This window comes from Oreochromis aureus, linkage group 14, assembly GCF_013358895.1.
Source record: "Oreochromis aureus strain Israel breed Guangdong linkage group 14, ZZ_aureus, whole genome shotgun sequence".
In the NCBI taxonomy this organism is placed as follows: Eukaryota; Metazoa; Chordata; class Actinopteri; order Cichliformes; family Cichlidae; genus Oreochromis; species Oreochromis aureus.
Window position 1 is genome coordinate 35,582,728 of NC_052955.1, and position 276,809 is coordinate 35,859,536.

General features: G+C 42.0%; 10 protein-coding genes across 12 annotated transcripts; 2 read left to right on the forward strand and 8 right to left on the reverse strand.

The window, feature by feature from the left end:
• Positions 1 to 3,870: 3,870 nt before the first annotated feature.
• Positions 3,871 to 13,648, reverse strand: ywhae1 (tyrosine 3-monooxygenase/tryptophan 5-monooxygenase activation protein, epsilon polypeptide 1). 2 transcript variants are annotated; one of them, XM_031744119.2, is made up of 7 exons: positions 13,402 to 13,648; positions 11,775 to 11,974; positions 10,428 to 10,534; positions 10,051 to 10,257; positions 9,533 to 9,669; positions 7,640 to 7,687; positions 3,871 to 5,109 (listed from the first exon to the last, which is right to left on the reverse strand). In XM_031744119.2, exons 1-6 carry the CDS (start codon positions 13,463 to 13,465, stop codon positions 7,680 to 7,682), a joined length of 723 nt encoding a protein of 240 aa, XP_031599979.1. In that variant the 5' UTR covers positions 13,466 to 13,648; the 3' UTR covers positions 3,871 to 5,109; positions 7,640 to 7,679. The 2 variants fall into 2 exon arrangements, with proteins under 2 accessions (XP_031599979.1, XP_031599977.1); XM_031744117.2 differs by lacking the exon at positions 7,640 to 7,687 and having other exon boundaries at positions 13,402 to 13,646.
• An 827-nt stretch (positions 13,649 to 14,475) lies between these two features.
• Positions 14,476 to 27,796, reverse strand: crk (v-crk avian sarcoma virus CT10 oncogene homolog). Its single transcript, XM_031744120.2, has 3 exons — positions 27,251 to 27,796; positions 25,973 to 26,562; positions 14,476 to 17,361 (listed from the first exon to the last, which is right to left on the reverse strand). The coding sequence occupies exons 1-3, from the start codon at positions 27,468 to 27,470 to the stop codon at positions 17,224 to 17,226; spliced, it is 948 nt and encodes a 315-aa protein (XP_031599980.1). The 5' UTR covers positions 27,471 to 27,796; the 3' UTR covers positions 14,476 to 17,223.
• A 9,076-nt stretch (positions 27,797 to 36,872) lies between these two features.
• lrrc75a (leucine rich repeat containing 75A) lies at positions 36,873 to 121,605 on the reverse strand. Its single transcript, XM_031744132.2, has 5 exons — positions 120,670 to 121,605; positions 108,652 to 108,780; positions 73,132 to 73,244; positions 38,062 to 38,335; positions 36,873 to 37,492 (listed from the first exon to the last, which is right to left on the reverse strand). The coding sequence occupies exons 1-5, from the start codon at positions 120,919 to 120,921 to the stop codon at positions 36,893 to 36,895; spliced, it is 1,368 nt and encodes a 455-aa protein (XP_031599992.1). The 5' UTR covers positions 120,922 to 121,605; the 3' UTR covers positions 36,873 to 36,892.
• A 1,231-nt stretch (positions 121,606 to 122,836) lies between these two features.
• On the reverse strand, positions 122,837 to 137,474 carry poldip2 (polymerase (DNA-directed), delta interacting protein 2). 2 transcript variants are annotated; one of them, XM_031744123.2, is made up of 11 exons: positions 137,257 to 137,474; positions 128,197 to 128,272; positions 127,220 to 127,317; positions 127,017 to 127,116; positions 126,737 to 126,812; positions 126,237 to 126,344; positions 125,715 to 125,851; positions 125,478 to 125,504; positions 125,263 to 125,388; positions 124,521 to 124,600; positions 122,837 to 124,428 (listed from the first exon to the last, which is right to left on the reverse strand). In XM_031744123.2, the coding sequence occupies exons 1-11, from the start codon at positions 137,439 to 137,441 to the stop codon at positions 124,314 to 124,316; spliced, it is 1,128 nt and encodes a 375-aa protein (XP_031599983.1). In that variant the 5' UTR covers positions 137,442 to 137,474; the 3' UTR covers positions 122,837 to 124,313. The 2 variants fall into 2 exon arrangements, with proteins under 2 accessions (XP_031599983.1, XP_031599982.1); XM_031744122.2 differs by having other exon boundaries at positions 128,197 to 128,278.
• Positions 137,475 to 137,894: 420 nt separating this feature from the next.
• On the forward strand, positions 137,895 to 142,848 carry tmem199 (transmembrane protein 199). The gene is made up of 6 exons (XM_031744133.2): positions 137,895 to 138,378; positions 138,586 to 138,659; positions 138,851 to 138,940; positions 141,989 to 142,031; positions 142,108 to 142,220; positions 142,324 to 142,848. Exons 1-6 carry the CDS (start codon positions 138,195 to 138,197, stop codon positions 142,417 to 142,419), a joined length of 600 nt encoding a protein of 199 aa, XP_031599993.1. The 5' UTR covers positions 137,895 to 138,194; the 3' UTR covers positions 142,420 to 142,848.
• A 3,171-nt stretch (positions 142,849 to 146,019) lies between these two features.
• Positions 146,020 to 148,815, reverse strand: LOC116323708 (homeobox protein SEBOX). The gene is made up of 4 exons (XM_031744113.2): positions 148,805 to 148,815; positions 148,660 to 148,723; positions 147,908 to 148,113; positions 146,020 to 146,794 (listed from the first exon to the last, which is right to left on the reverse strand). The coding sequence occupies exons 3-4, from the start codon at positions 148,055 to 148,057 to the stop codon at positions 146,096 to 146,098; spliced, it is 849 nt and encodes a 282-aa protein (XP_031599973.2). The 5' UTR covers positions 148,058 to 148,113; positions 148,660 to 148,723; positions 148,805 to 148,815; the 3' UTR covers positions 146,020 to 146,095.
• A 2,313-nt stretch (positions 148,816 to 151,128) lies between these two features.
• Positions 151,129 to 155,180, forward strand: LOC120443474. Its single transcript, XM_039622235.1, has 7 exons — positions 151,129 to 151,403; positions 151,595 to 152,271; positions 152,768 to 152,813; positions 153,171 to 153,259; positions 153,341 to 153,451; positions 153,572 to 153,845; positions 154,122 to 155,180. The coding sequence occupies exons 1-7, from the start codon at positions 151,353 to 151,355 to the stop codon at positions 154,326 to 154,328; spliced, it is 1,455 nt and encodes a 484-aa protein (XP_039478169.1). The 5' UTR covers positions 151,129 to 151,352; the 3' UTR covers positions 154,329 to 155,180.
• LOC120443475 lies at positions 154,870 to 158,573 on the reverse strand. The gene is made up of 15 exons (XM_039622237.1): positions 158,488 to 158,573; positions 158,181 to 158,320; positions 157,747 to 157,972; positions 157,559 to 157,634; positions 157,156 to 157,436; positions 157,038 to 157,073; positions 156,857 to 156,930; positions 156,677 to 156,754; positions 156,203 to 156,408; positions 156,022 to 156,121; positions 155,763 to 155,924; positions 155,555 to 155,661; positions 155,336 to 155,480; positions 155,072 to 155,198; positions 154,870 to 154,920 (listed from the first exon to the last, which is right to left on the reverse strand). Exons 1-9 carry the CDS (start codon positions 158,533 to 158,535, stop codon positions 156,375 to 156,377), a joined length of 993 nt encoding a protein of 330 aa, XP_039478171.1. The 5' UTR covers positions 158,536 to 158,573; the 3' UTR covers positions 154,870 to 154,920; positions 155,072 to 155,198; positions 155,336 to 155,480; positions 155,555 to 155,661; positions 155,763 to 155,924; positions 156,022 to 156,121; positions 156,203 to 156,374.
• Positions 158,574 to 161,397: 2,824 nt separating this feature from the next.
• smtnl (smoothelin, like) lies at positions 161,398 to 216,714 on the reverse strand. The gene is made up of 12 exons (XM_031744124.2): positions 216,656 to 216,714; positions 204,346 to 204,440; positions 196,272 to 196,401; positions 195,012 to 195,966; positions 168,316 to 168,397; positions 167,507 to 167,767; positions 167,359 to 167,421; positions 167,218 to 167,278; positions 167,011 to 167,133; positions 166,787 to 166,910; positions 163,848 to 163,999; positions 161,398 to 162,252 (listed from the first exon to the last, which is right to left on the reverse strand). The coding sequence occupies exons 4-12, from the start codon at positions 195,687 to 195,689 to the stop codon at positions 162,126 to 162,128; spliced, it is 1,671 nt and encodes a 556-aa protein (XP_031599984.1). The 5' UTR covers positions 195,690 to 195,966; positions 196,272 to 196,401; positions 204,346 to 204,440; positions 216,656 to 216,714; the 3' UTR covers positions 161,398 to 162,125.
• A 46,036-nt stretch (positions 216,715 to 262,750) lies between these two features.
• Positions 262,751 to 271,922, reverse strand: dhrs13b.2 (dehydrogenase/reductase (SDR family) member 13b.2). The gene is made up of 8 exons (XM_031731719.2): positions 271,741 to 271,922; positions 271,433 to 271,606; positions 271,086 to 271,361; positions 269,059 to 269,388; positions 265,157 to 265,504; positions 264,990 to 265,082; positions 264,836 to 264,855; positions 262,751 to 264,726 (listed from the first exon to the last, which is right to left on the reverse strand). The coding sequence occupies exons 1-8, from the start codon at positions 271,784 to 271,786 to the stop codon at positions 264,712 to 264,714; spliced, it is 1,302 nt and encodes a 433-aa protein (XP_031587579.1). The 5' UTR covers positions 271,787 to 271,922; the 3' UTR covers positions 262,751 to 264,711.
• Between the last annotated feature and the right edge of the window lie 4,887 nt (positions 271,923 to 276,809).

Sequence of the window (276,809 nt, forward strand, 5' to 3'; positions counted from 1 at the left end):
TCACATGGCCCTCTTCCTATTGAAAAAACAAAAGTTGTATCCAAGATGGCTGACTTCTAGATGGCCACCATGGTCACCACCCATCTTGAGGAGTTTGCCCCCTCACATATACTAATGTGCCACAAACAGGACTTTAATATCACCAACCATTCCCATTTTATTACGGTGTATCCATATAAATGGCCCACCTTGTACAATGACTGGGTTTCAAAGAAAGTCCGGTCTACAGCCACTTCAGTGCTGTATGGTTAAAAGTCAGGGGATGACTAATGGTGAGTGTCTGCACCAAATCTGATAGAAATTTCTTTCAAAATCACAAATCTCAAGGGATTGTCAGATTCATGAAGATCATTCTTGGAGACCTTGAATCTCAGCCATGTGGTGGTGCTAGATTATCACGATTTTCCATCTAGGAGAGATAGTTGATCTGCTTCAGTCTGGATCAAAGTGGTGGACCAACCTACAACCCTATGGTTCATCTCCTTGGATCCTATGTTTGAAAATATAAGCCAATCAGCCACAACAAGAGAACCGCAGTTGAAATGACACTAATTATCCTGTTATAATACAGCATCCTGGCATTCGTATAAATGTTACCAGCCACCTAAGCCTTATTGCACACGAAGCACGCCCCCATGACAACAGTATTCGCTGACAGCAGCAGCTGCTCTCAAACACAAAACAAAAACTGCTTAGGAATGGCAAAGACAAAGAGCCCAAACCACAGACCAGGCTACCAAACTCCCCAGATCCCATCCAACTGAACATCTGCGTGATCCATCGGATCTGCTGCCAGTGTCATGAAACAAGACACCACAGGGCGCCTCCAGAGGTCCCATGTCCAGGGCCCAATGGGTCAAAACTGTATTAGCAAAGTCTTTCAAGTATGCTTTCTTTTAATGTCACTAACACTGGGTTAAAGAGTTTGGCAATGGGTAGATCAAGGACAAATTGAGGACATCAGCATAAGTGGAAAAGTTCCATCTTCTGTGGGACACAAATGCAGTATGTACATTTCAGTGCAGTATGGCGCTGAGTTTAAATCATCCTTACTCATGGCTTAGACCTAACCCTAACCCTAAGTTTTGCCTTTTTACAGAATCTAAGGTTAGGTAGGGGAAAAATGATGATATCAGCTAGATGGATCCTGTTCAGGCATTTTATTCAGCTCCTTTCATCAGGAGGAAATGCAAAGAAGCACCAGGAAGCTGGAAGCCCATCATGCTAGAGAAAGGATGTCACGCTGCTGGCTGCTCTGGTCACTTTCTGTCTAACGGGCTTCTCCACTTTCACCTGAGACTCTAAATTTAGGCCCGGCATGGAGTTCAAGCTGTTACTATGGGTGATGTAACAGTAGAACAGGCTCCAACTGCTGCAGAGGTTACGAGCAAGCAAAATGAGGAAGGTGAAAGGTTAAGGCCTGAGGGCCCTCTCAGAATCACCATGTATAATGTAAATGTTAATAAAAGAAACAAGGTCGGGGTGGGGGGTACACACAGCTAGTACTTCGACACATTTAACTACATAATCTGTCATAAAATATGGTGGCGATGACTAAACATTTTTGTTTTCAGCCCCAAGAAACTAGCTGTTAGCTGTGTGCTACATGTCCCTATCAACTGTGTTAGCAGCAGTCACCCTGTCACTGCAGAAGCACGGGCATTAAGATTGCATTTGTCTCTCACACACTATAAATAGAACGTATAAATTTATGATCACGCTCACAGTTGCCAACTCAGATTCCAGTAGAAACATCTGCTCAGTGTGTGAGAGTGACGATGCAGCTCTTTGGGAGGGGGGGGGGGGTGTTGGAAAGTCAATATCCACTGTGCAATGTTCATTTGTGAGGGCAGGTGTGCCTAATGTAGCCAGCTGATTACAACAAGACTGGCCACATATCTGAAATGCCTGCATGTGATTAGTTACTAGGCAACAAAAAACTTAACAAATAACTGTTATATGTAGTATTTGGTGTTTACTTTATGATTGTTTAAGAAAAAAAACAAAAAAAACATAAGAACTGGGAAGTAGTAAAAATCATCAGTCACTTCCTGGTTAACCAAAGGTCAACACAAAGTAATATTCATGTCTACCTCCAACAGAGTGAAGTATTTAATATTTTGCTGAATGTTTTCATAGTTTTTACATTATTGTGTTTCCTTTTTTTGGTACATGTAACAGATTTATTGTTTATATTCAGTATGTATTGTGCAGGGTTTTTTCAGGGAATAATCATACTGATGATGCAGAAGTCTCATACCATCACAAAAACTGATGTGTTCAATATGATACACTTGGCGTTACAGGGTTAATATTACTTTATACACAAGCCCAAGTGTTACCCATATTTCAGATAGACTAAGATAACCCAAGTAAATACAAAATTAAGTTCTTAAACAATTTAACTTATTAAGGAAAGAAAGCTATCGAAACCTATGTGAAACCCTGTGTGAAAAAACAAGTTAATACCTGCTTGTTGGCAAGAACTGTAATCAAGCTTTTGTGATAACTGACAATGAGTCTTTCACATCACTGTGGAGGAATTTTGGCCTAATCTTCTTTGTTTTAATTCAGCCACACTGAACGGCCTATTTAAGTTCATGTTGAAGGAAATGGATTTGAGCCCAGACTTTGAGTAGGTCACTCCCTAAACCTTTTTCCTTTTTCTGAGCCAATCACAGGTGGACTTGCTGGTGTGTTTTGGATCATTGTCCCACTCCAGAACCTAACAGTGCTTAAGGGTATGAACTGATGATGATGACATTCACCTTCAGGACTTTCTGGTAGAGAGCAGAATGCATGGTTCCATAAATTCCAGCAAGGCATCTAGGTCTTGAAGCAGCAAAGCAACCCCAGACCATTATACTACCATCACCATGTCTGACTGTTGGTATGGTGAACTGCTTTTTATGAAACGCTGTGTTACTTTTATGCCAGATGTAACAGGACACAAACCTTCCAAAAAAGTTCAGCTTTTGTCTCATTCTCTCAGAAGTTTTGGGAGCATCCACTACTCTACACGCGTCCTTCAGCTGGACTCCAAGCAGTCCTGAAAAAAGCTAGTGGGAAGGACTACTCGTCCATAGTGACTACATGTGCAGTGCAAATAATCTCAGCCTCATTTTAACAATGAACGTCACAGGAAGCAATTTGCTCATCACACACGGCCCTTAATGCTGAAGATCAGTTCCACTCAGACATTCCAGGCTAATTTCTTAGGTAACCCTGTAATGCACTTACCACCCCATCATATTTTGATGTCATTAGTATTCGTTTCAAACATTACCCAATTTGACAAAAACTTTATCTTGGGTCTATTTTGCATCATCACCCAAAGTTGATGAATGTAATTGACATGTTACGGTGTCTGGTTGCCATATTGATGCAAACTGTGGCTCCTCCACTTCCTGCATCCTTGCAGTTATAGAATCTCACATATTTCACCTGGCAATCATAAAGAAATGACTCATAATACTCAACAACCACGCTTCTTGTAGGATCTCAGTATGAACAAGTTCAGTGATAATGGCAAAGCAATTATATTCTGTAGCACAACTTGTGATGCTACAAATCTTAACTAATCATTACACAACCAATAATAAATGAATTTTGTGCTGTCTGCGGCTGGTTCAGAGTGTAGGACCCACCCATGAAGGATGGGGTCAGATTGATTTAGTTTTTTGTGGTCATGATTATTCATCTACACAGCTCTCCAAGTCTGTTGTCCAGTAACAGTAAGGAATCCCCGTTTCTTTCCCGTTATTTTTCATTCAGGGTCTCAACAAAGACTTGACAGACTTGAAGACTTGACCTAACCCTAACATAAAGTCCCTAAAGGTGAAGACTTGGCAACAAAATAAACACCACATGTCAGCTTCTAATGTTTAATTTAGATTGTTTAATGTTAATTCCATGCTGTGTTTCAGTAAGAACAATACAGATTCCCTGTCTGTGGCTCCAGTCAGATATCCAGTAGTACAAATCAGCTCCAAGTTACACATAATGAAGCAACACAAAAAGAAACCGCAAAAGAAAAAAAAAACAAAACAAAAAAAACACCCTCTGAACGGCAGAGGAGTATCGATAAAAAGCAGGGGGAAGCAGCAGAAAAGAAAAATAGAATATTAATTCTTTTTAACTCATGCAAGTACTGATGTTCTTCATTTAAGGATGGGGCGAAATTAAGTCTACTCTTTTACACAAGTTAGAGATCTCCCAAGTTTGTTTTTCTTTTTTCAAACCACCAGCAAGAGATAAACCTTCAGAGAGCCAGAATGTGTGCACAGTTACAGTATTTCAGCACAAAGTACAGTCCAAAGACAACTACATGAACATGACAACAGAATCACTATGGTGTAAAAGTTAAGCACTTCTTTGCCCCACGTGGATATCGCGAATATTGCCAACTTCCTCTCAACTACTAAGTTAACAAAAAGGGCACTTGTACTCTTCCAAACTGCCCCTAAAAACGGTCAAATGATCTGCATGACATTTCATTAAAAACAGATAAAATAGCTCCCACAACTAATAGTCAACATTGTCAGTAATAAAAGTTAATTTCTGTAATTACATTAAGAAAAAAAAAAAAAATTCTCAATACATCCAGCAACTGATAAAAATATTGAGGAAAAAACAAGAAGCAAAAAACAAAACAAAAAAAATACAATAATGAAACCAAAAGATAACATTTTCAGAACTGCTTGTACCAGGACAAAAAAAAAAAAAAAAAAAAACAAAAAACAATCCAGGGACCGCTTTCTTTATCTTTGCCTTTCTAACATTGTATTTCCTGCCTCAATTAAGTGGTATTTACTTGAACGATGTCAGGGCTAATATAAAAAATAAAAAAAAGAAGAGAAAAATTAACTTGTTAACTCCATGGCCCTGTTGGGTCTTGGAGCTACAGAGGTGGAAGAAAAGGAAAAAGGACGACAAAGAGGAAAGTGACTTGTAGATGGATGGGTGGGGCGGTTGAGGAGGAGGAGGGAGATGAAGGTGGAGGGAGTGTAGGGGGTAGGGTGAGGGTCTCAAGTTGTTGGCTGTTGGTGGCATAGTCTCACTGGGCCTCGTCCTCAGCGTCTTGCAGTGCCTCTTTGTTCTGTTCTTCACCTGGTGGAGAGAGATTTACTGTCAGCTCCTCTTAAAAACCTCACAAGATATCATCCTTCGGTAGTGCACGAGTGGCAGGCATGTCTGATGTGACAGGTGAAACTGAACACAAACCCAAACCTTGAGGAACTGAGGAGATTATGGTGGTAGCTATTTCTCTTAAGAGTTTGCAGCTTCTCTCTGAATATTTAGGCTTCCTCTCACTGCAATAACAGAAATGGTGACACTGGCCCTTTTGGACACCTTTATGTGTTCGGCGTAAGTTACCATAGTAACCTAGCGATGTAAAGAGAGAGTCCCCTTCATGACACTGAATCACTAACCTGTTAATGTAATTTCAAAGTTTTTCACTTTTTTTCCTCCCTCCAAATATATGATGATAATGGCAGAGATATTCTGAGTAGTCTTTCCTACAACAGGCCCTTGTTCACACTGATATATGAAACAGGCTGGATGAGAATTATTAGAGGACTACAGACAAGACACTCAGATGAACAGAAGGTCTGCATTTTACAGCAGCAACCACGTAGTAGTAGTAGTACCAATAATTTCTAATAAATGCATGCACAGTGGACAGTATTATGATTACCAGTGCATGGAACAGCGGGTTCAAATCAAGCCGACTATAATTACTTGGTTGGTTTAATCTGCATATGCAAAACACTCATATCTTCAAATCCTTCATTTCAGCTAAATTTGACCCGTTTATCGCCAAAGTGTTTTTAGAACTAACTGCCTGCAGGCACCCTGTGAATACAATGAAAAACAAAGTGCAGTTAGCCTACCACTGCTACTGCTACAGAAACTGATTTTCCCAAAGTGCTTGAAACAAGTTGAACTCCACTGAAATCTGCTTGGAGGATTTTGAGGCAGATTTTCCTTAGAGAACAGATGATTTCACAAGGACTAAAGACTGACAAAAAACAAAAACTGATAAATAAAGAGATAAATATATATAATGTAGAACCGTGTATTAGGGCAGAGCAATATGGCCAAAAATATTTATCACGATATATATTTGAAAATTTGCGATAACGATATAACTGACACAAGACAAAATACTTTTTGAGTGCCGTGTACCACATAAAATCGGTTCGAGGTCAGTAAGCACAACCAGAATTCATACATAAGGCGCACCGGATTATAAGGGCCACTGTCGATTTTTCAGAAAATCAAAGGATTGATTTTAAGTGTGCCTTATTTTCCAAAAAACATGGTAATAACGACGGCCTGCTTGCATGCTCTACCAAAAATTGTGCTTTGGTGTGTATCTGACGGATGAAAGCCAAACCAGTTCCACACCACTGAAGTTGCACCTTTTTTTTTTTTTTTACAAACCAGTTCTGATTCATCTGTTTCATTCAAGGATCCGCTTTCGCCCTTCTCATTCTCCGTCATGCTTTTTTCCGCCACGTGGGTATGAAAACAAAGGCACTGCACATGCGCGTTTTACCCATATTTTATCGCGATATTTCATTCTCTTATCATTGCCTAACATTATACCAATATTACCGTGAAAGGCCTACAGTGTATGTAGAACTGTTTCCAGATTAGATTTCCCCCACAAACACTGTGCTCACAGCCAAAGCTGTGTGCCTGAGGTGATCATATTAGGGATATCCTCTCTCACTAACATCATACAGTGTTGATTAGGGGGAAAAAAAGTGTTTAGATGTGATTACTTGCACTGACACTGAGCTGATTCTTTAAATATTTAGCCATCCACCACTGAATATATGAAAATATAAAATAAAGAAAAGCATAATGGGTCCACTTTAGGTTCCATCAATATTTATTACTGTACTGTTATGTGTGGGACTTGTTTATAAAGGGGAAAAAGAAACAAAACCCCAAACACTTCAATTTTGCAACTAGCAGAAATCTGTAAAGAAAACCTGCACGCTGGTTGCAAATTTTCTACGGTTTCAGGTGTTGGGTGAAATGATGCATTCATTTCCATAGTTTAGAAACAGTGCTCAAAGTGTGTGTTTGTGTGCTGGTGGTGGGGTGCGAGTTTTACATAAAACTCAACACCTTCAGTGTTAGCATAGGTTACCTAGCACCTCTAGAAGGCAATGGTTTTGGCAAACACTGAATTTCCATTAAACTAATAATGACCCTGTTTTTGTTAGAGAACACCAAATACTGCAGCACTACTTTAAACTTAAACATGAAAATACCACTTTTGCATAGCTGGACCTGAATGTCTTTAAATGACTGACTGGCTATACTGGTCCACGGTGTGAAAGCATGCAAATAAAATGATGTAAAGCACTCTGCTTGTGCACAGGTACAATGGGGAACTACTCATCACACTATACAAACTACCTTTGGTCAAGTGAGCCAGTTACATGGGACTGTGGTGGGAAGACCAAAGATTAGAGCATGTCACCAAAAGTTAATACAAGATCCAAGTGAATGGGTGAATGAGTGGGCTGAATTATTAAACCATGAGTGAGCTAGTGCAGAGAGGTAAAAACAAGCCACACACAACACACACAGAGCAAATGTGTGGGTGAGCAACACTTACAAAGTACAGTTAACATGGGAAATGAACAGGTTTGTTTCCTTTAGGACTCTACAGCAGAGGGAATGAGAAAAAGACAAAAGAGGTGATGAGTCACTGAAATAATAATAAAAAAAAGGTTTCGGTGGATGCTCTGCAGCGTAGCTGATGCATACTGCTAGAATGAAAGGAATAGAAAAAATGAATCAAAAAGGGCTGAATGACTTATTTTTTGTAAATTTCTTACACCAAAAGTTGTTGCTAGTAACAGCTGAACAACTACAAGAAGATCAGCTACGACAGATTTACTCCGCTGCACTTTATTAATCATTCTGGGACTTGGCGACCCAAGACAAATGTTGGCTGTATCAGGTTAATGTGTCACCTGTATGCCGATGACTGCGCTCTTTACGGCTTACAAGACGGCACATCCCTCTGTATCATTCCTGAGGTGCTGGTGAGAGAACAAAACAAGCTAGTGTTGTGCCATTACCATAGGTGTTTGTTTCAGGTAACTAGCCACACCTCACTAGTCAGGCAGTAGCTTGCCAAATAGACAACTTTAGACAGCTGTTGGAATCTCAACTTCCAATTAAATGTTTGAGCTTATTAACACAGTGTTTTAACTTAGGGAGGTCATCTAGGCATATTAACAACCACCCAAGTTGTGGTCACTCACTTTGTCTGTTATTTTTTCTTTCCTTTTAAAGCTAAAGAGAACAACACTGTCTACGAATGATAGTCTTCTCACACTTGCCCTTTTGGCCAGCTGACCAAGTAGCTTGAACCCTCATTCAGCTGCATCTCCAGCATATCTGTCAGATCTATCTCAGCTGCACTGACATGGACTGCAGACAACCACTGCTGCAGTCTGGAAAACTACATAAACCAGAGCCTGCAGCAGCCGGAGAACCAGTCCGTGTGGCACCACATATAACATGTGTGAGCTAAACATGTTCAATTTTACAAAACTGGGCTCAGGCATACTACTATATCGGTAGTCATGTAGTTTTCCCTTTGTGGAATTTACTTTACACAAATTCATTCAAATTTTGATTAGACTGTTGTAAACTGTTTTTCTTAAATCACTCAGCACGAGAATCTAATTCTGACACAGGAACACAGGTTAGATGGGATGCCTCCAGTTCAGCGTCATGTGATGACAGCAATTATGCCCCATCCCCCCCTGCAAAAAACAAAAACTCTCTGTACCTTGACAGGCACACTGTGAGCACCTGACACAGTCCTGACAGCTGCAGTTGACTTGTTTTATTTTGAAATTGACATTTGTGTCAAAATATCAACAAGAGGTCCATTACCACTGAAAAAACCCTCAGACCTATGTACGTGTTATTTTCTGCAGCATAGTTACACATCCTGCATTTGGGATTGTTGGGCCATGCTGTTAAAGCACAAGGCTTGGTGTGCTAGAGGAACACTTGGTCTTAAAAAAGTCCTAGATATTAGTTCTTGGGAAATCCGAGTTCCCAGAACGTTCCATTGAAAAGCACCTTCAGATTAGAGAAGACCTCTAACTTTTTTTTTTCTAGCTGTCTAGTAATTAAATTCTGCACAAACAGTCTTTGAGCAGGAATACCACTCAACTTTTCAAGTAAACAAAAACAAAACGTAGCAAGATGTCTGATTAGTCGTAACTGGATTGAACTGTTAGGCAGTTGATTTTCTATCAAGCCTTTATCTGTTATCTTTTGCAAGCTGTCAGTGAGACAAAAAAAGCCATCAAGATGCTCACAGTACAAACACACATTATAAAAACAAATGTAAGAAAGTGTTTAGGTGAAGATGAGTGGGTTAGTGTCAGCAGCTTGTCCTGGAAAAAGTTCTGCAGTGAGACACAGGTAGATACACCATCATAGAAAAACACCTGATGAAATAAACACACTACGGGACTCTTACCTTCTCCCTGCATATCTGAAGTCCATAGTGTCAGGTTGTCACGTAACAACTGCATGATAAGTGTGGAGTCCTTGTAGCTTTCTTCACTCAGTGTGTCCAGTTCTGCGATGGCGTCATCAAACGCAGCCTTTGCCAACCTGAGCAAACAAACGTGTTGAAATCACATCATGCTTCAGACAGAAAAATCATGTTTTTACTAATTATTTTTAAGCTCCGTTATGGTTCCAGCTGTACCAAATCATGTATCACTGTGTGTCTGGAACTCAGTATTATGTAAATGTGAACAAAGTCAAAGACAATCAAGAATGGCTTATAATCTACAACATTACTGCTAAGTCTAATCCTCAACCTATGGGATGAGGAGGGCGAAGGTCAACCTCAAATAGGAGTTAGGGTTAGTCATACAGTCCACTCAGCAGTGAGGGACAGTCTTGCTGTTATGTAATATACAGACAGAAAAAAACAAACAGCTGCCCTGCGTTACAGTGACAGTGCCACTGCAGTGAAGGAGCATTGACCTGCAAGCGCGGTCAGGTGAGTTGAGAATCTCATAGTAGAAGACGGAGAAATTGAGGGCAAGCCCGAGGCGGATGGGGTGTGTGGGTGGCAGCTCTGACATGGCTAGGTCAGTAGCAGCTTTGTAGGCCACCAGACTGTTCTCTGCTGCCTCCTTTCTGTCGTTGCCAGTGGCAAACTCTGCCAGGTACCTGTGGTAGTCACCCTTCCTACAAGTGGAAGGAAACAAAGAAACATTTTACATGTTATTTCCTGTGAAGTGTTCCTGACAACGGTTTCCTGTGTCAATAAATACCCCAGCCCAAAAACATAGCTGTACTTGATGACGAACCAGAGGAAGTTACTGTATTTATCTGATAATTAATATCAAGGCTCTTACATTTTGTTGTAGAAGACCTTCGACTCTCCTATCTTAGCAGAGGGCAGTAGGTGCCTTTCAAGTGCTTCCAGAATTTCATTACAGATGTTCTTCAGCTCCTTCTCCACCTGTTGATAAAAAACACACTGATTCAGTGATCCTCTTCCTCTGACACAATCTCCAAGTATCAATTTGGATTCCTGCTCCTGTGTAATTTCAGAATCCAGTATGAGAAATTCTGCCCGTTCCTGCAAAGGTTCATGTTCAAGATCCACCAAGATCAAAAAAAGATCCAATAACTTGGGACAACAAACACATCCACACGTCTGGGTTTATCTGTGGCCTCTTTATGACCTTTATCACTCCCTGCTAACAACATTTGTAATACCTTTAATATTTGACATTTACTAATCCAATTAGGATGTTGCTCAACGCTTATCAGATGTTCGAGAGTGTTTCCCAACACAAAGACTTCACACGAGCAGGCCACCCAAGTACACACAACCATTTTTTACTTTTTTTTTTTTTTTTTAATCCCTTTGAAAAACACGACACCATCAGCAGCCAGTTTTCTTGCAGAGACAGCCTCCGTACTCCTATTCTGTTGCTGCTGACCAAAAAGACTCACTGTCCATCAATACTACTCAACCGCTTTTCCACTGAATCTCTTATCCCACCAAATAACTGGCTCCAACTCCACCCTCTGGGACTGCAGCTTGGAACTGGAGTCTACACTTATCTCCTATTTATTTGTAACACAGTAATTAGTTTGTAAAATATTTGCAGAGAACCTTATAACTGGTATTATTCAATAATTCCCACATGTGCATGCACATAGCAGCCCATTCTTCACCACAAAGAGAATCTAAATCTGTGGGAAACACTGCCATATTTGTAAACCGATTCCCTTCAACCTTTATTTAAACTCCAACCTAATATTTGATATTTACTAAACAATCAGGATGTTGCTCAAAGCTTATCAAGTGGCGTGTCAGTGATAAGAAATGTGTCTGCCAGGGGCTTAGAGAGCTACTAACAAAATCAAGGTGTACTCTCCCTGAATCCAATTATGTCATTGACTGCAGTCCAAGTGCCTCTCCCATCTCTGACACACTCTGGCCTCTCCCATTATAACAGCAGCTCTTATTTCCCTTCATAAAAAAAAAAGGCAAGAGAGTGGAGGACTTGCCAACTATGACTCAGATGCAGTCTGTCCAGTAGCTGCTCAGAGTGTGGATCACTAATGTGTGTTTGTGATCTTGCACCAACACACCCAATCTTTATAATGAGAACATATTCTGGATGCTGAGACATTACAGAACAATCTAAAACACAAATCTAAGCTTGAGCCTTTCCTGAGTGCTTTACCTTTTGCCTGTATTCCCGGATCATCTTCAGTTTCTCTTCTCCGCCCTTGTTCTCTTCCCTCTGTTCGATACTGCTGATTATCCTCCAGGAGGCTCTCCGAGCTCCGATCACATTCTTGTAGGCCACTGATAGTAGGTTCCTCTCCTCCACTGTGAGCTCCACGTCCATGTCTGCCACCTTCTTCATAGACTCCACCATCTCTGTTAAGAGAAATGCCCAGGATTTGCCAACAGTTTTATTTTTGTCATGTCTCTTGAGAGTATGCCTAAAACTACAACAACCAGACGATGTCAGTCTTTGCTACCTCCACATTACTGGAAAAACATTGTCAACCTAAGTGGCACAATCTGACGTGCCTCACAAATTCATGGGTTTCGGGCTGATAATCATAATAAATGAACCAATCGGACGCCTGACAAACCGTGCCCAGAGATGACATGCAAGAAAAGGCATTGATGTGAGGTGACAGACAGTGTTAAAGAGTAAATGCTGAGGCAGTTTCCTCTCTCTCTGGCACCAATCCAACAAACACACACACAGACATAAACTGGTTACTCGCTTAAGCGATAAGCAATGCACTTCTCAGTTTAAGCTGTGTGCCATCATTTACCGATGGGGAGGGGTTTAACCCTTTGAAAGTAGGTTAAAGGGATAGTACGGATGGAAAAGCGGCTGATGTAATTTAGCAAACATCTGACTCCCCGCCCCTCCTCGCCTCACCTTAAAATATGAAACCTTCAAAGAAAAAAAGAAACCTTTACCTGACATGTTAAGATTTCATTAAGCTGAAGAGTGATCGAATAGATCTGAATGCAATCTAGTAAGGCTAGCATTTAGCCAGTAAACCATAAATCTCTCTGCAAATACACTCGGTACAAATCCCGTGAATGAGTCATGGTACATTAACTTAACGTTACTGAGCAACGTGTGACCGGGTGGCAAAGGCAGTCGTCTAAAAACAGCCTGTACACAGCCTGTAATGGTATGACAGTGTTATAGGAGTGCACCGGGGAGAGGAAGAGGGGGTCGTTTCTGCCAATCGATCTGTGCAGCTTGCCTGCATGGGAACACCCCACGAAGTGAACATCTGCCCTCCCACTCCCTGCTAATACACATTGGTTTCAAGGTGCTAATCTTGCTAGTATCTGCAACAGAATGGCGTAAAAGTTGCCAGGTCGATAAACGGAGTCAGTTATAAGCAACGAGTGCTGCTTATACCGAAATGAAGCACTGGCTCATGTGTAAAGTTACACAGCTAGCGTGGTGCAGGGGAGGCAACTCCTGACAGCTCACGCTCCACTAATCCGCCATTTTGTTGTAGCCCCTTCGCTAATGCTAGCCAATGTCTGTGACATCCGCTCACTTTCCTCAGAACAAACAGGTTTCGTGCTCACGAACTGTTTTAATGTCGTAGTACTGTTACCGGAAAAAAAGCTATATGTCATGGCCAATAAACAGTTGGAAATCTGCGATGGTAGCCGCATTAGCCATGTAGCCTGCCGCAGCTAGCGTTGAGCTACACAGCAAAGTGGTGCTCGGTTAAGGTTAGCTAGCACAGTAAAAAAAAAAAAAAAATCCCATCGGCGAACATGTCCCACTCCAAGCCGGCCCAGAGATGGTGCCTTACCGTCATATCGCTCTGCCTGCTCGGCGAGTTTCGCCTGATAAACTAGATCCTCTCGCTCTCCCATTGTGTATCAAGATGCAGGTAGCGTAGCAAAAGGGCTAATCAAAGTGACAGATCGTTAGTGCAAAAGACAGTGGTGATGTGCCAGCCCTGTCTGTGGCTCCTTCAAACCAACTGGGTCGATGAGTGCTGTTCCGCCCCACCGGCAGCGCTGGGATGGAGTAAAGATGGCGACCAGCTTCATCCGGGTACTGCGCATACGCACAAGACTCACCGACTCCGATGCTTCCTCCTCTATTGTTTTTTTTTCTTTTTTTTTTGAAGAGAAAGGCAAGAAAAGCAAGAGTAATAACGATAAATGCACGTGTTGAATCACATCTACGGTTTAGTGTGTTAACACCACCACTTTGTTCCTGGTCTATGATATTTATAGCGGTGCAATTCTGTATTTTTTGAACTACATAAATAATACAAAACGTAGCTTGTACTCCAAAATACAGGACAGCATCATTTGACTGTGGAGCTCAAAGTGTGCCACAGAAAATTCTCAACGTAACACATGTGGCGGTGAGACAATATGTTTCTCCTTTTTTTTTTACCTCAACATTTTCACAGATATTAACTCACTTTAACATTTCAAGCAAGGTTTGAGAAGGGATAATAATAGCCGTGCTCAGAGCAGACCAATCCCAATATATCAACAGTATCGATACCAACACTGGTATTCCTATCTGATCAATACTAGCGTGACAAGATCAATATTCTGTTTGCGTTTTCTAAGTCTTCTAGAGGTATTGGTAATACTCGCCATGTATTTACTTGGTATTGGATCGATACTAAAATTTGTCATAGTTTTTTTTGTGCGAACTGAAATGTACGTATTGATTAAAAGTCTGTGTTCTAGCTTTAAGTGTTTGCCATTCACACTAGTGTAAATATAAAGGTGAAGGTATAGCTAGAAAAGCCAGCATTAAAATACAGGTTAGTCTCCTTCCACGTTTTTTTTTGGAAGTGATGGTTGACTCAAGGTGTAGGTAGTTTACCATCATATACAAATCCAACACACGAAACGAGTCATTTGTCATGGGTTTGACTTTATTTACTAGTATATTAACACATTACATGCTACAGAAAATAAAAAGGTAATTTGTCCTGAAAGAATATAGTGTTATAATAAAATGGCACATTTTGATATTAACACAATTACCACTGCTGTTTTGCCACCCCTTCCTTTGCATGAAAGGAAATGAATGACTTCATGCAGGGCTACTAAAAAAATACTTCTTGGTGGTTTCATTGGCAACACAATTTATAAAGGTAATGATTTATGTAGCTAAGCACCTGCCATAGGCAGTATGAGTGACATAGAAGTCAGATTTGATCAAAATTACAGATAAAAATTAACCTTATCAGAAAGCTGGCAGCAAAGATGAATGCAATTTCATCGACCGGATTATCTTTTAGTAATATCTTTAAATAGGAAATATTACAGTATTGAAGCTGGATATGGCCAACACAAAAATGAAATCTGAAAGCGAGACTGAAGATATTGGGAAGAACTATGAGGACAGAGAAGCAACGAGTAATGTCAATCTAAAGAGCACAAATATCAATGCAGAATCCATCAGATAAAATCTAGTTTCATCTCCTTTAATCTCAAACACTGGAGGATTTCACTTTCAGCATGGAGCCCCTTCTGAGTGCTGTCACAGTGCCACCTAAAGGCTGCTCAAGGAGCTGGCCAGAAACACTGTACCATGGCATCTGAGAAGAACCCTTCACATGGAAGAGAAATCAAGTTCTCACAGATCAAATTCAAAGTTGAGCAGGTTAACTCTGGTAAAGGTTTAAGCCGCACGCCCAGCCGGCTTCAATCCAAGCCGGTCTGCATTTTGATAAATGATGGGGATGATTGTCAGGTGTCAACAAGTAAAACCAATTCAATTTCACAAAGAGAGGGGGAAAAAGGCAATCTAGACCACTACTTAGAATGTGGGAAATAAAGAAAATAGAGAGAGGAACAAAGCAGTAAAGCAGATTTGGCTTGTGCATTGTAACTTAAAGGGCTTTAAATTAAAGATTGACAAAAGGATTAACTGAGGAAACACAAATGAAACAAAGGCCCATAAGCCTGAGGATTAAAAGAGCACACTAGTGGAAGATGGCAACAACATAGTTAAAAGGTTAAAAACAAAAAACGGCCAGGGATCAAATATTTCCACCACTTTCTCTTTTCTTGGACACACTTGACAAGATCTGAACACGGAGTCAGTTCTGTTACAGTGAATCCTGTGAGCTGAATGGAGAGCACTAACATGTAAAGACAGTACTAACTAGTATAGTGGACAGTCTACATTCACTCTGTTCAATCATGTACATCACACGCAGAATGAGAACACCATGGCCCTGTGAGGGGCTTGGGTGGGGGGCAGACGTCCCTCCCCCAAAAGTCAGTTCGTTCATTTTGCACCCTTCGCTCCCTCCCAACATGCAGCAGTAAAAAGTGTTTCGCCCCTTGGTACTAAACCAGCTATGAAGAAAACTACAAAATAACAAAAACAAACGAACAAAAACAAACAAACAAACAAAAAAAAAAATCAATATTTATCATGTAATGATAATCACATAGTACGTCATTTCATAACAGTATGTTCTTATTTTTTCTTACAAAAAAAGACTACTTGGTGGTACTTGGTCATAGGTGATTGCTGGATAGGTAATTGAAGTGAGAGAATGTAGTGTTGCCTTTATCGCCTCCACCTCCTCGACAGTCTCGCAGCTTCTCTGCTTGGCTGCTGGGGCTAGAACTATGGCTATAGCTACATGAAGTTGCTCCGAGCTGCTGGTCTTCATTCAGTTCTCTGTTTGACACCAGGCAGGAGGGTAAAGTGAGTGTTGGACTGGGTCTTTTCCTCGAGAACAGCAAGCCTCGAAACAGAGCTCAATCATTTCCCACGGAGATCAGTTAAATCTCTTTTCTAAAATGTTGCTGCTGTTTTTGATCACACTGGAGTTGTGGGTAACACAGAATAGTGCTGTATTCATGTCCAATATGAAGGAAAATGTAGAAGAAAAGAAAAAAAAATGGAGCCATGTTTGATTGTGCTGCTCTGATCAGGCTCTTTGTTTAATTCTAAACTTCAAAGAAACCTGTTCAGTGTGTAGCTGTTTCCCTTCTCCTTCATGCTAATGGCAACCAGCTGAAAGCTAACTATCTCCACCTTCATATTCACCGTGTGGAAATGAGAGGGTTGCCTACTGTCCTCTAAGACTAAGCACATACAAAACCGGGATTGCTGCCGGGATTCCCATCCGACATCAATGCAGCACAAGTGACCCCACAGTGTTCCACGATGACAGATGAAGAAACAACAGCAGTTATCTACAGGCTCCGACACAGGAAGAGGAAGTGGTTGAACTCTGCGCCAAGGAGTCTCCCGAGGAGTGAGTGTTGATAATGTGTCTACGATGGAGGGAAGGTTCTAAAGGGTGTCGCCTGATCCACAGAACAGCCGAGTCACTTTGTATCTGTTCCACTGTAGATGACCGAATTCAGTCTGTCAGTAAGTGAGGGCAGGTGGGGGATGCGCAGGGTAACTGTGACTACGTGAGAGGCTAGAAATGGAGGGTATGTGCATTACAAGTCTAGTGAGGGCCAGTTTTGTTCTCAGTGATTCTCTGAAACTGTACTTGGTGCAGATAAAAGCTGGAGCTGTGAGGTGAAGTGGGGAGAGGACGTAGAATGAGGCAAAGGGAGGGAGGGAAGGAGGGGCGAGGAAGGGTCTACCACTAGTGTCCAGGTAGAGGCCCGGCGGTCCGCTCTCAGCTGAGCTCGTCCTCGGCATTGTGCTGGTCCAGCAGTTTGACATGCGTGAAGGGAAAGTGGCCGCGCTTGCCTTTGCATTCCCCCTCCCATTGGCCGTTCACGTTGATTTTGGTCACCTTCACCATGTCGCCCACCTGCACAGGGAGAGAGGAGAGAGAAACTATGAGACACAAGCTTAATCCAACTGTCCTCTCAAAAACAACCATGTCACCTGCAGTTGCATTCATCATTAGAGTTTCTTAGCAGTAACTGTGATGATGAACAACCAGACTGACTCAGATGCTTGAAAAAACATTTGAAGCAAGCAAGAGACGCGAGTGATCTGTAGGTGAGGGCTTGCTGCTGGGTGAAGTAATGCATGATTACAGGTGACCTGCACAGGGAGGGGAGTGTCCTGTGTCACTGAACCTGAGCAAACAAAGAGCAGCAGACAGTTCCAAAGTTCAAGTCTGTGAAGGCGATGACTTAACGGCATAAGATCTATCTGATAACATTTACCAGACAGGTGCAGCTGTGTCAGAATTTGCAGGACAGGTTTTTATATCCCGGATGTGAAGCCTCTGAGAGGTATTGTGCTCTGCGCACCCAATACTGCTGCTTCAAATAGGTAATGCAGTTTAGCCAGTTATATTTATCCAGGTAGCTGAAAATCTCTACAATTAAGTGTGACAAGTTATTATTTTTTTCTATCAGAAGTAAGGCGATTGAACACCTGGCATTGTTTTTGATCATTATTTGTTCCACAAAATGTGAGAAGAGGGTTTAAACCCCCCCCCCCCAAAAAAAACCCCTCAGGTTGCTGGTTTTGTCCCACCAGCAGTATGCAGAGCCTGTTGGAGAATATGAGTAATCAAGGAAGAGGAACTCCTGGAGACAGTTTTCATACTGTATCATTACCAGGTCTCAGACAAATAGTGCATCAATAGACTACACACAACTCTTTATGAGCAAACACTGACAATAGTGGATATAATAGCTATCATCACTACTGCAAAACAGATAATTACTATAGTTTCTTGACATTTAAAATTGTGCTTATGCCTACAGTAAGCAACTACTGCGCCACAACTACTTGAACTGGTTTGCAACAATATGCATTCGTGTTAAAATTTGGTCTACAACATTTGAGTAATACTGATTTTTTTTTTTTTTTTTAAGTTAAGGCATCTGGGTTGTGGAATTATCTGCCACAAAGCATCAGTGGGTGCAGTACTTTTTAGCATTTTAAGTATGCCTTACAAATGTGGTTAAAAGATTCTCATTCTTGTTGCCACCAAGTTGTGTGAGAGTGATACTTGTGGTTAGAAATGTCTTGCAGTGATGAAATGCTTGTTATCTTTGCTTTTAGCATTGTGCTCTAGCTGTAAAACCATTCAGGGCGTTTCACTGTGTGAATCCATGTGCTAGCTTTGTGTTACCACAAGCGATTGCTATCCTTTAGCAATACTGGTGCATCATGAAGAGTCTGCACACAGGAACTACAGATGGAAAGTTTCTTTTAGCTATATCTAGTGCATGTATTGCAAATAAATAAATTAATCAAAATTTTACTTGGATGATCATTAAGCTGTTTGGTTACCGTGTAGCACACTGTAAACCCACAACTTTTAGTAGTGGGTTTACAGATTTAGATTTGTTAGATTTTTTTAGATTTAGATTTTCTCCCTTTTTAGTTAATTAAACTGATTACTTTTTACTTAATAATGTAACTTTACTGACCTAATGTCTACAGGGAGTGCAGAATTATTAGGCAAATGAGTATTTTGTCCACATCATCCTCTTCATGCATGTTGTCTTACTCCAAGCTGTATAGGCTCGAAAGCCTACTACCAATTAAGCATATTAGGTGATGTGCATCTCTGTAATGAGAAGGGGTGTGGTCTAATGACATCAACACCCTATATCAGGTGTGCATAATTATTAGGCAACTTCCTTTCCTTTGGCAAAATGGGTCAAAAGAAGGACTTGACAGGCTCAGAAAAGTCAAATAATAGTGAGATATCTTGCAGAGGGATGCAGCAGTCTTAAAATTGCAAAGCTTCTGAAGCGTGATCATCGAACAATCAAGCGTTTCATTCAAAATAGTCAACAGGGTCGCAAGAAGCGTGTGGAAAAACCAAGGCGCAAAATAACTGCCCATGAACTGAGAAAAGTCAAGCGTGCAGCTGCCAAGATGCCACTTGCCACCAGTTTGGCCATATTTCAGAGCTGCAACATCACTGGAGTGCCCAAAAGCACAAGGTGTGCAATACTCGGAGACATGGCCAAGGTAAGAAAGGCTGAAAGACGACCACCACTGAACAAGACACACAAGCTGAAACGTCAAGACTGGGCCAAGAAATATCTCAAGACTGATTTTTCTAAGGTTTTATGGACTGATGAAATGAGAGTGAGTCTTGATGGGCCAGATGGATGGGCCCGTGGCTGGATTGGTAAAGGGCAGAGAGCTCCAGTCCGACTCAGACGCCAGCAAGGTGGAGGTGGAGTACTGGTTTGGGCTGGTATCATCAAAGATGAGCTTGTGGGGCCTTTTCGGGTTGAGGATGGAGTCAAGCTCAACTCCCAGTCCTACTGCCAGTTTCTGGAAGACACCTTCTTCAAGCAGTGGTACAGGAAGAAGTCTGCATCCTTCAAGAAAAACATGATTTTCATGCAGGACAATGCTCCATCACACGCATCCAAGTACTCCACAGCATGGCTGGCAAGAAAGGGTATAAAAGAAGAAAAACTAATGACATGGCCTCCTTGTTCACCTGATCTGAACCCCATTGAGAACCTGTGGTCCATCATCAAATGTGAGATTTACAAGGAGAGAAAACAGTACACCTCTCTGAACAGTGTCTGGGAGGCTGTGGTTGCTGCTGCACGCAATGTTGATGGTGAACAGATCAAAACACTGACAGAATCCATGGATGGCAGGCTTTTGAGTGTCCTTGCAAAGAAAGGTGGCTATATTGGTCGCTGATTTGTTTTTTTTTTTTTTTTGAATGTCAGAAATGTATATTTGTGAATGTGGAGATGTTATATTGGTTTCACTGGTAAAATAAATAATTGAAATGGGTATATATTTGTTTTTTGTTAAGTTGCCTAATAATTATGCACAGTAATAGTCACCTGCACACACAGATATCCCCCTAAAATAGCTAAAACTAAACACAAACTCAAAGCTACTTCAAAAAACATTCAGCTTTGATATTAATGAGTTTTTTGGGTTCATTGAGAACATGGTTGTTGTTCAATAATAAAATTATTCCTCAAAAATACAACTTGCTTAATAATTCTGCACTCCCTGTATTGTATGTTGTGCGCCATATTTGCACTTGTTCACTAATCCTGTAGTATCCAGTGTGGGCGTGTACGACAAGTTCTAGGATGGCAGTTAATGTTAGCTAAAATATTCTGCATGTTATTTCATACTGAGCTGTTTTATCTTTACAGTTCAGTTACTTATGCCGTGTTTTATTTCCCTTAATGGTAGAGGCTGTGGCACTATGGGTGCAGTGGGTTAGTGGGTTTATGATCATCGTCGTTTGCAGAATGATCCTCTTCACGCTGACTTTTAAGTGGATTATCACGCTTTATAAAAGCATTACAAAAGTAATGATTAATGATGTCATTTATTATCACTATTTCCAGTATGTAATAGGTAGGTAGATTGCCTTAGGTAATCATTTACCTAAGACAAAGGTTGGTTATGAAAACATTCATTAGTTGAAAATACTGGTGTTTACATAAAAAGGACTTTACTGAACACATTTAAATGCTAATTTCATCCATTTAAACATATTAAGGCTTTAACTTGAGTTCTGTGTACATTCAGTGTAGTCCCTGCAGTAAGGACTACAACTACAAGAGTTTCTTGTTCTGTTTTTTATGTTAATGATGATGATGATGTACTGGTGATGTAAAAGCAGGTGCAGGCAACGACAGACTAGCTGAGCTTCTGAAGAATAGTTACTACTTTCAACCACAATGGCCAATAGAGTACTTGCGGTTGTAGTAGGAGGGGAATGCTATGAGGTTTTAGTATTATAGTCAGTCTGCCTCCCTGCACACAACTGTAACCTTGTTACTAAGTCAAACACAAAAAGTTCAAACACAAAACGTTCAAGGTATCCAACAACAGTAAGATACCTGAATGATCCTAAAACAGAGTAGTGCCAAAAGGAGGAGGTAAAAGGTATTTCTGGTAAAGATATTTTAAATCTTCATAATTTAAAAAAATATAACAGATTAAAAACAGCACTACGTTATTAAATTTTTTTAATATTTTAAATGTAAGGCAAGATATTGACATTATTGTCTAAATTACACCTAAATAAAATAATCCACGTTCTGATCTGAACAAACTGAATTGATAGCACCAGTGCAGCCAGTCGGATGTTAGTCTGGATCTCTGGAACTGACCTAAAAACAAGTTTGTCACATCTGCAACTTACAAGACGTTTCAAAAATAACAAAGAAACTTTGTATTAAGAAATTATATAATCCTACAGACTGCAGCAGCAGAGGTTGCATGGTGACATTGGATGTTTTGTATCTTATGAATATCTCCAAAAGTTGAACCTGTTCATCTGGACGTAGCGTTTTGTGGGAGAAACGTTTCGTCACTCATCCAAGTGACTTCTTCAGTCTCAGCTGACTGCAGGTTTCCCCAAACCTTATAAACAGCACATTTGCATAATGACTGAAACCAGCCCACTGAAGGAACAATGGGCTGTGAGGTCAGTTCCTTAATCATAATTATGCAAATTCCCATGACCATTGATCAACAATCACTGACCAAAACCCACTGATCAAAGAACACTGATCAATGGCCATGAGTACCATTCACAGAGAGTTGGGGAATGGCTGCAATCACAGCATTGTAAGATGGCGAAAGATGTACCCTTAGGCCCCCTCCTCGATTCAGAGATGGTCTTTCCCTTTTCACGTAAATGGCCTCCTTGATTCCGCGCTCAAACCAGTGTTCCTCCCTGTCCAGGATGTGTACATCCTCATCATTTAAAGAGTGTCCACTGGCCTGTAGGTGTAAATAAACTGCAGAGTCCTGGCCTGATGAGGTTGCTCTTCTGTGTTGTGCCATCCGCTTCGCTAGAGGTTGTTTGGTTTCCCCGATGTATAAATCCTGGCAATCCTCCTGGCACTTAACAGCGTACACTATGAGATATCTTATGAATACAATCAATACACTATAATTCGTAACGAGTCACAAGTATGATGCATGGACTGTAAATCAGGAACAGCTTGGGTTCTTATGTTTTTCAGGTCTTCTCCATCAAACCACTTTATATTTGTCCCATTATATATTTTATAGTTCATGTCCACCTTAATAAGAGAATAGCAACATATGTTCTCTTTTGAGAACTGGAAGCTAGAGATTATTTCCAACATGTGCCTGAAAAAACTTTAAATACTTTTGTCTTTGTCATGTAGAAAGACAGCATAAAGTCAAAGAGACTCTGCTTGCATGACTTAGTGTTGCTTGTGGATGTCATTATTTAAAACTACTTGGCGGGTCACTTGCTCACAACACTGCTGCATTATGAAACGGTTCCAGGGTTTTAACAAAGGTAAATGTTTATCCCAAAAGTCTGCTGAGCAATGGATTCGCAATAGTTTATTACCAAGTCCCCTTATTATTCTTTTTGTTTTCTCTCATCTACATATACTGTTACCATGGCCAAAGTTTCAAATAAGGAGTTCAGCTTATGTACAAGTAATCGCTGTGACCCAAAACCTCTCAGCCATGTTTAACTTTAGTAAGAGAGGACATACCCAATATAACCATGATTCTTGCCTCGAGCACAGAAGCCCCAGCCACCTGCTATTCAAACCTTCTGTTTGCGAAATATAGCAAATTAATAAAGGGGAGAATACAGAGCTCGAAATGAGCATAAGGGGTCTGCTTTGACCTTTATACAGCAGAGACAACATCAAGCTTTGTGCTGAAAGTGGCTTGAGACTGGTGTCATCAATGGCTCTGTATTGGTGAACTGAGGTTTAGCTGAGGACATCCATAAACATAAGTGTAAACCACGCTTACTAGATTTTATTTCAAACTTCATACAAAAGTCTTTGCTGGTGATGAAAGCTTCTAGAAGTTTCCTGTATGGAGAAACTAGTCAGATGCATTTCTCAGGTGTGATTCTGCCTTCAAATCCTGAAGGTTCTGTGAGCCTCTTCTGTGAACCATTCCTTTCCATAGATTTTTAGTTGGGTTGAGTTCAAGTGATTGGCTGGGCCATTCTAGCAGCTTTATTTTCTGAAACCAACAGAGTTTCATTGGCTGTGTGTTTCATTCTCTTCCTTAAACATCCACCCTTGTTTCATCTTCATTATCCTGGTTAGATGGCAGCAGATTTTTAAATCAAGAATGTCCTGCTATATTTTTCTGTTCATCCTTCCTCCTGTTATATGAAATGTGCCAATGCCGTATGCAGAAAAATGGCTCCACACCATGATGTTCCCATCTCCAAACTGGGTCTGGTGTTTTTTGGGTGGAGTGCAGTTGCTTTATGACCTCCAAAAATGGCGTGTATTATGGCATCCAAAGAGTTGAATTTTGGTTTCATTTGACCAGACTATATTCTCCCAGTACTTCAGACTTGTCTAAATGTTATTCAGCAAACTTTAAATCTGCTTCAACTTGCTTTTTCTTCAGCAATGGAGTCTTGTGTTTTGAGCATCCATATAGGCCAGGGTAGTTGAGTGTATTTGAAACAATCGTACATGTTGATTCCAGATCTTTCTGTAGCTCTCCACAAGTGCTCCTAGAATCTTAGACAACTCTTTGGATCATTTTCACTCCTCTGTCTGAAATCATGTGGGGAGCACCTGGTCGTGGATGTTTTTTTCCACTTATGGATTATGGCCATAACACTGTTCACTGGAACCTTCAGTAGTTTAGAAATCCTTCTGGAACCAATGCCATCAGTATATTTTGCAAGAATAATGTTGTGAAGGTCTCGAGGGAGCTCACTGGTTTTACCCATCATGAGATGTTGCTTGTGTGACACCGTTTTGTAATGCATCAGTTGGGACTGAACTAGCTGATATTAATTTCCACAAAGTGGGAGGATTGCTTTCTAATTACCGATAGATTTCAGCAGCTGTCATGACTTTCCGTGCCTTTCTGCACTTCCCTTTCTTCACGTGTTCAATACTTTTTCCCTGTTTCCATTTCTCATTATTGAACATAACATAATTTATGGACATCTATGGTTTGTTTTCTTTGCATGTGTGAATTGAATGGGTTGTTACCAACATCTGGTGAGAATTTCATGTCAGTAGCACCTTAAGAAATACATTTACATAGAAAATTGGTGACATGTTCAATATTTATTTTACCTGCTGTCTTTGATGTGTTTAATAATAAAATGAATGCTTTCACTATCTCTGTGACATTTCACAGTCCAACTGATATGAAAGTTTATGCAAATGAGGGTTAGTGTTTAAGAGAGGTGAAAATTCTTTAGGAACTGATTACAATGTAGTAAAATATTAAATATTAGTATTAAGACATGCTAATTTAAAGAATGATATGAATAATTAGCAGCTGCAGCGCTGAACTGAGTCCACGGCTACTGGAATTACACATGTTCACGGTAACATACCTACTACCTTTATCTCCAACTATATGGACTTCGACCTTTATGATGACTCAAGCTTAAGTACATTTCTATAATAAACTCCAGCAACAATGACGTCTCTGTGAAGCTGACAGGTTTTGTGCCTCGGAATTGAGAAAACAAGTGAATAACCAGAATCACATGAAGCAGGATTTAAATATCGCAAATTAACTGCTCAAGATAAACAGTGATCTTTACCAACAAGGAAATGTAAGCTAATAATTAACTGTCCAGTGCTGCCATGATGAGTAACTGATGGCCAAACAGAGTGGCGAAAACGCATTGTCTCACATGGGCCTAACCCAGAAAGGTCCTCCACAGGTGGGAGTGGCAGAATCCAGTTCATACAAAGGATGTCTCTGTCATATGCGAAAACAAATTTCAAGTAAATTGAAGTTATTTTTCTGGCTGCTGAACAAGCCAGAGAAATAGCTTGTTCATCAGAATGAAAAGCAAAATGTGGGTAGAGAGGTGTCTTTAGCCATCCAACAGCAGAGGAGCAGAGAGAGCACGCTCAGTTTAACCTCCTAGTCCCATTTGTGGCTCAGCTGGACTCCTGGCTTCACAGAGACCAGAGGAAATGGTCCTGTTCCCAAACACAAACTATTTCCTTCCCCAAATGACCTGCTCCGTGGGAGCCCCGCTCTCACTTCCGGACAGTTTAACAGCCCAGCCACCGTGAGCAGCAAGCAGCACTTAATGGCAGTCATACTTGGAGTCTCCTATTTAGGTTCAAATCTGGGGGAAAACGCAAACACTTGTCAACTGACTAGAAGCCAGGGTATTAATAACCACTGTGTAGAGACTTGCAGGTCAATCTGTAATGGTGCTGGACTAATTTCAGCAGAGGAGAAATTAAAAGAGCAGATTAACTACAGAACCTAAAAGAGAGCTGCTTAATCACTTTCTGACCTTGATTACTCTTCACCCAGCTCAACAAATAATGAGGAAGAACTGGCCAAAAGCACAATGGGGAAAGGGAGCCAAAGAATGTGAGTTCAGTCTCGATAAGGTAAAAAGGCTGGATCTACATCCGTCTTCCTAACTATCTCCTAGCTTCCAGTGCATGTTATAAGGAGGAAAAAAATTACACTACCCATACAGCCATATTTACCTCTAGAGCCAGGGCTGTCTTGTCATAGGCATTAGGCACCCTCTTCTGTATTGCCCTGGCATAGACAGGTCCGTTCTGGAGGTTTGGGAGGGGTGTGGGCTGGGCGTACTGGCTGGGGTCTCCCAGCAGTGGAGCGCCAGACGGTCCTGCAGAGCCGTCAGAGTTCCCCAGCATCCCCATCCCACCAGGCACAGCACCGGACATGCTAGACCCTGCCACTGAACTGGGGGATGCTGGTCGGTACTTCTCCACGTACGGCACTGGGATCATCCCTGTGCGGCCTTCCGAGTTCTGGGCGTTCCACCACTGCTCCTCTGGTTTCTCTAGAACTCGGAGGATATCACCTTTCCTGAACGGGAGATCCTCATCGTCGTTGCCGGGGAAATCAAAAAGTGCCCGAACATACTCATCCTCCAGGCGTGGTGGGGGGCCTCCACCGGGGCCAGCAATCATTAAAGTGGGGTGTTTAGATTTGTTGATGGGTTCTATTAAGGTGGTGGTATCCAAGTAGTGGATTTTATAGAACTCTAGCAAAGCAGGTAATGCATCAAACTCCTGGTCGCCGATACGGAACCTTGGATGGACCAAACCTGGAGAAAAAGAGGGAGGGCAGGTAAAAGGTCAAGTTAGAAGCAGAAAAATGAAATCATTACTCATCCGAAACACTCCCTTCCTTATCTATTAGTGTTCACATCTGGGAAATCTGAAGGCAGCCTATTTATGTACACAAGTATGATGATGATGATTTCCAACATGACCAGGAAATCTTTCAGTTTCCTTATTTTACATTTTCCTCATGCATGTCATGTTTCTTCCAGTAAGTGTTCTGGAAAATGCATGAGGGAATACAACAAATATTGTGGGAAAAGACAACCAAGCAGACGCTTTTTTCAGATCAAATCCTACCAAAATCAGTCTATGAGAGAGACTTCTTTTTTTTTAAGGTGATTTGCTTCCAATTTGACAATTTGGCTTATATAATGTCACACGGGCCCTGACGCTATTTAAGAACGCATACCGCCCACTCCGGAACCTATAGACCTATAGACACACAAACCATCAATTTGTGATTTCTTAAAAGCAGTGTGTTGCATAGCGCACAGAGAATTGGCCGTCCGAGCTAACGTCAAACTGAAACATGTTTCAGTGTGTCTGGCCTGCCAGGAAAATGTACTATTGCGCATCTTCTTTGGTGCAAGTCATGCAAGAATGGTCACATCAGCATCTCCTAATATCAAGCCTCCCCCCCACCCCGTCCCCCCAGCTCTGCTAGCTTACCTGGACCAGACTGTCGGTTGTTGCTGATGCTGTTAATTATGTAATGCGAGACTTTGGAGTTTTCTGACACCGAAAGCACGTAGTCGCCGGGGCTGGTGATGGAGTCCCGAACCAGAAACACGCCATGCCTCTGCCCCTGCAACAGAGACACTGCCTCCTGTCTGCTCAACCGACCCCAGTACCAACTACCACGGTCCTCCGCGTCAAAATTTCCTGCCATGATAACCACTCCAAAGCCGAGGCTTCACCGGGCCTTCCCTGCTCTCCCTCCCGTTATCCACAGGCAGAGCGTTCAACTCATACAAAAACTTTAGCGCCTAGAGCACGTTTAGTAAACAGGGGACATCCGCAGCTGGCCGTTTGGGCATCAATTCTCCGACACTGAAGCTCAAGCACCTGATAAAAAGTGACTCTGGCTCGGTTCGTGCTCAGAAGTCAGCTCTGTCCGTCCTATTATGCGTTTTAACGCCACAAATCCAGCTACAATCCAGCCGCCGATGACAACTAACTTCAAAAACTGAAATGGCGGATACGCGAAAACAAAAAAAAGACCCCTCTCACCGGATATGATGTATCATACTTACGGCGCACGCGCCAGCGTGACAGCGTCAGGCTAGTCGTCTCGTCCATCATCCGCTTCGAGCGACGTCTTTTGAAAAACAAGCACAAATTATTAGAACAAGTTCGAAAATAGTTACAGCATTTAGAGGAGCTTATCATAAGATGCCATGTCGTTTATTCGTGCGTGTTTTCTTACAGAAATTAAACATTTTTAAAGTTGTATTGTGGCGATGGTCACGAAAGCGCTTTTCCTGCTCAGGCTGGTGGTGGGTTGTGAAAGCCAAAGCTTATCCCCACTGCTGCACCGAGCGCAGAGCGTTATGCTAACCAACGCTTAAGTTCTTTCTCACACAGTAATGTAAGTAACTTGATATCTTTTCATCTTAACCGAGTGAAATAAATTAGATTAGCTGCATTTTGTAATATTGGCCGCTAGGTGTCACTCAAAGACTCTTCAAAATCCTGTCAATATACTGGTTGTCACACCTAAATGTCAAGTTTCGGTACTCCTGTGAGACTAGTTAAAGTAAATTCTACCTGCTAAGTTTTCTGTGGATAAGAGAGCTTCATTCTGCAACCAAATGTAACCACAGAAGAAAGCAGGCCAGGTCCTATGTGTACCACCAACGCTAAACACTTGATCGCTGTAAATACTGAGGCCAGGTAAAGCAAATCTGGAGTATTGCATCACGCAGAATGATAAAATAAAAGCCGATTACAGCCTTTGTCTGTGTATTCCATGTATATTCCCGTGTTTCTCCTCAAGAAACAAAGGAATGTACAGAATATATGTTTTATACCTTATAATAAAAAACACCTTGAGGCAACTGTTTTTGTGATTTGGTGCTATATAAATTAAATTCAATTGAAGATGCTTCATACTGCAAGGTAAAAAACAAACAAACAAAAAACAAACCCTACAGTAATACAGAGAAAAAACCCAATAATCAGATGATCCCTTATGAGTAAGCAGTTGGTGACAGTGGGAAGGAAAAACTGCCTTTTAACAGGAAGAGGAGAGGAGACTGGAAAAAAATTACTCTGTTCTACTGTTTGTTTGCCACTATACCATTTACCATTTAATCTCTCTAAATGTATAATTATCTCCATGTCCACAGAGCCTCAATTCTACTGGGAATTACAAGACTCACATTTTGAAATGACTGACTTATTACCCTAGCAGAATACAGTGAGGATTTGGGATCTGGACTCCAAGCGCATCACCCCTACGATAATGTAAAATTGGGGAGTGATAGGAAACATCCCCTGATGCCTACAGGTGGATGTTGGGGTCGTAGAGGAGCTGGAACAGCAGGCAGTTTCAAATGTGAGGTAGATGTCCTCATGTTTAGTGGTGATGCAAAAAAAAGTTCAACTTGTTCTCAGCTGTCCACAAAACAGTTCAAACAGCCTTTTGGGTTGGATGTTTGAGTCTAACAGGCTGCAGATGGACAACAGATCCCACTTATGCCACCAGTATAATTCTGGCCTCTTAGGACATGGACACAGGACCTCTGGTCGGTGGTGTCACTTAGTGTCTGACGCTTGGACACATGGGAAATTATATCCACTATCAGCCAAAAAGATGTGAAATACAAAATAGGCATTGTTTTTAAAAAGAATTGATTGGCAAGGCAAATGTCTCTTCAACTTTTATATAATGTTATAATTTAAAGCTACAGTACATTACTGTGTAAAAGCTCTTGAGCCACCTCTTCCCGTTTCTTTGTTTTTTGTGAAGAAAATGGGAAATGAGTACAATGACTGATTGAAATGTGCAGACATAAATAAATAATACAGCATATAAGGCAAAATCAGAGTTTGTACAGTTATAACAAGCTTGAAAGTCAATGTTTAATATGACTAGATTCAACACAGTCTGAACTCTCTAAGACCAATTTCTTGTAATGTCTTTAAGTAGACTAAAGGAACAATTCTCCAGGCTTCTTGAAAGACATTCAGAGCTCTTCTTTGGATGCTGGACGTCTTTTGTTCTGGTCTATGTTAAGATGATCCCACACTGCTTCAATAATGTTTTGCCACTTCTCCTTATGTCTTATGTTTCCTCATATTTTTAAGGTCACACTGCACAACACACTGAGATACACCAAGTCTTTGGCTAACTGTTTTGGAAATCTCCATGTTAGTGCAAAAATACTATTTTATGGCTGTCAAACTGAGTTATTATTTTGGCTTTTTTCATTGGGTCAACTAAAGAAATTAGAACAAATAAGGTGTAGCCACTGTACTAGTTCATTCTTAGAGTCAGGTGCTTTCTTTATGCATGACTTACAGGTCAATGTTAAGTGGCTTAAAGAACAAAACACATTCCTCTGAAAATGGTCAGTTTCAAGGACTGGACAGAAAATGGGTGAAAAAGCAGTCAATGTCCAAAGAAAAATTTGAAAGACCTTCAGAAAACCTGGAGAACTATTGCTCAAGACCACTTTTAAAATGTTATAAATCTGTTCTCTTTTGCTATTTTTTGCTGCTTGGAAGCAAAAAGCTAGCTTTGTTTTTCGGGATTTCGGGATGCTGACATAAATGGATTTTATTATAGTGTCATTTATTACCTTTTAATCCACCACAGTGCACTTGCTAACCCTAACCCAGACATATGATAGAATACATTTCTTTACAACTGCACCATGCTGTGTTTTTGGATCATTATAGATGCATATCAAATGAGTTATTAGAACATGTATTTTGTGAATTTATCAATATGCATGTATAAATTCATCTGTCAGGAGAAAAGCCATGACCATTTAGTAAAGACTTGGCTGTTAATGACTTGATAACAAGAAAGAGTTTATAACAAGCCCATTGTTTTTCCTGTTGTTCTGCTGGCACATCATTTGATGACTGTTTATAATATAAATCACTTTAAGAAGCACAGATAACAGTTATCTACATGTTAATATGCTAGAGTATTATAGCGTCAGATGTATGAATGATGTGTCCTGCAAATATTTGCTGTAGCTAACACATGAACACATGAGGAAAACACAAACGTAAGAGGAAGGCAGGGTTTTTCCCTTAAGAGAATTTATTGATAAGATCCATGGCAAAACAGCAGACAATCAGGTTTGACAATTTCATCTTAAATTTGAATGAAATGCATAAGTTTTCCTTTAAAAGGATCACCGTGATAAAGTGCCATGAAAACAAAGAAACTTTGGGACAAATGGAACATGGAGAATATCATAGAGGTATATGCTATAGGCAGAAAAACTGATACTGAGGAAAGAATCATAAATGATTCAAGGCTACAGACACCCATACCTTCAAATTCAAATTTCCATGTTTCTTTTTACAGCTCACAATAAAGCAGCAAGAGTCCTTGGACAAGACGTATGCATGGACTTCACATCCTCTTGTCACTGGAAACATTTATAGCTCCACAAGCTAAAAACCACAATCTGTTTGCATTAAAAGGACAGGTCATTCTGCACGTGGTGATGAGTAGATAGTTGTACAGAGGAAGGGGAAGGAAAAATCACCAAACTATAGACATATGGCCACAATTTCAACCAGTTTACTTACTCAGGGCTGAAGAAAGTAAAGCTGAACAATATGAGAGTTTCTCACACAAGCAGAAAGCAAGTTTGAAGAATCTTTACATATGTATATATTCAAATACTTCAAATGAGCATATCAGCTTAATTCCAGTTGTGAGATCCCTTTGCTTTGATTTCCCATGACCTTAACATAAAAGCAGACAAACTGATGTACATATCCCTCTCCTGCAGTCAGTCAAAGACATGTTTCAGCCAATGTAAATTCGCAAGCTTCAGCAAGACTCTTACCCCAAGAATGGAGTCCAAACCACGAGTGGTACACAAAGCCAGTGGATGGTTTACATACCACAAACTGAACTCACTGTACAACAATCAATATTTGACACTCTATACAAAGAATTGCTTAAAATAAGTTCAATGTGGCTCTCAAGGACAGACTTCAACAGTGTGAGTTCAGTGTCACATATGGTTTACATCTGCCTCTGTTTAAAGGGTTCGTATTAACGCGCTGTTGGTTAAAGTGGTTTTACAGGGACAATGGAATACTAGCTCCTTGTAAAGATGCATTAAAGGGATGCTTCTCTTTGTAATTAGATTCCATTGATTTACCACGGAATTTCTACAGGCTATGTTGTATTAATGTAGTAAAAGGGAGCAGTTAGCTGCTTGTGTGACATGTTGGTTACCTATAAGTATCATGTTATTACTGCTGAACACACTATGGTATGAGGTAAATTGCTAAATGGCTGAATTTGCTTATTTCAATGCTTTTCATTAGTTTCTTGTCTTACTGTAAAAGCTCCTGGTGAGTATTAAAGGGAAGATGCACTTGTTTTATACACTTATATCTGTGTACAGGTCTTGGGGCTTTTTATTTGGCTTTAGTAATAAAGGCCATAGACTGTATATAAAAGATGGACATGGTCACCGGTGACTTCACCCATTGGTTTCCACACTCTGCATTTTGAAACCTCAACATTAGCTCAACATTGGCTCTAGCTATGCCGGATTTTTAGAGCCAGGAATGACAAGCGGGTGGTAGTTTAGTTATGAGTTAAGTTATCAGCTAATGGTAGCTAACATAATGGGCAAACTGCATTTGTGTCTTGGATGCCACTCTTTGCGCCACACAGCAACTCAATAACTTCCAGAAAAGACATTAACAGCACAAACATGGTAAAGAGGTCCAATTCAGGAAGTTGAATTAGCTAAAGTGATGATTAGCAGGAAGCTATCAACTATAGTACATTTAGCAGCCACCAACTTTAAGCCTTAGTCAGATCCAAATGAGTATCTGTACAGACCAAAATGTTTCCATACCAGGCTATAAACATGCTTCATTCTGTGGTAAAGTTTAACATGGGGGGCAGTGGGATTTATTTATGTTTAGAACCAGTGGTCACTCCAGGAACTGTGGTAACTGCGGTTTTTTGCTTCTATTTTCAACCGCTAAGGTTTGCATATGTGAAAATTTACAGTGTCCTCAGGTGATGCCCCTCGAGTCGCCACCTGTTAGGTCTGAAGGCTAAAGATTTAAAAAGAAGAAATACAAATACTAGGGGTGCAGAATCAGAGGGAATGAGCTTCTAAAGACTACATTAGCCTCTTTTTTTTGTCTCTAATAAGACACCTAAATCTTTTATTGTTGAAACTGCTGTTGATTCAGTTCTGATTTGATTCTGTTTTTTTCCAGAAGGAAGCTGCACAGGTCATATCAAGACTTCATATTGAGTTGGACACAGTTTCAGATGTAAATCATTGGGGTATTCTCTAAATGCTATCCATTTGGCGAAATTTGGCACAGCTTTTTTTTTTCCATCTGTATCAGTATTAATTGATCTGCTAAAACATTTTGGATGAGAAAAAAATATCATTTACTCTTACGTTAGAATCACATGAACCTGCACGTTTTAGCGCTGCGATAAAATAGCAATAAGATGGAGTCAGTCTGTTATCAGATTGAGACTGAATGGGGTCTGTTTGTGATAATACAGCAAAAAACTGTGATAGATTAGTGAAAATGTCAATTCTGTTGCTGTTTACATACACAGACCTTCACCTTAAACAGAAATTCACATTAGCTTCAGAGTTCAGCCAGAACCTCAAAGGTTTGAACCAGAAATTCAGAAACAGATAGAGATGCAGTTGCTGCAGGACAGCAGTTCAACCACAAAGTAATATCTGGTTACCAGTTGGCAACCAGCTGAGTCAAGTCCCTTATCGCAACAAAATGCACTACAGATGAGTTGGTCCAGAATGACTCAGATCGTAATCTTGTAATGTGTTCTCTTCCTGTATTTAAAAAATAGATGTCTATTTGCAACCTTTGCCAGTCTGTCTCAGACTGATTGCAATCAGTCTGAATTGGACTTTGATTACTTGGAGACAGGTTGCCTCCCATCAGGCAACCTGTGCAGTCACCTTGTGATCAAAATCATTTACCCAGATGTTGAGGATGTTGTGTGCTTAGTCTCTGGGAGACCAGCTGGTGATCAAAGTAACTTGCAGCTGGTCACCGAATGCAAAAAGATTCCATGCAATCACTAAATGACCAGTGTGACTAAGCCATAAAATCCTGGGTCTTGGTGTAGCTACTCAGTTCATTTGTCTGAAATAATAATAGAAGGTCTAAACAACAAGGTGGGACCTTTGTGCTCACATCAGAACTGTGCTTGAGATGACCATACAAGGGGTATCCACTCTAATACACATAGAGAACCAAGAGTAGAAAAATTTCTCTGAAACTGAGTGTTTAAAGCAGTGTGAAACATGAGCTGTTGTCAGGGATTTACTCATATATATACTCTGACCTCATCTTTAAAACTTGTATGTATGCAATAGGGACACTAGGGAAAAACAATTAGGTCTACATTAAGGTCTACATCCCCTTAGAGGGACAGGCTTCAAAGGTTATTAGTTTGGAAACTGTGATCAGCCCCTTTCCTTTCATGCTTTACTGTCCACATGCTTTCTGTTCATCAGAGCTTCAGCACAGTCTCATAACAACATCAGTGTTAGCCTCCATCACTTATCAAAGCCTTTCAATTGAACACCTCTACAAAGAAAAAAAAAGAAAAAAATTACAATAGAGTTTTTTTTGTGACTAGCGCAGCCAGTTCTATATCTTTGGCAGGGTTTCTGTTATTATGCAGACCCCCTGCTGTTAGCTAGTAATTCAAGATAGCTCTTTAATGGAGCCAGCTGTGTTTATGCTAATTTATGATGATACTGCAAAGCAGTACACTACAAAAAGCCTTCATTTGCTATGCTACACACATAAACAGCTCCAAAGGTGAGCGTATTAGCACCTAGGGCCACGGTCTGAGAGAAAAAAAAAGTTTGCAATTTTGACTGTTTTAAGGTGACATTTACTTTGCTCCAATTTAATATTCTTTACCTTTCTTCAGTGATCAGGCTGTCACTAAACTGAGTCAGCTCTTCCTCTAAGAGTTTTTCACATACATGAAGACTGCTACTGCAGACCCTTAAACTATACAAATTCTTGAATTCAGTGATAGTACTTGTGAAGTAGCTAATCTACAATCTAAAAAATCTGCCAGATAAAAATGATTCATTTATATATATATATATATGTATGTATGTATATACTGTACATCTAAAAATACAGTTTATTTATTAAAGCTTTGCAGGGATTATAAGTGACACATGGAGGGAAAGCACAAGCCGGGTGAGAGCTACATACTGTATAAGGATATTGTGTTGTAACCCAGCATACAGCATAGCAGCGACCTATATACAAACACAGCACTGTAAGCGTGTGATGCACTCTAGTGTACAGCGCCGTGGTGTGAGGCATGACCTGGATTATGAGGAAAAAGGCTACTAAATATTTCAGCACTTGGCTTTGGGACACATGGCAATGAGGTTAACACTTCTATCCACTGCAGGGGACAAAGGGATAAGATGAGCCAGTAGGTAAGGTCGCCTTCCACCTATATCTGAGCACCTATACGTGTATAGCCCAAGCAATATAGGAATTTAGAAATTCTTCTATATCATTTTTACTTTTGAAAGTAACTTTTTGTGCTGTTATAAATGTGGATGCTAATATCTGCCATAGTATTTGCCCACTGATAAATTGGGTAGGCTTTAGTCATGTGACCTTAAATTTAGTTTTCCTTTTGAGAACAAGGTAGATGAAGTAGCTAGGAGATCTTTTCACAAAATAATTGTCTGTCAAAGCTTTCCAGGTACAGCAGCAAAGCTTTAAAATGAGTTAATTTAGCTTAATTTATTATAGTTTTGAGGTTTTCTTACATTAGATTAACTTTACTTCATCCTGCATACCAAGAGTTATGTATTTAGCTATTACTTCTGAAATAGCAATCATAAAGATGCAGGTAATGGATCAAATCCTCAGTTTAGTAGAGTTGTGATCATTATTTCGGTTATGCTGTGTTTAGAGTTTGATTGGTGTAGATATGTGTTAATTAAACCAGTGATTTTATAACTATCTGTATGGGGCACAGGAATATTTTATCTTAAACAGAGTTGTTGTTTTTTTTTACTATATTTTTGACTATATTGGTGTTTTATGTTAAATGTTGCATCTTCATCTTTTAGCACTATAGACAAAATAGCTGTAATGTCTATTTAATAAACAGGAGTTGAGATCTAATTCTAAATAATTACACGTAGGGTTAGAAGAATGGTTTGTTACTATTTTCTCAGATGGATCATCATCTGTTTTAGGCTCAACTTCCCACATTTTGAGATGAAATAGCTTGTTTAGTTGAATGAGCTATGTCTGATAAGTTTTCAAGCGAGATATTATTTCCTGAAGTTATTACTCCTCTTAGCTAAAGGTTGACTCAACTAAAAGCTGGCTCATCATCACCCGCTCTCCCTTGCATAGCCTTGGAAACAGGACCTTTTTCTTTCAGTGTCAATCATTGCTCTAGATATTATAAGGGTGGTTTTTTTTTAGCTTACTAATTTCACCTTCATCAAATTTCACATCACATTTCTTCCACTAAAACACAGTGCATCTGTTCATTTTCTTAAGCAGCAACGGGATTCTACAAAGGAGATCTTCCGATCCATCAGGCTGGCCTTTGACCCACGTGGGCCTTTTACACAGTTCCACTTGTAGTTTTTGGCAAAAACATTTCCTTATAAAGGCCCTGATTACTTTGTCTTTTAACCAGTAACGGGACGTGTTACAGGCACATGTAGGTATTACTGGGATTACAAGGAGGAAGGACCTGAATATAGATAAACATTCTATACATGAAAGCCTCACGTGATATAATTTATCAGTCTATACTATGCAATAGCATCTGTGGTCTATTAGTACTTTAAACAACAGACAGTTAAGGTAAAACACACTTCCTGCTGGGGATTGGCTTGAGTTTCAGTCTGAGTTCAGTAGCCACTTCATCAGCGTCTGAAGCTTTGATTGGTCACAAATCAGATCAGGGGAGGAACATCGAGTGGCACGTTTATGCAGCACTGCAGCATTTTTAGCCAGAGAATTCTCTCGCCTCCTTCCATGTAGAAGTAGACACAGGAAGTAAAACAGAAACCGAGCAGTGGGGACCGATCAGGTAAAGTGTTCTGATTGGTCGGTAAACTCGTCTTCCTCGACTCTCATTGGCTCCACAGCCCCAGATGAGTGTTGCGACTGGCTTGAACAGCTCTGTGTGTCATCCTCGTACTCTGCCATCACTGCCCTTGTCCTCCTCCTTGGGCGCTCCTCTCTTCTCTGCACTACCCTATCCTTCTTCTCCTCCTCATCCCCTCCCCTCTCTCTCCTCCTCGCCCCTCCTTTCCTGTGCTCCCCTACCGTCCACATGCTCTCCTCCTCGTCCTCCTTCCCTTGTACCTCCCTGTCAAAGTCCAGCAGCTCTTCCATCATCTCCTCTATCTCCATCTCTCCATCCAGCTCTTCCTCTACTTCCGAACGGAGCTCGCCCATGCTCTCAGTCCGGTTGGTGTCGTCTGTTTCCTCCTCTTCCCCAAGCCCCCGTAGCCTTTCAGGGGGGTCGCTGGCCTGGCTCTCTCCAAACTCCAGGATGGTCGGCAGGTTGCCTTGCTTGGGACAGCGCTTTCTCAGGCTGACCAGGAAGGGCTGCGGCAGGGAGAAAATGTCCACATTGTTGCCCAGGTCAATCCATGTCACGCTTGGGAAACTGCCTGGATCCTGAGGAAAAAAATATTCCCATGTTGCAGTATAAGCACTATGTTCAATAGGTATTTTCAACATAAATGCAACAAATCAAGCTAAAATCCTCAAACTGGTCAGTCTGTTAGTATAAATTTCAAAGAAAGAAAAAAATAAAAACTAACACCAGATTAGATCACAGAAAATATTTCTAGATTTGTCCCTTTCTCTCAGATATTATTTACCCATGTTTTGAAGAAAGAAAAACCTAGTTGCACTAGCAAAGTGATAAAAACCCTTGGTTCTTAAGGTGGAAACCTGGAATCATTCAGGAAATACTGGGAGACTGATTTCAGCACTGAACACTAGTGAAAAATACTTTGCTAAAAGGATTATTAGTGACTTGAATTTTATATTGTAGGGCTATCAAGGCTCAAAACTAAATTTATTTTGGTTTAAGCAACAGTTTCCCCTTTTCTGGAGAGTTTCCTTTATCAAATATGACAAGTATATAGTATGCAGCTTCAGACACTCCTAACATCTGAGGGATCTGAGCATATAAAATAGTAAAAGCACTGTATGAAAACATTGATATCTAACTTTCTGACCTTCAGGGCGTCTGTCAGCTCCTTCAGAATTGCTCTGGTCAGCCTGTTTCCGTTCAATGCCAGCGTCTCCAGGTGTGGCAGAGAGGCCAGTGTGGGGAGCAGCAGGAGGAAAGCCTCGTCTGTGAGCTCAGTGAAGCCCAGCTCCAGGCTGATCAGAGTAGACGCGTAGCGCTGCAGGTGCACACACAGACGCTCCATGTCCCGAGCTGTCAGAGGGATGCCGGAAAGATCCAACGCCCCGCTGGATGGAGGGGCTGACAGCACTGCCTTCAGACTGGAGACAGACAGAAAATGATGCTTTGTGTCAGTTATGAACTCCAAAAAACTTTGGATGCTTTGCAAAATGTAAATAATGAAATGGTTAATTAATGATTTGCAAATCTCATGTGTCCATACTTTATTCACAATAGGGCACAGAAAACATTTAGAATGTTTACACTGAAACATTTACAAATAATTGAATGGAATGGGGGGTCCTATAAAAAAAAAAAACACCCCAAATTTCTCTTTCTCCACTTCTAATCTCTTTCTGCCTGATTTAAAGTCTGTTCAGCTCACTGTGTGGAACCCATTAGATTTAAATGTAAAGTAACATAAGGCCAAAACTATCAGTGACACTAATAAGTCCTTGTGCATTCCCTGACAGAGAAAATTGTATTTAATATTCAGTCATGATAAGTTGTATCATGGCTACTTAATAAGATCCAACCAGGCACTCATACTTGTCTGTCTCAGATGTCTGAAATAAGCTTCAAAACTAGAAAACAATATGGCCACACTGCATAAGGTCAAGTACACATTGTACATTGGAAGCTAATGGAAACTACAGAAAGAGCAGGCTGGGGTTAAAGGGATCTCTGGGGGCACACAAGCAGAGAGACAGACACACTAAGGGGATTTAAGGCTTAAGAAACTGAAGTGCGCTGAATTAAAAAAATTGCCATTGAGCAGCAAAACACCCAAAGCTTTATACTCTCCAACTGCACGGATGCAGCTAAAAATAAACCCAGCGGGTTGCCTGGTCGAGAATTACATAATGAACGGAGCACAAAGAATTCATCTGGGGTTGGGTGAAAAGGAAAGAAGAATACTAATCAGAAGTTTCATTTTGCCATCTTGCAAGTGAAAACAATACTTACAATGCCGACCGGAGCCGACAGCCAGCACCAATTATCGCTCGCAAATAACACACACACGTTGTGACGTTCTTGAACACACACAAAGGAGGATATTTAATTGAGGATTAACCCACTGGAGGTAAATCTGCTTCTACCAGCCACTATGGTGGTGCCACAGCCAAAACTTTGTGCCACGAGTGTTTACATCGATGGAACATGAGACCTTCAGCTCTGAGCAGCACAAAGCCTGCCAAACGTTTTCTGAGAAACAAGTAGCTGTGAGATTTAATTGTTATCATCAACAGCTGAGTATGCTTATCTACTCACATACCAGAGGGACATGAGAGGTATCAGAGGCAGAGCAGCCTAAAGCAAAGCAGTGGGTCAAATTTAGACCTCCAAAAATGTTTTCCTCACTATCCCATACATTCCAGAAAGTCTTCTGTCGCCAGAATGTATTTTTAGTTTGATTTGTGTGGGGGAGGGGAACCTGCTGTCTGTCTCTGGTATTGGGGTGATGTGTTCATCTGTCTTTGTCACAGTGATGGTGGGGTCAGCAGAACCAGCATCCTATCGCTGGGGTTTTCATCAGGGGGTCTTGCTCTAAAAAGGTCATATCTGTCACATATACAACCCGAGGCCAATGAAGGCCATACATATATAGCAAGACACAGCTCTTTTAATTAGCATCAGTATGCTATGACATGATTTTCTGCGTTGGCCCTTAATGTCAGTCCTAACAAAGACTCCAATCTGACCCACTGAGCGAAAACGTAAAGGAAGCCATAAAGGCATAAATTTGAGACTTTTAACAATATACTCATAAGTTTTACATCACAATAAAGACTAAAAAAGTAATAGATAAACAATAAATGACATTCCTGCTTTTTTACTCTGTGGGTTTAAGTAAAAAAAAGAAAAAAAAAAAGAAGATGAAATACTCTGTCATTAAAATACATTTTCCATTTTACAATTACAGGACATTCATACCTTCAGATTTTACACATTTATTTCTTACACTTTAAGCTCTAAGAGTCTAAATCACAGCTATTAAATGTGTAGTTAGACTTCTTTTCACTGACAGAAAGGGGAGTTTCACTTATCCAGCCCACTTAAGGTCAAAGTATGCGGCCCATGAAGTAAAATGAGTTTGACATCCTTGCTTTTGTACAGTGTTAGTATAGTATATTTAAGTGCCTCTTGATGGGTTTGTGCTTCTCCCGTTTAGTTTTGTTTGCTTCTCTTAAATATCCACTTTCTGCCTCCGTGTCCCTGAAACTCTGGTTTTTTATACTCTGGATGTGAGGTCTATTTCTGTTTAGCTGTCCAAGAGATGTTCCAGTGACTGTGAGAGTTTTTGTCTATCTGTCATGGTCCGCAGTCTGACTCTGTGTTTATGTTTTAAATGTATTAATATTCTGTGGTTTTGTTTATTTTGGGTTGTTTGTGATTATCCCTAGTGTTTTGTGTCCTCTGTGCTCATCTGTTCCACGTTTCAAGTTCCTATGTTCTGTCTCCCCAGTCTGTGTTAAGTTTGCGTGTTGCGAGTTTTGTCGGTGTGTTTCCTGTTTTATTTTGAAGGTCCGTTTCTCTTGTCAGTGTTTCTAGTTTCGCTTCCCCTTGTCTTGTTATGTCCAATTAATCCAAGCCATGTCTCCCTCCTGTCTCCCATTCTCTGATTGCCCTGTGTGTATTTAAGCCCTGTATTTTCTCGTGTTGGTTTGTCTGTGTATCTCCCTGTGTTTTCCTGTGTGGTTTCCCTTAGACTCCCTGCAGCTCCATTTCAGGTCTGTTGCTGTTAGTTTTCTCCAGTTTAGGTTATCCTCAGGTTCTGTTTCATGCCTGCTGCGTTTCTGTTTATTTCACCTCCCTAATAAAAATCACATCTGAAAGCTGCCTGCATCTTGGGTCCTTCATTAAATTCCATACGGCTTGCCCTGCTAGCCGTGACACTATCATGTGTAAGAGGTAATCTTGGGACACTGGGCATATTATAAAATGACTGGAAGTCTTAACGATGACCTGTGCAAAGTGTAACAAACCAAACAAAAGCCAATAATTTCCAAATAAGTTAGCCTAGTAGTAAGTCTGTCTCCAACCAATGGCAGTCTGCAGTTTTTCCTGTTTAAAAAGGGGGTTTTCTGTCCCACTGTTGCCAAGTGCTTTTTTGAAATGTGTTGCTGACTTAAAATTCAAAATAAGCACCAAAACAAAATGATAGGACGATTTTGTTTCCTCATGTCTTTGTACATTCAGTCGAAACAAACAGTTTGAATGAACTGCAAGTTACATTTCTTTTTAAATGTACATTATACAACATACGTTTTAGTCCTGACCTTCTTGGATATTGGTATTACGGGATTGAAAATATTTTCAGCCCTAATTTATACAGCTAAAACAAAAAAATCCCTTTATGTTCTAAAGGCGCTGAATGTCTAAAGCAGCTTATATTTAAGTTTAACAAGCCAGAACTTGAGAATTTTTGGCATTTTTTTCTTAAAAATGAATCCTATCACTTCTCTAGCCTTGCACAGGTCTACAGGCTTGAACTTTGTCACTTGGGAAAATTCTTGCCTCACAAGGAATGTAGAGCAAAGACAGTAAGATCCTTGTAAAGGGAAAACTAGAATCAATCAGATCCTTCAGGTGGATGCTGGCGTGAATGACATGCTGAAAGCAGCAGCAGCAAGAAGTAGCACAACATTCAAGTGAGTGATGTGGAAGCAGCTATGCAGCAAAACAACAAGCAGATCACTGATAGCTCACAAACACCGACATGACTGAACACTGGAAATGTGTTGCGGTGAGACAAACTGGACAAATTCCAATGAAAATGCAAATAGACTAGCAGCATGCTGTGTTCTCCAATCGACAGTGTGCGGCTGCAATTTCAGCCTCTGGCCTTGATGTGACAGACAGCATGTTAACAGCCTGGATAGCTCTCGTCTGGTTTCTGCCCCTTTCACATCCTTTCTCTTTATTTGTAATGGACATGCCTTTCTGGGATGGTATTTGATGAATTCCCTGAAGAAGTATGCAGCCTGACATCTTAGGGGATCTTAGCATGTCACTGCAATTTCCTCAATTTCTTTTCCTACAATTTTCTTTTGTTCACATTTGACCTTGAGATGTAACAAGGTCAAATGTGAACAAAAGAAAATTGTAGGATTGTACAACACTTTAGCAGTCTAGCAAACTAAATGTAGAAAAAGGTTGTTTTAGCAGCAGCTAAATCCTGACACAGAAGCCCAGCCACTGGAGTCTGTTTAAATCAAGCCACCATATTCTGGTATACGTATTAATCCACTGCTGCAAATAGTCCCTAACATTGATGCTGGTACTTGTGTGAGTAACCTTTGCTAAAACCCATAGGAGCGGTTTTAGAAAATGGCAGTCTTAATAAGTTATATAATCACCAATCAAATGTGAATTAGTGATATTAAAGATTCAATAATGTTGGCGACATCACAGCGAGGTGCAAAGTTTCACTCAGATTTCCACTTGCACAGAAACAGCTCATTATACTGATACCGATTGCTGGCATGGGTGTAGAGCTGGACTGTTGTAACTGGCTAGCAATGACTTTTAATTGGTCAAAATAAGAGTCAAGTAAATCACTTGAGTACGGTGGTGGTCTCTCTGATGGAAGAAAAATAAAAATGGTAATGCATATCACCAAATGTGGTTTGTACAACAATTAATATAACTGGGCAGCTTGGCCATAAAAAAACCCAAAACATTTCTTTGGAAAAGAATTAATGCAGGGGTCCCCAATCCCAGTCCACGAGGGCCGGTGTCCCTGCAGGTTTTAGATGTGTCCTTGATCCATCACAGCTGATTTAAATGGATAAATTACCTTCTCAACTGCCGTTTCTCAATTCTCAGAAACGAGTACGTACTCGCATTCTCGGCGAGTACGTACTGGCCGAGAACGCACGGGAGTACAGACTCGCCGAGAACGCGAGTACGTACTCACGTACTTGAGAATTGAGAAACGGCCTTTGTCTGAGTTTCAGACGAAATGCATTCTGGGATATTTAGCTGTACCAAGTCCACACAAGTCACCACCGATGCATGCTCGATAAAGCGGGCGGAGCGAGAACACATCCGGGACTTTTCGCGTTCTCGGTTTGATGCGTGCCAATTGGAACAGTACTTGGTCTCCGACTGATGACGTATCACGCAGTACGAGAGAAATGCGCACGCACAAGTACGCATATTGAGAAACGGCCAACATGTCTTGAAGTTCTCCAGAGGCCTGGTAATGAACTAATCATGTGATTCAGGTGTGTTGACCCAGGGTGAGATCTAAAACCTGCAGGGACACCGGCCCTCGCGGACTGGGATTGAGGACCCCTGAGTTAATGGAAAGGCCTAGGATTGCAGTAGCCTGTATAACGGCGCACGCAAGTACAAATAATTGTATTTTCTCACACCGTTTGTTGACAGTGAGAGAAAAATAGTCCACCTCTAGCTACTTACATATGTACTTTATAATTCCTTACAGGAAACAAACTTAGAAATAATGCAAATGGGGTGGAAAAACACCTCCAGGCTATTGTGGCCACCACTCACAATCTGGGTATCAGACTTCCTCCCACATTGGCCCTAGAGGTTTGTGCGGCAACCCAGCTCAACGCAGCAGCCCATTTCCTCCTTTCTAAGTGAAAGTGTGCTAATTAGTTAACACAGCTGGTGCAGCGATGCCCTCAGCTCTCCATTACAGGTGGTTTGAAACCGTTGATCTAATTGTTAGAGCTCATAATCTCCTCCCATCCTCACTGCTCCACCCCAGCCCAGCTCTATCTGTGCGGACTGTTTTTCTGCCCTGAACAGGAAACAGACAAACACACACACACAATTGTAGAAAAGCACATTTATACACTTATCAGCCTGAGGGCTATCTTCAATCATAGCCCTCCGTCTGATGTGTCATCAGCTTGGACAAATGTTTCTGGACTACTTTCCCATGGTTTGCCGCCCTCCCCAGTTTAAAATAATAAATAGAACAGGCAAGCCTTGTAGTGTACGAAAACCCCCCAAAACAGATAAGAAGCTGAGAGAGCTCATGATACATTTGGCTTCAGATCAGAATCCCACGCTTTAGAGAAAAAGACACCCCCCCCAGATCTAGCTGAGATCCCCTCTCCCCCAGATGAAAAACAAACAGGAAGATGGTGGAGTAGGTCATTTGAGGCATATATACCAGAAATGTAGACTTTTGACAGTACTGCTTTGGAAATATTACATTAGAGGGTCACAGACAGTTACTGTTGTTTTGTTTATCAGAATACCAGTGGAGCACATTACAAAGACCTATATTAACAAATGTAATTTAAATCATTTAATCTCAAGGTGCTTGTTGATAAAACACCAACAAGGTCATGTTCCTCTATGAACAGAGAGCTGGTGAGTGTGGGGAGGAAGAACTTGTTCACAAGGAGACCCCACCAGCAGAACCTGGATTAGGCAGGGGCAGCCACCCACATGACTAGTTGGGAGTGCGGAAAAAGAGAGCAAAGTGCACAGAAAGTAAAAAGAGCCAAAGTTGGACTAGGAAAACATACCTACAGTCTGCTTTGGAAATCTCATTGTGAGTTTCTTTTCTTTTCTTTTTCCTTTCTTTCAAAAAGAGTGTACAAAATGTGAAAACAAGTAAAATAATGTAGTAGTTATATTAATAACACTTTTATGGCCCTTGTCATAGTATGTCAGTCACATTGAGATAACAATAAAAATTACTGACAGTAATAGAATTATTTGGCTTGAACTCACAATATGAGCCTTTAAATATCCTTACTGTAAACACAGTTAGCTAAACGGTTCTTTCAGCTGCTCCTTTACTTGAAAGGGGTCACCACAGCTGGAAGCACCACATGTCTTAATTTGACAGTTTGTTTTTTTTAACAGTCACCCTTCCTGATGCAACTTCTAAGCTTTTTGTCTCCCCCTGGAATCGCACCAGTGATCCTTCCCTTGTTGGGCAAATGTGCAAACACCCACACTATTGAGCTAAATTTAAATTTCACCCACAATCATAATATGAAACAACAACATGAAGTCTGACACTGGGGTGGTTCATTGGCTAGCACTGTTGCCTAGCAGCAAGAAGCTTTGTGTTTAACCTTCCTGTGGTGTGTCTAAACACATGCATGTTGGATTAGGTGGTGGTATGGTACATGGACTGCAGGTTTGTCAGAGTCAAGAGTACAGTCCCATTACTGAAGTGCATCATTAAGCCCCCCGTCCATCACTCCTACTGCAGACACCAGCCTTTTCCTCCTTTTCTTAGACTTGGCGCAGCCTGGTCACTACACTGACTCACTACACCTTCTTGTGGTGCAAATCAGTATTACAAAGAAATTACAGTCCAGACCTGTTTTAAAATGTAGTTAATATCTCTGCAGCGCATCACATAGATGTTTCTGACATAAATGACAACTTCATGTCAGTTGTTTCTTCACATTATGTTGACAGTTTTAGTTAATTTTAAAAGCTTTAAAATATTATTCATTTACAGTACTTTTAATTCTTCTTATAGCTCTGTGGGGTGCTATTTGCTTTGAACACACTGTCATTCTTGAGTATGAGCTGGATGTGACCCCGTATGGCCTAACTGAAAATGAATATTATATTATAATATGTTATAATCTAATCTATTATACATGATCATATTTGGAGGCCAACAGGCCCAACGTTCCCATGCTGATGGAGGTTACACAGGTCATCGGACTAATTATAACACTGTATGCTACTTCTCCACTTTTCCCCTGATGTGTTGTCTGTATGGAAAACCCCCCCAAAACAGGAGCCTCATCATTGCCTGAATTTCATATCGCATCTCAGAAAGTGCCAGTTTTGTCCCAGCGCATCTTCAGTACGTCACTGTGGGGCTGCGTTTCACCTCCATCCCTGCACCATCCTCTTCGTGTCTGTCTCTGTCTGACTGCATCTCTCGATACGATCTGTCCAGCCACATATAAATCTCCGTAGTGATCACACAGTCTTCTCTGCGTGATCACTTCCGCTGAAAGATCTGAAACCACCCACTTGTTTCCCAAAAAAGACTCACAAGGTGAAACTAGGTAAAGCCGTGGCATCCTATTCAGACAGGAAATATATATAAACCCAGCAGGGGAGGCTGGGATGTATAGTATATTAGACAATGTTCTTAATACAGATTCAAATCCTGACCTTTTTTTCTGCTCTACCTGCCTGTGTGTCTGTCAGCCTCACAGATCATTTATCACCCAGTCAGCTCGTGTGTGTGCTCTGTGCTGTGACAGAGAAGGTGACGATCACAAACCCTCTTCTTTGGCTCCTGTAGAATGAGGCATAGAAGTTCTGAGTTCTGCTGTTACCTCACAATCGAGCAGAGAGAACCTTTGTGATCCGTTTTTGTGAGACATTTCAAGAGACGTCACTGACTCCTCTCCAGCTGCCTGGGTCTCTAGTTGTATCCAATCATTCTCCATCAGGAGCCGCATTTATGCAGAATCACTTTCCAAGTAATCACTACAGCATCTGATTACACTGATTAGGATGATTTCAACCAGAGAGAAGTGAGCTGGGTAAGTATGTATTATTAGACAAAACCCTAAAACCACCTACCTGATGCTGTGCAGGTTTGCCAAAACAGCTCTGAGCTGCCGCAGGACCCATGGGAGTTTTGCTTTGCAGTGATGTTTAGGTGGGCGCTAGGTGTCAAATCAAAGCCTTCAGTTTCCCAGCAGATCGCTGTGTTTCAACATGATCATGGGTGTTATTCACATGTCACTGGTGTTAATATTGTGGCTGATCATCAGTTTCTCATGAAACAGTGTGATGTCTGTTTTTCCATCTTGTTCAGGTGACGCACTCGCGTATCTCCCTGGTGTATTTGTTCAAGTAGGTGAATCACAAACACCTGGTGACTCATGTAAAGCTCTCAGCTTCCTTGGATTCTTTCACCGATATCCAATGTTATATTTACATTTATATTTATATTTTTATGAAGTGAATGTCTTTTTTTTTTTAAAGGATTCTATGGACCATTTATGAATTAACAGCAACTAGTAGCTGGAAAAACAGAGCCAATATTTTTCACAAGTGTTTGGTTAGTGCTGTTGACCCATCCATCCACCCCAACATCTCTGTTGCTTCGACTTGTCGATGTGGTCCATTCAAAGGCCCTGACACCATGAAACGGTTTAGACTGTAATAAGGCACTTTATGGGGTATTTGCATTTTGCAAATTACTTTGAAAGCTGACTTGCAGTATAATCAGAAACTATTTGGAATTTTCTGTTTCATTTTCTTTCATATGTGAATCTGGACGTAATCAGCATGTTGAAACTGCAAATGTTCTCAGTTAAACAGCTGTTCTGTCTACGAAAATCACAAAACCATACCCATTCAATTTTTCAAAAGTAGCAGCTTTTTTAAACTTTAAATTTGTTTTGTGAGCAGCAAAACCACAACATTTATATTTACTTAACTAAGACCTAACTTAACTATGAATTCATTGTAGTTTACTGAAGCACATTTGTTACTTTCCACGTTTATTCCACTGTGTTTTGGAGTCTAACGATGAAGTCTGCACTCTGGTGAATCATTTTAAAGCCTCAGTTCTTAGTTATTTTTTAGATGTAATAAAATAAATTCACAGTTATGCTAAATGAATAATTATGATCCAGTCCAATAGGACATCTGATTGAGAAGTTTGGGAAATAGACTGGCAACCAGTCCAGGGTGTACCCTGCTTCCGACCCACTGTCTCCAAGGATAGCCCCTAGCTACAGTGTGATCTGAGGAAAAGTAGCTTTGAAAATTAGCCAATTATAAACTAAATAAGAATAATTGCCTCTCGACACCTATTGGTCACAGGTCCTATATGCCTTAGAAAATTGCCCTTTCTCTACAGAGGATAGGTCAGCAGAATGGGCAATAGGCTTGACAGACAATTTTTCCACATAGCAACTAAACAACAAGCAACTAAAGGGCACCAACAACTGCAAATACATACAAAGTATGTTTTTGTGGCCTCTCATGGCCAGCTGCTGATTACTGCATCTTTAAGAGCTAGATACTCTGAGCTCTAATCAATTTTCACTGTTATAGAAAAAAAAAAGTTTGATATAATCAAAGATTGGAAAGATTTTTTTAGTCTAATAATGTCCAGAACAAACAGTGACTGCAGCAGATAGTTTCGATTCAGTCATGCATCTAGAAAATACACTGAGATCAACTGAGAGCAGCTCTGTACAAAGTGTCTTTATCTGTGCCGGGCAGTGGTGGGGCTCAGTGGGTAATACCATTATTCACACAGCTACAAGAGGTCATTGGTCCACTGCGAATAAATATGAGTCACAAACAGATGACAGTGTTGTATCGTGGAGGAGGACAGGGCTGCAGAAGAAAAAAGCAAAGCCTTAGTCCCGCTTTATCTGATTCCAGTGTACTTAAGTATGCATATTCAGCCGGAGAGGTAAGCTGGAGAGGAAATGGCGTGTCACAAATTTAGAGGATCATCATTTAGCCTGGAGAAATAGTTTGCTACTTTATAAGAAAGCCCTCCGCAAAGCCAGAACATCTTACTATTCGTCACTGATTGAAGAAAATAAGAACAACCCCAGGTTTCTCTTCAGCACTGTAGCCAGGCTGACAAAAGTCAGAGCTCTACTGAGCCAACAATCCCTTTAACGTTAACTAGTAATGACTTCATGCACTTCTTCACACAAAAAATTTTTATCATTAGAGAAAAATTACCAATAATCATCCCACAGATGTAATATTATCTACAGCTACTTTTAGTACCATCGATGTTAAGTTAAACTCTTTTTCTCCAATTGATCTTTCTGAGTTAACTTCAATAATTAATTCCTCCAAACCATCAACGTGTCTTTTAGACCCCATTCCTACAAAACTGCTCAAAGAAGTCCTGCCATTAATTAATTCTTCGATCTTAAATATGATCAACCTATCTCTAATAATCGGCTATGTACCACAGGCCTTCAAGGTGGCTGTAGTTAAACCTTTACTTAAAAAGCCATCTCTAGACCCAGCTGTCTTAGCTAATTATAGGCCAATCTCCAACCTTCCTTTCATATCAAAAATCCTTGAAAGAGTAGTTGTCAAACAGCTAACAGATCATCTGCAGAGGAATGGCTTATTTGAAGCGTTTCAGTCAGGTTTCAGAGCTCATCACAGCACAGAAACAGCTTTAGTGAAGGTTACAAATGATCTTCTTATGGCCTCTGACAGTGGACTCATCTCTGTGCTTGTCCTGCTAGACCTCAGTGCTGCGTTCGATACTGTTGACCATAATATCCTATTAGAGCGATTAGAACATGCTGTAGGTATTACAGGTACTGCACTGCAGTGGTTTGTATCATATCTATCTAATAGACTCCAATTTGTTCAAGTAAATGGAGAGTCCTCTTCACCCACTAAGGTCAATTATGGTGTTCCACAGGGTTCAGTGCTAGGACCAATTCTATTTACATTATACATGCTTCCCCTAGGCAGCATCATTAGAAGACATAGCATAAATTTTCACTGCTATGCAGATGACACGCAGCTCTATCTATCCATGAAGCCAGGTAACACACACCAATTAGTTAAACTGCAGGAATGTCTTAAAGACATAAAGACCTGGATGGCCGCTAACTTTCTGCTTCTTAATTCAGATAAAACTGAGGTTATTGTACTCGGCCCTGAAAATCTTAGAAATATGGTATCTAACCAGATTCTTACTCTGGATGGCATTACCTTGGCCTCCAGTAATGCTGTGAGGAACCTTGAGTCATTTTTGACCAGGACATGTCCTTCAATGCACATATTAAACAAATATGTAAGACTGCTTTCTTCCATTTGCGCAACATCTCTAAAATTAGAAATATCCTGTCTCAGAGTGATGCTGAAAAACTAGTTCATGCATTTATTACTTCCAGGTTGGACTACTGTAATTCTTTATTATCAGGATGTCCTAAAACTCACTGAAAAGCCTTCAGCTGATCCAAAATGCTGCAGCAAGGGTACTGACAGGGACTAGAATGAGAGAGCATATTTCTCCTGTTTTGGCTTCCTTCATTGGCTTCCTGTTAAATCCAGAATTGAATTCAAAATCCTGCTCCTCACATACAAGGTCTTAAATAATCAGGCCCCATCTTATCTTAATGACCTTGTAGTACCATATCACCCCATTAGAGCACGCCGCTCTCGCTCTGCAGGCTTACTTGTTGTTCCTAGAGTATTTAAAAGTAGAATGGGAGGCAGAGCCTTCAGTTTTCAGGCCCCTCTTCTGTGGAACCAGCTTCCAGTTTGGATTCGGGAGACAGACACTATCTCTACTTTCAAGATTAGGCTTAAAACTTTCCTTTTGCTAAAGCATATAGTTAGGGCTGGACCAGGTGACCCTGAATCCTCCCTTAGTTATGCTGCAATAGACGTGAGGCTGCCGGGGATTCCCATGATGCATTGAGTTTTTCCTTCCAGTCACCTTTCTCACTCACTATGTGTTAATAGACCTCTCTGCATCGAATCATATCTGTTATTAATCTCTGTCTCTCTTCCACAGCATGTCTTTATCCTGTTTTTCTTCTCTCACCCCAACCGGTCTCAGCAGATGGCCGCCTCCCTGAGCCTGGTTCTGCCGGAGGTTTCTTCCTGTTAAAGGGAGTTTTTCCTTCCCACTGTCGCCAAAGTGCTTGCTCATAGGGGTCATATGATTGTTGGGTTTTCTCTGTATTTATTATTGTGCTATCTACTGTACAATATAAAGCGCCTTGAGGCGACTTTTGTTGTGATTTGGCGCTATATAAAAAAAATTGAATTGAATTGAATTGAATCCCAATGCATTTATAGTGTGACTGCTGAGGCTTTATGTCACTGTTCAGCTGTCGGCTTTACTTCTCAGACACAAACAGCAAAGGTTACATTTGAATTTCCTGGCGTCACCACAATGCTTTATCTGACTGGGCTGATCATGTTTCCACCAGTATGTGCTTTGCAGATGAGAGTGGACAGACCCTTTGGCTCTTTTCTTTTCTGAAACAACAAGAAGGTGCCGGGATGTAAGAGTTTTGGTTCATGACGCCATCTGGCCGCTTTTGAGAGCACATCATTAAAATTAGCCTGAATCACCTTTTCTACTGGATCTCCTGCTCTCGCTGCATTGCCATTGGTTGTGTGGCACCCATTTCTACACTTCTGACACTTGTTCAGATTGGCTGAACAATGAGTGAAGCTTTCTTAATTTTTTACATCTCCCCTGACATACAGAAATCTAAATATATGCAGTGGTAACGCTCTCTCTGCCTGGTTTTGCCTCCTGGTGAGGTGAAGCAGACGAAGGAAATATAGAGTCCAGAAAGAGCAGGGCAAGGCACAGACAACCTGAGTCAACACTCAGCTTCTCTCTGGGCTGGCTGTCAGAGCTCAGGTGGGAGGCAGCCAATAAATCTGTTGGCAGGGCAGTGACACCCAGCCAGTCAGCAGGCGGCAGACACACGGCTGGCAGAGAGACCGGTACAGAGACAGACGGACAGAAAGGAGAAGACTGAGAAAAATAGATGGCAAGACAAGGTACAAGGCGTGCTACTGTCTGAGGTTGTGGGTTTGTGTGTTTGTGTGTGTGTGTGTGTGTGTGTGTGTGTGCAGGCAGGCAGGTTAGTGTGTGTTTCCATGGCAAAAAGTGCTGTGGTCAAGCAAAACCTCTGCAAGACCTCATTATTTCCCTTCCAACATCATGAAAACCAAACGAGCCATATGGAAAAAAACACAACAAAGGACACAAGGGAGACAAGACAGAAAGAGACTCAGGTCTGCGTTCAATTGGTTGGCATACAGAAAGTTTTTTACACGCTGGTTACTGTAACTAGTCAGTGTCTTGGCAGGTAAAGTTTTATGACTAGCTGCTTCTAAAACACTGTGGGATCTGCACAGTCCATATGACTCTGTGGTGGCCTCAGCCATTTTTTATGGTGTGGTCTGCTGGGGAGGCAGCATCTCTGCTGGGGACAGGAAGAGACTGAACAGGCTGATCTGAAGGGCCAGCTCTGTTCTGGGAGGCCTTCTGGACCCAGTGGAGGTGGTGAGTGACAGGAGAATGGTGGCTAAGCTGTCATCCCTGATGGACAACATCTCCCACCCCATGCATGAGACTGTGAAGGCACTGAGCAGCTCCTTCAGTGGGAGACTGCGGCACCCACGGTGTGGGACGGAGAGATTTCGCAGGTCTTTCCTCCCCACTGCTGTCAGACTCTACAATAAAGACTTTTGCAGCTGATCAAACACACAAACCCACACATGTGCAATAAGACTGCTATATGTGCAATTCTTCTTCTGACGAAGTTGTGTTTTTGTATTTTCCTACTCAGTTGTATATAGTATTTGTATTTCTATTTTATTCTATTGTATATATTATTCTATTCTATTTTATTCTATTGTACATAGTATTTTATTTTATTTTATTTTATTTTATTGCATTCCAGTGTTTTCTAATTTCTGCTACATAACTTTGCACTTTTGCTGTAACAAAACAAATTTCCCACCTGTGGGACTAATAAAGGCCATCTTATCTTATCTTATCTTATGACTGCAGTGCAGTAAGTATCCAGATGCTAGTTTTACTACTGTGACTTTAATGCTCTAAGTCTAACACATTCTGAAAGTGTGCAATTTGTACTAGTAGAATTTGTGTCTTTCTGAGAAACATTATGATTGCAATTTCTTCAGCTAACAAGAGTACGTTGCCAAAAATGAGATGCTACAACAATCCCTTTCATATATAGTTGCATAGTGTTTGCAGCCTGCCTGAATCCAGTCAAGGCTGCAGGCCAGAAACTTAACACCACAACTCCACTAAGTCATGACAGTAGATTGTCATTTTAAAATTTTGATTATGAGCACTAGGTGTTTGGCAGTAAACATTTTTTCTGTTGTGGTGTGGAAGTATATGAAATGAAATATGGATATAGTACCAATATTTTAACACATCCTGTAACTGTTCTTTTTATGCTTTCGTACAGCTGTGATTACAGATTCTGACCTACTGCAGGCATTTTTATTTTAAGTTTAATCAGTTTGCTAAAAAGAAAAAAAGACAACACAATAAAAATGTAATATAGCAAAGATAAGTTATGCTATTTGTATATGTGCAGTACTTTGTGAACCCTGGTTTATTTAAATTGTTTTAAAAATAAAGGCTGCATGGTATGGAAATATGGCACAAATGCCCAGCATAAATTACTCACGTTAAATTGAACAATTATCGGTATCCTACAGAGCTCCCCAGATAACACCATTTCAGATTAGCAGGTAAGCTAAAGAACGAAGAGCAGCCAGTGTGGTCCATGTTCTGCTATCCTCTATGCTGTTGCATGCTGGGGGAGCAGGCTGAGGGTCGCAGACGCCAACAGACTCAAACTGATCTGTAAGGCCAGTAATGTTGTGGGGATAGAGCTGGATTCCCTTAAGGTAGGGTCGGAAAGGCGAATGTTGTTCAAGATAAAGACAATTTCGGATAATACCTCCCACCCACTCCATGACATGCTGGCTAGCCACAGGAGCACGTTCAGTGAGAGACTGAGATTACCAAAAAGCACCACTGAATGACACAGGAAATCATTCCTGCCCGTGGCCATCTCCCTGTACAACTCGTCCATCTAATACACTGTAAACACTGCAATAGTTACACCCTTTTTGCACACACTCTTTTCTTACTCGGTAATATTCCTGTCAACATTCTTGATATTTATTTATAATCACTTCTTTCAATCTTTGATATTTATTATTGAGTGATTTGTATATATTGTGCTATTTCTTAAATTTCTTAAATCTATAACATATTGTATTGTTAAATAGTCTAGTCTGTTTCTGTTACTGTTATTTATACTGGGGCAACTGTAACCCACATAATTTCCTTAGGGATTAATACAGTATGCTGATTCTGATGCTGATTAATAATTAAAGCAACATTTTTAGATAAAGTATCTAATAGTATTTTATGTCATTCTTATGTCATATCTACTCCAAGGCTCTTCTTCTGCATGCACATTTTTAGCAGCTGTCTTTACAACTGAAATCAGCGGAGGACCATCAGTTAAAAACACTATCTACAATGTCCATTAGAGTCTAGCAAAGGAACCTGTAAATGAATCACAACAATTTGATTGATAGCATTATCACTACTTGGTTCAGATCTCTAGATTCATATATGTCCAAATTCCTTTGGAAAGGGTTAGCTAAGCTTAAAAACACTACAAAAGACCAAGGATAAAGGAGGATTAGAACTACCTAATTTTCAGCACTACTTCTTAGCCAACAGGCTTCAATTTATCTCAGGATGGCTAAAACATACCCTCTTAGATGAACCTTGGCTTGATGTAGAACAAGCACTTTGCAATAATCTAGAGATTTCAGACCTACCATTTATCAGCTCAAACATCCAACGACATGAATGCTTCAAAAGCGTCAGCATCAGCTCTTCTCTGACAGCATGGTGGGAGTTTCTAAAATTGACGGAGTCTTCATTAATCCCATGCAAACGTACACCTATCTGGAACAACCCTGACATATTACAAAACAATAATATAATAAACTTTCCAGATTGGAGTGGTAAAGGAATCAAATATTTAGAACATATATTAGAAGGAACAGAATTTATTCCATTTGACAGACTAGTTACACAATATGGGATCAACAAGAAAAGATTTTTAGAATATCAACAAATTAAATCCATAGTAAAAAAGAAATTTAAACCGGGTCAAGTTGAACTACAAACACCACCAAGTGTGGTACAATTTCTTACTCTTAAAACCCCAAAATTACTTTCCAAAATATACAGAATGCTTTCTAAAACAGATGAATCAATATCACTTCCTATTGCAAAATGGGAAGCGGATTTATCAGTTAACTTAGACCAAAACTGCTGGTCTCAGATATGCTTAAAAACCTTTCATTTAATTAGAAATCCCAGTCTTCAATTAATTCAATACAAAATACTACATAGAGTACACTATACAGGTCATCGGATGTTCAAGATGGGCTTTATGTCTACCAACAATTGCTCACACTGCCAAACCAATTCACCGGACAATTATATCCACGCTCTTTGGTTCTGTCCACCAGTTCAGAAGTTTTGCCGCGAGATATGTGAAGACTTATCGAAGTGTCTGAAATGTAACATTCCAGCTTCCCCTTTAGTGTGTTTGTTGGGCAGGTTAGATAATGTCACTACAGAAAAGAATATAGCCCATATGGTTTTCACTGCCCTATGCATAGCCAAGAAAACAGTCCTCATGAACTGGGAAAATAAAAATAATCTTAATTCTAACCAATATAGAAATTATCTATTAGATTACATTAGTCTTGATACAGCCTCTGCCACCACATCAGATCAATTGCTCTAGGCTCCTTTGATCAGCTCTATCACCTAGTGGGGGTGGGGTAGAGCTGGGCGATATATCGAGTTTTTTTAAAAATATCGATATATTTTTATACGAGATATAAGATGTGACAATATCCTTTATATCGATATAGTCTATGTTACTTTATAATTATAGTTGCGGAGCCGCAAGTTTGCCTCTCTTTCGTCCACTTTTGTCTTTACGCAACGTTACTCGACCTCGCCTCTCCTTCACTGAACACAACTCCCCCTCCTCCCCCATCGCTTCACCTGCAGGCAGCGACAAGATGGACACGGCAAATCTCTGTTAATGAGTTACTGCGCATCGCCCCGTGCGTGGGGCTGGACAGTGTCAACGTGTTAACGAGCTAACCACGCTAACGAGCTAGCCACGCTAACGCCATGCACGGCCTGAAATCCTTTCATTTTCTCAAAAGTTGACTGCGTACCTTTTGCATGAATTCTGGTTGTGCTTGATGACCGAGAACTGATTTTATGTGATACACAGCGCTCAGCAATCTGTCAAAAAATGTTTTAGTACGACTCTGGTAAGCTACGGAGCTGCACCGCTTGATGGATTGTCGGAGCATTACGGCTACCGAGGAGCCTCGCGGAGTAATACGTACTGTGCTTCAACGTAATATTACCATTGTGTGTGTATAAGGACCATAAATGGCACCTGTTCAGAGACATGGTTACGAAGCGGATTTCAAACTCCAGGCTGTCAGTCACGCAGTAGAAGTTGGGAACAGAGCAGCTGTGAAATCTGTCTATGTTATTATGCTCAGCGTCTTTTAGTTTACATTTTGACTGCACAATTGTGAGCTCTTTGTTATGCACAAAACAACATAGTTTTATTTATAGAGCATCATTATTTAATAAATGCTCATAATTTATTTTTGAGTAGTTTTTTTCATGTACATCTATGCTGTATGTTAATAAAAGTGCCTGTGTGACATCTGGGACACAACTTTGACTAAGAACTCTCTTTTTGTTCTTACTTTATGGCTTTAAAAAAATATCGAGATATATATCTTATATCGCCATCCAGCTAAAAAATATCGAGATATGAATTTTGGGTCATATCGCCCAGCTCTAGGGTGGGGGGTCAAAGTTTGGTCCCACCATCGCTGTTATGATTGGTGTGGGGGTAGGTACAGGCTTGGGGCGTCGGGGGATTCCCCAGGAGCATCTTCCTTGGAGGGCTCAACCCGGGGTTGCGGTCATGGCCTATTAAGAGCTCTGTTGGCTCTTAGATGATGGTTTCCTCGTGGCTGCGTGCAGCGGGGCTAGGGGAGGGTCTGTGCTGACGGACGTGGGTTACTGACCTGGTAGCCTGGCTGCCCCTGGGTGGGTCCGGGACGGGTGTGGGGTTCTGGGGGTGCTCCGTCTCTGGGCTGGGGCCCTGGCTGGGCCTTGGGGGCTTGGGTCCTGATTGGTGTGTTGCCGGGGTTGTGGGCGGGTGGGTGTATGGGGGCCCAGCCCTGACGCAGGGTGCCGCCAGTGCATCGAGCCACCTGGGGGGCTCTTCAACTGGTGGGGGAGGCTGTTACATCTTGCAGGAGGTCTCCTCTCTTCAGGAATTCTATATCTCCTATATCTCCCCCTCTGCAGGAGGGTGGAGGAAGATCTCAGCCTGGGCGTCTATTGTCTTGTGTAGTCTGGAAGATGAGTGGATGACGTGGCGGGTGCAGTTTTCTCTGTGGTGGGGTCAGGTGGGCTGTCCCGGGCTCTGTGGGGCCAGGCGGCGCTGCTGAACTGGGCCCCGGTCCGGATGGGCCTGGGCCCCCTTTCCCTGGCGGTTTGCAGAGTATGGGGGTGCCTACTGGGGTCAGCGGGGGAGCTGGCCCCAGGGAGGGGTCACTTGCCCCTCCTCCCTTCCTTCCCTCCCCATCTCCAGCTGCCTCCCTCTTCCCGCTCCACCACAATCACCCACACATGCAGGGCCTTGGGGTAAAGGTGTGGCACCAGGGTGCAGGGGAGGCATCCCCCCCTTCTGTCCCCTTCTGGCTGCCTGTGCCTCAATTTTATCCCACAACTTAGACATTCACATTACTCACACTCTCATAACACATACATATAGGATCTTGGGGGTGGGCATGCTACACAGAATCCAAAAGACCATCAGGGTGTACAACCTCATCCCTGGCGTCGTTGCCCACCTCTCAATTTTAAATACATGTAGACATTGAGGGCTATCAGGAGGGGCTATGCGCTTACCTGCTGCTCCATGCCCTCCGGGGTTTTAAATGCACCTTAGAACACACATGCATCAACACTACATATGAGCGGGTGGAGGGAGGTTTGGAGTCTTCTCTGCGGCCTGTTGGAGCGGGGGGGGCTGGGAGGAGGAGTTGGCCATCTGATTGGGGTCTGGATTGTGGGGCCTCCCTGCTGCTGCCGAGTCGGGGCAGTCTGCTTCTCTCCACCCCAGGGAAAAGGGTAACACTCCCTGGGTCTGGGTGCAGTTTCCCCCTCCAGGGGCAAGGGTACCTAGACCTGGGGCTTAGAGTACGCTTGGGGAGTGTGATTGTGTGCACAGCGTCTATTTATGTCTGTCTCCACATTGGGTGAGTGTTGAGTAATTGCATATGAGAGCATGAGGGTGGGAATGGATGTTTGTATCTGTGTGTGCCTGTATGTCTGTGTCTATATGTCAGATTGGGTATCAGATGCCACCTCTCTAGGGACATCTCAGGCCCTCCAAGGTAAGAAGGCCTATCTCCCCCCACCACTTCCCCTGCCAGTGGCAGATGCCCTCAGACATCGGTGCGTTGGTGGTTCTTTGTGTCCAGGGATGGGCGTCCAGTTACACACCGGCTCACTCCTTGGTGGCTGCTTGTCGGGGCCTGGAGCCTGGGGCTCGCTCGGGCAACTTCGGAGGTGGGGTTCCCTCAGCCTCTCGGCCTGGGGCTCGGTCACTCTGGCACAGCTGGCTGCCGGCGGAGCTCACGGGCACGTCACTGCAACCCCCCTGGCTTCTGCTCCGCGGCTGCTGAGTGACCCCTCATCTGGGGCTCTCCTCAGCTCTTTCTGGGATAGTGGCGCGGCTGCACCTCTGTTGGTCTTCCTTGGTCTCTTGTGTTCTGAGGGCCTCTGGATATCTGGAGTCATGATCTCCTCCATACCTGCTTCATGCCCTGGAGGATGGGGCTGTGGCTCCCCACACCCTCTACCAGATTGTTACATGAAGGAACCTTTTAAATACAAGCGCGTTCATGCTCACAGGTGTACACATGGGTGCTCACACACACAAACTGCACCCTTTGTGGCTCCTACCTCAAAGCACACTGAGCGCTGTCGATCTTACGTGCTGTATAATAATGTTTAATATTTAGTATTTACTGTTATATTCCCATAGATCATCGTGATGTTGTTTATATGTTGCTTTTTTTTCTTCTGCTTGTTTCTCTTTTTCTTTCTCAACAGGTGATCCAGGTGATTGATATATGTATTTTTTGTCTGCTTATTTTGTTGGTTTTTGTTTTTTGCCCTTTATCCCCATCCCTCTTCCCCACTGTTTTTCTTTCCCTCTTTCTTTCTCCCCTTTCTTTTCCCCAGTCAAGTCTGTCCCATATTTAGCAAGTGAAAATAAAATAAAATAAACAATAAAAGGTGAATCAAATAGACCATTATGGCAAGGCTGGGATGGTCCCCCCCCTCCCAAAAAAAGCATTATCGCTACTTTTTTCTTTTCCAAATAACCAACAGATATCATGACAATACTGTTCTCAAAGATACTATCTCAGTATCAGCAATGATACTCATGAAGTTTGACATTTTGGCGCACTGATGGGAAAAAAACAAGACAATCCTAAAACTAACCTGTGTGTTACACATATTGTATTAACAGCACTCTCAGACTCTATACAGTATTATCTAAAAGATTACTGTGTTTTAACCTAATACCTAACTGATGCAGTTAGAAATGAGCAAACATATTACTGTATGAAATGACTTTGGCCATGTCCACACTAATAAGTTTTCATTTGAAAACGCATCTTTTTCTCTCTGTTTTGGCCTTCCGTCCACACTGAGACGCCGTTTTCGTTCAAAGAAAACGCAGCGTTTTGAAAACACTCTCCAAAGCGGATACATTTGAAAACGCCGTTTTCGTGTCACAGTATGGACAGCAAACCCGGAGCCTTTTCGAAAAGATGACACATTTTAGTCATGTGACAAATTAAACTAAGACAGCAGAGCGCATTACACGGCAGTTGTTTTGTTTGCTCTCAATTTTGACAGCCCTATTAAAGACTAATATCAGTTTGTACATGCTTCAGATAGCTTTTCTTCAAATTCTTTAACTCTCACTCGCTTTTGCAACTTTGTACTTTTGTGGTACTCGGAGCAACAACTCCACCTCATTGTTAGTCCATTAAAAAAACTCAGTGCTTTTCCTCAACATTTTGCCGCGATGTTTCAAAGAGCCGGAGAGTAAATAAACGGCAGACAGAAATGAGGCAGGTCAAATCGGCTTGCGATGATATTTGTGGCGAGTGCGAGCTGTTTAGTTTTTCTTTTCTTTCTCCTAGCTCATTCTTCCCACCCAGAGCAGAACTTCAACCAAACACAGCTGACAGGCATGTGAAGATAATTTCTTTTTGAGGCATGATGTCTTGTTCTAATGTGGCTAAAAAAGTAAGCAGGCCCTGAGAATATACGCTGTCACATTGTTTACCTCACAGTTTTCTCTGCGGGAGTTCAAATCTCAGAGTAAAGCAGAGAGAATGTCTGCTGGCTGCTCCGCACATTCAGCTGTGCAGCTGGCTCGTTTCAGACCACTGAGAGGACTTACTGAGGACAGTGAAAGGAGCTGTTGTTAAGTGGCCAGACAGCTAACAGTAAGCCTTCACAACTATTCTTGATGAATAGACAATAAAAAAAAGTGCCAGCCGTGATTTACATTTTATATGCAGTCATTCTATAAAGCAGGAATGACTGCTGAAGTGTCTTTAACTACTGTCATCTCACAGAAAATTCAAATCAGCTCGGATAAACAGAGCTGCAAGGAGTTCTGTGCAATACAGCAAGTTTGGTACCGATCCGATGTCAAGTAAATACACGGTCAGATACAAACACTGACACCAATCTAGGAGTCTAATAACTTTTATGATATTTCATCTGAAAGAAAAAACTACTTTTCAATCCAAGAGGAAGAAGTAGTTTTCTTGGAGGCTCACCAGCTTTTCAAAGTTTCCTTTACGTATGAAAAACTCTCGGCTTTACAGGTTAGACGTTCTGTGGATGAGAGCAAGTGAAAGAGTTAGTCACCTCTGAGTCATGATGTTGGCTGCTCTGTGTTTCTGTGTTTAACATTAGGTGGAGATTACATCCAGTATTCTGGAGATTTTAAACTCGCTTCAGAAATGATTAAAAATGTTATCTGTAAACACATTAAAAAGTATGTTAACAGCCTGATCAACGCACAGCTTTGGTGTCTATAGCTCAGGGCTGCACAATCCATTGAATTTTGATCCTAATCACAGTTTCGAGCTTCCCATAAGTTAAATGAACACAACCAAGACAAAAAGCAAATCAAGCGCTCCCTAAATCAGCGCCTGATCATGAGACTGCATGTGAGAGCTAGTCCCTTAGGGTGGAATATCATCCACTGTTTGAAAATACTTTACATTTATGTAATGTTAACCAAGATCAAATTCCAGGCAGTGTTGTAGAGTTTTGCCTGCATCAGAGAGCATCACAGCTAACTTAATCAACCGTCTGAAAACACATCACAAACTGCAGCATAACCAACGCATGAAGGGCAAGAAAAACAAAGCAATGCTTATGTAAATTATCCAACATGAACTCAGCTGCCCATAAAAAGTGGGTCTGTATAATGCATGCATATGCATTCAGCTCACAAAGACACGCCCTAATCACCAATCAATCACGTTTAGCCAGAGATATGTGTCCAATAAACATGGAGAGTAACAGAGGATGCAGGGAAATGGTCAGCGTGATGGACAAAAGATATGTTGTTCCCTCGTGCAATTGTTTTTCCATAGCGGCAATACCTGAAGTGTTTGCAAAACGTCACAGGGGAAAAGAAGAGGAATCTCCCAGTCGTTGAGTGCTTTGCTACGAGTTTTATTCACATCCATCATGCAGGTACAATGGATGGATATTTTGGCTTCAAGGAGATGATCTATAGTTCAGGTGACTTCACATTATTTGTCTGCAGAGATAAAACATGATTGCTTGAAAAGGTTTGGAATGAATTCTTTTTGCTTTTTTTAGTGATATTGATAATATAGCATTATTATCACCTTCAACATCTGTCGTGTTCGGCAGTTGTAACAAGCAGCAGAGTCACAGTCTGAGTTTTTTGTTGTGCCAATTTTATTTGCTTTCTCAGGAGGAGCACTATGGACTTTTGATGGAGGTTAGCGCTCTCGGAGTTCTTCAGATTTTCTTTATGATTTTCTATTTATCTTCTTTCGATGTGCTGAACTTAGGAGAATAAGGAGGACTGATTTTTTCTCAATGCAAAGATTTGTGCATTAGCAGGAAAGTTGCACTACATGGATGTGAAAGCAGTGTTTATGTGACAGTGCAAAACTATACAGAGCTGATGTGATTTGAAATTGGAGGCAAGTTTTCTTCATGGACAGGTGTGCAGACATGGGCAGCTGTAGCTGAACACTGCCAGCTGCACAGTGAGTTAATTGATTTATAACTCATCCCTCTGGAGTTAGGAGGCTGTTTAATGGCCTAACCATACAGCAGACACAGAAACAGAATAAAAGTCTGTACCTCTGTTTTAGTGGTCACAAACCATGGGCTATACCCAGATAGACAGTACAGGAAACACATGGCCAAACCACAAGGTAAGGCAAGAGACTAAAATAAGTCCCATGCCCCATCCAAAAAGAAAGAAAGGGGAAAAACCTTATGAGGATTACTAGTTACTTCCATCAAAAGTAACTCAGTTACTTCAAGTTACTCGATACTTTCAAAGTAACCAGTTACTAGGGAAAGTAACTTTGGTTTTACTCAGACTTCTCTTGTTAATGTGTTGCTTCCGTAACTGGAGACCCAGCAAGAGTACCAGTCTTCTAGCTTGCTTACTTGCCACAAGTGCACTGTGCCACCTACCAATAGAAAGGAAAAGATAATGTGCATATTTCCACGAGAGAAATCCCATGCCTGGACCGTCGTTGACCGCCGCCATGATTCTAGCCTACGTCACAGCGTCATGTGCGCTTTTTACATCCAACACAAAAACTGCAGTCGTGGTGCTTTTGATTGTACTCAGAACTCAGAAATTCTGCCTTCTGAATAGGAAGATGTAGGTAACACCAGACTGCAGATGAGCTGCATCCAGGGCTGGACTGGGACAAAAAGTTGGCCCGGGCATTTTGACTAGAGACCGGCCCACCATTATAGGAAAAATCATAAAGCCTTTGAATGAAAACAAACACTGTTGTGACAGTGATGTACACTGTCTTGATGGTATATATGTATCATATGTATCTATCAATCGTTTGTTGTAAGACTCAGATAATTATTTATTAAAAGCTAGACATTTTAAATGAGAATAAGAAAGTATTTCTTTGTGCCCCCCTTTCCCTGTTAATGCCCTACCTGGCCCCCTGGCAACACTTTGCTAGACCCGCCCCTGCACAGTTACCAGCTGTCAGCTACATAAAAAAAAGGATCCTGGTGTTATTTGTCTCTCAGAAACAGTTCATAACTTCCCTTCAACTCATCCATGTCACCTAAAAGGTAAACCTGTTTCTCCATCACCTGTTCACCTCTGATGATTCAGTAAGGACATCTCCTGGTTTCATCTTCATGTTTCCCACTCACCAGATAACCAAACCAATATCATGACCAGCAGCTTTTACAGCTGCGCCTCCAGCAAACATCAGCTGATACTAGAAATTGATATTAAATAAATTCTAACAACAGCTGATCAAACGTGCTGCTGTTGTTTAACGCGACATCCGCTGGTTTCCTCTTTCTGGCGTAAAGTGGGCGATAAACAAACAAGACAGAAAAGCCGATCAGCTGATCATTGATCAGTTTCATGATTGAAGTAGAAACAGGAGAGGGAGGGGGAGAGAATGAGAGCAGAAGAGGCAGCTGTGCAGGCTGCAGCAAAGACACAGAATAACTCCAGCTTTGTGTCTTTTTCATTCTAGCTGAAGTACCGGACAAACTGCGTTCCTTTTCACCTCAATACCAAACGCATAATGTTTTCTCTGAATACAAGACGATTCCGTTTTTTAGGGGACGATTAGCAACTCTAATAATTAATCTTATGAACAAAATAAAGTTCAACATCAGTAACATAGCACCCACCCAGCTGTATAGAAACTCCGTCATGCTAGCTAGTACGCAGTACGAAAAAATCAGCATAACGAAAATAAACTCGAACTAAACTTGGTTTATATCTGACCCAGATAGACTGCAGGTCATAACTTCTTACCTGAAGTTCCGTTCACCTGACACTCGGACGGGCGGCCGCTTCGGGTCTCTCCTCTAGCCTCCCCTTTCTCTCATCCACCTGCTGGCCTCCACCACTTGCTAACGTTACTGAATCTGTGGAAGCTCCGCGATAGCCACCACACGAAGTAACGAATAACGAGCCTATCTAAATCCCAGTAACGAGTAACGCATTCCTGATTTTGGCATAATAACTAGTTACCGTGCTCGTTACCACAATAATAACGTAGGTACTGTAACGCGTTACTTAATAACGCGTTAGTCCCAACACTGCTGATCTGTAATTCTCATGGTGTCAGTGCGTTTTGTCTGCAAAAAAATACTGGTAAGGTGTCATTCATAATTTAAAAATACTCCAAGTGTAGAGAGTTTTAACCATCTCTTCACTAAGAAAATACTAAAGCTCGGCTTAACTTACTTCTAGACTTTGCACAAAAAGTGAGGACAGTTGTGTCCCTAAATGATGCCACGATGTATCTGTGGGTTCAGCAGCAATGTTGAGTATATGGGTTGCTTGCCAAAGCTCTGCCAATGCCAAACAACCAACACAACCACACTGGCTGACTTTCAACAAATGTTGGTTGAAGAATGGGATGAGTGTGAAGAGTGTGAAGCTGGTGACCAGCATGAGGAGGAGGTGCCAAGGCTGTTGTGGCATGTTGTATGGCACTTCCACATGCTACTGACACCTGCTGAGAGTTGTTCATGGGTACAACCTACATAGTCAGAACTCTATCATTACATGTTCTAACTGAAAGATTCACAGACAATACACTGGCAAAGCATACCACACCCGCGCCCTAACTCATTAACAGCCAATTGCTGTAGGAATTTAAGACATGTAAGAATTCAATTTTAGGAAATTCACTAAAAAGAGTTTTAAGGTTTGAGTTGCATAGCTGTCCTTTTAACTGGACACCTGAGGAAAAGCACAAGCCAACCAGGGTTTTTACACAGCTGGAAACAGCTGCTGCATGGATCACACACAGAGACACAGGTGTTCTTCAGCACCATCAGAATTAACAGCCCAGTCTGAAACCAAAATGTCACAGAAAAGCAATCTGTTTGTGTTCATGAACAACATTTTGTCATGTTTTTTTCCACGGCAGCACTAGTTTTTTTAATTTATTCCAACAGAAAGTTTTCTTCATGCAGACCATATGTTTTTTTTAGATAAAGCATGCCATCACCATGGCAACCAAGAAAACACAGCTTTAAAAGGCGTAGTAATTGGAACCACAATCTTTTTCTAAACAGCAGTTTTTATACTTGAACCTATGCATCTCTTTCTAATATGCTAATTTCAAACAATTTGTTTTTAATGCCCAACTCTAACTGATGAACACAATATGAATGAATAAGTTCTTAAAAACAACATAAATATAAGGTACTTTCAGCTGCCGCCCTCCAACTGGGGATTTTTCATGTGTAAAGCAAACGTATCAGTCAAAATACAAATGGTATTTAAAAATCTGTGACTTGTATGACTCAACATTTGTCTGCGGTGTGAATGGCAAAATCATTTGTTCCGTCGCAGACTTCTCCAACCTCCAAATGTGACGTTTTTTTACATTTTACAAACTGGAAAATGTAAAAGTGTTGCCGTGACATGTCGACATGTGTGCTTCACTTGTCAAAAGTGAATTAGTGATGATTGGTATAGGAATATTGGGTAAATAGAATAACAATCTGCCCCTCTTTGCTTCACAGCATTATGACAGCATTATTAGTATGACACTGTTAACATAGTATTATGATAAAAGCGTCAAAATGTAGCCAACAAAAAATGATGTAACAACTTAAAACAGCTCAAACCAAACAGCGAACAGCAAAGCAGGGCTGATACTGCACTTTCCTGGAGTGACTGCTTGAGTCTTTGTAATGAATGTCTTTGAAAGTGAGACAATTCCCCAATGTTAAAAAACTTCACAGCATTAAAAAGCATGTTTACAGCCGTGTACAAAAATAGTTTTGGTGTCTATAGCTTTCCCATTCATACCAACTGTATGGGTTCAAATTCAGAATCAGAATCAGCATACTTTAATCCCTAAGGAAATTATGCGGGTTACAGTTGCTCCAGTACAGTAACAGTAACAAAAACATACTAGACTATTTAACAATACAATATGTTAAGATTTAAGAAATAGCACAATATATACAAGTCACTCAATAATAAATATCAAGGATTGACAGATGTGATTATAAATAAATATCAAGAATATTGACAGCAACATTACCGAGTAAGAAAAGAGCGTGTGCAAAAAGGTTGTAACTATTGCAGTGTTTCCAGTGAATTACATGGAGGAGTTGTACAGAGAGATTCTTTTAATATCTTCAGGTTAGGGGCCATCTTTGATTGACACCTGTATGGGCACAGGCAGATTTAGCTAACCCATATGGAAAAGAAATAGAAAAAACTTAAAGACTTGCATAAGATGTGGCCTACCTCATATAGTGAATCATATAAGGCTTATATGATTTACTCATGAAAGTGGCCACTTTCTCATTACTTTCATATATTGTTTTATTAAGTATCCATCCATCCATTCGCTTCCGCTTATCCTTTTCAGGGTCGCGGGGGGCGCTGGAGCCTATCCCAGCTGTCATAGGGCGAGAGGCGGGGTACGCCCTGGACAGGTCGCCAGTCTGTCGCAGGGCTAACACACAGGGACGGACAACCATTCGCACTCACATTTACACCTAGTGGCAATTTGGATTATCCAATTAACCTATCCCCACAAGCTGCATGTCTTTGGACGGTGGGAGGAAGCCGGAGTACCCGGAGAGAACCCACGCAAACACGGGGAGAACATGCAAACTCCACACAGAAAGACCCCGGCCTGATGGTGGAATTGAACTCAGGACCTTCTTGCTGTGCGGCAACAGTGCTAACCACCGTGCCACCGTGCTGCCCTAGTAAGTAAGTATCCAAAACATAATTGTTTGGAAAAGATATATATATAAATCTTATAAAGTTTGTATCTGTCTTGTGTGAAACCTGTATGAAAAGCATACGAGAGTGAAAACAGATATAAGATCCCTAGAAAAATCATATAAATGAAACTTGTATGTTTTGGATACTTACTAAAACAATATATGAAAGTAATGAGAACGTGGCCACTTTCATGAGTAAATCATATAAGCCTTATATGATTCACTATATGAAGTAGGCCACATCTTATTTAAGTCTTTAATAAGTTTTTATTATTTCTTTTCCATATGGGTGGACTTCTCAGTATTGTAATGAAATATCTGACAGATAATGTGGCTTGCTACCTGACATACATAAAGTAAGTAAGTAAGTAAGTAAAATTTTATTTATATAGCACATTTCTAGATAAAAGATCACAAAGTGCTTCACAAGGTATAAAACAGAAGCAGTCCAAAGTTAACAAAATGCAATTCTAAAAAGATGTGTTTTTAGCTGTTTTTTAAAAGTAATCAATGAGTCTGCAGATCTTAAGTTCTGAGGAAGAGAGTTCCACAGTCTGGCGGCCATAGTGGCAAAAGCTCTATCACCCTTGGTTTTCAGCCTAGTATGCTGAATAACAAGTAGGCCCTGATCACAAGACCTCAGGGACCTACTAGGGACATAGGGCTGTAACAGTTCAATGATATAGGCTGGTGCTTGTCCTTGAAGAGCTTTAAATGTCAGAACCAGTATCTTAAAATGGACTCTGAATTCAACGGGGAGCCAGTGCAGCTGTATAAGCAACGGTGTCACATGAGAGTACTTAGATGTTCTTGTCAGAAGCCTTGCTGCAGCATTTTGGACAATCTGCAGACGCGCCAGGGAGTTTTTGTTTAGACATGTAAACAGTGAATTACAGTAGTCCAATCATGATGAAATGAATGCATGAATAACAATCTCCAGTTCAGTATGAGATACTATGGGGCTCAGTTTAGAAATGTTTCTTAAATGATAGAAGCAGGACCGAACCAGAGATTTGACGTGAACGTCCAGGGTAAGAGCACAATCAAAGGTTACTCCTAGGTTCCTGATAGATGATTTCACAAATGTTGAAAGAGGACCAAGAGCATTCATTATGTTAGGTACATGTCTGTCTGGAGCACATACAAGGACTTCAGTCTTTTCTTCATTAAGTTGGAGGAAGTTGTCAGCCATCCAACCTTTGATGGTTTCTAAGCACACATTTAGAATCTGCAGCTTAGAAACATCTTCTGGTTTAAAAGACATATATAGCTGGATGTCATCTGCGTAGCAGTGGTAGCGAATGTCCTCAAAGGGGCTCAAAACATGCTGGAGAGGAAGTCAATATATTAAAAACAATAAAGGCCCCAGCACAGAACCTTGTGGCACACCATAGGACAGGGACGTAGAAGATGACCTGAACTTAGAGACCGCCACAGAAAAGTATCGTTCATAGAGATACGAGGAGAACCACTCTAAGGCAGACCCAGATACACCAACCCAGTATTTCAGCCTTTCAAGCAACATGTAATGGTCAACGGTGTCAAAGGCTGACGTGAGATCCAACATTAGGAGTACAGAACACTTTCCCACATCGTTTTGCATCAGAATGTCACTGGAAACTCTAAGAAGGGCTGTTTCAGTACAATGAGCTCTACGAAAGCCTGAATTTGACTGAAATTTGTCAAAGAGATTATGTTTGTCTAAAACTGCTGTAAGCTGCTTAGCCACAACCTTCTCTAATATCTTAGCAATTAACGGTATTTTTGAGATTGGTCTGTAATTGCTAGTGAGAGATGGGTCCAGCATAGACTTTTTTAACAGGGGGTGTATAACAGCAGTTTTAAAATAAGCAGGGACTTTACCAGATCCCAGTGAGGTGTTAACTATGGTGAGCACACAGGGACCAATAGAGTGAAAGACATTTTTGAATAACGATGCGGGTATAATGTCGAGTGAACATGATGATGCTTTTGTTGCATTAACTATTTTTTCCAGCTCTGACAGTGAGACGGGTAAAAAGCTTTCTAAAATGACAGGCCGAGCTGGCGTAGGAACTGACAATGCAGATGCTGATGGGGACAATTTTTTCCTTACAGCATAGCATGTCTCATGTTTTGCCAGTGCTGGCTCCTTTGTGGCTCTTACTCTTACTAGAGAAAGAAGCTAAACAGAGCTCTTATCCGTCTGTCAGTGGGTTACTGCAAATGAGTAAGAGTAATTTGTCTTTATTGAAACCACACTGACTGGCTCTGTGATTATGTCACTGTAACTGATAATGCATTAAATAACAGTAACATTAGTAAAAAATAATATATAAAATAATAAGAATATATAGATGTATATAGCTTCCTAAAAGGTTCACATTCAGAAGTTTTAATCCAACACCAAGGCTAGATTGTGTAATGTCATCAGATTTCACAATACATTTTTTTTCTTTTGAGCCATAATCCAATCCAGTGTTGATTAGATTACAATCGACCACCAGGACCAATATTAATGTCCCATTCTCTAGAGATTTAAATTCAAATGAGTCTTAAGAGACATTCCTCCTAGTTGTCACCCAAGAACTGTTTTTTAAGGTTGCTGACAAAAAATGTGAGTGTGTGTGTGTATGTAGGAGGGAGGGACTCTTTGTGGTCTGTACAAATAGATGACTCAATCTCAGCTCTTGCCCTGAGCCTCAGTGTAAATGGACCCCACCTCTCCTCTGGCTAATCACTCCGACTGGAGTTCATGACAGCCTTAAGTGCCGACTGCACCGCTGTGTTATTAAATCCAATCCACCAGTCAGGAATTATTTAGGGTGATTACCAAATTTATTTTAATTTTCATCTTCAGCTATCACTTGGTTGCATTAAAGCGGAGGCACGGTGACATTTGGGCTCACTCAGATAAAAGGAGAGCAACATATCATTTTAGCTGACCGTGAAGGCAATGACACACACAGACACAAACACACTCACTCCTGAAGACATTCACCAAGGGTCCAATCTTGTCGCCCATATTGAATTATGTCTCTCCACTCCTGTGGTGCAAACTGCTTGGTAGAGGAGGTGACACCTTGCATTTATGCTAACAGTCGAAGAGAAGAGATTGCAATTTCCTGCTGATTCTCCTTTCTCACAGCAGTGGGGATCCTTTCTGCTAAACCATCCCACTACAACGTCAGTCTTCCACCATCTGCTCCCACCAGGCTGCATTTTATAGCAATTTAGGTTGTGCAACATGACAGAGAGATTAACTTCACAGCTGAAGGGCTAAAGTACAGAAACATACGACTTTCCAAGTTTTTAGGATAAAATTAGCTGATTCAATGATACATTGATGGATACAAATGTGATTATAGAGTAACTTTTTAGTCATCCATCTACCTTCTATTGCTTTGCAGATCCAGGCCTTGGGAGCTGCAGTCTAAACACAGGCCTCTGCCTTCTCGGCCACCCCCTGGTACAACAATGTTGACTGAGATAAAGTAAGCAAAGGGCTAACAAACCGAACATGGTTACAGGTCACAGGATAAAATGTATTACTGATAAAATCTCCCTTAAATGATATACGAACATTCAGACGTCACTGCAGTTGAGACGCCTCAGCACAATGCTGCTTCTTTTCCCTCTATGGGAGTTGAGGTGTTAGCCTTTAAGGATGCTGTGGGCTGAAATGAGCAGTCTGAGTTCTCTAAAGACAACATATGCCCCAAGGCTCTAACAAGCCCTTGCCTATAGAGGCAACTCCTTTCGGCCGCTTCGGCTACCAACACTACCAACACTTTGAGGCTACAGGTAAAGGTAGGAAATTGATAACGTGACCTAAAACTCAGCTTTTTTTTTTACTGCAATGAAATGCTACATCATCCACATTACTGCTACGATTTATCTGTCAGTCTTTTGTATCACTCTCCCCCGATTCATGAGGATGACCCTGAGGTACCCTGAGGTCCTTCACACGAGGGAGGGACTCATTCCCACACTTTTCCAGCATCTGAACTATGTGAAAGTGTTAGAAGTCAGTTTGTTTGTCCAAGCACACAGAGGATTTTTCAAGGTCAAATTCTGGTTATACTAAAGGATTGATGAGGGCACAGCTGGAACATTCAGAAACTGGATCACACTCGGGGTGGAGAGGTAATCACGCTTTCAGAAATCCATCACTTTGACTATCTGAGACATGGAAAAGAAATACATAAAGAATAAAGAATTCCAACTTTTAAAGTTATTATTGTAACATTTTTTTTTTCAGTAAATTTTGGAATAAAAATTGACCTGAAACATCAGTAGTAGTGCAACTTACTAAAAGTGGTAAGATGCCAAAATTAGAGAAAGTTCCAGAAACTGAGGCTGCTGTGATGTTCCAAATCTGCCAAGAGCTCCCAGTGGCGGCAACAATTTGTTGACCTGATTCATGAAATTAAAAAACAACCTACAGTACATCTGTCAGTATATAACTGATGTGGTCATACACTTGGTTACATGCACTTCTTAGTTAATTCTGTAGTTATCAAGCTCAGCTCTCTCTTTTAATGTATACTTTTCATTGTTTAATTGTAACCTCTGCTGTCTCTCTCTGTCCTCTTATGGTCGTGGTCGGGCCTGATGACACATGACCAGTGTTGGTCCAACATCATCATAACTTTGGTCGAGGATCAACATTGCAACTGACGAATGATGTTAACAGTTAACATTAGCTAAGACGTTAGCTAATACTTTTAAAAAAAATTATTACTAGAAAACCAACATGAGTAACCTAAATTTGGCTAACAGCAAACCTAACTTGATAAAAATATTTATTATAATGTATAAATGAATAAAGAAAACGCTTGAAATGCTGATTATTTCTTCCAGAAGAAATTTTTATATTCCTACATTCCTGCAAAGCTATGACATCACAACAATGTTGATCCTGAAAAAGCACATTATGATGCTGCAGGGATATCAGATACATCAGCTGCCGACAGTGAGTGCAGCTCTGTGTTAAATGAATATTGGCAGGCTATATAAAATTTACAGAAATTGTATTTATTAGTAAAATACTTACTGACAGCACAACCAAGATTAGTGGAGTGTGGAGAGGAGCTGAGAAGGGACAATTCAAGTAAAAAAAATATTAACTGAGTTGACGATTCAACAATAAAATAGTGACAAGTCGCGACATAGCCAGAGGTTCGAAAGGAAAGAGTTGTTGGAGTATTTCTTACAGCTCTTATAGCCATAAGGTTTAGATTTAGAAGACTGTAGCCTTTGACTAATGTCTCACCAGACATTTAAGAAAGTTCTAGATACTCCCTTTATCTTTCAAAACCAGAGGATTCAAACAACCTTTTTTCCACATATGCAGCAGTGCACCCTACACACCTGTAAACAGGCTTTGATTTATTAAAACAGTCCCCAACAGGATTTATCCTTTAATTTCCTTCTTTGACGCATTTTTGCTGATGTTCAACTGCACCTTGAAGTATCACTCCATGTTGTGCACCAGAGAGCAGAGAAGTATATATATGCTTCGCATACAGCACATGAATTACCTTGAGTGTTTCATATACAGCACATTTACTGAGAAACTGCTGTGGTAATGCAGGATCCAGCTTATATCGGAAATTTCATTTCGAGAATTGCTTTAAAGAATTTAATCTTTAATGGCTGTACTGGAGCTGAGCCGAAGAACCATATGGATTAGTAGTTTATACTTGGTGTTGATAACTGATTTGCATATTGTGTAACACTGCAGTGTAAATACAGACTTTCCACATGATGCAGGTGCAATGAAGAAGAGTGGTGAGAAAGCTAAGTGCTGAAATGCAAAGGGAATCAAATAAATTACTACACATACAGACTCGTAAAGCAATATTTCCAGTTTTAACTGGAACTGAAAGTCAGAAAAACAATACACAAAAACACAGCTCAGGAATTATGTATGAATAAAAACAATGATCTTCTGACAGCCACAGGAAGCAGACAGGCTAAGTGAGTCAGTGAAGGTGACACAGAGAGGAAAGATTTCATCTCCAACTGTGTTTGTGAGAGAGTGAAAAAATAAAGACACACAGACATCACAGGGCTTTTCTTTGGCATCCAAAGGGGCAGCAGATAATGACACACTGGTGACACACTAGGATGTTAACAAAAACAGAGATACATGCTGTACGACACACACACACACGCACACACACAGACACTCACCAGGCCTGAGGTTTCCTCTTGAGCAGGCCCTGTCTCCTCCATCGAGAGTGGGGGCTGAGATGGTAGGTCAGCTGACGACAAACCTTTTCCATTGCCCCGAGAGAGTCTCCCTCCTATTGAACACACACGGACAGAGACACAAAATATCAGCTTAATTACAGACGGCAGCCAGAAGATAGGAAAAATGTTGCTTTGAAGCTTTATGTAGCTTTATTTTCACAGACATCAGTTCTATTGGTATTTACATGCCCAGCCAATGACAGCTAGCAAGTCAGCATACCAGAGGATACAGCTAACGGCATATTTATATTTAAAGTGTAGTTTTTGCACCTTCTTGTTAGTCTGTGTATAGTATATTGTTGGAATTGTACTTTTCACTGCTCCTTCCGTAATTTGGTGTTGAGTTTTACATATTTCCGAGGTGCTTTTTAAACCAAGCTTTGTACAACAGCTTAGGCTAGAAAGACAGCCTGCATTATCAACATGTAGAAAGTGCAAAACTGTTAGCTGATATAGCACCATAACTCCTTTAATTTCTCCTTAAAATATCCTCTTGTCGGGTTTAAATAAGAAATGACTTTAAAAAAAGCAGCCCCAATATGAACAAGTGATTTTAAAATGGTTACATCCATCTTTTATATACAGTTTTTGAGTTCTAACATTTCTGTGTCTGCTGGTTGTAAAATCGTGTCGGTGATACAGTGTCAGCAGTGTAATGATTTTGTGGTGAAGCAGATTTAACACTGTGGTTAGTCACTTACTGGTTGAATAAACTTCTTCAAATTAGCAGCTAGCTAAAAAATAGGTTATACTGTCTACATACAAGATTAGAGATTAATATATTATAATATTAATCTCTGGCTCTCAGCTCACAGCATGTCTTTTACCCTGTCTTCCTTTTCTCACACCAACCACTGAGCCTGGTTCTGCTGGAGGTTTCTTCCTGTTAAAAGGGAGTTTTTCCTTCTCACTGTCACCAAAGTGCTTGCTAATAGGGGGTCATGTTGGGGGTTCTCTCTGTATGTACTATTGTAGGGTCTACTTTACAAGCGCCTTGAGGCCACTGTTGTTGTGATTTGGCGCTGTATAAATAAAATTGAATACAAGATGATTACATTTCATACCACTGGAAAAAAATGCTCTCAAGTTAGAATATTTATTTGTGATTTAACATTGCATCACCTTGTAACACCAACATTTTTTTTATCTGTGCTGTCGTTTAGGTACCCTGATACCAGAGTGGTATCAGATACAAACATCTAGACCCACGCTATCACTGATGGCCTTTTTTGCCATCACTAGATTTTGCTAGAAAAACAAGTCATGATATATTTCACAAACAATTCAAATACAGTGTAGAGTAACTGGAAGCATAAGATATTTAATGCTGCATTGATATGGTATTAGATAAAGAGTGTTACCAACAAAACAAAGCAATAGCTATCGTGGTTAACAACATTTCTGTTAATTTCCTGCATTCTTTTGTCAACAGGTCTTTACAGGTTAGTATGATAGACTTTATATAATAGTTGATTTAGTTTCTGGGTCTAAAAAGTGAAGGCATTGTGGAAGTGTCTTAAATCTGGATACTATTTAATGACCTGCAGGGGTTGACGCCTCTGCTCCCAAAGAACTTCAGGTGTATAGAAGTGAAAACAACCCTCGGGCTCCATGCTCTGTGACCTCTGCAAACATTTCCTTGATGATCTTATGGGAGTCTTAAAGAGGATAAATCAGGGTTTGCTCATAAGCTAATGATTTATTAATCACAAGTTTGACAATGGATGTGCAGTGTCCCTCGCTTTCTCAATCAGATCCATTTTTCATCATGTCTGGTTTCAAAATGCCAAGATAGCAGCAAAGTACTCAGTTTTAAGCTTTACAACTGGATTCACTAACCAATCGATGTCACAAAGGTTATGTCCTTGTTTAATATACTGTCCATGTTTGGGAGAGCCAGGTCTTGGGGAATTCTATGCAATAGTACATTGACATACTAAACATAAATCGCTGGCAAAGGAAAGAAATATATAACCCTTTGCTAACAAAGGACAAGAGGCCTGTTGGTGACTATACATGTTTCTTCCCTGACCACAACCATAACGTTTGATATCCCAGTGTCGGTGTTCTTCCCACATCATCATAATAATGTTCGTCCAGGATCATTATTGTAAGTGACCAATGACATCTGATCATCCAGTTAGCATTAGCCAAGAACTAACAATAAAAAAATATTACTAACAAATCAACATAGGTAAGGCAAATCGGGCTAACAGCAAACTTAATGTAAAATTAATAGAGAAAGCATTTGAAATGATTACCTCTGTCCCAAAAGAGTGTTTTATATAAACAAAGGCCCATTTTTCTTTTTCCCCCACATTACAAAGCCATGACATCACAACAACATGATCGGTCAGTCGCAGTGTTGATTCTAGACCAACACAGGTTACCAGTTCCACCTACACACCAGCCACCTAGCAAATCAAAATCTGAATTTCAGTTGTGTCTCATTTGCTGGATCTCACAAGGATTTTAGGTTGGCAAGCAGCTGCCGACTGCTCCCTCAGCCAGTGTGGCTTTAATAGACCTCTCCAATAATGTATGTGCATCAGTTATCACTTATGAAGCTATTCCACATATGAACTCAAGTGATACATATGCATGTACATTTCAAACTGTATGCAACAAGTATATGATTTTGATGTTGTCAGTTACGGGTGTTGCCATGTTGACATGAGGAACAGAGAGGAAATGTCACGTCTGACATGGCATCACCACAGAATAAAAGAGGGCAGTGAGGTGTTACAGCAGCCACCAGGAACTGATATAATTCAAGGATACAAGGACCACTGGAGCAAAGAATTACTAAACACACCTTCTGTCAAGTTTCTGATATGACAGGACATGCACAGACACACACACAAGTCTGGGGACTAGAAATCTACAGGGTGTGCTGATTGGCTGCCCATAATCACTCCATTTGGTGTGCTGCATCACAATCACATTGTGTCATTAAGTCTGAGTGTCTGAATTGCACCTTTACTTTCAGTGTGGCACTCTAAAACGTTTTACGATGAAATAGAAAAATGTCATGTACCAAGCATGTTCATGACTTTCTTACAATGGTACAGTCCTCCCAGGGCCTCGGATGAGTGACATGTAAAATTACATCTGTTAGTTGTGACACAAAATAATGACTCATAAATATAAATATAATCTCAGAGATGGCTTCTTAGTCTGTACCATAGAAACTAGGAAGCAATTTGAGAAACAGTGTCACCCAAACCCTCCACTACATCGTAGCTGTGTGTGTGAGAGACTTCCACCCACATTGAAATACATTTATTCAGGTGGTTAGTCAGGTCCAATGTTATCCAGTACAAACAGATGATGGGGGGTTGGGGGATGAGGAGGGGGGCATGGGGGTGGTAGGGTTGAGGGTGATGTCAAAAAAAGCTCTTCTATGTTCCCCTGTTGTGGGGTGAGGATGGATGTTTGTGAGCGACTAGGTTAAAAACTGAAGGGCAAAAACTGGAAGGTGTCACGGCTGAGCAGCAGTCGTGTGGTGAATTGGGAAAAGGATCCAAAATGCAGGCACTGGCCGGGGTGCGAGTGAATGTTTATTTACAGAGGTGATAAGGTGACAAAAACAGGAGGAGCAGAGCGGGGAGTAAACAAGCCTAAACTGGGGAAAACTAAAGAACTCAACTTAAACCAAACACTCACGGAAGGAGGAACAAAAAGCACAAAGAAAGATGGCGGAGAGACGCAGACTGAACACCGGGTTACACAGGATTCTGCAGACGGACATGGAGTAAAACAGACGACGCGACAGTGAACACAGGAAAACACAGGGCTTAAATACACAGAGGGAGTAATTGGGGATGAGCAACAGGAGGGAAACACAGCTGGGGAAATTAGGCTAACGAGACAGGGAGAGGTGAAACTGAACACACTGACATGAGACAAGAACTTTCAGAATAAAACAGGAACTAACAGACACGGAGAACCAGACAGGACACTGAACCTGACAAGCAGACTCATGAGCAGACACAGTAACACCATGGACAGACAGAGACACAGACGCAGACTCAAAGGCAGGCCAAATATAACACATAGAACTCAAACAATAATAATCATCATTATCAACAGATAGCTAAAGAAACAGAATATAATTATAATCAAAACAGTATCACCAGAGAAGAACTAAAGCAAAAATAAACCAAGACATAAGAAACTCAAAATGCTGGGCCGAACCGACCCAGGACCGTGACAGAAGGCGAAAAAGAAAAACTATGTTCTTGCTTTTGAAAGTTACTGACTCTGCCCAGAGGGGAGCAGATGGAAAATTTCATTTCTCAAATTAAATGAAGTGATAATGACTTCATTTGAGAAACTGTGAACACGTTCTGCAAATGTATGTGTGGTCAAACACGGCAAAAACAAATTGAGAAGGCATTTTTGTTGTGTAAATTCAGATTTTTTGATCTGTCACATCCTGTGACAGAACAAGCTCTCACAGTATTTTTTTTCTTTTTTTAATCTTTTGTTTTGTTTCCACTCATTTGATTTTGATTCATTGATTCATATCAACACTCATGTGTAAACTTGTGCTTTACTTGAGCCACAGTGAGTGTAACAGTTAGCTCTTCAACCTGACGGAAATGCTGAGCTGTGCAACAATGAATCCTGCAAAACTTAAAGTGCTTAAGCTGTCACGTTCCCTGTGTTTAACCGGCTGGCTCAGTGAGGCTAAAGGTATTTGTTAGTGTTTTCTCCTACTCTCTCACTCTCTCTCTCTCCTCCTCGCCTGGATCTAGCTCACTGGCCAGCACACCTGAAAACAGTTACTCACCTGCAGCTCATCATCCTGCCACTCCCGGCTGCTATTTAAGGCAGAGGCTCAGTTCTTCTCATCGCTGGAACGTTGTACTACACACGACAGGGTAACCTCGGCTCAACCTAATCTTGTGATCCCTTCTGTTTTTCTGGCTTTGATCTGTTTTGTGCATAGACTCCTCTATCCTGTCCTCAAGCCCTTCCTTTGGATTTCCCGAACGCGTGCGAGTTTGCAGAGTGGACTTGAGCGAAGAGGAGTGTGTAGTGTGGCGTGGCTGAAGAAGAGTGAGGAGAGTGGGAACCCCTCCCGCAATATCCCGTGGACCCATGGAGCCCCCTGGATTTGCCTCACATTCTGTATATAGTCACTTGGTATTTTTTGTGTGTAAATAAACCTTTGCCCTTTACTCCGAATCTGCAACTGAGTCTGTTCCGTCATTCATGACGCAAGCAATGTTGTAAATAAACGTGGGCTATAATTCACCCAAGATGAGGTGTAGATGTTAAAGATCCATCCATCCATCCATCCATCCATCCATCCATCCATCCATCCATCCATCCATCCATCTTCATCTGCTTTATCCGAGGCCGGGTCGCGGGGGCAGCAGCCTAAGCAGAGAAGCCCAGACCTCCCTCTCCCCCAGCCACCTCCTCCAGCTTATCCGGGGGAACACCAAGGCGTTCCCAGGCCAGCCGAGAGATATAATCTCTCCAGCGCGTCCTGGGTCTGCCCTGGGCCTCCTCCCGGTGGGACATGCCCGAACACCTCACCCAGGAGGCGCCCAGGAGGCATCCTTGTCAGATGCCCGAACCACCTCAACTGGCTCCTTTCGATGTGGAGGAGCAGCGGCTCTACTCTGAGCCCCTCCCGGATGGCCGAACCTCTCACCCTATCTCTAAGGGAGAGGCCAGCCACCCTTCGGAGGAAGCTCATTTCTGCCGCTTGTATCCGCGATCTCGTTCTTTCGGTCACTACCCACAGCTCGTGGCCATAGGTGAGGGTAGGGACGAGATCATTTCGGTAAATTGAGAGCTTCGCTTTTACACTCAGCTCCCTCTTCACCACGACGGACCGGTGCAGCGTCCGCATCACTGCAGCCGCAGCACCAATCCGTCTGTCGATCTCCGGCTCCCTTCTCCCATCACTCGCGAACAAGACCCCGAGATACTTGAACTCCTCCACTTGGGGCAGGAACTCATCCCCGACCCGGAGTGGGCACTCTACCCTTTTCCGGCTGAGAACCATGGCCTCAGATTTGGAGGTGCTGATCCTCATTCCCGCTGCTTCACACTCGGCTGCGAACCATTCCAGTGCGAGCTGGAGGCCTTCACCTGATGAAGCCAACAGAACCACATCATCCACAAAAAGCAGAGATGAGATTCTGAGGCCACTGAAGCGAAAGCCCTCCGCCACTTGGCTACGCCTAGAAATCCTGTCCATAAAAATTATGAACAGAACCGGTGACAAAGGGCAGCCCTGGCGGAGCCCATCACCCACCGGGAATGAGTCCGACTTATTGCCTGCGAACCAAACTCTTGCAACGGTTGTATAGGGATCGAATGGCCCGTAGCAATGGGCCAGACATACTCCCGCAACACCTCCCACAGGACACCCCGAGGGACACGGTCGAATGCCTTCTCCAAGTCCACAAAACACATGTAGACTGGTTGGGCAAACTCCCATGCACCCTCAAGTATCCTTGAGAGGATAAAGAGCTGGTCCAGTGTTCCGCGACCAGGACGAAAACCGCATTGTTCCTCCTGTATCCGAGGTTCGACTAGCGGACGAACTCTCCTTTCCAGCACCCTGGCATAGACTTTCCCAGGGAGGCTGAGGAGTGTGATCCCCCTGTAGTTGGAACACACCCTCCGGTCTCCCTTCTTAAAGATGGGGACCACCACCCGGTCTGCCAGTCCAGGGTACTGCCCCTGATCTCCACGCAACATTGTAGAGGCGTGTCAACCAGGACAGCCCTACAACGTCCAGAGCCTTCAGGAACTCGGGCGGACCTCATCAACACCAGGGCTCTGCCACCAAGGAGCTGTTTAACTGCCTCAGTGACCTCGCCCCGGAAATTGGCGGGTCATTCCCTCATCCCAGACTCTGCTTCCTCCTCGGAAGACGTGTCAGTGGGATTAAGGAGGTCCTCAGTATTCCTTCCACCGCCTGACAATTTTCTCAGTCGGCGTCAGCAGCGCTCCACCAGCACTATACACAGTGCAGGTAGAGCACCGCTTTCCCCTCCTGAGACGCCTGACGGTTTGCCAGAATCTCTTCGAGGCAGTCCGAAAGTCTTTTTCCATGGCCTCTCCGAACTCCTCCCACACCCGAGTTTTTGCTTCAGCCACTGCCCGAGTCACATTCCGTTTGGCCTGTCGATACCTGTCGGCTGCCTCCGGAGTCCCACAGGCTAACCAAGCCCGATAGGACTCCTTCTTCAGCCTGGTGGCTCCCTTCACCTCTGGTGTCCACCATTTGGTTCGGGGGTTACCACCACGGCTGTCACGGCTGCTGAGGCGAGCCGTGTGGTGTTGGAGGAAGGAGGACCCAAGATGCAAGCAGTGGATGAAAATGCTGGTGAAGTTTATTTACAGGGTGGAGTAGTGGCCAACAAGCAGTGGAGTATGACAAATAACTGATGACACCTAAACTGGGAGAACTAACATAACAGACCTGGGAACATACGAAAAAGGGATGACAGGCAGAGAGACGCAGGCGACGAACAGGAACCATGGAACACGGAGCAACGCAGACTGACGCAGAGTAACACAGACGAACCGGCAACAGGCAGGAGAACACACAGGGCTTAAATACACACACCAGTAATCAGGGAATGGGCAACAGGAGGGAGATACAGCTGGGAGAAATGAGGCTAACGAGACAGGGGAGAGGTAAAACTGAACACACTGACATGAGACATGAACTTTCAGAATAAAACAGGAAACACAGACACAGAACCAGACAGGACACTGAACTAGACAGGCAGACTCACGAGCGGACACAGTGACACCATAGACAGACGGAGGGAACACAGAAGTGGGAGCAGACAGGCACAGAACAAAACCTTAACAAATGGCAAACCTCAACCAAAGATAACAGGATAAACAAGCACAGGAAATAATATAAAGAAACACAAAACACTGAGTAGACAGACTCAGGACCATGACAGTACCCCCCCCTCAAGGGCTGGCTCCAGACAGCCCAACAGAAACACAAACTGCCCAAAAACAACCCAAAAACCAAAAAAACAGAAAGCGACCCGACCAGGGCGGGCGGTGGGGGTCCAGGACGGAGGGACAGAGTCCAAAAAGGCCCAGATGGCCAAGTTCAGGGGGCCGACCCGGAGGCCGACAGCGCAGGAGGCCAAAACAGTTCAGTTCCGGAGGCCGACCATGCGAAAGGCAGCGGCAGTGGGGCAGGTCGGAGACCGCCACGCAGTAGGCAATGGCGTGGAAACAGTTCTGGGGCCGACCGTGTGGGCGGCAACGGTGTAGAAACAGTTCTGGAGGCCGACCGTGCTGGCGGCAACGCGGCGGCGAGGGCAAGCGAAGGCCGTCTGGAGGCCGCCGCGCGGAGGCAGTGGCGGCGATGCCCAATCATCGGCCCGGAAGGGGCCGCCCACGGCGGCAAGGGCGCCCAGTCATTGGCCTGGAAAGCGGCCGGACCGGACGAGCAGGACGGACAGGACGAGCAGGAGACGTTGAAGCTGAAGCGGAGGCTGGACCAGGCGAGGACGAAGCCGTAGCTGAAGCTGGTGCTGGTGCTGGCGACGCTGGAGCTGATGCTGAACCTGGGCCAGGCGAAGCTGGAGGCTCGGAGGCTGGACCAGACGAGAATGGCGCTGCAGGCGACGGCGTGGAAGCCGGAGATGGTGGCGCTGCAGGCGACGGCGTGGAAGCCGGAGATGGTGGCGCTGCAGGCGACGGCGTGGATGCTGCAGTTGAAGTGAAGGCTGATGAGAAGACTGCTGCAGGCGAGGCTGAAGCCGAGGCGGAGGCTGAAGCCGAGGCGGAGGCTGAAGCCGAGGCTGAAGCTGGACCAGGCGAAGACAAAGCTAATGCAGAGGCTGGGTCAAACGAAGCTGATGACGCTGAAGAGGAGGCCACTGCAGGCGACGCCGATGAGGCTGGACCAGGCGAAGCTGAAGCGGGAGCTGGACCGGGCGTCGCTGCAGACGAAGACACCGAGGCTGGACCAGGCGACGGCGAGGGTGGAGCTGAAGCAGAGGCCGGGCCAGGCGGAGCTGAAGCAGAGGCCGGGCCAGGCGGAGCTGAAGCAGAGGCCGGGCCAGGCGGAGCAGAGGCAGAGGCCGGGCCAGGCAACGCTGCAGCTGGCGGAGATGAAGGGCTGCTGCAGCTGGCGAGGATGAAAGGGGCTGCTGCAGCTGGCGAGGATGAAGGGGCTGCTGCAGCTGGCGAGGATGAAGGGGCTGCTGCAGCTGGCGAGGATGAAGGGGCTGCTGCAGCTGGCAAGGATGAAGGGGCTGCTGCAGCTGGCGAGGATGAAGCTGCTGCAGACGGCTGGACGGGCTCCTCGGGCCCTCCAGCTGACGGTGCAGAAGGCTGGACAGGCTCCTCGGGCCCCCCAGCAGACGAGGCAGGAAGCTGGACGGGCTCCTCGGGCCCCCCAGCAGACGAGGCAGGTGGCTGGACGGGCTCCTCGGGCCCTCCAGCTGACGAGGCAGGAAGCTGGACGGGCTCCTCGGGCCCCCCAGCAGGCGAGGCAGGTGGCTGGGACGGGGCCTCGGGCCCCCAGCAGGCAGGCAGGTGGCTGGACGGGCTCCTCGGGCCCCCCAGCTGACGAGGCAGGAGGCTGGACGGGCTGCTCGGGCCCCCCAGCTTGGACGGGCTCCTCGGGCCCTCCAGCGGAGACAGTCACAGAACCAGCGGGCACAGGGGCCCCTGGCAGGAACAAAACAGAACCAGCAGGCACACGGGCCTCTGGCAGGGACGGAACAGAACCAGCAGGCTCACGGGCCTCTGGCAGGAACAAAACAGAACCAGCAGGCTCACGGGCCTCTGGCAGGAACAGAACAGAACCAGCAGGCTCACGGGCCTCTGGCAAACACACAGCAGACTGCAGCTGCACGGAGCATTGATTCTGCTCAGGCAGTGACTGCCGCTTGCAGTCCTCAGCTGGCTTCTTAACCTCCAGGGGTCCAGAGTCTGCTGGGGCTGAAACCCAGCCTCTGGGAGGCCCTGGAGTGTATCTCAGTCTCAGAACTGGCCAGCTCTTGAGGAATGTCTACAGGATTGTTTGGTTTTTCTCTCTGCCTGGAACGAATGGGTGAACAACGGTTTCTCTCGGGTTGAATCAACCTAGCTTGCTGTACGGGAGGAGTCAGTGAAGATGATGGCTGAACAGGTGGCTGAGCTGAGGGCGACTGAAGCAAAGGTTGAGACAATAATGGTGGAGAAGTTGGGGACTGAACGGATGATAAGGCTAATGATTCTTCTGCCAACCGGGCTACTGACTGGGCTAGGGATTGTAACATGGTTTGTAATACGGCTGTGGCTGTAATTGAGCCATGGATTGTGAGGCCGAATGTGGTGGAGGTGGCGACTGGACTTTTGGCCGGGCGACTAACTGAGCTTGAGGTTGCAGCTTGAAAGAATAAACAGTCTTGGTATGATCAGAGCTGGTGTTAATTGTCTCTGGGGTGTATGCCACAGTTTTAGCAGACTCTGGGTTAACTGACATGGGTTTAACAGGCTCCGAAGAAACAGAAGAACAACAGCCCTTTGCTTTCACTGAAGTCTTAAAAATGCCCACCTGAGAGAGATCAGTTACCACGAAGGTAGGTAAGCTTCGCGAATTAGCTCCCACTGACACACCCCGAACAACCCCAGAAGAAAAAGTCTCAAAGTTCAAATCAGAGCTGTTATCCTTGTTACTCACCACAGTTGGCCGCTCCGATATCCCGGGGTCCGACTGTGGCGAGGGGCGTCGACGGCGTGAGCGGCGTTTCCCATTTGAAGGCTGGACCGACGGGCCGGGCTGAACGCTCTCCGTCGGGACAGGCGGTGAAGCATGAGTTGCAAGGTGGGTGGTAGCAACCGGGGGGAGAAGACGAAGCTCGTTCAGGACGAAATTCTGTGCGAGCGGGTGAAGTGAGCTGAGCAACCAGGGGAGACCAGAAACTAAGCGCTGTAGCCGAACAGCTATGGCTTGGCGGAACTCTCTCCCCTCATGCTCCAGCCATAAGTTAATTAGTTTGTCTACCGAGTAAATAATGTCCTCCCGGAGCTCCTCGGGCGGGTTGACTGCTGCTGGGTCCATTGTGGCCGGTTCGTACTGTCACGGCTGCTGAGGCGAGCCGTGTGGTGTTGGAGGAAGGAGGACCCAAGATGCAAGCAGTGGATGAAAATGCTGGTGAAGTTTATTTACAGGGTGGAGTAGTGGCCAACAAGCAGTGGAGTATGACAAATAACTGATGACACCTAAACTGGGAGAACTAACATAACAGACCTGGGAACATACGAAAAAGGGATGAGAGGCAGAGAGACGCAGGCGACGAACAGGAACCATGGAACACGGAGCAACGCAGACTGACGCAGAGTAACACAGACGAACCGGCAACAGGCAGGAGAACACACAGGGCTTAAATACACACACCAGTAATCAGGGAATGGGCAACAGGAGGGAGACACAGCTGGGAGAAATGAGGCTAACGAGACAGGGGAGAGGTAAAACTGAACACACTGACATGAGACATGAACTTTCAGAATAAAACAGGAAACACAGACACAGAACCAGACAGGACACTGAACTAGACAGGCAGACTCACGAGCGGACACAGTGACACCATAGACAGACGGAGGGAACACAGAAGTGGGAGCAGACAGGCACAGAACAAAACCTTAACAAATGGCAAACCTCAACCAAAGATAACAGGATAAACAAGCACAGGAAATAATATAAAGAAACACAAAACACTGAGTAGACAGACTCAGGACCATGACAACGGCAGGCACCAACCACCTTGCGGCCGCAGCTCACTGCAGCAGCTTCGGCGATGGAGACGCTGAACATGGTCCATTCGGACTCAATGTCCCCAGTCTCCCTCGGAATGCTGTTGAAGCTCTGCCGGAGGTGTGCGTTGAAGATCTCACGGACTGGGGCCTCTGCTAGACGTTCCCAGCACACCCTCACTACACGTTTAGGTGCACCGGGTCTGTCCAGTGTCCTCCCCCGCCACCTGATCCAACTCACCACCAGGTGGTGATCAGTGGACAGCTCAGCCCCTCTCTTTACCCGAGTGTCCAGAACATATGGTCGCAGGTCTGGTGATACGATTACAAAATCGATCATCGACCTGCGGCCTAGAGCGTCCTGGTGCCACGTGCACTTATGGACACTCTTATGTTCGAACAAGGTGTTCGTTATGGCCAAACTGTGATTTGCACAGAAGTCCAATAACAAAACACCGCTCGGATTCAGATCAGGGAGGCCGTTCCTCCCACCTCCAGGTCTCGCTGTTGTTACCCACGTGAGCATTGAAGTCTCCCAGCAGGACAACAGAATCTCCAGATGGGGCACCTTCCAGCACCCCCCCCCCAGGGACTCTAAGAAGGCTGGGTAGTCTGAACTGCCACTCGGCGCATAAGCGCAGATGACAGTCAGGACCCGTTCCCGACCCTAAGGCGCAGGGAACAAACCCTCTCATCCACCGGGAAAAACCCCAACGTACCGGCAGCAAGCCGGGGATATTAGAATACCCACCCCAGCCCGCCGCCTCTCACCAGGGGCAACTCCAGACTGAGACAGAGTCCAGCCCCTCTCCAGGAGACTGGTTCCAGAGCCCAAGCCATGCGTAGAGGTGAGCCCGACTATATCTAGCCAGTACCTCTCAACCTCACGCACTAACTCAGGCTCCTTCCCCACCAGAGAGGTGACATTCCATGTCCCTATTGCCAGTCTTGGCAGCCGGGGATCAGTCCGCCAGGGCCTCCGCTCCTGGCCGCCGCCCAGCACACAATGCACCCGACCCCTATGGCGCCTCCTGCGGGGGTAAAGATGCTAATACAAAATAGCTAAACTGGTTCTATAAGCCAGCACAGGCCGGCTGTAGTTTTTCACATGGTTGAGTTCTGTGAAAACGTTTTGCACAAGGTTGTAGCTGATGAACAAATTTCAGCATTTTATATATATGTCACGTCACATGATCAGGTTTTTGTTTTAAATATTCTGAGTTTCTGTGTTATTACAGTGTTGAAGTTTTGATTTGCTTTCTTTTGAAAAAACTTATATTGATACCTGAACTGAAACAAATGCACACCTTATTTGTGTTGTTCCAGACTGTAAGATACACTCTGTGACTTTTGATCTAATAAAAAGCCAAAAGTTTGAATTCAAGTTTCATACTAACAAAGCACTGTCTTTCAGCTGCTCCCTTTTCCCAAGGGGTCACACAGCAGATGGATCTACATCTTTGATCAAACACACATTTTTACACTGGGATTTTGAATATGTTAACCATTGCACTATGGAACCACCGTTCATACTAACCAACTATTATTATTTATAGGCAAATATTTGACCCTAATTCTCCTTGTTTTTATTGTGTGTGGTCTTTTTTTACTGGCACTCTTGGTATTTATTGTAAGAGTGGTCTCATGGTGTCAATAAAGCATGAGAGAATGAGAGATAACCTGCGCTGATTGGAACAGCAGCAGCGTTCCAGCCTCACTGCATGCTTTCCACCTTTTCATGCATTCACTTATCACAATTCCTTCATCTGTTCCCTCCTTCACTCTCTACTTCCTCTGTGTGTTGTGCTTTTTTCCTTCTTTTTCCTTTCTTCATCCTCTGGTGTTCTGCTTCCCTCTCTCCTCGTCCTTGTTACATTATTGATGCAGAACACATCTGTGAATCTTTCCAGTCTCCAGAGAACTAATGACCTCTCCATCCTTTACTCTCCACCCCCGCACCCCATCTCCTTTTATTTATCTGTCTGCCTCATCTCTACCTCTTCCCTGCAGGCTAGCAGCTGATGAAGTTAGTTTGCACAGTACAAATGGAACCATTACTTTGGTCCAATTTTTCATGCTCTGCTAAATGACCGTTTCCTCTGTACTGCAGATGAATTGTTTGGACAATTCAATCTTATTGCTCTTGTTTCAGTGGTCAGGAGGTGCAGGGGAAGACCTAGCAGATAGCTGATTCGGAACGGTGGTTTGATCTCAGGGAATAATCACTCATAAAGTCATCACAGATCTACCTACACTACTGTGCATAAGTCTTGAGGCACCACTTATTTCCTTATATTTTGCTTTCAAGTAGGCAGAATTGGACATTCGCTGCTTTTTCACAAAAATCCAGTTTTAAACTGCATATTTAGGCACTTTGTTAACAGCAAATGATCACAAAAACATACAATTTGTTCCCATTTCTTCAGCTGAATCCATGAAAAATGCATCACTGTTGAGTTACTGTTGGCTTCCTATCAGCTTGAAGCAATCTGCCCATTCTCTGAGAGTGATTTCAGACATTTTTTCAGTTCCTGTCTTCAGAGGAGTGGTTATCACCGAGGTCTTCAAGGTCAACTTAATGATTTATTAGAGGAAAATTGACAAAAAAAATGTATTAATTGAGCTATAACTATTAAAGTATAATCTTATAAGTGTGCTGTGTATTGTCAGAATATATATAAAGTGCCATATAAAGATTTATAATATCATGTCGCATTTGACCTCTATCCCCTTCTTCAAGGTCAACAGAATTATCCAAAGGTCAAAATGATAATAATGCTGTATAGAGAGCTATTTAAAACAATATTTCTTACTGCCATTGTTTGTATTTACATCATAAGGGAATCATAGGGAATGATCTATGGAGATTCTAGATATCACGTTACTTTGGACCTTTGGCCTATGACATCTTTTTCAAGGTCAAAAAGGGTCAAGCTTTCATGAAATGTCTTTTATCTTTAAAGCTCTGTTTTTGTTTGCAGTCCAGAGGAAATGATACAGGTATATGGGGATTTACAATATAGTTTTGCATCCAAATATTGTGTGACCTCTAGCCTCACTTTTACACATTTGGTTTTCTTTCAAATTGAAGCCGACTTAGCATAAATAAAATCTGCTGCAAGGTTAAAAACCTTACTCACATAATGTTTGTAATTACACTGCACATTTAGTTTGTAAAAACACATCTAATAAGCACATTAGTTCTGCTTGAAATGAAAAGTTGAGCACAGAAATTATTACTTTAGAAACTATAATTTCCTACTGACTGTGACATTATGTGCTATGAGTCATTCTTTGTCAGACAAACTTCATGCTGAGAAATAATATCCTTGGCCATTATTAATAATCTCTTAGAAAGTAATATGTTTTGTGTTTTTCATATTTTTCTGCCCTATACAAGTGGCTCAGTTCTGGGTCAGGTTAATTCTAATTCATTTATTAAATTTGGATGTTTTTAGATTAACATTTACATTTACATATTGTCTAAATGTAATAACATATTTATCGGAACAGCTTAATGGTTCTTTCTGTGATGTACACAGCCTTCCTGAGTATTCTTCCTAACCATGTCCATCCCTTTATGACCACAGTGTACCATCTTCTGGTGATTTCTTTCCAGCAGAATAGCGTTCAATGCCACAAAGCTCAGATCAACTCAAAATGATTATTGAACATACAGACAGAGAGTTCACTGTACTCAAATGGCCTCCACAGTCACCAGATCTCAATCCAATATTGCAATTTTGTGATGTAGTGGCACTTCATCCTCTGCAGCCAACAAATGCTATCATAGCAAATTGGACCAGTTAATAAAATGTAAAAATTCACAGCTAAATTGGAAGGCTTGGGAACTGTGACATAAGAACATTACAAAACCATTACAACGTTACAAAAATTAAAATGCTGTTGTATTTGTGTAAAACAACTAGTTAAACATTCACATTCTGTTGTGAACCAAGTGATTTCTCAGGGATGATAATTTGATGAAAATCACTGCTGGGGCAGACTGTGCCCATTTAACTTCCTGTTTTATGAAACCTGACATGGTAAGAGGTAATGCCCTGTCCACCCCAAAGTCTGACTCTTGTGATGCCTTTCTTTGTTAATGAGCTAAAAAGGTTGTTAAAGATTTGTTCACTGTCATGATCCTGGGCCATGTTGGCCCAGCATTCTTGGTTCTCTTGTATTTTTGGTATGTTGTTCTGTATTTAGGCCATGGTTCCTGCCCTGTTACGTTGTTCCTTATGTGTTTTCCCCCTTGTGACTCTTACCCTCTGTGTGCCCTTCCGTATCTGTGAACCCTCGTTTCCCCTCCTTGTGTTTTAGTTCATGCTTTCCCCAGCCCGCTGTGTCGTGCACTCGCTCCTCCTGTCTGAACCTCTGTACTTCCTGTTTTACTTTGTCAGTCTCCCGTCAGTGTTGCGTTCACTCCTGCCGTGTCTTGTTATGATTATCAGTGTCACCTGTGTTCCCCGTGTGCTCCCACTTCCCTCGTTAACCCTCTGTGTATTTATGTCTGTGTCTCCCTCAGTTCTGTGTCGCGTTCTCCCTCCTGCTGTGTGTGATTCTCCCCGTGTCTCCTGGTATGCTTTATGATTAGCTTTCCCAGTTTGGTTTTGTATTGTTTGTGATCTGTTTCCAGCAATAAAGCTGTGCTTTTGAGTTCAAGTTCAGTCCCCGTGAGTTTGCGTTTGGGTCCAATCCCTGCCTGCCACACAGCGATTCATGACATTCACACTATAACTCCTCTACGTTACACACGTCGGCCACTGTGGTTAGTAAGAAACTTACAAGCTGATAAATCACAGAGCAGTTTGCTGGTTTGTTACTGCTTTCTCACCCACATTAGCATAACTGACCTCAGAGCAGCGAAAGGTAAGCCAGGAATGGCTCGTCTACCACCGTCAGTCTCCTCTCAAAGTGCACAGATTTAATCTACAGGGTGGGCCATTTATATGGATACACCGTAATAAAATGGGAATGGTTGGTGATAATAAAGTCCTGTTTGTGGCACATTAGTATATGTGAGGGGGCAAACTCCTCAAGATGGGTGGTGACCAGTGTTGGGTAAGTTACTTTAAATTAGTAACTTAGTTACATTACTAGTTACTTCCATCAAAAGTAACTCAGTTACTTCAAGTTACTTGTTACTTTCAAAGTAACTAGTTACTAGGGAAAGTAACTTTGGTTTTACTCAGACTTCTCTTGTTAATGTGTTGCTTCCGTAACTGGATACCCAGCCAGACTGCCAGTCTTCTAGCTTGCTTACTTGCCACAAGTGCACTGTGCCACCTACCAATAGAAAGGAAAATATAATGTGCATACTTCCACGAGAGAAATCCCATGCCTGGACCATCGTCGACTGCCGCCATGATTCTAGCCTACGTCACAGCGTCATGTGCGCTTTTTACATCCAACACAAAAACTGCAGTCGTGGTGCTTTTGATTGTACTCAGAACTCAGAAATTCTGCCTTCTGAATAGGAAGATGTAGGTAACACCAGACTGCTGATGAGCTGCATCCAGGGCTGGACTGGGACAAAAAAATCGACCCGGGCATTTTGACTAGAGACCGGCCCGCCATTATAGGAAAAATCATAAAGCCTTTGAATGAAAACAAACACTGTTGTGACAGTGATGTACACTGTTCTGATGGTATATATGTATCAATCTATCAATCGTCTGTTGTAAGACTCAGATAATTATTTATTAAAAGCTAGACATTTTAAATGAGAATAAGAATGAAAAGTATTTCTATGTGCCCCCCTTTCCCTGTTAATGCCCTACCTGGCCCCCTGGCATCACTTTGCTAGATCCGCCCCTGCACAGTTACCAGCTGTCAGCTACATTGAAAAGGATCCTGGTGTTATTTGTCTGTCAGAAACAGTTCATAACTTCAACTCATTCATGTGACCTAAAAGGTAAAACTGTTTCTTCATCACCTGTTCAGCTCTGATGATTCAATAAGGACATCTCCTGGTTTCATCTTCATGTTTCCCACTCACCACATATCCAAACCGATATCATGACCAGCAGCTTTTACAGCTGTGGCTCCAGCAAACATAAGCTGATACTAGAAATTAATATTAAATAAATTCTAACAACAGCTGATCAAGCTTAAACGTGCTGCTGTTGTTTAACGCGACATCCGCTGGTTTCCTCTTTCTGGCGCGAGGTGGGCGATAAACAAACAAGACAGAAAAGCTGATCATTGATCAGTTTCATGATTGAAGTAGAAACAGGAGAGGGAGGGGAGAGAATGAGAGGAGAAGAGGCAGCTGTGCAGCGTAAACACAGAATAACTCCAGCTTTGTGTTTTTTTCATTGTAGCTGAAGTAGGGACAGACTGTGTTCCTTTTCACCTCAATACGAAACGCATAATGTTTTCTCTGAATACGAGATGATTCCGTTTTTTAGGGCACGGTTGGCAACTCTAATAATTAATCTTATGAACAAAATAAAGTTCAACATCAGTAACATAGCACCCACCCAGCTGTATAGAAACTCCGTCATGCTAGCTAGTACGCAGTACGAAAAAATCAGCATAACGAAAATAAACTCGAACTAAACTTGGTTTATATCTGACCCAGATAGACTGCAGGTCATAACTTCTTACCTGAAGTTCCGTTCACCTGACACTCGGACGGGCGGCCGCTTCGGGTCTGTCCCCTTGCCTCCACTTTCTCTCATCCACCTGCTGGCCTCCACCACTTGCTAATGTTACTGAATCTGCGGAAGCTCCACGATAGCCACCACACGAAGTAACGAATAACGAGCCTATCTAAATCCCAGTAACGAGTAACGCGTTCCTGATTTTGGCATAATAACTAGTTACCGTGCTCGTTACCACAATAATAACGTAGTTACTGTAACGCGTTACTTAATAATGCGTTAGTCCCAACACTGGTGGTGACCATGGTGGCCATTTAGAAGTCGGCCATCTTGGATACAACTTTTGTTTTTTCATTAGGAAGAGGGCCATGTGACACATCAAACTTATTGGTAATGTCACAAGAAAAACAATGGTGTGCTTGGTTTCAACGCAACTTTATTCTTTCATGAGTTATTTACAAGTTTCTCTTTGTTCACAGTCATTGACATGTCGAAGAGGTTAACACGTGAGGAGCGGATCGATATTGTGTTGATATCTGGTGAACGCAGTAACCGGGTCATTGCAGCAGATTTCAATGCAAGACACCCTACGAGACCACCCATCTCCCATGCTACAGTTAACAAACTGCTTGCTAAGTTTCGTGAAACTGGTTCAGTGTTGGATTTGCTAAAATGTGGACGCAAGAAAACTGTCACTAATGAAGAAACATCAGTGGCTGTCCTAGCTTCATTCAGCAAGAGCCCACATCGTAGCACTCGCCGCATGTCACTGGAGAGTGGCATTAATTGAACATCCCTTCGGCGGATATTAGCTACTCACAAATGGCACCCTTACAAACTCCAGCTACTGCAGCATCTCAACGAGGATGACCCAGATCGGCGCACAGAATCTGCAGAATGGGCAAAACAAAAATTGGAACAGGACCCTCAGTTCACGCAGAAGAGTTTGTTCAGTGATGAGGCAAACTTTTATGTAAATGGTGAAGTTAACAAACAAAACCACTGCTATTGGTCTGACACTAACCCACATTGGATGGATCCCTCCAAGACTGTTGGAACAACAAAAGTGAGGGTTTGGTGTGGTATATGGGGTACAACGATAGTGGGTCCATTCTTCATCAATGGAAACCTCAAGGCCACTGGATATTTGAAATTGCTACATGATGATGTGTTTCCTCTTTATGCACTGAAGCTGGCACGTTCCTGAGTTTTTCCAGCAAGATGGTGCACCACCACATTATGGGTGCCAGGTCCGAGCATTCCTAGATGAACAGTTTCCTGGAAAGTGGATTGCTCGTCGTGGGCCAGTTGAATGGCCCCCAAGGTCTCCCGATCTGACCCCCTTAGACTTTTATCTTTGGGGTCATCTGAAGGCAATAGTCTATGGTGTGAAGATACGAGATGTGCAGCACCTGAAACTACGGATACTGGATGCCTGTGCTGGCATTTCTCCTGCGGTGTTGCTATTAGTGTGTGAAGAGTGGGAGAAGAGGGTTGCATTGACAATCCAACACAATGGGCAGCACACTGAACACATTTTATAAGTGGTCAGAAACTTGTAAATAACTCATGAAAGAATAAAGTTACATTAAAACCAAGCACACCATTGTTTTTCTTGTGACATTACCAATAAGTTTGATGTGTCACATGGCCCTCTTCCTATTGAAAAAACAAAAGTTGTATCCAAGATGGCCGACTTCTAAATGGCCACCATGGTCACCACCCATCTTGAGGAGTTTGCTCCCTCACATATACTAATGTGCCACAAACAGGACTTTAATATCACCAACCATTCCCATTTTATTACGGTGTATCCATATAAATGGCCCACCCTGTACAATGCCCAGGTAACAAAGAAAGCTGTCTGCTCCTCAGATTCCCCAGCTCCAGCTTTTGTTAATAACATAACTAAAACTATAGAGTCCATTGGCTCAGACACAAGCTAGCTTCCAAAGACCACACGCTAAAAAATCGCTAATTTACAGGATGGATGCAAAAGGAAGAAGAGGTTCTTTAAAGGACTGAATGCAGCGACTGACTTCATTTGGGTATGTTTCTTGCTTGTCCTGATGAACATCCATGCTTGAATGTGCTAACTAGCAACACTGTAAAACCTACTATGTGTGATCTTTTAAATCATGATAAAATCACCTTTCATCATCATGCTTTTAGTCATTTTTAGTGATGAGCTCATACCATAGTGAGGCATCCATTGTCTGTCCACATTTCACTTTAAGAGTTACACCTCTTAGAGTACTGGTCAGAATGTAATCAAACTTACACATAGTCCTTACCTGATGGTCTGTACTTGTATCGTGCTAAAAGTCAAGCTCACATTTATCATTTTACTGAAATATATAATTGCGTTGATGAGCACATCACTGCAAAATCAATGATATTGTGGTTGGGTAATAACTGAGATCTGTGGTAATAATTTTGTCATGGTCTGAGGTGTATGCCTTCTCCGGCAGGGAGGTCTGTTCACCTTTCCATGTGTCCCTTGTTGCCATTTTGTTTTGTGAGCGTGTCTGCAGGTGGGACACAATCACCTGCTCTCCAATCAGTCTTCATCCTCAATCAGACTCTGCAGCATTTCAACCCCAGCTTCTCCTCCACTCCTTGCCAATCTGTCATATCTGCTAGCATGCATGCACATGATAGTGAACTGTAAGGCTCAAGACTTCAATAAATTTACCCGATTGTTGGTTTAAGAACTATAATCCAGCTTTGCCCAGCTGCCAACTCTCTCAAACCCATATCTGCACCTTCCAGTCCAAACTGCCAGCTAAAGTAAAATAAATTCTTTACGCTTGGACTCAGTGGTTTGCTCTTTGGTCTCTGCTTGACTGTCAACAATTTGAGAGCAAATGTTTTAATAATTCAAGGGAATGGACTGGTAAACTCTATGAAGGCTTTTGAACCAAAGAAACAGCAAGAAGGAACAGAGAGTTAATAGTGGCTGATTATATGTACATGGTATCTTGTTGTGACTACTGACAGTCTGTACAGTCTGGTGTCTGCATGCATTTAATTGAAAATCTTCCACGTGCATACATATAATGAATGAGTAATGTAAATAGTAGATAATGAGAATCCCCATCAATACCCATGTTAAAATGCCCAACTTAACAGCTTTGAAAGCTTGTTCGATAAAACTGTTTTAGCCTCCTACATAAAAAACATTTAGGCAACTATTAAACTATAAAACCACTGATAAAACTATATTTTTATTCATTTGTCAATAAACGGTTTTGAAATCCTTGCAGTTGTTCCAGATAAGATGAAGAACTTTATTGTCATTGTAATTATACAGCGAAATTTGTTTGGTAGCTCACAGAGGCCAGCAGCAATAAAACAAGAAGCGGCATAGTAACATGATAACCATAGTAAGCGTACTAAAAGTATAAAATATAAAGTAAAAAGAAGGCACTTAGCACAGTAAATAAAAATTATATAATCAATATCCCATAAAGTGTCTAAGATAATAAGTATAACAGTATTTACAGTGTGGTAATTTAGTGCAAACATTAATGCCCAGTAAATGACTTTGTACATTAGCAGCAGACTTGACATGGGGTAAAGGAGAGAGAGGGAGAGTTAGCTATTGTGTGTTGGGGGAGGGGTGACACAGGCTACAGCTCTGGGGAAAAAGCTGTTCTTTAGTCTGTTTGTGCGGGTTCTGATTGCCCTATATCTCTTTGCCGATGGGAGGGATACAAAAAGTCTGTGACCTGGACGGGTTGGGTCCTTGATGATGCAGCTAGCTCGCCTCTGTAAATGGCTAGCATAGACCGTGTCGAGATTCGGGAGTTTGGTTCCAATGATCCCTTGGGCAATTTTGACGGTCCGGGTCAGAGCTCGACGGTTTTCTGCAGTGCAGCTGAAGTACCACACTGTGATGCAGTGACAGAGGATGCTCTTTATTGTGCTCCTGTAAAAGTTTACTAAGAGCTGGGTTGGCACATTTGCTTTCTTAAGTTTTCTTAGGAAGAAAACTTCCACACAATATTATAGAAATATGTCAAAAAAATACATAAATAAAAATTAAATTCAAATTAAACTGAAATGACAAAATGTCACTAACAAAAATCTTGGCCACGACTATATACAGGTGATTTCATTCAAGTGGATTTTGCCAATGCTAAATAAAGATAGGAGCATGGGTACTTTGATTGACAGGTGGCCCAACACAGGTAACTGGTGCCTTTTGGAACAGTTTATATTACGTTATTAAATTACTGATTTGATGGAATAACATAACATGGACTGTTTTATGGCAAAGGCTTTGCAAGATGCTTTTATTTCAGTTCTGATGTTTGAATTTCTAGCATTTTATTGGTACCTTACTTAGAACTGATTAACCAATTAGCTCATAAGTAAGCGCTCCACTTTCTCTTCCAAATATGGTCACTTCTGGCTCCACAAACCAGAAACCAATCACAATGTAGAAACAGCCAAAATCTAGAAACCAGTGTGTGGCATCAGTTTAGACATGTACATCTTTTATGTGCAATAATGTCACCATTGTCAAAGCTAATTTTTAATTTCTTTGTAGTTTCTGAAACATGAAATTCCTGTGATTGTTCTTCACAATATGAAAAACAAACTTTATGCCACGGTCAAAATGTTTTGCTACAACTGTACAGTCTATGTTTTGAACCAAGAAAAAGGTTGTAAAAAATGTGGTAAAAGACTAATGAGGGGCAGACAGTGACTTCAGGTCAATGATTCCAGGTAAAAGACTGTTAAATGGTGCATGTTGTGCCCACATAATGACTACAACCCTGCTGGATGTTAACTAACAATGGGGAGATAGAAATTATTCAATTAACGACAATTACCAATCCCTGTGATCCAAATGATTAGTTCATACATTTATATAGATCTATATTATATTCTATATTATATGTGCTTCCTATTAGGCTGTGACACTGGTCTCCTAAGTTCGAGTCGCTTATGCTACATTCACTACGCAACCTGTGTGGTACAGGATTGTGGGGTGTGGCTCTAACTCTCAAGCATAAAAAGACTGGATCGGTGGATTTGAGCCACACGACCTTCATGGTGATAAAAGCACTCCTATGGAAAGTCTTGAGGTTAGTTATGGGTTAAACCAAACAAATCAATCACTTTTTTCTTATGCTTGGTGCACCCTGAATCGCCTCTTCGCTGCTAGCTTCTTCAAATAGCTCCACGGTGTATAAGGCACCTTGAGACTTTTATCTGTGTTTGAATTAGAATGGCTCTAGCTGACATTTTGAATAAGTAAATGAAATAATTCAAATCTGATAATGTCATGAGGTGACAGACTGGCAAACATCTGACATTTGACTAACCGCAATATGAGCAGAGATGAACCTGCACACATCCAGGAACGGATACTGTTATTCTGAACAAAGTCAAGCTGAGCTGTTGGATTCACAGCTCGAGAACAGTAGAGACACAGACGCATAGATGGAACAACACATAGACAAATTAGAAATTAAGAGAGCAGACAGAAGAGGTGTGAAACAGGAGGAATAAAGAGGTAAAAGAACTGAGAGCAGAAAGAGAGAGAATCGGAACAGCTGCAGTGATAAAGCAGCGAAGCTTTCCGCTGCTCTAAGTAAAGATTCACTAGTCACCCCACTTAGCTGGAGTCACACAGCAATGAATAGACCTTTCACACACTCTATGGAGGCTGCTGTGCTGCTGTTTGTGACACCCAATGTGTGAGAGCAAGTGAGCATTTGAGCGGCTGCAAATACATCTAAAGTGTGTGCTTTTTTGGTAATCAAGTCAAATCCTTCAGCACATCTGCAGGCCTGTGTCAGCATGCATGTACGTGTGCTAATGATGGATGTTTCTTAACCTTAAATATGAATACAGGGAGTGCAGAATTATTAGGCAAGTTGTATTTTTGAGGAATAATTTTATTATTGAACAACAACCGTGTTCTCAATGAACCCAAAAAACTCATTAATATCAAAGCTGAATGTTTTTGGAAGTAGTTTTTAGTTTGTTTTAGTTTTAGCTATTTTAGGGGATATCTGTATGTGCAGGTGACTATTACTGTGCATAATTATTAGGCAACTTAACAAAAACAAATATATACCCATTTCAATTATTTATTTTACCAGTGAAACCAATATAACATCTCCACATTCACAAATATACATTTCTGACATTCAAAACAAAACAAAAACAAATCAGCGACCAATATAGCCACCTTTCTTTGCAAGGACACTCAAAAGCCTGCCATCCATGGATTCTGTCAGTGTTTTGATCTGTTCACCATCAACATTGCGTGCAGCAGCAACCACAGCCTCCCAGACACTGTTCAGAGAGGTGTACTGTTTTCCCTCCTTGTAAATCTCACATTTGATGATGGACCACAGGTTCTCAATGGGGTTCAGATCAGGTGAACAAGGAGGCCATGTCATTAGTTTTTCTTCTTTTATACCCTTTCTTGCCAGCCACGCTGTGGAGTACTTGGATGCGTGTGATGGAGCATTGTCCTGCATGAAAATCATGTTTTCTTGAAGGATGCAGACTTCTTCCTGTACCACTGCTTGAAGAAGGTGTCTTCCAGAAACTGGCAGTAGGACTGGGAGTTGAGCTTGACTCCATCCTCAACCCGAAAAAGGCCCCACAAGCTCATCTTTGATGATACCAGCCCAAACCAGTACTCCACCTCCACCTTGCTGGCGTCTGAGTCGGACTGGGGCTCTCTGCCTTTACCAATCCAGCCACGGGCCCATCCATCTGGCCCATCAAGACTCACTCTCATTTCATCAGTCCATAAAACCTTAGAAAAATCAGTCTTGAGATATTTCTTGGCCCAGTCTTGACATTTCAGCTTGTGTGTCTTGTTCAGTGGTGGTCGTCTTTCAGCCTTTCTTACCTTGGCCATGTCTCTGAGTATTGCACACCTTGTGCTTTTGGGCACTCCAGTGATGTTGCAGCTCTGAAATATGGCCAAACTGGTGGCAAGTGGCATCTTGGCAGCTGCACGCTTGACTTTTCTCAGTTCATGGGCAGTTATTTTGCGCCTTGGTTTTCCACACGCTTCTTGCGACCCTGTTGACTATTTTGAATGAAACGCTTGATTGTTCGATGATCACGCTTCAGAAGCTTTGCAATTTTAAGACTGCTGCATCCCTCTGCAAGATATCTCACTATTTTTGACTTTTCTGAGCCTGTCAAGTCCTTCTTTTGACCCATTTTGCCAAAGGAAAGGAAGTTGCCTAATAATTATGCACACCTGATATAGGGTGTTGATGTCATTAGACCACACCCCTTCTCATTACAGAGATGCACATCACCTAATATGCTTAATTGGTAGTAGGCTTTCGAGCCTATACAGCTTGGAGTAAGACAACATGCATGAAGAGGATGATGTGGACAAAATACTCATTTGCCTAATAATTCTGCACTCCCTGTATGTGCATTTGGATGTTGTGGCTGGTCTTCAGCAGCTGTCTGTGTGCTTGTATTTAGACAAAGGCGCAGGGTATGTGGCAAGAAGGATTAGCGAGTTATCAGAATGTGCTGAAAATCAGCTCTCAGCTGGCTTGGGGCTTTTTCAGTGGCAGACCTGTCAAAGGTGGCAGAAGTGACGCACTAGTTGTCATGTATGGTTGGAATATGGGAGAAATATGTGCTGGTAGGTTTATTTCAGCATAAACCTCCTAAAATATCTACATATCAATAAATAATTAATCAGTCAAATCAAATCAGGGACCAGTGGTGCATGGAGACTGTCCAACTATCCACCCATCCATCCATCCATCTTCATCCGCTTTATCCGAGGCCGGGTCGCGGGGGCAGCAGCCTAAGCAGAGAAGCCCAGACCTCCCTCTCCCCAGCCACCTCCTCCAGCTTATCCGGGGGAACACCAAGGCGTTCCCAGGCCAGCCGAGAGATATAATCTCTCCAGCGTGTCCTGGGTCTGCCCTGGGCCTCCTCCCGGTGGGACATGCCCGAACACCTCACCCAGGAGGCGCCCAGGAGGCATCCTTGTCAGATGCCCGAACCACCTCAACTGGCTCCTTTCGATGTGGAGGAGCAGCGGCTCTACTCTGAGCCCCTCCCGGATGGCCGAACCTCTCACCCTATCTCTAAGGGAGAGGCCAGCCACCCTTCGGAGGAAGCTCATTTCTGCCGCTTGTATCCGCGATCTCGTTCTTTCGGTCACTACCCACAGCTCGTGGCCATAGGTGAGGTAGGGACGAGATCGATCGGTAAATTGAGAGCTTCGCTTTTACACTCAGCTCCCTCTTCACCACGACGGACCGGTGCAGCGTCCGCATCACTGCAGCCGCAGCACCAATCCGTCTGTCGATCTCCGGCTCCCTTCTCCCATCACTCGCGAACAAGACCCCGAGATACTTGAACTCCTCCACTTGGGGCAGGAACTCATCCCGACCCGGAGTTGGCACTCCACCCTTTTCCGGCTGAGAACCATGGCCTCAGATTTGGAGGTGCTGATCCTCATTCCCGCTGCTTCACACTCGGCTGCGAACCGTTCCAGTGCGAGCTGGAGGCCCTCACCTGATGAAGCCAACAGAACCACATCATCCGCAAAAAGCAGAGATGAGATTCTGAGGCCACCAAGTGAAAGCCCTCCGACACTTGGCTGCGCCTAGAAATCCTGTCCATAAAATTATGAACAGAACCGGTGACAAAGGGCAGCCCTGGCGGAGCCCATCACCCACCGGGAACGAGTCCGACTTATTGCCGGCAATGCGAACCAAACTCTTGCAACGGTTGTATAGGGATCGAATAGCCCGTAGCAATGGGCCAGACACCCCATACTCCCGCAACACCTCCCACAGGACACCCGAGGGACACGGTCGAATGCCTTCTCCAAGTCCACAAAACACATGTAGACTGGTTGGGCAAACTCCCATGCACCCTCAAGTATCCTTGAGAGGATAAAGAGCTGGTCCAGTGTTCCGCGACCAGGACGAAAACCGCATTGTTCCTCCTGTATCCGAGGTTCGACTAACGGACAAACTCTCCTTTCCAGCACCCTGGCATAGACTTTCCCAGGAGGCTGAGGAGTGTGATCCCCTGTAGTTGGAACACACCCTCCGGTCTCCCCTCTTAAAGATGGGGACCACCACCCTGGTCTGCCAGTCCAGGGGTACTGCCCCTGATCTCCACGCAACATTGCAGAGGCGTGTCAACCAGGACAGCCCTACAACATCCAGAGCCTTCAGGAACTCGGGCGGACCTCATCAACACCAGGGCTCTGCCACCAAGGAGCTGTTTAACTGCCTCAGTGACCTCGCCCCGGAAATTGGCGGGTCATTCCCTCATCCCCAGACTGCTTCCTCCTCGGAAGACGTGTCAGTGGGATTAAGGAGGTCCTCAGTATTCCTTCCACCGCCTGACAATTTTCTCAGTCGACGTCAGCAGCGCTCCGCCAGCACTATACACAGTGCAGGTAGAGCACCGCTTTCCCCTCCTGAGACGCCTGACGGTTTGCCAGAATCTCTTCGAGGCAGTCCGAAAGTCTTTTTCCATGACCTCTCCGAACTCCTCCCACACCCGAGTTTTTGCTTCAGCCACTGCCCGAGCCGCATTCCGCTTGGCCTGTCGATATCTGTCGGCTGCCTCCGGAGTCCCACAGGCTAACCAAGCCCGATAGGACTCCTTCTTCAGCTTGGTGGCTCCCTTCACCTCTGGTGTCCACCATTTGGTTCGGGGATTAACACCACAGCAGGCACCAACCACCCTGCGGCCGCAGCTCAATGCAACAGCTTCGGCAATGGAGACGCTGAACATGGTCCATTCGGACTCAATGTCCCCAGTCTCCCTCGGAATGCTGTTGAAGGTCTGCCGGAGGTGTGCGTTGAAGATCTCGTGGACTGGGGCCTCTGCTAGACGTTCCCAGCACACCCTCACTACGCGTTTAGGTGCACCGGGTCTGTCCAGCGTCCTTCCCCGCCACCTGATCCAACTCACCACCAGGTGGTGATCAGTGGACAGCTCAGCCCCTCTCTTTACCCGAGTGTCCAGAACATATGGTCGCAGGTCTGGTGATACGATTACAAAATCGATCATCGACCTGCGGCCTAGAGCGTCCTGGTGCCACGTGCACTTATGGACACTCTTATTGTCCAACTAGCCAATTTATAATTCAGTTGGTACAGTTAGGGTTTCACAAGTTTTATCAACTACTGATCAAATCCAAAGTAGAGCTCCAGGTTGTGAAATTTCTCTCATCATTACAACAATTTATTGTTATTGATTTATTTATTTCCATCCATCCATACACTTATCTGCCTTCTACTGCTTATCTGGAGTCACAGCAGTCTAAGCAGAGAAGCCCAGACTTCCCTGACCTCGGCCACCTCTTCCAGGTCATCCAGGGCGATACACAGTCGTTCCCAGGTTAGCCAAGAGACATAATCTCTTCAGTGAGTCCTGGCTCTGTGGTGTCAAAGAGGCATCATAGTCAGATGCCCGAACCAACTCAACTGTCAATTTCCCTATAGAAATTCCCCAATTTCCCTATTTTTAAATATGTTTTTTTTTCTAAGACTCAAGCTACAACTGTAGAACTTGTTAATAAATATAATTAGCAAGTATGAACTTGTTGGGTAGAAAAATGAAGTCAAGGGTTACCGCCGCTTCCACAAGTGAGTTATTCATTAAAGACTGCCATGTTAAAACTTCCAACTAAACTGCATGTTTACAGCCTCAAATAAACAAGGAAAGGCTTCACTTCATAACAACTCTGTGGGAAGCAGGGCGGTTGGAGGTTCTAATTACCTGATAAACACTGGAGTTACAGGTATGAACTGGCATTTCTCAGGACACACATTTGTCTCCCAACCTATACTAATAAGTGACAATACAGCGTCTATGCTCATCTTTATCTCTATGGTACTTACCCTACTGTCACCATCAACTTTATTTTTTATTTTTTACAAAAGAAAATATATCTTTTTATCGACAGGAAGAGTTAGCAGACTTTTTTACAAAGTCAACAAAAAAAAAGAACCAGCCTAAAATCTTCATGTTCAATTGTTCAGCGGGTATCTGTTCCCATTGTTCGCTCTTTAAGGTAGGCTACATAATTTGGTGCTTCCTCTGTCTTTTCTACAGCAGTAAATGATGCATCAGTGCCTGTGCTACACAGTGGATACTTCTTTGTTACACCCACAGCAGCTCTTAATCTTTTCTTGTGGAAACGCAGCTTTGTATTATGTGCATCTCTGAGGAGTGACAGCTGCTGGTAATGGATATCATTGCAGAGCATTAACTTTTATCTTCTCTCTCCCATAGTTTGTTCTTCTCCTACTGTCTCTATGCTCTCCCATTTTCCAAATTTAATCCCCCCAACTCTCAAGCATATGGTTCCTTCTACCCAAACCTGGTTCTTCCTGTTAAAAGTAAGTTATTCCTTCCCACTGTCGCCAAGTGCTGCCCATTGCAGATCGCCTGATTCTTGAGGTTTCCTCTCTAACGTTACCACAGTAGTGTTGTTTTTATAATGAATTCCGATCCATTTTATTTCAATATTTCACCTCAAGGCAACTCTGGTTCAAGTTGATTAATTCAAATTACTACTTCAAATAATCAAATTTATAACAAACATTTAAAACCAGCGTGGTGGCACGGTGGTTGGCACTGTTGCCTCACAGCAAGGAGGTCCTGAGTTCAATTCCACCATCAGGCCGGGGTCTTTCTGTGTGCAGTTTGCATAGTCCGGGTACTCCAGCCTGGATATTTACACCCTTGACAGGCCACACCTCTAAGCTAACAATTTAGCTACTAGTTTTCCTTACAGTTTATGCTAAATGGTTCATTTTCTCATTAAATCTATGTTGACCTTATTACCACATGCAGTTTCCATTAACACTGAAACAGATATCTGACAGTCAGCCTTCATAACTCTATTGAAAATCAGCCGTGACTTATAAGCAATTACCCAATGCATAGTAATGTCACTGGGACTCTTGTCACTTGGATATTTTTTTCTTTCTGATTTTGAATTCTTACAGCTAACATGTCAAAAATAAATACCACACTAGTTACAAAGACAAAAAGGTGTAGCCTAATTTTAGAAGTTGTAACAACTAGCCCAACAGAAATTAAAACAACTTCATTCTAACTTAATAGACAAACTTCTATTAATGAAGCTATGAAATGACATTATGACGCATATGCCATGTGTCATAATCATTCTGTTGTTTGACTACAGAAATACTATAGTATTAATAGTATTCACAGCCTTTGCTTAATACTTTGTTGAAGCACCTTTGGAAGCAATTACAGGCTCAAAAATAAACTAGTTTCAGAAGATTTCTGGTCCTACCTCAGAGTCCACCTTAAACTTCCACCACCACTGGCGTTGACAGCGCAGTCTCCGTGATTAATCATTTTCATAATTTCATAGAATTTATACCATAAAGATAAAAAAATGCTCATTTTCCTCTTTGTGGGTCTTTAATTGTATAAAATGAAACATGCAGCAACTTTTATTAAACAGAAATATAACAGCTCATGCAGTCTGTCTGGGAAACTACATTTAGTAACACAGCACATTAATATATATATACCTGCTTCTTTAGATGGACCTTTAATGAAAGGTCACTTTGCTCCACATTTGACTTGATGAATAGGATGCAGTTTGATTGATCTCATATTTACTGTAAAATCAATACCTGCTCATCTGGGATTGACTGTAATGTGTTCATATCTAAGTGTGTGGGAGTTGCTTTATTATCGATAGTGGCAGTACTATCCAGGAGTGTGCTTTCTTTCTGATGTTTAGTTTGCCTTGTTAGTTGAAAAACAGAGGTTTGATATGTATTTCAGGGTCCGTTTCCCCTTTCATTCACCTTGTAAACTTATAGAGGATGTTGGATTAATATTATGCACTCAACAATTCCATTTGTGTTTACGTACTACTGCCTTAATCTGCTAATCCTGTCCTTAGCTAAAAGGCTCTCAGGACTTTTGTTTAGTTATAAACAGTGTGATTAATACTCCACTGACTTTACTGTTTTTTATACTAACCGACAAGTTTCATCAAGAAATTTGATACTGGAAAAAAAAAATGCAACCAGCAACATAGCAGCAGCAGCAGCAGCAGCCATACACACAACCACCGCTGTAGAAAATAAAGTGGAAGTGCAGCACTCAGTGCACATTGTGCTAAGGAAAACATGTTCCATCCGCTTCAAAGCAGCGTTATCAGCCGGCTTTATGCAAGAGCAGGTTGAGTGCTGGGTGGAAGGGGTCTCTGGGAAGACGCTTCTTGCTTTTGTGGTGCTGCCTGATGGGAATTTCCTCTGTGTGAAGCTGTGGACCAGTGTGTGGAACTGCCCGGATTCTCAGGGCTGCAGTGACAAATGCCGGAATAAAAAGAAGTGCATTCGCACAGTCAAACATCTGTCAAATATTATGTTACTCTGCTTTTGTAGTTCATAGTTTTGATTTTTCTACAAGCCTACCAAGATTTTACTGTTTCAGTTGACTTTCACACTCTTGCTGTGTATACCTGTCAAATGCCTATAAAAAACACCAACATTAAATATCACCTTATATATGCTGAACCAGTTCATCTGCCCTTAGGAAACAAGGCTTAAGGCGAATATACAGGACTGAGCATCTGACAACATATAACATGTTACTGAGAGGCTCAAATTAGATTTCCATGCAGCCAAAGACAAAACATTTATCCTTAACAAGGTGTGAAATTGTTTTTCAATAAAAATAATTAGCTGTCACACAAGGGAATACAGAGAGGCTGTTTTATCCAAGCCTTACAAACATAACACACTCACTGGCCCCACTTCATTAACTCAAATACCTAATCAGCCAGTCAGACTGCAGCAGCTCAGTAATGGCATGTAGGCATATAAACATGGTCGAGACAACCTGCTGAAGTTCAAACCTGGAGCATCAGAATGGAGGTGAAATGGGATTTAAGTGACTTTGAACATAGCATGGTTTTTGGTGAAAGAAAGGCTGGTTGTAATATGTCAGACACTGGATTTTCCCACAGAACCATCATCTAGGGTTTACAGAAAATGGTCTGAATAAAAGAACATATCCAGTGAGCAGCAGCTCTCTGGTGAAAATGCCTCATTGAAGCAAGTGAATAGAAGAGAATCTCTGGCTATACAACATTTTTTTTAATGGAAAAATGTTGCCTGTTCTGATGATCTATCTATTCAATAATAATAATAAAAAAGAATGAACGAAGAATGAATGAAGAATAAACACTGTGATTGACAGCCAGGTCAGAAAAGTAAAAGAACAGTGATGCAATGTGTCAGACAAGAATGTCCGGAGTGAAACAAGTGAGATAACACCTCTCTGTGCTTCTGTCTGTACGTTATGTTGTGTTTCTCTCTTCACTGAACAACACCCTTTCTCATTCCTGCTCTGTTCTTTTCAGCCACAATCCATTCCCCTGTTATGAACTACACACAGTACCCTCCTTTTTGACTGTAGCTGTATGTCAAGCATTTCTCCCAGAATGCACCTGGTTGCAGTGATATAAGTGAGTATTTTATACCTTACCCTTTTCCCTCAGACTACAGATCACTGTTCACAATGTTTTCATTAAAGAAGTCTGTCTATAAAGTGAGTCTGATCCATTTGTTGTCTAGTTGTGTAATCTAGTTTTACTTTTGAGCTTAATTTGATCTTTCAATTGCACCAACTATTCTTCAAAATAAAGTTCCCTTGCTTATTTAAGCATGAGATTAGCAGAAAAAACTGCAAACTGTGTACATGTTGGTACACATTTACAGTATATTTCTGTACTACATGTCAGAGGGAAGGTTTAGATGGCTGTCTAATAGCAATATGAAAGTGTGCCATTACACCCAATGCTATGCTAATATTAGTTTACTTTTTAAAAAAATGCTAATCTTCAAGTTTTGATGTTTTGTTTCTAATCAGCAAGCAAGGCAAAAAAGTCACTTTAGTGGGGAAAGAGCAAGTCAGTTTCATAAATTTTATATAAAAGATGGATGAAACCTACTGGTTATAAAAAGCCAAAGGGGACTGTTTTCACTATTGCCATTGTAGTGAAGACTAGATGTAAAGAGTTTATGTGTGTTCTGGGTATTTCATCAATTATCATTGCCCAGGATTACTAATGCATTTAGCCTTTTTCTTTGAGGAAGCGCATTATGTTAGCTAGCATTAATGGAGATAACTTGATTTAGGGCAGTGGTTCTCAAACTCACAATGAGTACAACCTCATAAAATATATGGCTCTTAAAGTACCACCCTTATGACCGACATTACAGTACAGGAGTATAGGCCTATTTAACACCATATACAGTTTACATGAGACAATTTTATTTCTACTTCTTCTATTTTAACTGTCATAAACAGGATGTGACAAGTGATAATAATAACAACAACTGTACTGCATTAAAACATTCACAGCAGGTGGGATATCCGATCTTTAGGTGATGACATATGAACCCTGCTTCCCGTTCAAAACTAATCTGTATTTATTAAGGCTGTTGTGTTTTTAACGTTTTAATGGTTTGTATGTTGTTCTATTAGATCTCAACAAGCCCCTAAATTAAAGGCAGTGATCACTGCCGGCCTATCTCGGTTTTTGCTACCACTATTCATTTCAAAGCTTAGTTTTTAAACCTTACGATGTAACTACAGCCCAAGAGCACAAGCATGCTAGTTATTATTATAAAAAAAAAATCTGAAGCTACCTTTTATCAGCATCTACTTTTTACCAGATAAATCATTATCAATTTGCAAATTCTGAGCACATTTTAATAACCACTAAATCACCGTGATTTTTACTTTCCAGAATTATTGAAGGCAACAAAAACACACCAGCTTTTCATTTATTTTGAACTTTTGAGGGTTTTTTGAGACTTGAAATGTAAATGTGTCTGTCTCTAAAGCACTTTGGGTGAACCTCTGTTATTTGAATATTTTATAGAAAAATAAATAAAATAGATGCAACAGTCAACACAAAAAGGTTTAGACATTTTTCATAGTGCATGTTTGAGGTGTATCGTTTCATTTCCAAAAAACTAATTTCAGTGGGCTACACAATGAACTTAGAGCATAGAAACAAAGCATTGATTCTATCACACTAGTATACATTTGTTGGTATCTATACTAGATCGACCTGCCCACCTCTGAATTACGTGAGGACTACAAAGATTCCCTGCAGAAGCCTAAGTCAGGCATAAAGCATCATCAGAGGGTGGCTGCTCTCAGTTTTAGGCATGTCTAGGCTTGTCTGCGTGTGTATGAGGGAACGCAAACACATGGTATCCCTATATAATTGAGCTTTCCACAGACATACACACTGACAATTGCCAGAGTAATTAGCAAATTCTGCCATGATGACACACAGCTGGTAAAAATGTACTGACTCTTGAGCAGTCATAGGTCTGCACTAAATATTTGCCTTTTCTCTGTGGAAGTTGTGCAGATGTGCAATACTTATTTTTCACATCTCAAGCATTCTGTTTTCACAGGAAACCCATCAAATTAAAGTGCAAAGCCTGCATTAGAAAGGTCAGGATTTAATGGCCACAAATCACTCACATATAGATTATACCAATTAGTTAATTGTTTCAGTAATGTTTCTGCATCATCATAGGCTGAGAACATTGAAAAGGAGTCAGTGTTTGCTAGAAAAAAGACTTTTGGCACAGCCAGCTTCAGGGCAACAGTGTTTCACAACAGAATGTACAGAAATTACACATCAGGCCTCTGAATTCCTATCTTCATCTCCATCACCCCTCCTTCTTCCTTGCATTATTCATTGTGCGTCGCTGCTGCCACGCTCTCTTTCCCTCTCCCTCTCTGTCCTTCAGTGACACACTGGACTACATGAGTGAACAAACACAAGCAGCAGTAGTTCCCTCAAGGACGCACATATAATACACAGCTACTTTAGAGCACTTCCGTAACCAAATAGTATCAAAGAAATGAGTCAGGAGATCATCTGATAGCAGCAACGCAATAAATAACATCAGTCAGTGACAGTGTGTGTGTTTATGTTAGCATGCCCAGGAGTCTTTACAGTACGAGGTACTAGGTTTTATTAGCATTTATTTACACTGTGTGTGTGTGTGTGCGTGTGTGTGTGTCCTACCGTCTTGGGGCAGTGGACATATCGCGCCAGACTGATAATCAGATCATGCGTGATGGGATCAACCAGGTTTCTGAAGCTGGCGTAGCGGTACAACACGTCATCCAGTGATGTTGATTCCATGCCTAGGTCCTACACACACATTAAGTAAGACCATATGTATTAGCCATATATTTATGTAGCACATTTCATATAAACAGGCTCTACATTAAAAAAAGGAAAAATGAAGGAAAAAAGAGAAAAGTATACAGCAAACACAAAACAGTTCCATGACTGCTACGAATTCATTCATTCCCTGATATGTAAGTCTGAACGAGTGTGTCAAAGACATTTACATTCTGAATGCAGGTTTTTAAACTTCCCGATCCCCTAAAGCATTGAATTAAAGCCCGCTGAACTTCCTGCTGTCTGACTGTCTGGTTTCTGGAGAGGAGGCCAAAAAACAAAATTTGTCACATCTCAAGCCCCATCAAAGCCGATGAAGCATAAACCTGTTGGCAGAGCTTCACACATGAACAGCGGCCTTGTTAAAACTTCAAAAGTCAACATGAATGACAACGCAACATGAAAGTGTGCAGGAGAGGATTAGACTGCCACAGTTGAAAGTATTTTGAGGAAAAGCTCCTGTCACTGACTATAATATGAAGCCTAAAGCAGCACAGGCTGTGTGTGCTGGATGCAGTACAACTGAGCAAAACAACCATGCTATTCTATTTGTTTGAGCTCAAGTCACTGATGACATTAATCATTTACATTATCCATCTTGCTCCATTATAAGCACCCAAAAGTTGATTTGTTTGGGAACAAAATTAAAAGGCTAAAACACAAGTACAACAAGAGTATGAGAGACAAATTTGTTCTGTAAAAGTCTGGTCCAGCTCCCAAATACATAACTGCAGTTCTAAAATACTACATTTATTTCCTGCTTGATCCTGTCAAAGCAGAAAATGGTGGAACACCAAAATATTCTGCATTTACCCTTTGCAGACCATGAGTGAGCCCTAGTTTTTTTCTGCTTGAGTGCTCATTTTTAGCTGTGCTGCAACTTCTCCTCAAGCTCCATCATCAGATCAACTAATTTATCTAATATCACACTTTCAAGCATAGGCTGCGCTTTAATAAAAAATGTCACAAAATATTTCTTGATGCATGCTCAATCATCCAGATCAGTAAATCTCCAAAAGTTGATTCTGTTGTGGTTGAATCAATACACTGTGTGCACAATTATTAGGCAAGTGAGTATTTTGGCCATATCATAATTTTTATGCAAATTTTCCAACTTCAAGCTGTATAAACTTGAGTCATTATTGGATTTAAGCATATCAGGTGATGTGTATTTGTGTAATGAGTGAGGGTGCGGCCTCGGAAGATCAACACTCTATATAAAGGTGTGCATAATTTCTATGCAGGCAAAATGGTTTGAGAAGAATCAAAAGTGAAGCTACCAGGAACCCATTATCCTACAGTGCTGCTATATTCCAGAACTGCAACCTACCCGGGGTGTCCAGAAGTACAAGGTGTTCAGTGCTTAGAGACATGGCCAAGGTAAGGAAGGCTGAAACCCAACCACCACTGAACAAAACACACAAGTTGAAACATCAAGACTGGGCCAAGAAATATCTGAAGACAGATTTTTCAAAGGTTTTATGGACTGATGAGATGAGAGTGACTCTTGATGGACCAGATGGCTGAGCCCATGGCTAGATTAGTAAAAGACACAGAGCTCCACTTTGACTCAGACGCCAGCAAGGTGGAGGTGGGGGACTGGTATGAGCTGATGTTATTAAAGATGAGCTAGTTGGACCTTTTCGGGTTGAAGATGGCCTCAAAATCAAACTTACTCCCAGTTTTCTTCAAGCAGTGGTGCAGGAAAAAGTCTGCATCTTTCAAGAAGACTATGATTTTTATGCAGGACAATGCTCCATCGCATGCATCGAAGTACTCCTCTGCATGGCTAGCCAGTAAAGGCCTTAAGGATGAAAAAATAATGACATGGCCACATTCCTCATCTGACCTAAACCCTATTGAGAACCTGTGGGCCCTGCTTAAACAGGAGATTTACAGTAAAGGAAAACAGTACACCTCTCTGAACAATGTCTGGGAGGCTGTGGTTGCTGCTGCACAAAAAGTTGATCATCAACACATCAAGAAACTGACAGACTCCATGAATGGAAGGCTTGTGAGGGTAGCTATATTGGTCACTGATGGTTTTTTTGACATGTCAGAAATGTTTATATGTAAATTTTGAGTTGTTTTATTACTCTTACTTTAATAATTGTGCACACAGTGCATAGTTACTAAAAAAAAAAAAATTGCAGTAACCACATGGCAAAAACCGTCTAATATACTTAGACTTATTGCCAGCTGAGTGGCATCAGGACAGACCTTTAGAAATGAGAGAAAAAGGAAGAGCGAGACTGATGGATGCTCAGTCTCCTAGAGAAAGCTATGACTCACTGAGGTTTCCATGCTGCTTATTGTTCTGCGTAGGAGTGGCCGAAAATAATGACAGCAGCTTCGACTGACACACACACACACACACACACACACACACACACACACACACACACACACACACACACACACACACACACACACACACACACACACACAGGGACATTAATCAGCTGCTGTGTTTTCAGATAACGGTGGCATTAATAGCAACACACCACATGAGAGAAACCTATGATTAGTTCATCAACAGGTGTATGTTATATGCGCTAGCAATGACCAGTGTTTCCCACTGAGAACATGCAATCATGCGCCTGAGCTTCAGGCCCAGTGGTCAGCAACAGTAGCCTGAAAATAATTGGCTAGTGTTAAACCTTTCCACAATGTCTGACTTCTGGCTTACAAACCTCTGGACTAACGATGAGGTCTGATCTGTGAAGTACGCTAACAAGTGACTGGAAGAAAAAAAATCTGTCAGCAGAACTTGTTACCAGTAGTAATGGATTTAATAATAATGGATTGCATTTATATAGCGCTTTTCTAGACACTGAAAGCGCTTTACAATTCTACTATTCATTCACTCTCACATTCACACACTGGTGGAGGCAAGCTACAGTTGTAGCCACAGCTGCCCTGGGGAAGACTGACAGAAGCAAGGCTGCCATATCGCGCCATCGGCCCCTCTGGCCAACACCAGTAGGCGGTAGGGTGAAGTGTCTTGCCACAGGGACACAAGGACACAACGACCAGGACAGACAGAGCTGGGGATCGAATCGGCAACCTTCTGGTTACAAGATGAGCGTCCCAACCCCCTGAACCCTTGATTATATGGAAACAAAAGTATCAATTTGTGCTTAGTTTAGGACACTGATTATATTTCTAGAATTCTTCCAAGTGTCTCCAAGAGCCTAATATCATGTTTCAATACCACACTAACAATAGAACAGGGGAAAAAAGAACAAGACAGGAACAAACAGCGCACTTACAGAAAAATAAAAAACCAAAGTTAGTTGGATAACTCATTAGGATGTGGTAATAACCAGGAACGTTTAGCATGTGATAGGAGAAACTGTATGTGTGTGCGATACTTCTATTAGTTACCAGCTCGAGAGAAGAAAGAAATTTTTTTTACATTAGCTAATAATAACAACAATCATTATAGAAAAAACATAAATAATAATAATCACTATCATCGTTATCGTGTGTGTTCATTTATATTCATTCCAGAAAGGTATTACATTATTAACGTTACCCTCTTATGAAATATACATGACAAAGCATAAAAATGCATAGTCTAATATCTTGGCCTCTGTGTGTCAATTGCATAGCCACTCACACACATGCATACTGAGAACAGTTCTAGTGAAAGCAAAGCCCACACTAATTAGGATCGGTCAACATCAAAGCAGTGGTTGGAACCCGGCTGAACATGAACAAAGGTGGAGCTGAAGAGAGACACGGAAAACACAATGGATCAAGTGCAGCTCTTTGCTAAATAAAAGGGAATGGCAACAGAAGCAGATGGAGCCATATATGAAGCAGATGTTGACCTTCATCAAAAATCACATCCTGACCAAAGAGAGTGCGCCACCTCTGACGAGACAGGCCTCCATTTTATTATTTTTGTAAGAGAATCTAGACCGGGGGCTCACATTTGGTAAAGAACAAGAAAATAAATGCCATATTTAACAGCCTTGCACAAACACGAAATGACATGTGGAGCAATCACTGTCGATTGTCACTGTCGATGAAGAGCCACCTCGGCGGGACAAGACTCGGCTGACAAAGGTCACTCTTTCGAGGATGCCACTGTTCACATTTTGGACAGAGAAGATATGGTTTGAAAGAGGGGTGAAATAAGCCATCTATGTCCACTGTAAACGACCATCTTTGAACAGAGGCGGTGGCTTACGACACCAATCGTCTGCCATCCATAATCCAGTTTTGAGATCCTTTCCCAGACACGTTAATGCCCATTCACATCCTGGGCCATTTGACCTCAGGAAATCACATGATAGGGTGGGGCTAGGTTTCACAGTGGGTTCACCCAAAACCTTGGCTGATTGTGACCCACACCTGTTTTCACACCTTGGCTCGTGTGATTAGGTAGAGTATCAACAGGGGGTTCATGACCCTCTTGGGGGACACTCCCCTAGGACTCAAATCTGGGACTCTCCACTATTTGACGTTAGAATTGAAGAAGCTTCTCGGATGAGAGGTGAAACGTCTTAAGCAACTCAAAGAAGTCCAGACGCTTTTCTTTCCAAGCTCCTTAGACTACAATAACCTGGATGACTGAGAACCTATACAGACACTGTGGATTATTTTACCCACATAGCAAGCAGGTCTGGCCCGGATCCGGTATCAAGCCGGCACTGCTGGCTGACTTCTGGGATGATAAGACTTATGTCATCCAGATATGGGCCAGGCCTGGCCTAGATGGCACTGTCTATGTGATGGCATGCCATATCTGGCTCGATTGTGGTTTAGGTTATGTGGCCCAGGCTCATAGAAAATAGGTCTGGCCTGGATCTGGCATCAAGCTGGCACTTCTGACTGACCGGTGTCATGGCAGGGTGTATGTCAACCAGATATGGGCATCAAGCTGGCAATGATGGCACTTTTTATGTTCCTATTTTCCTATTTTAGGTAGAAGACCCAAATGCCATGTTGCAATACTATACTGCTATGGTAGCCAACGCTTCAAATGCAGGTTTGACAGGTTTGTGAGTGTACACTTTATCCAAAACCTAGTGATGGTTTACTCATCTTTGCCAGTGGGTGGCTGTAGCTCAGGAGGTACAGCAGGTCACCTACTGATCGGAAGGTTAGTGGTTCGATCCCTAGCTCTTCCAGTCTGCATGTCAAGAGTGTGAATGTGTATGAATGTAGTTAGGAAGCACTCAGTTTAGAGGAAGTGTGTGATTGGGTGAATGTTGTATGGAGCACTTTGAGTAATCCGGGAGAGCATAAAACCATTATATAAGATTCAGTGTCTGAACAGAGTTTTGTCATGTTACTTTTGCACTATTATGTTCTGACACATGTTGTTATTACATGGCTTGATTAAGGTACACATTAGGCTGACATCTGGGGCCAGAGCTGAAACTGTTCTGGGCCATCACAGGGCCAGCAGCGTGTCTGAAACTGGCCTTGTGCTGGCCCATGTGTTGGCCACATCTGGCAAACCAGATCTGGGCCACCAAAGGGCCGTCATTCTTTGCGGTGTGTGGGCCATGTGTAAGCACATCGTGTGGGCCAGATCCGGGCCATACCAATTTTGCTATGTGGGTATTTATTTATTACTAACATGGTGCCAGCCTGTGGTTCGGCTTCCATGACTCCCTCCCTGTCGCCACCATCAGCCGCAGTTTTGGCTGAGGGCAACAAGGGATCTGTTCCCGACAGGCCAGCTTGGTGCGCTAGCAGTTGTTGGAGACCGTTAGTTAGCTACCGTCCGGCAACGGGAAATAGCGAACACTTCTGTCTGTGGACAGTTAAGCTAGCTAGCCTATGAAACTAGCTAGCTTCTTAGGCTAGCTAAGAAGCTAGCTAGCTTGAGATATATGCCCTGAAACGAGAATAGGTTTTTGAACAACGACTATGTAACAGTGCAAGCTATTTAAAGGTTGGGTGGCTCTGCCCAATGTGATTGTTGCAATCACCACCCAATCAGGATTGGCAGAATGAGATACATGCTTCTGAGGAATACTCAGGGAGGTGCATAGTGAGACATTGAAACAAATGCTAAGAATCAGAACCTTTATTTACCCAGGAAATGAAACTCTTGAGACCAAGATTCTCTTTTAAGACAGTGTTCAGGGCCCAGACAGGCAGCATTAACCTAGCATGTATGAATGTACAGTATCAACTTGTTAATTACAACATAGGCTGACCATAAATCAAGTCCTGATGTATTGTCTTTCTGGACTCTAATGAGGACCATCGTTTATAAAATGTAGATCATGCTGTTATTGAAGAAAACTCTAAGGTAGCGATGGAGCCCATAAACCCATCACTGAGGAAGTTGATGACCATTTTCTCATAGACATGCATACAACCAGAGGAGTCCCCCCCCTGCTGGCCATTTAAAAGAATGCAAGATTCACACACTTTACCACATTACCACGGCCATCTTTTATATTCAGTCTATGCATAAAAGTTATATAGTGTATATGCTGATCATATATTGGTAGACAGATAGTTTTTACTATTATATGTATGCAGACGTTAAAAAAATATTTCTCCCATGAATATATCTTTTTCTTTTTTTAATTTTTTTTATTTAGATTTATTTTATATTTTATTAATACAAGTCTGTTCTACTCTGTTCTTCTAATAAACAGGTTAACTGGCTAGTTTATTGTGACAATTATGAGGGAAAGAGTTTTATTTTTTTCTTGTTTTTCTGTCTATAAAACAAGGGGCAGCTAATGTAACTGTTGGGGCTTTTTTCATGACGTTTTGACCGCCATGTCATTGTCTCTATTGAAATGGTGCACGACCGATCTTGAATTTGCTGATTAGCACTGCCGGCAGTACTCAACCCACGGTGATTCAAAGAGGACAATATGAATCATTCAATCAAATGGTACCACGTTGAGACACTGCCCCTCAAGTGCTGATTAGACAAAAATAAAAGATGGCTGAGCGAACAACAGTGGAGACAGATCCACTCTTTTATGATGTGCTTTATCAAAACAGGACAAAACTCCACAGGGAACTTCTGCAGTTCTGGGAAAACGGTGAGTCTTTGGAGGCTCTGGACACAAATCATGCTGCTGTAACATGAAGTCACGGTCTTTGTCTTGGTGTCCTTTACAGTTCACTTCCTCTGGTTATTTTGAAGGTTTTCCTGTGTTTTTACATCCTTCCTTTTTCTTCTTCCCACTCTTTCATTGTCATACACAGAGTTGAAACATCTTAATATTCTTTTCTCGTTGATGTGGATTTGGTCTGTTTTAATCATTTTTGCCATTTTTCTGTTCAGCCCTCATCACATTTCTAATAAAATCATTTTAGCAGCACATGTCAGAGTCTAACCTTATCCACAACGATAAGGATTGGATTGGATTTTTAATGCTTCAAACTCTTGCCACAGGGGACTTCATTTGTGTTTTCTAACACCACTGCCACAATTCAGATCTCACTATGGGACACCTCCTCACAAGGCAGGTGCCATTCTTTTATCGCATGTTTGTGATGAAACAGAGTTTGGTGAACCAGACTTACTCCCTGCATTAAGCTCCACAGGCTTTCAGCAGCTGACTGGCATCTTCGGACATTAGAGGCAACCGCAATGCTACTGCTTTCACAATCTGACAGAAACCCTGGTCACATGTGATGGCGTCAAATAAATCCCATGCAGCTGAGTGGAAACACCTGAAGGAGCCCTGCCAGATAAATTTAGCGCCAGTAAAGCTTTCCTCCGGCGCTCTTTCTTACAGTTAAGCGATCAGCTGTGAGGCAGCCCAGGGGCGAACGGTGTAGAGAGATGCCAGTTTTTGGTTGTGAGTTAATTGAAGAGCAGTGATTGAGAAGAAGGCCTCCTCATTATCTCCTAACAGAGCTCCTGCTTCATTAATCAATGTCTACTTGATTCAAGCTCGCCAGTTTATCGCCATTGTTTCCAAGCAACAATAAGGAGACGCTGGTAACCAACACACTCTTTAAAATCAGTGCTTCACTTTCATCTCTCCTTGTTTCCTTTTCCCTTCTCTCTCTCTCTCGCTCTCTGTCATTTTTCCCTTTAAGTGCTGTCTTTCACTGTCTCTGAAATCACTCACCACCACTTCTTGTCTGGCCTCTGCTGTAGCTGGTAGTCTTTCTTTTTTCTCTCCTCCTGCTTCCCTTTATTCATAGTAATTGTCTTTTTCCAATTCATCCTGTTTCTGTCCGTCACGTACTGTTCCGACAGAGCACAGGCCCTCCGCAACATGAAACCAAATATCATCATTATATTACTGGAACTCCACCAATTATGCCTTCATGACCCAACATGAAAAACTGTTATTATCTCTATTATGTTAATGCAAATGTAAGGCAACCCAGTTTGTTTTCAGCCTTCTCCGTTTGGCCTCTAAAGCTGGAACACCCTGCTGATAAAGAAATACAGACCAGATCCTTCAGTCTCCAACATCCCTGAGTACCCATTTGGTACTCAAACTCAGGGAGCAGCACCTCAGGCTTATAGACACACAGCTTCCCCAGATTACGGTTTACTGATTACTCAGTGCTAGTTGGACATTTTCTTTCCACCACTCAGCATTACAACAAATGGCCTAAATCCTCCATCACTAAGCTAGGCTATACATTTTATTATAAATAAAATAATGAATAAATTATTATAAATAATAACATAAATAATAATAATTTTATTATTATTATTATTGTTATTATTATTATTATTACTGACAACATGAGAAAGAACAAAGTGCTGATAGAGACCTTGTAGTTATAGTAGTGGCCGTTACAGTGTTTAAATTGATTGCCATTAGGTAGAGGTACCTGAAGCAGCCATATAAGCTGCTTCTAATGTGGAAAATCTCTAAAAAAAAAACCAAACAAAACACATCTAAAAGTAGTTCATTCTTTCAAGAGGAAATAGTCTGAAATTCCTACAAGAAACAGGAACCATTTGGGGAAGTCAATTTTTCTACCTGTTTCAAACTAAATCTAAACCAGTTTTTGTTTCAGTCAGTTCTGCTTTCAGGAGGTTTACGAGCATCTGACTTGGAGCTTGCGATGCTGAAATAGCTGATTGTGAAAACAGAAATAACAAATAATAACAAAATAAAAGAATAAGTGCTGGAGGAACTTGTGGAACTTTTTTCCTGTGGGAAAAAAATTGGTTACTCCTGTAACCAATCAGTTGAAAATGTATTAAAAGATCATCTGAGAGAGCCAGTGATTCTCAGAAGTGCAGACAATTGCAGATTAATACATTACTGTCCAGACTTCTAAATTTGCAAAGATTTTGAATATCTCATCATCTCCAGTACATGACATCATCAAAAAGACTCAAAGAATCTGGAGGAATCTCTGTAAGCAAGGGACAAGGCCAATCCTGTATTGGATGTCCTTGGCCTTCAGGCCCTCAGACAGCACTGACAAACATGATCAGGAACACTTCCGGAAATCACTGTCTCTGAACACCCACGCATGCAGGTTAAAGTTCTGTCATGCAGAGAAGAAGCCATGTGTGAACAAGTTTCAAAAACACTGCTGTCTTCTCTGACCCAAAACTCATTTAAAATGGACTGAAAGTAGAAAACTGCTCTGTGATCAGATCAATCCAAATCTAAAATTCTTTGTGGGAAACATGGATGGCGTATCCTCCAAACTAAAGAGGAGAGGCCCTTGCTATCAGCATCTCTGATGATACTGGGGTGCATTATTGCCTATCAAAACGGTAGCTTGCACATCTGGAATGGTATACAACTCCAGGCTGGTGTCCTGCAGGTTTTAGATATCACCCTGGGTCAACACACCTGAATCAAATGATTAGTTCATTACCAGGCCTCTGGAGAGCTTCAAGACATGTTGAGGAGGTAATTTAGCCATTTAAATCTGCTGTTTTGGCTCAAGAACACTTAAAACCTGCATGAGGCCTGGAGTTCCCCCACCCCTGTTTTAGAGCAACACATCCCAATGATGTCTTTTTCAGGGAAGGCCTTCATATTTCAGCAACACAAAGTGAAACTCCATACTGAAGCTATTATAACAGCATGGCTTTGTAGTAGAGCAGTACGAGTACCTATCACGAGCTGAAAAAATTGGAACATCATGAAAAGAAAATAATGATAAAGAAGATCCAAGTAGCTACAATCCTCTGTCAGACAAGAATCGGACAACATCGGACAAGTCCAGCAGCTTAAAAGCACCAAATTTAAAACGAACTTAGTTCTTCCCTTCAAAATGGCTCACTTTCTCAGGTCAAACATTTGATATGTTTTCTGAGTTCGAATGTGAATGAAACATGAGTTTAGGAGATCTGTAAATCACTGCATTCTGCTTTATTTACATTTTGCCCAGGATCAGTCACCTAAAAGCTGAGATGAATTCAACTTCACTTCTTATATTCATAACAGTTATTTCACTTCATGGCCATCTGTAGCTCTCTTCCACAGCTGCCCCTTCCTAGACCTAGTTCTGCTGGAGGTTTCTTCCTGTTAAAATGGAGTTTTTCCTTCCCACTGTCGTCAAGTGCTTTCTCTTAAGGCAGGGGTGTCCAACTCCCATCCTCAAGTGCTGGTGTCCTGCAGGTTTTAGATGTGTCCTTGATCCAACACAGCTGATTTAAATGGCTAAATTACCTCCTCAACATGTGTTGATGTTCTCCAGAGGCCTGGTAATCACCTAATCATTTGATTCAGATGTGCTGACCCAGAGTGATATCTAAAACTTGCAGGACACTGGCCCTTGAGGACTGGAGTTGGACACCCCTCACCTAGGGGATTGTCTCATTGTTGGGGTTGTCTCTGTTATTGTACGGCGTTTACATTACAATATGAGGCACCTTTAGGTGAATGTTGTGATTTGGTGCTATATAAACAAAATTTATTTGAAATCAAATTGAATCTGTGCAAATTATTAAAATTTCACTGGCATTCCAGTCTTACGTGAACAGGTTTCTTTCTATACTGATGCTTTAGGCTACAGTTACCAGTTTTTTTCCCCCATTATCTAATTAACTGATACAAACGAAAAAATCTGTCGCCCTATGGCAGATGGGATAAGTGACAGTGAGTTAGATAAGTGGAAGACAATGGGTGGAAGTTAGTGTCTTACAGTGATGTATGTGGAAAAATAGCCTTTGTGTTAACATTTGCTTATCACTGCCATCTGCCACCGGTGCAGAGAGGTTTGATCAGTAAATAGTAACAGAACAATTCTGATGAAAATCTCCAAAGTCCAAACAGTAATCTGGGGAAGCTGTGTGTCTATAAGCCTCAGGTGCTGCTCCCTGAGTTTGAGTCACGAGGGGATAAACTATAAACACTGCCAGTGTATGGGCTCTGTGAAGTGTGTCGAAATCAGTTTCTTCCCTCACTGTCTTCATCTGCTCTTTTTAGTTTCCTTACTGTCACAGTAATAAACACACAGATTGTTTCTCAGAATTTTACCCCTGTCACCCTCAGACCCTTCCCTTCTCTGCCACGCTCCACATCATCCCAATCAACTGGTGGCATTTTCTTTCTCCTGCTTCCCTTTTGTTTCTCGCCACACCAGATTCTCCCAGGCTGTTGTTAGGCTTTTTCTTCTCTCTATAGCAACAGCAGCATCCAGACTGAGAGAGGTTGTAAATCACAGCACTCTCTCCACTCTGTACCCATGCAGCAGAGTCAGGCACTGCCAGGCATACTTGCAGGGAGGGCGTCAATTCATCAGGCATGCAGGAAGTCAGTCTCTGAATGGCTTCAGTCAGTGAGCATCAGCAGTCAGTCTGAGCCTGGCTTCTCTTTCAGCATCACTGTTGACATTAACTTAAGGTAATACAGCACGAGAGGAAAGAACAGAGGAAGTGTGCAGAAAGAAAAAGCGAGAAAAGAAAGAAAACTGAGCGGCTACCTGTCGGAGCGTCTTCAGCATCTCCGTGGCCTCGTCCTGCTTGCCCTGTTTGGCCATCAGCATCATCTCCTGGATCATGCCAATCCGGCGCTGGTAGGGTGGCGGTGGCGTCCCGCTACGGCTCAGCCTGTCCCCTGACTTCAGCATGAGGGAGGCTAAGATGTCTCCCCGCTCCTTGGTGGGTGTCCGCTTCCAACTGTGCTGAGGACTGGCTCCTGCGGGCTCCTGGCCTTTAGCCTGCTTGGCACCCATAGTGCTGCCTCTTAATGTGAACTGTGGCAACAAAGAGATTGGTCCCACAGAGCAGTCTTGCAGACGCAGCTTTGATTCCCGTGTCAGACACCTGCTTCAGTAAAACGTCAGCAGCTCATCACGTCTCTGTGAAGTGTGGAAAGTGTGCCTGCTCCCAGAGTACAGCACAACACTGCAGATACGCTGAGAAGGAGCGCTGGTAGTTTTGTGCTGTTACTCACAGGAGCTGGAGCTCATGTAGGGAACAGGTCTTTGGATGCTGCCTGCAGCATGGCCACAGAGCGCGGACTCAGCAGAGTCAGGCTGCCGGGGAACCCCAGCAGTGTGTCTGCCTCAGCGACAGCCTCTTATCCCGGACCCAACTTCAGCACCAAATATTTACCCTCTCCTCCTCCTCCCGAGCTGTCCTCTAGAACACAGCGCTCCGTCCTGGAGCAGAGGAGGAGCAGCGGGCGGAGGATCGCTGCTGCATGAAGCAGGGCATGGCAGTGTTTACGTCTGCGGCGCTCCTCGCTCTGCCCTGTCCCTCCTTGGCCGCTGGAAGTCCTGCTGTACCTGCAACAAAAGCAGCGCTGGTCCTCCTTCCGGCCTCACTCTCCATCATTGGCAGGCAGGAAACAGAAGTCGCATCCGCGCCTCGTCCTGCTGTGTGCAGGCTGCGGCTCGGCGGGCTTTGACAGAAGGGGCCGGACTGAGGTGTCCCCTCCCCGGGACCGAATCATGTATCGCACCCTCTGTTCGAGTGCACGGGGGCGCGCAACGAGTGCACGTGACCGCAAGTCCTCCTTTCTCCTGGCGGGGTGATGAGGAGAGGCAGGAGGGCAGGGAGGGTGTGAGCACTGCCAAGTGTCCAGTTTCACGGCGCAGACGCTCCGTCTCCGCGGCTAGGTTTTTCTACCAGACTCCATTCAAAATGTGTCGGTTTGTACCTGCACTGCTCACAGGCAGAGATGGACAGGGTGTATCTGTCGAGATGAGTCATGGATTTTAAAATGTAGTCTTCTAGGAAAATCGGCCTATAGTGGACCTTGATTTAAGCATTTTGTGTCTAACAATTTTTTTAAATTTAGTTTTTGTGGAAATTGACAACCACAACACCAACTTGCAAGTTAATACCTGATTAAAGTAGATCTGCTTTGTGAACTGCTCTGTGCAGTCACTTTTATTTAAATCACACCTAAAGGTGTTTTAAATTGTAAGGTAAAGAGTCAACAGAGAAAAACACAACATTCACTTGGGGACAGTGGGAAATAAAAACCTTGTAAGGGGAAGAAACCTCCGGCAGAACCATGCTCAAGCTGCACCTCCCTGAACCCTGACACACAATTGGAGGGTTGCTCTTTCCTATACCCACTCATCGTGGCGAACTACTGTCAGGTGTTCTTAGCATAACATTTTTCTGCCCGCATTTTTTATTTTATTTTTTTATTTATTTTTTTTTTTAAACCTGTTGCTAGAAGTATCAGCCAAAAATGATTTTCACATCAAAGCAGTTTTTTGAAAGTTTATATGGAATTACAAGTTTTTGTTTAATCTAGTTTTAACTGATTTTTTGTTGTTGTTTTTTTAGTTAGTTGGCATAACCTAAAACACGTACATGAGTGTTTTCTCCAAAAATAAAATTGAAACAGCTGTCAGTTATTTATACTACCAGGGAAAGGCCTGCACTGACATCTGGTGGCAGCTGTGTGGAACCATTACATCGACGTGGTTATATTTAGCATCCGTAATAATCCTAGTAAGGCCTTACTTTTCTCGAGCTAGATAGTGCCCCTCTCAAATAGCCCTAGCGATGGGTCGGTGACCCCCTGGCAACCACCGGTTACTAGGGACTGAGGTTTAAGCCAATTTTCCTGCCCACGTACAGGAAACAATTACGCAAGTCCGATAGATTCACACAAGCAGAAAGTCTGAATATTGTTCAAAAGGTGTATTTATTTTGCTTTTAATTACATCTGTATTTACAGTACTATTTCAACCATCAAATCACTTTATCAAAGCAAAAACAAGTTAGTTTCTTTCCTCATTTTACAACTTTTAGGCTCATAACTCTTTTACAAAGTCACAGTCACCCCTGGTGACACATCCACATGTGCACAGGATCAAGATGACGGTTCGGTCTTTGTAGGGCGCAGACGGCGGAGAGGAAGGCGGACATCTTGCACACAAAACTCATCTTCTGGTAACATCATCGCTGATGACTCCACAGAGAGCTGCTTCTGTTCACAGTCAGTGGGGACCTGACCTGCCTCCAGCAGGAGGAGGGTTCACTTCTGGCTATGACACAAAGCCTTAGCCTTGTGACTTTTAGTTTTACTTAACACTGAACGAAAGTGGATGCATTTCAGAGTGTCTGAAAAACATTTAGAAATCAGATCTCCAAAAATCTATATCAATAACACACCATTAGTTATAGGCATTTATCCAATCACTGACACCTAAATTATCACACAAGTGAAGAATTCTACAGTTTGGTACCCGAATTCTTCATCTGGAAATGTTTATGGCAGTTTTTATTATTATTATTACCATCATCCAACCCCCCCCACCCCCACCCCCAGCAGAAACAGCAGCATAAGAACAAATCTGGGACAGGTTTAATGTTTTTCCTGTATGACTTGATTTTTGGTGTCCTGGGGAAGTTTTAGCCAACAGCAAATTAATACATGCAAAGGAGACTCTGCATTAACTCAAGATAGTAACTGCTGACCTAGACACCACTCCTAAACTACCAAATACTGCTATGCTGCCATCTTTGACTTTCGGTACATTAGATTTATAGAGATGTGGTTCCATTTTTGACATTTCAGGGTGAGATTTTTTTTTTTTTAAAATTGGTAACTGACTTGCAGTTTGCTTCATTGTTGTGACACAGTAAATCTTATGTACTTTTACACTAACAGGCCCAAACTTTGACATGTTCTCTGTCTCTTTAAGTGTCTAAAAAAAAAAAACAACAACCCCCAAACAACAACAATTGGGGGAGAACAAAAAAGGGTTCAGGACAAGAGTACTGCATCATGTATAAAAATAACCTGGTCAATATTTCAGCTACTGCATGTCAGAACCAGCCCAGCTCGGCAGCATTAATTCCCCTTCCAAACTCTCAGCTGTCTTCCACTTCACTGTGCAGATCTCCTCCAGTGCACAGGCTTGCAGATTGAGTTTCTAGCCTAAATGAATTTACTGCTGGGGGGGGCAGGCAGAAAATGGGCAAGGTGGGCCTGCATTTAGATAATCTAGAAACTGCTAATAATTTCCCCTTTGCTTAGCTTTCTTGATGCTAGACTCAGGTTGAAGGCTGAAGCAATGTTACAGGTCAGGGGCAACTCTAGATAATGACACAAGCAGAACTGGCACCGTATCCAGGACTTGAGGATGGTAGCACACACTTAAAATGTGTAGCCAGCAGGGGGCGCTTTGTCATCCTTGTTGCTCTCCAGGGAGAAAGGCGGAATGCGGACGTCAAAGTGGGAACCATCAGTTCTTTCGATGCGAAACGTTCCCCTAAAACAACAACAATAAAAACACTAAGTGAGAAAAGCTGAAGATACTTTGGATTTTATAGCATGTGAAGAAAGAGGTAGATGTAGACTCACCACATATGACCACTTGGGGCTTGTAGAGACACGTGGCTGCTGTACTGGAAGGCTGGCTGTTCTTTAGACAACACCGGCTCCTGTTAGGTAAGTACAAAGAGCTGAGCATTTCTAGACAAACGCGACAGTCTCCTCTTCACAGCCAGGACGACAGTCTGTTCATTTTACTCTGGAATCAGATCAATACTGCATCTGTATCATATCAGAACTGGGGGCTTAAAAAGATTCATCATTCATACTCTGGTGTTGGGGCCTTTGCAAAAGTCATGCATGTTTATTTTTAATATGATATGTAATATGCAATGTAATGATACGTAATGAAAGAATACACTAAAAAATGTACATCTGAGATGTCCTTTAAGTGGACTATGTTTGGTTAAAGGACCCCCCAAAAACACTTCTTATGAAGCATTAGATCAGAATTGTATAATCCATTTAAGTGGTGTTCACATTAACCCTGGGTGTCTGAAGTCCCACAATAACCCACATCTCAACAGGACTGTTTATTAAACCACAAATGAGAATTACATACCTCAGTGTTGAAAACAAGTAATTTAATATATGACATACATGCATATATGGTGTGTAATATTACTAATGTAATAGTATTATCTTAGGAGATAGCTGCTCTTGATTGTGTGTCATTGCTTATCGTGTCTGTCGTTCTGTGGCCGGCTGCATTTGCCCAACTCCACATCTCGTTGCTCTCTGCGATTCTGCTCGTGCTTGTGAGCATGCTCACCCTGCCTACGACACCTCGTCCTCGGACCGTCTCCAGAGTTCCTGATAGGCTGAAGATCCTCCAGTGTCTCTCTCTCAGCTGAACCACCTCGTTGCCCAAGTTCTCCAGACGGATACAGTAGCGCCACTGCAGGAAGACAAGACAAACAGATTTGAGCTGTTTATTTCTGTGTTTCACCATCTTTAATTTACATGATAAAATATAAAACTACTCACCCAATAAACATGAGAGTTCTGGGCCTCCTAAGGACAACAAAGAATTAACCTTAGATTTCAAACAAACTACAGAGGAGCATTTAAGCCTACAAATTAAACAAACAGGCTGTAAGCCAACATCTTGCTAAGCACACCTAATAACACCAGTGAAATGTGTTTGAGCTGTGAGGTTGTGAGGCTCAGGCTGTGCTGCAATAGCAAATAATATACAAGTAATATTCGTAAAGATCAACCTACCCTCATTCCCATGTAGAAGGGGATGACGGTGACTCTGATGTTTTCAGTTGTCTCTCTGTGGACGTCTGAGAGCTCCAGCCAGGGGTGGTTCTTCTCTTGCCATGCTTTAAGGGTGTCTCTGGCTGTGAATGGAGGAGCTACAGACAAAAACAAAAAACAGACACATTAAAAATAGTCTGCTTCTTAGGCATTCTAGGTGGCCATTGAGTGGGTCTTATCAGGATCTGAACCAATAGTCAAACTACAAATGACAGTTTCACATAGAAGGCATAAACTTTAACATTACAAAACTTGCCACTCAAGCACTCAATCCTGCAGAAATTACCAGCACCTTTATTCATGAAACTGCCCAGAAGATCGTCATGTTTACAAGAGAATGTATTAGTACTTCAAAACCAATATGACCAACTTTATGAAACAACAGTGCTATGGGAGGAAACATGTCGACTACATCTGTTAGATATAGAAGAAACCTAGTGGACTTATACACAACCACAGAGCTGAAAAAAGATCTGCGTTTACTTTTTGAAGGGTTGTACATGAGGAAGCGCTCAAACAGCTCATGCTGGATGGGGACCTGCTCTGTGGAGTTATAAGGCAGAATGTCTTCATGGCTCACATAGTCCAGACCTGAAGAGGAAACCCAGAAACAGAACCATCATAACTACCACTATCAAAAATGGTCTTTTCACAGAATTCAATATTTGAACATTTTGAGTCAATTACTTAATTTCTTCAGCACTGATAAAATAACACCAGCTGCTTTTCTTTTCCCTTTTCTCTCTGACAGCAGGCTGGATGTGATTGCGTAAAAATAAGGTGTGCTCTATTCTGGCCAGACTCAAATTTAATTCTTCGAGTATGACCGCCAGTTTCTAATGCCAACTGTAAGACCCCAAGATAGACATCACCAGCTATCTCCCGTCTTTAATTATCACAAAAGCCTCAGTAAGAAATAAATGAAAACCAATCAGAATGTGAGTCAGATGTATGAGTGAGTGGCTCCTGACCAGTGTGCATACCTGGGATGGCGTACAGAGCCCTGCTGTCATCGTGGTTGGCCAGAAACGTCACTGCCTCTGTCTGGGACCTCTGAGACTGTCACAGCGCACAGACCAACAGTTACATACCTGCAGACCTCAACCCTAATAAACACCTACAGTTTGAGTCCACCACACTAGCAACATTTCTACCCACTGCACTGCCTGAGATCACACAGACTGTGTCCACAATTGAGCTCAAGACAGTGGTTGACGCTCTGAATAACTACCTGATCTCAGTACAAGCGCAAGTTATACTTACTATATGAGGGCAGTCCCTGGTGTCAATGAGGACTTGGTAGTAGGTGTGAGTCTTTCCCTTCACCTCTTTGGAGCCGTGGGCCCCTGGGGGCTCAGGTTTGCTGCAGGAAGAAGCACTACAAATTCAGTACACAAAACAAAACAACCACACAGAGGCCCAGAAAGTCAAGCTGAGATTGGGCATTTTAGCCCAGACCGCCCTACCTGTCAGACATGGGAGGGGTGATGTCTCGATCATAGAGGCGGGCGTGCCACGGAAACAAGACGATGCCTCTGTAGCCAAACACGCTGTGGAGAAACAGCTAGGGGAGAGCCCAACAACAACAACAACGAGATAAGGCTTTCAGAAATTATACATGCAGGACGCTTAATACACACAATACACAAGTTGTATGGGATTACAGTCACTAGAAGAGATGATGCAAACAGGTTATATGGACAACACTGAGTTACATATAAACTGTTTCATAGTCTAAAAGGCCTGTTCTCTCTCACTCACTGTTCTGCCATCGTTCATCATTTATAACTGCAGATAAAGGTATGGGCAGTAATGCTGAACACTGGGGCAGAGCTGTTTCTATCCTCTCCACACTGTTGCTTTGTTCTGCACTACTTTCTTTATGGTGATCTTTATCCACCATACAGTGCCAGAGCAGGGAATTAAAGAATAAAGAAAGAAAGTCATGCAAGGGAGACACAGACACACACACACACACAGACACACACACACGACTGCTGTGTAGAAAAAAAAGAAAGTTACAGGGTAGTCAAAGGGCGTTTCTTATTCATCTCTGGGAGTTATGTTAACTAAGCAGTTTCACATGCAGCCTACCTGGGCAGGCCTCTAAAATATATTCTGCCCCCAATTTTAACATATTTTTTTTTGTAATATTCTAATATGGAACTTTTTTTTTGGTCCAGAGCCTCTTCCCACTCTCAAACTCCAAGTGCACTGCTTTGGAAGTCTGCTGTGACCTGCAGCAGGCGGAGAACTGCTTCATGAGCCACTAGCCCAAACTCACCAAGGCTACAGAGTAATCTAACTCTGTAACACTGTAATGGTCAGTGCGCAGTAGAAGGGGGTATGAAATTTATGTTAGTCATCTGTCTAATAAAAGAGAAGGACCATGAACTAAACCAGATCATTCGGTATAAGCATGAAGAGATTGTGAAGGTCTTACCTGTCCTGTTTCATATTTGCCATGCTGCTTCACAGCCTCAAACACTCCCACAGTCTCCAGAATCTTCCCCTCAGGCCTGTTTCTGCCAAAAACAGGCAACACCATTACACTCTGAACTCTGTGTGGGTCTGCATGCTGCCCAAAAATTGAACTAACAAAACATCATGTATAGGCCAGCACAACGGGTCGGGAAATTCCAGAGATGCCACGACAGGAATTTGGAGTTTGCCATCCTATGGAAAAATCTGCATTAAGCCCTATAGGAAGACAGGTCCTGCAGACTCTCTTCAGCCCTGATCTCAATCACAGTTTAATAATATTGTTAACATTTCACCGTTGAGGTGTTTTGTCCAAATACAGTTGGACTTAAACTCCATGCCCCCATCATCATTTAACAACAAAACAAACAGTACATGTTAGCACTGATAACAACAGCTGGTCACTTCATATAAATAACACTCATATTCTGTGCTTCCTGCAAAGCTAATCTTCACAACAGAAATGAAGAGCAGGGATTAATGAGGTGGATATATGGACGGGGAGAATTAATATTACACACCAAGTTGGACAAGTTGTGTATTGCACAAGAATAATCACAAGGTAAGCTGCTTTTATTAGAAATATCGTTACAAAACAAGGAACATTTTCTCAATGAATACCTCTGGGTAGAATCGGGAGGACTATACTGTACTCAGTTCTGATGGGTGACCATCTCAACTTTGCTGAAAGACAAACCAAGTTCAGATGCAATCCAGGCAGAAATGTCCATCATGAGGAGAGAGGGCTGAAAATTAAGTCAACGTGGAAGTGCCAAAAACTGCAGGGGGTATAATGGCCACTCAGTGCTAAAATGCCAGAGTTTACAAGATAAATCTGTCTTGAGATGGAGATGGTAAACTATATTGTGAAAGAGTGTTCTGCGTGCAGATCTTTCTTTAAAAAAAAAAAAAAGGAACTAACTGCAATATGAACCTGCAAAACTGTAACCACTTGGTGACAATGTTTTATCAAAACAGGTTAGGGTTGTTGTCCCAGTAATAAGAAACAAGAGAATGCAGTATTTGCCCAGAGGTCAGGGTGGTGCAGTCTCTGTACTGCTGGGATAGCCTCCAGCCCAAAGACTTTAGAATATGGATTAACACTTTAAAGATGCCAAATGATGAGAACAAGAATGAGCCTATGCAAACATGCACCAGCACAACTGGCCTAAGTTACTCTTTAACCCATCTGGGCTCCTCTTCACTTTCTACTTGTGCAGCAATCTGAGACAAGTCGATACACTGTCCACAGATAATCACCAATCTAAATTTAGCCACACTGCTACAAACTCTGGACCCAGCCTCAGCCAACAGCTCGCCCTTGTCAACAACACGCCTTGCCAAGAAGAACAGAAACGATCCATGTCACTATCCATCCATTTGGGTGGGGGATTTGTGCCATTGAGCTGTCAACATATCACAGAAAAGCTTGGTAAAAATATAAAAATATCAGTATGTCATCAGATATCACTACACAAGGAAAAGGTTGCATAAACAAATCTTAAAGATACAAGAGTGTGCTGAATCACCGCTCCTATTCCAACCAGCGTGTGGGCACTCACCCACCTGTCCACCCACCTTTACTCTCTCTCACAGAACAGATAATTCAAGCACACTCTACCTCAGGGGTCCTCAATCCCAGTCCGCGAGGGCCGGTGTCCCTGCAGGTTTTAGATCTCACCCTGGGTCAACACACCTGAATCACATGATTAGTTCATTACCAGGCCTCTGGAGAACTTCAAGACATGTTGGCCGTTTATCAATGCCCAAATGCGAGTGCGTACTCGCGTTCTCGGTGAGTACGTGCTCGCCGAGAACGCGAGCACGGACTCGCGATATGTACAATTGGAACACCTGCGTGCGTGATGATGTCACAGGTCCGGAGTTTTACTGCCGTCCCCTCCTAATTTAACTGTGAGTAACATGTTATGAAGCTTAACTGTAATCACAGCCAAACCGGTTTACTCAGGAACAAATAAAACACTGAAATAAACCAAACATTAACATTTAGAAGTGATCTAAGTGACTTGTATATCATTTTTAACCTCAGTAGTGAAACCTCTATTAATAAAATAGTGTACATGTACATACGTGTACATACCTTAATAAAAACAAGCAGGTGAGATGTTAGAACGCTTTTATTTCTATTCTAGTGGACACTCAATACTATAGACAGCTGCTGGAGTTTCTTTAACCTGAGTAGTGAGAAGCGAGCGCGGGGGTTGAAAACGATGTGCCGGGAGTCCGCTGTTGAGTTTTGGACGAAATGCATTCTGGGATATATAGCTGTCCCAAGTCCACACCGATGCATGCTCGATAAAGCGGGCGGATCGAGAACACATCCGGGACTTTTTCGCGTTCTCGGCTTGATGTGTACTTCGAATTGGAACAGTACTTGGTCTCCGACTGATGACGTATCACAAGTACACGAGAACGCAAGTACGCACAAGTACGCATATTGATAAACGCCCACCGAGAAGGTAATTTATCCATTTAAATCAGCTGTGATGGATCAAGGACACATCTAAAACCTGCAGGGACACCAGCCCTCGTGGACTGGGATTGGGGACCCCTGCTCTACCTCTTTCTGTCCACACCTGCAATCTTTGGGCTTTCACCGGTGACCATTGAGGACGTGAAACCAAAGCTGAGAAACCAATAATGAGCTAACCATTTCACTGTCCACAGAACTAATTAATAAACATTTAGAATATCTAGAAAAAGACTGAAAGCCAGAGCTATAGTACAATAAAAGCATGAGCAGTAAGCAAAGTTAAAATCTTCACTACTACTTTTTTTTTTTCTTCTTTTCTTTACACAGCAGGTTGTGTTTCATCTTCCTCATTCAGCTGACACAGCTGTACTTTCTTGTGCTGGCTCTCTTTTCTATCGTCTCCATTGCGGCTCTGTTCCTTGTGTCATATCAGCACTTCCCAGTTTACAGAGCGGTTCCACTATAAATTTGAGCTACAGATACATACTGAGCCAGTTAATCTGAAACTTTAATTGTGCTGTTGCTTCTACTAGAGATGACACGTTAACCTGTTTAACATCAACTTCACTGGCACTCCTGTTTACACACGTCCTTTCAGCATTTTTTTTTTTCCCTGAGCACAAACAACGTCAGTTCATATATATTTATAGTTTTAACCAGCTAGTCCATGCCTGGATTCCTTCCAAGCATACAACTAGGGCTGCCACAAACGATTATTTTGATAGTCGACTAGTCACCGATTATTTTTGCGATTAGTCGACTAATCAGATCATGCATCCATTGGACATAAAATGTACAGCTTATTGCACCAGCATGCGTCTGCTCTTATATAACTATCATTAGCTTACAGCTTGAAGTGTTTAAGGTATGTGCTAACTAAAAATAAAGACAAGATGATAGTTTATTACACTTTTAATGAAATTTGCAGATTGTTTCAGTGAAGTTTAATAAACTCAGCCGTCTGCTCCTTGCTATCTAAAATATAACAGGACACCGGAGTATATTCTCGAGCATCTCACACTTCTGATAATCAGTTGTCTGCTTGACGTTTATTCATCTGTGCAAAAACTATAACTTTATTTCTCAGCCAAACCAATTTACTCAGGAACAAATAAAATACTAAAAAAAAAAGCCAAACAATAACATTTTTAAGTTATCTAAGTGACTTATATTACATGTTTAACCTGAGTAGCGAAAGACGGCGGTGAGTTTGAAAACGATTTGCCGGGAGTCCGGTGTTCTCACCGACTCTAATGAGCCTAGAACCCCGGCTCGCTATCGAGCTGGTGGGTAACAGACGTCTCCGAAAACGTCGGAGCGCTTTTGAAAATATGTGGTGTCTTGATAGACTGAGCAGATATTTGAGGTTTACACAGCTACATTCTCACCTGAAAATATGTTAAACGTTTATTTTGTGACCCAGAAAGAATAATAAGAGTAATATTAAAACTAGCTAGCTGCCGCCATTGTTGACAACTGCGCTGGGCCGCGCTATGAATTCTGGGACACAGTTTCTTCTTCTTCGGGGTTTAACGGCAGCTGGCATCCTTGTACATGCAGTGCTGCCATCTTCTGTTTCAGTCCGTTATTACACTCTTAAATACTACTACTTATTCCTGCGTCTTTTGGGATCTTACCAGAGGTGTGGACTCGAGTCACATGACTTGGACTCTAGTCGGACTCGAGTCATTAATTTTATGACTTTAGACTTGACTTGAAAAAAGGTTGTAAGACTTGTGACTTGACTTGGACTTTTACACCAGTGACTTGGGACTTGAATTGGACTTGAACCTGTTTACTTGAAAAGACTTGATATTTTACCCAAATCTAAAATTTAACATACATATTATATAAAAAGTGCAGACAATTAATTCACTTTATTCATTCATTCATTCTTACCACACTCTGTATGTATGTGAGCGTGGGCTGTAGCACAGCCAATCAAATTAACCAGATTTGAAAAAAACAAGAACAAAAAGCGCCGAGCCAAAAATGCTTCCAAGAGTAATTTCTTTCGGTACATAAACTACGAAGTAGTCAACAAAAAACGAAATGCAATATGCAAAACATGCAAGAAGAGAATCACAGGCGGAGATGGAACAACTTCCAACTTTGTCCGACATTTGAAGTTGCATAAAGAAACGGTAGGTGGTTTTTTTTTTTTTTTTTTTTTTTTGCTACGATGAGACAGCTGACTTAGCTAACTTCATCTTATTAGCAAATGTTCTTGGCTACGTTGATGATACTGTTTGGCTTTAACAGGTATGATATGTTTGTCATGCTATTTTAAATCCGGTCCTGCAAGCGCATCCAAGAATAACATGCAACTTGTTAGCTCAGAATTGTCGGTGAATGGTGAGCAGGGTCCGTTTCAGAAAGTGGGTTCTGTAGCTGTACTCAGTCTCTCTCCGTCTCCTCCCCATCATTAACCCCGTAGATTTAACCCAGTTTAGACTGACAAATATTTATTTTACCATCACATCACAATTCAAAATCACTGTGTTTAATTTGCAATTAGTGTATGGTCGTGTTTAACTTTTGCATGTCTGAGCCAGGAAAAATTTTTTTTTGGTTAGAAAATCTGGCCCACCTTAGTGTGTAATTGAGTAGTCCTGCTATACATGGCCTTTTCCTTCTGTCATTTATGTCAATACATCAAATAAAATACTTTGATCTTATATTATTAGCTGTTGTTTATTTGCAAAGGTTATTCTCAACAGGGATGCTAGACAAAAAGCGGCGTTTTCTACAGACAGCCTAGCATACGCTCTCCACTTGCGAGTGAAAAAGAAAAGAAAAAACACCCCTTCCCTATTGGTGTTAGAATTTACCATGTCAGCCAATCAAAAAAATGATAAGGCAACATGTGACATTTGGTTGTTTAGGGAGAAGGGGAAGTTTTAGGAGTGACACCCAACGGAAAGCGGGCGGCGAAAGAAAGAGAGAGAGAGAGTTTTCATATGTGAGACATTAGTGACGTTTAGCGTGTTTGGAGGCTATAGTTAGTTTGTTGTGTAGTTATTGTTTTGTATTGTGTGTCGGTTAGACTGCTGAATTTCATATTTGATCTAAAAAGCTGTCAAAGGCAGATTCCAGTGTAAACGCTGTCTCCACATAGAAAACTGGACTGTTGCACCTCCAGTTGTCAGACCTGCAGGGTTTAGGCCTGTGCTGTTCTCCTCTGTCTTATACTGAACACAAACTACATTTTTTGGACTGGCACAAATAATTTGTGTGCCTTCTTATTTGATGCAGCACACCTGATTGTTCTGTAAATAGATTTAAATGGTTATATAAAAACGCCTGAGGCCTTGGCTGCATTTTTAGGTAAATAGTACCATATAACTTTGTTGTTTGCAAAACTTGTGCATAATTTTTAGAAATGTACAATTTCTATTTGCATTTCAAGTTATGAAAATGATTCGTTAAACATGTAAAAAATATAACTTTTTCTACTCGGATTCTGAATTTTTGTCTGAATTTAGATCAACTTTGCTAATATAGTATACCAAAATGAAAAAAAATAACTCAAATTTCAGATATTTGAGGTTGTGCTGTAAATAATGATACCAAACAAGGCAAGAAAAACATATTTTAAAAGTGAAATATAGAAGTAAAATCAAAAGTAGTCAAGAACAGCCAATTATACCCGGGACCCCAGAGGGTTAAAAAAAAGACTTGAAAGGACTTGAAATTCAAAGTTTCGGACTTGGGACTTGACTTGAAAGTTGTCTGTCTTGACTTGCGACTTGACTCTGACTTGCTTGACTTTACTTGAGACTTGACTTGTGACTTGAGGATAAAGACTTGGGACTTACTTGAGACTTGCAAAACAATGACTTGGTCCCACCTCTGGATCTTACAAAGCTTCAAACGATGCGTCGACTATTAAATTAGTCGTCGACGATTTTAATAGTCGACGTAATCGTGACTAGTCGACTAATCGTGGCAGCCCTACATACATCTCTGAAACCTGCCTGTGTTTGATACTGAGTCTTCCTGATACATCCCAGTCTTGCAGAGACAGGGAAAGATTGCAGTGTTTGGATGCCAGCTCACTTCCACGGCTCTTCTCGCCAATCTTACTGCACATTAGATCGCTGAAGTCATGTACAAATTTACAATATTATACAAGCTTTACAGTTAATACTTGCAAGCCTGTACTGAATTTCAGGGCCTGATAATGACCCGGGGAATTCTATGGCCAATTTTAAAATTAAGAATAACTAGATGAAGTGTTAATGTTAAAGAAATACTGCTTTTGTGGTTGCTGCAATGCTGTTGGTGGTTAATAATACTCAATTTTTAGTTTCAGTATATAATATTTGGTACAAGCCTGTCAGCAGCAAGACAATTAACTTCATTTACACCAAGGTAACTCTCCCATTACCAGGTCTGACTGTACTAGATCAGTCCACAAATCATCAACGATGAAGTATTTGGTTGATTTAAGTCCTAAATAACAGGAGAGGCAAATATTAACACACCAAATGGAGATACTGACAGGGAGCCAACAGGTGTCTAAATGATGTTAATAAGACAGTGTTTCAAACTTCAGCCTGTGCAGCACCAAATGTTGTAAGGGTCTCTCAGTTGTTCTCTTCTCCAAAATGACAGTGCCAGCATTAATATTAAGGAAATAATACAAACACTGTCGGGATAACGCACATATTGCTGAGTAACTTTTCAATGCCTATATTTGTGCTACTAAATTATTTTAAAACCGCCAAACCACTGAAGAAGAATCTTTCCAAATGTTTACTGTGTGGTTAAACATGTACTGATTTGACGCCATAGGTTGGAAGCAGTAACAACATCAAGTGCTGCTCAACTAATGCTGGCAAGCTACTTAACAGCCAATATCTGTGCTTTCTTCATTTCTTGTTGGTAAATCCTCCTCTTTCAGATGAACCCTAAAGTAGGGCTGGGCAATATGAGGAAAATCCAAAATCACAATATTTTTTTGGCTATATCACGATATACACACCGTGATATGTTTAACCTCCAAAATCCATATAGTGCCTAAAATTTCACTGATATACGCATTCGAATCGACCATTCAATGTTCTTTTTTTTCCCTACTTGAATACAAAAAATCTGAATGGCATGAAAGGTTTTATTTTAACCACTTTTTAACCATGAGTTCTACACAGAGATTTTTCAAAAATGACTCTACTGTCACAGCAAGTCTGTCTGTGGTCAACACTAGACCTTTAACAAAAGATCATAGCAACAAAAAAGGACATCAAGCAATAAAGACATTTCAACTATTGTACGTGGAAAAACTCGAGATACCCATGGGTCGCCACAGCACACCATCTGCCTCCATCTCACCGTATCCCAGCATTCTCCTTTGTCAAACGATGTCCTCCTTCACTCACTACATCCATGAATCTTTTATGTTATTCAACTTTTCTTCCTGCCTGGCAGCTCCATATTCAATGTGCTTTAGCCAATTAATCAGCTTTCTCTCTCTTATGCACATGTTCAAACATCTCAGCCTCACCTTTCTAGCTTTGCCTCCAACCTGCTCAAACTGAGCTGTCCCCCTGAGGTCTTCATCCTGGTCACTCCCAATGAAAATCTTACCATCTTCAGCTTTGCCAAATGTCTTTATGTTAGTGCCACCATCTCCAAACTATACATCACAGCAGATCTCGGTCACTACCATGCAATCCTTCCCCTTTTCTTGGACAGCTGGCCCCATGTATTTTAAAACATCTCCCTATACTACCTCTACTGCCTGCATCACTCTTACACCTGCCTCCTTCTTATTCACACACATGCATTCTGTTTTGCTTCTATTAACTTTCATTTCTCTTCTCTCCAGAGCATACCTCCACCTCTCCAGGTTCTCCACCACCTGCTCCCTACTCTCACTACAGATCACACCTCGCTTTCTAATGTTGTCTGCAAACATCATAGTGCACGGAGACTCCTGCCTGACCTCAACTGTCAGCCTGTCGTCATCACTGCAAATAAGGAGCCCAACTGATCTCAGTTGTAAATCTCACCTGTCACTCCAACCACACACCTCAGCACTGTCTCGCTGCCCACATACATGTCCTGCACCACCCTCCTATACTTCTGACTTCCTCATGCAGTACCACAGTTCCTCTCTTAGCACCCTATCACGCCTTCTCTGATCCACAAAGACAGAGTGAAGTTCCTTGTGAACTTCTCTATACTTCTCCATCAACACTCTTAAAGCAAACATCACATCTGTAGTGCTCTGAAGCCACACTGTTGCTCACTGATCACCACCTCTCTTTATAACCTAACTTCAACAACTGCTTCACATATCTTCATTGTATGGCTCATCAGCTCTGCACATCATCGTTGTTCTGAGTCCCAATTCATTTGCACATCGGACTCACTATGCAGGTATCACCTACCTACAGGCATCTGTCCACTTAATAGTAGCATGGCCAGTGTCTTTAACTAACGTTGCCATTTTGAAGAGCTCGTGCTTAGCTTAAGTCTTTAGCATGCTAGCTTTGGCATATGAGGACAGTTGAGGATTCTTACCGTGACGACATAAACCTCCTCTGCTGAACAGCGTCAGGCAGGCCGCAAGCTCGGCATAGTAACCGCGGTCTGTATGCCTCGAACCCGCAGCTGGTGTCAGCGACACTCAGTATTCTGTGAGCATGCTTCTTGTTGTATTTACTGACACTACTCAACAACCCTCGACGTAATGCACTGGCCGCCATCTTTCCTACACTAGCACAGTCACACACGTATTATGTCGTGTGCCCTCCAGCGCTGAGAGCCAATCATAGCTGAGCTGCTTTCATGGAACGACTGTACAGAACCGAACGCTTAACGTACAGTAACCTTTTTTAAATTATTTTCTTTTACAACAAATATGACCTTCATTGTAGTCTGAAAATAAAAGTTTAACACTCCTTTATTTTTATTCCACCATTTCATTGGTTAAAATGCTGATTGCGAACCGGCAGTTTGGGACAATTTAGTGTTGGAAAGTTGTGTCCCATCAAAAGTACTGTTGCTTAAATTTGTGTCAAAGCTTAGTAATGCAAAAACGGTTAGTTTTACGAATTTATGATGAGTCCTTTAAGGCACCACAAGGTGACGTGTTATGTAGTGAAAAACGTTTAAGTTAAAAATGAAACAAAGCATTATTATAAACTTGGCGTATAAAAATTTTCACAATAATATATATATTACTGAGGTTTTACAAAAAAAAGAAAGAAAGAAACGTAAATAAAACGTCAGGAAGATGGTCACGTGAGCGATTACGTCAGCCTGTCACAAGACAAGCAATATGGCTGCGTACCAGGGTTTTTATTTGTTTTTAGCAGATGCTGGGTTTCGTTTTTAAACCGTAAATTTCAGTAGATATAAAGTAAAGCCCGTGTTTATATTGAGGCCAGGTTTGACAGAAAACGTTATTTAAATAGCTGCTTCGAAAAAACTCGTTTAATTTTTGGTGCAATTGCATCATGGCTTCTGCATTTGTGGTGGGGGATAAATTCAGAAATAAAGTGACACATTTACTGGCAAACTCGGAGTCAGCTCTTCCTCGAGCATTGAGAGAAGAGCTGGAGGAGGTTCTTGAAAAACCGGAACCAACAATCCTGCCATTCAGTACAGCGAGGAAGATCAAGAAATATCTTCAGGACAAAGGTGAAAAAAAAAAGAAAAATACTGAATTATGTACATATATATATATATATATATATATATATAGGTGTATATGTGTGTGTGTGTGTGTGTGTGTGTGTGTGTGTGTGTGTGTGTGTGTGTGTGTATATATATATGTGTATGTATGTATGTATGTATGTATGTATGTATACAATTTCATAACATTTTTTCCCTAACCCTAACCCCCAGGGCATCCATTCTACCTGCATGAGTTGCTGGAGGATAGCTCGCTTCACCTGCCTGAAATCCTGAAGCCTCCAAGGGTAAGTAAATTCCTGCACGTTTTGTGATGTACACTCATGCGCATCCATTGCTGTTACGCTGTATTCACATGTGAGTGATAGATCTATAAATCTACTGCAGTGTTAACATGTAGTCATTTCTGCAACTTGGCCCCGTGTAATTAGAGTGTTTGAAAACCAAACTAAACTGTGACTTCTTCCTTTCACTTCAGAACCCTGAGCTGGTCGCCCGTCTTGAGAAGATTAAAGCTAAACTAGCCAATGAAGAATACAAACGGATCACAAGAAATGTCAATACTCAGGTACGTTTTTTGTTAATATTAAAAGCATCTTTGCCATTTCAGGGTCGATACACTGGAACGTATTGGGTGTGCTGTTGAAATGTTTGAATGTTTTTTTTTCATGGTGAGGAGTACAAACCATCCTCCTCCATGCCTGTTCTTAAAATGATGGGATGGTGATGTAAATGCAAATAAACAAATATAGATAGAATGCAATGACAACATAAAAATGACACATCAACTGTTTAGGAAAATTATTTGTTTGTGCAGTAGTTAAAACATTCACCTTTTACATGTAAAAGACCAGGAGTGGACACAGTGGAATTTAACAACGTTCTGACATTATATCATTAAATTGGAGAAGGTTATAATACTGGGAGATTTAAACCTTCATATTGATGATGCATCCTGTAACACTGCTGCTGAGCTCATCGCTATCACAGTCTTTTAACTTTAGGCAACATGTTTCTGGCCCCACACATACAAAAGGCCACACACTGAATCTTGTTTTCTTGAGTGACCATAACTGCATATTTTTTAATTTGTCATTTTACTTGGATCCTTCACCTCCTAAACTGATGATTCGAAGGCAGATTATAAACCAAGATGCTGCTGGAAGGTTCTCTGGCATGTTTGACCCTGGCATAGTGACGTCGACTCACTTATTTTGTCTCTTAACAACCAATATAAATCTATTTTAGATACAGTTGCACCTCTGAAACAAAGTATTGTCCATGCTTCAAATTTCTGTCCCTGCATAAATGAAAATATTCTAAATTTTAGGAGATATTGTCGCAAGTTAAAACGTTTATGGAAGGCTTCCAAGCTTGAGGTTCATAGTCTACATCTGAAGGAGTCAATTTTCTCACTTAACAACATGATAAAAAATGCCAGACCAGAATATTCTGCAAATCTTATAGAAATTATATAGAAATTTGCGTGTCATATTTGACAGTTCAATGTCGCCAGAGAGTCACTCCAAACAACTGGTTCCGAACTGTTTTTATGATCTAAGAAACATTTCTAAACTCAGACTACTGGTGTCAAAGGCAGAACTTGAGATCATTATTCATGTTTTTATTTCTTCTCGTTTGGATTGTATTAACGGTCTTTTTACTTGTTTCAACAAATCAGCTTTGGATGGCCTTCAGACTTTACAGAATGGTGCGGCAAGACTTTTAACTGGCACTAAGAAGAGGTCACATATTTCTCTAGTTTTGGCTTCTCTTCATTGGTTGCCAGTAAATTTTAGGTTTCATTTTAAAATTTTAGTTTTAACTTTTAGAGCTCTACATGGTGAAGCTCCCCAGTATATCTCTGACCTGTTGAAACCTCATGCATCTTCCCAAGCACTTAGGTCTTAAGGTCAGAAGATACCATTTGTCCACGTACTAGGTTCAAAACACGTGGGGATTGGGCTTTTCAGGCACCAAGGCTGTGGAATTCTCCTCCGTTGTCTTAACCCTGTGTAGACTCCATTGACTCTTTTAAAAAGCAGCTGAAGACATTTATATACAAACGAGCTTTTAATAAATTTTTTCATTATTTTATATTATTATTTTATTTATATTTCTGGTTTTATTGTGAAGCACTTTGTGATTTTTATCTATGAAAAGTGCTATATAAATAAATTTTACTTACTTAGCTCCTGCCTCACAACTCGGTGTATCCTGAGGCAATAGTAACTGCTGCTTGATCTGTGGCTTTTTGTCAGACTCAGGGCCCACAATGTTGTTTCCTTGTAGCCGTTTCCTTCAACGCCGGTTTTGATTTTTGTGAAGGAGACGCTCTCATGACTCATCGAGTGGTGATTAGCTGATTGGTGTCATGCCGTCTGTTGGCATCACATTTTTGGACCCCCGACAGAGTAGGTAGTAAAAAAAGTACCTGGTACCAGGGACTATCACCTAATGGAAAACCCTAAAAACCGAGTACAACTGAGTGGAGCCCAGCCAAGTAGGTACTAGTGGAAAAGGGCTATTAGTGCCGTTTAAAGATAACTGGGATGAAATGATGTTGGCATCCATGTGTGATACACTATATTGCCAAAAGTATTCGATCGTCTGACTTCATACACATGTAAACTTGAGTGACATTCTTTTCTTAATCCATTTTGTTGGTTCACCCTTTGCAGCTATATATAAATGGTAAATGGTAAATGGACTGATTCTTATATAGCGCTTTTCTACTCTCCCGGAGTACTCAAAGCGCTATATAACAGCCTCAACACTTTTGTGAAAGCTTTCCACAAGGTTTAGGAGTGTGTTTCTGAGAATTTGTGACCATTCTTCCAGAAGCACATTTGTGACATCAGACACTGACGTTGGATGGGAAGGTCTGGCTCACAATCTCCACTTTCATTCATCCCAAAGGTGTCCTATCAGGTTGACATTAGGACTGTGCAGGCCAGTCAGGTTCTTCCACAGCAGACTTGTTCATCGCTCATTTTTACATTTTACTATAAAACTTAAAATATTGAATTGAATCCATGTCTTTATGGACCTTTTCTGTGCACTGGTGTGCAGTCATGATGGAACAGGAAGGGGCCATCCCCAAACTGTTCCCACAAAGGTGGGGGCATGAAAGTGTCTAAAATGTCTTGGTATGCTGAAGCTTTAACTCCTTCCTTTTACTGGAACTAAGAGGCCAAGCCCAACTCATGAAAAATAACCCCACATAATTCACTGAGCTCCTGACAGCGGCTCATTCTTTCACAAATTATGAAGACGCAGTCTGCATGATTTGGTGCTTGATTTTATACACCTGTGGCCATGGATTGATTGGAACACCTGAATTCAATGATTTGGATGGGTGAGTGAATACTTTTGGCAGTATAGTGTATGTCCTGCCACTCCCCACTGCACTCCAATGCTTGAATACTGTGTATCTGCTCAATGTTTTAAGGGTCTTTTAAATTGTTCTCATTCATTTATTTAAAATGATGCATTTTTCCAAAGACAGGGAAAATGTGCACATTTTTTCCAAAGTGCTGATTTTGATTGTGGGGTTCACACACAAATTATCTTTTGAAAATATTTAACATTTTTCTTTTTTTGTTTCATTTTCCAGGAAATCAACCGCCATGGCGTGCTGTCAGATTTCAGACAGCAGGGTGAGTGTACTGTTGAGTATCTCATTATAGAGGCTGGATTGTGCATCCTAAGCTTATGTTCCTTCTCTCCATGCAGTGCGGTCAGTCAAAGCAGTTGTGGTCACCATATTCAACTTCCTGGTTACAATAGTTGCTGCTTTTGCCTGTTCCTACATGGGCAGTCAGTACTTGTTCACTGAGACTACAACGGTAAGAGAAGCAGTCCTGCTGCTGTCTGTCCCATTATAAAACTTGTATTTTGTGGCGTTCTTGTTTTGCTTTACTGAAGTTGTTTCCAACATTTGTTTTGCAGCGGGTGATCTCAGCGGTGATCGCCGCATCGGTAGTTGGGCTTGCCGAGCTGTATGTCCTGGTCCGGACCATGGAGGGAGACCTAGGGGAACCATAGCAGCTGTTACCTTTGGAATCAACACCTTGTATGCAGGAGTCTGTAAGGCAAACCTCTGGCAGCCGCAGCCAGGCCCATGGTTCAGAGCAGAACGCTCACTCTGAAACCTCTGTGATCCTTCTTTCTTTTTGAATTGCTCCAGTAATTATTGATGAAAAATTAAAACATCCTGAGAATTTTTAAATAGAAATGGTTCCAAGCCCCAAAGTATTTGTTCTTTGACATTCTGCATCCCTTTCTAGTGAAATCAAAATACTCAAAATACTTTGTATTTATTTCCCAGGTTTTTGTTTTTACTCTAAAACTACAGTGCAGTTTTTTCCTCTCTGCTGTGTAAAATGAATGATGAGGTTCTTTTCTGCTCTGAGATGTAATCATATTTCATAAATATGATTTTTATCAAATAAATCATCTAAAACAGTCCATTCATCTCAGATGTCCATTTGTGGATTTTCTGCCTGTTGCTGTTGGTAGATCACAACCAAAGGGGGGAGCCCACAGAAGACAAAAGAGCAGCTTGAGGTGGCAACGGATGACAACCTTTAAAAAAAAAAAAATCTTTTGGGGGGCATTTGGCACATGCACAATAAACAGTGAACTATAGCTTAATTTAGATCATGCAGTCCAGTAACAAATAATCCGGATAAATGTCCCAAAGCATTTTAAGAGGGCTGCCAAGTGGGGAGATTTGCATCTTGGACACCTGCACGCATTAAATGTGGTATTACCTCGATGAAAGCATTGATACTCAAAGTTCTTAAAACCAGCACTGCTGCAATGTTGGAGGGGGCTGAAGCCTATTTCACATGGCGTAGGCCAAATGGTACGCTTTGGACAAGTTGTCGGTACCATGAAGTCTTCGTTGCACTTACAACTTTTCAGATATATAACCACCTTCAGCTTTTTATTATTTCATCTATGAAAACTTGGGCAGCACAAAAGTGATGTGACCCAACAGATGAACATTGTCTCCTGACACTGAGAGAGTCTTATTTTCCACTACGTCAAAACCAGCCAACAAGATTAATATATTTGGCAGATCCAGTGCATATACAGAGAAAACTCTAACCAACACTGACAAATGCAAGTTAACAAAAAAAAAAACAATCAAAAGAAGCTAGTATACTGACTTTAAGTAATTTGGCTCGTTGTTTTGCCACGAGGATGTCCTTGTGTTGACTTTTCTGGAAAAGTCACCATCTGTGGCCAGTAATAAAGGTCAGTCATAATGTTTACTGGATGGTTTCCACCTGACAGATGTGCTAATAATAATGTCCTTATCTGTGATTACTGTATCTGGTTTAAAGTGGAATATCAAGCCGAACAACACGTAAACAACCGATTACTGTCCAGTACAGTAGCTGTGCTTTAAGATCATCATGCTGAGAACAATAACGCCATATATCCTACAACACAGAAGATCCTTTTTTACTGATCCCCTCTCCAGATACGGTTTCATAGTCCTGTAAATTATGCCCCCGTCAAGTTCTGTCATATCTGTGGAAGGATTAAAAGATGTGACTGCATCCTGGAATACCAAAAAAAAAGTCTCTTCCTAAGATCTGAGATTTGACACCAGGATTAAAGGTTTATTGAAAGATTATTTGGTATTAAAGATGATTATGATATGCAGAGATCTCTGTCCAGCTCTGGACGAACAGTGGGCACTCCCGTCTGTCATATTTGCCTCTGTATTATGCCTCTAATGTAATATTTCAAAACCTAAATCCAGGTCAAATTACAGACGAGGTAAGCTGATAGACCCAGAGCTCTGACTTTAATTTAGTTCTTATTTTGCTTTCATTTTTCCCCCTTCCCCTTAGTCCATGTAAACCCTGTGATACTTACAGCACAAAGAGATATGATAAAAATATATTTTGATTTAGAAAATAATTATTCCCGTCGTGGTATTCTACCACATCATCACATCATCATTTTAATCTGGATGTTTTGAAAAATAATACTCTTGGGGTTACAGCATTAAACATGTCATGGTTCAGCAGGAGAACAGGAGCTGAGGAGAAACCATGATATATACAGCAGTATCTCTCTGATGGAGAGATCTCTCAGATCTGACCATAGGTTATACAACTTCTGCTATTAATACATTTTCAAAATGTCATGAGCTTTGTGTATTTGGCTCTTTAAAAAAATTGTTAATAAGAACAAAAGTTTCATTAAAAATGCCGATAGGATATCAACATATCCTGTTGGTATAAAGGGCTAATTGTGTGATTCAAGTAGTTTTTGGTTTTGTTTTGTTTTTTTTTTTAGCTCTTGCCAGATTTGTTCTGTCAGACTGTGCTTGAACTAAATACATTATAAAAGATACTGCTTTGGCTGATGACTTTATACTGTCTATGATATCACTGACAAAGGTATGAAACAGTTAATAACAACTATCAGTTTCAAATAGTTAGCCAAAAATAGCCCAATTAATAAAAAGTACAGATGCTAAAACTACCTGACAAATGTCTAGAAAAAGAATATAACCTAAAAGCTGTGGTTAGCTGCTAAAACTAATGGATAAATATTAAAATCACTTAGTTGGAATTAGGTAACTATTAGCCAAAGTATCCTAATAGCTAATTGTTATTACCTAAAGCCATGCTATCCCCTAAAAGTAATAGGTAACTGTTAAACATAGCTAGACTTAGCCCACTAACAGTTAAACACTAATAAATGGGTTGAAGAAATGATTGCAAAAGTTGTTTAATAAGTAAAACTAGCAGATATGATATATTCACATTGCCTACTAACAGTAATGTATGAATGCTTAGTTAGCTAAAAGAAGCCAAACTGTTACTTGGTTAAATAAAACTGCATGATAAAGCATTAGCTGTAGCATATAATGGTCGAAAAGGATATAATAAGTGACTTGATTATAAAAACTTGACTGATTTAAAAACTGACACTTAAATTTAATAAAAAATACTGACAAAAAGTATGTTACAAGTTTATGAGGCTTCAAGTTTGGGAATTACAGTGGTGCAAACTAATGGGAACTTTTTCACTTTAACCTATGATGTTCGCTAAATATTATTTATTTTCAAAACTAGATAAAATAATTGGGTTTTTTGGTAATATTAGTACTATAAAGTAGTTCCAGCCTTGCAAGCAACAATATTAAAACACAACATACAGCTAACAATAATGAATAATAATAATTTCAATAAATTGATATTTTCTGCATATTTTGGTAATAATGCCTTTGTATTGCTACTGAACAAAATAAACTACACAACTGAACAGTTATGTGAAAATATGATTTGCGGTTGTATTATTTGATTATACAAAAACATGAAACAAGCTTCATGTTAAACTGTCATATGTGCGTACTTCCAGCTTCACAAAATGCAGTTTATACTATCAGAAATTTTAAAAAACTAACTTTAAAAAATTATTTTTAATTTTTAATTTGTATTAGATTTTAAAAATAACAAATTCTATTAAAATAAAAACAAGAACGATTGTTTTTAACAAGTAACGGTAAAATTCAAAACTATGATCAGTTGCCTCAGTTTATTCCCTAAAATATACAAGACATAATTCAAAACATTAAATACACAATAGGACAAACCAGCATCGTAACAATTCTACTCTACTTCACAGTATTACAGCCTTGTCTGAAATTCATCAGCTTTAGTAAAACACAGGACAGATTTTGATACACTCATCAGAATTCAAGAAAATTGGTAACAATAGCAGCGTTATAGATCAGGTCTGAGATATATCCCATCGAGGTCTGTGGTCCCAGTTGTGGGTGATGATGGTGGTGGTGGTGGTGCTGTCCCTGACCTTGAGAGATTTCCCAGTACACTGGCTGAGGGTGGGAAGGGACAACCTGGTCTACTGAGGCATGACCTCCACTTCCAGTGCCTCCGCTGCACAGGGCCTGATGAGGTCCAGATGGAGCCAAGCTCCGGGACTTGAAGTTCCTGAAGGCTTGATAGGAGCATGTAGATGCAGTGTGGTGAGGCTGCCTGGTGATGGACTGATGAAACGAACCAGGAATGAAACCAGTGAGTGAGGCTCCTAAGTGCTGTTGCTGCTGCCCGTGGTACTCCTCTTCCCAGAGACGAGACTCGGAGGGTTTGGAGCAGCTATGAGTGGACTGCTGATGGAGGGATGAGGAACATGGTGGCGATGACATGGGGTTACTGTAGATTTGCATCCAATCTGAGTAAATCTGCGGTACCTCCTCACAGGAGTGGCTCTGGTCTGGCCTGAACATGTCTGCCAGAGTGTTTGAATACGTGGAAGTCGTGGGGCCGGTGGAGGGATCCACAAAACCTCTAACTCCAAGGACGGACTTGGTGGACTTGGAGAGTCTACCGGTCTTAATACTTCTAGCTCTTCTGTTTTGGAACCACACCTGTGGGAAATGGCAATATTTATAATGAATTAGTCGTACATAGCCAATTTCAGTTTAAGCATTCACATTCTGCTCAGGGTACCATGTTCATCAAAACAAATACTGGGGTTAGATAGATTTTTTGGGTTGTAATTTTCCTAAAAAGAAGAAGGTCTTGGTAAATGGACTGATTCTTATATAAAGCTTTTTTACTCTACTTGAGCACTCAAAGCATCTTAAACAACATGTCACATTCAGCCATTCACACAAGCACTTTTTGTGCACCTAAATGCTTTCTTTCTAATGTTCACAATCCAATAAAGCATTGTAGAGCAACTTGGGGTTAGTACCTAATTTCCTTACACCCTCTCTCGACACACTTTCACCCTCTTTTGTGACTTTGCATACAGGCTCTGCTAGATAGTTCAGCTAATAATGCTGAATTATTTAACAGTATTTACAGAAATGAGTGGAGGAAACTTTATAATGCTGTTTGACACGTTAGCTCCGGTCCTATGCTGGGGTAACATTGAGATTTTGCTAACATTATCACACATGTGACATGGTTAAGCTGTCTCAATGACTTTGATTGGAGTTTTCATGTGTGACAAAAAAGTTTATTACACATAAACATTTACTTCATAAAGGAACACAGAACATGGACAGAAATATTTAGAAGGAAAGAAGGCAGAAGAATCCTTGGTAATTATAAAAGAAAGAGAAAATGGGTATCACATCATCCTCTGCCTGTCTAAAACAGACTTAACTTCAGGTATGACTATCCTTATATGAGTCATATATATATAGTCTATATATAGTCATATAGACTCATTTGTTATTATTTTAAGTTCTTTAATGATTTTGATTTTTAATTGAGGAAAAGAAAATCTGTATCATTTATAAAGAATAGCTACAAAATATGTACTGAAGATATTTTTTTTGCTGTAGTGGTCCAAATTATTGTCTCTGTGGTCCAAAGGAGACCTATTCTCTGTGGGTTAATCGTGACCAACAACAAATCAGTCAAGATAGTGTAAATTAAGTTAAAGTAAGTAAATTGTTTCATTACAGCCACTTTAAATAGGCTAGGAGAACCTTGGAGTTTCAGACTGAACATCCGACCAGCAGCCTCACCTGTATCTTGCTCTCGGGCAGGTGTGTGTGTGCAGCCAGCGTTTCCCGCAGGGTGATGTCCGGGTAGGGGGTCACAGCGAAGGCCTGCTCCAACTCAGACAGCTGGGCACGGCTAAAGATGGTCCTCTTCCTTTTCCTCTGACCCTCCATCAAACTGATGCCTCTGTCTGGCTCCGGAGAGGATACGGCACTCCCACTGCGGGCATCTTCCAATTACAATGCAAATATCAAGAAAAATGTCAAACAGTTGGAAAAATAATGGTCTATAATAAATAAATAAACAGCCTTTCAGAAAGGGAAATCTTGTTGTGGTGATGGAAAATATCACAACTCATAAACTTATCAACATTTAGGTTCTTTTGTGTTTGACCGTGGATTGTAATAATAACTATTATTATCATTATTATATTATAATTATTATTATTATTATACTTATTTATTAACAGGAAGTTAAAGAACCAAATTTTTTTTTTCATAATTTAGAAATTATTATCTTATAGAATACATTTTATTATAGCCTCGAACCTAGGAATATGTGTTAGCCTACATGTGTATCTGTTAAGAATTTAAAAAAAATTATAATAATAACTTTTAGATTTATTTTCTCAGCCATGTTTACTTTTATCCTATTAGATTATTTTATTGTAATATACAATATAATTCAACCATTCATTGCGTTTTGTTGAGAAAAGCTGATTCCATGAAGCAGCCGGTCAGAAAGTCAAAAGTCTTTTTTCCTCTCTGTGACTCACCTTTTGAGTGCTCCTGTTCTCCAAATAATTCCTTGAAATCCACCAGGTCTTTCCGCTGGTTCTGCTTGAGTAAAGAGAAGTCCGAGTCCATGAACAGAGCCATAACTCCACACACACACACACACACACACACACACAAACACACCTCTGCTGCTCGCCTTCACCGATGCTGAGAGTTGAGGAGGAGTCAGGAGCTTCTTATACCGCGTTCAGATCAGATGGGACACCCAGCCCTCGGCATCCAGTAAATCTCCAATTACTCACTGACTTGTTTTCCTGCCTCTTTAAGTCCTCCTGACCTGCTCAGGCACCATTTATAGAGACATTTTTATAGGTCCTGATCAATGTTCCCTCTAATTTTTCATGTGTCTGAGCGAACACACAAACTCCCTGAGCGATCCCTTGGACCACTGTGAGCGACATCAGACGTGTGCACTGCGGTCACGCCAGCATCGAATCCATCCAAGTTACATGGTTTATTAAAATAATCAAATTACAGCATTTACATTTATGTTAGACTACTTTTAATTAACTGCTTTAGCCCACTTACAATGAAAATTTAAAAAATCTTGTTCATGACCTGTGTAGTATGTTAACACTATTGGAGGTAAAAATAACTTTAACTCCAATTTTGAAAACACAACTTTCTTTCTTTTTTTTTTTTTTTTCCCATAAAGCTCTGACTTGTATTATGAGTATGAGTCTGTGGTCTGGGAGAGAGTCCTGTAACTCTCTGTCTGCCAAATACAGTATATAATGACCAATGTTGGGCAATTAATTATATAGTTACTACTTCAAAAAAGTAACTCAGTTTGGCAAACAACAAAGTTTTTTGCAGCTATTTATTTTTTTTAATGCAGCCAAGGCGTTTTTAAATAAACATTTCAAACTATTTACAGAACAATCAGCTGTTCTGCATCAAATCTGATGCCACACAAATTATTTGTGCCACTCCAAAAAATAATTTCTGTCCACCATGAGATAAAGGAGAACAACAGCCTGATACCTGCAGGCCTGACAACAGGAGATGTATCACTCCTGTAACATTCAGCAGCCGCCTCATTGTTCTGACACACCAACAAAACTAATGACTACACTACACACTAACTACACAAGATTTGCGCTAAACGTCTCAAATCTCTCACATCTCAGAACACCGCCGTCACTCCTAAAACTTCCCCCCGTTTCTTAACAACTAGATGCCACGTTGCCATATCATTTTTTGATTGGTCGACCAATAGGAAAGGGTGGGGGTTTTTTGGTTTTGTTTTTGCTCACAGGCGGAGAGTGCTTTCGAGCGTTTTCCTTATAAAACGCCGTTTTTACCGTTTCTTCCCGCAGTAAATATAAATAACGATAGTATTCAGGAAGAAAACCAAACATTGCATATATTTTTACCATAACTCTGGTTTTACGTGGCCTATCAAGACAATTTAAAAACTGGTATAAAGTCCACACTTTCCGTCTGTCCTGCTCACATCTCCAATGGTTGTACACGTTGTCATTAACGTGGCTTCACTGCACATCAGCCACGCCGCTTTGCTAGCTAAAACACCGGTGTCGGCACATAAGGACGCTGTCATAGCCTGTCAACGACGTTGATTGGCTGCGTATATACGAATGTGAATCGCATTATTGGCTGGACTATAGGATAAGGTGGTATCGTTCTAATCCCATACAGGAGCAGCCAGTCACTTACTGACTAACACTGCAAAACAGAATTGTTAAAGTTTTAATTTTAATTTCAATTCAGGTTAGATTTTTTTTGTGCGCAACGCAGATTTTCTGTGCGCAGAGACCGTGCCAGCAGTGCGCAATTGCGCACGTGCGCAGCTTAGAGAGAATGTTGGTCCTGATAGAAAATTTCAAGTCCATCTTGCAGAAACATATATATATATATATATATATATATATATATCTCATACACAGGACATTAAATGATTCTGCATTTTTTCCAAGTAGGTCATTAGACTATTAAATTTGCTGCAGTCTTTATGACCTCTTTTTTTCCCCACCAAACAAAACATCTCATGTGATCTGAGATTATGAAACTTGATAATCTTTGTGTTCTGCCACATCGTCCTTCTCAAGCTAACAGCTAATGTGATAAATGTCACCAGTAAACTATGGCGTTATTTCGGTGCCACTATTCTGAGCGCACGTAAAAAAAGATTGCAAGTGCAAGTGTTGCATTTTGAGGAGAAATTTGTTTTGAGCGTACAAAAGCTGAATTTGAATGAACAAAATTCATTGCTGCGTGCAAAAAATGTATTTCTGTATTTGCGCTTATCCATATACACACACAATAGCACCCCCTCTCGCTCAGTTTTTTCATTTGCGCTTGCTCGCAATGTGTTGCTTGCGCTCACAACATTCTCTGCTGCAAGCGCTCAACTCTCTGTACACCGTTATAAGTGTGCCACAAAACCAACCAATCACAGACTTGGTTTCAAAAATTCTGATTGGCTCTTACGGTCTCCAATCAGCTCGCTAGCTGCTGCATTCCGGAAACAGTCCGAAATGTAGCTAAATCCAGCTAAACTCAATTAAACCCCAATTTGCGGATAATATCTTTAATTATTTTATTTTAAAATATATTATTTGTTAAGACTATCGTTGGTGTAGTATAATGTAGTTGCATTATACAACCATGCCAACTTACTCTCCAAATTATATTTGAGTAGCTCTCTTTTATGTCGTCGAATACTGAACAGCAGCACGAAAACAACATGTCCCGGCCACATGTAAGTAATATAAAATGATTTTGTACATTATTATTCGCTTGATAACTGACATTAGCTAATTTGCAAACTATGCAAACTTGCAAAATAATGTACCTCATGTAGTTCGTGTTATGGGTTGTTTATTTTTGTCTGAGATACGTCATTTCATTGTATTTTTCTAACTACTTGTCCATGTTTGCTGCTTTTAACAGGACATACTGAGACAGCAAATAATGCATAGACTCCTCTCTAAACTGGAAGCTGCTTTAAACCAACAACCACTAAATCTGGATTATTTGGAGTTCTTGACTCGTCATGAGCTTGTTCTGTTTGAATCTTTCTCTCAGCAAATAGGTGGTCTGTCAGAGATTACAGAGGCTCTACAAAACGTTCATCATCTGGTTCAGTGTGAAATTAACATCAGCTCTGTGGCCATTATTGAACTGGAAACAGAAGTTGGTCTGGGACCTGGCCACCCCAAAATCGTACTAGAGAGAGAAAAACTGAAGAACTTGTTGGACACTCAGCTGTCAGTCAGCTGCATCGCTAAATGTCTTGGTGTTTCAAGAAGAACAATCTTCAGGAGGATGCAAGAATTTGACTTGTCTGTGAGAGGAACATACAGCACAATGAATGACCAAGAGCTGGACAACATCATATCGGCTATCAAAAATCAGATGCCAAATGCTGGCTATCGAATGGTTCAAGGACATTTGGTTTCTATGGGTCTCCGTGTTCAGTGGTGGAGAATGATGGCCTCCATGCATCGAGTTGATGCTGTTGGGATCTTCACACGGATTACAGAACTAGGCTGTGTTGTGCGAAGAAGCTACTTGGTGCGAGGCCCTCTCTCCCTTGTCCACATAGACACAAATCACAAGCTCATAAGGTAAAATACCCACTTATATAGCTCTAATAAAAGTTGGGCAGAAAGATGCACGTTATACTTTAAATCTGTTTTAATCAACCTTATCTGATAGGTCTTTCAGTGTGTTTATAATATTTTAAAAAGCACTTCATAGAGTAATATTAAGTAAAAGGATTACAGGATGTGTAACAAAAGCAGTAATATTGTTAATTGTAAATTTTCTTGAGCAATTATTTACACTTTGTATATCGATATTTTCCATGATAACAAGCCTATCAACACATAATATGGTAAGTGCTCCTGAAAACTTAAAAAAAAAATCATGACAAGGGAACTAAAATATTAAGTCTCATTAAACTTATCCACTTTCACATATAAAAATGTTGGTATTATTTTCAGCACACCTGACAAGTGTCCAGTTTAAATCAGTGGCAAGTGTGCATACTGAAAATGTATTTTCAATGTCTTACATGTTCTGCAAATCAAGCCTTAGTGAGATTGTTTTCCTCTGAAACAGGTACAATGTTGTGATCTTTGGTGGAGTGGATGGCTACTCAAGGAAGGTAAAATTTAAACTGTTATGTAGAATATTTGGTAGTTTTGAAATGAGAGCTGTATTAGGTTATTTTTTTATGAACATCAATTATTCAGCAAGCCAACATAGTGGACGATTTGCAATTTAAAAAAAAAAAATTATAATCAGTTCTTTACAAAAAAAAAGGTTCAACTAAAAGGCCATTTTTATTTTTTGAGAAGTACTACCAATATTGATGTATAGACTACTCAAGCTTTGAATTATGGTTTTGAACATAGAACCGTACAATATTCCTTGAACACTTATTATGAAACTGCATTATTAACTGAAAAACTATACATGATCTGAAACCAGATCTTTAATTTTCCATTTGTTTTTACTGCAGGTCCTGTACTTGGATGCAGCAACTAACAGGGCAAAAACTGCATTCTCATTTTTCCTGAGATCAGCCCAGCTTCACGGCTTGCCATCAAGGTTTAATGCCCTGATCAAATTTATATGCTAGCAACAAGTTTCATTAAAGACAACTTCCTTAAAAATGTATTTTTATCATAGGGTTAGGGCAGATCAAGGAGTAGAAAACCTGGACATTGCACATTTCATGTTTGCCACAAGAGGAACAGGGAGAGCGAGTTTCATATCTGGAAAGAGTGTCCACAATCAGAGGTTAGTCTTTTGATGTCTTTTTTTATATTATTATTGACTGCATGGGTAGATTGTTGTAGCAGTTCTGATATTGATTTAAAGCATATAATACCATAAATCCGAATTCAAATGTATTTACAGAGTAGAACGACTTTGGCGTGATGTCTGGATTGCAGTCACTAGCAAGTACCATGATGTTCTTCACTCACTTGAGGAGGATGGCCTGCTTGACATTTCAGATGTCATTCATCTCTTTGGTGTCCACTACATCTTTGTCCCTCGACTCCGAGCAGATCTTGTCACCTTTGTTGGAGGATGGAATAATCATCCCCTCAGGACAGAAGGTGGTCTCACTCCTGAACAGCTCTGGTGTATAGGACATCTACAAGAGCTGGATGAGGGCGAGAGACTTGAGGTACCAGATCATAATTTTTTGCTCTTCTGAAACTCTGCTCTTCTGAAATTAACATATTAAACACTTGTGGCACATCTGCAAGATGCTTCTGGTGATTTTATACATTCTTGCCTATCAATTACCACTAATGTAAATCACAGTAAGAAGAACATGAAAACAAAGGCATTCTTTTTAAATTGTTGTATTTATTGGAAAAAACACTTACACAAAATAACATTACTCCCAAAAGTACCTATTCTGGAAAAATAACTATTATATATGTTTGTGGATTTGAAGGAGCTTCAGGATCCAGGCATTGACTGGGAGAGTGCTGTACTGCAAGAAGAATCTAACAGCACAGTTGTGGTTCCTGAAATTGAATGCCCACTGGATGAGGAAACCCTGGAGGGACTTCAGAGAACAATTAATCCCTTGGAACATTCAGAGTCTTACGGTCGTGACCTGTATATACAATTCTTGCTACTGGTGTCAAACCAACAGTGACACTTAAGATGGACGTGAAAGTCAACGCTCTTTTGTTCTCAAATACTAGATTTCTTTGCTGAAAGATTACGGATTACAATTCAGATTACAAGTAGACAATCAAACAAAGCACTTGCTTAATATCTATCAACGTAGGACCCTACACAAAGTTTTGAAGTCTTATCATTTTCATGAAACAGCTACGAACATCTTAACAGTTAATGTTTAGAAACATTTTTACTCATTTAGTTTCCAAATTACAAGACAACAATGTGTTAAACTCTGTGGAATCCACCACCATATCTAACTGCTGCACTCATTATGGTTTTAAACGCTGTGTAAGTGTCCAGATGCTGCACTGGAAAAGTCACAGTACAAGTGCATGCACTCACAACTGGGTAACAAATTGAGTGATCTCCCAGCCGCTCTTTACATTCGTGGTCAAACTTGCATGTTATTTTGAAATGTCTCTTTTCATCAGGAAGGATGGGAACATGGGACTGGCCGGTCATCCACTGGAGCACATGCTGGACAGCAAGAGACTCTGATTTTTCACCACCTGCACCACCTGTGTTTCCATCTGTGATGTTTGAAAATGTTTCTGAAGTCTTTTCTAAATAAAAAGCAATCTGGATTACAATGTTTTAAATTAACAACTAAGAATACTTCCTAGTGCCCTGTATGTTAAAGCAAAAATATTTAACAGATGCATACGGTATATATACACAATACTATAGGTATATACAGCTAATACTATATAGTACCTGATGCTTCAATCTCCTGCAAGAAATCCTGCAAAAAATTTATGATCTTCCTCTCAGTTCTCTCCCTAGATGTCCCCTTTTCACTGAAATGTGGTTGGCAGCTCATCATAATGAAATCAGCGTCTGGCTGTAAATAAGGAAATAAAGTAGATTATATTATAGATATATTGTTCATTCAAAACTAATAAATAAATACAGGATAACTACAGTACAGATAAGTGGACTGTCTTCGGATCAGACTGAAGCTGCTATGTTAATACTTACTTTGAGGATTTTCCCAGGCACAAACAAACTGTGGCAAGCTTCAGGATTTACAGCCATCAGGTTCACAAGACCATACAGTTCCATGCCCTTTCTGAGCTGCTGTAGCATTGGAATCAGTCTTGTTGTAGAGTGTAAGACAATGGCACTTAAAGAAAACAAAACAAAATGAAAAACTAGTTGGGGATGGGTTAATGATCTCACTGACTTTTTCTCGCTTACCGTATCATGCTTTCCTTACTATCCATCTTTATCTGGTTTGTGTATCCACAGGTGACAATTTCATCAGCCCACAACATCAGAGACTGTATGTCTGCTGCATCTTCAACCTGGAAATGTATAATGTGAAAGAGGAAATACAGAAGGTTAAAAGTGTTTAAAACACCATACTCATAATATATCATGTGCCAGAGCTAAACCAGGTGCTCACTTTGCTGATGAGCAGGAAGATTCCACATCTGCAACATCCTCCTTAGACAGACAGCTGAAATCAACCTCTCCTAAGCAGAGGAAATTGTAGCACCATTCTTTGAAAAAGGCAGGAGATGGGCCTCCTTGGGCGAGGCTGACTGCAATTATTTCACCAACAGTTCTGTGAAGACAAATGATTATAATTCATTTTCAGGTAACATTTACAAAAATATCGGATGCGTATTAAATGTAATACACAAAGCTCGTATGTAACCAACCTGAAGTTTTCATTATCAAGATCGGTCAGAGAATACTTGGGGTTTTTGCCCTTGTTCTCAGGTCCTTCAAAGAATCTGCTTTCAATACCTGAAATCATGTCTTTCATACAAAAAATATCCGCATTTTTAAGTTATCCATTATTTTTTGACACTAGGACAAAACAGGTAATAGGCAACTCACCACTCAAAAACTCTTTCCTAAGTGCTCCTGTATCCACGCCTGCCTCTCCAATGAAAACCACCCTAAGAACACTGGTGGGAGATGCAGATTTTTTTCTATGCCACTGGAGAATGCCTCTGTCTGGAAGGTCTTCTCTGTCCACACACAACTTAAATTCTGTTGTGGTGTCGACTTATTGTTCAAGGCAACGCAATACATCTTCCACGCTTAACAAAAACAAGGTAGAAAACATCCTAAGTTCTCAAAGAAAAATAATCATCTTTAGATTAAAAGAGGCTACCACATTAAACGTGATTAGAAATTATCGCAGCATGTTCTGTGCAACAATCTTTAACCATAATTTAAAGTAGTGTGATCATAAAATGTTTTATATGAAATTAAAACCCAGCTATTGTTTAAAAGATCTTACACATAATTTAAAAAAATGGTCCTGCATTATAGTGTGTATATGAACTATAATAGAGCAAAGATTACCTGTCGGTTGTGCATACTGAAGTTTGAGTTGGTGTGCATGTAGTTTGGTCATTTTCTTCAGGCACCATGCATTGAAAGCTGTTGACGAAACAAAGTAAAAAAAAAGAAAAAAAAAATACATATGTTTGCGTGGACTGTTACTGATTAACATTTTTTCATAAATGGCTGAAAAAAGATTACCTATCCCCACACAGACTTGCGTGGACTGTGATCTCATCTTCAGGAAAGTCCTTAGTGCATATTGGACAAATAACCTACAATTTCAAAAAGGGGGTACATGTTATGCATAGTGGGAAAAAGATCATTACCGATACAAAATTTATTGTAGTTACTATGGTTTTTAGTAATTTGCTAGGTTTACCTTGCATTTGCTTTTCACAATGCATAACTCAGATTCCTGCAGAATTAAAAAACTGTAATTGTGATACTATATTATTTAATTAAAATTGCTCATTTTGACTTCATCAGAATTGTCTCACCTCATCATCAGTCTCATCAGGAGAGAATTTTCCTTTGCACGTATTGATGTGTACTGCAAGCATCTGCAGAGGCATAACTTCATTACACTGGTAACATAACTTCTTTGGCATCTTTGAAAAGTGCTGTGAGTCGGGAGGTAGAGGAGATGTGTCTAATGTTTCCTGAAGAGGTACAATGTAAAAAGTGGATTTGCCACCTCCTGACACAGCTTTCAGTGTTTTGACAGAATATCCTTCTGTTTCAGGTGGAATTACAGTGAGCTTTCGTCGACCACTGCCACCTTTATTGACAAAAAGATAGCACATACAATCAAGCAGCAAAAGTATCAACTACATAATTCTACTGCAGTATGAGCACGCAAGAATGCCAAAAACACACATAAAAACTGAATTTACAACAAACCTGTTGCCTTATGCAAGAGCCATCCTCCACAAAGATATTCCATTTTTGGAAAGGTTTCTTCCAGAAGTCTTGAAATCTTAGTTAAAAACACAGTTAAGCAGAGTGGAACACTAAATGGACTGTGGCATATGATTCAGGCTAAATGCGTCTGCCAATGACTTATTTTAATACTGACTATACAAACTTACCTCTGCATGGTCACCATCTTCTGGAAGAGACACTGTTTGTCTCCCCATGCCAGCTTGTAGGAGTTCAAGCTCCTCAGCTGGCAAAGGAGTGTAGGATGTGTTTTTTGACAGCAAATAAAAACTGAGGCCTGTGGTCTTACTGCCTGCCTTGACAAGCTGCTTAGTAGATGTAAAACATCTCTTTTTACCACGGCTCAAGTTTGATTTGAAATGTCCTGGAAATGATCTGTGTGATGAAAATGCATGAGTTTAAAAAAATGCAGTGTTGCATAACATAAGGGTTATTGTTTAATAAAGTTATTAAATATGACACCAGTCCTTAATAGGACATTTTAATTTAAAAATCAATGTTGATAAATCGATAAACCAAATAACTGTAACAAAAAAGATTGCAAAAAGTTTAGAAAAAAAACACACACAAAAAAAGCTAACACCTTGTCATCTCTTGCTGGATAGTCAGAGTTCTAGGCTCCGGCTGCCCACTCTCTGTTGGCCTCCCTGAAGGATTTGTGGATATGTTGTTAAGCAGCAAAGACACCAGATTTCTTACTGCTGACTCAACTGCACCATTACCCTAAAAAGCATGATTGGGATACACTGCCTCAGTAAGACAACTACGCTGGTAATTACCCATTAGGCTAGCTTAAACTCTACAGCTGCATCTGTAACTACAATTTCACAGCATATTAAACAGAAAGGACAGCAAATTACTAAATTCACACAAAAAAAAATTAAACTCACCTGATACTGTGGTGTAGTATTATTTGAGCCATTGTTTGATTCTGCCATCTCTTCTTTGGCTGCAGAGTAAATCAAAACTCCCTCTATCTGCAAGAAGCAAGGCTGAGTGGACAGTGTTTCCGGTGTCCGGAATGCAGCAGCTAGCGAGCTGATTGGAGACCGTAAGAGCCAATCAGAATTTTTGAAACCAAGTCTGTGATTGGTTGGTTTTGTGGCACACTTATAACGGTGTACAGAGAGTTGAGCGCTCGCAGCAGAGAATATTGTGAGCGCAAGCAACACATTGCGAGCAAGCGCAAATGAAAAAACTGAGCGAGAGGGGGTGCTATTGTGTGTGTATATGGATAAGCGCAAACACAGAAATACATTTTTTGCAAGCAGCAATGAATTTTGTTCACTCAAATTCAGCTTTTGTACGCTCAAAATAAATTTCTCTTCAAAATGCAACACTTGCACTTGCAATCTTTTTTTACGTGCGCTCAATCTTTTTTTACGTGCGCTCAGAATAGTGGCACTGAAATAACGCCATAGTAAACAGTGTGGCTGTACTTGCAGAGTATATCTGAACACTGAAATAAACTAGTGAGCACACTCAGAAAATAAAGTACCTTATTGAACTAAAATATATCTCTGCCCTGAGACCTAGTGTAACTCAAATAGGTTTAATCAGTTTTTGCTCACTGAAAGCGCTCACTACCTGCAACAGTCACACTCCTCCTAAAATACTCTGTTTATGTGGCTTATAAAGATAATGTTGTGGAGGTAAACACAGACGACACGAGAGCTCTCGATTAACACTCCTCGTTTATTCCTCATCACAACACAACTGAACACTTTTCCCTCCAAAACATAGCAACAACACTTCCCGAGAACTGGGTATGAGTGGAGCCCTCCAGTGGTCCACCACAATGTATTATTATTACTGAAAAGAAAATTCTCAAGAGGCCTCCTGCAACTAGACACGTTTGACATAAAATAACTCACCTGCTTCTTCAGATATCAGTGAGGCAGGTTCAGTGTCAGGTGTGTGGGTGTGGGGTTATATGAGTGGGACAGCTAAGCCTGAGCCAGAGGTTTGATCTGTTGGTTCTGGCAGCAGGCCGGCAGATATGTGATTTAGTATACATATGTACAGAAGGTCTGTCTGCACTAATTACATGTTGGCTAAAGGATAACAAACACATTATTTTCTGTTAGAAATTGGGTAAGCTAGCTAACACTGGGGAAGTCAAGTAGTTTCTTTCATGTACACTTCGGTACAAGTTTATTTCCACCTGTCTCTTTTCCTACCGCTCTAAAGCTCAGCGTCAGTTAGGAGCGCGTGCACCTGGACTAAACCAATTCATGAAATAAGGAGGGGGGAGGCGGGGTCAGAGGCTGACTGGATTTACTCTTTGTTTCGAAAAACAAAACAAAACAAAACCAATATTAGGAAACAAACACCTTTGAAGCAAACAGCATTTATGGTCATGTATGGAAGCCATATTGATGGATTAATAATTTTTGTAAAAAAATAAAAAAAATAATTACGGGCCCTTAGAATCCATAATTTTTCTCCCCCTGACGACGCCCATGGGAATATTTGTTTGAATTCTAAATCCCCCTGTAGGGGATTTGCTTATGTAAGAAAAATAATGAACTTTTCGCTTCAGCCCTATTTCTGAGAGTGTACAGGTGTTAGGGCCATGTTTTTGTTTAAAGCTTGTTCTCAGGTGAGAACACAATATATGTAGATGCCTTAATTTCCATTACACAGTTTGGTGTCAACACTAGTTGGATTCAATTCAGTTTCAATTCAGTTCAATTTTATTTATATAGCGCCAAATCACAACAACAGTCGCCTCAAGTTTATATTGTAAGGCAGACCCTACAATAATACATACAGAGAAAAGCCCAACAATCAAATGACCCCCTATGAGCAAGCACTTTGGCGACAGTGGGAAGGAAAAACTCCCTTTTAACAGGAAGAAACCTCTGGCAGAACCAGGCTCAGGGAGGGGCGGCCATCTGCTGCGACCGGTTGGGGTGAGAGAAGGAAGACAGGAGGACAGGACAGTTGGACATTGGAAAGACCAAGTTACCAAAAATAATCTTATTATTTAGTCTTTTTCAGTAACTTGTGCTGATTTTGTCCAACCAGGTCAAGAGAAGCTGAAGTCCCAACTATCCTGGGGTGTCACATAGTGGGTTTTGTCTTCTGCGTCTACCGTTACATTGCTCCTACAGTTCCCATGAGATAATTTACCTTCTAGAGGTGAGGCACAGTCCACATTATGAGGTTGGATCATGGTTTGTTCATGAGTTGGGCATCCCTTTGTGTTTTGCACTTGCTTTTTCTCACTTGCTGTTTTTTTTTTTTTTTTTTTTTTTTTGCTTGCTTAATACTTATACTTAATCTTTTACTCAATTGTCAGGCTAATGTGGTTAAAAACTACATAGTTAGGTTTAGAAGAAGAACATGGTCATAACAATAATCCTGACCTGCCAGCTGTTATAATTTAGGAGAGACAGAAGCACAGCACTATGGCTTTCTGACCAAGTAACACTGAAAGTCTATCCAGTTAGCTGGAACTTCCAAGCAGAATCGATCTTTAGGTAATATATTAGAGCTTGTACGATGTGGAGGAGCCTAAAATCATATCATACACATGGTATAAAATCTCCACACATTGCAGATGGTCTGAGCTGATGTTGTCCTGCTGCAATCAGCTCCAACCCTGGAAGAGACACTTAAAAACCACACAGACCCAAACAATCACACAACTTTATGGATTCACGAAAGTCTGATCACATGATCACCTATTTGCAGTTGTTATGTTTTATGTTACTCTTTCATTGTAACTTGAGTGACCATAAATTTAGCGTTGCTTAGTTCCCAATGAATCCAGGATAGAAAAAAACTGCAACATATAAATTTCACTGTTTATTTAAATTCATTTCACTTGTGTCATAATACAGAAGTAGATATTAAGAAAAAAACAGTTTCCCCAGAGAAGTAAAATTTCTTGATGTTGTTTTCCATATTTCGGCATCATCTTAGTGTCATCCAGCATATGTGGATTGAAAGATTGCTCAGCATCATAACAAAATATCATTTTATTTTCTACAACATTGCGTCATATATGCCCTAAACAGTCGGATGTACAGCCTTATGGGCTGTGACATTTCTGAGACATACCTCCTCTCCACAGGTGCGCAAGTTGAAATTAATATGGAGGTTAACCTACAAGCATGTGTGACGATAGTGAACACAGCAACATTTCTGCTCTCTCTCCAGTATATCTCAGCCATACACACGAATACTCATACACAAAGTAAAAACCTAAATAAAAACCACACACACACATACACACAAACTGCTGACCGCTATGTATGAATCCATCTTCATGACTGTTCATACACAGCATGGATGAAACACTGTCCACTCTGTCAGTGACCCAAGCTGTGAGCACTTCCCCTCTGGGCTGCTTCTCCTGCAGCAAAGTAGAGGATTGTTTATTTATCCACCACTAGGAGGCAACCTAGTCCTTCCAAAGTGCCAGCTCTGTCCACCAGCCCTACATGCAGAGGCCTCTGCCTGACAGCAAACCAGAAATCAGCTGATAGCATGTTGATGTTTTCAAAGAGGTCTTTGAGCGTCACTCGAACTTGCGCAGGTGGTTGTAGAGGGACTGCACGTAGGTGAAGACGCACATGGGGTCTGGCTTACGGCCCATGATCATCATATCGTCCACCTCGATCAGCCGGTCGCAGCCTGCCTTCGCTCTGGAGGTGGAGATAAAGGAAGACAAGTTGAGAAAAGGGAAGGCTGGAGAAGTGGCACCAGGGGTATTTCAAAGAGTGAACTTTCTAACCGAAGAAGAAGATTGAAGATTTTCTTTAAAAAAAAAAAACTCCTTCAGTTTATACTTAATTTCTTTACCTAATTATTACCTAATTATTGATTTTATGAGTTATAGGACTGAACTGTATCATGCAAAAAATACACAGCAGCCAGTTGAGTTCTGAAACTGTAAATCTGCTGAAAATTGATTTTTAACAAACATGTTTTGTTACAGTTTCTTACAGAATGACATGATGGATGTAATCATCCTGATATGTGTATTCACTGTCCTGTAAGTCTCAGATCTCTTTAAGAGGTCAAGTCTAAAGCTGGTCACTGAACCCAATGAATAATGCTTTTCAGTCAAAACAGCGTAATTCTGCTGTAGGCACAAAATAAATTTGTCTTTAATCAAGTAGTATTTAAGCTCAATGCACGTCCACGCTGTAGGTCTGTGTAGTGCAGTGGGATAATAAGCTGGGCTTTATGAAGCCATTCGGTCAGGGAAAAGGAATGCACACCTTTCATCAAATGTGAAAAAGGGAGGGGAAAAAACATGGAGAAACAAAAAGGACTGGATCTGCAGGAATAATGATCGTTTAAAACGCGTGGATTTGGGTCTTTGTGGAGAGCTATAAAACAAACCAAGAGAGAAAACCCATTCAGAAACATCCAACCACAATAAAGCGGACATGCATGGCTGATAGAGTTAAGGCTCATAAATCTTTTAAAGCCACATTAGCAGAATCCAGACACCACAACTGAGCTCCAGCTAACTAATAACTGTTTGTGTTTGTAAGACAACAAGAGTGGGAGGAAGTTAAAGGAAAACTGTGACATCTGGGCTAATTTATGTCAAACATAATTAACTTACTGTACATTTAACATGCTGAGATGGAGCTCCTGGGTTCCTTGCAGTTTCTCTGAGTGCTGGGGTGAGTCTGAGTTCACACACACACACACCTGCTTTTACAGATGTGCTCACACTCTCTGATCAGTTAGTCAAGTGCATTTGGTTATTGGTTACTATCTACCCTCCTCCTCCTGTGGAAGGGAATTTTTTTTACAGTACTGCAAAGAGCCGCGTGAAAACGTATCTTTTTTTAGTGAATTAACCTTCCATCAAAGCAAAATGAAAGGAAATATTTTGGTTTCACAAAACTAAATGAAATACTGAAATGAAAAATAAAAAAATAAAAAAACAGAATGAAAATGAACAGAATGTTTGAGACAACATAATAAACATTAAAATGAAATAAAAAAAAAACATTCTTGTAGTGTCTTATTAAAAATAAAATATACGTGAATGTCATTAAGAATATAATTTAAGACCTGGTAAGGATGACAAACATAATGTCTCTGTGGTCCAAAGGAGGCCTATTCTACATATAATATGTAAAACCTAAGAATTGACAGAAGGTGTATTTTTTAAGCTTCTGAAGCAGCACTGTGTCATATCTTCAAAAAAAAAAAAAAAAAAATTAACAAAAGGCCTGCCATTATATCCACAGCCTATTTTCATATTGTTATCACTCACTCTGCAGTTCCAAAGGCCAGCTCAAAGTTGTGCCTGCGATTGGCCGGTGACAAAGAGGTGTAGTCAAACTCGGTCGGAAAGAAAGAGTGAACCAGGGCACAGAAAGCCATCCCATCACTCCAGCTGGATGAGAAGTTCTGGATGTCGATGTTCTGAGGACAGGAAGACATGATGATGAGTGTGTGAGAGAACTGCATTTAGGAGAGCAGTGAGAGGTAAAAGATAGACATATGACTTGTTGCAGCTTCATAAAACCGTCTCCCCATCCGGCATCTAGCCCATAATTATGATGGCTAAAACAGACTTCCCCCTGCTCTGCTTCTCTCAGACTCTGACGTGCTCTTGAAATCACGCTGTTTCAAGGATACCCTTTATTGGTCTGGAGTTTGGCTTGAATGAAATGCAATACGTCACGTAATCAAATGAACGTCTCCCTCTTCTTCTTGTGTGTGTATGTAAGAGTTTGCTACAAGTTAATAAGAGCCTTGGCTTTGCCTTGCTTGCTTGACTGTAACCAAAACCACATGGAGCAGCTGGCTCAGGCTGCAGTCAAGAAAAAAGGCTTTCAGAGTGCGGCAAAGTGTCACTTAGCTCTTTGGGACCTCAGCGTAAACCACGCCTCCACACCTCTGCAAAAAACACGTGCAATTAGACGCACCTATTTACCACAAGGATGCTCACTGCTACTGTAGTTGAAAGGAACACAGTAAGCACATTAGCAGTCCCTCTGTGTGCCAACAGGGTAAATCAACATGAAACAGCTGCATGTATCTAGGTCGAGTATTCTAATTTATAGTTTTCTATCTCTGACACACATTATGTGCCCTGTCCAGTTTATTTGTGGAAGTACAATTATTTGTGTCACTTCCAAGAGTCCTACAAGTCAGTCAGTAGAACTGCTGTCATGTGTGTCCAATAAACAAGCAGCAGCTCCAGGAGCTCTAGTGCAGTGTCAACGTGTATGAAAGATGGATATAGCTACATTAGTGACATTAGCCACTAGTTTGTTAAGTTTTTAAGTCAGTCATACACATCATTGTAGTCTTGGGAGCTTGAAAAAAAAGAATGGAACTGGACTTCTTTAAGTTCATGATGTGTCTCTTATCCAAGAGGCTTCTTCAGTCTAAAAACAAAAAGCTGGAGAGGTATTTAAACCTGAGTAGAGGTTGTTCACTTTGGACATGGTTACTGACCCGCTATTGATCATGTGAGTCTTTACATGAGGAAAGGTGTGGGTCATTATCATCACCGGGGTTAAAACCACCTCCAAAGGGGACTTGTATTTTCAAGCTCCTAAAAGCCCTTACACACTCATAACACTGCGAAAAAATGACAAGAAAAAGAAGAAACAGTTTCTGGATCTATCCAATTCTCGCAAGAAGGCAGCAGCAGGGAGGATTTCATGGTTTGATCCAGGAGTTGAAGCTGTATCATCACTACTTTAATACATATTTCAGGATGTCAGTTTGAGCTTGTGTTGGCAGAGTTGGGATCACATCTGAGGAGACAGAGTAATCATTTCAGAGAGCTGACTGACCAGAGCAGCGGGTGGGATTATTTTACTATTTCCATATCATTGTGTATTCAGCACTAGCGCATGTTTTGACCTACAAGCGAACTTATTGCCAAATGTAGCAGTCTGATTGTTCAGATCTGTTTATTTGTATCTGAATAAAATAAAGACACAAAATATTTTATGTGTCTGGTGTGTAATTGTTTAGGGTCATGGGGTGGCTGTGGCTCAGGTGGCAGAGGAGATCAGCTACTAATTGGAAGGTCAGTGGTTCGATCCTTGGCTTCCCCAGTCTGCATGCCAAATATCCTTGGGCAAGATACTAATGCGTTCATTGGAGTATGAATGTGTGTGAATGTAGTTTAGTTTGCACTTGTGTTTAGAAGTGCTTGTGTGAATGAGGCATGTTGTATACAGCGCTTTGAGTACTCTGGGAGAGTAGAAAAGCGCTATATAAGAATCAGTCCATTTACCATTCTTAATACGCTAATTTGGGTTAATTGCTGCTTTGTACTGGACACCGTGTCACTGTCAGAAAAAAATAAATTAGTCTATTTGTCAAAACGTTGAACTAATTAGGACTATTTTATTTGGGAACACATAAAAGTAAGGTTAATATCTACCTTCTTGTATTTCTTAACTCTTGTACAGAAAGCTAATTGCACCAAGGCCTGTTTTCTACCCTATGAATTTGCCCTGTTCTTCAATGACTTCCTTGTGTCAAGCCATTTATAAAAAAATTCTGGAAATGCCAGGATGATCAAAAAACAAAAAACAAAAGAACCTAGTTGCAAAAATTCAGATGACATTCAATAATCCATTATCTACTTATCCTTATACCGCTGTGTGACATAGTGTGCTCACTTGCTAGTAGGATTTTGTGGGGCTCGAGAAGCAACCTTACAAACTACCACAAAGTCAAACTGGATACACTAACAGCTGAAAAACATTATGGAGAGGACAGTATGAATGTATTTGCGTCTTCCATTAGCAGCCTTGTGTTCTTCCAACTGTAAAGCACAGCTGCAAACATCTAATCAGCACATAAACATGTTGTCAATTTTCCACTATGTTAGAGTGCAACAAAAAAAAAAGAACAAAAAAGTAACTCTGGCTAAAATACACTCAGGCACACTGGATTATCTATGTGGTGCACATCTCTGAAAGTTTGTTTTGTGCTATGGGGAAGTGAAGTGATGTCAGTGACTGTGTGGAGGGCAGGAAACAGTTGACGAAGGTAACTGACCATCATCTGTTCTGGAGGAGGTGAAAAGTAGAAAATCAGTGTTTAAGCCTATTTTGACAAATAGGCTTAATAGCTACAGATAATTTAATACATTTAAAAAACATGTAAGTTTACAAAAGCGTGGCATGTTCCCCTCCAGGCTTTATTGGCTGGTGAGACTAATGATAATGAGTGTTTTACCTGGTAGCCGATGGTCTTGGAGCGACACCACTCGAGAAGGATCTGTTTGATGCTGCTGGCAGTGGACACCCCGAAACTCTGAGAGCGCTTCAGCTTGGGCTTCGACTCCACTGGTTTAAGACGACTGCGCACAGAAAGAAAGGGGAAACAAAGATAAATGAGCCAGTTGTGTTGATGTGCTGCTGTTATTATGCGACCCAAATGTAGCATTGCAGTGCCCTCACCTGGCCTCAGAATCCAGTCTTTCAAAGATAGCTCGACGGGCTTGAGCACCAATGTTACGGGGCAGAGTCTGTGATCTCACCAGCTCTCGCCTCCTTTCTCCCATCTGCCCAAAGGAGCCGTCACTGCAGGATGACAATGCACAAGTGTCAGACAAAGCAAAAGGTACTTCCTCTGTTCTGAGAGTGTGATGTTTACCATTCAATTACCTGTCAGGCTCCTGTAGACCTGAGTAGGTCACAGACTTAGCAGGAACTGAATTTGGTTTCTCTGGAATAGACAAGGCAAAAAGTAAATTATGCATATCTGCAATACTTTTATGTCTAGAACTTTCTGAAACAATGACTCACCCTGAAGATAAGGAGATCCCAGAGCTCTGATAGGTGTAGGAGTCCAGGACTTTACAGAAGGTACTGCTCAAAGGAAATTCTAATTTAGTTACGATTTATGCTGCATTCATGTGTCATAACATTACTTCATGGTTTAACTGTCAGCTACCTGGTTGTATCGGAGACTCCTCTATTGGCTCGGGCAGGGTGGTGCTAGAAGCTGGCTGGCCACCAGGTGAGGCCTCGGAGGAGGCCGGAGAGGTCAGAGGACTTGCGGGGCTACTTGGAACAATGGGGGAGCTTTTGATTTCTGCTGTCTTGGTTGTAGCAGTAATGGGGAGGTGGGGCATCCGCATGGTGACAATGGGAGCGTGTTCATGTGGAGGGTCAGTGGGTGGGGAGATCTTTCCATGTACCAGCACTGAATGTTCTGATTGGATAAAAAGGTATAAAAAGCTGATAAAGCATGCTAAAGATACAATCTAAGAGCAAAGAAAGACAGACAGCGCTTCATAACAACTTGCTGTCATTGCCCAACATTTACCATGAATTCCTCTGAATTGGAAAGAACACACAGGAGACTTCTAAAATGAGAAATTAGACACAAACTAAACTGTAAATATTTAGGGACTTATAGAAAAAGTACAAACACTGTATCTCTTTCTTACTGTATTATAGGCTTTCCTAACCTTACCTTCTTACATTGTAAATACAGATTACTTAAGGTGCTAGTGTTAGCTGATAACTCCCTCACTTTACCCTCTGTTCCAAAAATGATTCTGCTTTGATTTTTATGGTCTACAAATGATACACTTCCTAACGCTATAGCCACGAAACATCATAAATCTGTTTCCTTTGGCTAAGCACGCTGGGTAAAATAACTGGAAACTCCCTGAAACAATGCTTTGTGACTGTATTATCATTAACTGTGGAGACAAGCTGCACTGTGAGGACGTGAGACCATAGCTGTGTGATTACCTTTAGAAACAGCATGTCCATTTTCCTGTCCAGAATGTGTCGGGGCTGGGTCGACTTCAATCGGCTCCTCTCGCTCAATGCTCTGAAACACACATGAAGTCATAGTTAACGACATGCCAACAACAGACGTGAAGTCATGTTTGACCTTTATTTGTGACAAACAGGAGGACCATTTTTCTTCACTGCCACAGCACAATCTCATACACGTAAGATGAAAACCAGCAACTTAAGACTCTTGCCAGTTAATCGTTGTGGGATTGATCAGCCGATTGTCTACTGGATAATTGCCTTCCCCGATGGACTAAAAACTGCACTTGGTCACCTTTTTAGTCTCCTCTTAGTTTCATGTTTAGCTTTTCAAACACCAATATGTTATGTTTGGATTGTAGACAAATCATGTTCCTCTGGCTTGAACAAAAAAAAAAAAAAAGAAATCCAGATGCTCACTGAGTCATTGTTGGACTCTTTCACTCCTTTCAAGTTTTTGACTTTTTCTCCAACATATGGCTTTTTTTGACACAACTTCAGACAAAGCAAAACAAATTGGCATGCCACAACTGAGTGCACTTCAAAGCCATTTATTTTGCACATGGACCTCAGTGAAGGCCTGCAAGTGCGAAAGGCAGAGGGATGCTTTGTTCCATGCCCGTCTCCCCCCTCCTTTGATAAGACTCGGAAAGTCTTTGTTTTAAATTGGGCGCTGCATGTCACCGACGTGCTCAGGGATGGGAAAACGGCCAAAATCCACCCGGTTCTGAGTGCTAAAGTGACTGGGATCAAGTTTTTAATGTCAAACATCATCAGTATCCAGAGTTCATATTTCAGCGTTTACGTGACCCCGCTTTTCTTCCTGCCTTTGGGATCAGTTCAGTCCTGTAGCTAAGGAGAGGCCGTCCTTTCTCTCTCACCAAACCCTGTCGGCCACATGGGACAGCTAATCACCATCCTTACCTTTATCTCACACTCTTAATGCATGGAGCTGCTGTTCCACATTGGTTATGGCCAAAGTTGCTGTACTTTCCATGTGGCCTTGTCAGATAGATAGGCAGAGTTTAGTGTGACTATTGTCAGAGCAACACTGCTCAGGTCAACAGTGCAGCACTGACAGTGTTTGCTCAAGGTCACATGTAACACTGGTGGTGCTACTTCTTGCCTTCTTTGCATGTAGTACGGGCAGTATAGTTACCTTTAACCACAGTACGAGGACAGAAGGGAAATATGGGCCAGATCAAACAGGTTCTAGATTCGTAGGAGCCAAGGGTGTATGACAACAGAGGACTTGTACACAGTAGGTGTAGAAGACACAATTGCATTTATTAGCAATTATTAAAATTTAGCAGGTTGTGCACATTTAACAAAAGTAGAGCGTGCTTTTGAAAACAAAATAAAATAAAATAAACCCCACAAATGGTCGACCCAAGGATATATTGTCTTTTGTGTCTTTTTTTAAAGTCAATTTCAGTCTGTCAATGTTCAATAGTCACTCAGTGTGTTTGTAACCAGTCGGGTTACAATCTACCAGTTCATCCGGCTCTTTGGGCTGGGCTCGCCATCCAGTACTGGAAAAGGGATCCTCGATTCTTCTCAGGTCCTCAAAACCAATCCAATCCAAATAAGCAAAGGAAAAAAAACCTGACCATGTGAAGCAACAAATGCTACACGGGGCTTCACAGTGATCACGCTGGCTCACGGCCTCTGGAGTACAGTATCACTCTTATTATTCTCACCGAAAACAGGACTTTTACTATCCAGCTAGCTTCTTCACCGTACGGGTAACCGGACCTTTCACCGTCTGTGTCTCTGGCGTTTCTGACTGGCACACGCAGGCACACACAGGTGTCTGAGCAGCGCACACAGACTGGGGGAAGGGTCAGACCGGCCAATGATTGGTCGCTCAGTGGATCTAACAAACACACTCCACAGGACTAAGTCCTGCCCCCACACCATTTGTATATTACATATACATACGTACATATTAATTAAACTTATGTTTACATGCTTTTTATCAGTATTTATTATATTTAAGTTCTTTATATCAATATTTATTACCATTATGAAATTAGTATTTTAATCAAAAGAGTATTCATATTTATGCTTTTAATCCCGTTTTTAACACTGGGTTACACTATCCCCCCTTAAAATCATGCAAGTCCCTTTGCATGGAATAGCTAAACGGTAATGACAGGGGAACCAGCATTCATGGGGATGACCACAGAATCTTGTTCTGTCAAGGCATTGGTAAAAGCCAGGCTTAGACCTTGAAACAGGGACTGGGCAATGGAAACGAGGGGATTTCCCAACTGAATGTATTGTAGTCGTTCTGGTTGGGTTCTTGTTCTCTCTGAGCGCCTTATAGCCACTGCGGCTTCACTCTCAGTATTTGACTGACTTGAGTTTGCTTGATTATCATTTGAGTTGTCTTCTTCCACTGGCCCATCACAGGTAGGTCCATCGGGTAAGTTAGTGTCACTCTCGCTTTCATTGTCAGTGTTTGAGTGTTCCATGGTTTCACTCTCCTCTAGGCTTCCACATCCAAGTGGATTTCCACATTCAGGTAAGTTGTCACATCCGGTTAAATTGTCACCTCCAGACAAGTTGTCATGTTCAGGTAAGTTGTCACGTCCAGGTGTGTTGTCATGTTCATGTAAGTTGTCACGTCCAGGCAAGTTGTCATGTTCATGTAAGTTGTCTCCTCTAGGCAAGTTAGTTTCAGCATGGTTGTGATCATTAGGGTGTGTCTTTGGCTGGGGAATCTCATAGACTCGAGTGACCTTTATGGGCTCTTGAATAGGTTCCTCTCTGAACCAACAGACATCCTCATCCTCCAGTTCCGAATGATCACATTCCTCATGTTGTTTAGGTGATTGCCTTGTTTTTGGTTTGCGTACATGAGTTGGTTGGACAGGTTTCTCCTCAACAGGGGCAAGAAAACCACAAAGGAGCAAAAGATCGCGGTGGACTGTGTGGACTGGGCCCTCTTTCGTTAGGGGTTTTATACTGTAGACGGGCAAGTCACCTGCTTGGTTCACCACAATGTGAATATCAGTCTCCCACTTGTCGGCTAGCTTGTGCTTGCCTCTGAGACGGACTGCACGCACCAAAACTCTGTCACCTGGCTCTAGTTTTGAGGGTTTCACTCGCATATCAAACCTTGTTTTGTTTCTTTCTGCTATTTTGTTAGCATGGTCTGTTGCTAGTTTGTAGGTCTCTTGTAGAATTGCCTTTAGTTTTGTTATGTACTGAGAATGCGACTTGAAACTTTTATTGTTAAAGGGCAGCCCAAATGCTAGATCGACTGGTAATCTTGGCTGACGGCCAAACATTAACTCATATGGGGCAAAACCAGTTGTATCATTTTTCGTACAATTGTACGCATGAACGAGTGGTTTGACATAGTTGTGCCACTGAGTTTTGTCCCTTTCCTCAAGAGTACCTAGCATACTTAGTAACATTCTACTGAAACGTTCTACCGGGTTCCCTCTGGGGTGATAGGGTGTTGTCCGGATTTTGCGAATGCCCATGATCTTGCAAAGCTCTTGGATAATGTGGGACTCGAAGTCGGGACCTTGATCGCTATGCAATCGTTCGGGTATCCCGTAGTGGACTACGAAGTTGTCCCAAAGGGCTTTTGCAACGGTCTGAGCTTTCTGATTGCTGGTAGGGATGGCTAATGAATATTTCGTGAAATGATCGGTTAATACAAGCACATCCTTTACATTACTTAGATCAGGCTCAATGGACAGGAAGTCCATGCAGACTAATTCGAGGGGTCTGCTGGATTTGATATTCACAAGTGGAGCTGCTTTTTCTGGAGGAGTTTTACGTCTCACACAGCGGTTACATGTTTTGATCCTATGTTCTGTATATGCTGCCATGCGAGGCCAATAGAACCTTGTTCGGGCAAGATCTAAGGTACGCTCAGTGCCTAAGTGGCCCATGTCACAGTGGAGGCTTTGGAAGACTGAGTCACGGAGCTGTTCAGGTAAGACAAGCTGGTAAGTAACATCTCCTCCATCTTGGCAGGATGTACCGAACTCGCCAATCGATTGAGCTCTCGGAGTAGAAAGTTGATGTCAGGAAATTCAGCTCGCACAGTTGGTGGGACCTTCTCTCCAGTTTCAATTTGTGCAATGACTTCCCTCAGACAAGGGTCTGTTCTTTGTTCGTTTGTGATCTGTTCAGGGGACATATGGGGTATAACAGGAAGACCACCACAGTCATTTTCATTGACAAAGTCACCTGGAATGGCAGCTGCAGAAATGGCTAGCGAGTGAACCAAAGGGATGGTGTCATTTTGAGAGCTGAATACAAGGTGTTTCTCACAAATAGCAGACACTACTTCAGGACTTAAACTGCTGTCAGGTAGGGACAGGTGAGTCTGTGTGAACTGCTTTATGCGGTCGAACTCTTTTTGGGACACTGCGTCGTTAAGCAACTCGCCATGTGGTCGTCTAGAAAGGCCATCTGCATCTGAGTTAAGCTTGCCTGCTCTGTACTGGAGCTTGAAGCTAAACATTGACAGGGCAGCTAGCCATCTGTAACTCATGGCATCCATCTTAGCAGTAGTTAATATGTACGTCAGAGGATTACTGTCTGTTACGACAGTAAACTGATTTCCATATAAGTAATCTGCAAACTTTTCCGTCACTGCCCACTTCAAGGCTAAGAACTCTAACTTATGGGCGGGATAACGAGATTCACTCCTAGACAACCCATAACTTGCATAAGCTATCACCCTGGTCTGGCCATTCTGCTCTTGATAGAGCGCGGCGCCAAGCCCTGTAGTGCTGGCGTCGGTATGGAGTGTATATGGCAGTTTAGGGTCAGCAAAACCCAATACAGGCGCAGTACTGAGCTTTTCAATGATGGTTTTGAAAGCAAGATCACAAGAGGGAGTCCATTGCTCGCCGAAAGGTGTCTTGGGGTCATGGTACTTTACAGACTTGGCTTTAGGCTTTGTGCTTTTGCGCAAAGGAGGGTAGCCTGATGTCAAGTCAGTGAGGGGCTTAACGATACTCGAATAGTTCTTAATGAACCGCCTGTAGTACCCTGAAAAGCCTAAGAATGAGCGGAGCTGTTTAAGATCACGGGGCACAGGCCAGGTACTTAAGGCTTCCACCTTTTCAGGGTCAGTCTCCACTCCCTTACTGGACACAATATGCCCAAGATATCTGACAGAAGTTTGGAAAAACTTGCATTTCTCGGGGGAGAGTTTGAGCCCGTATTCTTTCAGGCGATCAAGAACTTTCATTAAGCGAGCCTCATGTTCTTCAAGTGTCTTGGAGAATACAATGATGTCATCAAGAAACACGATCACTTCACGCAGGTTCATGTCGCCCATACATTTCTCCATGAGTCGCTGGAACGTGCTGGGGGCGTTTGTAATGCCTTGGGGCATTCTATTAAATTCCCAAAAGCCGATGGGACATACGAACGCTGTCTTGGTTTTGTCCAGCTCCTCCATCTCAATTTGGTAGTACCCCGATTTTAAATCCAGGACAGAGAACCATTGCGACCCGATCAAGGTGGAAAACGTTTCCTCCAAATTGGGGAGAGCGTAAGCATCTTTTATAGTCTGCGCGTTAAGCTTTCTGTAGTCGATACAGAGGCGGACTTCACCATTTTTCTTCCGCACGACTACAATGGGTGAAAAGAAAGGGGAGGTAGATTCCCTGATCACGCCAGCTTCTTGCAGTTCTTTGAGGTGCTTACGGACTGCTTCCAGGTCGTTCGGATGTATGGGACGCGCTCTATGCTTGAACGGTGTTTCATCTGACAATCTGATTGTGTGTTTCACTTGACCCGTCTTTCCAAAGTCGAGATCATTTTGTGCAAACACTTCGGGCATTTGGCTTAGCTTTTCGGTTATGCGCTCCTTCCTTTTGACTTCTGCTCAGTTCGGGATCTTGGAGTTCTCACTGAGTGTTCGTGAGATAGAACTCTTTGATATGCACTGACTTGTCCGATGACACAATTTAGAGGGATTGTCACATCATGTTCGGATTCATTGGTAAGTATAACTGGAACAAGGTAAGGTGCTCGTTCAGGTAGGTCGATGAGACAAGGTTTCACAAGGATGTCACCAGGTAAGGCTGACATTTGTGGATACTCTAACAAGACGGACTTTTCACCGTTACCGGCTGACACAGCTACAGCACCATCTAGAACAACAGTTTGGCCTGCTGGAATCAACTGTGGCTCTTTGTTGTGCATCGTCACTAAACCAAGACTACTGTCTTTGGACTGTTTGTGACGTGACTCAAGAACTTTTAGAACTGCCCTATAGCCATATGGCAGGTTCAGCTGCAGTTCATGGCATGCGTCAGAGTACAGCTCGTAAAGTACATCTAATGTGTTTGTCCCAATTAGCACTAAGGACTGAGAAGCTGTGCGCACATCGGGGACAACTAAAGTAAGTGTCGGCACTTCAGCTTCAATGCCAAGGAATTCTCTTGGGAAAGTGACATGCAGTTCAATGTAGCCTAAGTAAGGCACAGACTGACCGTTGGCACCTTCAACTTCTAAAAGTTCAAACAATGGCTTAATCTCATGAGAGGACAAATGCTGACGATAATAGGACTCGGGGACAGTAGTCACCTGGGAACCAGTATCTAGCAAACAACTCACTGTTTGACCATTAACTTTCACTTGTGCAGTACTCTTTGTACCAATTAGACCTTTAGGAAAGTCGAAGGAATCTGTTCTTGTGTGTGACTTTAGGCTGGCACGCTTTTTAGGTGAAGCTTTTTGTTTAACCTGGGTGGGACGGGTTAACAAAGCATCAGCCTCCATTTGTCCCGCAACGGAGGCAGAATTTAGTTTAAAGAAAGCTGGTCATTCTGCCTGTCCCATATCTGCCTTCTCACTCTTAGTTCCTTTCGTTTTGCAAGTACAAGGGCAGGATTTGGCTCTGATTCACAAGTGGCTACTATATGTCCATCCTCCCCACAGCGGAAGCAATACCAGGGCTTGGGCCTAGTACTGGGGAGGCTGGGTGGAGGTGAGTTTTCAGGTTTGGCATGGTCAGGTTTTTTATTTTCAGGTTTCCTTGTTCGAACTGTCTTCATTGTTGCTTGTTTCTTTGGCTTCACGACGGCAGCTAATTGGCTTCTTAGATCGGCAACTTGTTTTTTCAGCTCTTCTAGACTGTGTGACTCTGCTTGACGAACATCTGCATTTGTTTCAGTGACTGTCTGTTCATGAGACACTGCTTTTGGTTTTGTGGCGCTAAAGTGTTTCTTCATTCGCGTGCTTTTAACTTCTTGTCGGTTTTCTGCAGTACGCAGGAGAAGCAATAGCTCCGCATAAGTGGGTGGCTCCTTATGCTTTAGCTCCAACTGCAACTCCGTTAGCAAGTTATCATCCCAGCAGCCTCTGTAAAACTGTTTAAGAAGCTGCTTATTTACTTCATGTGGTTCGAGCCCACCTCTGCGCACAGTGTGATTGAGTGCCACCTGCAAACGAAGCAGATAAGCAGAGGGCTTTTCACCGTGATCTTGGAGGGTGTTCATAAAGCATACAAACAGTTCCTCACCATCTTCGACGGTGCCAAAAGCTGAATCCAGAAGTTTAAGATAGTCTGCAGGAGTGGCTTCTGGCCCAAGAGGGCGGATGACATCAGAAGCGGGAGCAAGGAGACTTTCAAGAATCTTACGAGTTTTTTCCAACTCAGACAAAGAAGCATCTTCCATCAACAAGTCAACATGAGAATGCCATGTTTCATAGTCAGCTTCGCTATAAGGTCTGGGCATCTTGCCAGAGAAAGCTCTGAGTCTTAATGTAGAGTGAGCATGTGATGTCTTCTCAACACTCTTGACAACAAGCTCAACTACTATTTTCTGAACCTCTGGTGGGTTGAGGTCAGTTGGGCTCAATATTTGAGGTGTCAAGTTTGGTCTCATGGGGCGTTGGAATGTGCCCTGAATGGGTTCAGGAGGGTGAGACAGTTCAGTTAAGACTGAAGGTGAGGCTCCAAGTTGTGTGGATCCTACCACAGGGCAAGTCTGATCAGCAGTATCATTTTCCGGGTTTATCTCAGCTGTCTCAGCAGCTTCGATGGTCTTTCCTATTGTGGACATGGCCTCCCGCAACACTTCTTCGAAATCCTTCCCACTTAACTTGGCTAAACCTTTCAGGTTGCTAATGTAAGCCTCAGTAACACTACCCCCTACGGTCTTAGTATAGACGTCAGTTAAGGCTCGAATGCGGTAACTGACATCTGGATTGTCAGTGGACTGTAAGAGGTAAGGCAGCTTAGGTGCTAATATTTCAACAGATGCACCGGACTCAAACTCTACAATCTGACTTTTGTGGAATGCAGAAGAGTCATCATCGACAGCAAGCACTCAACGAATAGTACCATGTTGCTCCAGAAACTCAAATACCTCTTTGTCTTTCTCTCTATCTGTAACACCGCTAACAATAATGGCATTTGGTACTTTAACGACATACTTCTCGACAAAATCCATTTTTGTCGAGAAGATCACAGGTCTCTAGTTCTTCTGTGTCAGCAACTGCCTCAGCTAGTTAACGTCTGAAATGGCATCATATCAAATTTACTCTACTATTATAGCTTTTATTATGACGATCATATAGAAATTCCCTCGGGCCTTGTTAAATTCTATTATTTTGTTAGAGTCATATTTTTGTAAAGCATTATATATGATGTGCAAATTTTACCCTAAGTGATCCTGAAAGAGCTCTTCACAGACGTAATGCACCTTCGGGCAGCCATGTTGGGCAGCCACAGCTTGTTGAGCAGCTGGTTGTACTTCAGACTTGGCTGTCACAGTGGAATTAAGCAGACAGGGCTGATTCCTGCACAGCGTTTGACTGAAAACATTATTTCTTCAGTGATGCATCTGATGCACCAATTGTGTGTTTAGATAACGTCAGTGTGCTTGGAAGCAAAGTCCCAGCATCTGGTTAGAAATCACTGAAATAAACTGATAAAGGATGTGACTATTTATGGAAAAAAAACATTCCTTAACCAATTACAATCTATAAAGCACCAGAAAGGAGACAGATTGGTAATTTGAAGTGTCTTTTTCCAGCGAAGGCACACAAGTTCTTCAAGCATTTAAAGACAACCCAGTCCTTATATGTGAGCACTTTGTTTACTTGCTACTAGTATTGGGAATGCATGTTAAAAAAGTGGATACAGGGTGTATTTTTAGTCACTGCAGTCATTTTTCAAAGGTGTTAACATGTAGGCTACAAACAGAAATCTGCAGATGCTTACGAAAATTAAACAAGTATGTTTTTTGATAAATCCTGAACTGGTTGATATTTTGACCTCTTCTGGGCAGCAGAGACAAGATGTGAAAAATCTTGTCTTAAATTGTTTATATAAATGTGGGTCTCACAAACAGGATTCATTTGAATTTTTTCAGTTTCTGTTCACTCCATGAAATTTTTAATCCTCTTTTCCCTGACAGCTTAATCTTTCACAAAAGATGATCTGTCGCTCCCCGTTCCTGTTCAAAGGAAGTTCTTCCTTCCCACAATTGCCACTTTCTGCAATGTTTTAATTCTCAATTTAAATCAGTTCAATTTTATTTATATGGCACCAAATCAGTTGCCTCAGGGCACTTTATATTGTAAGGTAAAGACTACTGAAAAAAGAAAACTCATGAAAAAATCACATGAACTCCTACGAGCAAGCACTGGCGACTGTGGAAAGGAAAAAAACTCCCTTTTAACAGAAACCACAAGCAAAATGAGGCTCAGGGAGGGTTGGGGGTGACCAGATGAAGGCAGGACAAAGAATTCCTATGGAAGAGGGCCATAGATTAATAATAGCCGATAATTAAATGCAGAGAGGTGTATAAACACATAGTGAGTAACGAAGGTGACTGAAGAAGAAAGACTCAATGCATCTTGGGAATCCCCCAGCATCCCCCAGAGAGTTCTCACTCCCTGTCTCATCTTTTGGGTTCTCTCTCTAATATTTTAGGGTGCTTACCTATGAAGCTCTCTGTTACAACTGTTGCTGTGAACTGGCATTATACATTCAAACTGTACTGAATTAAAAATTCACTTTTGCTTAACTCTGTTTCAGACTTGAAAACCCCTTAGTAAAAATATCTAGCTCTATCTACCCGCTGATAAAACTTCTTTTCACCCAGGCAGTTTGGCAGCTGGTCTGGAGCCAGTCTCTAATCTCAAATCAGTGCTTTACAAGCCAAAAGCTTGAGGCCACAAACGGCGTTTAGAAAGCATCATCAACACTTTGCTGGTCTAGAAAACCCAGAAAAGCATAGCACATATGCACATCGCCATGCAATCGAGCAGATGTGAACATAAACATTTAAACAAGGAAATAAGAGTGCAAACACTGTCAAGACTTTAAACCTTGGAAAGAATTTTCAAGTGTGAAATGACCCAAATTATAGAATAAAACAGCTTACTACTTCACTCTAGCAGTCTGGAGCCATCGGTTTGTTGAGATCTCGACCCACCCAGTACAGTGGAGGTATATTCACTGGATAATGTGTGTGGGTGTTGGAACCATAAACAAAACCCCAACAACACCTAAAGAATAAAGAAAGGACCTCAATTTTCTGCCACAAGGCAAAGTCTCAGAAGACAGAAACTTGAAACTTCTGCATCCTCTCTGTACATACATGTATATACAATGTGCTGCTCTGGCTGTGACAGCACGTTGTGCTCGGTTGAGGAAATCTTGGGGTGTGTATATGTGTGCATGATAGAGTGAGCTCACCGTATAGGAATGCTGCTGGGTCATGTGTGTCAAAGCAAGGCAACAAGAGAGAATGTGTGCACGGACAGGGGTGGTGTTATTTTATTAAATTGTGATGACACACTCAATAAGGGTAATGTATGATAAAGTGAGGAAAGCAAAAGAGGGGCTGGGAATAAGGGTAGTGAGGTGGAAACAGCTGGCTATCCAGCAGGAGGAGTGAGACAAATTGCAGAATGTCTGGCTTTGGGGAGGGGAGCTTCCCCGGCTTAAGTACTCAGATCATCAGATGTCCACTTTGGGTCAGAGGGGGAAACATGAGAGCATAGCTGCTGAGGTTCCTGTAAACTCTCTGGTATCTCGAGGTTTATTTGCTGGCAGAGTGCGGTGCTGAACGCTGTGTTCTGCACACTTCACGTGGCACAAGGTTGACCAGAGACCACAGGACAGGCCGCACTCATCACATTTCTGCATGCATTTGGTTAAACAAACACTTTGGCACAAGAGCCTCATGAGTATGAAATCAGTCAGCTGATATCTGTTGGATTACTCTGCACTTGATGTGCTGATATGAGAGTTTCAAAACAGTCATCTTTTATCAAAAGCTGGATGTCAGCCAGACAGTGTCTCCTAACATTTGGAAGTACTCAAATGTTCTTAACGTCTGTAACGTGATGAGTCCAAACACTGTATTTATACATCTATGCCAGATCTGTGAGTTTACGAAAAATGTTCCTTCTTTCCAATTTCAGTGTGCAGTAGATAAATATTAGTACTACTCTTTAGGGGTATTTTTTTTGACCAGTGAAGGTCAAGACTCAGGTTAGCAGCTGCTACACAGCTAATATTTATACTCACACGAGTGAATACGCATGTAGCACTGACAATGAGGTCAAGCAAACATTACAGAGTTTCAAGTTGCTGAGCAGGATTAGCATTAGCATAGCTCACTAGGATATCATTACTCCCAGCTATGTAAAAATCTACGATTTTGCGACATTGCTCCATGACTTCATGAAACCCCTAAAGTAGTTTCAGGAGCTGAACCTGTATTTCACATAAAAATGCAAATGCTGTTACAGTCTGTGTTGTGAGCATGGTTTAGCTCCCAATCCAAATCTTCATTAAAACTCACCTGAACTAACCTTAAGCTGTATCTTTAGATTTAGACCAATTAAATTATTGCTAGACAGGCCACCTACAAATGCAGTATTTTTGTGCCATGACACTCAGCATAACTACACCCATGCCAAGAATTAGCATCTGCTTGAAATCCTGTATCCTTGTTAATTAGGCCTCACATTTTAAAGACATCATCACTTCCTCTGGTTCCAGATTCATGAACCTTTAACAGTCAACAGTCACGTCTCCCTGTACTGGCAGACACGTGTGTAATAGTAGCTGTAAGGAGGAATCATAAAAACACAAACAGAGAAAGCCAAAGTGGATGGACTTTAAGGAGGTCAGCTTACATTATCTGCTTTCTTGTTTTGCTTTTGTCTTGCAAAAATGACATTAATGATGTTAAAGCTCAGAGGTAACTGCTAACTATTAGCATAAATGTGAATATGCATGAACGCACATGCATATTCACATTTATAAAAGCTCCTTTTTCTTTCTTAGAGGTACAACAAATCCCCCAGTGCGTCACTGCATCGTGAGTAAGGAACTATAAAATATCTGGACCAAACTGTTGAAGCAGAGCAGAAAATGTGATGAAGCCCCCAGTCTGAGAGTAGAGACAGAGGAGGAAAAATGAGGAAAAAGAGAACATATTACATTTTTGTGATCCATGGCACTCTGAGGTACCCTGTGGATAAGTGTCCAACCTCTACTGAAGGAAACTGTGCAAAACACTATCATTTCTTTTAACCCCCAGTCAAATAGCTGATTTGAAATCATCGTATTCAGTTAAATATTTTATTTGTCAACCTTCAGAAAAACTCACACATCTAGTGATCACAACTGTGTTAATTTTTTTGCAATTTAGCTCAAACTGAAGACAGCTACCATCCCTCCTCTAGTGCAAGTATATACCAGAATATTTGCAAATGTCAGCTGTTGCTTTGGGACAACGCACCCGGCATGGAAACCTGTCTGTTCAAACAGGACGAGGTATGAGGGTGATGGTTGAGCGCCATATCCTGTTTTTCGTCATAAGACATTGTTTAGCTGTCAGAAGCGTCTTCATCACTGACAACTTAATAATGACTCTGAAAGAGTGGGGTTTGAGGTGAGGATGGGAAAGAGACAGAACCTTGAGCTGCCCTCGATGAAAATGTGTGCCTGTCAGACAAGTATAGAAAATAGTGCTTGGCTGGGTGAATGAAGCCTACAGTAAAAATGACCATTCGGTTGAGTGGAAAAGCGCTATGAGCACCAGTCCGTTTTCTTTAAGTGAATAGTCTGCTTAATATTTAGCCAACTTAGATATCAAAAGAAAGGAGCAGTTTAGACGTTCACATTTATATATTGGACTTTTAAATGCCACTAACATCTTTTATTTCATCCTCATATACAGGGAGTGCAGAATTATTAGGCAAATGAGTATTTTGTCCACATCATCCTCTTCATGCATGTTGTCTTACTCCAAGCTGTATAGGCTCGAAAGCCTACTACCAATTAAGCATATTAGGTGATGTGCATCTCTGTAATGAGAAGGGGTGTGGTCTAATGACATCAACACCCTATATCAGGTGTGCATAATTATTAGGCAACTTCCTTTCCTTTGGCAAAATGGGTCAAAAGAAGGACTTGACAGGCTCAGAAAAGTCAAAAATAGTGAGATATCTTGCAGAGGGATGCAGCAGTCTTAAAACTGCAAAGCTTCTGAAGCGTGATCATCGAACAATCAAGCGTTTCATTCAAAATAGTCAACAGGGTCGCAAGAAGCGTGTGGAAAAACCAAGGCGCAAAATAACTGCCCATGAACTGAGAAAAGTCAAGCGTGCAGCTGCCAAGATGCCACTTGCCACCAGTTTGGCCATATTTCAGAGCTGCAACATCACTGGAGTGCCCAAAAGCACAAGGTGTGCAATACTCAGAGACATGGCCAAGGTAAGAAAGGCTGAAAGACGACCACCACTGAACAAGACACACAAGCTGAAATGTCAAGACTGGGCCAAGAAATATCTCAAGACTGATTTTTCTAAGGTTTTATGGACTGATGAAATGAGAGTGAGTCTTGATGGGCCAGATGGATGGGCCCGTGGCTGGATTGGTAAAGGGCAGAGAGCTCCAGTCCGACTCAGACGCCAGCAAGGTGGAGGTGGAGTACTGGTTTGGGCTGGTATCATCAAAGATGAGCTTGTGGGGCCTTTTCGGGTTGAGGATGGAGTCAAGCTCAACTCCCAGTCCTACTGCCAGTTTCTGGAAGACACCTTCTTCAAGCAGTGGTACAGGAAGAAGTCTGCATCCTTCAAGAAAAACATGATTTTCATGCAGGACAATGCTCCATCACACGCATCCAAGTACTCCACAGCGTGACTGGCAAGAAAGGGTATAAAAGAAGAAAAACTAATGACATGGCCTCCTTGTTCACCTGATCTGAACCCCATTGAGAACCTGTGGTCCATCATCAAATGTGAGATTTACAAGGAGAGAAAACAGTACACCTCTCTGAACAGTGTCTGGGAGGCTGTGGTTGCTGCTGCACGCAATGTTGATGGTGAACAGATCAAAACACTGACAGAATCCATGGATGGCAGGCTTTTGAGTGTCCTTGCAAAGAAAGGTGGCTATATTGGTCGCTGATTTGTTTTTGTTTTGTTTTTGAATGTCAGAAATGTATATTTGTGAATGTGGAGATGTTATATTGGTTTCACTGGTAAAAATAAATAATTGAAATGGGTATATATTTGTTTTTTGTTAAGTTGCCTAATAATTATGCACAGTAATAGTCACCTGCACACACAGATATCCCCCTAAAATAGCTAAAACTAAACACAAACTCAAAGCTACTTCAAAAAACATTCAGCTTTGATATTAATGAGTTTTTTGGGTTCATTGAGAACATGGTTGTTGTTCAATAATAAAATTATTCCTCAAAAATACAACTTGCTTAATAATTCTGCACTCCCTGTACACACAAATGGAAATTTGGAATTTTTTTCACAATTTTCACCCAACATGCTGACCTAGTTTAACATTTAGCTGACCCTCTCTGTAATTGCTAAGTTTAGCCCCCTCAACTGCCCTAAATTTGACTAAGAACATGTTACATTTGTGTTTACCACAAAGCCAAAACTACTTAGATTAGTTTTGGCTTTGTGGTAAACACAAATGTGAGGAAAAAAGGTAATTTTACAGAAGCGTTACAAACAGTAGCTGTACTAGCTAAGATTCTATACTTGTAGTCATTTATGCTAAGTCAACCTCATGCTTTCTCTAGCTTTATGTGAACTATAATAACATGAGAATGGTATCAACTTATCATCTAAGGATGATATGAGGACAAAAATTATGATGAAATGTATCTACAAATAAAACAAGATGAAAACTTCTTGAAATAATTTTTTTTGGAAGTGATCCAAACGCTACACAGGAAGAGAAGAGGAGACATACGTACACACGTTTTGCATTAGATTTCAAAGAAACTGTGTGGAGCAACTCTCACCGGTATAGACTTTTACACTTTCTATTTTAGTCAACTAAATCAACTTTAGATTTAGTCTGCTTTAATTTTATGATATCTAGTCAACTAAAAATAAAATAATTTAGATACCTAAATTATGACTACAACTGATTGTAAAAATTGACACTGATCTACTATCAATTCTTTTTTCTCTCTAAGTTGCTCTTGGCAGTTTTCAGGTTTTTTTCATCTGCACTCCGAATATTAACAGGGTGGTAACGCATGTGGTGCATCACTGTAATGTGAACACAAGTTTCACTAGCTGGGCCCACGTCCTCATTTTAGGTTTGACAGCATTTTAATAGATAAAGGTAAATGGCTTGGACATGAATTGAGCTGCGGTTTGGGGAAGGCCTCAAAGGGGACTGGCGGTGGCTCCCCATGTACTAATGAGAAGTGAAGAAGTGAAAAGAATTGAAAAAGGGGAGAGAGGGAGGTTGGGGCATAAAGACAAGAACGAAAAACTTGTGGAACTTGGGGGGCTCATATATAGATAAGACCCGTAAGGTGTGTGTCTGGAGGCGTGGTCCTGCTCCTGAATTTCAGATAATTTATCTCCAATTAATGAAGTCATCAGGATCTCTGAGGCCAAAGACAAAACTGCTCTGCTTGGTGACATCTTGTGCTTTAGCCCTCTGAGTTCCAGGCCATCCCAGTCAACCCTAACTTGACTTTCTTTGTTCTCTAGGAGAAAAATTATGCTAATGCAGTGTCCTGGTACTTCAGAAAATGTTGCTTTTAAAATGTAGTTGGCTGACCAGGTGTATAGCTAAATGTCTTTCTTATATCTGTTATTCTTTCATCTTTCCATCTTGTAAGCCGTCCCCTGTCTTTCATTCTCTTAGAGTGACTTTTGAGTGCTGGAGGAAAGGAACAACCATTAAACAATGGCTTGTGCCCTTCCAACAAGTGCTAGTGTGAAGGAAAGTGTGTGTATGTATGCGTTACCCATTACCAAACTTTAGTAGCTACTTATTTGCAAAACAAATGCCCCAGTGCAAAGATTTCCATGAATACACACATGATTACAGAGTGAAGACTTGTGTGCTTGTAGCAATACAGGACTATAAACTACATATTGTAAATTATTACAAAGCTTGTAAATTATCATACATCACTGTGAATGTGACCTTCCATTTTTCTATAGCAGCAAGAAAAAGGTCAAAGCAGAATAAAGATAACAGCAAACATATGGCGCAAGAAGCATGTTATCATGTACAGAAGCTACTGTAATGCTATCAGAGGAAACAGTTACAAAGGACTCCGACTCTGTAATTTCCTTACTGGATTCTACTGAGGAATCATTTTCTGAAGGAAACAGACACACTCACACCGCCTGTTCTTCAAATACATTCACACAGCCTGCAATTTCTTAAAGAAAAATCCCAGGGAACACCACTTAGGGTTGGGAGTGGAAAATATGCACAGCCTTTGAACTGAGTCAATATAAAAACCTAATTGCAGGTGAGAATTACTGTACAGGGAAAGGTTTACTTCACTAACATAGCACCACCGAATGCAAGACGCAGTCTTAGCTGCTGCCAGCATGTGGTTTCACTTGTGCTTTCAGACTTTTCTTAATTTTCTGATAATCCTGTGTCTCTCAAAGACAAAGGAATACAACGTGGCTAAATGTAGTGAATAGTTACCTGTTGTTCTGTGAATGTAGGCTGTGTTAAGAGTATAATTTACAATCCACTACCTGCCGCATCTCAAAAAATATAACAGAAAGCACATTTGTTAGCTTTTCCTTGTGTGTTGGTGGTTACGTCGGATTCATTTGTGATTTAAGAATAATGGAATAAGAACACAGTGGGTTCTGTGTCTTTCAGGCCAAGTATTGATGACAAATGGGTCCAGGTGGGCTTTTGGAAATGGACATTTCTCACAGTAACATCTCGCTCCAACATGTGGAAGGAATAAAGACCTCCCCTCCTCCATCCTCCTCTTTTCCAGGCAATGAGGCAGAGGATGTCAGCATAAACGGGGGAGTTTGACATGCTGACCTCTACTATGTTGGTGAACATGAACGGTCTGGATCTCCTCTCCCTTCACTCTCGTTTGTAGCATACAGCTACCCCAGACAGGTGCGTTGTTATGTTTAGAGAACCAGGTGAAAAAGGAAGGCCACCTCACTTTAGTATTCCAGTGCCAATATGTGATGAATTATGCCCAGTTAACACTCAGTGGATGTGTGTTTGCACTCTCACCAAGACCTTGTCAAAGTGTCACCTAACCCCTAAAACCAGTTTTCCTTAAAGTGCCTTCTGTGCATTGCTCCAAGACAACAAAGCCAGAGTGCTGCTAAATGAAATCTGTAAAGTATTCCCAGCATGGGACTGAGTGGAGATAGCCAAAGAGGCAACCTTAAAATCTATCATCTCCTGAAGCTGACTTCCAGAGGGCAGTGTGAGTGAGTGGTCCCACAGGCTGGTTGGTCAGTTATTAACCTGTTTCCACAGAGATGATGACAGGAACACAGCCTATTGTCTGGAAGTCATTAAGAGAGCCAGGGGTAGTCTGGGAGTGGCTGCATACCTCTGTTAAACCCCCAGCACGTGTACACACACACACACACACACACACACACACACACACACACACACTACTTGGTTTCTTTTCATCTGTTCCTCAGTTTTTGTTCTGCATTTCAATATTGGTCCAAACTCAATAGCAGCCAATCACGAGGGTAGACATACTTCTATAATATGTTGTGTATTGATAACTGACTCCAAGATAGGAGTTATGATCTCTTAACATCCACCACTTAGAGATACTATGTTACATGCATTCTGGCCTTACAGTGCTTCTGGTCTAAGATTTCTATTTAGTTGTATTACATAAGAGAAAATCCCATATTAAGGTCTGGGTGTGAACATAAGTAACCCTATACCTTCCTGTAAAAATGAAGTGGTGTTTAGGGGACTAGTGACCTGGTGGATGTTAAGAGGTTAAACTCTGTTTTCTGTCTCACTCATGACTGTATTAATAGCCACAAAGTGGAGGATGGGGTGTTGGTACCAGGAATCCAGCCTTAAAGTGCAGCCCAGCTCGGATGGGAATATGGGGGAAGGTTAAAGGGTGAGGAAGGGGCCACAGAGCCACACAGAGAGAATAGATGGATGGATGCATGTATGGATGGCAGACAGATATCAGGAGTTGTTCGTCACAGCTATCAGAGACTGTGGGGAGTCTCCACAGGCGGGTGTGTAAATGTCAGCTGTCTTTATCACAGAAGTATACAACACCATGCTCTTTACCCTGCAGTGTAGACCTCTAACTCATTTATTTGTCTTTCTGCACCCAGACACACATTTTCAGTCTGTTAAAATCTGACCAAAATTTGAGTAAAGTAATTAAGCAAACTGATTAACTTTAAGTCACCCCAATTTAGTCTTGGACAATGCTTGATCACTGTTGCCTGATTCAGAGTTTCAAATAATCCTTGTTGGTCTCAGACTGGGTCTTGGAAAGGTCTGTTAGCTTATCCTCTGTGTAAAGTTAGTTATTATTAATCTCCTTCACAGTGTGTCTTGTGTCCTGTCTTTCTCCAAACCAGGAGATAGTTGTCCCTTCATGAGCCTGGTTCTGCTAAAGGTTTCTTCCTTTAAAAGGGAGTTTTTCCTTCCTACTGTCACCATGTTTTGTTTTTTTTTTCATAGGGGGTCATCAGATTGTTGGGGTTTTCTCTCTATTATTGTAGGGGTTTTACCTTACAATGTAAAGTGTCATGAGGTTTTGGTGATTTGGAGCTATATACATAAAAGTGAATTGATCTGGTAGCCGGGAAAAGTGGAGTTGGAGATATACAGATGGATTGGAACTGCATTTGCAGTGATATGGATGGTGCACTGGTCTATTGTGGTGAATAGAGAGCTGAGGGTAAAAGCAAAGCTGTCGATTTACCAGTCAAGTAAGTTTTGGGTATAAGAGGGGGGAATGCACTTGTGGGAATGCACTGCTGCTCCTCCACATCGAAAGGAACCAGTTAAGGTGGAGTGTTCAAGGCATGTCCCTGCATAAAAAGCCCCTGGGGTAGACCCAGGATACGCTGGAGAGATTATATCTCTTGGCTAGCCTGGGAACACCTTGGTGTACCCCCAGATAAGCTGGAGGAGGTGGGTGGGGAAAGGTAGATTGTTTGCTCATGCTGCTTCCTCTGTGACCCAGCCACCCAGAAAATGGATTGATGGATTGAATTGATATTTAAAACAAGCCATTTTTGGTTCTCTTTCCATTTCCTTTAGAAAACTGCCATTTGCAGCTCCATCCCTGAAACTCAAAATGAGAGCGCAAAGCAGATGGACTCACATCTAATATCTGCTATTGTTATTATTGCAAACTTTGGCTATATTAGTGACAAATGAAAATAAAGAATACTACAATAGGTCTACTTTTTAAATTAAACTACAACGAACCCAGAAAAATAAAGTTGACTAACATGGTGTGTGTGCACATTGTATCACCATATATACATAATTTATATGTGTGCATACAAAGCAAGAACCATACTATTGTGGTTTTTACTAATTTACTGCTAAACGAGTGCAGCAGCAGGCAGTAATCCTGGCAAAGGATGTGTACTGCAGTTTGGACTTGGGTCAGTGCATTTAAATACCCTGAACATGCAATCATCAGTCTCTTCTCAATCTGTGGCTAAACTAAAGAGTGTAGGCTGACTGCTACAATGGTCTGTTGCTCAACTGTGTAGATAGCATCAGTGCTGGATTTTATAATGTTAGTGGGAGATGGAGATCACGGGTGTATGGGGAGGGACTGAGGGGGTGTAACAAATCTGAAGATCAGACCACAGCTTAGCTGCTCAAAACTCTGATAACTATACAAGATTTCCCTTCAGCATGCCAGTATATTATTACTGTCATATGTAGTTTAGGAGCCTGGTATAATTGCTGTAAAAATAAGACATGGGTTGAGCCAGTGGATAGCTTCTGTCTTGAAGCAGTGGTAGAGTGCAGATGTTCTTCAAAATTAAAACCACATTTCCCATAAATCCTCTTGCTTCCTGCTAGGTCTGCCACCACCAATAAAATCCTTTCTTGAATTTGTACCAGACTGCTGACAAGAACAAAAATACCTCAAAATGCGCCTGGTAATGATTTATTGATGTTTTAGATGGTGCATGAAAACAACACATCGGCAACTGCTCAATATGTAGCTTTTCCATCGTGAGCCATAAATCAAGCACACCCATTTTCCACACACTAAAAGCAAGTGAGAGCCTCCAGGGCTGAAAAATAAAGGCAAAGCAAACATCAACTTCAGTTCCTGTAGTGGTCTCCATAGACTGCCATCTAAAAATGGCCAAAAATAATGCCCAAATTGACCATTAGTAAGCTTATTTATGGTCTGACATAAGACTGTTTTGGCTTTAAGTCTATAGTTATGAACAGTAAATGGATGATTTTTATTTTTTAAAATCTTATAAATATACTTATACCTCAGCACCAAAGTCAGGACACTGCTGCTTCAATAAGAGACACCCTGGGAATGAGAAAAGACCACTAGCTAATGAAAAAACACAACTCTGTTGTTGTTTGTACATTGCCACTGACCAATAATGCTGCTTTGTGACTGGCGAAAGACAGTGGAGAATTTGTTCTTTCTGTGAGAAAGGCTTTCTAAAATGCTGACTCTTTTTAAAATGGTTAACAATGTAAAATAATCCGTTTCATCGAAAACCACAACTTTTTGTTGAAGTAGTTTTGTTGTGCAAACCTAACCAATGAAATTAGTAGATCAACACTGATTTTTGGTTTTAAAAGAGATCCCGTCACCTGGGTGAAACATAGAATGAGTGTTTGTGGACTGTGTTGCTTTTGAGTATCTCATCTGACGTTCTAAAGGCTGAAGGAAAACTTCTCCCACTGCTACGTTTAACTGTCCCTTTCACCAAGTTGTAAAGCTGTAGCATCTCAGTCAGTTGCAACAATGGTCCTGGAGCACGATGACCTGAGGTCATCATTGGTGACAGCCACAACTCTAGGTTAGGTGGTTGCCCAACCCTAGGAATTCCAAATATGTTATTTCAGTTTGTTTTAAATTTCTCTCTTAAGTCTTGGGAAACAGGAAACTTTCATTCTTAATGACCCACATCAGAAACTATTCACACCTTTTCTTAAAAAATCTTTGTGTATAGGGCTAGGTTAGGGTTAGGGTTATCACTAATGATGAGACCTAATACCTTGCTGTATGAACAACACCAGCAAAGTGACACTGGATGCACTGATTAAATCCCTTGTCTCAGGAACTGGACCCTGAGTTAAAATAGAGCCATTTCCCCCTTTTTTTCTTAGCTCAGTTTCTAGTGAAACACTTGTTGAAGTAAGAATAGCAGGTGGTGGATGGTGGTGGAGGTGGGGTGGGGTGGGTGGTGGTGGTGGTGGTGGGGGGGGGGGTCATGACTGGAGGAATGAAAAGGAGGTCAGGTCTGTAATCCTTCTACACTTAATGTACTCCAAATAAAGCACAAGAACCCACACAATGGCCCATTGAGACAACTGCTTTGGTACTGTAATTGTAAATGGTGATGTTTCTGCCTACATGTGTCTGTGAGATGGAGAATGTGGATTAGGAGGAAACAACATAGATAGAAACACAACAGAAACACAGGAGGACGAGAGTATATTGTTGAAAGGTTGTATGTCTTTATTCTAATCATGATCTTCTTTAATTCTTGCTGCCCAGGACTATTAAAGTAGAATAAAAATAGAATAAAGCCACACACCTGCCTCCTTATAAACCTCAAAAACTTTCCAGATGGAGAAGGTGAAATGTGTGCACATAGGTACGCGTGTCTGCTTGTGACCGCTTGGCATGTACATTGATGGTGAGGAGTAACAGCTGGAGAGCAGGCTGGAAGACGACACGCCTGTACACATCTCTCTGACTGCAGATAGCTTCAGCCTGGACACGAGCTGTTAAGTATGCCTGCAGTCTTCGTATTTTTTTTAACAGAAACTGAACTCTATGCACCGTATCCTCCCCATCTCACCTTGACAGCCAGGTGAGGATGTGGCACCTGAGCGAGCTGCAATTATGATTTCAAACAGCAGCCATGAAGCTAATTACCACAACACAGAGCACACACAGCCAACCTCTGTGAACACATGCATTATTCTGCTGTGTGTGGCTGACAGTGGGGGATCTCCCACAGCAGAGACACACAGAAACAAAGGTGCCCTTGTGTTGTTTAGCTCTGACCACATGATTTCACAGATAACAGATAACATTCTTCTGTTGTATCCACGACATAGTTTGGTAATTACGGATACAGGAGCAACAGCTTTTAGCATAAAGTGTGCAAATGCTTTTAACATTTTTGTAAGACTTGTAACTTTGCATGAATATCATATCATCAACAGATGTAATCATGAGTAGGTGCACCCATGGCTTCAAAGGCTAGCAGTGCCCATTTAGCAGAAATAAATTGCTTGTGGGTAATTTCTGATGACGCTTCGAGGCAAAATTCCTTCAAATGCAAGATGCTTGTCTTGCATGTACTGCCTGTTTCCCCAGCAACATATCAATGGAACTCCTTCCATAATGCTGCATTTCTTTTGAGACATTCCGAAGTGGATTTGCAAGACTTCTTAAGACCACTGTGCATCACAGTTGGTATGAGGAACCAAAGCTATCTTTGGTTCTCACAAAATGTTTGCACAGTATGTCTGTCAGTGCAGACTAAATTATTTCAAATGGCCTGCTCTCCAGCTAATTGTTCATTAGGTATTTGTTTTGTAAGGCGATATAAATACGGGCAGCACGGTGGCACGGTGGTTAGCACTGTTGCCACACAGCAAGAAGGTCCTGAGTTCAAGTCCACCATCAGGCTTTCTGTGTGGTGTTTGCGTGGGTTCCCTCTGGGTACTCCGACTTCCTCCCACCTATTCCCATTTAATTGATTAATCCAAATTGCCCATAGGTGTGAATGGTTGTCTGTCCCTGTGTGTTAGCCCTGCGACCTGTCCAGGGTGTACCCCGCCTCTCGCCCTATGACAGCTGGGATAGGCGGGAAGTGAATGGATGGATGTAAATATATAGAAATATAGTGCTCTTTGACACTAAAAGCCATTAAAACACATTGTAAATCCTGCAATGAAATCTGGGGCTTTTTGGAGAAACTGTCTGCTCTTAGACTTAATTTGCTGGTCAAGTCCTTTCCTGACTTAAAAAAACTCTACATCCACCTTTTCTATCTAGCATTTTAGATCTTGGCAAGATGACATGCTACAATACCAAGGAGAAAACCAGACCCCAAAGATGTCAGAAGTTCAAATTAGTGATGCTCTGGCCTATTTAAAAGGAAAAAAAAGATCAGACAAGTCAGCTAGTCTAAAATGCTAAAATTACATTCTGATTGATGTGCATGTGTATTTTTGAAGCTGTCAATGACATTCTTTGTGAACCAAATTGTATTTTAAATGCTACAGTATGTGTGGCACTTTTCAACATGCAGCACATGGCACATGCGCAATGCTAATTTGCTGAATATGGCTAAAGTTAGCAGAGCTAGCGCCAGCAGCTTTCTTTTTAAGTACTAGTAGTAAGAAGCCAGCAAGGCAGTAAGGTGCCAGCTGGTGGTGGATGGCTCCATTGATAAAGCCAACATCTAACTTCTGTTGGACATTAATAAAATAATAATATAAATATTTAATTTCACTGACTACCATTTTGGATGCTGCATGTCCATTTCTATGTTTAAGGAGTTCCATATTGCCTCTCATATGTTCATAGGGGTGAGATAAATACTTTATGATTATGTGTGATAATGTGGTGTAGTGTAACTGCATTGAGTGAGTCATTACAACTATCTGAATGCCAGTCCAGTTGACATAACCTGGAATTCTAATTACTTGGATGTAAATAACCACAAAACACTGACTAGTTATGTCAGCCGTTTCCATACAACGTGTTTACTACTTCCCATGATGGTATGTGTATCTCCCAGGTTTGTGTCAGCGCTGAGTGCACAGGAAAGCCTAAATTTGGAGCTGCCCTGCTCTGAATAAAAAGCAGACTCTTAATACTAACCTCATGATTGTCACACTTTTCACAACTTTATAGTGAGTCTTCTCAGGACCTCCTCCTGCCATACAAGTTTCCCAGTGTCACTTTAAAGTACTTTGACAGTAAAACAGCTTGACATGTGACTTCACATATTATCTACTGTTGATGGACTCACAATGGTGGTCATTGAGTTCAGCAAAGTGAACATCTGCTCTGCAAAGAATCTTTGGCATAGAAAATGAAAAAAAAAAAAAGAACCAAGATTTTAATAATATACAATCACATAAATGTAAGCACAGTGCACATATTTAAAGTTTAGGTTTTGATATGGCACCTTGTGTATCTCACTCACTCTCAGGTGGGATAGGTTGGGGGTCATAGGTAAGATTGGTGCATACCTTAAAATGCATTTAACATTCTCAAGTTCCATATAATTCTATCGCTCTGAAATTGCAAATACTTGAAGGTTATAATCAGTACTCCAAACCACTCAATCGCCTAGGAACGGGAAGACATTAAAAAGTATCTTGATCATCTTAAGCTGCTGTCTAGCCTAAATATTTAGAAAGTTTCCTTATTTCTCTGAGGAACCCATAAATTTATGATGAGGGCAAGGCCAGGAAAACCACACGCTCATCATCATCCGGCTGAGTGATGCAGAAACCACAGGATGGATAAAAGCCAGGAGATTCTCTTTTGGTTTCATCAGAGGCAAAACAAGCCAAGGAGGAAAACAAAACCAGCTGATGTAAGTGGTTAAGAACAGTCATAAGACTGAAGACATACTTTCATGAACTGCATCCCAAGCTGAACTTAAAATAACTAGGAATAGCTCAGAAAGCACAAAACACTAAAACTCTGACTCACAAACTCAGTGATGAATTGTGATGTAATTCACACGGACACATCATGAAACCAGCTCTGAAACATTCTTGGCATCTGGAAAAATATCAGCTTTACAGAAACTAAGAGAACAAGCTTGTTTTGTAAGCTTCACCCACCAGTTTCTGGATGCATTCATTAGAGTTTCAAACGACTTTCACAAGACCAGAGGAGAACTATGTAATCATTCAGGTGAAGCTAAGAGATGAAAATCCCAAACCAAAACTGGATCCACGTGGTACATGCAGGACTATAATAATGACTAACCAGAGCCGACATTTCACAATGCTGACTTCAAATATTTGGTACAGGTCTGAAAAACCACACAACCGCACTAACCTCACCTCCCAGGAGCCTTCTCGACTCATGTTACTGCACTTCATAAATCCTGAAGCATCCCGGCAGAGAGCTATTGTGCAACCACAGTGACATAGCCAGTGCCTCGCATGACACATCTACACACCCACAATGCAACATTGCTTCATTTAAACTCATAAATCTGCGTCTTTACCACTGTGGCCATTGCAACTACTGGATTACTTCTCTTTGCTTAAATTTCCATTCATGTTACAAAGTACATGACAAATCTGAACTGTAAAATAGAGAGTAGATAAAAATATGCAAAGAGCTTCTACAAGAACCCTGGAGGGCATCAAGTGTACATTTTCTTGGAATAGCTTCCTTGAGAGAGTGTAACATTTCTTCCCTTGCAGGCTAAAGCAATGATTTTCAGTTAGGTTACTGCCAGGAAACAATTAAGAAACTTTTTAAGGAACAATTAAAAAGTTAAAGAAACAGTATATATTGCAGTAATATTACAACAATTTAACTGCTAGCTAAATTAAAACTCTATATTCAGCCAAATGTAATTATAAAACTGTGATATTTAAATGTATCTACAGGTTCATTTATTACCAATAATATAACAGATAAACTGAAATTGTGAACTACAGATATATAATCATCTATATAAGTGTATATGCTAATATATGCTAAAGGAAGTTAGCAGTTAGCTAAGTTAGCACAACATTTAGAGGCAGATAGGCCTAGGCCAAGACAGGTAGGAAGGGAAAAATGTGTATTCCCTGACATGTTGCTGATGGTTACTGGGTGAAATTGGTTGCCATGATGATATTACAGAAAAATCTCCTTGTGATTACTTAGATTTACCTTAAAAAGATTAATGAAATAAATTATTATTATTAAAATACAAATGCAAAGTTTGAAGCTGGTTTTTGAACCCACTGAACCAAATTAGGAGTTTAACTGCGCCTTGTCACTGTTGTCAATACAAACCAGTTCAACGTTAGTGCAAATAAAAATAAATGTGACGTGGCAAGGTTGACTGAAGAACTTTCACATTTGTTCATTCGGCAATTCTTCAGACATCAAAAACCTCTGAACCACTAAAGAACTCTTCATGAATGGATTTCTGCTTTATGAAGTACTCACATTGGTCTTGCTGGACACAGCAAAAGTGGCTCGGCTGGAGAAGCGGGTGATGGAGGGGCTGCTCCCAGACACTGGGCTTGTCACCATGGAGGAAACGCTGGAGCCAACTGGAGGACTACTGGAGGTGGAGCAGGATGAAAAAGTGGCAGGGGGGGATGCAGGGATAGTCTGATTGCTGAGGTTGCTGTAGGTCTGGGCTTGGCTTCCCAAGGTGGAGGTCTGCATGTGTACATGAGCCTGACTCTGCGTGTGAGCCTCACCTTTTCCGTAGATCACCTCCTTTATCTCATGGTGATTCTCCTCAATGTCATCTAGGTGGTTCTTGTGGTTTTGGGCATGTGTGTGGTGGTTGTTGTTCAGCAAGGTGCTCCTGTCACATGTGATGCCACTGAGGAGCTCCACCTGTCGAGTCAGAGAATCCAGCTGACTCCTGAGCTGCCGATTCTCCTGTTGGAGATGAGCCACGGCTCGTCCGAGGGGCCCACTCAAGTTGGCCGTCTCCTCCAGACGACGCTCCATACCCAGTTTAAAAGTACTCACATCCACATGGATCTCCCTGATGGCATCCCTTAGAGTGTTCTCATAACGGGCTAGTGCTGCACATACAGTCTCGCCCTCTTGAGAGCAAGATCGTGGGCAGCACACTTCTCCCATGTCACCCACAGCTGGGGCTTGCATTGGCACAGATCCCACCACTGCTGACCCTTGGGGAACAGGCCAGATAGCTTCCAAGTCTGCAAGTTAATGACTCTTCCCTGGTGACTGTCTGCCTCAGTCAGTGTTCTGAGAGTTTTGCTGGAGGGGGTGGGGACTGATGGACAGGAATTAAGAGGTGAAAGTTTGAAAGGGGTGGCAAAAGTCTGGTCTGTGTTATTACCACTCCTTCAGCTACGTCCTGAGATAGGATGCTCAGTAAGGTCTGCTTTCCAGGTACCAACTTCACTCCAGCTTCTGTCTGAAAATACAAAGTGAATAAAATGCAAACACACTGTTAAACTCTTCAAAGATCTGCTGAAGCCCAATTGAGATGAATGTCTGTAGAGGATGATTACGGGAAAATTTAATATCTAACAACAACTGACATGGTAAACTTGATTCTAAGCAAAAGTTCAGACTGCAAAAAGCTGTCTGAACTTCTCAGTTTCAAAGAACTGAGAAGAACAGAATAAAAGCATTCATTTCTTCGAGCCAGATCTGATTTACAGCTGCTGAGAAACACAACGATGAGGTCATCTTCACCCACAGCTGCAAAAAACCTACCTCGGTTTTGCTCTCCGCTACAGCTCACCAGACTTTCCTCGGCAGCTGTATGTCTGTGTGTGAGGGTGTGCGAGCTCTGCTCTGCTCTGCTGGCTCTCTGGTTTGTTTAAAGGTTGATCACTCCTCTGGCCTTGGGGAGGGAGGAGAAAGGGAGGGATAAGGGAGGAGGGTAGTGGTGGAGTGGAGAACTTGCATGGAAAGAGTAGTAAATGTGAGGGGAGGGGAAGTGGGGCGGTGCAGTGGGTAGATTTTATGTCCTAACACTGTCTAAACTGTCTTACTCCTCCTACCTTTTATGTTACAGCTATTTTCCCCTGTTTAAATGTATGTATACATGTTAGATGATATCGGAAGAAGAAACAATGAAATATGACTGCTGTAAAATAGAGTATTCATGTTTATCAAAGCCTGTAACTTGAATGTATTTTTTGCACGTATTATATAGTGGCCACTCACAACAAATTGCTTTTATAAATACCACTGACATTATCCTAAGCTGAAATGACGATTCTGTTTTCCAGACAGCTGGTTGAAATACTTGAAATGTGTGCTGCTGTGCTTATAGAGAAGAACCCGCAAATAATTTTCCACTAATCTTGCAATTCCCTTCAGCTCTGTGCTAAAGCCTTAGCATCTTTCAACTTATAAAATTGAGTCTGTGCTCTGCACATTTCCAGTCCGAGGCTCTCATCAGACTCATTTATCAAAAGAGCAAGCAGCTGTTTTCAGTGAAAAAGCTCTGCTACAGATACTCTACACTATCTGCTAACCATTTATTACCAAATCATCACAATCACAGAGCATTTTGCCGTTATGCTGCTTTGTGTCCACTGGACATGAAATTCACTGGAATCTGATTTTTAACGAGGTATATGCCAAAAATTTATGACGTTCAATCTTTAGACCTCCCAGCAAATCAAGTGTTTTTAATCAACATTGTTTGATCAGGATTTTTTTTAAACCCATTAAAAATTTCATATCTTATGCCTTATAAAAAAAAAATACATCTCAAGTCAATTGAGTGTTTCTTTTTTTTTTTTTAATGTCCCCCTGGGCTATCATGTCCCATATGGGCTATTGGTTAGGTTTCCTGGTTTTCACCCAGGTGGCCTGGGTTTGTCTCCTGGTATGGGAACTAATGTTTACACCATTTCCATAGGGATTATTGAAGTATTCTGATTTATATTAACAAACTGTTGTAATAGAATAGAAGAATAGAATAATCCTTTAATTGTCCCACAAGGGGAAATTTGGTTGTAACAGCAGCCAAAAAGACACATATACAAACAAACAGTACACAGGACACAGAACAGAAACATACACAATTTTTCTTACATATTTACATTAAGGACAATGGTTACTATATAAACAGAGTACTGTACAGTTATTAAATTAAATAAAAATAACTACAGATAAGAGGCAAACCAGGTTGTAGTGCAAATCGGTTGATTAACTTATTGCAGTTACAGCGCAGATGTAAACATCTATGTTTGTTGGGAGCAGTTCTGATTGTACAGTCTGACAGCTGCAGGGAGGAAGGACCTGCGGAAACGCTCCTTCATGCATCTAGGATGCAGCAGTCTGTCACTGAAGGAGCTCTGCAGTTCAGCAACATTTACATGCATGGAGTGGGAGACTCTGTCCATCAGAGATGTTATTTTGGCCAGAGTCCTTCTGTCTCCCACCACCTGCACTGGGTCCAGGGTGCATCCCAGAACAGAGCTGGCCTTCCTGATGAGTTTATCCAACCTCTTCCTCTCAGCTGCCGATAAATCGCAGCTCCAACATACAACACTGTAAAAAAATGACAGATGCCACCACAGAGTCATAGAAGGTCTTTAAAAGCGCTCCCTGTACTCCAAATGACCTCAGCCGCCTCAGCAGGTAGAGTCTGCTCTGACCCTTCCTGTAAAGAGCACCAGTGTTGTGGCTCCAGTCCAGTTTATTATTCAAGTGAACACCCAGGTACCTATAAGAGTCCACTATCTCAATGTCCACTCCCTGGATGTTCACCGGTGTCAGTGTGGTGGGTTTGTGTCTCCGGAAGTCCACCACCAACTCCTTGGTTTTCCCGGCGTTGATCAGCAGGTGGTTCTGCTGACACCAGTCAACAAAGTCCAGAGTCCACTGTCTGTATTCTGAGTCGTCCTCACCTATGATGAGGCCGACTATGGCAGAGTCGTCAGAGAACTTCTGTAGGTGGCAGCATGGGGAGTTGATGGAGAAGTCTGCAGTGTAGAGGGTGAAGAGGAACGGTGCCAGCACAGTTCCCTGTGGGGCCCCCGTACTGCAGACCAGTGTATCAGAGACACAGCCCTGTGACCTCACATACTGTGGACGTTCTGTGAGGTAGTCCAGTATCCACTGGGACATGTGGTGGTCCACTCCCGATAGCTCCAGCTTGTCTCTCAGAAGTCGTGGCTGGATGGTGTTGAAAGCACTGGAGAAATCAAAGAACATGATCCTCACAGTGCTTCCAGGCTTCTCCAGGTGAGTCAGAGCTCGGTGCAGGGGGTAGATGATGGCGTCCTCCACCCCAATGCCAGGCTGGTAAGCAAACTGCAGCGGATCCAATGAAGACCTCACTACCTAATACTACCTAAATGTAGATAGACTAGGTTTTATGTCATGATTAGAGATTAACTTAAGGCAGTTAACTGTTTCCCTACATGTTGTCACTTTTGAAAAGAAAATCTGTCCTATTGTAGTTTGTGCCTGATGGCCAGAGGACACAGACTGAGGACCCCACCCCCCCGTAATTACGCCCCAACACAGCAAACATTCCACAAAAGATAACAAGTGTCTGTGTGTGTGTGTGTGTGTGTGTGTGTGCATGTGCAACAAACAGAGTCAGGCTAATACTTTACTCCACCCTCCTGCTTACTGTCAACAGTGTGTGCGTGTTAAGGAGAGAGTGCAAGACTGAGGTGTAGCTATGAGAATTAAGAATTGAGGAAGGGCCTTTTGCTTGTCTCTCTCAGTCTAAGTATAAGCTCAAATATCTTCATCATCTAATAAAAGAACGGAAAGCCAAAATCTCTGATCTAATTAAAACTGCCGTGCCCATTAATGAATTAGTTCTTTGCCAGTGTTAGAAATAAATAATGAATACCAAAATCAAAAATACCAAAAATCATTGCAAACATCATTATTCTGTAACCATAGAACAGATTCCTGTTTCTCTTTGTGCTTTCTGGTTTTGCGTATTTAAACAAGATAACAAACAAGAAAACACGATTTGGATTAAATTACCATGTGTTTTTATTCTTGTGCAGTTTTATTATTACACAAATGGATTATTCCAACCAGAGCTTTGTACAAAAGGTTCTGACATTCTTGTACTGTTTACCTCATTTACCAGATGGCGGCACTAATGCAGCATTGTGTCCTTTCAAGATCTTTAGTTAGCTATTCTTTAAGTAACAGTAGTTACAAATAAGCCAGTTTGATGCTTAATCCATGTTCGAGTAGAACTGCACCGTTACTATGTAACAGTGAATTGTAACAACTGATTAAAAGAGTATGAATATAGTAAATGTGGCTGTTCATTGCTTTGTTTTTGTTTTGGCTCACTTTCAATATCTTCTTAGTGTTGTATTTACAGAAAGCTCAAAGAAAGAAAATCTGACTTTGCAACATATACCATTCATTTTGTGACATCATTTTGTGTCTCATTAAATTATAAAATTAAATTCAGCTTTGTTGTAATGAAGGCAAGCCGTTGTTCATTTTGCCTGGGGCACACTGAAAGTCCCCGAAGCCAACCTGTGGGGTCCAAGTGGGGCCCTGACTCATTGTTACTGGAAGTATCAGTGAGTCAGCAGGTAATGCGCTGTTTAATCAGAAGGTATGGAATACAAAAACCTCAGCTGTAGTCACCATAGTGTAGTCTTACTCCCCAAGCTTGAGATTATTCATTGTTTTACAGTCATCAAACATTTTTGACTGGTTTACTGGGATTACTAAAGAGAGAAGGATACATGCTTTAATTTTCTTCTCATCTGGTCTTCAGCCAGCGTAACTATCTGTTGATATTACAGACACATTTGCACACATACTTCTTCCCGTATGCAGCGCTGTTGCCCCAAGTGATTAAGTGTGGATTAGGTCAGACTGAAGGATATCTGGGGTTTGCGATATATAACACACTTATGGTTTAACATATATCACAGTTGTCAAGGGCCCAACATCTGGAAAAAAGTAAAGAGGAAAAAAGAGAAGAAAGCCATTGTTATTCTAAAATGCCTTCAACACAGGAACAATGTGAAAACTATTTGTACTGCCAAGCAAGAAGCTGTTAAGTTGATAAAGCTCCCCATCACAGGCCACTTTAAGCAATACTTTTTCATGTAAATGATGGTGTAAATGATGAATGTAAAAATGTTGCACATGGTGAGAAACTGACAAAGGCTAACTTGAACAGGTGGGATATGGGAGGCGGAGAAACCCTAACATTGATCTTGTGATGTAGTGTGGACAAAAAACTTACTTACAAATAAGTCACATCCCAATATGTGGATTTCATTCAACAACATATGAGGAGACATTACATGAGCAATCTTCGTTAATTTCCACCTCCTAGCTAGTATGAAAGGTAAAAGTCTAACCACCATCGTCAGTTTAAATTTAAATTGAATTAAAGCCTGAATTATACTTGGGTGCAGACGGAGACCTGACTTATTAGTACTCATTCCTGTCAAGCCTGGGTGTATGCATAGCTGGTGCATTGTAATGTAAATTCCCTGCGGACGAGTCCACGCAATCACAAAACACAGGCAGGCATTGAGATGTCACGGGCTCACTGTCTGCTGAAGAAATTTACATTACATAAATTCCCGTGACATAAAACCATGAATACCACACCACACTTTTTGCAACATGTTTCAAAATTTAAAAAAAAAAAAAAGGAATGCAGAAGCACATCATATATAGATCTTATTTCTGATAAAAGAACTCTAAAATGAACAAAGATATTAAAAGTAAAACTGAAATTTCGAAATTTATTAGTTCTCAGTAGTTGAGCAGTATTTACCTTGAAAAATCTCTCATCTTGGCTTCCTGTTCTCTCTTTCTTACAGATTTCTAAATCTGTCAGACTTTTCAAGGCAGATCAGGTCGTCTACTGATCAGGTTGGTGGTTCGATCCCTGGCTCCCCCTAGTCTGCATGCCAAATATCCTTGGGCATTATACTAACCCTAGGTTGCTCTCTGATGCATCCATCGGAGTGTGAATGTTAGTTACTAAGCACTTAAAATCAGAGAAGAAAGTGCTTGTGTGAATGGGTGAATGTGGGATGTTGTATTAAGTGCTTTGAGTGCTCCGGGAGAGTAGAAAAGGGCTATATAAGAATCAGTCTATTTAACATTTACCAATTATACATTGATTAGTTTGTAACTGTCTTAGAAATAATCCATTAAAATACACAAAACCAGCTTGTGGAAGCAGCCATGTTGTCCTGCCATCTTGAATACAGTAGCTGAGATACAGTAGACATCACTGTTCTGCCTGATGCCGTTTGTGTATGTGGTTAGAGGCAGAGGAGAAGTCATTGGTGCTTGTTTTCCGTGGAGGCCTGCACATTCAGACGTGAAGGTTCATACCTATGGGGAAGGGGTCCCCTTTACCAAAGAAGTGAAAATCCAAAGCATAAGAGATAATGCCATCTGGATAAAATGTCATCTTCTTCCTCCTAACCTCAAGCCCCATCTCATGAACTGAAGTCAGGACTCTAAACATGCTCATTCGTTATTACAATGAGCAGCCTAAACAACAAAAACGGCTGGTTGTAAGCTAACATGATGCCAGCTAATATTAGGCTCTTGTGTCCTAAAAATCGCAGCTTAATTGCTTGAAGTGCCAGGGGTAAAACAAAACAGAATTCAGTTGACTGCAATTTGCAATCTACTGACATCTAGTGGTGAGATTTTACACACTGTGACTTTAATGTTTTTTTTCTGTCCCTGGGAAATAAATAAACTTTTTCACTGCAATACTGACAAACTAATATGAGACAAACTAATAAAACTAATAATATTCTTCATTTCACCTGTGGACTAGCTTCTCCTTTACTCTGGCTTCTTTAGTTAAATAAAATGCTTCATGAGGTTGTTTTTTTTCTTAGTGGTTAACAGTCATTCAATTTTATGTTTCTTTATTACTCTCTTTTAGCTCAAGTTTTGGTCTCTACCGACACATATGGGGAAGTATCTGCCTCTTATTCCTTATCTTTAGCAGTCAGTAACTGTGTGCATGCTGTTTGGTGCTAAGAGTGAATTGCATGGTGAGATTTCACTGAAAACATTTGTGAGAGTAGACAAAACAGTGCACGGGAGGATTATGCAGCAAATCAAGCAGATTCAGCAAACAGACAAAAGATACACAGTAGATTTATTTACACAACCATTTCATTTATGTTGTCACATTGTGATTTAATTTTCATATTCTGGCAAAATAATATGCTAACAGCATTAACTTGTGGATCTGTTATGCTCTCATTCTCTGTGATACTCGGTCACACGCTTGTTATGAGAGATGTTTCACTCGACCATCTCTGACTGACGTTTAAAAGTGAAACAAAAATGAAAGAATGTAGATGTAATCAGGTCAATTCCCTGGTAGCGTTAAGCGCCCTCAGGCACAATAAGTCAAAACAAGGACAGACAAACACAGGTGGATGACATAGTCAGATGCGAGGAAGGTTCTCACACTGTTTTCCTTGTGGCTTTTATGGGAAAAACATGATGACTTCATGATACAGTTCACAAGAGTTCTCAGGAAACTGGTGTAATCTATGTTTATAGTCAGTAGAGATTGATTTCAAACCACCCTTTAACAACCTTCTTGTTGTTAGACGATGCATCATAACTGCAGTTTTCTATTTTTTTAACTTTGTACAAAAGATTCTGACTGCAGTTTTCTTTTCTTTTCAGTTTTTTTTTTACTGTTGGTCATGTTAATGTGTACAGTAGTTTTATAGTCTGTACTGTCATTGATTCTACTAATGTCAGGCTGCTTTGGATGTAATGTCAGAGTTTGAAATTGACATTGTTCCAGGAAACATGGAAATGAAAGATGTAAATCTGTATTCAAATTTTGCTACTTATTTTAAAATACTTTTTTTTTTTTAAATATCAACTCTCTAACTTCTGTTTATAGAAGGGTTACCAGTGGTTTCCATTTTAATACATTTTTGGTTTATTTTACAGCTGGCAACAATTTCAGCGCTGTATTTAAGCTAATGCTGTGTGATGTGTGGTCATTAAAGAACAAGCTGTTTATAATTAAGATGTTAATTATAAGTATGAACATGGTGAGACTATACGGCTAAACATGCCAAAGATAACCTCGTTCCGCCTTCGTATTTTTTCATTTCTCCTGCGTCATCATCCACATGCTCTTATATTTCTTTTTGAGTGTACACGCATGCACGCGCTTAGTCAAACACTTACAGTGTCCTCTCTTCATCATTGTTGCACTCACTCACAGCACACACTCTGACTTCTGCTTACAGACTAACAAAAGATTAACAAAAAGGCTCTGAGCTTGCCAGCATTTAACAGTGTAAGCCACTGCTGCTTTAAACAGAGCACAAATATGTCCACACTCGCTCAAACTCCCATGAACACACACACACACACACACACACACACACACACACACACACACACACAGAATGCATGCAGAAAGCAGAGCTGCCAAACAGTTCCTTGTCTAAACATGACAATGAGTCAGACTACATGTGGGCCAGTTTAAACAATACTGCTACTGATAATCGATGTTAGTGCACATTAAAGTAGTTTTATCATTCTTAGTTACCACTTGTTTATTCAGTTCATTACTCAGTCGAGATTTGTGGCCTTTAAGTAGGACAGTGGACTATAATTTACATTGAACTTCATATTTAGATAATTCTTGGATTTACATTTTTAATCTTCTACAAAGTATGATGCATAGAGATTAAAATATGGACGACTATAAATTATTTGATCACCTGCATATTAAAACATCTGTCATCATTTATTTAAACAGCTCTATAGAAGCTTGTTTTTCTTGTACAGAAAGTCGCTTTCATACCTTTTTTTCCAGGTGACCAGGTCTGAGTATGTTAGAAGCTGTTGATTTATGGGGATGTTCCAGCACAGCCGTCTTTAGGTTTTACACAGAATGAGCTGAAAAAAAGAAAATGTGGTCAGAAGAGAATGGACAGACTGCTTCAAGGAAGTAGCAAGGAAGACAACAGAAACTCAAATATCCACTTGTTATAACCAAGAGATGGAGCAGAACAGGTCTGAAGGCAAAATACATCAAACCTTGAAGCAGATGGCCTACAGCAGCAGAAGCCTTTATGACCAAGATGTGGTACAAGCAAAGTGTAACTAATAAAATAGCTGGTAAGTGTAGAAGCATACATTGATACACACAGACAACAACAACAAACATAAAAAAATGTTGGTAAAACTACGGTCAAAGTTAAATGGAATATGAGACCATGGCTGCCTCGATTTGGCCAAGAAGGCTTTGTTCTCGTAGAAACTGGACCATTAAAATTAGAGCGTTCCTCACAGTCAGTGCAGCTAGGATATTTTTATACTCTATGACTGTATGAACATATTAAGTACTGTTTTACAAGGCGCACCGGATTGTAAAGCGCACTGTCGATGAACGGGTCTGTTTTCATACATAAGATTATAAGGCGCATTAAAAGAAACAAAACAGTCAGATAAGTCAAACTTTACTCAACTCATTCTTCTTGCTTTCTCCTGTCATTGATTCATTAATGTTGAATTCTCTTGCAGCTGCTCTATTCCCATATTGCTGCAGTATATTAATGACTAACCTCGTATTGTGGATAGATTATCTCAGTTGTTCTCCTGACTGACACATATGGAAAAGATGTATATAAATCTTATAAAGTTTGTATCTGTCTTGTGTGAAACTTGTATGAAAAGCATACAAGAGTGAAAACAGACATAAGATCCCTTGAAAAATTATATAAATGAAGCTTGTATGTTTTGGATACTTACTAAAACAATATATGAAAGTAATGAGAAAGTGGCCACTTTCATGAGTAAATCATATAAGCCTTATATGATTCACTATATGAAGTAGGCCACATCTTATGCAAGTCTTTTATAAGTTTTTACTATTTCTTTTCCATATGGGGAAGTTTGGTCCGTTTACAGCATCCTGCCATGCGATTGCATTTGTCCCTAACCATCGGGAACTCTCATGTTAACTTTTAACTGGAAAACAGTTAACATTCATCTCCCAGCTTCACTGTGTTTATGTTATGCTAACATAGCTGTGTTGCTAGTGATCATATATACCAGCTAGTCCAATTTCAGTAACCCAACAAAAGTCACTGTTGTTTAGTTTTCTGTCTTCATTTATGTTGGAAGTGATAGCAGAGCTGTACGTTTGAATTTTTTCAAAAATCTCTCAGTCAGAACATGCTATATCATGTTTAGATGGAAACTAGCGAGCTAACTTCCTGCTAACTTCTAACTCTGTTAAATTTAATAAATTCTGTTTTCATGGATGCCTGGATGTTAAACTTAATTGTTACACCTGGTAAAGCAGCAATGTTGATCATTTTATTAAAGATGAAAGAATTTAGACAGTTTGTAACTCTCAGTGACGCCGCAGTGTTCGTTTGACTTTGGGACCTGAAGCAGATGGAGTTTTGGACCCAGATTAATCCGCGAGGCTCCTGACTACGGGAGCTGTAATGCTCTGACAATCCATCAAGCGGTGCAGCTTCGTAGCTTACCAAAGTTGTACTAAAACATTTTTTTGACAGATTTTTGAGCGCCGTGTACCACATAAAATCGGTTGGAGGCCAGTAAGCACAACCAGATTTCGTGCATAAGGTGCACCGGGTTATAAGACACACTGTCGATTTTTGTGAAAATATTTACAGTGGTGGGTTTTATTGAATAGTTGGATTGAATAAGTTTAGAAAAACACGGCCTCTAAGACGATGAACGTCCTTTGTCCTGCAGCCTCTGCGAGAAACTCCGTTGCTGCTTTTCATGCAATGCAAAAAAGCTTAACAGCCTAAAAAACTGCCAGTGCATTAAACTCTTTGAAATGCAAATCATTTTATTTCAGGTATTTTCTACAGTGAGGATTTAGTGCAGCAACGTGCATTTTTATGCCTCTGTTTGTTGAGGTTATTACCAGATAAAGGAGCTTCCACACTGCTGAATACTTCATCTGCTAGTGTAGCAGAACATGGACAGAGTAAGTATACCTGAGTAAAGACCTGAAACAATTCTAGTACTAGCAGTACTTGGGTCAGTGTAAACAGGTACTTTCCAGCAGGCTGAAGGATGTACCGCAGAATGTCTGACTTGAGACCACAGACAGGTGGCTGTGTCCTGTCACAGACCTGAAACCTACTACAAAGTCTCAAGGTCTCCAAAGCTAACTGTTAGCTTAAGCTTGTATTTTTTGGTCAGTTTTGCCATTTCTTTATTAGGACTCTCTTTTTTGTTTTGTTTTTTAGAAAAATTAGGTTTATTATAAGCAGTGTTGGGACTAACGTGTTATTAAGTAACGCGTTACAGTAACTACGTTATTATTGTGGTAACGAGCACGGTAACTAGTTACTATGCTAAAATCAGGAACGCGTTACTCGTTACTGGGATTTAGATAGGCTCGTTATTCATTACTTCGTGTGGTGGCTATCGCGGAGCTTCCACAGATTCAGTAACATTAGCAAGTGGTGGAGGCCAGCAGGTGGATGAGAGAAAGTGGAGGCAAGAGGAGAGACCCGAAGCGGCCGCCCGTCCAAGTGTCAGGTGAACGGAACTTTAGGTAAGAAGTTATGACCTGCAGTCTATCTGGGTCAGATATAAACCAAGTTTAGGTGGAGTTTATTTTCGTTATGCTGACTTTTTCGTACTGCGTGCTAGCTAGCATGACGGAGTTTCTATACAACTGTGTGGGTGCTGTGTTATTGATGTTGAACTTTATTTTGTTCATAAGATTAATTATTAGAGTTGCCAACCGTGCCCTAAAAAACGGAATCGTCTCGTATTCACAGAAAACATTATGCGTTTCGTATTGAGCTGAAAAGGAACACAGTTTATCCCTACTTCAGCTACAATGAAAAAGACACAAAGCTGGAGTTATTCTGTGTTTACGCTGCACAGCTGCCTCTTCTTCTCTCATTCTCCCCCCTCCCTCTCCTGTTTCTACTTCAATCATGAAACTGATCAATGATCAGCTGATCGCCTTTTCTGTCTTGTTTGTTTATCGCCCACTTTGCGCCAGAAAGAGGAAACCAGCAGATGTCGCGTTAAACAACAGCAGCATGTTTGATCAGCTGTTGTTAGAATTTATTTAATATTAATTTCTAGTATCAGCTGATGTTTGCTGGAGCCACAGCTGTAAAAGCTGCTCGCCATGATATTGGTTTGGATATGTGGTGAGAGGGAAACATGAAGATGAAACCAGGAGATGTCCTTATCAGAGCTGAACAGCTGATGGAGAAACAGGTTTATCTTTTAGGTCACATGAATGAGTTGAAGTTATGAACTGTTTCTGAGAGACAAATAACACCAGGATCCTTTTCTATGTAGCTGACAGCTGGTAACTGTGCAGGGGCAGATCTAGCAAAGTGATGCCAGGGTGCCAGGTAGGGCATTAACAGGGAAAGGGGGGCACAAAGAAATACTTTTCATTCTTATTCTCATTTAAAATGTCTAGCTTTTAATAAATAATTATCTGAGTCTTACAACAAACGATTGATAGATTGATACATATATACCATCAAGACAGTGTACATCACTGTCACAACAGTGTTTGTTTTCATTCAAAGGCTTTATGATTTTTCCTATAATGGCGGGCCGGTCTCTAGTCAAAATGCCCGGGTCGATTTTTTTGTCCCAGTCCAGCCCTGGATGCAGCTCATCTGCAGTCTGGTGTTACCTACATCTTCCTATTCAGAAGGCAGAATTTCTGAGTTCTGAGTACAATCAAAAGCACCACGACTGCAGTTTTTGTGTTGGATGTAAAAAGCGCACATGACGCTGTGACGTAGGCTAGAATCATGGCGGCAGTCGACGATGGTCCAGGCGTGGGATTTCTCTCGTGGAAGTATGCACATTATTTTTTCCTTTCTATTGGTAGGTGGCACAGTGCACTTGTGGCAAGTAAGCAAGCTAGAAGACTGGCAGTCTGGCTGGGTATCCAGTTACGGAAGCAACACATTAACAAGAGAAGTCTGAGTAAAACCAAAGTTACTTTCCCTAGTAACTAGTTACTTTTAAAGTAACGAGTAACTTGAAGTAACTGAGTTACTTTTGATGGAAGTAACTAGTAATGTAACTAAGTTACTAATTTAAAGTAACTTACCCAACACTGATTATAAGTCCACATGGTGAGCTGAAGTGCAAATTCAAAGCTCCTTCAAACAGACCAAACAGAGTATTTCTAGAAGTGCAAATGTGTGAATTTGACTACTTCCTGTTGGATTCTAAAGGTGAGAACAGGAAACCCGAATTGACTGGACATTATCTGAAGGTTATATTTATATATATTTTTTAATTATTGGCTGTTGATGACAAAACCAGAAACCTAATGCGCCCATTCAATTTTTTTAGGTCTTGCATGAGTAGACATGCAGGCCCACTGGTGGTTCTCATGCTTAAAATGGAGCTGGACCAAGTTTAGTCTGGGAGTCTGTAGTCGTGTCATTACTGGACTGGAGAAAGCGGTTCTTCTCATGATGGTGAGACCATTCCTCTGTGTGGACCTCCTGATGTATATAATGAACAGTGGTGGAGCTCTGAAGGAAGATGTTGCAAAGCTACTGAAGGCAGATGAAGGCAGTTTAACTGTTTTCAAGCTTTATCACTTTGAGTGGAAAGTTGTAGCCCAGCCCACAGAGGATCTCCTCAGAGAAGTTTATTACTTAGCTTGTTTGATAGTCTCCTTCTCCAGCTCTGTAACTGTTTCTCTCTGTGTGTCAGGACATCATGAAGCAGCTAGTAGATGCAGCCTTAAAAATGCACACAGAAGCTATGTTCCATCGAGACATCAAGGCTGAAGATCTGCTCGTTCAAACCGACTCCGGTGACCAGTGAGTGTGTATCACAGAGACTTTTAGATGTGACTGCATTGTGAGGGAAAATCCATACTGTCAGTTCTCTGGTATACCATCTGGCTTCTGCTCTTCATTCATCTGTCGCTCTGTGGAGTGTTGATCTTGATTTCAGCGTGAGACTGCTCCCAATCCATTCTTTCTGTCTGTGCTTTGCAGGAACCAGAATGTGCGCACCTTCAGAATTCTTCACAGCTGCTGGTCGCTCCGCTATAGGAAAAGTTGGACGAAGAGTGACAATTTACAACATCCTCTGTGGGACAATTTATTTCAGTTGTGAGATGTCCCATGGTTAACACTGTATGGAACAGTTTCCTTGAAAAAAATTACTGCAGTTTCCATCTTCATCTGGGCTTTGTTTTCTGTCCTCCCTCTAACCAGACTGCCATAATTTTTTGGGGCTATGTTGACGTTGAAATCCAAGGAATTGGGCCACTTTGGCAGAAATCTAGTAGCACCCATGGTTCCAAAACACAACTACAATCACATCTCAGCTTCACCTTTGGAAGTTAAGAATCACCTTCGGAGAGGACTAAATAAGCCGGCCCAATTTAGAGCAACAAATCATCTCCAGATTTCTCAATATTAGCTTTTGTTTTTAGCTTTGTCTTTAGCTTTGGAGCAGAATTGGCAGATGTCAACTGAAAGAAAAGAAATTACTCAAGCTAAATAAAGATGACCAAAAACACGTTTTTCTATTATGATGTGATTTATATTTATTGTTTATTTTTTATTTATCAGGTTATTTTATTTATTATTTGGCCATGCTAATCTGTCCACTGCCAGTGACTGCTGTTTTCACCTTCTATGAAAAAGAGTTCAGGAATGTCATTTTTATCCAACTTCCTTTAATATGGAAAAACACACATACATGCATCTCTTAACAGGAGTTATATGTCAGAGTTTGCACTTTATAAAAGTCCTATTTTTGGTCTATTCATTGTGGGAACACTTTCCCCAAGGAAAGGCATTCAACCAGGTCATTCCTCTTTACATTGTGTTTAACTCACAGTCTGTAAATTCAAAACAGCTTGGCTGTGATATTTCTGCCTGGAAACCAGCAGCATGACACAATCATACAATAACACAGTGTTGTGGCAGATTGTCCACTGCGTGAGGTTGACAGACAGGCTACCTGTTTGCTTTGATCCCAGTCTGACAGTTTGACACAGTGAGGTGCTTCTACCTGCCCGTGTGTTGACAGACATCACATGTTACTCAAAAACAGGCCAATCTTTGCCCCCCCCCCCCATGACATCAGAGTTTCCATGGGAACCTGTCGTGCTCAAACAGGGCCACAGAGACAGCAGCCAAGTCATGATGTCATTGACACTTCAAAGCACAACACCTGCATGTGGAACTTAGAGAGGGAAACTGAAGGCCATGCGGCTGTTTACTAGAGGCAGTATGTGACAGAATAAACTAAACTACCGATGACCCATCAAGAATACCAACATAGCTGAATTTGTTATAAACAAATATCTTGTAGTTGTGCATCTGCCACAGGTGCTGGATCTCATCAGAAAAGCGATCCAACAGTTGATTTTCTATTTTCAGGAACTGGGAAAAGTCAAAGGGAGGTAAATCTGGCAAACGGTCCAGGTGGTGAGTGTAGATTGATAGTGTGGTCAAAAAACTCTTGTGTTTTCAATGCAGTCTTGGAAACTGGATTAAAGTGCTGAAAGCTCTTTGTTTGTGGGGGGAAAACCCAGCTTTCATCACCAGTGATGATTCTTCACATGGAAATTGGGTCAGTTTGAAACAGAAGTTGGTGTTTGCTCTCTCCACAAGTTTAAAATCATGGTGAAACAGCAGAGTGTACAGAGTGCACATATAGTCAGACAAACTATGACAAAAGTCCTTGGGACAAGTAAAACTTTTTATAATTAAAAGGTTGGCTTCTTTAAATTAGGTAGTGATTTTTAAATAGGCAGAAAATATTTTGAATGAAAATGGTGTGCAATGAAAAGGGGAGCACTTGTGGTATGAGAAACTTTGGAAAACTTGCAGAAGGACAGGAGGAGGGTTGATGGAACCCAGACCAAAAGAAGCAGAGACAGAAACAATAAGCTTTGAATCAATCCAGGCAGAGCCATGGGGAGGAGAACGTGTGCTCAATAAACATCTTTGGGAGCAACAGCATGGGATTTGTGTATATCAGGGGCATCAAAAGACCCCACAGGGTCACTTTCAGTGTCAGCATTTGGTTTATTTTTCTAGCGTCTTCCGGTGGTGTTCAAAAGGAGAGCAAAAGCTCCGCTCTCCACTGATGCGTCTGTTTCTAATCGATCAGGGTACTCCCTCCACAAATGAGGCTTTATTACTTTGTTTTAACAAAAACTGTGCGTGAAATTACTCAAAATGAAGTATGAAGCTTTTTGTTTGTGTGAACCCGGTAAGAGTGTTAATGCTGTCCGGAGTGTAAAAAAGAAGAAGACAGGAAGCTGTGGTGAGTGAGGGTATAAAGGAAAAGTGATGGATGACACATTTTGCAAACTCAGTCTGACCTCCAATCTCCAATTACATATTCTTGTACTTCTGAGAAGTTTTTAAAAAATTATATTAACCTTTCAAAGTATTCCTTTTACTTAAACCTCTGCCTTCTTTTAGATGGAAGACACACCAAGTACGCTTGAATGGATTTTTCAGGCTCAAACAGGCCTTTGACTAGACACATATATAAGTGTAAATTTTTAAGGCAATGAGATTGTGTTATCTTACTTAACAGACGTTTGTCAGAAGTTTGTGGTTTCCAACCACTGTGTAGGTAAAAGTGTGACTGGGAGAAGGCCAAAACAAAACCTGTTGTCCGTATGCTAGCATAATATTGACGACTACAATGTAACATGCATAACTACAGTGCAATAAAATTGTATTTATATAATACCAAATCACAACATCATTGGCAAGGTGCTTTATATTGTAAGGTAAAAACCCTTTAACAATACAGAGGAAACCCCAGCGATCAGATGACCCCCTATGAGGAAGCACTTGGTGACAGTGGAAAGGAAAAACTCAGTTAAGAAGGAACCATCTACTTCGAGTGGTTGGGGGTGAATGCAAAACAGTGCCACAACACATGTAATGTGTGAATTTGCTTGTAACGCATGGAGAGAAAAAATCGTATCACCAAAACTGCAAATAATGTGTCCTCCTTCTACTAGCCTAAAATTGTTTGGTGGTTCCTCCTGTTCTGCTATACAGCAATATGGTGACCATTGAGCACCAAAAGTCAGAAGCTTTGTAAACATTATGAGAACACCCCCCTGGTATTCGCAGATGAATACCTCATGTGGCCATACTTGATACTTCAACACGGTTATGTATTCAAAATACTAAGAGTGAGTATGGAAGAAAGACAGTTGAGATACGTTACGTTAGCATTGCCAAATCTATTTAGTTTACTCAGAAAACATGCATGTCTCTCTATTGCTGACAAAAAAGAGAAAAGTGGCTATGCTGGAGTGATATAACAAGGTTGAAACAATATTGTTTAATGGTCTAAACATTAGCTCAATTTGCCGAAACTACTTGAGTGTACTTGACATCCACTTATCTTTTTCGCCAGCATTTCTGTCACAACCCTTTATTTGCCTTGTGGACACAGCAGCGGAGAATTTGCGCAGTGTTTCAATAAATGGAGACAGTGCTGTGTTTATGAAAACATAGATGGTGATACCAAATTTGCAGGCTTGTACCGCTCAAAACAGCAAAGGAAAGTGGAATAATAGACATAATGTTTATTCACTATTTAGAACATGTAAAAGTGAACAGGAAACGTGTGGTGTGCTTGTGTGTGAGTGTTCACTGCTCACAGTCACTGACGGAGCCGCTCTGTCACAGTCCAATAAAACATCTGGAGCTGTCTGCTCATGTTCTTGCTCAGTTTAGGTAAGTGTTTTTCAGACATTTTGTGCCCAAGGCCAAGCTAAAATATTACACACACACCTGTATTCATATCAACACAAAATATACTATCTGACATGTCATCAGTTCTTCTTCTGACTGTATTTGTCAGAAGAAGGGTTTGAGCATGACAGTAGACTTGGCACTCATTTAAAGTGGATCAGGTTTCTATCAGAAGAGACGTTTGGTTTCTAGATATTTTTTTTAATCATTTCTGGCACTGTGTTTGTCAGCTTCCCTAGAAAGATAACATTTCCTGTACCAACTAAAGCCACAAGAGGGGTTAGCGTTTGACAATTTTTTAATCCTCTTAACAGCGGTGGGCACACTAGACTGGTGGTTAGTTGTGCTTTGCACCATAAAAAAAGAAGACCCATTTAAGTATATGTTACAACTATAACATTTGACTGTGTATTTGTAAATAACTCAAGCTAAACATGTATTCCTTGCTTTATGTGCAACAAGTGTTGCAATAATAATATATGGTTAACAGAAAATTCCAAGGCACACTTGAACTTACCTCGGAGTGTAACAGTGTGTGCAGACAGTGCATTTTAAATCGACAAGAAAGTGGCTACCCAAACTATCCAACTTGAGGCTTCATCTTACGGGACCTGATGGTGCCTAATTCCATCTTTTATACACAGTCAGCGGTCAAAAGATGTGAATGATACACTCTCTAAAAGCCATTTTTTGGAGCCATGTGCACCTCTGGTTTGCCCGCAGGCAAAATGAAGACAAAACAAGCATTGCCGCTGTTTCCTAACCTTTAATGACATTCTCCACCAGATATTGTGCAATATCTGCATCTGCATCTAAAACATGAATGTTAAAGTACGCACATACTGGTTCTCACACACACACACACACACACACACACACACACACACTAGCTGACTAACTCCTCCAAGAGAGGTGAGTCAGATACAATGTGCAGAGGGTGGGAGACATGTAGTGAATGAGTCTGGACGGGGTGTTCTCTGTGCGACAGTGTCAGGATTAGATAGTGGTGGAAGTGGACGGGCCCCTAATGTCAACAGTAGAGAGGATACTCGAGACTGCTATAAGGATATGACCTCAAGAACTGGATGTGACTTTGGGGAAGTTTTGTGGATAAGCAGAAACTACACATGCACGCCAAAAACTGTGAAGTACTTAAAGGTTCTTCTTTGGATTGTCTTTTTACTGAACTTGAACTGTATAATCACAGGAAAAAATCAAACTGAGTGAGAAAAGAATAAGCTCTACATGCTGTATGCACGTCCTGCATTTCTTCCTACAAACTAATCAGTAAAGACCCACTGATAACTGATGACTGACGGTTAAGCAAGACCGCTTGCATGTATGTGTAAGTGCAAGATGATGTCATGCAGGCACACTGAGCCAAAATATATCTCAGTCATATCCATCAATTGTTCTTTCTCTGCAGTCAAACACACACACACACACACACACACACACACACTCTGTCGTATCAAAACTTCTCTGTGTTACCACATCAGCCCTACAACTTGGCAGCGAGGCCTCGATTTAGCATTACATCACCCTTTCCTCGTCCAGACCCTGGAGTCGAATGCACAAACTCAACCACACATGCTCACGCATTTGCAGGCAGAGCCAATTAGTAGCGTTATTAGAGAACATCCATCAAGCTGAGGCCACGTTTTTCCTCAAAGCTAAAGTTTGGAAAGACAGCATCATTAGCTCCAGCCAGCAGCAGAGGAACATGTAATCTGTGAGCACTTCTGCAAACACAAAAAGAGATTTACTGAAGCCGCTGATTTCAAGTGGACGTCACAGCTCCACCAACGCTGTTGCATGTAAAAAGAATGTTAGCATGTAATGGAAGCAGGCTACATGAAAACAGAAAGTGACGTCAGCATGCAATGTGGAAAGACTGCCCTCACATGACAAGCCGCATGCCCAAAAAGCCTGTGTTTTTTCGATTGTTAATTTTAACACATCACAATTTTTGTCTCAGTCTTTACATTCGAACATTTTTAATTCTCAAAGATTTTTGTTTTTCAAAACTATGTTACTTATGGAAGAGGAATTCACACTAAAAATGAAATAGGGGCATAGAAGTATCATTATATGTCTAGATTACAAATATACAGTGTTGGGGAGTAACGAATACATGTACCGCCGTTACGTATTTAAAATACAAAATATGAGTAACTGTATTCCGTTACAGTTACCGTTTAAAAGGTGGTATTCAGAATACGGTTACTTTGCTGAAATAAAGGGATTACATGGCAGTCTTTTCCTGTTTCATATATTAGGCTATCCTCTCTCTATTTTTGGTAATTCCACGCTGGTGCACCAATCAGTGCTGCTGCTCTCTACACACCGTTCGCGCGATCGCAAAGTGAACGGATCGCAAAAAGCGCAAATTCAAACGCGATTTCGATATGTCACATATTGACAGTGGCTCATCGATGCCAATAACATAATTACTCAGCTACATTTGCGAAAGAAAATGCAAAAGCATTGACACATATTTTTCCTTTCTATGATAGCCCGACGGGCAGGGCTGAGGTAGATTTTGGTAGCCCGACTGGAAAAATCGCTAGCCCCGGGACGTCGGGCTAGCGATTTTGCGAGCCCTGTTCAGCCATATTCCATATAAATCAGGTATCATACAGAAATAAAAATAGCTTCAAATACAGTCATGACAATAAAAAAATATGACTTTAAGGACTTAACAACATTACCTCAGTTATAGTACACCAACATCTCTTACACATTAGCACTAAGGGAACAGTGAATGACCTGGTGGTTTTTGTCCATAAAACTACTCATCTAAGATTACCACAAAGCAAAAGATCTCTCAGCAAAATTATGCAACATTTTAGGCACTATTGCCCCGATCAAATCAGTGAGCTGGGATTTTTGATTCTAAACATGAACTACTGTTACAGCAATAGACATGGACTACTGGTAACTCAATGTCCACTATATGAAGGAGCCAAACACATGCCTTCTCCTCCTGTTAACTGAGATGAACTGCTGGCATGTTTGTTTTACATCTATACTTTCCAGTCTCTCCTGGTGGACATGGCATACAGCATTTTACCTTTAAGCATTTTACATTTTAACGTTAGGCATATAATTTTAACAGCCTCTGTAAACTAATATCCTGGCTTGCTCGAGGCTGCCGTTTTCTCTGACAGTTTCAATCAAAATTAGAAATGCTACTCTGGGAGACTGAGATAATTAATAGTGCTGCCTGTTGTGCAGTTAGTTTCCAAAACACGTTATTCATGGTTACATACAGTTTTAGACTGATGTGGGCCAAAGCCTAGCATAGCCTGTAACGTTATTATGACGGACACATTTTATGAGTGAACTTAACTTTAAGTGACTTACAGGTTTCTTTGAAAAATACTTTCTTATATTCAGGTTCTTCCTTTTTGCTGCCATCCTCCTCTCCTCCTTGCAGGTCCGCGCAGCGCAGGCTTGCCACTGCTAAAACTAAACAGAGCTCCCTGAAAGGCACAGCCAATCACATTGGCCATATTTGTCACATGAGGTAGGACTCCAGTAGAGAACGTAATTTAACTCTTTCTGCACCGCTAGATGAATGAGACATTGACAGATCGTTTTTTTCTTTTTATCCGGTTTGTTTTTCTTTACTTGAAGAGATCAAATTATTGGTGGGGACATGTCCCTTCCGTCCATGCCAAATCTACGCCCTTGGATTGGTGAGTGACGATTAATTGCGCACCAATTCCTCTGGCATCATCTTATGCCTACTATTAGCTTACTATTCAAACCTGACAAGTGAAATCTCCCACAGCAAGCTTAAACATGTGAGAGGTTGATTGCGCAGAGAATCGCTGACCGTTATGTGAGTGCGTGTGTAAAAGCAGCAGGATTTACGCCGGTATTTTAGTTCTGCTGAGCCAAATAAGACAGGTCAGGGTGAAGAAGCGACAACCAAATAAAAGCCGACCACAAAACGGAAAAGTTATGACAAATCAGACTATGAGGCAAAAAGAAAGCTCAGCTTTTTTGGTTTCATGGACAAAAGAATTTACGTGGCTGGAATATGACGAGCTAAATAACATGATGTTCTGCCGGGTGTGTTGTAAGTTTCCCTCGATATCTGAGTCGCCAAGCGCCTTTGTAACTGGGACCAGTAATTTTAAGAAAGACCCCATCAGAACCCATGAGAAACGCAAGAAATGCATTATACTGCACCCAGTCTGCTATATCTTTCCCAGAACAAACAGCAATTGCAAAAAACATACTAAAAATAAAACAAGCACAAGCAGAAGTCCTGAAAAATCTTTCAAAAGCGTACTATGTTGCAAAGAGTGAACTACCATTGGCCAAATTTAGCAGTCTATGCAAACTTCAAAAAGCAAATGGCCTCGATCTTGGTTCCACTCACCTCTTACCCTTGACTTCAGTGGAAATTTCAGATTCAGGATCTGACACAGACTGATTCATGTTCTACACAGTTCTTACAAGTTCAGAGAAATTTCTGTTCAATTAGAACCAAGTATTTGAGTTGATGACTGTAATTTTTATACAGTTGTGATTTGTATTTAACAATTTTCTGATTAATTTTTGTTTCCTTTACAATATTATACTTTAATGTCTAATATTGTAAAGGAAACAAAACATTAAAAATTGCTCTCTTTTTTATTCGGGCTACTTAAATTTATTTTGGGCTACCAAAAGCTGAAGAGGGCCTGCCCGAAGGGCTACCAGAGATTTTGAAATTTTGCGAGCCCTGCTGAAGTAAACTAAAGCCTAAAATACTTAGTCAGTCATTTGTTTAATAGTAATTTAACATTATATAATTCACACATAAAACTATGAATTGTAATTTTAAATGGTTTAAAAGCATGTAGAATAGCATATGTAAGCAAGTATATTTGTCCTTTTTTTATCAAGAAGCAAAGACAAAAAGGAAGAAAAAAAAAGAAACAGAGCAGGGTTCAGTGGCTGAATCATCCGTCCCCACCAATGCCAGAACCAAATCTACACCCTTGAGTGTAGCCCAGTTGTAAGTAAGCTATTAAGACTCGACTGTACACTGTTCGTGTTTTCCTCCGAAACAATAAGTTCCGTTGGAGCAGCCTTTCAACGCATCTCTCTGTCTCTCACTAGCAAAGTTGACCCAGACAACAAAGTAAAGCTAGTTTTCAGCTACGAGCCCGACACGGAACCCGACGTATTAGCCAGAGGTCCCTTTACTATGGTTCAGAGCCGCGGACCTGTTTTATATACACGCGGAATATTTTTCTATACGAGATCGCTGCAAAAGGTGCAGCCTTACCTAATGTCCACCCTACTGTTACTCATTTTATATTAAGATTTAAAAATCTAGTTGGTATTGGTATGGCGAATAACCTTTAGTAATAGTAATAAATCACACAGCAATAGTACATTCATGTAGTTGTAAAAGGCTTGATAATATATTAAGTAATCCAAAGTATTCAGAATGTGTTACTCTCATTGAGTAACGTAATGGAATATGTTACAAAATACATTTTGGGGCATGTATTCTGTAATCTGTAGTGGAATATATTTTAAAAGTAACCTTCCCAACACTGCAAATATACAGTGCCAAGTAAAAAAAGTAAAAAGAGTGAAAAGCATAAGGATAGATACGTGTACATATATGTTGTAGCATTTTCGTGGATGACACTGAAGAATAATACAGAATATATTAGGAAATCTATAAATGTAGTAAATAATCAGTTATGAAATACACATAGATGAAGTTGACCTTAACCAATATCTGCTTAACCTTTAGATATTTCATATGCCGTAATCTCTTACTTGCTTTTCCTTTTAGTGTTTATTTAGATCCCATGTTCACATAAACAATCAGGTGTTACTCAAACTAGACACTCAAACAGTGTCTAAAACAGGGTTAGTAATTGGAGTAAATGGAGAGTCATGTTCACACAGTAAGGTAATAATGGAGTGCCACAGGCTTCTGTGCTAGGACCAGTTCTGGTTACATTATACATGCTTCCCTTAAGCAGCATCACCGGAAAGCATACCTTACATTTTCACTGCTATGCAGACACCTAGCTTCGGTCGCGGCAGATGGCCCCGCCCCTCCCTGGGCCTGGTTCTGCAGGAGGTTTCTTCCTGTTAAAAGGGAGTTTTTTCTTCCCACTGTTGCCAAAGTGCTTGCACACAGGGCTCATATGATTGTTGGGGTTCTCTCTGTATGTATTACTGTACGGTCTACTTTACAATATAAAGCGCCTTGACTCACTCCCACAACTCACTTCCCACTGTGGAAAGTGACATTGTGATGATGTCTTTTATAAGTCATTTTTGGACCAATAAAGGGGTTGTTTTTTAACGCCAGGCAACATCTTTTTTTCAACATCTGCTGAATGTCTAGTGTTGTCAACAGCAGGACCTACATATACGGGCTATTTATAGTCCAAATGCGGTTGTTGTGGACGTCTTTTCAAAGTCAAACTTAGACTCATTTTAGACATCGTTTTTAATAATGGTTCTACATGTATAGGCTCTGTAATCCCATGTTTTCAGAGGGTCGAGTGCACGTTTTCTGTAGAGAAACAGTTATGTGTGAAGGAATGCAGAGTGATCAGTAGGCATCTCCAAGTTGGGCTCTTGAACTAAAACAAAAGTGAGCAGCTGCACAGTGGATTTGGAGCAGAAATGTCCTGAGCTTCTCACAGACGGTTTGCAAAATGTGCACATCGACAAAGACTGTTGAGCAGATAGCTCAGTTCATACAACTTGCGCAAACTTCACTCACTTTCCGTCGCAACTTCTGTCAGAGTAGGCTGCCGATTACAACAACATTCACTTCCTCTTGCAAAGCTTTTCAAATAAAAGCCAGATACTTGTAAAAAATGAACCATATATAATGCAAATGAGCTTTTAAACATATGAAACACATTGTTTCATAAGTTTAAAAGAGCAAAAGGGATTTCAAATTTGTCTAAATACTTTAACCAACATTATTGTACATTTTAACATGGATTTCAACACATTTTAAAAATGACATTAAATGACATTTTTAACCTGGTTACAAACCCATAAGTTGATTAACTAAAATAAATAAACCAGTTAAAGAAAAACAGGAAAATGTTAAAAATCCCCCAAAATTACCCACGTGTACTGAATAAATCAATAGGCTAACACATAATGCCAACACGGATGCTGCCTACTGAGCCGGCTCTACTGTCTACAAAGGCTCAGATCCTTCAATGTATGCAGCAGGCTGCTATATATGTTTTATCAGTTCATGACGCAAATCTGAAGAGCAGTTTCAGCAGCAGGTTCCTTCAGCCTCGCTGTCCGAGGGGACGTTCAGATTCTTTTATTCATCCAGTTGGGTCAGGTCCACACATGCGAAACAGAATAAATCACACCTCACTGCACCCTGTTACCTTTGTATGCCATGACATATATGTGCACACATATTTGCGTCCTTTTATATTTAGATGTATATTTATATTTATACCTATATCTCTGTTTTTGTATTCATATTTATTTATCAATATCTCTGTTTCTAGACTTCATTTTATAGGAGTGCTTGATGTTTGTTGTATATTTGTTACTATGACAACTCAGTTTCCCTCTGCAATTAATAATTGATTCTGATATTAAATCAGTGATGTTGATTCATATGCCTATTGCCTATTATGTATAAACAAAAATAATGTTTGTTTATAAATAATCAGCATTCATATATATCATGTAGATAACATGATATTTGTAAATTAAAAAATATTACATTTTTTAATCATATAAATTTCACGCACCTGTCATAGACGTCCACATGACATCCCAAAAAAATTACCCAGCCCAGAGTTCAAATGTTGAACGTCATGTTGACCTCGAAGTTGGGTTGGACGTCCAAATTGTGGAACTAGTTTGGACGTCCAGAATTGATCACGGACCGACGGACCCAATGTAGATTTGATCTGCAAGTCTATTTGATGTCCAGTGGCAGTGGGTTTGCTTTTAGGTTTATTTCAGTTTTTCTTACATCTGCTTCAAAAATCCAACAGTTTTCCTTGTTAGATTTGGACAGCCCTGTAACCATGTAACACCTGCCAGTTTGTCACATTAATCCCCCAGCCTATCGAAATCATGCAGCTACCTTTAAATAAATCACTCTCTGTCCTAGTCCTTTTCACTGAGCACACACCTGCTAACTCGTCTGTAATCTCAAACTCTATCCCATGTACAAAGATGATTAACTTCACTGTATCAGAGACATCGCGGCTCTTCTCTGGAAAGTGTTGTTTCACAACTGAAGCTCCAGATTTCCCACAGTGTCCTCGATCTGTTTTGTTATGCTTCACAAACTCTGAAATGCTTCTTTTTTCACAGGGCATATGAGCACTTACAGAGTCCACCAAACACTCTTTGATAAATTCCTCAGAGAATGGCTTACTGTTCTTTGCCATTTTGTGGGAAATCACAAAGTTCAATCATTATTATTTAACTTTGATTTTGCCATTATTTATCATTTCTAGTCTTTTGGTTTCTTAAAGTTCTGTCTTCTGATTTGTGTCTCTGTGTTCCATAGTTGCTCTGTCTCACCTGCCAGCTGTATTCCCTTATCAAGTCCGCGTCTCTGTGTTTCCTGTTTTACTTTGAAAGTCTGTGTCTCATGTTAATGTATCTGGTTTTGCTTCCCTTGTCTTGTTAGCCCTGATTTGTCCCAGCTGTGTTTCTCTCCTGTCTCCCATTCCCTGATTGCTCCCTCTGTGTATATAAGCCCTGTGTTTTGTTTGGTCTGTGTTGTGATCTCCCTCATCCTATGCTGTGTGTTCCGTCGACCTGCCTGTGTAAGTTTATTTTGTATTTTCAATTTTGTTGCATTTGAGTTCACGTGTTTGCCTCCTAGTGTCTGCACACTGGATCCACCATTCCTGCCTGCACACAGCTCATGACAAAAGCATGTCTATTTCATGCTTTGAAGAGGCAAAGTGTGAAATGGACGTGGTGGAATGGCGTGTCCATTAGACATTTTTCCGTGATATCGGTTATAATTAATCAAAATGACTGCAGATCTGATTTACCTTTAACCAAATCTCGACCTTTACTGTGAAAGATTTCATATCTGTGATCAGTTTAATTGGGTGATTTCCATGCATGGAGAATGCTGACTGTCCAAATTTAGATCTGCGAATTGGGGTTTTTTTACGGTTGCCTTTTCACCATGCTCCTAGTAGTGCCATTACTGTTTCTTCTTACTCTGGTGCCAGACTACTCATATGATTAAAAACTAATTTAAGAAAACACAAATGAATGAGAACTCTCACAACTACGTAAACTGTATGCCACTGAACTGACTTGTCATTTATTCAGAAGTTGTTTGATGCACAAACACCAGATCACACCAGACTGTCATACAATATGACAAATCAGGAAAATGGTATAAATGAAGTTGGCATGTCATGTTGAATGAACATATAACAACTCAGATTAGTCTGAACCATCTTTAAAATCTTCTTTAGATGCTTATCAAATTTGAGATGTACATCTAAAGTTAAGAATGATTAGACATCCACATGCAGAGAACTTGGATACGTTTATTACATTTCCCTGGGCATGTAAAGGATCATTCAATTCAATTTTATTTATATAGTGCCAAATCACAACAAAAGTCGCCTCAAGGCGCTTTATATTGTACAGTAGATAGCACAATAATAAATACAGAGAAAAACCCAACAATCATATGACCCCTATGAGCAAGCACTTTGGCGACAGTGGGAAGGAAAAACTCCCTTTAACAGGAAGAAACCTCCGGCAGAACCAGGCTCAGGGAGGGGCGGCCATCTGCTGAGACCGGTTGGGGTGAAAGAAGAAAAACAGGATAAAGACATGCTGTGGAAGAGAGACAGAGATTAATAACAGATATGATTCGATGCAGAGAGGTCTATTAACACATAGTGAGTGAGAAAGGTGACTGGAAGGAAAAACTCAATGCATCATGGGAATCCCCGGCAGCTCACGTCTATTGCAGCATAACTAAGGGAGGATTCAGGGTCACCTGGTCCAGCCCTAACTATATGCTTTAGCAAAAAGGAAAGTTTTAAGCCTAATCTTGAAAGTAGAGATAGTGTCTGTCTCCCGAATCCAAACTGGAAGCTGGTTCCACAGAAGAGGGGCCTGAAAACTGAAGGCTCTCCCTCCCATTCTACTTTTAAATACTCTAGGAACAACAAGTAAGCCTGAAGAGCGAGAGCGAAGTGCTCTAATGGGGTGATATGGTACTACAAGGTCATTAAGATAAGATGGGGCCTGATTATTTAAGACCTTGTATGTGAGGAGCAGGATTTTGAGTTCAATTCTGGATTTAACAGGAAGCCAATGAAGGAAGCCAAAACAGGAGAAATATGCTCTCTCTTTCTAGTCCCTGTCAGTACCCTTGCTGCAGCATTTTGGATCAGCTGAAGGCTTTTCAGTGAGTTTTAGGACATCCTGATAATAAAGAATTACAGTAGTCCAGCCTGGAAGTAATAAATGCATGAACTAGTTTTTCAGCATCACTCTGAGACAGGATATTTCTAATTTTAGAGATGTTGCGCAAATGGAAGAAAGCAGTCTTACATATTTGTTTAATATGTGCGTTGAAGGACATGTCCTGGTCAAAAATGACTCCAAGGTTCCTCACAGCATTACTGGAGGCCAAGGTAATGCCATCCAGAGTAAGAATCTGCTTAGATACCATATTTCTAAGATTTTCAGGGCCGAGTACAATAACCTCAGTTTTATCTGAATTAAGAAGCAGAAAGTTAGCGGCCATCCAGGTCTTTATGTCTTTAAGACATTCCTGCAGTTTAACTAATTGGTGTGTGTTACCTGGCTTCATGGATAGATAGAGCTGCGTGTCATCTGCATAGCAGTGAAAATTTATGCTATGTCTTCTAATGATGCTGCCTAAGGGAAGCATCATGTATGTAGTGATAACAAATGCAGCTTTCATAGGTCTTTTTTTTTTTTTTGTTAAATTGGGTTTTCAGCTTTAAAAGCCAAAAACCTGTACAAAAGATAAACAGGAAAGAGCAGCGTCATGACAAACCATGAGAGGAAGTTAAGAAATCCTGAACAAACATGTCAGTGGCAGAAAACACTTGCGTTTTTTCTAATTAACCAAAACACAAGTGTTGCAAAAGAATACTCCCACTCGCCAACTTTCACCCCCAAAATGCACACAGTAGACACACTCGGCTATGTCGTCTACAAATGAGCTCATTCATGAGTTTTATCAGGGCCCCCGAGGGCCAATAAATTCAGCAGTGTGTTGTCTTTACACCGTGCACACATGCAGACAGAACATTATGTCCCTTCTTGCTGTTTCAGTCTGGGAATCCATCATCCTGACCTTTTGTGCATTGTGGAACTGTGCGCACACACATACCCACACCCTCTCAATACAAACTAAAACTAAGCCTAATCCTAGTTTCAGATAGGTTTACAGTGTGGTTAGTACATGCTGCATTACCACAGAGTATTTTTTTTTTTTTTTTTTTTTTTTCCCCTCTGATCCTCCGTGCCTTCAGGTCTTTAACTCATCCGTCTGAATGGGTCCGCACTGAATACCACCTACTCGTAAAATCAGCTGCGGATTCCACTTAAGTAGCACTTCGAAGCCTGCCTCTAAATTATAGTGTAAAGCATGCGGAGAGATGCAGTTTGGAAAAGGGAACACCATCTTTCAAACCTGTCTCGAAGAGCGTCAGTTTTCCAGCTGACAAAGCTTCTTTGATAACCTAATCGTAGAAATGCTGGGTTTAGGGAGGTTTCCACACAGAGTAAGTCCTGGAAACCTTATGTTGTAGATATCCTCATGTCTGAGCTCAGCTGTTCACATACAAATACAGGACTTACTCTTGGATAAGCGATGAAGTGTTTTTGTTTTGTTTTTTTTGTTTTGTTTTTTTTACCACACCACAATAATAAGGACAATACAGAAGACACATTTATTATCAGCTTCTAATTGGCATAATTCACACAACCTGTTATCTGGATGTTTTTAAATCTTCCAAGGGCAAGAGGACAGCTGACTGATAACGGGTGTCGAACTGAAGAGATTTCACTTCTTGACAAGTTTGCAGTAATGGGGATGTTAGTGTAACTGCAATGATGTTTTGTTTTTTACAAAATGCCTTCAAACTAGTTTTTCTTTAGTTCTAGTCAGTAGTTTTCTCTTAATTACAATGCATGATAAATTATTAATGTACAGTTCAGTTTCCCCAAGAACACCATCAAGCACCACAGCCTATGGAGAATTGTGTGGTTCACTCCTTTATTATGTCATCATTTCTACTGTTCCTAGATGTTTTGTTTTACAATGTTTTTCAAGTACTTGGGGACTGGTTGACTTATAAAACCAGACCAAGTGGGTATCTGCTGTCTTTGGTACTTTGGCTTCAGTTTTCAACTTATTCTGACTCACAAGTTGTTGCAAACTGACTCTTGGCCAAGACCTTTTGCTTCACATTGTAACGGCTACAGTACACCTTTAGTTTTAGTTTAACTTTTAAAAGTACAGGTCCGACTTTGGGAAAGTAAACTGAAACTGCACCAGATTTGAGTCAAACTACACTTTGGGCTGGAGCTTATTTGATTACCATCTACCACCCTATATGCATTCTAAAGCAGATTCTCAAGGCTAAAGCGGTATCCCTGTGTGTCAGATAACGATGTTAAGGGCCTTGCATTAAAATCCCAGTGAACACTTCAACATAACTGGTTCAGAAACTAAATCTAGCTTCTTAAAAAATCACCTGGACATCCACTTTCTTGCAAGAAGTTTTTGTGCAAGAATTATTTTATATTATTATGTTGTCAGTTAGAACAAATGGTATAAATAGTCCCTAGGCAGTATCATTAGAAGGGATGGCATACAATCTCACTGCTATGCAGATGATACCCAGCTTTTGCTTTTTCTTTTCCTTTGAAGCCAGATGACACACACCAATCAACAGGAATGTCTTAAAGACATAAAGACCTGAATGACCTCTAACTTCCTGCTTGTAAATTCAGATAAAATTGAGGTTACTGTAGTCAGCTCTAAAAACCTTTGAAATATGGTACTGTATCTAACCAGATACTCTGGATGGCATTACCTTTGCCTCCCATGACACTGTGAGGAATCCTGGAGTGAGTTTATGTTTGTTTGTTTTTGGTTAGGGATATTGTCCTTCAATGCACATATTAAACAAAAGGAGATCAAACTGACCCAAAGTCCAGGAAGGCCACTAGCTGGCACACCTCTAGCAGCACAAGGTGACCCAAGCCCACCTCTGTTAAGCTGAAATGAATCTTGGATAACCATTTCTACATAATTAACTATCAAGTGTGTATGATTAGTGTTGTGTGGGGGGGGGAGACTGCAGACTCTTTGTATGGCAAAAAACCCTAGAGGTCAAATTGAAACAAGTCATCCAATTTTGTCTGTGCTTGGTCTTTTGTCCTTAAGCGCTTTTTTTTTTTTTTTTTTAAAACCTACAAGAAATATAGGATAATGTAATTGCCACCAAACTAGCAAAATGTGTATAGTCTTACTCCAGAGTTGTGGGCACATATTTTCTTCTTGAGGAGATGTATGCTAATTTCATCCAAGCATGAAAAAGATCGAATGTCTCCCCAGAGAGAAAGAACTGAGGCTCGGAGTTCAGGTTTGAAAGGATGACGGCCAAAATGAGTACCAACCTGTTGCTGTGCTGACCACGCACCACAACAAACACAACACTTTACAAAGCAGACTATGGTAACCATGGTTCTCTCTGTCATCTGACTCAAAACTTTTCCCAGCTCCATGAAACCCTGGCCTACCTTCAGAGTGCTACACCTTCTTGGCCCTAGAGCTGGAAGCAAATGTTACACAGGTATGGCACACAATGTAGACATTTAAAATTCATGTAGTAGGTTGCAGATGGGGATCAGATCAGATAACCTAAACGGTGTCACACTCTAATCACTGAAGGTCGCTCTCATTTACAGTTCTTCCCTCCAGTTTCCATGCAAACACAAACAGATGGAGAAGTTAAAAATACAAAGTGCCAGACGTGATTAAGATGACCGATTTTCTTTTAATCATGTCCCATTTTGCTCCCCGTTAAGTCGTCAGTTCTTATCACTGCCCAGTTACAACATAAATCATATTGTTTTTTTGTTTTGCTTAGGATAATTACTATACAGATCTTAAAAAAAGTTTTCCTAAAAACAAAGCCAAGATTCCCCCTGTGAGCTGATCCTAGCTATTTTCTTCCTACATGGTCATGACACTGACTGCATAGCTATCCAGTGACACATCCCCATTTTATAATCTAACTTAAACATAGGTTTTGAGGCATGTCATACAAATCATATTTCACTCTTTCTCTTGTGCAACTGTGATGTCTCAACATGAAAACTCAAAGCGTCCATAGCTGCTGGCTGATAGTTCCCCGTTGTCAGCCAGGCGCTGCAAGCATGAGCTCATGCTCTCCAGGCTGCTGCATGTTGGGGTTTTGTTTTTTTGTTTGGTTTTTTCCCCCTGTGTGCTGAGATTCCATGCAACCTGACCTCGCCAGAGAAACTGGCAGGGCACAGAGTTGAGTCTGAACATAAACCGCACGAGTCAGGTTCTGTCAGTGAGAACAGTGATGGCAATTAGCTGCTTTGCTTTTCCAAACACCCTACATGTTGGTAATTGACTGATGTGTCACAACAGTTTGGGAGAGGACAGCCAGGCTGCCATTAGAGCTGTTTATTATTCCGCCATCATAGGAGGAGTGCTCTGAGCTGAACTCAAGAAGCACATGGAAGAACAGCAAAGGAAGAAATCCAAAGTAACTGTGGGGAGGAGGAAAGAACCAAAGCCGCCGGACAGAGATTAAAGCCCAAACAGTAAAGCAACATCCACATGATCTCTAAACGCACTCACACTGATTTTTCCACTCGATATTCACAGATCTTCACTATGTGTGTAGCCAGCAGCTGACATGAATTTGCTTATGAGTTTAAGACACCAGTTTTTCTTTGGAGACACAGCAGGATCAGTACAGTCTGTACGGATAGGATACCATTAATAAAACACCTTCCATGGACTATGACACAACAACATCATCATCAACATGCGGTCCTGAAGAGGAAAAACACCAGTTCAGAGGCACTGGCTAAGCCTGTACCACCTGCCATGTTGTATGGTAAGTACATTGTGTGCCGTATGTTATGGTTCTCATTCATTACTGACACCAGAGATGAAATTAAATTCATAGAAGTGATGTCACCAAAGCAGACATCAGGCTGAGTGACAGTTCAGTGTTTTACCAGTTTACCTACAATATAATGTAGGTATAACAGCAATTTGCAGTTTCAGTGGTGCCCACTGACTTTATCACATTCAAGTGTTTGTTGTTAATCATTTTTCCTGTGTTTCCAGTGTTTTTAAAGAGTAATGGAGGGAGGAGTAACAGATCAGTGATCAGAAAGGTGTGTTTTGTGATCTTACTGGTTCAGTTTGCAGTTAACTCAAACTGTTAAAAACAGTGAAAGCGGTGAAATCCACATAGGACAACGCTGACCTGAGGCATGTGCTATGAAGCAGGATTTCGTCTTAGTAACTTTGAGGTCAGCCCTAGGTTTTCTGCACTATGAAGGCAGTTCACTTCTTACTGGGGTACAGTAAGAATAGTAATATGTACAGATTCTCTGGTGTAATGTGAGAAAATGATTGAAGCTAGGTTAAGAAGAGAGGTTATGATCAGTGAGCAGCAGTATGGCTTCACATGTTAGGTTTGCTTTTGAGAGTGTTGATGGGGAAGTATAGAGAAGGTCAGGAGCTTCAGTGTGTCTTTGTGGATCAGAAAAAGCATGTGATAGGCTGCTAAGAGAGTGGTACTAATTGTGGTACTGCATGAGGAAGTCGGGACAAGCGGAGATATTAGGGTGGTGCAGGACATGTATGAGGGCAGCGAGAGAGAATTGAGGTGAAGGTGTGGTTGGAGTGACAGAAGGGTTTAAGATAGGGGTGGGATAACATCAGTTATCAGATCTGAGCTCCTTATTTGCAGTGGTGATAGACAGGCTGACAGATGAGGTCAGGCAGGAGTCTTTGTGGACTATGATGTTTGCAAGAAGTAGAGATAGGCAAGGCAGATGAGTCTAAATACCTGGGGTCCTCCATCTAAAGCAACAGGCAGTGTAAAAGAGGTGAAGAAGTGAGTGCAGACAGGGTGGAGTGTCAGAGATGATTTGTGACAGAAGGACAACAGCAAAAATGAAATGGTAGGTTTACAAGATGGTAGTGAGGCTTGATATGATGTATGGTTTGGAGATGGGAGCACTTACATGAAGACAGGTGGCAGAGTTGAAGATGGTAAGATTTCGAGCTTTGTGTGATAGCCACAGTTAGGGTAAATCCAGATAACGAAAACACAACCTGGGTGTGTTGAACTTGCTTCATAGTACAGAGCCCTGAACTGAATAGCTCAGCATGTTGTCACTGTTGTTGTGTGTTTTGTTTTTGGTTTTTTTGGAGGTGTTGTTGTTTTTTTTGTTGTTGTTTTTTTGTTTGTTTTATAAATCAGATTTGAAAAGATATCGAAGTATTGGATTCCTATCTCAAGTCATCACTGTCTTTTAGTAACCTAAAAGAGCTGCCAACACGGTAGAGTCTACCGGGTAGACTCTTAGGTTGTGTCCAAAATTACTCTGCATCCCGTGTACACAGTGTACTGCATTAAGCATCTGCTGGTGTAGATTCTGAGGGCATACATTTTTCCACATAGGTCCAAAAACTTTACTGCTCACTACTGAGCATTTATTTGTATTTACACAGAGAGAGAGAGAGAGAGAGAGAGACACACTCACTCACTCACTCACTCACTCACTCAACACGCCTTTGGAGCAGAGGATCGCAAGTTCGATTCCTGCCTGGGGCGTCTGTATCCAGTAAGGGTCCTAAGGCTAGACCCCCTATGCTAAGCGAGCCTACCGCAGACACGAGCGAGACAGATAAATATGAAGGCATGCCGGCTCGGACGTCGCCCGGATCAACAAGGTCCGCGTCAGGTGTTGAGGAACCAGGGCACCCTGACGACAAGTGGGCTACTGGAACAAGAAGGCATCGGTGGGCAAGAGATGAAAACAGGGCGTTGTTAGAATGCTACTACGCAAGTAACCCTGGCGGAAGGGGTTACATGAATGGGATGAGGGGCCTATGGATTCTTCGATACCCAACATCCACAATGACGGCGAAACAACTAGTAGCTCAGTGTTCCAACATTCGAAAGAAGGGACTGCTATCACAGCTAGAGATTGACGAGGTACAACATAAATGCTACGGCAAGGAGGAGTCAGGACGCCAGGTCAGGGGAGATATCATCACCCCACCCGAGATTGGGTACATAGCCCCAAGTGCGATAGGAGAAGGATCGTTGAGTGCGAGAGGAACTGACCTGAAAGATAGGATCATGGCCAAGCTTGAAACCTGTAGCCGGTTACCAAGATTACGTGAAGTACTCTCAGAAGGTCTGCTAGATGATGTTAATGCAGCACTACAGATGATACCTACAACCACGATTACCGACACTAACAAGCTGATCTACACTACGGCAGCAGTGATCAGTAAGATGCTTGGCTACAAGTTGAACAGCCACAAGGGGCAGTACCCTCCATGGAGAAGGAGGCTAGAGGGCAAGATCAAAGTAGCACGGAGGGAGGTTAGCCAACTAACGGAGTTGCAGAAAGGCAAAGAAGATGCATAAGAAATACAGCAAGCTGTCCATACCTGAGGCCTTGGAAACTGCCAAGCAAAGACTCACAGCCTTGGCCAGCTGCTTGAGGTACACCAGGAGAATAAACCAGCTGTTCTCCACAGAACCAGCAAAGGTGTACTCTCAGTGGCAAGGGAACAATAAGAGAACAGCACCACCAAGGCTGGAGACGGAGCAATACTGGAAGAGCATATGGGAGAAGGACGCAACCCATAACGGCAATGCTCAGTGGCTAGTGGATCTGAGGGCAGACCACAGCAACCTCCCTGAACAGGGTCCAGTAACCATCACAGTGGCAGATATCCAAGAAAGGGTCTCCAGTATGAAGAGTTGGACAGCACCAGGGCCCGACATGGTTCACGCCTACTGGCTGAAAAAGCTGACTGCACTCCACGAGCGTCTGGCAGCACAAATGAACCAGCTGCTAATTAACGAGAGACACCCGGAATGGCGAACTGAAGGTCGGACGGTCCTGATCCCCAAGGACCCCAAGAAGGGACCGGTCCCATCCAACTACCGACCAATAACCTGCCTCAGTACTACATGGAAGCTCCTGTCAGGCATCATATCGGCTAAGATGAACGGGCACATGGGTCAATACATGAGCGGGGCACAGAAAGGGATTGGCAAGAATACCAGAGGCGCAAAACACCAGCTACTGGTAGACAGAACAGTCAGCCGAGACTGCAAGACCAGACTGACCAACCTGTGCACAGCCTGGATTGATTACAAGAAGGCCTATGACTCAATGCCCCACAGCTGGATACTGGAATGCCTAGAATTGTACAAGATCAACAGGACCCTAAGAGCCTTCATCAGGAACTCAATGGGGATGTGGCGCACAACACTAGAGGCCAACTCCAAGCCCATAGCACAAGTCACCATCAAGTGCGGGATCTACCAAGGAGATGCTCTGTCCCCACTGCTGTTCTGCATAGGCCTGAACCCCTCAGTGAGATCATTAACAAGACTGGCTACGGATACCGACTACGAAACGGAGCGGTTGTCAGCCACCTCCTGTACATGGATGACATCAAGCTGTATGCCAAGAGTGAGCGAGACATCGATTCACTAATCCACACTACCAGGCTATACAGCAATGACATCGGGATGTCATTCGGGCTGGAGAAGTGTAGTCGGATGGTAACAAAGAGAGGAAAGGTAGTCAGAACTGAGGGGATCGAACTCACCAGAAGGCAACATTGCAGACATAGAGGACAGTTACAAGTACCTGGGGATCCCGCAGGCGAATGGGAACCATGAAGAGGCCGCTAGAAAAGCTGCAACCACCAAGTACCTGCAGAGGGTCAGGCAAGTCCTGAGGAGTCAGCTGAACGGTAAGAACAAGATCCGGGCCATCAACACCCACGCCCTGCCCGTGATCAGGTACCCTGCTGGGGTAATAGGCTGGCCAAAGGAGGAGATAGAAGCCACTGACATAAAGACAAGAAAGCTCCTTACCATGCATGGAGGGTTTCACCCCAAGTCCAGCACCCTGAGGCTGTGCACGCTAAGCGGAAGGAAGGGGGCCGAGGACTGGTGAGTGTCAGCACCACAGTCCAGGATGAGACAACGAACATCCAAGAATACATTGGGAAGATGGCCCCAAGTGACCGAAAGTGCTCAGTGAATACCTCAGGCAGCAGAAACCCAAGAAAGAGGAGGGAGACGAGGAACCATCATGGAAGGACAGGCCCCTGCACGGTATGTACCACCGGCAGATAGAGGAGGTGGCTGATATCCAGAAATCCTACCAGTGGCTGGACAAAGCTGGACTGAAAGAGGCGGCACAGAGGCACTAATCATGGCAGCACAAGAACAAGCTCTTAGTACAAGATCCATAGAGGCTGGGGTCTATCACACCAGGCAAGACCCCAGGTGCAGGCTGTGTAAAGATGCCCCTGAGACAATCCAGCACATAACAGCAGGGTGCAAGATGCTAGCAGGCAAGGCATACATGGAACGCCATAACCAAGTGGCGGCATAGTGTACAGGAACATCTGTGCCGAGTATAACCTGGAAGTCCCGAGGTCAAAATGGGAGATGCCCCCAAGGGTGGTGGAGAATGACCGAGCTAAGATCCTGTGGGACTTCCAGATACAGACGGACAAAATGGTGGTGGCTAACCAACCGGACATAGTGGTGGTAGACAAACAGGAGAAGACGGCCGTAGTGATCGATGTAGCGGTTCCGAATGACAGCAATATCAGGAAGAAGGAACACGAGAAGCTGGAGAAATACCAAGAGGATGTGGAGGGTGAAGGTAACGGTGGTCCCCGTGGTAATCGGAGCACTGGGTGCGGTGACTCCCAAGCTAGGCGAGTGGCTCCAGCAGATCCTGGGAACAACATCGGAGATCTCTGTCCAGAAGAGCGCAGTCCTGGGAACAGCTAAGATACTGCGCAGGACCCTCAAGCTCCCAGGCCTGTGGTAGAGGACCCGAGCTTGAAGGATAAACCGCCCGTAGGGCCGTGCTGGGGGGGTGTGTGTGTGTGTATGTGTATATATATAGAGAGAGAGAGAGAGAGAGAGAGAGAGAGAGAGAGAGATATAGATAGATATAGATATATAATTTTTTTTTTTTTTTTTTTTTATTAAACTTGTTTACTGTCAGCTACATATTCCTGCCCTTTGGCCTTTATCTTTGAAGAGAGGCCAAAGCTACATTCATTATCCATGATTTATATGAGAATATTCCATATTGAGATCATCTTCCATGGCGCACCTGATCATTTCTCATGGCACACCTATGTGCTATGGCACAGTGTTTGGGAGACACTGTATTATATTATACATTTCTTACATAAAGTGGCAAAAAATTAAGGTTTAATGCCATGTAAATTCTTTACAATCCCTGTTTTGACTGGTGTGAAAGTATTTTGAAAGTGTCTTTCTCACCTGAGTTGGTTGGTTGTGGTCACGACACCAGTGGTGTCCACAGACTAGCAGACTCTCACATCTTCTTCTGTGAACAGACAGAATACATCTCACAAGGAGACAACTGATAAAATCAGAATGAAGAAGGTAGGAGCAGGATTTATGTGAACTGTGGTTTTACTTTAAAAACACTGCAACACTGATAATGGTCTTTTTTTTTTTTTTTCAAACATGACGCATATGTGTAACCATATCATCTCTCTTATCATGAAATCTTGATGGTATCTGGTCATTGTTTATCCTGAGATTGATTGATAGCCTCTGTTTGGTTTGTCTGTAATTTTTAATGGCTGTGTTTTTGCTCTGCTCTCGTTTGTCACATGGCATTACTTCAAAGAATATGAAAAGCTAAGTCTGTTATATTATTTTTAGGGCTGTCAAATGATTAAAATTTTTAATCAGATTAATCACAGCCTAAAAATTAATTAATCATGATTAATCGCAACTCGAAATATGACCAAAATGTGTGCAAACATACGGACAGATAGCGGATTTTTACACACTTGTTAGTGTTATTTAATGCTAAGACCACGCTGAGTGGCCTGCGTTCACTCAGCGTGGTCTGACGTAGGCTGGGTGTTGTGCTGGAAGCGAATTAATCACAGCCTAAAAATTGATTAATCGCAACTCGAAATATATGTGTGTATATATGTGTAAAAATCGGGACAGATAGTGGTTTTTAACACACTTGTTTGTTTTATTTATTATTAATTGTGAGTACAAGCAGAACAGGGCTTCAAATAATTGTGAGGGATTTTTACTGAATGTTTTCCACCCGTTTAAATCTAGCACATTGTTTTATCCATATACATCTTCAAGTTCACAGAACATAGGCCTAATTCAACAGGCAAAATAGAAAAAATCTCCAATCATCCTTTTGGGTAAGGTAGATTAGTGCAAAAAAATATGAACAACAGTGAAAAGTATTGTTTAAATCACATTCAACCATAGAACAAGCTCTAAACACACAGTCCTCTGGTCTACTCATCCTTCAGCCAGTTGCTGAGACAAACCAACTTGTCTACGTTCTCTGAGTGCAGAGCAGACCTCTTCTTGTTCACAATGTGCCCTGCTACAGAGAACAGCCTCTCACAGGGCACTGTGGAGGCAGGAGTGGCCAGGTATCTGCGAGCAAGGCGGGCCAGCTGGCTGTGGGCTCCTGCATGAGCTGCCCACCACTGTAAGGGACAGTCCTCTAAGGCAGTGCAGGGCTCTGCTCTGTAGCGCTGTATGGCTCTGTCCTGCTGTACCTCCTCCTCTGACTCAGAGTCAGAGTCCATCTGCAGCAGGCTCAGCCTCTTCTTGGCTGGACCTTCTTCTGCAGTGTGTGATCTTCTAGGAGAGTCTTCATGCAGCATGCCTGTCAGTGTGGTCCACACTGCTTCTCTGTCAGTCTTGGGCACACTGCGTGAGGTCTTTAAAACGTGGGTCCAGTGCAGTTGCGATCTGGAGCCATGCATAGTTGGTATGTTCCTGGCGGGAAGCAAGGTCTTCCTTAAACTTCTCTTTAAACCTCACCACATATGCAGGGTCCTCATCAGTTACTTCCATGACACGGCGCAGGTGGCAGAAGGCTGGTAGAACTACAGAGCAGGAGACAGGCCTCTCCTCCCAGCAGTTCAGTCACATATCTGCAGTGGAACACACACACACACACACACACACACACACACACACACACACACACACACACACACACACACACACACACACACACACACACACACACACACACACACACACACACACACACACACAAGCAAATTAAAAAAAGCTTTTTAATACTAGGTAATATTAATAAAATATTTGATTTCATTTATTTTTAAATAAGACATTTTCATAATAACAAAACTGATTTAAGATGTATGTTTGATACATTTAATCTAAACCTACAATTATGGTCACAATGACAGGCTCACCTGCAGGGCTCTAGAAGTGTCTCCAGTCTCTGGAGTTTGTCCCACTCTGGAGGCGTCAGGAGGACAAGTTTATGCTTTTGTTTATCCAGAGTCGCGGTTACTGCAGTTTGGTTTGCGGATCAAGCGCTTCACCATCTCCAGCGTGGAGTTCCAGCGCGTAGGCACGTCCTGGGCCAACGGCTCCTGCTTGCGCCCAGTGACACCTGCTCTGCGTTCAGCTCTGCTGTGTTTGCTGGGCTGTGCTTAAAATGACCAACAATTTTGCGGCATTTGGCCAGCGCAGTGACAAAGCCACTGTCTGCGAGACTCACTGTGATGCATCTCTGTAGAATGTGCGCGGTACACGGCATGTGATTGAATGGCATGATGCGAGCCGCAGCGATCATATTGCGCGCGCGCACTGTCCGTGCCTACTGTTGTCACCTTCTCCTCAATTCTCCACCCTGCGAGCAACAGTCTGGAACTGCTCTGCACAAGCCTCCATAAAGTGCCGCTCTTCCGTTTTCATTATAGTCAGCGCAAAGGATGTCAGACCCCAGGCTTCAGTGATTAAATGCGCAGTAACTCCCAGGTAATTGTCATTACTCAATGATGTCCAGTGGTCTCCTGTCAGAGCCACGCATTCTGTGTGAACTAAAGCCTCTTCTTTTTCTTTTTCTCCGTTTCATACAGTTCGTGGATTCGAATTGTTATTGTGCTTCTCGCTGGGGGCTTGTAGGACGCGCGTCCTGAGATGCAACCTTTAAAACATCCGCAAAGCCCTTGTCCTCCACAATGCTTAGCGGTCTACAGTCCTTGCTATCCATTTGGCTATATTGTCGGTCAGTTTGTCCAAAGAAGACTTACCGAGTGGCCTCGTTCACTAAGAGTGGTCTGACGCAGGCCGGGTGAAGTTGCTGCCCGACAAACGCGTGTTTGGCATTAAGGTGGTATTTTAAGGTCGAATTTGAACGGTGAAATTGAAACTCTTTACTACAGTGAGTGCAAATTACAACGCGTTTGTTTATTGTCCCATCTATGTTCTTCTTGTATTTAAATTCCCCATCCAGAAGGCCATCCTGTTCCTGCTTCTCCATTTTCAGTGGCGCGGTAAACAAATCAAGTGGAATTATGGGAGCGACTTTTCTGCGTGTTGCGCTAAATAGTTAAATATTCTAACGTAATTAATTCCAAAATTTAATTATCGCAATTAACGCGTTAATTTCGACAGCTATATTTTATTTTATTTTTTTAATTTTCTTCCCTTTCGCCTGTGGCACATCTTAGACAGTTCTGCCTTAAAGACAAACCTGCTTTAATGTGTTTGTCTCTCCTAAACATTTGTGATCAAACCCTGGGCCACACACACACATACACACATCTTGTATCAGTCAAAGTTAAGCCCATTTTATCCCTGAAAATGGACTCAGTTTAGGTCGTCTCTGTGGACTCCATCCTATATGTTCCTCTTCATCAGCGCACATCAAAGCTGATGGCTGACATATACAAGCAAAGAGGGTCAGCAAGTTTTACAAGCACCTTCTTCTTTATTGTACTCAGTGCATGTCTCTAATGAGAGAGCTGGAACAGAAAGCATAAAACGAGAATGTGATATGAAAGCAGAGGATTTCTGGAGGTCAGTAAGTTTTACAAGAAGCTTTGATGTAAATGATAGGAAGCAAAGTTACAAGACTTACTTTTCATAATGGCCTACGACAATGTTCAAAGAAGATTACAAATAGACAGATTTTATGTGGAAAAACAAAACTTAATTCCTCCCCTGTTGTATGTGGACATACATGTATTTGTGTGCATACACATAGGTATTTATGAGTCTATGGAAGAGACCACCTCTGTCCACAATCAAAAAAATCATCAAGTGCTGCTGAATTTTCAAGTACTCCCCCCCCCCTTATGCTTTGTGTGAACAACTAAAGTGTCTTGCTTATGAAACCCACGAAGTGCTACAGAGAAAATTACATTTATTTATGCAATTAACACATTTTGAACTCTTAAACAAATATGACAAAAAGGAAAGACACTCAGTTGAAGGTCTCTTAAATGAATTTAAAAGCTGAACTTAAATGATCCATGTAGCAAAGAAAAACTGTTGTGAGCCGCCACCCTTATATCGCCTTTGGGCTTTTGGAACCTGAATTTTAAAAAATAACTGGAAAAAAATCTCTTTGTGTAAGGGCACGTGCATGTAGATGGTCGTAGCTGCCATATAGTGCCTCAAGTGGCCTGTCTGGGTAAGGCGAGAGAAAAAATTATATAGAGGTCAGAGAGAAGCCCTGCGCGCGCTCGGCTGTGTATGTGTGGAGCCGAGGAGAAGTACCCGCGTATTGACCCTGTGCACGAGAAAATGCTAACTTCCAGGTTTGAGACCGGATGTGGGGTTGTACATTTCCGGTAGCTTTACTTTGCGGTCAATCGCTACTGCGAAGATATACTCCAAAATCATGTCCAAAACTCGAAAACGGAAAGATCGCGTTAAGTTACAAAGAGCAGAAGGTGGGAACACTCACCACTGTTGTGTCATAAAAAAATCTAATGATCAATTTTGACATTTAAAGAGTTTAGATCGATCAGTTGTTTACATCACTCAACACAAGCAGAACTGCATTACAAAATCAGAAGACACATCGTCCACATTCAGAAGCACATTTCTGTATAGTGACTGGTCTTATGATTTAAACAGGCAAATGTTCAGCATTCAAGCTACAGGTGAAGAATAGAATAGAATAGTCACCTATCGCTGGTTATTTTTAGAACATAACACCCGCCATAAATGAGGGACAGCTGAGAAATATAACATTTGAATCCCTTTTCTCTTTTGCTCTGAGGCGCGGGGCAAAAATATCAACAAGTCGATGAACATCATTTACAGATCTATTGGGTAAATGCCCAAGACATCTGTAGAAATGTAAATCGCCGCTTGATTCATTCATTTGCTTAACTTGTTTTGGACCGTAAACAAGGTGCAAATAGGACACCGGAAACAAAGCTCCCCACAGGAGTTTCCGCACCGGAAGTAGTGTGGCAGCACGAGGTGGGAATAAAGTAAATACTCTTCACAGTTTAAAAAGACAACGCCACCCTGGGAATTTCACCCAGAGAATACTGGAAGTAACACTAATCACCAAGAAGGCAGTTAGGTTTGTTATACTCAGTACAGAGACTAGGTTCAATGATAAAACAAGTTGACAATTTATTAATTGTTTAAAACAACATATAAAAGCACAATCATAAATATCAGAGTACAAATATGCTTAAAAAAGATATTTAGAGCCGAGGCTTATCAGTGGAGGGGCAGAGATGCCACACACAAACTCAAAAAAAGAAGAAAACACACCAAGACACAAGAGCAGCACACTATCACACACTCACACTAATAAACTAAACAAGGCAGGTGTGTACACTCAAAGGATCCCACCACCAAGGCACCCTAGTCTCCCCCACGTCGGCACTCCGCATCTGAATAAAAGAAACAAAGAAAATTTTAATATATTACAACAAAACTAATATGTAGCGCTGGGGGATAACCCAACTGCAGAACCACACTGGTGATCTGCAGCTAGAAAAAGGGCCTCCCACCAGTGGCGTAACAAAAATCCAAACTACAAATCAAAACAACAGAACAACAACATACAATCTAGATAAAACTCTAAAATCTGGAGCAAACGCCAGCTGACTCCCATAACCGGCATGCATATGGCCGCTGTCCACGCCGACGTCCACTTTAAAAGCTGGCAGCAGCAGGAAAAGAAACCTCGCAACGGGAACAGACGGGCAAAGCAGCAGCACTTCAGTTAGCGTGGCGTTGTGTAAAACTAAGGCCCACACTTCCTGCAAAGCATAATACGTAATTACTATAAACGAACAATAAAAGGCAGACATCGTAACAAAATTGGATTACGTACCGAGTAAACCACGTCATGAAACATGAGCAGAATGGCTCAAAGGAGGCTTCTACAGCTACGACCTACAAACAATATCTGTTTACCACCAAGTAAGGTAATGTACACACTAAAATGAGTAAACACCTACCAGCCGCGATGGAGGCTTCAGAAGGGTAACCCGCAAATGATCTCTGCAACACAAAAGGGAAGTCAGGTGACCAAAAAGGAGATCACAGGTAAGCGATCCAGGAATGCTCAAATGGCCACTATTTATACTAGCGCCCCCTAATGCGCCAGGCTGAAAGTGGGTTGAACTGAGGAATAACATTCATCCTGCCACAGTAGCATATGCTAACGTGCACATAGTCAGTTGTCACGGCCAGTCACATTAAGAAAGCCTCACGGTTCGACTGAGCCCAAAAGAGGTTTCCGTGAGGTCAGTGAAGCAGAAGTTGCAACTGCAGCAAGCTTAGACGGAGTTTCGCTCCGTGTGCGAAGCTTGGCTTGTGTAGCCGCGAGCCGCAACTGGTGTTGCTGCAGGCCACCGTCGAGGTGGATAGCGTGGGGACAGGGAGTTGGAGCGAGAGCTAACTCCAGCTGCGCTTTTCTTCAAGACCCTCCACCGTTTCCAGTTGGATTAGGCTGGGTTTGGCCGTTAAGTGAACGTTCGGAGCGAGGGAGTATAGTTAGCCGTCTCGCTGGGAGCTGACGAGTCGATGGGGAGGACTTTAGCCACGACACTTAATGTTGCCCGTTGCTAGCCTGAGGTTGGATGCATTCTACGGACCCGACGTCGAGGACAAAGTGGATCATCAAGGAATAGGTTACCCTGCCATCTAGACGACGTCCTGGTTGTTCATCCTCCTCCTGGTTACGATGTATGTGAAAGTGTCGCCTTTTCGGAGCCCAGTGCTTTTCCCACGCACTGTCACTGAGAGACAAAGGTACGGTTTCTATTTTCCTTGTTTTTGTGAACCTGAGACTGGATTGCTCACTCCGGCTGCTGTAACTTTGGTCAGCTTAACGGACTGGGACCCTGCAGTCAGCTCCTGTTCACTACAGTTACACCTTCAAAATTAAAGCTGCAAGCAGCGTTATGAGGGCCCTCGCACCCCGGCACGTCGGGCCACGCCCAACACCTACAACCAGCACGTCCGATCTGATGTCACATTGATGGAATTCATGCCTAGAACCACCAGCTAACGATTCATCTCATTCAATCGTTATTATAGTCGTCCCACTAGGTGGCGCTCTAACCATTACTGACAAATGGGATAACAAACATTTCCGACCTTGAGTCTCATCACGCCTGCGAACTTTGGGAGAGATTGGACATTGTGTTTTTGAGTGATAGCAGATCACTGCTTTTTGGCGAGGGATTGAAACTCCACGTGCCACCATGACCACCCCTGTTCCCTGAACGTAAAAAGCTTCGCAATTTAACATCACAAAGGTCTTTAGATTCCACACACAGGAGATTGGGTCAATATGATGAAATCCCTTGGAGGAGTTCGTCAAAGAACGGTGCCTGAAAAGAGGGGAAATTTTATTAATTTTAAAATGGCTGACTTCCTGTTTGATTTGGGATATTGCTCCAAGAGACTTTTTTGTACATCTTGATATCCTCCATAAGCCTACCAGGTTTCAGACTTATAAATAAAACACAGAGCAGGGGCTGATGTTTTGAAATTTTGTAGGGGGCGCTGTGGAGCCATTTTGCACTATTCAAGGAAAATGATCACATAACAACAAAGCCCTCATCACATTGGAGGTTTGGGCCAAATTCCAAGACTTTTTACAATTTCCAAGCCCCTCAAAAGCCACTTCGTCTTTCATGGTGAACCGCGTTGCCACCAGGGTGCGCCGTTCAGTTTAAAGTCACAATTTTCGCACAGAAGCATCATGAAGGACTGATGGTGATACTCACCGCTTTTGAGGTGGCCACGATGAACCTGTGAAAATCAGTACAACAAAATGAAAGACATGACATTTCCTGGTGCCACTAGGTGGCGCTCTACGTATTCCTGACAATGGGCATATCAATCTGTTCAGGGCGGGTCTGACATCATCCCTGTAAAATCTGGTACTGATCACATTGGATTTCATTGAGTTACACTAATTTGTTTCTTCATGGCGAGACCTCAATGTTCGCCATGCTGCTGGGGTCACACCCTTCAGCGAAAACTCAGTTTTCTCTGTAACCCAAGACCAACTCCTTAAGGCTTTCCTGGACAAATTTGAGGCTGCAGATGTCACCCATTACAATACTGTACCCCAAAGTGTAAAACATGACATTTCCTGTTCCCACTAGGTGGCGCTGTCCCTGGTGTCAAATATGGCAGTTGAAATATGTTCAGGGCTGGAGCCTTATCGTATGTGTCCTCTTTGGTCCACGTCGGAACATGTATGACAGAATGAGAGGCAATAATATTTTCATGGCGAGTCATCGAAATTCGCCATGGTGCCACGGCCTCACCGTATCCCGAAAACTCAAAAGCTCCGCAATTTAACATGGCCCAGGTGTGTAGTTGACACTGACCAAATATGAAGCTTATGCAATCAAATCCCAAGGAGGAGTTCGCAAAAGTTCGAGGCATGGAAATGGCAAAATTGGAGCCAAAATGTCACCTTCACTTCGAAATGGCGGACTTTCCTGTTGGGTTTAGGACATGGCCATAACAGACTTTTTTGTGCGTCTCCTAACGTTAGATATGTTTGCCAACTTTCATACATGTAGGTCATACCCATCTCGGGGGCTCGCGTTTTTCATTTTTCTAGATGGCGCTACTGAGCCAATTTTCCCTGGACATGTCTACGAACATTAAAATACGTAAATTTTCACCACACCTGATGCGTGTGCAAAATTTCATGAGTTTTTGAGCATGTTTAGGCCCTCAAAAGGCCGATTCATTTGCAAGAAGAAGAAGAAGAAGAAGAAGAAAGGGCCTTCGCACTCTCGGTGCTCGGGCCCTAATAATAAACGGAGCAGATACAATAGGGCCTTCGCACTCTCGGTGCTCGGGCCCTAATAATAATAATAAACGGAGCAGATACAATAGGGCCTTCGCACTCTCGGTGCTCGGGCCCTAATAATAATAATAATAATAAACGGAGCAGATACAATAGGGCCTTCGCACTCTCGGTGCTCGGGCCCTAATAATAATAATAATAATAAACGGAGCAGATACAATAGGGCCTTCGCACTCTCGGTGCTCGGGCCCTAAAAAGACTGTATATGGTTGCATAGTCAAAGGACATTTTGTTGGGACTGACTCGTAGGAACTGGGACTATTACCCTGTGAACATTGTAAATTGTGTTATGTTTGTGATACAGTGTTAATCATTCTAGAGAAGAGAATTTCTTTGTTTAATTTCATTATTTTATTTGTTTTGTGATTTTTGGATCCCCGTCTGTGGCTAGTGTAAACCAAGGGTTTTACAACAGTGGGGTCACAATTGCCTGTTTCATTCGTTGAACCTGATTTCTTTTTATTTCTTTTGCTTTTTTGTTTCTTGCCATCCATGATTTTCAGGGCCCATCGTAACTGATGGATGGTAAAGTTCAAAGGGCCACCTGATTAAATTAAAGTTTAACACTGCTTAGAAGAGACCGTTTCGTGTTTTTGTCTAACCCAAGTTGCCTTGGAGTAGGGGCACCCTAGCTATCTGGTTGGGGTACAGAAAATCAGAGGGAAGGTAGACTAGGCTGTGTTTATGTCTGATAGTATAGTATACTCCAGGCAGGCATCGTTTCTCAAGATTGAATCCTGGAGCCCCTCTTCTGTGCCGGCTTCCGCCAGACAGGTGACAACATTCCTACAGTAGTATGTATCGGGGTCAATTGTACTGGGGGGTCACGGACACAGATCCCAGCACCCCTCGGTTGTTCAGGGCAACTTGTATACTCCTACACCCCTACATAGCAGGGGGCTGGTAGCCCCTTACAAGTGGTGTCACAAACAGGATCAACTTATTGGCTTGGGGTTGTTACACTGTGATAAAGAATAGAGCTGAAGAAGGCTAAGGTAAACATGTCTGAACTAGAAGATTTGAAAAAGAGCTTTGATGAACTACAGGCGAGGCTTGCAGAGCAGGCAGGTGCCTTATAGCAGGCCCGGGAAGAACAGAGGGAGGCTCTGATCAACAGGCCCAAGCTTTAAAAGCCCCGACAGCAATCTATGTCCATCAAGACTGCAAACTGACAGATTTTAGTGGTTGCCTTGGGAAAGTGGGGGCGATAGTGTGGACGGGTGGATTGCTGCAATGAGGTCTGCATTCCAAGTCATGAAGGTGCCAGAGGAGAACCGTGTAGAGTTAGTTAAGCAACACTTAAAAGATGAGGCTAGGGCAACTGTTAAGTTCATGCTGGGTGGGGCAGGAGAGTCTGTTGAGGAGATATTTGATGTTCTCCTCCAAACCTATGGAGACAAAATCCCAATAGGTACCAGGTTAAAGGAGTTCTATGAGAGAAGGTAGATGTCAGGTGAGACTGTCAGAACTTATGCCTATGACTTACAGGAGAAGCTGGCTTTGATTAGGAGGTGGGAACCTAACCGCGTTCCTGACTCAGCGACAGTGTTGAAGGAACAGTTAGTATTGGGCTTGCGGGATGACCTTTTGAGACGGGAGATGAAAAGGAGGGTTAAGGAAGAGAAAGGCCTAACCTTTGTTGGGCTGTTGCAAGCGGCAGTCGACTGGTCTGAGGAAGAAGAGGCCCAACCCTCTGTTGTTCCCCAAAATAGGCCTAGAGCTAAAGGTGCAGTGAATGCGACAGCACCGGTTGAGGATAGACCATCCCCCCTCACCATGGAGATGCTCCATGAGGAGATTAAGAAACTAGCTGCTCGTCAGGAAGAGTTATACCTAGCACTACAGAGCAGGGAAGGGGGGAGCAGCCAGCAGAGTGCACAGCGCAGGTGAACACCCCTAAAAGACCATGAAGGGCGATACATTTGCTACAGCTGCGGGGAACCCGGCCATACTAGCCGGCGCTGTACCAAAAAAGTAGACAGAGGGGCTTTGGCTCCTATCCCCGCGGACCCAACCCAGGCGGTATTTCCTGGGAATCCAAACTCCAAGATGGGACTAAGAAACACCCCACCACACCGACCATTGGGCGCCAAGCAGCCGAGTGTCTTGTGACAGGGGTGGAGGAGAGCCTGAAAAGGAGTGCTCTCGGAAAGTGTCGCACTGTTCACCTTAAGATAGGGGGAGTGGACACCACCTGCCTCTGGGACACGGGGTTAAATGTGACTGCTATTACGGAGTCCCATTTCCGTAGGTGCTTTGGGCCACAAGAGCAGACTGGATCGAGCTCACAGCAGCAAATGGGCTCGATATTCCTGTCTTGGGCTGTTTGGAGGCTGAGATTGAATGCGCCGGGAGAGTGGTTGGCAAGAAGTGCATTTTTGTACTCACTGACACTCACCCTCAGCTAGGCAAAGCTAATGGGCTCCCAGGCATTGTGGGGATGAATGTTATAGAAGATCTCGAAGCGCTTTTTACCGCGGATGGGGGTTGTGTCCAAATGGATCCTTACGCTTCCGACGAGACAGAGGCCACCATCCGTAGGTTGATAGCCCGAGCAACGAAGGAGACCCCCTGCACGGGTCCGGGTGGCAAAATTGGGTTCGTCAAGGTGGCTGGCAGGGAACCCATCATCATTCCCCCGATGAGTGACAAAGTGGTAGAGGGCCGGTGCGGGGTCCCACCTAGGGTTGAGTGCCAAGTGTTGGCTGAGGCGGCGAGAGAAATAGAGCTGCCAAGGGGACTGTTAGTTTCCAACACCCTCGCAACGGCCATTGGTGGAAGAATCCCTCTCAGAGTGATGAACACAAGTGAGAGAGCTGTCAAGTTGATGCCTAGAGCCAGGCTTGCAGTTGTTAGCAAGCCACGAGCTGTACTCCCCAAAGAGGTTGTACAAGTAGAGGAGAGAGAGGGGGCGCTCGTGGTTAAGCCCCTGGACCAGGGTGAGAGCATAGTGACAGGGGACGAGGTTAGGCAGTTACCTGTCCCTGTGCAAGCTAACACTCAAGACCTCACAGAGCTGCAGTGTCAAAAGCTTTGTCAGCTATTAGCCAAACACGAAGGCATGTTTTCAGCAAGTGAAAGTGATTATGATCACTTTCACTCGCCATCTTGATACCAAGATGGCGGCGCGTGAACAACGCGAGGCTCAGTGTCTCTCCAGAATCAGCTATTTAGCGGTTTTTTTATCTACTTTTAACCGGATTATTCATCCAGAATTGCTGTGCGTTGCTGACCTACAGCAGACAAGAGATTCTGGACATCTGGACTCATAACTCCAACAGTTTTATCGCCGATCTCCGACTCATCCCAGAGATCTCCAGAACACCGGAGGCTGCCCACTCTCCCCGGCCGGGCGGAAGTGCACGCAGACGGCGCCGAGAACGTAAACAAAGGTGAGGTAGGTGCGGAGGGCTACGGGCTAAGCTAAAGCTAACACCACATCGGCTGGTTGCAAAGCTGAAACTTAAAGGAATTGACAGAAGGGCACCACCAGGAGTGGAGCCTGCGGCTTAATTTGACTCAACACGGGAAACCTCACCCGGCCCGGACACGGAAAGGATTGACAGATTGATAGCTCTTTCTCGATAACCAGCATCCTATTTGAGAACTTCCAGAAAGGCAGAAAAATGCTTCCTGGTTTCTTAACAATGTTGTTTCTTCCATGTACAGTTGTGATACTCTAATCAGCATTGATACTCTAATACAACATTTGTGCTAGCTGTGTGTGTTTCACTTCTATGGCAGTTAAAACCTACTGATTTTTATTTCAGCAGGCTATGTTGCAAAACACCATTTAGTACTTCTCAGATATACAGACATGACGCCCAGTATTTTCCTCGCCAATGTCCGTTCTCTGGCAAACAAAATGGATGAGATACGGCTCTCCATCACTAACAACAGACGGATTATGGACTCAAATGTCATGTTTTTCACCGAAACATGGTTGAACAACAGCTGCCCGGACAATGCTATTGAGTTAGCAGGATGCCACACACACCGAGCCGACAGGCTAGCAGATGACTCCGGCAAGACCAGAGCTGGAGGTTTGTGCATTTATATTAACAATGCTTGGTGCATGAACTCCACTACTACTGAGAGTCACTGCTCACCTAATGCGGAGTTTTTAATGGTCAAATGCAGACCTTATTATCTCCCCAGAGAGCTCACTTCGATCATACTCACTGCAGTATATATCCCCCCCGACGCTAATGCTAGGTTGGCCATGAAAGAACTTTCTGCAGTCATTAACAAACACCAGAATAAACACCCCGAGGCTGCTTTTATTGTTGCTGGCGACTTCAACCACACCAACTTAAAGACAGTCCTCCCCAGATAGGGCTTTGGAGTTGACGTCACGCCGCAGAGCGCGGCGCCATTTTCGGGGTCTACGAATCAAAAGAGACACTGTGTTGGAACGACGTCAACAAGAATCATGCTTAAAAGCAGCTCCAAAGAAAACGGACGGTATAGAGACCGATTGCGTCCAGAGGCGAAGCAGCGGTACTTTAAAAAAAAATAGAGTGCATCGCAAATTTGAACCCATATGAAATATGGCAGTGGAGTAAAGACCCAGACGACTTTGGAGAATGGACTGTATAGAGACCGATTGCGTCCAGAAGCGAAGCAGCGGTACTTGCAGAAAATAGCATGCTTTGGAAATGTGGACCCGTATGAAACACGGCCGTGGAGTAGAAACCCTGAAGACCAACCGCTACTGACATAGCCTCACATATTTTCGTACCTTATCTGTGCAGTCAGCGAGTACAAGTCGTCATTCAAACAAAGGTAAGTCAGCTTGAGTACGGCATGTGAAATGCGTTTGATTTTCCCCCAAACATTCAGATTAGTGCAGCATAAATTCATTCATGAGGGGAAATTACAGTGAGAACATGTGGAGGCTGTTAGGTGGATAACATAGTGAGTTCAGTGCATTGATGTGACATTGTCCTGAAGGATTTAGTTATTCGTTATTGTTAAAGAAATTGCACTAATTTATTCATATTTATTATAAATAATTTAAATATACATCTTCCTTCTGTGTTTGTGTCCTGTGTCACTAAAAATACATTTTATTTTAATTTTATACATTGATTAATGACCTGCAGAATCTCCTTATCATATTAAGTGATTCATAATTGTCACTTTATGCTTTCTCCATCTCTAAAGTGATGACATCCTTACATTACATACTTTAGGTTCATTTTCTGCAGGCAGGTTTCTGACAGAAAACAGGCAGATTTACCCTATAAAATGCAGCGTTCTATAGATGGACACATAAAGAAATGAAAAATTACATGTATGTGCTAACTTTCTAAACACTGTCACATTTATGATAAAGTAGATAAATCACATTTATGTCGGCCTTGGCTCATAGTTCTTGTCTTTAAATTAACTTTGTCTGTGTGTGTTTCAGGTACTGCACTCTCAAAGACTGAATGAACCAGCATTGCAGCCATGGGTCACTGTGAGCATCACAGGGAAGGTTGAAGCCGCCCACTGCACCTGTATGCCCGGAGTCGTGGAGACCTGCAGCCATGTCGCTGCTCTTCTGTTTAATGTAGAAGCAACTGTGCGGATCTGTGGCACAAGGACTGTTACAGATGAACCTGCATACTGGTTTTTGCTGGGTAATGTGACCAAGATACAGCCAGTGGTTGGCCATAAGATAGACTTCTCCTCTTCAGCTGCCCCCAAAAAGGCTCTTGATCAAAACATAAACAGACCATCCGTAGTGAAAGGTAAAAGGAGCCGTCCTCAAAAAAGAAAAATCCCACCTGCTACTGTGGAGGAGTTATCACTGCTATAATGCCATAATGTTTTATATAGGGGTCTAGATTTATGCCTGAAGTGCACTGCCATGTAAATAATTTGCATTTACTGAATATGTACTGACTGAGTACCACTGTTCAAAAATTTAATAAAGAAACAAACTAAGTTTTGCCTCTTTTTTTTATTATTAAAACCACTTTATAGAAAATCACATCAGTTACAATGTAGAATCCATGTCATTTATAGTTTATAAAAGACAAAATGTTTACATAAAATCATGACAGTGTTTACATGACCTTACATAACCCTAACCCACTACTAACATTATTTACTGTATCTTTTGAAAAATAAATACCACTATTTATACAGCAAAAGACTTAAGAATATTTAACAGGAGCAAGTTTCATTTTCCCTGGTTTTACTACCACACTGTTCACCAAACGCAGCAAAGGGTCACCTCTTCACCCTCACATGGAAGAAGTAATCAGATTGGCATGGTGGTATGTTTGAAGAAGGTCCCTTATGTAGCGCTGGAACCCAGTCACGATGTGTTTCATCCATTTCATAGGCTGGTTTGCTGCAATAATGCCAAATAATTAGAAACTCTATAAATAGAAGGTAGTTCTGCAAAATCACTCAGTAGGATGTTTGTTCTAATTTGCTATGACCTCAGAGCGCATCAAAAATAAAACTAATAGGCTATAAAGAGTGATACGAACATATTTAGAACTTACCGGAATGGAAATGTCTGGAGCACCAACAGATATTTGGAGGTGGAAGAGAGCTGGCTATCAGCTCATCTCACAGCTGCTATCCAGGCTAGACACCTTCGTTTGGTAACATCGATACACGAGCTGCCTCATGTTGCTTCCAGGTTGGGAAAGAATGAAAAGATAAACCCTTTTCAAGCTTATTCTCTTGCCGGTCGTGCGATCGAACATTGCAGCCGACCACACAGCAAGTACGAACCATGGCTGTTGTGTGTGCCTTCGCTCCCTTTTCACTTTCGCTAGACCCCCAAAATGGCGGATGCGGCCAAAATCCTTTCCACGCCCACCCCCGTGACATCACGCTCCAAAGCCCTATTCCACCAACATGTCTCCTGCCACACCAGAGGAGACAAGACTTTAGACCATGTTTATTCCAACTTGGCTGGAGCCTACAAAGCAACACCCCTCCCCCACATTGGACAATCGGACCATCTCTCCCTGTTCCTCACACCTAGGTATTCACCACTCATCCAACGTGTGAAACCTGCTGTGAGGACAATTAAAGTGTGGCCAGAGGGGACAGACGCAGTGCTCCAGGACAGATTTAAAAACACAGACTGGAATATGTTCACCAACACAGACCTGGACCAGTACGCCTCATCTGTACTGGATTACATCTCCGAAACCACAGACAGTGTCACCACCCAGAAACGGATTACCATGTACCCCAACCAGAAGCCTTGGATGAACCGGGATGTTTGTCTCCTCCTGAAGGCCCGCAACACTGCCTTTAGGTCAGGAGATGCACACGCCTACAGTACAGCCCGGGCTAATCTAAAGAAGGGCATCAAAAAAGCCAAACACCATTACAAAAAGAAGGTAGAAGAACACTTCTCCAACTCCAACCCCGACGCATGTGGCAAGGACTCCAGACCATTACAGACTACAGGACCACCAAACCCTCCCCCACATCCTCTGATGCCTCTTTCCTCAACGAGCTCAACAACTTTTATGCTCGTTTTGAGCGAGGGAACCCCACAACCACAACCATAACAGACATGACACCAGACCACCAACCTCTGACTCTCTCCCCCACCGATGTAGGAGCGGTGCTGAGCAGGATCAATGTCCACAAGGCTGCAGGTCCTGATGGTATCCCAGGCGTGTTCTCAGAGCGTGTTCTGGGGAGCTTGCAGGAGTGCTCACAGACATATTCAATCTGTCCTTGGCCCACGCTGTGGTACCGGCCTGCTTCAAATCCACCTCCATCGTCCCGATACCCAAAAACTCCAACCCATCTAGCCTCAGTGACTACCGCCCAGTAGCACTCACCCCCATCATCACTAAGTGCTTAGAGCAGCTGGTCCTAGCACACTTCAAATCCTGTCTCCCCCCCACCCTGGACCCCCACCAATTTGCATACCGCCAGAACAGGAGCACAGAGGATGCAGTCTCCATCACACTGCACTCTGTCCTCTCACACCTGGACAACAACAACACCTACACCAGAATGCTGTTTATAGACTTCAGTTCAGCATTCAATACAATCCACCCCTCACAACTCATCAGGAAACTGACAGACCTGGGCATCAGTTCCCTCATCTGCAACCAACCGCCCCCAGCATGTCCGGCTGGATAACCGCTGCTCATCTACAATCACAATGAACACCGGTGTACCACAAGGCTGTGTGATGAGCCCTTTCCTCTACTCCCTCTTCACCCACGACTGCAGACCTGCTGATGGTTCCAACACCATCATTAAGTTTGCAGATGACACCACGGTGATTGGCCTCATCAGCGACAACGATGAGACAGCCTACAGGGAGGAGGTGGATCATCTGGCTGAGTGGTGCGACACAAACAACCTGCTGCTTAACACTGAGAAGACTAAGGAGCTCATCGTGGACTACAGGAGGAATGCTGACCCACATCCACCCATCCACATTAAGGGACGGCTGTGGGCGTGTGAGCAGCTTCAAGTTCCTGGGAGTCCACATCTCTGAGGATCTCATCTGGACGACCAACTGCTCCAAGCTGGTCAAGAAGGCTCACCAGCGCCTCTTCTTCTTGAGGACTCTGAGGAAGAACCACCTGTCCTCAGACATCCTGGTGAACTTCTATCGCTGCACCATCGAGAGCATCCTGACCAACTGTATAACAGTCTGGTACGGGAATTGCTCCGCCTCGGACCGGAAGGCGTTGCAGAGGGTCGTGAAAACTGCCCAGCGCATCGCCGGAGCACCACTTCCTGCCATAAAGGACATCTACAGGAAGCGGTGTCTGAAAAGGGCTGGGAAAATCATCAAAGACCCCAGTCACCCATCACATAGACTCTTCACCCTCCTGCCCTCTGGGAGGCGCCTCAAAGAGAGCTCAAGCCCATGGGCCTCACCTGCGGTGGTAGTTTTTAAGAAAGATGGAAGTGTCCGTTTCTGCTGCGATTACAGGCGGCTGAACGAAGTAACATGCAAAGAGGCATACCCACTTCCTCGCATCGAAGAGTCATTGGACGTGCTCGGTAACGCGCTGTTATTCTCGACCCTGGACCTGACCACAGGCTACTTCCAAGTGGCCATGAGCGAGGTGGACAGGGGAAAAACAGCGGTTACAACAACATTTGGCTTGTTCGAATGGACCTAGATGCCGTTCGGTTTGTGCAATGCCCCAGCCACTTTCCAGCGGCTGATGGGTATGGTACTGGGAGATCTCAGTTTTGATATACTCCTCGTCTATCTCGATGACATTGTAGTCTTCTCCCAGGACTTTGACAGTCACTGTGAGAGGCTTGAGACGGTGTTCGTTCGAACACCGTCTCAAGCCTCTCACAGGTCTGAAGCAGCATGGGCTGAAGTTGAAGCCAACCAAATGCTTCCTTCTGCGGCCGGAAGTTAAATTCCTTGGCCACGTGATTTCTGCCAAAGGCGTGCAGGTAGATCAAGAAAAGGTCAAGGCCCTGGATGCGTGGCCGGTTCCAAGGAGCGAGTGAGAGGTGAGGCAGGTGCTTGGATTTATGAGCTACTACAGGCGGTTTGTCCCGAGGTTTGCTCAGTTGGCTAAACCTCTGCATGCCTTGGTTGGGAAGGGGTCGAAAGACACAACAAGGGGCGCCCAGACGTTTGTTTGGACTGGCGAGTGCCAGGAAGCGTTGGATGAGCTGAAACAGTGCTTGACGTCTCCACCAATCCTGGCCTACCCCGACTTTAGCCTACCCTTCATACTGACCACAGATGGGAGTCTGCATGGACTCGGGGCTGTGCTTAGTCAAAAGCAAGGGGGCGTCGAGCATGTGGTAGCCTATGCGAGTCGTGGGCTAAGAGGCTCTGAAAAGAATGACAAGTATTACAGTGCATTTAAACTGGAACTTCTTGCGCTTAAATGGGCTGTTACCGAGAAATTCAGGGACTACCTGATGTTCACCAAGTTCACTGTGGTTACTGACCACAACCTGCTGCGCTACTTGGGAACAGCTAATCTGGGGGCTGTTGAGCACCGGTGGGTAGCACAACTCGCTGAGTACAACTTTGAGGTGTGTTACAAGCCCGGGCGGCAAAACACAAACGCAGACGTCCTCTCCAGGATTCCTTACCAGGAGGAACCTGAGCAGGAGGACACAGACAAGGACTTTATTAAAGTGGGTCCTGAGGAAGTGCGTGCGTGCCTGTGGCCTAGACTTGTAGTCAAGACCGCCTAATCCGAGACCAAGACAAGACCAAGACCAGAGGGTATCAAGACCAAGACAAAGACCAAGACCAGAGGGTATCGAGACCAAGACAAGACCAAGACCAAGACCAAGTTGAGACGAGACCAAGACCGAGACCGAGTCGAGACGAGACCAAGACCAAAACCAAGACCGAGACAAAAAAAGTCTTTAAACTGCAGCCAGATGCTGCTTGGTTTACGGGTGTCAGGCATATTTATGTGTTTTTGCTTTCGCACAGCCCTCCTCACCGCTGTCTACTGTCTCACTCACTTACTGAGAGGACAGACGCACGCTCCACTTGACTGTCGCGTCTCTCACCCTCTCTGTTTTTCACATAATGATATTATCCTATATCCTCGCATGTGATTGGCAACAATATGGAGGGATTGGAGCATAACTGAGCCACTGTGTGAGAGCTGAGCAGCGAAAGGAAATTAAGTGAGGGTAGAAATGACTGAAAGATTATTAGGCTCTGTTTTGAGTTTTGTTCAAAAAAGAATGACTTCATATAGGAAAAAAAATAAATATCACATATGCAGGACACCTTAAACTAGTTTTTTAATTAAGCAGCAAGGCAGAACAAAGTCGGGCCTGTATCAAGACACAGGGACTAAACCCCAATTCAACCAGACCCAGAACTAATCCAGAATTAAAACAGGACTACAACAGTTCAAAATCAGGACTACTTAGGACTTAACCAAGACGGAACCAGAATCAGAACTAGATGATAGTAGCACTGAAAATCATCATAGACCTGCACTACACTTATTTTTTAATTCTACCAAAGTACGCTATTTAGATTCTGAAAAGTTTATATAATTATTTAGCCTTGTTGTGCAAACAAGCCTGCATAACTTAATAAATATAGAATTTGAAAAGCAACAAATGGTATCTAAAAAGAAACAGGTACTAGATACATGTTCTGATGAGTTTTGGCAAACAACCATTTGACTGACATGTGTGTCTCACCTGCTCTTGTTCCACCTCTGTTCTGCCCTCATTCTCCTCTCTCTCTCCCTCTCTGCTCCTCTCTCTCCCTCTTTGTGCTGACAATCAAGCCAAACACCAACATCATCAAATATACAGTTGAAACCAGATATTTACATACTCTTCAGATAAAAACACAAACACTTTTTAATTGTAACATCAAATCAGACTAAATGTTTATTTTTTAGATTGATAAATATAAAAACATATTTGTTAACTTTAAGAGTAAAGAGAAAAACTATATGTATTTCTTAATTGCAAATGGCACCAAATTGTATTCAAAATTGAGCCACACTTCTGGAGCTCCACAATTCTGTTCCTGGTGTTTTGGTTGACATCTCTTGATTTTCACATGTCACAGAAACAGGCTCTGTGTTTTGCCTTATATGCATCCACAGGTGTGCCACCAATTTACTCACATGGACTCTACTAACCTATCAGAAGCTTCTTAAGCTCAGAATGGAATCGTCTGGAGTTTTCTTATTAATTAACAATAAACTTAGTGTATATGTTCTCCTAAATTTGATGAAAGGGATAAAATACACAGCTCTGTCTCTCTTTTTCTGTCATTAAACTAATTCAAAAGATATTTCAACATTTATTTATCTAAAACAAAAGTTTACTCTAAATTAATGTTTAACAGTAAAAATAGTTTTATGTTTTCTCCTAAAGTGTATGTAAATATCTGGTTTCATCTGTGAATATACTGCTGTGTATTGAAATTTCTCTTGTTTTGCATAGATATACTGAACAACATACAAAACATAATATATAAAATAACATCTACCTGAGTTTTTCTTTGAAAGAAGCTTCTTATGTCCATTGTTGTGTTCATCAGTACACAATTGAAACCGATTTAGAGAGTTTGTTTAGCCGTGGAGGGTAACAACTGAAAATATGAAATGTAAGCTAAGACTCTCTAAAAATCAGCATTGTTGTTCGGCTTTTTATTTATCCATTTGTTGATTCACTCAAGAGCAAGTAACATAACCAACTGATCAGTTTGATATCAATCTTTTGTGATACACTGTCATATTTACATTATTAGTTCAGTACGAATGATTTGCTTTGGTACCTGGTCAAACTTAAGCTGTCCTCTGTCTGCAGCAAACTCGCAGGCAGCAGCTTCTCCTCGCTCACATGCGTGCTGTGCTCAGTCGCCTAGTGCCTGAGCTCGGATCATACCAAAATTAGGGGGAATTTACGACGGTGCCCCATGCTTCTGAAAAAATGACCCGGGCTTAAGCCCAGTAAGCCACCCCCCCGCTCCGCTGATGGTTGACTCCAAATCTCCCGAACACTATGTCGATTTGAGAACGGAAGACCGAAACAGCGAGACCAAGACCGAGACAAGACAAAAGTCCGTCGAGACCAAGACAAGACCAAGACAAAAGTCTATCGAGACCACGACCGAGACCAAGACAAAAGTCCGTCGAGACCAAGACGAGACCAAGACCACGTAAAAGTGGTCTCGAGACCGGTCTCGAGACCAAGACCGGTCTCGAGACATCCAACTCTACTGTGGCCTGCTAGTGCGGATGGGGATGGTAAGACTGACATGAAGGCCAGGGTGCAAGTGACTGCCGGGAAAGCTCTCGGTGGGCAAAGTTGGGATGAGGTGGAAGTGGCACAGAAAAACGATCCTGTTGTCGGGCCCGTGTATCGGGTGGTTGAGAAGGGCCCTGGAATGAGCCATGCCGAACTTTGCTTGTCAACACCGGGTACAAGGCGACTTCACCAGCAGTTTGACCGCCTTAGGCTTTATAAAGGTGTGTTGTATAGGCATGTTAGAGACCCCCGTGATGGAGAAGAGATCAGGCAGCTCATTGTCCCAGAGACCTTGCAACGTAAGGTATATGAGAGCCAACATGAGCATGGGGGGCATTTCAGTGCAAAGAGTACCCTCGCTGTGATGAGGAGGAGCTATTACTGGCCTAAAATGAGTAAAGATGTTCAAGACTGGGTTCAGCAGTGTAAGCGATGCGCATTGGCAAAGGATATCTTTCCTAACCACAGGGCCCCAATGACCTGCAGCAATGTCACAGCACCCCTGGAGGTCCTTGCTATGGACTATACGGTGCTGGAGAAGTCCTGTGGGGGATATGAAAATGTCCTTGTTCTTACAGACATGTTCACCAGGTTCACAGTTGCTGTCCCCACCAGAAACCAGACTGCTGAGACGACAGCAAATGCTCTGCTAAAGCACTGGTTCACCTACTATGGATGTCCAGCCCGATTGCATTCAGATCAGGGGAGAAATTTTGAGGCTAGTTCAATTCAATTCAATTCAATTTTATTTATATAGCGCCAAATCACAACAAAAGTCGCCTCAAGGCGCTTTATATTGTACAGTCAGTGTCTAAAAAAGAGCTGTCTAGTGTCATAAAAGAGCTGTGTAGGGCCTATGGGGATTGCCAAGAGTCGCACCAGTCCTTAACATCCGCAGGGTAACGCACAGTGTGAGAGGTTTAATAGGACCATGCATGATATGCTTAGAACACTGCCACCAGAGAAAAAAAGGGATTGGAAAACATACTTGCCAGAGTTGGTTATGGCGTATAACACTCGTGTGCACTCCTCCACTGGTTATGCGCCTTTCTACCTCATGTTTGGGAGGGACGCAAGAATGCCCCTTGACCTCCTGGGAGGAAAAGACATGAGGGAACCTGAGGCAGATAATTTGGATGACTGGGTCAGGGATCCTCTCCGTGAATCGCTACCTTATCGTGGTGGAGGGGTTTGTGTGTCACAGGGATCCCAGGGGCTATGTTGTCTGGGGGCTTTTGCCCCCTGGTAGGGTCTCCCATGGCAAATTGGTCCTGGGTGAGGGACCAGACAAAGAGCGATTCAGAAGACCCATATGAAAAGAACATCGAGGGAACAGTTTACCCTGCCGGGATAGGGTTACGGGGCCCCGCCCTGGAGCCAGGCCCGGGAGGGTGCCCGAGGGCGAAGGCGTCTGGTGGCCGGGCCTTAGTCCATGGGGCCCGGCCGGGCACAGCCCGAAGAGGAGACATGGGCCCATCCTCCCGCAGGCCCACCACCCGCAGGAGGCGCCATAGGGGTCGGGTGCATTGTGTGTCGGGCGGCGGCCCTGGCGGACCGATCCCCGGCTGCCAAGACTGGCAATAGGGACATGGAATGTCACCTCTCTGGTGGGGAAGGAGCCTGAGTTAGTGTGTGAGGTTGAGAAGTACCGGCTAGATATAGTCGGGCTCACCTCTACGCATGGCTTGGGCTCTGGAACTAGTCTCCTGGAGAGGGGCTGGACTCTGTCTCAGTCTGGAGTTGCCCCTGGTGAGAGGCGGCGGGCTGGGGTGGGTATTCTGATATCCCCCCGGCTTGCTGCCGGTACGTTGGGGTTTTTCCCGGTGGATGAGAGGGTTTGTTCCCTGCGCCTCAGGGTCGGGGAACGGGTCCTGACTGTCATCTGCGCTTATGCGCCGAGTGGCAGTTCAGAGTACCCAGCCTTCTTAGAGTCCCTGGGGGGGGTGCTGGAAGGTGCCCCACCTGGAGACTCTGTTGTCCTGCTGGGAGACTTCAATGCTCACGTGGGTAACGACAGCGAGACCTGGAGGGGCGTGATTGGGAGGAACGGCCTCCCTGATCTGAACCCGAGTTCCGGGCATGTCCCACCGGGAGGAGGCCCCGGGGCAGACCCAGGACGCGCTGGAGAGATTACATCTCTCGGCTGGCCTGGGAACGCCTTGGTGTTCCCCCGGATGAGCTGGAGGAGGTGGCTGGGGAGAGGGAGGTCTGGGCTTCTCTGCTTAGGCTGCTGCCCCCGCGACCCGATCTCGGATAAAGCGGATGAGGATGGATGGATGGATGGATGGGTCAGGGATCACCATGAGAGGCTTAGGACAGCTGTGGAGGTAGCAAACTCAGCTGCTCAGGAGGCCTCCAGGAGGAGGAAGAGAATCTATGATCGAAAGTGCCACGGCGCTCTGCTCCGGTCAGGTAGCCCAGGGGTAGGAATAAGGTAGCCCAGGGGTAGGAATAAGATACAGGATAAATGGGAACCAAACCCTTATTTGGTGGTGAAGCAGAACCACCCCGACATTCCTGTGTTCACAATCAAACCAGAGAGAGGTGGCTCAGTGAAGGTCGTACATAGAGATCAGCTCAAGTTGTGCGCTTTTCAAGCGCCGATGCGGCGGTTAAGGCATGTCGATAGGTTACCAGCAGAAGTGGAGTCTGATGTTTGTGTTCCGCCACCCCCGTGTGTGTCAAATCCGAACGCTCACATTGCCCCAGGGGTCGACAATGTTGGTAATTGTGTTCCCCAGGGGTCGGAGCCAGATTTAGTGGGGGAAGCGCAAGCAGCTATGACTCCAAGTGAACGGGAGGAGAGTGATGGGGCCTCAGTGACGAAATGCAGGAAGAGCGAGGTGAAGTTTTGCAGTCTGAGTGTCCATTGAGGCGAACCAGAGGGGTACCCCCTGCAAAGTATAGGGATTATGTTATGAGATGAAGTAATGGGCCATTGCTATGTTCATTTGCTATGTAATGTAATTCATATGTGAATGTCACTGAATGTTTTTGGACAAATGACTTGATATATGTTATTCTGTGTTTTGTTACAATGATGCACTGCTGGAGACGTCGCTGGTATGGCAGGGGGGAAATGTAAGGGCACATGCATGTAGATGGTCGTAGCTGCCATATAGTGCCTCAAGTGGCCTGTCTGGGTAAGGTGAGAGAAAAAATTATATAGCGGTCAGAGAGAAGCCGTGCGCGCGCTCGGGTGTGTATGTGTGGAGCCGAGGAGAGGAGAAGTAGCTGTCTCCCGCGTATTGTCATGGCCAGTCACATTAAGAAAACCTCACGGTTCGACTGAGCCCAAAAGGAGTTTCCGTGAGGTCAGTGAAGCAGAAGTTGCAACTGCAGCAAGCTTAGATGGAGTTTCACTCCGTGTGCGAAGCTTGGCTTGTGTAGCCGCGAGCCGCAACTAGTGTTGCTGCAGGCCACCGTCGAGGTGGATAGCGTGGGGACAGGGAGTTGCAGCGAGAGCTAACTCCAGCTGCGCTTTTCTTTAAGACCCTCCACCGTTTCCAGTTGGATTAGGCTGGGTTTGGCCGTTAAGTGAACGTTCGGAGCGAGGGAGTATAGTTAGCCGTCTCGCTGGGAGCTGACGAGCCAATGGGAGGACTTTAGCCACGACACTTAATGTTGCCCGTTGCTAGCCTGAGGTTGGATGCATTCTACGGACCCGACGTCGAGGACAAAGTGGATCATCAAGGAATAGGTTACCCTGCCATCTAGACGACGTCCTGGTTGTTCATCCTCCTGGTTACGATGTATGTGAAAGTGTCGCCTTTTTGGAGCCCAGTGCTTTTCCCACGCACTGTCGCTGAGAGACAAAGGTACGGTTTCTATTTTCCTTGCTTTTGTGAACCTGAGACTGGATTGCTCACTCCGGCTGCTGTAACTTTGGTCAGCTTAACGGACTGGGACCCTGCGGTCAGCTCCTGTTCACTACAGTTACACCTTCAAAAAAAGACTATATGGTTGCATAGTCAAAGGACATTTTGTTGGGACTGACTCGTAGGAACTGGGACTATTACCCTGTGAACATTGTAAATTGTGTTATGTTTGTGATACAGTGTTAATCATTCTAGAGAAGAGAATTTCTTTGTTTAATTTCATTATTTTATTTGTTTTGTGATTTTTGGATCCCCGTCTGTGGCTAGTGTAAACCAAGGGTTTTACAACAGTGGGGTCACAATTGCCTGTTTCATTCGTTGAACCTGATTTCTTTTTATTTCTTTTGCTTTTTTGTTTCTTGCCATCCATGATTTTCAGGGCCCATCGTAACTGATGGATGGTAAAGTTCAAAGGGCCACCTGATTAAATTAAAGTTTAACACTGCTTAGAAGAGACCGTTTCGTGTTTTTGTCTAACCCAAGTTGCCTTGGAGTAGGGGCACCCTAGCTATCTGGTTGGGGTACAGAAAATCAGAGGGAAGGTAGACTAGGCTGTGTTTATGTCTGATAGTATAGTATACTCCAGGCAGGCATCGTTTCTCAAGATTGAATCCTGGAGCCCCTCTTCTGTGCCGGCTTCCGCCAGACAGGTGACAACATTCCTACAGTAGTATGTATCGGGGTCAATTGTACTGGGGGGGTCACGGACACAGATCCCAGCACCCCTCGGTTGTTCAGGGCAACTTTTATACTCCTACACCCCTACATAGCGGGGGGCTGGTAGCCCCTTACATATGCTACAAAAAAAAATGAAAAATAAATATTTGTAAAATTCTGCATAAATATTTATTTTACTTGGTTAATGTGTGTGGCGGGGCGTGGTCTGCAGTGCCGCTGCATGGGAGTTGGACACACCTGAGCAGCACCCGCAATCACGCCTCGCCGCCTTAAAGTCTGTGCTCTCTCTGCTGTTCTGTTGTCGGGCTGTGAGCTGAAAAGCTACAGCCGGCTGTATGCGTACAGCAACCACGTGTGAAAAGTGGTCAATAAAGAGATGCTGAAAAGCATGCTCATGGAAACATCGTCGGGTCTGCGGTGGTATGTTTACAATGGAACTTCTGCTCCTGAACCTCTGCGCACAGCGTCTGCAAATCGGGGCTGTACGAAGTCACTTTCATCTTTACGCAGGACTAAGCTGTCATCTGTGAGGCGTGAGCGGTGTTTGTTTTTAACATAGTTCACGGTGGAGAATAGCTGCTGACATAATGTGGATCCGAAGATCCATAATTGGCCTACCTGGGGTTGAAAGTCTCAATAAATGCACAGCATTTCGGTAAACAGGTGTTCGCGAGTGACGTTCATTTTGAGCGATGGAAAATAATAAAATATAATTTTATTTTTATATTTCAATATCACAATAATCTTCCAATTTAGAGCTACAAGTTAAAAAAGAACTAAACACAAATAAAATACACTTCAGCTAAATACTTGTATTTATTTATTTTATTTTTTATTAATTCATTTTCACAAACCACGCGGAGCTGCAGTATAAGGACTAAAGAGCCGCATGTTGAGGACCCCTGGTTTAGAGTCAGTGATCGGGTGAATGTGGCATGTTGTATACAGCGCTTTGAGTACTCCGGGAGAGTAGAAAAGCGCTATATAAGAATCAGTCCATTGTTGAGTTAGTGAGTGCTTCAAGTCCAAAATATTCAGAAAATTAAAAAAAATTCTAATTCCAACAGATTTTATTTAACCATGTGCTGCCAAGATAGTGCAAAAATGTTTCATAATATAAACTCCATAAGCTATTAAGTTAGTGGTTGTCATTCCCATTGATTCCTATTATTCAACAGGTTTTCAGCAGTAGAATCGCTACAGATACAGTTTTTTTTTTTCCACTTTACACGTTTCATTTTATACTTTTTCTTACACTTTTTTTTTTTTTTTGGCCTGTCCCGTTTGGTTCTTTTGCCATCAGAATTATTGTCTAAAAGCGAAGAAAGATGCCCAACGGATTTACTTTACCAAATGGACCATCCCAGCCTTGCCGTAATGGTCTATTTGATTCACCTTTTATTGTTTGTTTGTTTTGGAGGTTTTTTTCACTTGCTAGATACGGGACAGACTTGAATGAGGAAAAGAAAAGGGAGAAAGAAAGAGGGGGAAAAAACAGCAGAGAAGAGGGACGGGGATAAAGGGCAAAAAACAAAAACCAACAAAATAAGCAGACAAAAAATACATATATCAATCACCTGGATCACCTGTTGAGAAAGAAAAAAGAAAACAAGCAGAAGAAAACGAGAGCAATAGAATAAACAACATCACGATGATATATGGGAATATAACAGTAAATACTAAATATTAAACATTATTGTGCAGCACGTAAGATCGACAGCGCACAGTGTGCTTTGAGGTAGGAGCCAAAAAGGGTGTAGTTTGCGTGTGTGAGCACCCGTGTGTACACCTGTGAGCATGAACGCGCTTGTTTTTAAAAGGTTCCTTCATGTAATGATCTGGTAGAGGGTGTGGGGAGCCACAGCCCCGTCTTCCAGGGCATGAAGCAGGTATGGAGGAGATCAAAACTCCAGATATCCAGAGGTCCCCAGAACACAAGAGACCAAGGAAGACCAACAGAGGGGCAGCCGCACCACTATCCCAGAAAGAGCTGAGGAGTGTCCCAGATGAGGGGTCACTCAGCAGCCGCGGAGCAGAAGCCAGGGGGGTTGCAGTGACGTGCCCGTGAGCTCCGCCGGCAGCCAGCTGTGCCAGAGTGACCAAGCCCCAGGCCGAGAGGCCGAGGGCACCCCATCCCCGAAGTGGCCCCAGCGAGCCCCAGGCTCCAGGCCCCGATAAGCAGCCATCAAGGAGTGAGCCGGTGTGTACCTGGACGCCCATCCCTGGACACAAAGAACCACCAACGCACCGATGTCTGAGGGCGTCTGCCACTGGCAGGGGAAGTGGTCAGGGGAGATAGGCCTCCATACCTTGGAGGGCCTGAGATGTGCCCAGAGAGGTGGCGTCTGATACCCAACCTGACATATAGACACAGACATACAGGCACACACAGATACAAACATCCATTCCCACCCTCATGCTCTCATATGCAATTACTCAACACTCACCCAATGTGGAGACAGACATAGAGAGACACTGTACACACAATCACACTCCCCAAGCGTACTCTAAGAACCGTGTCTAGGTACCCTTGCCCCCGGAGGGGGAAACTGCACCCAGACCCAGGTGGTGTTACCCTTTTCCCTGCGGTGGGGAGAAGCAGACCACCCCGACTCCGCAGCAGCAGGGAGGCCCCACATTCCAGACCCCAGTCGGACGGCCAACTTACACTTTTCTTGTAAATAACAAACACGAGTTATCTTCAGTGTTTTTAATCAAAACTATTCTGTAATTCCATAAAATAACAATGAATGAATAACTAACAAAACATTCTCATTTCTTTATCGGAGCATGGATTTGATTCTTTGTTTGGAAAAAAAAAAACACTTGAAGATCATGAAGGTGTTCAAACTGGTTCAGAAAACCTTTCTCTGCAGCACTTATAGTGGTCAAAAACACCACAAGGCACCTTTAAAATATGATTGCTGCATTATCAACATTGAGTGGTTGCTCCAGCTGTTCTTTACCACCCCTGATTCCAACTGATAAAATGGTTTTTCGTTAAGACCTCTCTAAAAAGCAGTTCAGACCAAGCAACAGTCCTTCAAGAGTAAAAAAATAAGAAAAAAGCTGCAGTTTCACTAATGGCCAATTAAGGTTCCCTAAAAAAAGCGAATCAATCCCCATACATTTCCATGTTACAATACATTAAAAAGCATGTTTACAGACTGGTATAGGAAAGTCTCCTCTATGGATAGTTTCGACCTTTCCTTCTCTTAATGTCATGTAATATGTGATATTTTTCTATAACTCATCTATTTGGACACAAGTATGGTTTAAGTTAGGGATTTTATATTTGTAATATAATTGTCCGACAAATAATATAACCTGCTGTGTAGTTTGGCATGTTCAAAAAGTTTGTAAAAATACTGGAATTTCACTCGCCAGAACTGAAGCCCCCACTTAGCAGACACTTAATTTATTGAATGTTGCTTGCTAACCAAATTAGCTAGCTAATATCTACATTCCACCCCCTTCATCAAATATTGTCACTTATTGCTCCTAAAAGACAGCCTGGTATCATCCAAAATCACAAGGCTTAGCCTTCAAAGTGGGGAATCCAGAAACTACTGGGTGAGATCACTGTGGCTATATCCATCTTTTACATACAGTCTGTTGGTTGCACCAACCAACCTTAAGCCTGATAATAAGGCTTAAGGTCTCTCTTAGTGATGATGAGTCACATGAATAAATATGTGACTATAGCCATTGCCTAGCAGCAGTGCTGTCCTGCTAATTTGTTGCTCCTGGGGTAAAAGAAAAGGCATTTAGATTAACATTATAATAAGAAGAAAACAGGAAAATGAACAGGATTTTCTCAGGATTCTAATAAACACAAGAACACACTGATAGCCAAGCGAACCCAGTTAATAACAAATAGGAGGAAATGGTTGATTAGGGGAAATTAATAATAGTTCTGACTCAGGCAGCCTTTATTCGGAAAGCAATATCATCAAAAGTGGAAAGATCAGGCAAAGAAAGATTTTGATTGGGGAAAAAAATCATCAAACATAAGAGGACCTCATGTCAGTATACAGCATTGAATAGTTGTGTTGTAGTGGAAAGTGGTGGTGACCAGCTGCTTGCCCAACTCCAATTGCAATCATGCTGATTTTTTTCCAGTAAAAAGCAATCAGATTTGGCCTAATCAAATAAATACCTCCTAATTATAACCTCAGTGGCTCATTGCTGTATACAGTATGTCCAGCAGTTTGCTTCCATCCTTACTGTGTGAAGGTCTGCATGTTGCAAACGCATGCAGTGTTGCCTTTAGTGTTACAAGCTGTTGAGACACGACCAGGATTTCGACCTAAGGGCTGCACTTCACTAGGCGTAAGATTTATGACTGAACATAGTGGAAGAAGGATAAAGCCTAGCTGGCACAGCAGGCATATCTATTAGGGCGGACTTGGATTGTATGGACATGGTTTACTCTTGGCCAAAGAAACCACATTTTATTTCAAAACAATCAGACTTTCAGAGTCCATGAAATTAAACCTAAATCAGTGCAACACAAAAACAATCAGTTTCACAGAAACCCAAATACACCTAAAAACTAAAGTCAAGCATTTCAGCATTTCTAAAATAAAAAAAAGATGGCGGGGGGGACTGTTCTCACTGGTGGCTGTGATGCTCTGCTCAGGCCATCAGCGCTGCTCAGTATGGCTTCTTCTGCTCGTGACAGGCACAAAAACACACGTCATTGAAAACAAAGGTAATTAAATATCATCAAATATCATAAATATGCATCAAATGCATTTTTTAAATAATATCACCTTACCTCCACTGCCCTTTTCCTTGCTGTGGAGAAAATAAATTAGAATTACTCTTTAGGACATCAACACCTCATGTAACTCTACAAACAGCTAACACATGTAAGCTGTATTTGTCTCCAGGAGACGCTGGTGTGTTTGCGGCCTGTTTGTATCACTCACCTGAGTGCAGGTAGCGCAGCATTACAAACAGGATGACCAACAGTACGATCGCAAACAAGCCAAGAGCAATGTTAAACATCCAGCTCCGTGGCTCTGAAACAGATAACACACATGAGCCTCTGCTGCTCCCTACTGGTAGTTTACAGTATTACACAGACATCTCTCACCTTCCACATTCAGAATGAAGCTCTTTTTGATGGGCACTTTCAGGGAGTGATGAGAGACACTGCAAGTAAACTGTCTGCCAGACTGCCTGAGCGAAGCCTTGAGGTAGAAGAAAGCTGACAGTGAGTAGGTCCTGTCCTGGTTATGTTTGTGGCTGGACAGCAGGATGTTATCCAGCACCTTGGGCAGAGGAGCACCGACCCTCTGGCCTGACGCTGCCGGGTCCTGCTCATACCAAACTATCTCCACGTCCAGGGGGTAGTAGCTGTTTGCCTCACAGACAACTTTCTGCTCCTGGCCGTCCAGCAGTGAGAAGGTGGGTCCCACATTGAGGGAGACACGAGGAGGCTCTTAGGAAGGATGGAAAATGTAAAATAACTGATAAATGATGGAAACATTGAAAAAAAAAAAAAAAAAAATCACATGTGAATTTCATTAACCATCATGGAGGGATGGATGGATGGATGGATAATTGTTATTAATCTATGTCTCTCTTCCACAGCATGTCTTCTATCCCGTCTTCCTTCTCTCACCCCAACCGGTCGCAGCAGATGGCCGCCCCTCGCTGAGCCTGGTTCTGCTAGAGGATTCTTCCTGTTAAAAGGGAGTTTTTCCTTCCCACTGTCGCCAAAGTGCTTGCTCATAGGGGGCCATATGATTGTTGGGTTTTTCTGTACTGTACAGGATCTACTGTGCAATATAAAGCGCCTTGAGGTGACTCTTGTTGTGATTTGGCGCTATATAAATAAGATTGAATTGAATTGAATAAAACATTGTATGTCTTGCTTCCTTCTAACATGAGGAATGGTGACTCATGGCTTGATTTTTATATATATTTAAAAAAGAAAACAGCCCTACTTTACAAAACATCTGGGTTGGGTTATATCAGTGTCACCAAAACCTTTTTATGTTACATTCAGTTTAATCAGATGGATGAAATTTGTGGCCGCCTCCTTGAAAAAGCACACGGGAACAGCACTGAAACTTACCGGGAAAATACCACATTCACAATTTCTCATGTTCAGCTATGTTTGATGGTTTGTTGTCACGGCCCTATCCCGAGCCTCCACCCCAAGAGGAGGGAGACGAGGAACCATCATGGAAGGACAGGCCCCTGCACGGTATGTACCACCGGCAGATAGAGGAGGTGGCTGATATCCAGAAATCCTACCAGTGGCTGGACAAAGCTGGACTGAAAGACAGCACAGAGGCACTAATCATGGCAGCACAAGAACAAGCTCTTAGTACAAGATCCATAGAGGCTGGGGTCTATCACACCAGGCAAGACCCCAGGTGCAGGCTGTGTAAAGATGCCCCAGAGACAATCCAGCAGATAACAGCAGGGTGCAAGATGCTAGCAGGCAAGGCATACATGGAACGCCATAACCAAGTGGTCGGCGTAGTGTACAGGAACATCTGTGCCGAGTATAACCTGCAAGTCCCGTGGTCAAAATGGGAGACGCCCCCAAGGATGGTGGAGAATGACCGAGCTAAGATCCTGTGGGACTTCCAGATACAGACGGACAAAATGGTGGTGGCTAACCAAATACCAAGGGCTCAGAGAAGAGCTCGAGAAGATGTGGAGGGTGAAGGTGACGGTGGTCCCAGTGGTAATCGGAGCACTAGGTGCAGTGACTCCCAAGCTAGGTGAGTGGCTCCAGCAGATCCTGGGAACAACATCGGAGATCTCTGTCCAGAAGAGCGCAGTCCTTGGAACAGCTAAGATACTGCGCAGGACTCTCAAGCTCCCAGGCCTCTGGTAGAGGACCCGAGCTTGAAGGATTGACTGCCCACAGGGGCGAGCTGGGTGGGTTTTTTTTTTTTTTTTTTCCCCCCCCATATATGAATAAAATGTATCAAATTGAAATGAATCAAATGAATGTTTATATTTCACACTGTGTTTCAGTGAATCTTTCAAACTTCAGAAATAACAATTCTCAATCTGGAAAATTTAATCCAGTGCAACATTCACACTTTTTAGAGAAATCTGATTTTGCTGAAATAGACTTCACATGTAAACTTTTCTGTGCTGAACTTCTGTGACATCCAATTCAAGCATGGTTTTTAAAATCCTGTCCCAATTGCTGTCTCAAATCAGCTGCCCTCACAGGAAGCCACTGCTTTAATTTCAAGCTAACAATATAACAAATGAATGAGAACAGTGTGTAACTCAGTTGGCGTTAGAGAAGAATAACTCAGTGATTATATGTAGTAGTAGACAAGAGGTGTGGTCTCTGTGAAGGAGAAATGCAGGATAAACTAGGGGAACTTTGACCGAGCCACAGTGTATAAAACAAGTGGAGTTTCCCTCACTTCCCTTTATTCAGTCACGCACTCAACAGTAACCCCCACTGCTACTGTGACTGATAGTCCTCACAGCAGTACTCTAACATTACAGCCACCCCTGGGTCTGCTGCAACCCTAAGTTTTGTTTCCATCCACTTGCTTCCACTTATCCTTTTCAGGGTCACGAGGGGTGCTGGAGGCTATCCCAGCTGTCATAGGGCTGTCATAAGGAAATGTGTTTGTGTTCCCTGATGATCATTTGACATGGAGACATTTGAAATATCTGAATAGTCATAAAAGTTGACAGTAATACACAATTACATCGTGAGCCACATACAGCCCACTTTGATCTTAAGCGAGCTGGACCAGTTAAATTACCATTTCTATCATTGTGAGTGAATGAGTTTAACTAACCCCTGAGAAGTCTCAGTGTAAGTGTAATTTCAACAATACATCTCTGTTGTTCTACATGAGACATACTGCCGTGAGACATGCTGCTGTAGTACACTACATTAATCTGTTAGCGCAACTCTTTTGGCTTAAATTATAAGAAAAAAAATGTGTAACATTACAGAAAACTCTGGTAGCTCCTAACCTGTAGTGTCCTATAATTATAAGGCAGAAAGTTAAATTTCCTATTTTTATTATTTATTTTACTTTGGAAGCATTGGTTTTTTGTTTTTTTAAAAGCTGACATTTCTAGAACAGAAAGTAAAAATACAGAAACTTTTCTGTCATTTAATTGTTTATTTGCTACTTTATTGCTGTAGCATGAATGGCTGTGGAGGAGTTCTCTATCAGCAGGACAACTCTAAACTTTATAAAAATACAGTTTAACTTTATTTGAAAAACTCGTGCTCTTCTTCACATTTACAGTGGGCTGATTAGAGTCTTTGCCTAGCTCATTCTGGCCCCTGGACCTTATGTCAAGCAACGCTAGGCAATGTTTGGATGAAGTTGGGACCTAGAAGGGCAGGTAAAATGCTGCCTGAGCATGAAGCACTGAAAGGAGCAGGTGTGTCAGCTGTGAAGAGCATGGAATGAAAATAGATGAAATCTCAGCTGAAGCTCATTAAAAGTTCTCAGGGTCCACTGTCCATTCAAATGGCCATTATCACTAACTAAAGGGAACCCATTAAACTAATTTCCAGCCCCATTTGTTTCATTCTTGCTCTACAGTAGAGCAGCTTTACATGATGCACAGTTCAAAATAATCTTGATTTAACTTCTACTGGGTCTTGAAATTGCTCTTCAGCGCTAACTCCTCCCGCTTTACACCACCAACTTTACACCAACTTTCTTCTGATTGGTTGGACCTTATGAACAAAAAATTAAAACAGTGGATGGATTAGACTTCTCTCCTTACAACCACATTAGGGATATCCACTCTCACTGACTTCATACAGATCTAAGAGTAGAAAAACTGTTTAAAGTCTGGATATGGATACTTGTTATTATCATAATCTGGAAATCTGACCATGTTTAATATGGAATAGTATCAGTATGACAGAAAAACAAAAAAAACCCAGAATCAGGCCCCTTTATAATCCATTTTTCAGTTTAACTAATGTAACAGGCAGAATTAGTATTAGTACTTTGTGTCATCTGATTTCCTCACCTTCGATGTGCAGATTTATGTCCACACTGCCAAACAGTGGATTCACTGACACTGAACAAATGTAGGTCCCTTCACTGCTCATCTTAGACAGGGGGAGGGTGTAGGTGGCATCGCCAGTCGCCAGAGCCTTCACCCCAACGCCGCTCCCCTGGGTGTGCCGGGTGCGGCTGGTGTAGCTGAAGAGTTTATTCCTCTCTCCCCGGTGCTGCCAGTGCCACTCCACAGTGATGTTGCCGCCCTTGTGGTCAACGTCAAACTGGCAGTGGAGCTTCTGCTGGGACATCAGGCCTGCTTTCACTGAAGGAGTCTTTGTTTTGATGGCCATGGCGACTGTGGAAACAGATCTGGTGACTGTCTGCACAAATTTCTCAAAACAAGTGTCCCATCATATCCCATAACTACACATGCATCATTGTTACGACCCGGCTCAAAGGCCGCAACATAAAAAAAAGAGATGAACACCAGATTGTGGGTGAGAAGAGGTTTTTCTTAAAATGGCATAGCAGGTTCGCTAAAATGGCTGGTGCCACCAATGCAAAGACAAGTGAGCTCCCCAGAAAGCTTGCCTCAGGTATGCCTTTATCCACCCCTGGCTAGGTGTGGCCAATTAGCACCAGCTGAACATATTAAGATGATTAGGGGCTGCAGAGGGACGTAACACCTCCTCCCTCAAAAGGGTTCCTCTAGGACCCCTAAATTTATTAAAAGCCCCTCTGAAGCCTTCAGGTCCTTGACCCACAAACCTGAAATAAAAGTAAAAGCTAACAGAAGCACAGTGTTCACACTATAGTTGGCATCTGTAAGCATGGATGCCACTGCATGAGGGTTTGAAGTTGCCACACTGAACACACACAAAAAGTAACATGTGACCAACACAAAGGAGCACAACAGTCACCAACCCAAAATGATTATTCAGCCTGCTACAACACAAAATGAGAGCAGCCATGAATAATCACACACACAAGTGATCTGTGGTCTCCACCACACAAACAGTCACATACAAGTGGCCCTATACCACAACAAGTTACTTTAATCCAGAAAGTTCAGTAAAGCAAACACACAAGTGACCAACCACAAATGGAGAGCTATGGCCACACAATGATCACATCAAGGGTGGGTCAGCACCCCTCAGTGTTATTGCCATCACCTGGCCAACAACACTCACAAGTGATCCAACAAAACAGCCATATTCCCTACAACACTAAAGGTCACAGCACAAAACACTCACCTCATGAGGATCTCATTAGCATCCATCAACACTGACATATGCACACACAGTACACATGATGCCAACTTAAAAACAACCTACCTGCCAAGTTTGGTGCCACTAATTAACTGTGAGCAACTCCCATCCTAAAAGGCTAAAAACAAAACTTGACCTGTCTAGTCTTCAGTGGTGTACCGGGCTCGAGGCAACTTTAAACGCAAACTCAAGGGTAGGCAGCAGACCAGGGTACAGTCTCCCACCAAACCCTGAAGCGCACCCCACCCAGGATAACCACCAAACACAACAAATTAAAACAACAAAGCAAAACAACAAACAAGTGCTCCGATGGAAGGGCAGCATAGCCACCCAGCTGAAACACACTTACTAAAGGGATGTTGCTCAATCACAGTGAACACCATCACTCACCCACTTAAAAGTCAAACAAACTGATATTCAGACTCCACTAAAATATCCGAATGATCCCGGACGAGCCCCCACTTATGTTACGACCCGGCTCAAAGGCCGCAACATAAAAAAAAGAGATGAACACCAGATTGTGGGTGAGAAGAGGTTTTTCTTAAAATGGCATAGCAGGTTCGCTAAAATGGCTGGTGCCACCAATGCAAAGACAAGTGAGCTCCCCAGAAAGCTTGCCTCAGGTATGCCTTTATCCACCCCTGGCTAGGTGTGGCCAATTAGCACCAGCTGAACACATTAAGATGATTAGGGGCTGCAGAGGGACGTAACAATCATCAACAATAAGTATCTCATATGATAGATATATTTTTCTGATTCTGAAATCCTCATATGTTGAGTTTACCTGTGGTGGTGAGAACCTCTCTGTCAGGTATGGGGGGCCATTTGCGGTAGTCCTGCTCTCCTGGAGGAGGCTGGTCAGAGGGGTGCCTGAGGAAACCGGCGACTGTAAAGAGGCCCCTGCTGTGTCTGAGGGTGCAGAGGAACCAGTGGTTGTACTCTTGGGCGCCCATGGCAGGCCAGCGGACATAAATGCCCTCTGTGCTGTATCTGCGTAGCTCACACTCCAGCTGCTCTTCCTCCATCCCCTCCACATACCGCCTCAGGTCCAACTTTGATCCTAGAACAGGACACATGCAGTCAAATCAAATGTCTTTCAGCCTTCTCCTCATGCAGCCTGCAGTAACTCACCAGTGATTAAGAAAGTGATGGCGTTTTGGTTAACAGGAGCATCTCCTTTCTGACCAAATTGCAGCATAGCCTCTCTGTGGATGAGTCGAGTCTCAGTGTGTCCCTCATTATTAGTAAACACATGTTCGTCAGTGAACTGACAGGGCAGCCACTGGTTCTGGATACTCCACACACCTAAATCACACAGACATATGCACAAAATCAAACAGTGAAGCCGTCATTAAGCGTATGATTTTATTCATGCAGTCGAGTGTAGCGTCCACACTAGCTCTAAAAACGCGGTAACAAAGCCTTGCACAATAACTCACCTGCACTTAGATACAAGTAAATAAGGATCTTTAAGATTAAATCCATTATTCTTCATTGGTGACCCCGCGAAAATCCCCTTTAGCTCGGTTGCCACTCGAAGTTTCTCCGGATACTTTCACTTTCATTTTCAAGGAAAAAAAACTGGCTTTGCAGACGCTCCGATCACGTGACAAGCATCACACAAAGTAAGAGGGAAAATATGAAATGATAATAATAATCGCCGTTAAATTGCACTAGTTTCAACGTTAGATTGTTAAAGGGACCCCCTAGTTATTGTTTGGTTTATTAGTAATCTGGCTGTGTCCTGTGCGCACTACTGTGTGACAAGTTACTCACAAAATATCCACAATCATGCCCACAGTTGTATTTCCACAGAGGTTTCTCCAAACGTCTCAACGAGTCAACCGTACGCTATGCTTCCATTTTTTTTACGCCATCAAACTCGTAGTACTGCCTTTGACCTGAGGTGTTGCTGTGAGCGCACCAGAGCACATCCACAGCCACAGCGCAGGAGTTTTTTTTTTTTTTTTTTTTTTTAAACTTTATTCATGAACAATAGCACAAGAAACAGACAAGAAACTTAGTATAAACTTAGAGTATTCATCAAATAAAAGTCATGTGTAAAAAATGTGTGTTTAAGAAGCTAAAAAAAAAAAGTTATAAACTATCAGAAAGAGGGAACTTGTCTCAAATGAATTTAAAATGGTCAGGTAAAGCAACTTCTGTATTTAATTTTATTTAATGTTAATAACTGCACAGTACTCTGTTTTTGGTAACTATTGTCCATGATGTAAATATGTAAAAAGTTGTGTGTTTCTCTTCTGTGTCCTGTGTCCTGTTTGTTTGTATATGTGTTTTTCTTGCTGCTGTTACAACCAAATTTCCCCTTGTGGGACAATTAAAGGATTATTCTATTCTATTCTATTCTATTCTATTCTATTCTATTCTATTCTAAAGTAAGGGCTTTTCTATCACTTGCAAGTTTTAGCAATTTACTCAAGAATTTAAATTCATTAAGCAATCAGTTTTTCACTGTTTGGTTTTAAAATATTTACATTTGTGGATACAGTATTCCCTGACAACAACAGAGTTGTAATAACAAAGGCCAAACAAATATACTTGATTGCTTTATTGAATCCTGGTGGACTATAACTAGCTCCCCCTATGATTTCATAAAGCCTGCAGTAATTCAGTGTGGATAAAGCAGAAGATCCAGACTTTCAATATCATCTTCACAGAATGCTCAGGTGGTTGTATCCAAGTTAAACCAATTTAAACCTGAAGGACTCTTTTGTTGGTAAGTTTTTGAATTTCATCTCCTTGTTACCTGAACCTCTTCAGCCTCAATTTCTTTTAAAATAGAGTTCCTTTAACCGAGTGAGATTAGACTTTCTGCAACTAAATGCTTCTGAAAACTGTTTGCACCTTTATCATCACCAAAGTTAATTCCTGCTATGCAGAGCTGTATTAGTCCAGGAGAGGTCTGAGAGTACACAATGTCTTCTTTATCCATCCATCTTGAAGGCACTTGGATGTTTTGTTCTCTTAGCAGTGCATTTGATTTGACATTTCTCACAGAACACCTCAGGCAGCAGATTACCAACATTAATATCATTAAAGTGAGCTACAGCTCAGATAACTTTGGATTTCTATTTATCTGTGTACACAGAAACAGGGCTGGACTGGGAAAAAATAGTCCTGGCATTTCTGGGCACCCCACTATAATCGGTCAAAACAGTGCAGATAGTCTAGTTAAATATATGCACATATTTGTTCAGGTCCTTAAAGCAATGGTAAAGCTGAATAGTACATGAAAAGGGAAATATAGTAATTTGTCACATGATGACATTTCAGGGCATCATGCTTAGCCCACCATCTTGTCTCTCCAATTAAAGATATCCACTTGTGTCCCTTGTTCTGAATCTGCAAAGTAGTCAGAACTGAGAGGATATTCCTGATGAAGGCACTTGGGGTCATGTGGATCTTAACTGAACTGTGACAGTTACTGGATCCTGTTCAGGGAGGGTGCTGTCTTAGCTCCACTAGCAACTGAAACATTAGGGGTTGCATCATTCTTCTATATGCTCTTCCAATGCTTCCCCAAATGTTGTCTTGGTGGGCCATTGTCATATGGTTCCCCCTGTCATTGAGAGTACACCTCAGATGGTTCAGTGGAGTACAGCTGGTTTATTCTCCTGCCTTCTATCTCTCTGGTATACATCTCCAAGTGACTGGCCAAGGTTGTGATTCCTTGCTTGCAGTTTCCAAGGCCTTGGGTTTGTACTTCTGTACTTCTTAGACACTCCTTTCTGCAGCTCTGACAGTTAAATACCCTCCATGCTGCCTTGATTTTAGCCTCCTTCTCCATGGAGGGTACTGTTTCTTGTGGTTGTTCATCATGTAGCCAAGCATCTCAGTGATCACTGCTGTTGTGGTGTAGATCAGCTGGTTGGTTTCAGTTTGTCTGTAATGCTCCATTCACATCTTTTAGTAGACCTTCAAAGGGTACTTTATGTAGACTTGGTAATCAGCCACAGAAGGTCCAGTTTAGCCACAATCTTCTATATCTAGCATTCAACACTAGACTTAGAGCTATGTCAAAATAGGCTACACAAAGGGAGAAGCAGCTGGCAGCAGCACTTGTCCGTGCACACCAGTACATGCAGACTGGTGCAGCCAAGGATCAAACCACCGACCTACCAATTAGCAGATGACCTGCTCTACCTCCTGAGTGGTATTATATATTGTCTATTTAAAAATGTTCATTTTCTTTGCATGCAGAGAGCAAAGTGAACCACAGTCAAAGTCCTTGTTTGTGTGCTAAAAGTTGGCCAAATGGAGATGATTCTGATTTTGATTCTGAATTACTGGTCTGTGTTCTATATATTCCACTTGACAAAAAATAAAATTTGTAGTAATTTTTTTTTTTTACAAGTAATTAAAAGTATTTTTCCTTTGTAGAGGCACATTAAATAGCATGACATGATTAATCCTCCACCATCCATCCTAAAATTCGCTTGTTCCCTTATGCCTACCAAGTATGTACTATCACAAACTGCATACATACAATTTCAGTACAAAAATTGATTGTATTCCCTGCTATCTAGATTATTACCAGAACACACTTACTGGTCTTATAGGATTTAGCCTAAGGAGGAGCTTTTCTTTTCCCCTGTTCTTCGTTTAATTGTCTGTCGTATGTCAGCTTGCACCAGCTTGTTTCTTGCTAAAACAGACAACTTCTAAAACTAAAATAAAGCTGCAACTTCACACAAACCAGCTCCAGAAACCAATTTTAGGGATTCATTCATATCACATAAGTTGTCCAATGTCCAATGCTGATGAAGAAGTATGGAGAAGGCCAGGAGTTGCACTGTTTTTGTAAATCTAGAGGAAGCTCATGATAGGATGCCAAGAGAGAAACTGTAGTACTGCATGAGGAAGTCAGGAGTGGCAAAGAAAGTGAGGTTGGTGCATGACTGTATGAGGACAGCAAGACAGTAGTGGGGTGTAAAGTAAGAGGTGTATTTCCAGATAGCATTATGATATATATGCTAGATCCTAGAGTCAGGTTGAGATGGATGAAACTTTTATACAGAGGACCTATTTGTAGATGGAAACACAAAACATGTGGAGGCACATGTGTTTTTAAAAAGCATCTTTATTAAAAATGCAAGTTGTATAACTTGAGTGATGACCTCACGACTGACTGCACATCTTTAAGCTGCAAAAAAAGAATAAAAACTAACGATGCAACTGTGTTAAAATAATCATTTCATTTTCATTCAGGCCAAAAAGTACTGAATTAACTCTGTTGTCAAAATACTTTATACAGTTGTTAGCTTTTTGTGAATAATTGTGTTAAGATTAAACAAATATTTTAAAAACAAATGTAACTCAATTTTGTGTGAAATGTGGTGTTCTTGCTATAACAGTTTGTTACTTGCAGCTGATGGTTAAATGTATTCAGTCTCAGCCTGGTCACCTGACAGAAAACAAAGTGGAAAAAAGTGTGACTTGCTGTGTGTCCAACACAATTAAATTTGATACTTCAAATTCTGTTAACTGTTTAATTTGTTGTACAGCTCCACTAAGGAGCAAAGTGTATCAGTGTGCTGTTGCACTGAAAGGAGTGAGAGTTGTACTTGGCTGGTAGTAGTCATAGATTTTGATCATCGCTGGCTTCAGGTTGTCCACTGGAGGTTCTTCTATGATCATCAAGCTGTAGTTCATGGGTATATCCTTTGGTAACTGAACAGAATTTAAAAAACAGGAGACACACTGTAACAAATACAGATATCATCATCTGGTATCCCCACTGTGAATGCCTCTCACCTCCTGTAAATACAGCAGAACATGATCTTCTGTTTGTTCAGGACGATCCACCAATGGGGCACCTTTGAGCTGTGAGGAGATGACATTCTTACTATTATTTTTATCATCACCTTTATCTCATCACAAACTGTCACATAGTAGGAACATTTCTATTCAGTTAACAACTGCAATAACCCACCATGTTTAAAGACTCTGCATGTGGGACAAATCCAGAGAGCATTTTGATATCCAGGATTACCATGTTTGTAGAATTCGCCTTTCCAATGTACCTGTGTTTGAACAATTAAAAAGTGAATGCATTGATGTGTATCCATAGATGCGTTTTGATCTGGAAAGCCACATTTCAAACAGTTATGCCACAGTGGTAAATTAAATTCCTCTAGCACATATTTAATCTGTTAAATACTTACAGGGATTTTATTGTCAGAGTGAGCTTGCGTCTGGATTCACTTGTTGCATGAACCTTTGATTTGACCTCCACGTTGAGAGTAGTGACATCAGTGGGATTCGGGATGTTGTAGTGAACAGAAATCTGGGAAATAGGTAACCAAAAGAGGTTTGCAATTTATAATAATTGTAAAAATAAAAATAATAAGAAGAATATAAATCTGTTTATATTTTTATGTTTCTCATTTATATTCCAAATATAGTGGCATCACATTTTAGGGGACTGATTACAGTTATTAAATTATTTCTGTGGTTGTGGTCAGACGATTATGTACACTAATTGTGG

Coding starts and splice junctions, on each gene's coding strand:
- lrrc75a (XM_031744132.2), bottom strand. CDS start 120,921: ATGGGTGCCAAGCAGGCTAAAGGCCAGGAGCCCGCAGGAGCCAGTCCT. Junction 108,781..120,669: donor TGCTGAAGACGCTCCGACAG/GTAGCCGCTCAG, acceptor ATGTGTGTGTAG/GACCTAGGCATGGAATCAAC. Junction 73,245..108,651: donor ATGTCCACTGCCCCAAGACG/GTAGGACACACA, acceptor TGTGTTCAATAG/GAGGGAGACTCTCTCGGGGC.
- ywhae1 (XM_031744117.2), bottom strand. CDS start 13,465: ATGGGAGAGCGAGAGGATCTAGTTTATCAGGCGAAACTCGCCGAGCAG. Junction 11,975..13,401: donor GCAGGCAGAGCGATATGACG/GTAAGGCACCAT, acceptor TTCTCTTAACAG/AGATGGTGGAGTCTATGAAG. Junction 5,110..9,532: donor TTCAGATATGCAGGGAGAAG/GTAAGAGTCCCG, acceptor TCTCTCCACCAG/GTGAAGAACAGAACAAAGAG.
- LOC120443475 (XM_039622237.1), bottom strand. CDS start 158,535: ATGGCAGAATCAAACAATGGCTCAAATAATACTACACCACAGTATCAG. Junction 157,635..157,746: donor AAGATGGTGACCATGCAGAG/GTAAGTTTGTAT, acceptor TTTTTAACTAAG/ATTTCAAGACTTCTGGAAGA. Junction 156,931..157,037: donor TTGTGAAAAGCAAATGCAAG/GTAAACCTAGCA, acceptor TTGAAATTGTAG/GTTATTTGTCCAATATGCAC.
- crk (XM_031744120.2), bottom strand. CDS start 27,470: ATGGCAGGAAATTTTGACGCGGAGGACCGTGGTAGTTGGTACTGGGGT. Junction 26,563..27,250: donor CAACCGACAGTCTGGTCCAG/GTAAGCTAGCAG, acceptor CTTTTTCTCCAG/GTTTGGTCCATCCAAGGTTC. Junction 17,362..25,972: donor AGACAGCCCTGGCTCTAGAG/GTAAATATGGCT, acceptor CTCCCTGTGCAG/GTGGGCGACATGGTGAAGGT.
- LOC120443474 (XM_039622235.1), top strand. CDS start 151,353: ATGTCGTCGAATACTGAACAGCAGCACGAAAACAACATGTCCCGGCCA. Junction 152,814..153,170: donor TGGATGGCTACTCAAGGAAG/GTAAAATTTAAA, acceptor TTTTTACTGCAG/GTCCTGTACTTGGATGCAGC. Junction 153,846..154,121: donor ATGAGGGCGAGAGACTTGAG/GTACCAGATCAT, acceptor GTGGATTTGAAG/GAGCTTCAGGATCCAGGCAT.
- dhrs13b.2 (XM_031731719.2), bottom strand. CDS start 271,786: ATGGATTTAATCTTAAAGATCCTTATTTACTTGTATCTAAGTGCAG. Junction 271,607..271,740: donor TTACTTGTATCTAAGTGCAG/GTGAGTTATTGT, acceptor TGTGTGATTTAG/GTGTGTGGAGTATCCAGAAC. Junction 269,389..271,085: donor AGAGGTTCTCACCACCACAG/GTAAACTCAACA, acceptor CTGTTTCCACAG/TCGCCATGGCCATCAAAACA.
- poldip2 (XM_031744122.2), bottom strand. CDS start 137,441: ATGGCGGCCAGTGCATTACGTCGAGGGTTGTTGAGTAGTGTCAGTAAA. Junction 127,117..127,219: donor ACCCCTCCCATGTCTGACAG/GTAGGGCGGTCT, acceptor TTCTTCCTGCAG/CAAACCTGAGCCCCCAGGGG. Junction 125,505..125,714: donor CCTTCTACATGGGAATGAGG/GTAGGTTGATCT, acceptor TGTTGTCCTTAG/GAGGCCCAGAACTCTCATGT.
- LOC116323708 (XM_031744113.2), bottom strand. CDS start 148,057: ATGGAGGGTCAGAGGAAAAGGAAGAGGACCATCTTTAGCCGTGCCCAG. Junction 146,795..147,907: donor TGCCCGAGAGCAAGATACAG/GTGAGGCTGCTG, acceptor CATTTCCCACAG/GTGTGGTTCCAAAACAGAAG.
- tmem199 (XM_031744133.2), top strand. CDS start 138,195: ATGGCTTCTGCATTTGTGGTGGGGGATAAATTCAGAAATAAAGTGACA. Junction 138,941..141,988: donor CAAGAAATGTCAATACTCAG/GTACGTTTTTTG, acceptor TTCATTTTCCAG/GAAATCAACCGCCATGGCGT. Junction 142,221..142,323: donor TGTTCACTGAGACTACAACG/GTAAGAGAAGCA, acceptor TTTGTTTTGCAG/CGGGTGATCTCAGCGGTGAT.
- smtnl (XM_031744124.2), bottom strand. CDS start 195,689: ATGCAAGCCCCAGCTGTGGGTGACATGGGAGAAGTGTGCTGCCCACGA. Junction 167,279..167,358: donor GGGATCTCCTTATCTTCAGG/GTGAGTCATTGT, acceptor TGTCTATTCCAG/AGAAACCAAATTCAGTTCCT. Junction 166,911..167,010: donor AGACTGGATTCTGAGGCCAG/GTGAGGGCACTG, acceptor TTCTGTGCGCAG/TCGTCTTAAACCAGTGGAGT.